At 42.7% G+C, this 263,908-nt stretch overlaps 2 protein-coding genes and 1 long non-coding RNA gene across 15 annotated transcripts; all 3 read right to left on the bottom strand.

The window, feature by feature from the left end:
• Window positions 1-18,340: 18,340 nt before the first annotated feature.
• On the bottom strand, window positions 18,341-130,861 carry DPY19L1 (dpy-19 like C-mannosyltransferase 1). Of its 6 annotated transcripts, XM_034761182.1 has the most exons (25): window positions 122,600-123,420; window positions 120,187-120,291; window positions 118,859-118,957; window positions 112,807-112,875; window positions 107,151-107,175; window positions 105,751-105,838; window positions 105,015-105,152; window positions 102,361-102,481; window positions 100,415-100,508; window positions 87,310-87,367; window positions 80,087-80,178; window positions 76,701-76,800; window positions 72,774-72,851; window positions 65,956-66,042; window positions 64,315-64,374; window positions 61,562-61,642; window positions 57,106-57,207; window positions 56,189-56,260; window positions 55,372-55,421; window positions 48,616-48,640; window positions 45,686-45,805; window positions 31,555-31,729; window positions 29,418-29,517; window positions 27,372-27,497; window positions 18,341-20,490 (listed from the first exon to the last, which is right to left on the bottom strand). In XM_034761182.1, exons 4-25 carry the CDS (start codon window positions 112,844-112,846, stop codon window positions 20,334-20,336), a joined length of 1,989 nt encoding a protein of 662 aa, XP_034617073.1. In that variant the 5' UTR covers window positions 112,847-112,875; window positions 118,859-118,957; window positions 120,187-120,291; window positions 122,600-123,420; the 3' UTR covers window positions 18,341-20,333. The 6 variants fall into 6 exon arrangements, with proteins under 6 accessions (XP_034617073.1, XP_034617074.1, XP_034617075.1 ...); XM_034761183.1 differs by lacking the exons at window positions 120,187-120,291; window positions 122,600-123,420 and adding an exon at window positions 130,343-130,861; XM_034761184.1 differs by lacking the exon at window positions 120,187-120,291.
• Window positions 130,862-154,348: 23,487 nt separating this feature from the next.
• Window positions 154,349-203,450, bottom strand: TBX20 (T-box transcription factor 20). Of its 7 annotated transcripts, none has more exons than XR_004644512.1 (9): window positions 202,890-203,450; window positions 199,186-199,420; window positions 196,309-196,473; window positions 189,383-189,491; window positions 182,315-182,473; window positions 177,826-177,902; window positions 165,137-165,249; window positions 159,664-160,281; window positions 154,349-155,948 (listed from the first exon to the last, which is right to left on the bottom strand). XR_004644512.1 is itself a non-coding variant. In XM_034761187.1 (9 exons), the coding sequence occupies exons 2-9, from the start codon at window positions 203,014-203,016 to the stop codon at window positions 159,941-159,943; spliced, it is 1,326 nt and encodes a 441-aa protein (XP_034617078.1). In that variant the 5' UTR covers window positions 203,017-203,032; window positions 203,237-203,450; the 3' UTR covers window positions 157,692-159,940. The 7 variants fall into 7 exon arrangements, 6 of the variants coding, with proteins under 6 accessions (XP_034617080.1, XP_034617081.1, XP_034617078.1 ...); XM_034761187.1 differs by lacking the exon at window positions 154,349-155,948 and having other exon boundaries at window positions 157,692-160,281; window positions 202,890-203,032; window positions 203,237-203,450; XM_034761189.1 differs by lacking the exon at window positions 159,664-160,281.
• A 52,113-nt stretch (window positions 203,451-255,563) lies between these two features.
• On the bottom strand, window positions 255,564-263,499 carry LOC117872567. Of its 2 annotated transcripts, none has more exons than XR_004644516.1 (4): window positions 262,530-263,499; window positions 260,413-260,577; window positions 256,170-256,261; window positions 255,564-255,706 (listed from the first exon to the last, which is right to left on the bottom strand). It is a non-coding gene; the product is annotated as an uncharacterized LOC117872567 (long non-coding RNA). The 2 variants fall into 2 exon arrangements; XR_004644515.1 differs by having other exon boundaries at window positions 255,564-255,709.
• Window positions 263,500-263,908: the final 409 nt, after the last annotated feature.

The raw sequence follows: 263,908 nt of genomic DNA on the forward strand, positions 1-263,908 counted from the left end.
CTCTCTGTATGTGTGTATATATATCTCCTCATTATATGTTCCATTCTATATGCATCCGAAGAAGTGGGCTGTAGTCCACGAAAGCTTATGCTCTAATAAATTTGTTAGTCTCTAAGGTGCCACAAGTACTCCTGTTCTTCTTTTTAGGGAGATGTGGTTACATTTATAGGGTTCATTCCAAGTTGGACAAACAACTTTGGGAAGGATCTGCTGCTAAGGCACATGGTAATTCTCTGCTCCTCTACTTCATCTAATTAATTCTGATGACAGCAGCAAAGGTTGGCCTGACGTGACAGTGCACCACACAGAAGGGAATATTTTGGAAGAGATCATCAACAAGGCAGAAAATAGCTGAAGGGTAACTGTCCTTTCATCCCACCTTTACACAAAGTGGTGTAAAGTCCTTCATGCCTACATCCTCCTCATCTTGCTCCTGACAGCAGTGACGGCTTCTGTAGCTCTGAATATTTCTAGCCTAACTACATAGTGGAGGATCTTTTCTCCTGAGATTTCCTTTCTGCTCTTGTGGACTCAAGAAATTTGCATGTCTCCCATACTCAGGAGGTTATCTGAAATGACCTACACTCTAAACCTTTTTGTTTTTCCATCACGTCTAACTTTTACACACACAAATTTTGAGAACATCAAAGCAAAAGCAGATCAGCGCTGAAGCTATCCATGGGCCTGTAAGGAACAGTCTCCTTTTTGTATTTCTTCAACATAAAGACCATCAGAGAGAGAGAGTCAGGAAGGGGAATGTGGACATGGGGGGGTTCTCAAACCTCATTGCACCACAATCTTAGGCTGACAACAAAAAAAATTACTACAGGACCTGGGGGGGGGACCAAAGCCTGAAGCCGCCTGAGCCCTGCCACCCTGGGTGGGGAAGGGCCAAAGCTCGAGCCTCACCACCCTGGGCTTCGGTTTTGGCCCTGGCCCCAGCAAGTCTAAGCCATCCCCAGCTACACCACTTTGGGGTCCCAACCCACAGTTTAAGAACTGCTGTGATAATGTGAAATGTAAGTAGGAGAGCATAGAGCAGAGAGTTTCCATCATAGTTATTTGTTTAGTGCAGCTGGAATTTAAAACCCTTTAGCCACCTGGACTGTGGTCGAGTTGTCTGGAATTCAAAGGCTTTGGGAGATGCAACCTGACAGTAATAAGATAATTAAGGAATTAGTGGAACACTGTGCCAGGTAATATATTGAACAACAAAGGTGGAATGGTCCCAAAACTATTTAGAAATAGAGGATGTCAGAACAAATGGCCATGAGATTATCATGTTTGCCCAGCAAGGACAACAGGATTTTGGGGATGTTATGAAAAATTTAAAAGCAGACTGGTTCAATATTGATGCAATGACTAAGCAAGCAAACAGTGCAGCTGTAAAACAAACAAAACTCTGCCCAGCCAGCAACAACTAACATAACTTACTTTAGTACCACCTCCCTCATACATTTCATCTTCTACTTCAACACAATGAGCCCACAAGGGAAGTTGACATAGTTTGTGATTTCTGCTAATACAAAGTTTGCCTAGGCATTACTAACCCCTCTGTCCAACTACCTGGAACAGCAACACAACAATCAAATTTGCTTCTGCACCGGTGGCTATTGCCCATCTGCTCTTATGTTAATCTCAAAATAATTGTGCCAGAGGGAGTTATGGATGATTGGCCAATGCCATAACGTCATTCCTGAGAGGTCTGCCTTTTAGAGCTGATCTGAAACCATGGCAACATCCTCAAACCCCATCAATCAAAATACCAGCACGTGAAGAGGAAGCTGGATGAGTATCCAGGGGAAAATGAATGTGCTGGTGTTGTGTCACAAATACCACCAACTCAGAGGCTGAAACAGATGGGCAGAACACAAAAGTACACTGAATGCTTGTTTCAGCTTTTTACCTTCTGATCTTTACTTAATACTCAAATCTAACCAAGCACTTTCTTTTTTTACTCCCATGTTTCTTTACCACCATCATCATCTCCAACTCTTCAGACATTTCTTGTAATCATGGTGGTAAAACCCTGATGTGAAGAGGACCAGTGGTAGGGGGTTGGTTTCTTCTTTTTACAGGGTTCTGAAACTCTTGGCCAAAAGTAAGCGTAGGTTTTTGAGTACCCAACTTGGAGACATCTTTAAAGAGGCCTGGTTTTCAAAACACTTTCGGCAATCTTTGGCATGCGGCCCGCCAGGGTGCTCACCCTGGTGGGCCTGGCCGGTTTGTTTACCTGCCGCGTCTGCAGGTTTGGCCGATTGTGGCTCCCACTGGTCGCGGTTCGCTGCTCCAGCCCAATGGGGGTGGCGGGAAGTGGCGGCCAGCTCATCCCTCGACCCACGCTGCTTTCTGCAGCCCCCATTGGCCTGGAGCGGCCATTGGCCAAACCTGCGGATGTGGCAGGTAAACAAACCAGTCCAGCCCGCCAGGGTGCTTACCCTGGTGGGCCACGTGCCCAAGGTTGCCGATCCCTGGTATAAGGTTTCAACACACTATTATCTGTACATTAGCAGACGCGTCAAAACACATTCCCTTCTGACTCTCTCTCAGAGAGGATTTCTCACTCTTTATAAAGTGACCCTAATATATAGTGTGTGCCAGCTGGACTCTACAGCACTTGAGAAGAATGGCAGCATCTGAGTCCTTTCAAACACATCATAACCCTGTCAGCAAACAAACAGTGTGGGGATCTCCACAGCTAGCAGCATTTCAGCCCTCGGGTTAATAGCTGACGGGTCCTTTCAGCTGCTGGTGAAACAGAAGTCTGTAGCCTGTATCCAAAGTGGTACAGGTTCTGGGATCAGCATATAAAATATCCACATGCTGGATCTCTATAAGGCTGTCACGCTATATGGCACCATCTTCTCCCCATAAACCCAACTAAGTCAGGCAAGAATTCACAAACCTTCAGTAACGGAGACAAAATTCCAGTTAGGGCAGTTATCTGACAATCAAATGTGAATTCCACAGGCTCTGTAACCTCCAGGGTAACAAATGCTCCCCCCAAGCTCTCCTTCTAGGTCCATCAAATACCCTGGTAGACCACACACTATCCTCATGGAGGGCTTACCTAGTAAATAATGCTAGAATAGCACTGCCCTGTATCCAAAGTGGTGCAGGGATTAGGACATCAGACACATCTCTTAGTCCTGCATTGATTAGCCACTAAGTCCAAGGGCTGACTTTAGCTCCTGTAATTTGTAACCTTTTGCCCCATGTGCTCTGATTGGTTCAGTTCTCAGAGGGTGACTAGTGCATGACCTGCCAAGTGGGTTGCCAGCAAAACTTACACAGCGGCAACAACAGCAACTGAGCATGTCTAGTAACTGTCACACCCTGTTCTGGATGTTTCTGGATTCTTCTAGCTGAGTTGCCAGTGCCCTGCCATGCTCTCTGCACACATGCAGAAACATGGAATATCCACTAAGATCCATGTCTCCTCCCCACTGCTTTTCTCCCTCTCCCCGAGAGAGGCAAAGTCAAGTCCTGAGTATAAAACATGTGGTTTTCACTACACCAGCGGTTCTCAAACTGTGGGTTGGGACCACAAAGTGGGTCACAACCCCATTTTAATGGGGTCGCCAGGGCTGGTGTTAGACTTGCTGGAGCCTGGGGCTAAAGCCAAAGTCCCAGGCTGGAAGCTGAAGCCAGAGGGATTCAGCCCTGGGCAGTGGGGCTCAGGCTTCTGCTTCAGCCCTCGGTGGTGGGGCTTAGATTACAGCCTCCCTGCCCAGGGCTGAAGCCCCCTCCGGGCAGTGGAGCTTGGGCTTCAGCCCCACTGCCTGGGATGGCGGGGCTCAGGCTTCAGTCCCCTTTCCCAGGGTCATGGAGTAATTTTTGTTGTTAGAAGGGGGTCGCGGTGCAATGAAGTTTGAGAAACCCTGCACTGCACTATATGATTTTTACTCACAGCTCTAGATTTAATCAGAATTCCCACTCTAGAATTAGAAAGCTGGTGACATTCCTGCTCTGACATCCATGCCAATCTAATGTGTAAGGCTTGGAATAATGCTTAGTCAAAACACATCTGATATTTATTATTTGTTCAATATCAGCAACATGATCAGCCCTGTACAGTACTCACAAAATAAAGACAGACCTTGCCCTACTGAGCCTATGGTCTAACACACAGAGAAGGCAAGAGCCACTGGTCTTAATCAGTATGCACATTCCTCTTCTAATCGTCAGATACCATGTATTTACGGCAGGCTACTATAATGGGTGTCTAATACAGACAATCTGAGGGGACTCAAGAAATGTGCAATATATGGCCACTTTACTGACCTGAAGTGATTCCTTTGAGCTTTATATCCAGATAAGCCTTATCTGATGGACTCAATCCTGTTTCCTTCACAAGAGCTTGCCACCCTTTCTGTAAGGTCTGGTCTACACTACAGGTCTATATAATATAACTCCGTTGTTCGGGGGTGTAAAAAATCCACATCCCTGAGCGACATAGATATACCAACCCTAACATCCCACCTCATCCCACCCCATGTCAGGGATACTGGAACAATTTGTACAATGGGGGTGCTGAGAGCCATTGAACCAAACTGTAAACCCTGCATATGATGGAAACCTCATCAAGTCAGGGGGTGCTGCAGCACACCTAGTTCCAGCACCTATGCCCCGGTGTAGACAGCGCTATGTTGGCAAGAGAACTTCTCCCATCGACATAGCTACCGCCTCTCGGGTAGGTGGATTAACTACGCCGATGGCAGAGCTCTTTCCCATCGGCATAGAGCATCTTCATTAAAGCACCACAACATTGAAGCTGCGCTGATGCAGCGTTTGAAGTGTGGACTTTCCCCAAGTCGCTAAGTCCTGATGCTGATGTGCACTTCAGTTCTCCCTTTCAAATAATTCCACTTAACAAGGTCTAGCATGGAGAAGGGGCCCAGTTTACCTAGAGGAGCAGCAAGTGTGACCAATCTGTGAAAGAATATCCAAGTATATGTATACTAGCTAGTGTGCACGGCTCCAACAGATGGCTCCTCAACCTAAACCAAGTGTATTAGCTGACTGTAGAAGAGACATGGCCAGGCTAGTGGAGAACAAGATCCTACACTACTTTTAAGTTTGCAATGATTGTTTTGCACATGCCTCTGCCTTCCACTGATTATGTGTCCAGTGCCAACCACCCCAAAATAAACTATGGAAATAAATCTTGTTCCAAATGTGGTCTGAGTTCATTGAGACCAAGTTTCATTTCAACAGTTCTAGTGGACCTCGGATTTGCAAATACTTATGCTTTACAATTTATTTCAATGGGGATTTTATTGCCTCACTGCTCTACAGTGTACCAGGTTAATCAGACACAACATACAATCACTGCTGTCCTGTGCATTTCACATTCCATTATGCATTCAGTGGCACATCGTGACACTGGGGGGGGGGGTCACCCAGACAAGTAAGGGGTTGTGTCCTCACCTGCCCTGTAACCCTGGGTGTTTCTGTGCTGAGCAGCTTTGGCTCAGAGCTTTGATACCAACAGCCATCTTACAGCACAATGACCTCACCTTGGCTCCCACCAGCCTGGTTTCTTTGCAGGGTGACACCAACAGCCACTCCAGTGTTGAGCCCACCCCAAACCGTCTCCTCTCTAGTGCTCAGCCCAATCCATTGTAGCACTCAGAAAACCTGATCAGGTTCGCTGCTCTTTTAAAGAGTCAGTGCATAGCACCGGCCTGTTAGTTTGGCTGAGGATTTTAGCCTTCAGTCTGAAACCCTGCACTGCGGTGGTTGTATACTAAAACAAGATTAAGTTCAATAACAAACAGAGATTTAAGTGATACCAGAGATGCAAGTGATACCAAGTAGAAGGAATTGGGATAGAAATGGTTACAAACGGATGGATCCCCGCTGACCTGGATTCTGGTAACAACACAACTGGACTAAAGCCTGGTTTCCCTCGGCTACTTCCTACATCCCTGTTTGTGGTGTACCTCTACTCCATGGGTGTCCTTCATCTACCCAGCGTATATGGCCAGCAGCAGTCCCAGGACCTCCTCAGCATCCTAGTCTGCTGGCAGCTCTAGTGAGTCCTCAGTGCTGCAGAGACTGTCTTCAGACTCCAGCAGCGGGGGAAGGCATCTTTCTCCTTCACTGGCTCCAGCCCAACTGAGCTGCAGGGCCCGCCTTGTATACTTCCTGTCCCATCCCTCTGTTTCCAGCGGGTGGGCAGGTCTGTCCCGGCACTGCCCAGCAGGGGGTGGGCGTCGGCTCCTCCCCGTCAGTCTCCAAAGGAGCCATCTTACACTCAGTAAGCCCTCTTGGAGGCTCAGTTTGCTGTTTCCACTAGGAAGTTGATGCCATGTTAATTTTTGCAGTCTCCTCTCCCCATCAGAATAGGTACCTGATTATCGCCCCCCCCCCCACTACCCCACTAGTTTGATAGTTTTATTTACCTTTTATGGAAATAGACTTCCATTGTCTCTTCTTGCTTAATTTACACTGGAGACACAGTCAAGTGGGCCCTAAGCCCTACCTGCCAAGAACATTTTAAGAACATAGTTCCAGCACCTATTTATAATTGCTCATATCACTTGTATATACACACACAATAATATCAGAGTCCAATGGGTTACCAGGTCACATTAGATACAGATTACAACAACAGTGAGTTGGGGTACATTGAGCTGGCCAGACCAGCTGAGATGATCTGCTAGATACCAGGGAGCCCCTTGTCCTGTGGCATTGGGGTGCTTTTAGGGTTACAAATAACCAAAGTTCCAAGGAACGCAGCAGCAGAAGACAGAGGCTCCACATTCAATGGTTTCTTCTGAATAATTCATGTCAAGCTATAATAGGGTAGCTGGCCTATTAAATGACACTGGGTTCAGCTCTCTTGTTCCAGTCCAGGTGTGCCTATGTTTGTTATAATGAAGAGGGTGAGTTATGAAGGAGAGTTCAGAAGCCTAAGAGCGGAGCTCAGAGTCCTAAGAGAGAGAGAGAGCTCAGAACTCAGAGTTTAGAGAGGGAGAGGATCGGGAATCCCGAGAATTAAGAGAGCTCAGAGGAAGAGCCGAGCTGGCCTGAGAGATTCAGGGAGGGGATGTGACACGGATTGGATCACAGAATCCCTCTTGGGAGCTGCCACTTCTGCCCCTGCCTTCCCTGCCAGCTCAGGACCCCAGCACCCTGTCTTGCTGAGCCAGAAACGTCCATCTGATTCAACACAGACCCAGGGTCTGAATTACTCATCCCAAAGCTGCAGACTTAGCTGAAAGCAGCTTACAGAAGGGTTCTTGTCTTTAACACTCAAATGCCCAACTCCCAGTGAGGTCTAAACCCAAATAAATCCATTTTACCCTGTATAAAGCTTACACAGGGTAAACTCATAAATTGTTCGCCCTCTATAACACTGATAGAGAGATATGCACAGCTGCCCCCCCCCAGGTATTAATACATACTCTGGGTTAATTATTAAGTAAAAAGTGATTTTATTAAATACAGAAAGTAGGATTTAAGTGGTTCCAAGTAGTGAAAGGCAGAACAAAGTGAATTACCAAGTAAAATAAAATAAAACATGCAAATCTAAACCTAATACAGTAATACAACTGAATACAGGTAAAATCTCACCCTTAGAGATGTTTCAATAAGTTTTTCTCAGAGTGGACACCTTCCTAGTCTGGGTACAATCCTTTCCCCTGGTACAGCTGTTGTTCCAGCTCAGGTGGTAGCTAGGGGATTCCTCATGGCTCCTCTTTGTTCCGTTCCACCCACTTATATCTTTTGCATAAGGCAGGAATCCTTTGTCCCTCTGGGTTCCCACCCCTCCTCACTGGAAAAGCACCAGGTTAAAGATGGATTCCATTCAGGTGACATGATCACATGTCACTGTAAGAGCCCAAGCCTTCATTCCTCCCAGCCTGACTTACAGGAAGGCTTGCCTGCAAACAGAGCCATCCATCGTCAATTGTCCTGGTTGATGGGAGCCATTAAGATTCCAAACCACCATTAATTGCCCACACTTTGCATAATTACAATAGATCCTCAGAGTTATATTTCATATTTCTAGTTTTAGATACAAGAGTGATGCATTTATAGAAATAGGATGAACACACTCAGTAGATTATAAGCTTTGTAATACCACCTTACCTTTTGCATGAAGCATATTCCAGTTACATTATATTCACTCATTAGCATATTTTTATAAAATCATATAGAGTGCAACGTCAATGGATGCACCCGTAGGAGGGAGTGGTGAGAGTTTCCTGACTGAGCAGTGGAGCCAGGTCAGGCTGGTGACAGCATGAAGGTAGTCGGGGGTCACCTACAAACTTTCCCAAGCCAGAGAGGGCTGATGTCTGAGAGCAGCAGAGGGCTCTCTACACCACAGAACCAAAGCTGGAGGGCCAGAAGGGCTGGGGAGTGATGAGCCCACTGATTTCTCCAGGCAAGAGTTGGACTCCTACCTGGGAATGAAACAGGGCAGAGAAAGACCCCAGCTAGAGGGGCATGGTGAGAGACGCCACAGCTGTACTTGGTGTTGGACTGTTGGGACAAATGTACTGTTTGGATTGTGGTGGTGTCTATAGTAGTGAGACTTTTGGTAATAAAGCAACCCCATGAAAATAGCTATTTATATACTCTGAAGGGTTTACTGAATATACTTGAGGATTCAAGAGGGAAATTGAGGCAAGGGACCACAAAGGGCATTTGGAAGGAGGCCACGTCTTTACACAAGCACAAACCTAATGGAGGAAACCGCCAATTCTCCACGTAAATCACCAAGCGCTTATTAATACAAACACACAGGGCTGTGTTTATGTGAATTCATCAATTAAGGGCTAGATTCTGACATCATTACTCAGACATCACATTCTTTGCTTCAGCCCTAAAGGAGAGAAAGAACATGCTAAATCCATTATCAAAGACACTTTTTTATATCATAATTTTATGCTTCTCTAGTGAAGGAGCCCCACTGATTTCAAGGCTTTTAGGGGTAGAAGAAGCTGAAGCAAAGAGAACAAGTCACTAGAGAAGCATAAAGATTAGGATATAAAAAAAGTGTCTTTGATAATGGATTTAGCATGTTCTTTCTCTCCTTTCAAATATATATTTGATCAATTTAAATTGACAGGACCTCAAAACAATCAGTGAAGAAAACGTCTTCCAAATAGTCATAGCAATACAATATGGTGCTTAGCCTTGCTTGAAGGAAGTGTAATCAAAATGCTGTTTGTGATGCTTGTGTCCTACTGAGAGCATTGTGTGTATGTAGCTAAAAGGCATGGAACAAGGGCACCCTCATGGTTAGTGCAATTAAGGTCTCTTGGGCAGGCAAGGCCATAGTAAAAGAAGGTGCATTCTTTGTACAGCGTTAGATTTTGTTGAAAAAATGCTGAAGCAGAAATGCTAAAGCTACAATTTGACCTGCCAAAAATATTATCTTGTGACTAGCTTGAAATACCTCAGGAATGTAAGAATTTTTCCAATTACTAAACTAAATATTTCCTCCATCCACAACCTGCATAACGCATTTCTAATTGAATGGGGATGAGAGTACGACGAGTGCCAGCAACAAACTAATTTATCAGGCTATTTAGGAATTACCTTATTCCTGGGTATTCTAAGTATCTCTGCTATCTGAAGGGAGGCTCATCAAAATCTTTCCAGAGAGAGTTTAACAGTAAAGGCCAAGATTTTCCAAACTGTATGCTAAAGCTAGCCTAAGGGCAAGATTTTCTAAAATGACTAATTATTTTAGGTGTCAATTTTTAGGTACTCAATCTGAGTCACTTTGGGTACTCACTACTTTCTGAAAATCAAAATCCTCAAAGTTTGCACTGAAAAATAACACCCAAAATCCACACTCTCAGTCTAACTGCATACATAGGCAGTAAGGGTGGGATACACAAGTGGGACTAATTTTTCGGCATCCTGCAACCTCTGGGAATTCACAGCCCTGAGTTAGGCACACAGGCTCCCTATACGATGCATGTGGAGTTAGGCCCATAAGAATGGGCTTTACAAAAGCCAGTATGCTGACTGAGAAGCCACCTAAGCTGGACAATAGGAAATGCCAGCAAGAAGTGTCCCCTAAGCTCCAGTCCCCAAAAGGAAGTTAGGTTAGAGGGAGGCATCTATCGCCACTCAGGATTCACAGCTGTCTCTGCCAATCTTACACACAGGACAATTCCTTCCTGACCCCAAATATGGCCATCAATTAGACACTGAGCATGTGGGCAAGACCCACCAGCCAGACACTCGTGAGAGAATTTTCTGTAGTAACTCAGAGCCTTTCCCATGTAGTGTCCCATCACCAGCCATTGGGATATTTGCTACTAGCAGTCACAAGTTGGCTACATGCCATTGCAGGCAGTCTCATCATGCCATCCCCTCCATAAACTTATCAAACTCAGTCTTGAGGCCAGTTCAATTTTTTACCTCCACTTGGAGGGCTATTACAGAACTTCACTCCTCTGATGCTTAGAAACTGCCATCTACTTTCAAGCCTAAACTTGTTGATGGCCAGTTTATATCCATTTGTTCATGTGTCCACATTGGCGCTTAACTTAAATAACTCCTCTCCCTCCCTGGTATTTATCCCTCTAATGTATTTATGGAGAGCAATCATATGTCCCCTCAGCCTTTGTTTGGATAGGCTAAACAAGCCAAGCTCTTTGAGTCTCCACTCATAAAGGTAGATTTTCCATTCCTCTGATCATCCTAGTAGCTCTTCTCTGCACCTGTTCCAGTTTGAATTCATCTTTCTTAAACGTGAGAGACCAGAATTGCACACAGCATCCCAGATGAGGTCTGAGGTTCCATCACCCTTCTCCAATGAGTATTTGTTTATACACCATGGAACAGCTTCAAACAGAAGTGATTGAGAAAGACCTAGCCCAGTGGTTAGGGAGCTCTCCTGGGAGAACAGAACCCCAACTTCAAATCCCTTCTCCACATCAGGCAGAATGGGGAATTAAACCTGGGTGTCCCATGTTTTGGGGAGCGCTCTAACCACTAGGATGAAAATGAACTACTACCACCTGTTTTGTTTTGAGTGCATCCATTGGTCTTGGCCCTGAAGATAAGGTAGGTGGGGGAACACCAGTTTGTGAATCCTGCTGAGGTTTGGGCATCAGTTAGGCACCACATTGCTGGGTGGTATCAGAACTCAAGCTGCTGTGTACATGCTCAGCTGGTGAAATACAGGGGCCTAGCAGACTTTTAATGGTGAAAACGTGTATGGTGACCAAAGCTAGATTTCCCCTTTTTATTTTAATTTTTTTTTCAATATTATCTCCCTTGTACCTCAATTGAGTACCTCAACCTACAAATTAGATTTAAAAGGACAAAATCTTGCTGCAATTATCTTGAAAAGTATCTTGCAGGAAAAGGTATTACTGAAACTTTAGACCAACAGTTCCATTGTTGCAGAAATGTATCCATTAATCTAACCACCTCTAGTCTCATAAACAGCAAAAGGAGAGGGAACTGCCAGACAATGGCTGGTCAGGGAGGTCAAGAAGCTCCAAAAGCGACAGCAGCAGCACTAGAGGGCTAATCCAAAGCTCATTAAAATCCACAGTAGCCTTTTTACAGACTTCAGTAGGCTTTGGTTAGGCTCTAGGAGCAGGTTTCTTCTGACTTCAACAGCTCGGAGGCAGGTTAGCCAGTCTCCACGCTTTAGCCACTCTCTCTTTTTAAATCATATATAAAATCAGCCACAATTTCTGCAGCATATATTTCTACTTGTTACTCAGCAGAGGAACTCTTGGCAGAGAGACCTATTTTAATAGAGCTGCTTAACTGCTAAATTGTGAACCCACTCAAGCAGCTGGTCTGTCTGTTTTGCACATTTCTTGAATCTTATCTATAATTAAAACACAAAGGTTTTGAAACAGATGCCAATTTGTTCAGAGGGAAGATGAAGTCTTTGAAAGTGGCAGATGTATTTTGAGAATTATTTTGATATAAAGGTTTTTTCTTTCAGAATTACTCAATATAATGTTCCATCTTTTTTTTTTCCAGGGAGAGAACAGAGCTGGATCAGCAAGAGTTTTTCAACTAGGAACAAAATTCAACTTTGATATTTTGGTATTAAAACATACAAAAAAACCCAATCTTACATGTAAGCCTTTCATTTTCAAGGAGCTGAGAAGTATACTTCTATTTGATCAAATACAGTGAGCATGTGTCCTATTAAACATAACACGCCAGGCTTTGAACAATATAACATAAATAGACTGTATATCAAACACAATAGCCATGATATAAATCAAAGTGTAGCTGAATCAACGTAGACTACGGGAAAAAATAACATGAAGAACAGATCAGACTGTTACAGGTGGTTTCAGAGTTGGCACAGATGTCCAAATCTCCTATAGACCTCAAGTGGGCAAAGGGGCAAGGAGGAATCTTTGAGGTTCAGGGGGCCAAGTTAGTGGTTTATTTCTGACAAATGGAAGTTTCCTGCTCTCTAGCATAAGAATCTGGAGGACTCTCCATAAGCAGAACCAGTTTTCTTCCTGTTGAGTTTACCAGGTAGGGTTACCATATGTCCACAATCAAAAAAGAGGATGGGGGGGGAAGAGCCCCGCCCTAGCCCCACCCCCATCCACTCCCTCCCACTTTCCACCCCAACTGCCCCCCTCAGAACTCCCAACCCCCGCTGCTTCTTGTTCCCTGACTGCCCCCTGCTGAGAACCCCCACCCTAACTGCCCCCCTAGGACCCTACCTGTCCCCTGACTGCCCCAAGCCTTATCCACTCACATGGTTGGCAGGGTTGTAGAAATTTTGGTGGTGCCCAGAACCCGACCCCACACCTGCCTAAGGCTCTGGGACGGTGGTTGGGTGGGGGTAGGAGGTCTGGGGTACAGGTCCTGGGCTGGGGATTAGGGTGCAGGCTCTGGGATAGAGTTTGGGTTCTGGGTGCAAGCTCCAGGCTGGGGCCGGGGGTGGGTGTGCAGGAGGGGGTGAGGGATGCAGGCTCTGGGATGGAGTTTGGGGGTGGAAGGCGGTGCAAAGGGAGGGGGTGCAGGCTTTGGGAGGGAGTTTGAGGGCAGGAGGGAGTGTGTGGGAAAGGGGAGGGGGTTTGGGAGGGAATTTGGGGATAGGAGGGGGTGCAAGGGTGAGGGCTGTAGGGCTGAGGATGAGGGGTTCATGATGCAGGAGGGGGCTCAGGGCTGGGGCAGAGGATTAGGGTGCAGGGGGATGAGGGCTGGGGCNCAGGAGGGGGCTCAGGGCTGGGGCAGAGGATTAGGGTGCAGGGGGATGAGGGCTCAGGGCTGGGGCAGAGGATTAGGGTGCTGGGGGATGAGGGCTGGGGATGAGGGGTTTGGGGCATTGGAGAGGCTTGGGGCTATGGTGGAAGGGCAGCCTGTCTTGACATCAGTGGTGGGGGGGCACTAGGACCCGGGGGCAGCAGACAGCAGTTGCTGCTGGCTCTGGCAGTACAAGCAGGCAAGGGAGAGGCAGGCGGGGGGAGGGACACGTGGAGGCCGGGGAGCCATCCAACCCTCCCCCTGCTCCCTGACTACCCCCTGGGACTCCCCTTACCATGCCCATGTCCACGTATAGGCAAAACACGCTGCAGGCAGCAGGGTGGGAGCAGGGGAGGACTCTGGCTGCTGGAGGCTAATGGGAGCAGCTCAATCAGGCCCAGCCACCCAATCAGCAGCCGCACTCTGCATGGAAGGGAGGGAAGGGGGAAAATCCCGGACCTTTTAACCTTGTTACCAATTCCTCACGGACGGCTATTTAGAGATGCAAAAGCCGGACATGTCCAGGGAAATATGGACGGATGGTAACCCTATTACCAGGGGGAGTAAGAGGAACCTGATCTAGCCTATGGAACTTTAGGAAGGGATAGAATTTAGGGCCTCCACAGCAGCATAGTCTAGTGGGTAGAGTTCTAGACTAGGAGTGGAAGGTTTGGATTCTATTTCTAGTATAGTAGAAAGAGAGCCTGAAAGATAAAGCCTGTATCAGAGGCCTGGTGTGAGGCCTAAGGCCTGAACTAAATTCGTAGTGAAGCTTTGCTGATATAAAGCAAAATGAGCAGAAGTCAGGCTTTGCCTGCTTGCAAGCTCTCAGAATCTTGCAAGAACAGGGCTAATATTGCAGAAACACATTTCTAAGAGGTGCTAAGCACATTCCAGAAGGGTGATACCAGAACACCTCAATACCAACACATTCCCTAAAGATAACAGGAACACATTGACGCATCCTAAAGATAACGTCAGAATGACACTGTGATGGAGAGAGATGTACCAGGTGATGCGTGGTAACTGGCTACGTCAGAGGGGCAGTATGCAACTTGTTTGCATTGATGTATGAAATGGAGTCTCAGAGGGAGTATCTTTGGTCAGCCTAGGGGGCAGAGGAGAGTCCCGCCACTGACAGAGCTGCATATATATCTATATATCTCTATCTATCTATATCTATCTATCTATCTATCTATCTATATATATATATATAGAGAGAGAGAGAGAGAGAGAGAGAGAGAGAGAGAGAGAGAGATGCTAGTGTAACTGCAGGCATTAATCTGGGAAGCTAGGGCCATGCTTCGTCAGCAATAAACAAGCTGGGTGCTTTCATACCTTAACCGATCTTATGGTTATTGTGAAGTTCGCTCGAAGTCTGCGGTGCCAGTTGTCTGCGCAGAGCTGGGACGACACACAAAGAGAACACACACACATGCAGCCGAACATCTAGCAACATGTGACCACACCAATGATTTGTGAGATAAAATGGGCAAGTCATTAAATCTCTTTGTCCTTCTGTCTCCCTCATCCTTAGTCTGTTTACACTGTAAACTCTTATGGGTAGGGATGGTCTCATGTATTTGTACACTCAGGTGGGCATCTAGGCACTACTATAATACAAATAAATGATACCCATTGGGTATTATTCAGAAGAGCAGCTCTGAGCTCAAAAGCTTGTCTTTTTCACCAACAGAAAGATATTACCTCACCCATGATGTCTCTCTAATATCCTGGGATCAACACAACTACAACACTTAATGCATTACAAAAGTGTCCGTTGTCCTTCATGCCTACATCGCATGATTTTGTGGAGACAAATGTTACTGCGTACTCAAACTTAAGTCAGTAAGATGCTAACATTTCCCATCACCATTGCCTACAGTCATAAAATGTTCTCTGATCACACTGCCCCATGAATGATATTTCATAGCACATAAAAGTGGTGTCCAAAGTACAGTCTATACCTCCTCTGTGATGTTTTAGGATACTGTAGAAAAGCTATTAAATAGCCATAATCGAGATGAAAAAGAACTTTTGGCTATTTAGCCTCATTCTCTGCAGTGCAACATTGTTCATTGCAATATAATTCCTAGTCCTTAGTTCAGTCTTGGTTTTAATGAAACGCAGAAGGACCCTCCCTCCACTATTTGGAAGATTATTCCACAGCTACTAGCTTTCATTGTCAGGGAGATTTTAAAGAAATGTAGCATAATTTTCCATGTCATTCTATCCCATTGCTCTGATTATCACCATAAAAGTAATGATCCTTCCTTGGTATTTACACTATTCAAATATTTCTATCTTTACACCTTCCTCTGCCTCTGCAATCTTATTAGTCATCTCTAAAGCCAACTCTACTTAGGCCTTTTAGTTTTTGCTTCTAAGTCAAGCTTTCCAGTCCCATAAGCATTTTTGTTGCTCTTCCCTGTACTACCTCTTGTGTGTTCATAAAGTATCAGAATTGAACACAGTACTCACCCAGCTAGTACTAGATTCTTTGCTTACACTAGACCTGCAAGGATCTTAGAGAGGAGCATGAGTGTCAACTCAGTTTTTAATTCCCCTTCCAGATAGATCCCTGAAGTGATTCTTGATTATCCTCAAATCCTCCACCCTTCATTATCAATAATACCTCATGCCACCACCCACAAAAATCTTATTTAAAAGCAAAACAAAAAAAAGAAAAACCCAAACAAAAAAAGAAATATTGTTGAAGGAGATGATCAGCCTCAAAGAAGACTACTATAATCTCCATTTGACTCTATGCCTATAATTCATAAAAAATGTAGATTAACACTGGTTAAAAACCTCATGAATTTTACACCCTGCTTACATATAATTGCCCTGGTTGTCATTTATACAGCATAATTCTTGTTTGGACTAAATCATTTTTGTTCAGTGATCACAAGAGCCAGGATTTGAAACCAGCTGGAAATTGACTTTAAAATAGAATGGAACTTCGAGCCTCTTTTCACTTTTCATGTCAAATGAGGGGGCCGGGGTTCGGGGGAGTAAACAGAATGAAATGGTTACAATTTTTTAAAATATTCTTCATTTTAATAAAAGTCAAACATAGTAGAGTCTGTAATACTATCTAGTCAGTCATCCTTGATTACTAGTGGCAAGTAATTGATTTCACTTGAACTGTATTTCAACCCACGAAAGGACTATTAAATAGACTAACCTCAAATTTGAAGCTTTAGAAGAAAAGTATTAAAAAGCCTTATGCAAAGTTTTCAGTTATTTTAATTTTGAGGGACAGGTTTATTGTTGTTGTTGTTGTTTAATTCAAAACATGTATAGGGCACAAACCTGAAAACTAGAAAGTGAAGCTGATCAATCTAATTTCACTGATCAAGCTGAGCGAATCACAAAAAAGAAGTAAAAATAAAAAACAAACCAGATTTTCCAGATATCATATGTAAATAATTAACACAAGGTGTAAGGCAGTAGAGAATCAGACTGGGTATCTTTACTTTTGTTTTGCACAGGGTGCTACACACATTGACTGAGGTATGATTATTAATGATTAAAATAATTAAATTAGTAATACTGTAATCAAACCGTTTGATTAAATGTTGCCATTTGAATGTATCTAAACACTTGTTTCAGATACCAGATTTCAGCTGACCAGCAGGCGGATTCTTATTTACACTGACGTTCCTTTGCACTATTATGGCAGTGTCCAGGGGCCTTAGAGTGGATTTAAATTATACCCAGTGTGAGGCTACTGGGCAGTACCAAACTGGTATAAGGGGCTTCAATAGAAATAAGAATCAGGTCCTAAGTTCCCTGTAAGCTGCTTGGCTGCCCAGCTGCCTATTAAGCCCCACGCCAGCCAAAGCACAGACCTGCCGTGGCAGGGCGAGGCACCTCTCCCAGCGCAGACTTGCCCTGGACTTGCCGCAGCAGGGGGAGAGGAGCCCCTCTCCCAGCCCAGCCCAGCCGCGCAGGAGCTGCCAGGGAGAGGAGCCCCTCCCTCGGCCCAGCCCAGTCCCACTGGAGCTGCCGTGGCCGGGGAGAGGCACCTCGGCCGCGGTCGTAAGCTGCTGTGGCAAGAGAGGGCTGGGGGGAGTCCTCGCTCCCCCCTGTAGCCCCGGGGCTGCCTGCTCCCCAAATCCCTCATCCCCAGGGCCCACCCCCCCCCAACCCTCTGCCCCAGCCCTGAGCCCCCTCCTGCCCCCCAAACCCCTTATCCCCACCCCAGAGTCTGCCCCCCAGCCAGAGTCATCATCCCCCCACACCGTAACCCTCTGCCCTCCAGCCCTGAGACCCCTTCCACACTCCAAACCCCTTGGCCCCACCTCCACCACATGAATTTTGTTATGTGCACCAATATGGAGGCCATGTGTCACATCATCTCCATATTGGTGCTCATAACAAAATTCATTCCGCACATGGACTTAAAAAATTAGAGGGAACACTGGTCAGGTCCAAAGATATTAATAGAATTCAACAACACAGGTCTGATCAACCCATGTTCTAACGTGGTTCCCCAAAATGCACATGTCCTCAGCTTATGGGATTCTTATCTCAACATCCTTTTTCTCTGTACCAATAGACTGACCTGATATTTTCCTATTATACTTTTTACACTAATATTCTGTTAGCATTAGATTAAAATATTTTTTTGGCTTTGAAACAGAAAATCCCTATGCCACTCAAGAAAGGTCAAGGGGACAAGATAGTGTAACCTTCAAGATGCATTACTCACTTTTAAAGAAAGATGTGCCTCAATCAGTCTCAAAATAATGCCTGGGGATATAGTCACTGACACTCTCTACAGCTTCCTCTTTGAAAACTAATTTTTACAATAATTTTTTTATTAAGAACAAATCTCAGTAAATTGACTAATTGAAACTTAAAATTTAGGAATGAATTTCCACTCGAATCAACATTTTGGGGTTAGGCTCATTATGTTTTGTACCTACATTACTAAGTGACATTTGTAAGGAAAGGAAAATGGAGGTTGGCAGAATTTTTTTAAAGCATTAGAAACTCCTGATCTGTTCCATATCATTTGGCAAAGACTTTTAATCTATGTAGCCGTCATACCTGTACCTGACACAATCATTATAATAAATGCTATACAATATGATGTTTATGGTGAATAAAAATACAAAGACACATTGCATGAATTTTTTTATTTAACTACATATAAGTACATGTGAACAATTGGCATAAACCCCATAAAAATACAGTACTTTTTTGTGTTGTAACACTATTTAGTCACAATGTTTATATAGAAAGATATCCTTTTTACTGCTTTCTTGAAACCCATCAACATATTTTAAAAAAATTCTCTTCTCCTAAGCCCTTTTTAGTGAACCAGTTTCCTTATAGAAACTTTACCAAAATGTATTTTTGTAAAAGTTAAAAAGTTAATATGTATTTTCAACCCTTTATCTGCATCCTCCCAATAAAGCAAATTTTAAAAAAAATCAAATATATAAAATACTGATCAGCTTTTATTCCACAGTTTTCACATATGTTCAACATTTTATTACTACTCTCACAGCTGTAAAAGAGGTTTATTTCTACAGCATCTATTACTGCTAGATGCAGTCAAGGCTGAATATCCAGTACAGCCACCTAGACCACTGTCATGTCATTAGGCTGCTGATTGAACAATTAACATTTATATAGTCTCAAAAGTTACAAATCTAGATTACTTGTGATGTTTTCAAGTGGCTGTAACATATAGAATTGATAACATCTTGTTTGTTAATAGCTTGTACGGTATCCTTGCTCTAGTACACTGGGAAATGAATTCCTCTGTGAAATTAAGTCCTGTACCATCCACAATGGCCACATTATGGTGATAGAAATAAGAAAAAACTTCAAAGCAGGAAGAATAATTGCACTCTACATGGTCAGACAATTCAAGGAGAGTATATTTAACATTTGGTTTAGTGATTAAATTTACACAAACTTTTGACTATAATCATAGTACAGTCAGGTTAATTTTGTTACAAGGTTTTTCTTCAGTATTATTTGGATACTTTTAAAAACTATTTTTAAAAACCAGGATTAGTTAAATAAAGCAAGATGTCCAATGTATAGTTAAATAAAGCAAGATGTCCAATGTACAACAGAATCTTTAAACGGGCTTTAATAGATAGGGAAAGAAAATGTGATATGAACTAGATGCATTTCCTACAGAATTAAGATGTAGCTCTAGCACTGTTAAGGCAGTGCAGAGTTTATTCTATTACCTTACTAAAGCTACACAAAGAGGATAAATGACAGATTTTGCCTGAATAAAATATTTTTTCCCTTCTTAAACTTCACATGTGCATGTCTGGTTGTTTTGAATGTACTAGAATGTTTTTAAAATCCTTGGGCAATCAGAGGCTAAGCTACCGCTCAGCTGCGAATATTCCTCTCATTGATTTAATTATTTTTTAAAATCAATATTGAAGTTAAGGTTCCAAGCACATGCAAAGTGCACATCATCTAAAATGTGCAGTTTCAAGATTGTTTAAAAACTATTTCCATTTAAAAAGACAAACTTAAAGGCCTGACATGTTTTTGAAGTGATCCAAAACTATCAGCAACCCTTCTTCAGTTTCTCTTAAAACCATTCTTCACACAGATATGGCTAAAGAAATTGTGTGACTTCTTTAGAAATGTGTGATCAGTATCACGTTATCCAAAGAGGAATATGGGGAGTGGTCATTATACTGTGATGGTGATTTAGAAGTCTGCTGCTAGATGCTACAGCACCATCCATTAGTTCCTAATTACTAGCACCAATGGTTTAAATAATCTTGCTTTGCTAAGGCAGACTGACAGCATTGTTTCACAATCGGATTGGTTTTGAGAACTGTTGTTACTTTCTACAGCCACTTAACTTTTGTTTGGATCAGTATTTATTAAAGAGTGTGCAAACATATAATCATTTGCATAGCAAACCTCAAGAGACTGACCCTGAAATAGAAATCCAAACTGTCAGGTTAAGGTACTTCTATAATCAGAATTCCTTTAAAATGACAAAAAATTAAAAATATACATTTCCTCATTTTAAGTTTAGTATAAAAGGTGTTTCTGATTTAGAATTTTTATATGGTTAGCAGTTAAAAAGTTGAAAAAGTTTGACAGTTCTTTGCACTGAAGTGTTATTCCCTTGTAACCTTCAAGACTCTGTAAATACTGTTCTGGAATACTGTGTTGAAATATGGCCTGGGATCCTTACTCATAAGGTTACATAAAGGAATTTTGCCAGCATTGGCAGGTTCTTCCACATCCCAAATTTCAGGCATACTGCAACCGGGCCTAGAAAATATTTGAATACGTAAACAAAAATAAAGAAGGACAGGTAAGGAAATGTAATCAAAGAAACATATGGCAAGTTTGTTTTATAAACTAAGGGTTAAAAATGACTGACCTACAAAGGGGAAAAAAGGGTTTCTGAACTCTTGCTTCTTTATGATGAATTATGGAAAGCACTTAGATTTTCTTTAAAGGTTTTTTTCACTTGTCTTTACATTGGAAATACAGGTCAGATTGGAGAATAAGTGAAAAAAAAATGGTTACCTACCTTTCATAACTGTTGTTCTTTGAGATATGTTGGTCATGTCCATTCGATTTTAGGTGTGTGCGCACCCACGTGCATGGTTGGTGATTTTTCCCTTAGCAGTATTCATAGGGTTGGCTGTGGCGCCCTCGAGTGCCATGCTCACATGTTGGTATATTAGGTGCCGCCGTCCCTATGTCCTCTCAGTTCCTTCTTGTCAGCAACTCCGACAGAGGGGGCGGGTAATGGAATGGACATGAGCAACGTATCTAGAAGAACAACAGTTACGAAAGGTAGGTAACCGTTTTTCTTCTTCGAGTGCTTGCTCATGTCGATTCCATTCAAGGTGACTCACAAGCAGTATCCCTGGAAGTGGGCTCTGAGTTCTTGGTCTTGCAGCTTGCAACACTGCTCTGCCAAAGCCAGCATCGTCTCAAGCTTGCTGGGTAAGTGCATAATGAGACGTGAACCTGTGGACAGATGACCAGGTAGCGGCCCTACAGATCTCTTGGATTGGCACCTGTGCCAGGAAGGCTGCTGATGTCACTTGCACTCTAGTCGAGTGTGCTGTCACGATTGCCGGTAGAGGCACTTTCGCTAGCTCATAGCAGTAGCGGATACAGGCCATGATCCAGAATGAAATCCTCTGAGCAGACACTGGACGACCTTTCATCCTGTCTGCCACCGCAATGAACTGTGTTGACTTGCGAAACGGCTTTGTCCTGTCGATGTAGAAGGCCAGTGCCCTCCTGACATCCAAGGTGTGCAACCTGCATTCCTCTTCCAATTTATAAGGCTTCAGGAAGAAGACAGGTATGTATATGTCCTGGCCGGTATGAATTTCGGAAACTACGTTGGGTAGGGATGCTGGGTGCAGCCGCAACTGGACCTTATCCTTGTAGAATACTGTTTAGGACACCTCTGAAGCGCCTTGATCTCAGACACCCTGCGGGCAGACGTTATCACAACCAGGAATGAAACCTTCCAGGAGAAAAGAGGAGAGAAGGAAGCCAGAGGCTCGAAGGGAGGCCCCATGAGCAGTGACAGCACAAGATTCAAGTCCCAAGGAGGGACAGGACCCCAGGCGTGAGGGTAGAGATGCTCCAGAGCTTTCAAAAACCGGGCGGTCGTGTTTTGAACGAAGACCGACCTGCCCTGAAGCAGAGGGTGGAAGGCCGAAATAGCGGCCAGGTGGACCCTGATTGATGACAGGGACAATCTTTGGAGCTTGAGGTGCGGAAGATAATCCAGCAAGGCTTGGAGACATCATTACGAGGCCCAGCACATGAACCTTTTCCACTTGGCCAGGTAAGTTGCTCTGGTGGAGGGTTTTTTGCTACACAACAAGATCCATTGAATCCAGGCCAAGCATTCCCGTTCTTCCACATTCAGCCATGCAGTAGCCATGCTGTCAAGTGCAACACCACCAGGTTTGGGTGCAGAAGACTGCCACGTGTCTGAGACAGCAGGTCCGGCCAGAGAAGTAGCTGCAGCAGGACAGCTACTGAAAGATCCAGCAGCATGCTCAACCAGTTATATCGAGGCCACTTGGGGGCTATCAGGATAACCTTTGCCCTGTCCTGTTTGATCTTCACAAGGACTCTATGGATCACCAGCACTGGTGGGAAGGCATACTCAGGGCCCCTGACCATGGGAGCAAAAAGGCATCTGACAGGGAGCCCCTACCCCAGATTGAACAGAACACGTGGCATTTCCTGTTCTGACAGGATGGGAACAAGTCCACCTGGGAAGTCCCCAGAAGATCATACTGACCTCCTCCAGCTGGAGAAACCACTCATGGCAATATGAGAAGGTCCTGCTGAGGTGATCTGCTAACACATTCCTGGTCCTGGGCAGATGCGTGTCTACCAAATGAATGGCATGTCGCACACAGAAGTTCCAAAGGTGGAGAGCTTCTTGGCAAAGGGCCAACGACATGGCTCCACCCTGCCTGTTGATGTAATACATCGCAGTAATATTGTTCAGCGGGACCTGCACCACCTTGCCTTCAGGTGGGGCAAGAATGCCTGACAGGCTAGGCAAACCGCTCTGAGCTTCCTGACTTGTTGAGGTGTCCGAGGTCCCATTTGCTTTCGGGATTAGGAAGTAGAGGGAGTAGAAACCTTTTCCTTTTATGTCCCAAGGGACCTCCTCCACCGCCCCCAGGTGCAGGAGGTTCTTGACCTCTTGAACGAGGAGTTGCTTGTGAGACGGGTCCCTGAAGAGGGACGGGGAATGGGTGGGGTGGGAGGGAAGGAGAGCCGAGAATTGCAGAGTGTAGCCCGGAGATACTATCCCTAGCACCTAGCGGTTCGAGGTGACCCATGACCAGGTCGAATGGTAGGGACGAAGACGATTGAGGAAAGAACGACGTGGATCCAGGGAGTTAACGGGGGTGTCACTCGAGAGTGCACCTTCAAAATGAGCACTTCTGGCCCCCAGGATGCTTTGCCGGGCTGGGTTGCTTGGGTGAGCAGGAGGAGGAAAGGCGGTGATGACTAAAGCTCATGTCTCTAACCCTTCTCCTTGCAGACCCCTGTTGAGGCTGCCAAGGCCTTGGCAGTGGTGGCGGCCGAAACTGCTTCTTCACCACTTGCAGCGTATGTGGACACAGCGAGCAAAGGGTGGCTCATGCAGCCTTGCATCAGTCTGCTCCGCAAAGAGACCATTCCCATCAAATGGGAGATCATGAATTGAGGCCTGCATTTCCTAGGATGGGCCAGCAGTCTGAAGCCAGGAGCTACGTCTCATGACCACCATAGATCCAAACACTCTAGCTGCTGAATTGGCCACATTCCACACCATTTGAAGGGAGCACCTCGCTGCTGCAGGACCCTCTTCTCCCAAGGTACCAAACTCCTGGGGCAGGGACTCCTTGAACTTATGGAGAGTCTCCCATAAGTTGAAGTTGTATCTGCTGAAAAGAGTCTGGTGGTTCACCACCCGGAACTGAAGGCTGGCCATTGAATAAATCTTCCTTCCAAAAAGCTCTAGCCTCTTGGACTCTCCATTTTTGGGGTCGAACTGGTGTACACATTTGCCCTTCTCATTGGCTACTGAGACGACCAGCAAGCCTGGAGGCAGGTGGGTATACAAGTACTCAAACTCCATGGCTGGCACGAAGTACTTTTTCTCAGCCCTCTTGGAGGTGGGAGGGATGGATGACAAGGTTTGCCAGAGGACCTTGGGTTTTTTTAAGACCCCATTGTGCACTGGTAGTGCAACAAGGGCAGGGCTAGATGCCGAGAGCATACTGAACAGGATGTCCGCCTGTTCAGTCATCTCCTCTACCTCCAGGCCCAAGATCTTGGGCCACCCGTTGAAGCAGGGCCTGGTGCTCTTTGAAGTTGTCCGGCAGGCTGGCACTCAAGACCCACCCCCTGCCACCTCATCCGGGAATGAGGATAATGACTGAACCATCGAGGGAGGCCCCAGGGCATCATACCCTGTGGGGGAAGAGGGTTTTGGGGTTGGCACTCACTCCTCTACCCCGACCTCTGAGTGCACTTTGTGCACCGAGCCTGGCGCTGCCAGCTGTTGCTCTGAGAAGGCAGCCAATGAATGATGCAAAGGGGGCATCAGCATCACAGGCATGCCCCATGCACTCCAGTAGGGCCACTGTGCTGGCCACTGGCTGTGTTGCCAAGATGGCATCACAGAGACTGATGTAGCTCAGGTGCCCAACCGCACCAGTGATGCCTCGGCGAGGGGCTGAATTCCCTCTCTGTGCTAGAGGACTCCCCTTCCGGTGATCATGGTGGGGTTGTCGATGCCTGCATCTGGTGGCTAACCGTTGCCACTGGAGACCAGCGTTTTGAATAGGAGGACCGGTAGTGAGAGGACTGGTACCGCAACAGAGACTGTTCCCAAGCTGTGGGGGATGGGGATCTATGCCGAGAAGATGACCAGCGGGAGGGTGACAGGCACCTCCCCCTAGGCTATCTGCGTTGAGAGGGCAAAGACCGCAATCGCGGTGCAAGTGATCTAGGGCAACTTGCGGAGGACCTGGGTTGTGAAGCCGGAGATCTGCGGCGCAGAGACTGAGAGGGTTGTCTTGGTTCTGGGGATTGGCGATGCTCACTTGCCCTCTGGAGGGGCTTGATGGCTGGCTTGACCTTGTAGGGAGCCTTTAGCGCTTCCTGAGATGCATGTGGCACCGGCGATGCTGGTAGAGGCCTCTGCGCTCTAGGCGCCTGGAGAGCCTTGGAAGGTGTCAGCCCTGCCATAAGCTTGCATCCCCAACCGCTCCCAGGAGTTGGTAGTGGATCTGTTGGGGGGCTAGGGGCCCCCATTGGGAAGGCACATCCATGTGGCTCTGGTGTGGGCGGGTGGCCCGAACTGGGTTCTTTGCCCGATACCCCAGGCCTTTCTTGCTCAGTGCTGCCGGGGAGCCGTCTTTCTTGGACTTCTTTTTGGGCACCAGTGCCGGAGAGCGGTGCCAGGGGTGCATTACGCACCAAGGCCGAAATGCTAGGGGTAGAGTCTGGCTGGGAAGGCTCAGAAGCCGGGTGGAGAGCAGCTTCCATAAGGAGGGCCCTCAAACGAATGTCACGCTCTTTCTGGGTCCTTGGTTGAAAGTTCTTACAGATGCAACACTTGTCTTTCACATGCAATTCTCCCAAGTACTTCAGGCAGCTGCTATGGGGGGTCACTAACAGGCATAAGCCTGTTGCAGTCAGAGCAGGGCGTAAAACCCGAACACCGGGGCATGCTCCACCTGGTGTGAAGTCCGTGTTGGGACTCTAACTTCTAACTACGCTACTTAACAACCACTTAAACACTAACAACTATAAACAAACTGTTTACAAGGCTCTAAGGTTTGAAGACAGCAGAAACGAAACAGATAGCTCTTGCTAGGCAAGGAAAAGGCACTTTGACTAACCACCACGAGCGGTAAGAAGAACTGAGAGGGCGTAGGGTTGGCGGTGCCTATTATACCGACATATGAGCGCGGCACTCAAGAGGGAGCCACAGACAACCCTACGGATACCGCTAAGGCAAATATCTCAGATGACCGCGTGCATACCTAGAATGGAATCGACATGAGCAAGCATTCGAAGAAGAAATTATATTACAAGATAAAAGAAAAAAGTATATAGTCAAAAAAGTCTTGTTTGGGTTTTGTAACATCTATTTTATTTCCAAAAAAAAATTTTCAGAAAAAATTCAACACCTTTGGACCTCATTATGTAGGACCAATGTGAATGAAATTGTTTTTTTAGTTATCCACTGTACCATTGTAACTTCTGTTCACCATTTCATTACACTTACCATTTTGCCTACATTGTAACTTTCATTACACTTGCCATTTTGCCTTCATTGTATCTTCTGTGCCATATTGTAATTCAAACCCCATTTTAAAACGCTTACTCCATTTTGTAAGGGCTTGCTGCAACCTTCATTTTTGCAAACCCTGCTGTAATTTTATTAGTCTAGTTAAAATGTGTGAATGAGGGATGTATGGGTGATAGAATCAACCTCCAGCACCAGCCCGTCCTGATGAGATAAAGTTCAAATACTAACGGCTGAAGAACTAGACAACAGCCCTCACTCAAGCAAGAAGCATCCACCTTAAAAAGAAACAACAGAAGGAAGATCAAAGCCAGGTCCCAGGCTGACAGTCACGCCTGCAATTGACGGGTGATCAAGTACCAAACCCAGAGGCGGCGTGACACAGCGAGACCTAGAGGCTTTGAATCCAAACTAAACTCCTATAAAAAAGGAAGGGTGAGATGAGAGACTTTGGGTAACGTTCTGCTATCAACATCAAGGAGCATCGGTGCGCGCCCGACAGAGACCCGGCTCCTCCTCGTGCTCAGCTTTCCTGGCCAGTTAGCTGTCACGAGCTACGATCCCAAGCTGCGAACTCAAACTACACTCAGGACTGGTAACTATCCAGCAGCTGCAGAACATTTTGGGGTGTGTGTGTGTGTGTGTGTGTGTAAGCATTGAGGTATTTGCTAATAGTTAAAGATTAATAATAAATGTGGCATCTTTGCCTTGACCCCTAAAACGATCCTGTATAAGTTTGTGGGACAGCAATTATACATACACATCTGCAACTGCCTTCACAGCATAGTGATCTGCTTGCTCTGCATTAACTTTAATTGTGTTCTACAATTATGTTTAAGGTTATAATCCTAACATGTTCACACACAAGCTTAACTTTACACATATGAATACAGTCAACAGAACTACTGTGTGTAGAGTTACTTGTGTATTTGAAGGATCTGGGACCAAATTTGTTTCTGGTACTTAATTATGGTTAAGGATAAATGTAAATTCAAACTGCATATCTAACACAAATTAGCTAATATCTAATGTTCATGTACCTGTGGGTGTTTGAACAACATACCCCGACGTAAAGAGGCTCAGTGACTGTGAAAGTTCTCAGAGTTGTAAAGTCTGTTTTTCTATTCACACATCTCAAATCTGTTTGTGTGGATAGAGAGTCTGGCTCTGTCTGTATTAATTCAATTCATACAGTTTAAGAACTTGTGCTAAATGTGAAATAAACCTGCAAGTTCTAATGACAGGGTTACCATAATTCTCCCATCAACCTCCACAATCCAAAGACAAGATCCAGTATATCCTCAGCTATACTTTGGACAGAATATTGATACTGAATACTAATACTCACTTAGTTCTTCTTATGCACCATGACTCTTCTAAGATGTAATAATTCACTCCTAGTCTTAACAATTCTCTTTTCACTTCTTTTGCTGGTTTTCGACTATACATGGAATACACTATTTTAGTTCTGGCCCTTTGAAAAGAAAAAATCCATAAAAGTTGTTAGCAAATAGGATGGGAGGGTGGGGAGAACCAAATTATTTAGGATGGATAAAATAGCCAGACTGAGATAGTAGAACGAGGGGGGTTGTATAAAAAAGGCAGACAGCTCTGTAAGAAAAGCATGTAATAAAATTATATTTATGTTAGAATACTTGGGTTTTACATTTTTTTTAAGTTATCTGCCCTCCTATTTTAGACAGGCACCAGGAAACACTGCAGCTTATTATTTCATACCGACTGTGCATCACTTGTGGGAGTGAAGCAACGACTTTCTACTGAATTGGCCGTTAGGACACATTTATATTGTAGATGATTCAGTTCCAGCCATTTTGTTGTAACTTCACTCAGATTCATTCCAGAGATTTTGACTGAAGTCGGTTAAGTTTCTTCTGGTTTAATGAGAAACAAGATGAATGTCCTGTGTGGACCCCTGTTTGCCCTCCCAGGAAAGTTAGCTTCCTTAGATTTGTAAAAAGGGACTTCGAGACAGAACTTGTTTCTTTCCATTTCCCACTAGACTGAACAGAACATGATTTTAGTTTAAAGACAAGAAAGGGTGAGCAGAACCACCAAAAAGGAAAGCCTGGCATTATGATCTACTGTCAATGCACTGGAGTAATGTAAATAATCATATAATAACCTTAACAGAATTCTATTTGTCCTGTAAAAGAGAAGGTTAGTGAAAGTCTGAAGACATGTAGTGAATCATTTAAAATATTCTCTACAAAATCCTGTCAGTCTAGTGCTCCTATGATTGTGGGATGGGGAAGTAAGGCAAATAGCTGTTTTGCAGACTTGTCCCAAAATATTAAGGCTCTGATACCAAGTACAGTTGAAGGGGATTGTCTGGAGACAGAGAGCAACATGATTGTAGTTGAGTCTTATATCTGAATGTAAACATGTGGCAATATCTGTGTGCTCCCCTTCCCCTACCCTCTTTCCACAAACTCAAGTTGCCAAAGACTATTGCAATGATACTCGTGGATAAGATGCAAGATGTTAAACTTTTTAAATAAATGAATTTCAGAAGCCAATTTACACAAAAAGTTCAGGTTCTGAAAATTGCAAGGAAAACAAATTAAGCCGTCAAATGCCATATGAAATGAACTGACAAAAAAAGTCTGTGCAAAATTTGAATTTCAATCAGTCTTAATAAAAGAAGTTCCTAACTTAATAATCAATATTTAAATAATATGTTTTAATATTTCAAGAAAACACAACCCTTGTTTACAGTAATATCTAAGTAATTATAGCTGCAGTCTTGAGAACTGGTCTGTTCACCGGGCCATGGGAAAACAGAACAACAAGAGGTAGATTTAGTAGGAGGATGTTGCTTCAGACTTCATAATTACACAATATTTTTGATTACTAAGGCTATATTTATACTTTAAATGCTACAATGGCACAAGTGCAGCTGCATTACTGTAGCACTTCAGTGGAGAGACTACCTATGTTGACGGGAAGGCTTCTCCCATTGGTGTAGGTAATCCACCTTCCCAACGGGCGGTAACTCAGTCAACGGAAGAATTCTTCTGTTGATCGAGAGCTGTCTACACCAGGGGCTAGGTTGGTTTAACTACACCACACAGTGGTGTGGATTTTTCATACCCCCTGAGCGACAAAGCTGTGTCGACCTAACTTTTTAGTGTAAACCAGCCTTAAGTCTGAACCATTACCGTGTCTCTACTATTTCTATCCCACAATGGCCTATTGTCCTTCAACTTGTTGATGACTATTTTAAAACAATGTTGATTAGTCAAATAAAAATATGACCTAGGACCTCATGGATTTAAAAAAAATTTTACTAGACAACATGACGATCATTACTAAGGTACATCAAAAGGCTAAAATAGTTAATGTTAGAGGAATAAAACTGAACTTCAAAATTTACCTCAGCCCTGCATCTTCATAATGGGGATGATTGACAATAGGTCGAAGGGCAGACAACTTGACACTTGCCATGGTAGGCATCGCTCCTGCAAAAACAGCATCTGAAATATATAATGAAAGATTTATTTAAAATAAAAAAGGGGAGAAGAGATTTTCAGTTTCAGATAGTAAAACCAGCATAGCTGTAGGACAATACAACAGAATAAATGTAAGGAAGGAGAGAATGTTGCACTTAAAAAAAAAAAAATCCTTAAATTTAATTGCTCTGAAAGCTTGGTTCAAATAGCCTGTGAAGAGATGCTCAAAAGACAAAGGCCAAGGATTTTCAAAACTAACCATTTATTTGGGATAAGTACCCTCTGGGGTGTGTGGGGGGGGGAGCGGGGAGAGGGTGAGGGGGGGAGAGAAGCATTTTCAAAAAAATATGTTCATCATATTTCAGGAGAAACTTTTGAGACAAATATTGAATTTTCTTCTTCTGAATAGAATTATACTAAGATTTTAGCCAAAATGTGATTGTCTTCAAGAAAAAAGGCATACAAGATGGTTACTAACTTGTACTGTAACTGTTGTTCTTTGAGATGTTGGTGTACTGGGTGCACGTCTGTACCAAGTCAGAGAACTTTGCCTAGAAGTACCCGTAGAGACGGCGTACTTACCTCCTTAGTCCCTCCCCAGGCTATTTAAGGGCAGTGCTGCCCCAACCTCCCTCTCAGTCCCTTCACACCAAACATCAAGAATTGAGACTTCTATGTAGAGGGGCCAGAGGGTGTGTCATAGAATACATGTCTGCACCCACATCTCAAAGAACAGTAACAGTATATGTAAATAACTGTCCTTTCTTCTTTGAGTGGGTGAAGACATGTATTTCACTTAGGTGACTGACGAGCAGTATCAGGACATGTGGCTCACAGTCTATTCTGAGAGCAACTGCAAGACTGCCTTCCCAAAATTTGCGTAATATCATGATGCTTTTTAAAGTTATGGATGGAAGACCAAATAGCAGCCCTGCAAATGCTATTAAAATATCACGGAGAAATGCAACTGTCACTTGGGACCTCGTTGAAGTAGTCATGGCCACATGAAACACTGTCTTTTGGCATAGAAAAGACAAAGAACAAGTTGCCTGGGGCTCAAATGGAAAACCCATGAGGGCAGCCAACATAGTGCTAAGGTCCCATTGACGAATCACTTCCTTTACCAATGGAAAGACACAAGTGACCTCTTTCATGAATCTGGCTACAATGGCATTTGAAAAAACGGATTTCCCTTGGACCAGAGAATGAAATGCTGAAATTGCTGCTAAGAGGACCTTCAACGAACTGATAGACAGGCCAAAGAACTGAAGGTATAATAGGAACTCCAAAACGTTCTGAAGACAGGCTTGCCTCAATTGAACTCCCTGGGGCCAAGAATTAAGTTGAAATACATTTCCACTTAGCCAAATATGTAAGTGGACTTTCTACTAGTAAAGGACTATCTACCACTAAGCTGAACCTGTTGAACAGCTGTGGAACAGTGCTCCTCCTGATCTAACCATGCGGCATCCATGTAGTGAGGTGCTAACTGATTGGAGCTGGATATCAACAATAAAATCCCAGAAAGACTGAGATAAAGAAGCTTGAAGTAAACTATCACACCGATTGCTCCAACTCTAGCCATGCATGGCGAGAAGGAACTGATGGGGGTCAGGGTGGCGCCGCCTTTAAATAGGCTGAGAAGGAACTAAGGAGCCAGAGGACACAAGTACAGCACCTACAGTTACCTTTAGGAAAAATTCTCTGGCTTTGGTGCACTGGGTACGCGCACACCTGAGTGGAATACATGTCTGCCACTTGCAGAATAGAGGATTCTCACTTAAACCTAAGTGAAATACAAGGAACGTATCCCAGCATTCCAAATATGTTAGTTTAAAAAGATGTGTTTAATTTAATGTGTGTCAAAAACCATATGTGTAATAGCACAATAGTATTTTGAAAAATGCAGTTAGCATTTTAATTGGCTTAATCTTGATTCAATTCCAGCATCTAATAAGGTTTAACTGCTCCTGATGGACTGTATTTTGACAGATTATTGCTAAAAATTGCTTCAGTTACAGCTCAAATAAGGACATCATCACACACAACTAAATAGTTTACCTTGTCTGGTACTGGATTTTATCCATTCTAAAAGTTCTTCCTGTGGCAAATTGCTAAATTCTCCCATGATGTTCCACTGTTTCTGAAGGTTTGCTGATCCCTCTATTGCCATTATTGCTAAAATAGCAAAGACCAATGTTTTGGGCTGAATTTTGCCAAAGAGCCATCCAAACAACTGAAATATAAAAGCCAGTTAATTCCCAGATACCTACAGTATTACACAATATTCATGGCTTATGATTTTAATTTCTCCAGTAGAAACCTGTCAGTCACACACATTACAATCAATCAAAAGTTGTTCTTTTAGGGCCCAGTCCTGCTTCTACTGACATCAATGGAAATTCTGCCATTAACTTCAGTGAGAGTAGGATTAAGACTTTAAATATTCACTTAAGTTGACTCCATTGTAGTAAGTTGCTCCTACTTTTCTTATACTATAAAATAAGACAATATGCATTAATGCAACCTTAAATTTGCAATGAAAAATAAAGTCAGGGAATGCAGCAGTTAAGATTCATTCAGCAATGTCAACTTCTAAATCTCACATATATAGTATTTTATACTCTTGTCAAATGGACAGTTCAGTATATTTCTGGTCATGTTAAATGTATTTCATAAAAAGATACAGGATAAGTCAACTTTTTTTAAGAACCTACAAGGAAATCAGAAAGGCAAAAGTTAACAGTAGAACTTTACTGTTGCATCACATCTACTCTTTCCCTCTCCTACACTGAAAGAGATAGGCTTTGTTTGAATAATAGTGCAAATGGTTTGAAGCAGACTTTGAAGTGTGCACATCAGTAAATTGAGTACTGTGGAGAGAAATTGTAATTTTGTTTTTACTGCTCTACTGTTTGGCTTGATCAAGGACAACCTATCCCAGCCACACTTGACCTAACCCGTCACGTACCCACAAAACATATCCCTTAACTTTTATTGGCAATTTGTGAATTAAAAAAGCAAGAGTTTACACTTTATGCTTATGACACCTGGTTACACACAGTTTAACTGCTTGGCACTAGCTAAATGCATTCCCGTTAATCAGAATTTATGTAACTACTGTACTATTAAAGCAGCAGGAATTACCAATCACTGTTAGGCTAAATTATTTAATTTCCAATTAAGACCTCCCAATAAGCCAGCAATATCAATTAAACATGTGCCATATGAGATAACAGTATTTTAATTTTTATTTAATAGTGTGCCTCTGGCAGCAGAGAGGGAACATGGCCAAAGCACCATCCTTCTGCAGGATACTACATACACTCCACTGTTTCTCCCAGAAAAGCCAGACACTAGTCTGGAGCATTCATTGTACACAGTGTACCTAGCCCCAGCGTGGTTGCAGCACAGGGGTAGGAGGGCCGTCAACGCTTCTTGTTTCTTCTCTCCTCCTGAGTGCTTCTCTACAAATCTGGGCATTAATCACACCACTAGTTTACATAACCCAAAGGGAGCAACCTGCAGTCTGATGAATGGATGTAGCATAAGGAGCTTGTTATATGGGCTTGGGATGATTGTTTTAATATTAAAAACTTTTATTTGGAAGGATGAAAAAAAACTTTATAACCACATTTAGATGGTCATAATTTATGTCACTTTCTGAGGGGCCCATGGTTACAACACAGAACAAAAGTAAGTAGCCCAATTTGTAGAAGCCAGAATACCACAAAACCATTTTATGGACATTTATAATCCTACTAGTCTCTAAAAATTAAAATGTCATTTTATATAAATATAATATAATGCTGACCCATTAATTTGACTGCTGATCTGTTTTAGCAGTTGGCAGCTTTTTGGCAGATATACTAACACCTACATGGCAATCTCAGTTTAAGTGAGAATGTGTTAGAACATTTAAACTCCTTAGTTAGTTTGCTGCTTTTCAGGTGAAGAAAAACCAGTCCCATAAAGGTTCTATAAAAACTTGATAAAATTAACAGTATTTTGTACATATGCCCAACACAAAGTGATTGAACATGCATAAAATGCAACAAAAGCATCTCCTTTTATATGAGGTTGTGACTAGATTAGAATGATTCTCATGTGGTACATGGTTCACAAATATGCTCTGCCAAATAAATCTTTAAATGTTTGCAAGGAACATTTTCTTAATTTTCAAGTCCGTCAGAATGTTTTCTGCTAATTTTTAAAGTTCCACTTAGGATGGAGTAATTCCTCCTAATTTAGAGAGCAAACACACAGAAACAACATCAGCTTTATCATCAATGTGTTCCGCCCCGCAAGATGCTGCACTGAGCAAACTGGGCTGTTTGATAATCAAGGGTATAATCATCCATGTGATGGCCTGAAAGAAAAACAACCAGCTGCAGAACTAATCCCATTCCACAGATGCCCAGTCTCAGGCTGTGTATAATCGGACAAAAAAAGGTGGTTTTACTGCAAGGAAAACTTGTGTGTGTTAGCTATCATGCTGTAAAACTCTTAGTGGCGACAAGGATTGTAGTTTTACCATGAGGCAACCTAGATGAGGCCAACCATGGATGGGGTTATAGTGCTGACCTCGTCTAGCTATTTCACAGCAAAAACAACAACTGCCTTGTTTCTGCTTAGGAGTTTACAGTAAGATAACTATCGTGCATTAGTTATCTCACTGTAAAAAACCCCCCACCTTTGAGGTTTTATCTTCACTGACAATCTCCCTCCTACTAGCTTATCTTGGGGACTAGATTAAATGGTCCAGATCCTTTGCTGTTCTGATTTATGTTCCTAAATCTTTGTAAGCTGTTTTCACCCTTACCACTTGCATAATTGCTTAATCCTGACATCCATCCCACAGATATCAAATCCTCCCAGAACCTTATTCTAGACAAGTCTGGACAATCACTTAGTCCTGACTTCCCTCTAATCCTAGTCAGCTCAAAAAGCAGTTATTCCTTCCGGTCCTTTTTATACGTATACAGCCTGATTCTTGAGTCTGTCTGAGCTATTCTTGGCTGAGAACCCAATGGGGCAGGCTGAACGCCACTTTTACACTTCCTTGGTCCTGGAGGTAGTGTGAGGTCTTCTCATCCCCTTTGTGTAAGCTAGGGCAACCTCATGTCTGCTCTCATCTATGCTGGATGCAAGAGCTCCTAGGGCCATTCCGGTCAGTGTAAGGCCGGTTAGCCATAATCTTTTCTGTCAACACCAGATTTAATGCCATCTGTGGAGTCCCCTACATGTATCAGATGTGCAACCAACCCCCTTTGTGCCACAGGAACAGCGCAAAGAAGCCAGGCCAGGAACAGAGAATCTGGCCCACATATTCCAGGTGCCACCCACCTTCAAATTAGGTAATGTTCTAAGGGTTAAATTATCAAAGATTTTTTCCTCCTCTTGATGCATGAGAAAAATGCTCTAGGAAGAAGCTAGACTCCATGTGTCAGACGTAAGTACTAAGCCCCAGTACCCTATCCTGAATGTGTAAATACAATGACTGGAATATGCAAGTACCTTGGACCTTTTAATTAATGAAAGGTTTTATACTTACTCTGCAACAGTTAAAATTTTATGCATACTAACTATAAAAATGGAAGGTTTGCCATAATGCTTTCCCCCCACATGTTGCAACACTGGTTTCAAATTAAATTGATGAGTGGATAAAATTTTGATTATTTCAACTGCTCACTTATCCAGAACATTAGAGAGAGTAGTATTTGGACCTCAAATTGATATGCAAATAGCTAAATTATTCAATTAGTCAATCTGAAAACAACCAGAGAAGCAATATATGCAATCTGATGGGGTAAGATCAGGATCATAGTTCTTATGCTCAAAACTGGATAATGCAATGAGCAATGTATAGTTAAAGCAAAAAACAATTACTCACCTTTGTAACTGCTGTTCTTCATCCATTCCAATTAGGTGCGTGCGTGTCGCATGCACGATCGTCGGAGAATTTTTACCCTAGCAACACCCGGTGGGTCGGCTGTGGAGCCCCCTGGAGTGGTGCCTTCATGGCGCTGGATATATACTCCAGCCGACCCAGTGCCCCCTCAGTTCCTTCTTGCCAGCTACTCCGACAGTGGGGAAGGAGGGCGGGTTTGGAATGGATATGAGCAACACATCTCGAAGAACCACAGTTACAAAGGCGAGTAACCGTTTTTCCTTCTTCGAGTGCTTGCTCATATCACTTCCAATTAGGTGACTCCCAAGACTTACCTAGGCGGTGGGGTCGGAGTGAAACATCGCTGAGTGCAGAACCGCTGAGCCAAATGCAGCATCATCTCTAGACTGCAGTACTAACGCGTAATGAGTGGCAAAGGTATGAATAGATAACCAAGCCGCCGCTCTACAGATCTCATGGATTGGAACCTGGGCCAAGAAAGCGGTTGAGGAAGCTTGAGCCTCCGTGGAGCGGGCGGTGAGGCATGGTGTTGCGACACCGGCCAAGTCGTAGCAAGCACGAATACAGGACGTGAGCCAAGAGAAGATACGTTGTGAGGAGACTGGTAAGCCTTTCATCCGGTCAGCCACTGCAATGAAGAGTTGAGTCGTCTTCCTAAACGGCTTCGTACGCTCGATATAGAATGCGAGGGCCCTGCGCACATCCAGAGATTGCATACATTGATTTTGCCATGTAGCGTGTGGCTTAGGGTGGAAGACCGGGAGGAAGATATCCTGGTTCACATGAAAAGCTGATACCACCTTGGGGAGAAAGGCAGGGTGGGGGCGAAGCTGCACCTTGTCTTTATGGAAGACTGTATATGGAGGTTCTGACATGAGGGCTCTGATTTCAGAAACATGCCTTGCTGAAGTGATGGCTACAAGGAAGGCTATCTTCCAAGATAGGTAAAGGAGTTAGCAGGTAGCCATTGGCTCCCCCGTGAGCCTGGAGATGACCAGGTTAAGGTCCCACGCTGGGACCGGTTGACGCAGTTGTGGATATAGGCAATCTAAGCCCTTTAGGAATCTGATGACCATCGGGTTAGAGAAGACCGAGGAAGCATGTTCTCCTGGATGGAACGCCGAGATAGCTGCCAGGTGCACCCTGTCAGATGATATCGCCAGGCCTTGCTGCTTTAGGGACAGGAGATAGTCCAGTATAAGTGGTATCGACGCCTGCAAGGGGGGCGTGGTGTGCTGCTCGCACCAACAGGAGAAGCGCTTCCATTTGGCTAAGTAGGTTGCCAGTGTGGATGGTTTCCTGCTGCCTAACAGAACCTGCTGCACGGATTGTGAGCAGAGTAACTCCGCCCGAGTTAACCATGCAGCATCCACGCTGTAAGGTGGAGCGATTGCAGGTCAGGGTGACAGTCATCCGTGGTCCTGGGAGATCAGGTCCAGCCACAGTGGGAGCGTGATCGGAGGCTCTACCGACAACTCCAGGAGTGTGGTGTACCAGTGCTGCCTTAGCCATGCTGGAGCGACCAAAATCATGCGTACCTTGTCCCTGCGCAGCTTGAGCAGGACCCTGTGGACCAGCAGGAATGGAGGGAAGGCGTAGAACAGCTGGTCTTTTCACAGCAGTAGGAAAGCATCTGACAGGGAGCCCTGAGAGTGCCCTTGGAGAGAACAGAACACTTGGCACTTCTGATTGATGCACGAGGCGAATTGGTCGATCTGGGGAAATCCCCACCTCCGGAAGATGGAGTGGATGGTATCTGGACGAATCAACCATTCGTGAGTTTGCAATGACCTGCTGAGATGGTCTGCCAGCGTGTTCTGAACTCCTGGGAGAAACGACGCCATCAGATGTATCGAGTGGGCTATGCAAAACTCCCACAGGCGAATGGCCTCCTGGGATGAGGGGGACGACCAGGCTCCCCCTTGCTTGTTGATGTAGAACATGGTCATGGTGTTGTCTGAGAGGACTGACACGCAACCGCCATGTAGGAGACCGCGAAACACCTGACACGCTAGGCATACTACCATCAATTCTCGTACATTGATGTGCAGAGTTATTTCAGATGTGGTCCAAAGGCCCTGCGTCTGGTGTTCCCCGATATGGGTGCCCCAGCCCAGAGATGATGCATCTGTGACAAGGTAGAAAGGAAGGTTGTGGGGCGTGAAATGGTACCCCTTCGCACACTGACTGTGTGACTCAACCACCAGCTGAAGGAGGACAAGACGGACTCCAGAACCGTGACCACCATGTCCAGGCTGTCCCGACCCAGACGATACATTGTTGATACCCAGGCCTGCAGCAGGCGGAGCCGAAGTCTGGCATGCCTGGTTACATAAGTGCACGATGCCATGTGCCCCAGAAAGCCGAGGCAAGTCCTTACCGTGGAAGTTGGGAAGCTTTGGCAAACATCATCTGCAGCCTCCATAGTCTGAAAACAAGTGTCCGGCAGGAGAGCGCGGGCGAGTCTGGAGTCTAAGACTGCCCCAATAAACTCTATTCTCTGGGTTGGTTCCAGAGTTGACTTCTCTCTGTTGAGTAAGATGCTCAGCTTGCAGAAGGTGTGCAGGATGAGTTGGACGTGGGATTGCACTTCTTCCCTGGTGTGGCCCCAAATGAGCCAGTCGTCGAGATACGGGAACACCTGTATCCGTTGTCAATGAAGGTAGGCTGCCACAACAGCCATACATTTGGTGAACACTCTCGGAGCCATGGACGGGAAGGACAGCAAATTGGTAACGTTTGTGGTTTACCACAAAGTGAAGGAAGCGCCTGTGTGGAGGCTAAATCGCTATGTGAAAATACGCGTCCTTCATGTCGAGGATGGCGTACCAGGATCCAGGGAAGGAATAATGGTCCCCAATGAGACCATGCGGAACTTCAACTTTACCAGGAATTAGTTGAGTCCACGCAGATCTAATATGGGTCGAAGCCCGTCCTCACGCGCAGCTTCAAAAATTTTGCCTGGGCCCTGACGATGGTTTAGGAGGGCCTTGGTTCTGACCAGGTTGGTGGCCGGTGGATCTCCTTCTACCACCTTGTCCACGTCTTCTGTAAAAGTCTTGCCTTGGATGAGGGGGAGGGTAGAACCTTTGAGGCTGTAGTCTAAAGAGCTTGCGCTGGGTAACTGGGACATGCATCCCCAGGGAGCGCACGATGGTTCTGGAGTCTTTTAGGCTCTGTAACCGAGAGTCCGTTTTGTCCGAGAACAGGCCCTGCCCATCAAATTGTAGATCCTGCAGGACCTGTTGCAGTTCTGATGGTAAGCCAGACTCCTGAAGCCAGGAGATGCGTCACATAGCTATGCCCGACGCCAGGGTCCTAGCAGCAGAGTCTGCTACGTCAAGAGAGGCTTGTAAGGAGGTCCTAGCCACCTTTTTGCCCTCTTCCACTAAAGCCCCAAACTCATCCCTGGACTCTCGTGGAATCAACTCCTTAAATTTGCCCATGGAGTTCCACGAGTTATAATCATAGCAGCTCAAGAGTGACTGTTGGTTTGCAGCTCTGAGCTGTAGGCCCCCCCGCTGAGTAAATTTTGCGTCCAAACAAATCGAAGCGCTTGGCGTCTTTAGATTTGGGCGCTGCGGCCTGTTGACCATGTTGTTCCCTTGCGTTCACTGAGGACACCACCAGTGAACACGCCTGAGGGTGAGTATACAGGTATTCACACTCCTTAGAAGGAACAAAGTATTTCCTCTCCACCCCTCTGGCAGTAGGTGGGATAGAGGCAAGGGTCTGCCATACTGTCTTGGCATTAGCCTGAATGGAGCGGATGATGGGCAACGCTACCCGGGATGGGGCGTCAGCTGAAAGGATGCTCACCACCGGGTCCTCCAACTCCACTATCTCCGCTGCTGGGGTAGATTGCTATATGAAAATATGTGTCCTTCATGTCGAGGGCGGCGTACCAGTCTCCAGGATCCAGGGAAGGGATGATGGTCCCCAAGGAGACCATGCGGAACTTCAACTTTACTATGAATTTGTTGAGTCCGCGTAAATCTAAAATGGGTCGCAAACCCCCTTTTGCTTTGGGGATCAGGAAGTAGCGGGAGTAAAAACCCCTGCCCTTAACTCTGGCGGAACCTCCTCTATGGCCCCCATAGAGAGGAGCCCAAAAACCTCCTGTGTAAGGAGATGCTCGTGAGAAGGGTCCCTGAAGAGGGATGGAGAAGGGAGGTGGGAGGGGGTGAACGAAGAAAACTGGAGAGCGTATCCCCGCTCCACTGTGCGAAGGACCCAACAGTCCGAGGTTATAAGGGACCAAGCACGGTGGAAACGGGAGAGGCGATCCCGAAAGAAAGGGAATGGATCCTGGGTAGTGGCTGGCACGCTGTCCTCGACCTCACCTTCAAAAATTTTGCCTAGACCCTGAAGGTGGTCTAGGAGGGCCTTGGTTCTGACCGGGTTGGGGGCCGGTCAACCTCCGTCTACCATCTCGCCCCCGCCTTCTGGGGAAGTCCTGTCTCAGACGAGGAGGAGGAAGGTAGAACCTTTGTGGCTGGGGTCTAAAGGGCCTGCGCTGGGGTCCTGGGACATGCATCCCCAGGGAGTGCATGATGGTTCTGGAGTCCTTGAGGCTCTGCAACCGAGAGTCCGTCTTGTCCGAGAACAACCCCTGGCCCTCGAACGGCAGATCTTGCAGGGTCTGCTGCAGTTCTGGTGGTAACCCCGATACCTGAAGCCAAGAGACACGTCTCAGGGCTATCCCCGATGCTAGTGTCCTGGCGGCAGAGTCCGCTATGTCCAGGGAGGCCTGCAAGGAGGTCTTAGCCACCTTTTTACCTTCCTCCACTAGGGCCCCCCAACTCCTCTCTCGAGTCCTGGGGGACCAACTCTTTAAATTTACCCATGGAAGTCCATGAGTTGTAATTGTACCAACTCAAGAGTGCCTGTTGGTTTGCGGCTCTGAGCTGCAGCCCCCCCCCCGCTGAATAAACCTTACGTCCAAACAAATCGAAGCGTTTGGCGTCCTTTGATTTGGGCGCTGCCGCCTGCGGACCATGACGCTCTCTTGCGTTCACTGAGGAGACTACTAGTGAACACAGCGGAGGGTCTGTATAGAGGTACTCATGGTCTTTAGAGGGGACAAAATACTTCCTCTCTACATCTCTGGCAGTGGGAGGGCTGGAGGCCAGGGTTTGCCATATGGCATTAGCGTTAGCCTGAATCGTATGAATAATGGGCATCGCCACCCGGGATGGGGCATCAGCTGAGAGGATGCTCACCACCGGGTCCTCCACCTCCACTATCTCCTCAGCCTGTAGGTCCATGTTCCGTGCCACCCGACATAACAAGTGTTGGTGGGCACAGAGGTCTATTGGAGATGGGCCTGAGGCTGTTGTACCTGCCACCGCCTCATCTGGGGAGGATGAGGACGCCACCTCAGGGGGTAAAGGATCCAGATGAGGGTCCAGCTCCAAGGGTCCCTGATGTGCAAGATCCCTGCACCGGGGTCTGGGGCCTGCGTGGGTGTCGGCACAGGAGCCTCCATGCCCCCTGGGGGAGGACGGGAGATGGTGGCCTCAGGTACCCTGGGCTCAGAGTGTGCCGAGCGAGAGGCCGCTGGTGGAGCCCCTTGAGCTTGGTGATATGCCCATGGGGTCCAGAAAGACCAATGTGCAGGGTCCTGCCTAGGGTCCTCTGCCCCCTCCTGCCAATGACCCAAATCGTCTGCAGCCTGACCCTGAGCAGGGTATGCTGATCGGGAAGCCCCTTCCGACGAGCGAGACGCCAATCTTGAGGGCCAGGGCGGTGCCGAGCGTGATTGCAGGGGCTCGTCCTGGTGCAGTGCCGAGTGGTGCCGGTCCACAGGTGAGCGGTCTCTGCGCGGTGCCGGTGAGCAGTACCGGGATCAAGAAAGGTGCCGATGGCCATGCCGATACCAAGATCCAGATCTGGATCACGAAGATGAAGACCGTCTGTAGACTCGGTGACGGGAGCGGCTTCGCGAATGGGAGCGGTGCTCATACCGGTGTCGGGAACTGCATCTGGACTCCGACCGGTACCGATGCTCAGGTCGGTGGCGAGAAGTAGATCGGTGCCGGGAGGAAGATCTGGGCCGCGAGTACGACCGGTGCCAAGATGAAGATCAGTTCCGGGACTGCGAGCAGCGTCGGGACCTCCTCTGAGACCGGGAGCGGTGCCACGAGTCCACCCTCGGAGATGGAGGGCGTATCAGGGCAGGCTTGCCCCTGGATTACACTGTGCAAAGGGTATGCGGTGCCACGGACTGAGATGTCACCGGCTCCATGAGGGCGATGAGGTCTTTCGCCGTTGCAAAAGTCTCCGGCATAGAAGGGAGACAGGGCTGAACCACAGGATGAGGCGGTGAGCCAGTCCGCACCGGACTCAACGGCCCTACCCCCGGTGCCGGAGTCAATGGTGTCGACGATGCCTGCACCCTCTGGCGCTCCGAAGCCGGACGTGGCTCTACCACCAGTGCGGGAGGAGCCGGTGCCTGTTGGACGGCAGCGTCCTGGGTCTTGCGGGGTCTTTTATGTCCCGGAGACAGGGAACGGCGCTGAAGGGCTTGTGGCGGACGCGGTGCCGAGGGAGGACGGTGCCGTGGGGCCTTATCCGCGTCTGCTTGCGGTGCAGTACCGGAGGGTGCCGCTGGGGCGCTGCGCACCGAGGCACTTTGTGCCGGAACTTGGCACACCGAAGAAAGATCTGGGCTAAGTGCCGCCTCCATAAGGAGCTGCTTAAGTCTAAAGTCCCGCTCCTTTTTGGTCCTGGGCCTGAAAGCCTTGTAGATCTTACACTTGTCCGTCTGGTGAGACTCCCCTAAACACTTCAGACAAGAGTCGTGAGGTCTCACGTTGGCATAGGCTTAGCACAGGTCGCGCACGGCTTATAGCCAGGAGCCTTGGGCATGAGCCTGGCTGTGCGCCGGGGGAAAAGGGGGGATAATAGCCCCCTTAACCCCCGCTAACTATTTATAACTACTCTACAGCTATTAACAACAAGCTACTAATCTAAAAGTATATACCAACAACTATCTACAAGAGTGAAAAGTAAAGCTAGGGAGAGTGGAGAACAGCTATGTCGCGCTCCACAGTTCCAACGACTGTCACGGGCGGTAAGAAGGAACTGAGGAGGCGCTGGGGTCGGCTGGGGTATATATCCAGCGCCATGAAGGTGCCACTCCAGGGGGCTCCACAGCCGACCCACTGGGTGTTGCTAGGGTAGAAAATTCTCCGACGATCGTGCACGCGGCGCGCGCACACCTAATTGGAATCGATATGAGCAAGCACTCGAAGAAGAACTGTTGTTCTTTGAGATGTGTGGCACATGCCCATTCCATTTCAGCTGTGTGCATGCCCAATGCACAGCTGTTGGGAGATTTTTCCCTCAGCGGTACCTGTTGGGATGGCGCACGTGCCCTCTGCTACTCGCATGCTGCTGCATGATGGTATAAAGCGTGGAACTGCTCCAATCTCTCCCCAAGTCCTTCTTGCCGGACAGACTCCGATACAGAAGGGCTGGTGGTGGAATGGACACATGCAACACATCTCGAAGAACAACAGTTAGGGAACAGGTTAGTAACTGTTTCTTCTTTGAGTGACTGCACATGTGCATTCCACTTCTGGTGACTCACAAGCAGTTCAATCTTTATTCAGGTAGACTTCGATCCCACCCTCAGATGGAATGACCACATGTTCAAACTTGGCATCATCTCTAGATGCTGAGACACTGCATTCTCCAAAGCAGTCATCTGCTCAGGCAGGACCATTGACTCTGGCACAGCCCTGTTGAGATTAGATGCCATCTTTCCGTGCCTCTTTCTCAGTACTGGGGAAGGAGTATGGACCCAAGAATTAGCAAAACCACAAGAAGCACTTCTGATGAATGCAGATGTGTTTGGTACCCACTATGAGTGATACAGCTCTGAGGATGAGTGTAGCAGAAACTTAAGCCTGGCCTCCATGTCCTTCTTGGCTCAAAATCCTTGCAAGGTAGGCACCAAAACATGGACCTGAGTCTCCCCAAGACACTTCAGGCAACTGAAGTGTGGGTCACTTACTGGAACTGGTTTCTTGCAGGAATGACAGGGCGTAAAACCCAGTGACTGAGTCATGCCCCGGCAGAGGTAGCAATACCCAGGAATGGGTACTTCTATAACTACCTAACACTATAGACTACTAAACCAAGGAAAAGACTTGTGATAGTAAGACCACACTCTCCAACAACCATCACGGATGGTAAGAAGGAACTGATGGGGTTGGGGATGGCTCCATCCTTTATACCATTGCACAGCAGCATGAAGGAACAGAAGTCACCTGTGCTGCCCCGATGGGCACTGCTGAGGGAAAAAAATCTCTGACAACAACTAGATATCTACAGATTGTGTGGGAACGCACACACCTGAAGTGGAATGGACATGTGCAATCACACAAAAAAGAAGACTATCATAATGCACGTGCACAATGGGGCTGAATTAAAATTATAAGCAACCTTAATACTGGCACTTCTTAATTGAGTGATTGACTTTGAAACCTGAATAACGTTCTTTTAACAGTTTTTTACTGTTTAATTGCCTATGTTTCCTAAAAAAACAAACTGAAAGAAATATTCCAAATGTGATACCATACTGACACCCACGTGGTTCATCAGCAGGGTTGGAACATGTAGATCCACTACACAGACTTCTGGCACTTAAGCTAAGAGAGAAACTGATAAAAATAGTTAGGTTGTTAATCACTACATTGACCAGCACTAGAGCAGGAGAAGACACACACTTTGCCAGTACGTTTCACATATATTTGCTTACAGCAGTGGAATGGTGAGATTCAGGAAACGTGGGTTCCATTCCAGGCTCTGGAAATGAGAGTGCTTTAATGGGCACAGACTCTTCTACCTGTTTCCCTCAAGCCTGATGCCTTCCCTGCCCTATCTGTTCCCACCTTTCCCTTTCCCACCTCACCTCCTTGCTCTAGTCCTATTCTCTTTGTCTATCCTAGTCCCTACCTTCACTACTCAGGGTTCACATCCAAGTCCCAGTTTCTTCACCCAGCAAATCCCAGTTCTCCCCTGCACCCCAACACTTTTTCAGATCCAGCTTCTCTGCCCATTACCATCCCCCTCCCCCACAGGTTTCGTTCCAGTCTCCTTGCCAGAACAGTCCCAGTCTCTCCCTTCCAACTCCCAATCACAGTTGCTCTTCCTCCACCACCCTTAGTTCCAAACTCCTATTCCTTTCCACCCCACAGTCCAAACTCCTATTCCTTTCCACCCCACAGTCTGGCTTTTGTCCCTTCCGCATTTGAATCAGACCAGCTTCCTTCTCCACACTGCCTGAGTGCCCACAGGGGGGTCATTGATAGGACAGGGGGCACAGACACTCCATTCTCAGTTCCAGTGCCCAGCCCAGAGCACTGGAAGCAGACATTACTGGGAAAATCTGGCTTTGACCCTGCTGCCATGCGCTGAAGTATATTCTGTCACTCTGTGGGGCTGGTGTATGTGCAGTCCTGTTACATACAGAAGCTGTGAGGAGCTGAGGCATGTTTAGTTGTTCTGTGGAAATGGCACATGTGCAGTCCAATCACACACAGGAGTTGTGAGGGAGGGAGCATGCACTCTGGTCAGCACAAGGAACTGAGAGAGGCTCAAGTATGCTCAGTGAAGATATTTAGCTCCAGTTCTAAAGACAATCTGTATTCTGGGTGTGAGGATCACCCTTCAAAAATGTAGAATATTTGTCTGAATAGCCAGTTCCAACAAATATTCCACATCTGAAGAAGTCTGGTCTGCTTTTCCATTATAGGTGATTTAAAACTAGAAAAATCTTATCTTCATTTTGCATCCCAGTTCAACTTCAAAGCAAGAATATGCTTTCAACATTCAAGCCTATCTAAAACTAAACTTCCACTGAGAATAGATATGTAGGCAATGAATCTAACAGGGAAAAAGGGAATGTGATTATACATCAACATTAATTTTTGATAAAATTAGAGTGATACAAAACCAGTAATAGCAATGAAATGTACAATTAAAAGCAAAATGTGCTGTCCTATAACTAAGCTCAGTACAAGGCACAATAAGACAAACTTATGCTTTACACTATTCCAAGTGTTTGTTTTAATTGTAATACTATAAATGGAATGCTGATTTTTTTAAATGAACTTGTGTTTTCCTTTTAACTAATAAATATTATAGTTAAAAGATTCAGCAGTTATGAACAATAATAGAGCAGTTTATATAATTTTGGATAAGAGTTCAGAGAACAATGTGTTACGGTAACATTAAGGGTTGAGAGAATTGCAGGGTTAAAGAACATCTTACCTGTTTTGAACAAACCAAGGAAGCCATAACGCATAAGTGAGGTGTCAGAAACAGTTTCAGTCTCATAATTAAAATACCAAGTACAGTATATGCCAATAGCTGCAATGCATGGTATACCAGCTGCCAAACAAAAAAACAACCACATACACAAAAGCATAAGCTAACATTTTGGATATTCAAAATACATTTTGAAAAATACAAAACTTATTTAAGAGAGTTTTTATGTATTGCAATGTAAAATAATCTTCCAAATTTAAGCAACGGCAATGGTTAAGTAGGTTTTTTTACTCATCCTCCCTGAGGATTGTGAGGGTTTATTTTGTTTTGTTTTTTGGGGTTTTTTTACGTATGCTTACATATCGATAGAGAAAGGAAGGAGGAAAATAGGGTGACCAGATAGCAAGTGTGAAAAATCAGGACAGGTGGTGGGGGGTAATAGGTGCCTATATAAGAAAAAGCCCCCAAAATTGTGACTGTCCCTATAAAATTGGGACATCTAGTCACCCCAGAGGAAAAGCAGCATAGAAGGGCTAGCTGGAGAGATGGCTGGATATACAGGAGGGCAAACTGCAAGGCAGGCAGGCAATGATAGATGTAATGTTCCCTGCATGGCCATCTCCTACCTCACAGGCAGGAAGAGGCTTAGTTATTTAACATACAGTAACTCCTCACTTAACGTTGCAGTTATGTTCCTGAAAAATGTGACTTTAAGCGAAACGATGTTAAGCGAATCCAATTTCCCCATAAGAATTAATGTAAATGGGGGGGTTAGGTTCCAGGGAAATTATATTACACACACACACACACACACACACACACAGTATAAGTTTTAAACAAACAATTTAATACTGTACACAGCGATGATGATTGTGAAGCTTGGTTGAGGCGGTGAAGTCAGAAGTTGGAATATTTTCCAGGGAATGCCTTACTGCTAAATGATGAACTAGCTTTTGGCTGAGCCCTCAAGGCTTAACCCATTGTTGTTCATGTAGCCTCACACTCTACAAGGCAGCAGAAATGGAGGGAGGGGAGACAGCATGACAGATAGAGACATACACCCTGTACGTGTACGTGTACGTGTACGTGTGAGAGAGAGAGAGAGAGAGAGAGAGAGAGAGAGGTGCATTGCCCCTTTAAGTACACTGACACCACTCTAAGTACACTGCCTTGTTAAGTAGATCAGCAAGTTGAGACAGCAGCTGCTCCCAGGAAGCTCCCTCCTCCTGAGCCCTGTCGTGTCATCCCCCCCCCCTACTTATGGAGATAGAGTAAGAGGGGTGCAGGAGCAGGGGGACACCCTAACATTAGCCCCCCGCTTTCTCCTGCACAGCAAGCAGGAGGCTCCCGGGAGCAGCTCCAAGGCAGAGGGCAGGAGCAGCACATGGCAGTGTGGGAGGGACAGCTGAACTGCAGGCAATTGATAGCCTGCTTGGCGGCTGCCGCACAGGGAACTTAGGGGAGGAGGGAGCTGATGGGGGGCTGCCGGTCCACCCTGGCTCCAAGTCCCCCCCGCCCCCAGCTAGCTGCAACGGGCTGCTCTTCCTGCAAGCAGTGGACAAACCAGGTGGCTGCCAAATGACATTATAAGGGAGCATTGCGCAACTTTAAACAAGCATGTTCTCTAACTGATCAGCAACGTAACAACAAAACAATGTTAACTGAGACGACTTTAAGTGGAGTTACTGTATCTAAAATACTTAGTGATCCAGAGATGAAAGGTGTGACAAATACAGTAGTCACCATTACTAAATTGTGCATCCAGTGACAAGCCCAGTTATTTGTAACATAGTGCTCTGATATTCTTAAAATCAAATATCAATAAGTTCAACTCAGAGTATCAGCGCCAGACTCTTAACTCTTGACACACACAACCTCAGACACACATTACCTGAGGAGAACTTGTGATAAAAATGCAACCACTCCAATCAATCTCTACCTATTTGAATCATTTTAATATTTTTGGATGAATTAAGATGTTTCTAAAGAGCAAAACAGCATAATGCCTCTAAATGAATCAGGAAAATGAATAATTGGGTGCCAAGCAGCTCATTAGGAAGCTTTCTTTTTTTTCTTCCTTTGTGCATGGAAGGAGATTCCTTCCTCCAAATTGGAAGCAATTGTCTAAGGGGTGTAGGCTTATTGGAAGCTATTTTCTATGTGCTAACCCCTAGATTCTAATTAGTTTTCTAACTGTAGTAAATATGGAAGGATTTTGTACTTCAGTCTAGGCTTCCGCAGTGCAAACTTAATTTCCTCAGTGAATGCTTAATTTCTAGTGATCTGACCCTTCATTTTACCCTTCAATTGGTCTTCAATTGGCCTCTTGGACTAACAAATTTGAATTTAGGGATTTGAATGCCAAGATGGGATATAAACGTGTCTACCTAAACTTTGATAGCTCCACCCATCATCAAGCAGATGTCGTATTAAGTGGGGCTGACTTTTTGAACTTAAAATGGAAAAAAAAAACCTCAAAGAAAAGCCATCATTCAAGAATAACAAAATCAACCAAATACTGAAAAACTAACAATTACTTATATTAATAAAATGTTAGGAGTAACTGACAAAGAGCAGAGAGTAAAGCAATAGGCTTAACTACCACACACAAATCCTACAAACAAACAAGACTACAGAGGTAGCCTTCAAACATGTCAAGAAAAAAAATGAAAATTGGAATCCAGGATATTCTATTTATATCATTAAAACAAAGCGTAAGGCTTTTCCCATTACAAATAGGAGGTCTTTTGTATGTGTTGTTTTAAAGAAGTTATTCTGGTGACACTAATCAAGAAGTAGGGAATTAGGCAAAAAAATTAAACTTTTGAGAACCAACATACAAACATAATTCTCATTTAAATTATATTAAAAATGTACTAGTACTTATTCAAATTAAGGAGTCACACATGATATCATAAAGATGGAAGTCTTACCTCACCATGGTTAAAATGATCCTCTCTGGATAAAAAAGAAAAACCACACAAATACATTATTTGTTTATAGCACAGAATCATTAATATGTCCTACAGAAGTGCACTAGTTTCATTTATGAAATGAGCTGATAAGTATATATCACTTATATAGCCCTTTTCAGCCACCGATTTCAAAGCTCTTTAAAAGTTGGATAAATATCTTTGTCCCATATTCATGTTTTGGCTTATCCCCAATGCTGAAAGTGCACTTTAATACTTTAATTACTTCTACAAACAATCTTTAGAGCAGATTAGCTATTTGGACACAGAGCTAGAAACTCCCTAACAAAAGATAAGTACACAGAATATGTCCTACTATGTATTGTTAAAACAAGTCAACCATTCATTTAGTTATGACATGTACGGTTTCTGGCTCCTTAGGAGGAAACCATGTAAACGAAACATTGTTTTTACAGCAACTTATAAAGCTTGTTGAGACCTTAAGAGAGATACTTCCAGAGAACCTTAACTTTGCTATTGAATTATTGTAAGTCTGTTTCCATAAACTGATGCACGTATGCCTAATGTTCTTGCAGGATACTTGTGAGAAAAAAAATCCTCAAGCTCTTGAGTTTCATATTTGTTAAAAATCTGATAAAGACCACATGAGCAAACAAAGAAGTCCCAGTAACGATCTATGGAAAAAAGAAGACAAAAACTCTCAGTGTAGCTGAATGTGTAGGACGAAGTGACAAAAATCTCCTTGCCTAATTCACCACTGTCATACGTTAGTATCAAATACTGGTTCCAAAATGGATTTAATGGAAAAGAGCAGATAGTTATATACATAGACTATTAATCTTGGTTCTGGATAAGAAGGCAATGATTCCTCTGGAGCGAAACACCAGGTACTCAGTACTTTAAGAAGCATTCCAAAGTGTTTCAGCAGCACAACAAATAATGAGGATTTGACTCTGTCCTCTCTCAACCCCATGTTAAATTTATTATCTATCCAGAGGAGAAAGTTAGAATGCAAACGCTGACAGAACAGAGGTACATATTTTGCAATCAGAAAAGGACTTTGTGTTAAGAAGCTCTTTAGCAGGGGAAGTTTGTAGTTTTCGTTCTCTGATCTGCAGATGCTGCTCATTCTTTATTCTGAGAACCAGATCACAGGAGAACCGTCCAACCCTAAATGAAGGCAGCTTAGGAAATAAAATGAACATTTTATAGGAGCACTTCCTACAGATTAAACCCAAATATCTTGGAGTTTCTAACTTGAACCTGACACCCCAGAAGGAAGGATGAAGATGATGTTTACATTCACTGTTTGCGGGAGAGAAAGGGAAGGGCAAAGGAGTAGAAATATTAGCCTAAGATTGTAAGCAAACAAACAGAAAGCATAGTAAGTTAACTTATCAATAAGCACAAATACAAATATTTTGTGAATGCTATATAGTGAAGGGAAAACCAGTTCAATTTAGTGAATAGCAGACAGCTCTCCAAAAACAGGTCAATACACTATTTTGGATGTAAAGTATCTGGCATATATCAATTAAAATGAAAAGAAAGAATCCTAACATTTGTTTTGTAGCAAAAATGAAGGCTATTTATTGGTAACCACAGTTCTTTGAGACGGCTGTGCATATTCACAGTTACTGGTATTACGCCACCTAGTGGTAAAACCTGCTCCAAGCAATGTCCCTTGGAGTGCTCTCTCAACTCCTCCTACAACACCTTCTGCTGAACCGCTCAGTGTTTCTGAACACATTCTAAAGGCAAGGCCATAAAATGGGGTGCTAAATCTAGCATCAGCCCTACAGGCCACATCTAGAGCATAATGCTTATTAAATGTGTACAGAACTCCAGGTTGCAGCCCTGCAAATTTCAACAACAGTAACTTGTTTAAAGCAAGCAAGAGAAGCTGCCACAGCTCTAATGGAATATGATTGTAAGTACAAGAATTTCTACTAGCATGTAACATTCAACAATACATTGTTTAATCCATCTACAAGTATTCTGGAAAGACACCATACAACCCATGTGATTCTTAGTGTAAGACATGAATAATCTCTTCTTGCATCAAAAGTATATAAAGGTGATTCACCCTCATTAGCATTTTGGAAAAAATACCAGCAAATTAACACCACTTTTGGAAAAATCCTAGGATTCAGGCCTAAGAATCACTTTATCTTTATGAAAAGATGTGAATGGTGGAATGTAAAAGATCAGCCATCAAGGTATTTAATTCACTCACCCTGCTGGCTGATGTTATGGCAATAATAAATGATGTCTTAAGAGATAAATGATATAACAAACACTCGGCTAAGGGTTCAAAACGTGACTTAATAAAGCCAAAACACAAACTGAGATCACAAGGAAGAAGAGTAGGGTCGGGCAAACTGGGCCCACGGGGTTCGGGTTTCCCCTCACTGGCTGCGGTGAGACTTCACTTGGCCGCAGCACAGACTCCTCCTCTCCGGCCCCTCCCCAGTGCTGGGCTGGCAGGCTTCTTCCCGATCCCACCCTCCTGGCTCCTCACCTCCGCCCACTCACTCAGCTGGCCATCTGAGGGCTCCACTTCCATCCCGCCCCCCACTCCCCAGGAGCCCGGAGTGGCGCAGACCATCACTGGTGGCGTGGCGGCCTGTCCGACCACCACCTGGAGAGGAGCAGAGACCCTCCGACCCTCCCTGCCTGTGCTGCTCGGTCTCTGGCTGGGGCAGAGCCCGGGGCCAGAAAAGAAACTTTCTCTCCATGTGACGTGACATGTGAGTGAGCAGGGGGATCCCGCGGGGCCAGGCAGGACGAGAAGGGGGAGCCGGGCAAGGCTGGGAACAGAGGGGGAGGGGATACCCGGAGAGGCTGGGAAGAAAGTGGGGGAGCAGAGAGGAGTTCAGGGGGTAGAGCCAGGCAGGGACTTCAGGGAGCGGGTGGGGGGGATGGGCCGGGGGGGGGGACCCGGGCGGGGGGGGGCCGGGTGGGGCCTTGAAGTCTGAATGGAGGGGGGGGGGGGAGGCGGATGAAGAGAGAGACAGGCGTGGAAGGGAAGGATGGAAACAGTGAGGTTTCCTTGCTTTATTCTCTTTGTGCTGTTACTTGTATGTGTTTAGGACTGATGAATTGGTTCTTTTTCTTATTAAACTGCATGTCCCAAGCACCTCTTTACTTTTCAGGATTAGAGAGACATGCTATTTTAGGGAGAATGAAAGGCCATTCGGGAGGTGATGGCCCAGAGCAGTGGCAGGCAAGGGCCTGGATGAGGGCTGGACTCAGCCATTGGTATCAGCTATTTCTTTTTTTGTCATTCAAATGGATTTTGGGTCATGGCTGACATCCCAGCCATCATGTAAAATGCTTCCCTGTGGCCTTTTGACATGCGCACAGAGGTATCTTCCTGCCAAGTCCCTATCCTAGGAGGGGAGAGAAAGGGAGGGGGAAGGCTGCAGGGTCATGTCCCACCTCCGTGCAGCCAGTGGCCCATGCTTGCCACTGCCATGCTGGAGCCTCCACATTTATTTACTGACACATACAATTTGCAGAATTTTAAAATATTGTGCACAGAATTTTTTATTTGTTGGTGCTGAATTCCCTTGGGAATATGGTGTGCTGGGTAGTTATGGTGGGGGGGCTGTGAGAGGGGCGATGAGCAGTGGGGTTGGGGGTCTGTGGGTCGGAGGGCACTGGGCATAGGGATCTGTGGTGGAGATCTCTGGGTGAGGGGCCACTGGGCATGGGTGTTAAGGGGATACTGGGAAGGGGGGGGCGGTGTGGCGGGGCATGCTGGCAGCGCAGGGCTAGGGGCACAGGCGGGAGGGAAGTGCTGGGGCTAGGGGTGAAGGCGGCACTGTGCAGAGCTTAGGGGCAAAGGGGGCACAATGCAGGAGTTAGTGGCAAAGGGGGCGCAGGATGGGGATGAAGGGGTTGATTGGGGAGCCCATGAACCATGCCCCCGGGGACCAGGGGTGCCAAAACACAAGTTCGCCCAGGGCGCCATTTTCCCTAAGACCGGCCCTGAGGGAATACACATTAGACAAGATCTACATAAATTTCTTAACTGTATTATACAGGAAAATAATCTACCATTAACTAAAAAATGGTAACCAGAGATAGCTGCCCAATGAACTTTCAAAGATAAGTTAGATAACCCTTCAAATTTTAAGTGCATTAAATATTATAAAATACAAGCTATAGAAGCTGAGACAGGAGAATCAGATTTTTCCCTCATCCAAGCCACAAACCTGGTCTATTTCAAATGGTAGCACCTTCTGGTACAGTTTTCTAGAGTTAAGAAATTTGACTACTCATGAGTAGACAGAGTCTAAGTCCAATTGTCCAAGCCATCAGATGAAGGGACTGTGGATCCAAATTGAGAATCTGAGACAGCAGATCTGGAGACAAAGGAAGACGTATGAAGGCCCCACCAGACAACTGAAGGAGATTAATAAACCACTGCTGATGCAGCCAAACTGGGGCAATGAGAATTATCTTTGCCCCATCTTAACATATCTTCCTCACTACCTTTTGGATCAAAGGAAAGGTGGAAAGCATAAAGAAAATTCCCCAGTGCAGAAGGAAGCATCTGATATGGATTCACTGTTCTTGCCTGCTCTGGGGCAGAAGAGGCAACACTTTCTGTTAAACCTAATTGCAAATGAGTCCACATCTGGGTGATCCCAACTGGAAAAAATGTCCTATGTCAACTGATCCTTCAGTGGCCTTCATGAATTTTAGAACTGTTTCTGCTGAGAATCTGCAATACATTGTTCTCTCCTGCCAAATGCAGAGCCACAGAATAAACGTTGTGAAGAATGCACCAGTTCCATAATTTGATTGTCTCTGCACAAATGAGAGCAGAATAAACACCCCCGTTTGCTGACATAATACATAGTTGCACAACCCTCCCATGTAAGTGAGGGAGGAATGATCTGAGGGACAGATTGATGTGTTTCAACTCCAACAATCTGTTTCAACTCCAAAACAAGGTGCAAGCTTGTCTTTTGAGAAATCCAATGACCCTAAATTGTAAGATGACTCAGATGCACTCACCAACCATTGTTTGACACATTCAAAATTACCTTCACCAGTAGACTAGATGCTCTACTGTATATACAAAAGCTTACAAATGGAGAAGCATTACATTAGGAATTCATTTATACATTTATATCGACCCACTATGCATAAATGTACAAACAATGGGCACACAATCTACTTCTACTGGTGCACAACCTTCAGCGTGAGACTGACCTGGTCAGCAAATTTCAACTGAAAACACAGAAAGTTATTATAATCACTTGTGAGATACTTTGACAATTAAGAATATGTAATGAGCATAGGGTGGTTACATTAAACTCCAAAATATGGCCCATTCTGGAAAACTGCCACATGACTACCCTCCATCACTATGGAGGACAATTGAAAAATTCCTATGGTGGCTCCCAGTAAGACCACGGAGCCCAGGACTGCCAGTCTCCCCAGCAACAGATTCAAACCTGGCCTTGCATCCATGACAGAATGCACTGGTGACAACAATGGACCCAGAGGGAGGCCAGAAACAAGTGGAGAGAAAGATCTTTGTGGAGACCCTGTAGAAGTCTGAGAAGGAAGAGCTATAAACGGTCAGGAGAAAGACTGACAATCTCTTCTGCTCTTCTCCTTTAGTCAAGTGAAGAAGATGCAAACCTCAGAACTGACAACGTCTGTCTGTTCTCAAGACCCTCTGGTTTTTCACTCAGATCTGAGGAAAAATCATAAGCTGTACATACACATCAGCTACCACCATCACAGTATTCTTTGGAACTGAAAATGGACCTGGAACTGGGACTACGGCCAGACCCAAAGACTTAAATGGGACCCATCTGACACAATCCTCAAATCCATCCTTTTGGTTCCTGAAACTGAGACCGGAACAGACGGATTTTGGAGCTACAGAGACTCGGTTGGAATCAGATGGATCTGATAATGAGGCACATGATCCGGCACGGCTAGCAGGGTCTGTCTTATCCATAGACCTCTTCCACTTTGGAACCAAGACAGCCAGAATGGATAGCATGATCCTTGATTCCGACACAGGCAGCTTTGAGGGCCTGACGGATGGAGCAGTGGGAACCAAAGCCAGACTTAACACTGGTTCTGACTTCCTGGAACCCTTCAACTGCTTTGATGGAAGTCACAGGAGACAAAACTGGCCTCTTGGACCCTGGATCCAACAAATGTCCAGATCCACCGGGCTTAGCCTCAAGGAGAAGCCTGGAATCTATTCTGCCTCTCCTGGCAAGCTCAGAGTGTAAAAATCTGGCAGATGCAACACCCAGAAGGAGAATGACTCTCTCCCAGGTACTTCAGGCACCTAACGTATGATGCTGGGAAAACAGCAGGGTATGAAACACACCGCTTCGTTCTCAGTTTTATCCTCTTCAGTTCCACCATAACCTGGAATTAAGATACTAACAAATTAACTACTTACCTATACAAATCACTAAACTAACAATAAACACTAATGGAGCGCCAGATCCCAAGGGACCGTAATGGTTCATTTCCATCCAGGCACATGGTTGGAAGGAACTGAAGTGGTAGTGAGTGCAGCGCATCCTTATATGGCCTTGCCCTCAGAACGTTCAGAGATGTGGGAGATGAGGTAGGAGGGACACTAACGGACACTACTGGGAGAAGGTTCTACCTTTAGGCACCACTAGGCAGCACAATACCTATAAGAGGGAATATGCAGAGCCACTCGAAGATCATCCTTAAGTTTAACATCTTAAAGGCAATACTTACCGTTCACAGAGGTCTTTCTGAGATAAAAACCACACAATATATTTAATTGCCTGTGAACAGAATGAAAGTTAACAAAATATTGACAAATTAGTATCTTCCTAAAGCATTTCTGAACATTTTAAAATTCTAAAATTAAATTAAGAGGGCTTGAGATGGTACGGTTAAAACATTAGTAAAGGTAGTTTTCATTCAATATGTTTTAGATACACATGCCAACAAATAATTCGTATTAGACAAGCAGCCTGCATCTAGCCTGTCTGTTCTTCAGTAGATTAAACTGCAATGTTTTACACATAATGCAATATACAATAATAAAAAACAATTAGTGATATAGTCTGTCAATCAGGTACAGAATAAGTGCAAAATAAAACTACAGTACATTTTTAATAAAATTTCATTTTTAAATTGTTTAGAATAAAAATATTCAAGTTGAACTGGACAATTAGGAATAACTCTGGCCCCACCCAACTATAAAGGTCCCACAAGCCCCAAAAATAAAAGGGGTACATAAGGGAGGGCAAATTAGTCCTAAATGTATATTAAATGTTTAAAACTAGCCACTAATTTTTAAATGGGTGTTTTTACAGGCATGATTTTTATAAGGCAAAACAGAAGTTTTGGCATTCACTTCAGGTGGTGCAGGATCGGATCAGTGGACCATATCATACAGAAGACAGTACAGCATTTCTTCCAAAAAAAATCTGGCTATCATTTCTACTCTAATTTACCTAGCTCTTTCTCATTTGAACGAGTTTACTGCCCTCCTCGGTACACCACCAAAGGAGGAAATAGTTAAGTCACTAAATGAATCACTTACCTTCATGATGATTATCCCAAAAACCACAAGAACAACCGGAAGTAGTAACGTCTTTGTGTATCTTATTGGAGTCTGAAATGCAAAGAAACTTTTATTTCCTTCAAATTTAATTTTAATTTACTACCATTCTCATTCTGAAAGCTACCATGCTTTATACCTGAAAAATTTTTCCTCTGGGTAGATTTCAATTTCAACATATAGCAGAAACAAGGTGAGCTGAAAGGAGATTCAAGACATCAAGCCCCATCCAGCTACCTAATTAGTACTCATAACACTGATGCAGCATTTATAAATTAGTCCCCCTATGTTTAAGTAAGGCTAAACATTAACATTACATACGTTCTTTCCAATTTCCACTTTACAATTGCCTTTAGCATCTTTTTGGAGGCTTCAATCTTATCTCCAGCTTATTTTCTTTAGTTATCAGTCATAAGGCTAGAACTAAATTGTGGATCATCTCAAACACTCACCAATTCATTTTTTAACAGTCATAATTTATGGCTGCGCCAAGACAAGTTTACTGGCCCTAAAAGCATTTTTACTCGTCCAGCCAAAGTGATTTTCTGCGCAGACAAACCACAAGACACTGGACCTCAAGACATGATCTCACCTACTTTTCGTCCCCTCAACATTTTTGTTACGTTTTGCTAATTATATAAAACAAGTAGTATCACAAAATTTAAAGAATCTGTCCTTATACAGTACTTACTCTCTCATCCAAATCTAAGAGCTCCTTCAAGTCTGAAATCATACACTTCCTATTTCTAACCTCACGAAAATCTAGCTCCACTTGAATGTGGAAACAAAAGTCTTACAATGACAGCAAACAGCTCTCAGATTTGTTGGTAGAAGCAATCACAGTTGAGGTAAAATATAAACAAGTTACCTCTTTTGTAAATCAATTTTTAATAAGTTACCTCTTTTTCCATGAAGTCAAACTCTGCAGCACAGGTGTACATTAACGTATCAAAATCCTTGTAGCCAATAAATTTTGATTTTAGCAGGTTACTTATATGTGCCTGGTAGGAAATATAAAGCAAAAAACATCAGTAAATAAGAAATTGATCTCATATGCTGTAACAAAGTTATTTTTTCATAAACAAACATTTTCCTATTTAGTTTAACAAAAACCCTTTAGTTATAGTACAAGTGTAAATGCACCAAGTAATTATTTTGACAGATTAAATGAGATTTTCAGGTACAAAATTGTTAGGTTTGCTCAAATACATACAGCAGAAGATTACAAGAAAAAAGTTGATTACCAAGTAACTGTGGTTCATCAAGAGCTTTGCATATTCATACTTAGGGGATATGTGCTTCCTATTTTCTCTCTCCATCTAGTACCCGTGAATTTTGGGAACATCCTGGAATACATAGCTAGCAAACAGGAGTGGCTAACAGGGGAGCTTTGCAAGGGAGTTCTCCAGGTGAAGGAGGAACAATTACATGATCCTTGGGGTAAGTTTGTTGTCTGTAGTGTGTGTGTTTGTGGTGTGCTTGCTGCTTGACTGAAATATACCACATGGTCTGTTTGTTTTTTGGGGGACCGTGTGACGAGCCTAGCGGCCTCCTAGGCCAGACTGAGAGCTTCTTAAAGAGGCTTTGATCCCTAAGCCCTTTAGCACCCATCAACCCTTAACCGGGGGGAGGGGCTACTCAGGAAGACCAGAGCTTTAAAAAGCCCGCTCCTAATCAACCAGAGGAGCTAGGGAACAGGAGCAGCTAACAGGGGAGTTTTGCGAGGGAGTTTAGAGAGGGAAGTATGTGTGTGTGTGAGGTGTGAGGGGGAGCTAAATACACAACATTCTTTAAACTTAAAAGCCAAAACCACCCCCTGATAAAAACAAAACATCAACTAAGGAACAAGTTGCAGGAGTAAAAAGAGAATGCAGGCAGAAGACCAGCAACAGAATGGGATCTATCCAGTTTATTGCACCCAATGCAGCATGTATGATTACCTGCCCTATGGGCAGGTGGCGTATGTGTGCATTCAGTGCAAGGAGCTCCTGGCCCTCGGAGACCTTGTATGGACTTTGGAGACCAGGGTGGCTGAACTAGAGGAGACAAGGGACTCCGAGATACATAGATGAGACTTTTTGGGACACCGTAGAATGGTCCCACCCCTGGTCTGACAGCCTCTGTGCTGTTGAAGAGAATGAAAGCCGCAGGGAACGAGAACATCCAATTAGAGCAGAGGGAAACGATCCCATAGTTGGGACCCTCCTTCCAGATGATGTTACGGTACCTTCTCGCACTGAGGATACCTCTCCGGGGGAGGAAACTCCAGTTACTAGGAAGAGACATGTAATAGTTATTGGGGATTCGATCATTAGAAACATAGTTAACTGGGTTTGCGATGACCGGGAGACCCGCATGGTGACTTGCCTGCCTGGTGCAAAGGTTGCAGATCTCTCGAGACATCTAGTAGACTTATGTGTAGTGCTGGGGAGGAGCTGGTGGTCGTGGTACATGTAGGTACCAATGACATAGGGAAGGATAGGAGAGAGGTCCTGGAGGCCAAATTTAGGCTACTAGGTAAGAGATTGAAGTCCAGGACCTCAATGGTAGCATTCTCTGAAATGCTTCCAGTTCCATGCACAGGGCCAGTTAGACAAGTAGAACTGCAGGGTCTCAATGCGTGGATGAGACGATGGTGTAGGGAGGAGGGGTTTTATTAGGAATTGGGGAAATTTTGGGGAAAGGGGGAGACTATACAGGAAGGATGGGCTCCACCTAAACCAAAATGGAACGAGATTGCTGGCACTTAAAATTAAAAAGGTCATAGAGCAGTTTTTAAAATAAGGGCTGGGGGAAAGCCAAAAGGTGCGGAGGAGCACGTGGCTCAGACAGAGACATCCCTTAGGGGAGGATCTATTAATGGAGATTCTCTATGTCCTAGTAAAGAGGACAGGATGGAAGATGATAAAATACGGGTAGGATCTGATGAGAAACAATCAAATGAAAAAGAGTCCCATTCGATTACATCATGTAATGGCAGACAGCTAAAAAGTGACAAGTTTTTAAAGTGCTTATATACAAATGCTATAAGTCTAAATAATAAGGTAGGTGAACTAGAGTTCCTCGTATTAAATATTGATATAATAGGCATCACAGAAACTTGGTGGAATGAGGAGAATAAATGAGACACAATAATACCAGGGTACAAAATATATCGGAAGGACAGAACAGGCCATGCTGGTGGGGGAGTGGCACTATATATGAAAGGAAGCGTAGAATCAAATGAAATAAAAATCTTAAATGAACCAAACTGAACCATAGAATCTCTATGGATAGTAATTCCATGCTCTAATAATAAGAATATAGCTGTAGGAATATATTACCGACCACCTGACCAGGAGGTTGATAGTGACTGCGGAATGCTCAGGAAGATTAGAGAGGCTATAAAAATAAAAAAACTCAATAATAATGGGGGATTTCAACTATCCCCATATTGACTGGGTACATGTCACCTCAGGACGGAATGCAGAAATAAAGCTTCTTGACACCTTAAATGACTGCTTCTTGGAGCAGCTAGTCCTAGAAACCACAAGAGGAGAGGCAATTCTTGATTTAGTCCTAAGTGCAGCACAGGATCTGGTCCAAGAGGTGAACATAGCTGGACCACTTGGTAATAGTGACCATAACGTAATTAAATTTAACATCCCTGTGGTGGGGAAAACACCACAGCAGCCCAACTCTGTAGCATTTAATTTCAGAAAGGGGGACTACATAAAAATGAGGAAACTAGCTCAACAGAAATTAAAAGGTGCAGTGCCAAAAGTGCAATCCCTGCAAGCAGCAAGGAAACTTTTTAAAAGACAACATAACAGAGACTCAACTTAAATGTATACGCCAAATTAAAGAATACAGTAAGGGAACAAAAAAAGTGCCTCCATGGCTAAACAATGAAGTAAAAGAAGCAATGAGACACAAAAAGGCGTCATTTAAAAAGTGGAAGTTAAATCCTAGTGAGGAAAAGAGAAAGGAGCATAAACTCTGGCAAATGAAGTGTAAAAATATAATTAGGAAGGCCAAAAAAGATTTTGAAGAACAGTCAGCCAAAGACTCAAAAAAGCAATAGCAAAAAAATTTTTTTGAGTACATCAGAATCAGGAAGCCTGCTAAACAACCAATGGGGACACTGAATGATCGAGATGCTAGAGGAGCACTCAAGGACAATAAGGCCATTGCAGAGAAACTAAATGAATTATTTGCATTGGTCTTCACGGCTGAGGATGTGAGGGAAATTCCCGAACATGAGCCATTCTTTTTAGGTGACAAATCTGAGGCACTGTCGCAGAATGAGGTGTCATTAGAAGAGGTTTTGGAACAAATTGATAAACTAAGCTAGTATTCACCCAAGAGTTCTGAAGGAACTCAAATGTGAAATTGCAGAACTACTAACTGTGGTTTGTAACCATCATTTAAATCAGCTTCTGTACCAAATGCCTGCAGAATAGCTATGGAAATCATAAAACCCTGGAGTGATAATTCCTCTCCCACTTCTGTGCAAGTAATCCTAGAAATCTCATGGCAATACAATACCAAATATATGATATAATAAAGGATAATAAAGCCAAAATAGAAATGTTAAGAAAATTTGTAAGGGCTTTGGGACACAATTATCTTCAAAAATAATGTTGAAGTTTTGGTTAAGATGTAGATAAATCTTACTATCTCCTCTCTTTGTATTGTTAATTTATTCTAGCTCTGGATGACATTTGCCAATTTGTTACTTGTTGGTTATTTTAATGTACTGTTTTATTACAGCATAGTTCGCTTTTCCTTCCTCAATGCTTCTGATCAAAATATGCCAAATAGGTAAAATGTAAATGCTTAGATTCCATTTTCATGTTAAACCTCTTAATGATAAAATAGGAGTGCAGAACAATGTAATCTAAATGTAGAATTTATAAATTCATTTTTTTCCATGATTTCCCATAAAGCATGAATAGGTCTTTTTAAAAGAAGTCACTATTTTTAAAAAAAAACTACGAAGACAGTTTTTACTAAGTTGTTTGCCATGTGTCAAAGTTTTACTTAGCAAATGCATAGTCCTACAACAATGGTGGTCAGTTAAGAGCTGAACAAAAGTTTCACTTTTCCATGCTAACTCAATTTCTTGGAACATTACATTGAATGCTGTTACTTTTTGGTGAGCCATTTATTGGCTTGGTTTAACGTTTAAGTCCATTTCATTTAGGAAGAAAGGAAAATGGAATAATAAATTAGCAATCATTTTAAATATTGTGCAGTTTAAATATTTTCTCAGAGAAGAAAAAAACATTTAAAGGATTAAATAAGATATGAAGCAACGTAACTGTCTAAAATAAAACCTTTAACAATGTTTAACATTATAAAAGCAGCACTTACATCATCAGCTACTCCAAATATTAGAGAAGTCAAATATTTTAAGGTGACTGTTCCAAATAACCAAGCAAATCCTTCAATGGCCTACAAAATAAAGGATACATTCAGACTAAAGGAGGAGAACAGAAGAAAAAAAGCATACTGGAGTTGTGCAGTTAGTGGAAAAAGTTCTCTTGTGTGTTAGGAAAGTGTCAAGAATAAAGCAACAGACAATCACAAGAAGTGTGATTTGTAACTCAAAGTACACTCCAATAATTAGAGAACACAGTAGTAATATTAAATCTTTTCCTTTTGAAACTGAAAGATCTAGTACTGCTTTATGCACATTGCTCCAAGCACTACAGTTAAGACTCCCTCTTCTCTCCCAGTGCATTGAAACAATATCACAGCAAGAGTGCAGTCAGCAGAAATGAGGTTTCCAGAATCTTATTTTTAGCTACTTTTTATAAAAACATTAACATAATGGTTAACAGTGTAAGTATTAAAAGAGAATGAATGATATACAAGCTAATGGAAAACAGCAGAATTGAGGCAGACTAGTTACAAGTTGAGGCATACATATTGTAATTTTAAAAATTGATACACATCCCATTTTGTTCATCTTTCCTGAAATAGTTGTTAATCTAATGTAGGTTAATCTAATTTTTTTAAATTATTTCTTGTTAACTACCTTTCTAGAGATAGTATTTCTTTTTTCAACCAAAAGGATGAAATACATTTGTGACACTGCATCCCATATTCTTCACAGAGATATTAGGATGATATGATTATGACAATCATAATGTATTTTATACAAGATAGGTCATGTGAGATATCATTGGAAAGGTTATTATTTACTGAATATGATTATCCTACTTATATGCAAGTATCATTTTTGTACCTGAAATTAGGAATATTGACTATATATCTGTGTTATAAGTGTGTTTACACCTAGGGAACGCCCACTAGGCAAAAGACACTCAGTCTAGATGGCTGGCTGGGAAGGGCCCATTCAGATTGATGGGCCATTAGAAAAAAAAAATAGGCCTTAGAAGAGGTTACTCTCCCATGGGAGGCCTTCCTGAGGATGCTGTAAACAGCCTCTGACTCATGGCTGCTATGACCCTACAGGGTCATGTGACCAAGTCACCTGGTACTGGACTCCAAGTTGGGAATACCAGTGTTTTTCCACTGACTGGCGTGGGAACAATGCTTGGAGACAATGGGTACCCACCATATGCAAAAGCTATTTAAAGCAGGGGGTGACATCGAGGTTCTTCACTAACTCCCCACCCAAAGATGACTCTTGGAAACACTGGAGGAACAAGGACTGAACTGGGGGAAAGTGCTGGACCCAGGCTGAAGGAATTTTTAACTTGTGAAAGTAACACGTGGGGTTTTTAAGCTGCAAGCAAGTGCAGCTGCCCCCTTAAAGGATCTCCGCAATCTGCTGGAAACATCATTTAGGATGAGAATTTGCTATTCATATCCAACCTCTTTAGTATATTAAGCTTAGATTGCGTTTTTGTTTATTTGCTAGGTAACCTGCTTTGATCTGTTCACTATTCCTTATAATCACTTAAAATCTATCTTTTGTAGTCAATAAATTTGTTTTTGATTTATCACAAACCAGTATGTGGGAGTCATAACTTGGGGCAAAAAGCTGTTGCATATTTCCTCTCCACACAGAGAGGGGGCGAATTTCATGAGCTTACGCTCTACAGATCTCTGTGCAGCGCAAGACGGTATAATTTGGGGTTTACATTCCAGAGGGGGATGGGCACTTGAGCAGCTGGGCAGTTCCTTAGCTGTATGCTCCCGATGCAGAGCTGATCACAGCCATCTGTATGTACTGCAGCTGGGTGTGTCCCTACCTGTGTGTGTGCTGAAGCCTGGGAGAGGGTTTGGCAGGCTGGTCACAGCTGTACAGTAAAGGGTGCCCAGATGGTGGGTCAGGGGGGTTCAATGGTACCCCAGTTCCAGGTGGCACCCTGGGGGAACCCATCACAACATTTATTGGCTGCAGTTATAAGAAATTAAACAGATTTGTTTAATTTTCACAAATTGGGACATTTTTCTAGCCTCAGAGTAACAGAAATTTACATCTGTTATTTTTTAATCTAACCAGCATACTTTAAAATTAGGATTAAGATATGCAAATGATCCCCATATCATGGTATCCCCTCAAGAATTTTACTGTGTTTATTTTGTTTTGCAACTCTGGTGGCAGCCAATATTTAATCATACTTTTCCACTGGTATTCTCTCCATGATGGTGAACTTGTACTATTATCATATTCTTTCAATCCTCAGGAGAAATTTGCTGTTTAGATCTGTTTCTCAAACTCAGTTCACTTTGTCAATATTGCCCTGAAGTTCTAAAGTAAGAGTGCATACAATTTGCTTTTTTAAATCAGATATTGGATTATTTTTCAATTTCCTTCCATAGTTCTGTCTTGGAGACAAATCTAGTTTAAGCGGTCCAATTCTTAGGATTTTGTTAATATTGTAACTAATTAGAAAATTCCTGTATTTTTAACTTCTATTAACTCTTATAGTGTGAAAGCTTTTAGTTCAATTTTGTCAAATTACTTATCGATTTTATTCCTTTTTGTGTCAGTTTTCCTTATGGGATATTAGTCAATTTTGAAATATTGATATTCAAAATATTACTTCAAACTATCAGTTCTCACATATTCACTGCATAAAAATACATGGATAATTTCCTGATTTGGCTGACCAATAAGTGGTAGTTCTTTTCTGATAATCAATCCTTACCCATAAACTGATTTCTCTTCTACTCATTTTCAGCAATTTTGGACTCCATTCAAGAATACCCTAAAATAATAATTAAAAATTAATGCACCCGTTTTATAATATTTCCAATCATATTCCAGTAACACAAAAAAACAAGGTATTTTTTTCTATACAGCTTGACATGTCACCACATGAACATCCTTAAAAAGTATAGTTCAAACCCATGTAACCTGTCAACCACATGACTGAATATCATAAGAACTGATACTCTATTATTGCAGTTTCCATACACTGAATTAGAACCACTCTTCTCTCTGCCAGGCGAGAATCTATTTTACATAGTTTCTGAAAAAACATCAAAGGCAATACAAGCACAGAAAGCTTGGCTATTTTCACCAGCAACAAGAAACTTCAAAGTGAGGAATAATTACTAATTACAGCATAAAAAATTTACACAAAGAATCCCCAAGGGAAGATGAGGTAGAATGACAGAAAAACATTACTAAACACAGAATCACTAAGTTTCCCTGCATTTTGTTACTAAGTTACAATTTGTTATTAAGTTCTAAATTTTCCTCTTGTATGCCCTCTTCATCTTATGATAGCAAGAACCCTTACTATCAGTGGATGTCAAAAGCAATAAAAATCAGAAATGGGGCATTAACTGAAGAGCTGTAAGAAGCCTACTCTACACCAGACTAATGGCTACATGACATTGAGACCTCATTACAAATGGTCAAACAAAGGTTTTTTTTGTAACTAGGGACATTTTAGCTTCTAGCTAACAAAGGAGCCAGGAGCATGGCTCAGCATCCCTATAGTATAGTTATGTTATTACTCAGAAAAGATCCAAGAGACAAAAAGTTAAAATTAAAAAAAAGACTGAGACATTGGGCTACCCTCCATGCTTCCAGGATGGAACATCAAGAGAGACCGAGGTGGAAATAGGCTCTCTTTAGTGTCCTTCTACTAGCCTTGATTGATAATTCTTTTGTCTTCTTCCTTCCTGGAGTAAGTACATGATTTGCTTAGGTAAGTTTTTTCTGTAAAAAACAGGGATGAGGAAGATATCGGATGACAAACCTTTAATGGTTTTAATAATGCTTGGAATGTGGTCCTGAGTGAGTGGACTTTCCAAGACTGTTTTCATATCGACTTATAATTTCTGATTATTGTTGCTTCTATTAGTGGTCATTCTGTTCTGTACTATTTGCAGTTTTGGAAAAAGTATCCGTTTTAAGATTTTTTTTAATACTGCTTAAGCTTCAAACAGAAACTTATCTAAGCCACAACTTTCATTTTAAAGTCCAATCAGTTAATCACATATCGCTTGTGTGTCAGATGTTCTACAAAATTTGCCAGCATATAAATAACTTTTAGTTCACTGTAAAACATGATTGTTTTAGCCTTAGACCTGAAAAAGTGTAAGTCCATGTTCAGTTTCTCTCATGTCAAAGCTTTGACATGTCAACATTTTATTGACTTTACTAACACTTCCCCATTCCCCAAACATCTCCAAGACTAACCTTATCAATCTCATGGAAGTATACTATTTTCTAACTATTCAGAAAAGTTACAATTCTCCATTTAATGTGCTAATCCATAGATTATAGTGCAGAAATACATTCCTAAGCATCTGAAATGAATTCTTCCAAAACTTACCCAGATAACTGCTAAAGAGGCAGCATAATATGAGGTCAATAACATTGAGTTGCCAAACATCAAAATGAAACACAGTGCAAGAGATGCCTGAAATAAGAAAATACAAAACATCTCCGAATATCTAACCATCAAGTAATTCTCTCAAATACAACATATAGTATAAATAAAATAATTGATAACTGACAGCAATACCATGGTTTTCTTTAAATATATAAATATCTACATACTATGCAGCAACTCTCTAAGCTAGAGACCCAGCTTACAGAATTGTATTGAGAAAGGTTAGTAATAAAGATTTAAAATGATGGCAATGTAGCAAATGTGAACTACTATGATGATGTAAGTAACAGACTAAAAGATTTAATAACAGAATATATTTCAACCCCTAATGATATTCTTTTTTCATTTTTTAAACACTATTCCTGATGTTTTATTCATTCTTTCAAGTTATTTTACTTGGTCACATATATGCTGATAGACTCTCAGAATCCTGTGGACAAATTTGTAAAGAAATTTTGAGGAGGAAAAAAAAGGGAGAGGTTACTCACTTTGTCCACAAAAAGAACAGGAGTACTTGTGGCACCTTAGTGACTAACAAATTTATTAGAGCATAAGCTTTCGTGGACTACAGCCCACTTCTTCGTTCTTTTTGAGGATACAGACTAACACGGCTGCTACTCTGAAACCTGTCACTTTGTCCAATAACTGGAGTTCTTTGTGATGCGTGTCCCTTTGGGTACTCCACTTCAGATGCACATGCACCCTGTACCTTCGATCACAGATTTTTGGTAGCAGTGCCTGTTTGGCCTGCACATACGCACTACACATGCTATGCCCTGAACAGAGGCTGTATAGGACCGTACGGGGAACCACCCTCAGTTCCTTCTCTACTGAAAAGTATCACAAAGGAAACTCCAAAGCAAAGGGGAAGGAGGGCAGGTAGTGGAGCACCCAAAGGGGGACACATCTTGAACTCCAGTTTCTGCACAAAGTGAGTAACCGCTCTTTCTTTGAGTAGTGTCCCTGTGGGTGCTCCACTTCAAGTGACTCCTTAGCTCAAGGAGACAGGAGGTTTAGAACAGAGTCCAGAGCTCAAGAGAGAACTGCATTGTCTACTGCAGCATCTGATCTAGCAGCATGAACCAAAGCATAATGGCTGGAAAAAGTATGCACTGAACTCCATGTTGCAGCTTTGCAGATCTCTCAGCAACTGGAACATTCTTGAGTAGACTGCAATCAAATAGAACATGCAATCACTTGCAGGGGAGTTTGAGCATCAGCCAAACCATTATATGCAATAATCCAAAGAGACTCTCTGGATGTGAGATAGTGTATTCCCTAGACCAGTGTTTCCCAAACTTGGGACGCCACAGGTCTGGCCGATTGTGGCTCCCACTGGCTGCGGTTCACTGCTCCAGGCCAATGGGAGCTGCTGGACGGGGCAGGTAAACAAACCGGCCCGACCCGCCAGGGTCTTTCCCTACACAAGCGGCGTTCCCAAGTTTGGGAAACACTGCCCTTGACCTATCCTCAATAGAAACAAAAAGTCATGGGGACTTCTTGAATGTTCTGGTTCTGTTCAAGTAAAAGGCCAGTACCCTCTCAACATCTAGCGTATGGAAGATAGCTTCCTGCGTAGAATAATGCAGTTTAGGAAAGAAAACTGCAAAGTGAACTGTGTGTTTAATATGAAACAGAAGAAACCTCGGGTAAAAATTTTGCAGGGAGTTGTAATTATACCTTCGCCTTGGAGAACATAGTCAATGGAGAACCTGGCATTAGAGCCCCAATCTCTCCAACCCTTCGTGCTGAAGCAAAGGTCACCAAAACGACTGTCTCCATGGACAAATGTAACAGAGCATGTAGCTAGTGGCTCAAAAGACTGTTTCATGAGATGGTTAAAAACAAGGTTGAAATCCCAAAGCAGAGTAGGATCACTAATCTGTGGAAAAAGGTTTGTAAGACTAAGAAACTCATTGTGGTCAGATGTGTGAAAATTGACAAACCGCCTAATGGTGAGTGGGAAGCTGTTATTAATTCTAAGTGAACCTTGATGGAATTCAGAGACCTGATGTTTTCAATTCCAATAGGTAATCCAAGATTATGAAAAGAGATGACTGGACAGATGAAAGATAACAGAGGTTACACTAAAGAGGACATCTTCTCCATTTCTGGAGGTAAGTGTGTCTTGTAGATTTCTCCCTGCTATTTAACAGCACATGTTGTACTCCCGATGAACAGGATGCCTCTAATCCTGAGAGCCACTGAGGAGCCATGCTTGGCGTTGCAGAATGTTCAGATTGGGATGAAGTGTTTGATCCACATCCTGAGACAGTCAAGAATTGATGGGGAGCTGCTACAGAGGGCAGAAGGTGAGTCTGAAGAGGTAAGGGAACAAAACTTGTCTTGGCCAAGTTGATATATTCAAAATGACCCTGGATTGGCTGTGCTTGATCTTGTTGAGAACCTTTAAAAGCAATGGAATTGGTGGAGACCCATAGAGAAAGACCCTTTGTCCATGTAATGAGAAAATCCTCAATCTCTAGGAGATGCCTGAGTCCTCCTCTAGAACAGAATTTTCTGCACTCCATATTGCCTGCAGTGGCAAAAGTTTCCAAAGCTAAGACTATTTTGTTGGAGACTTGAGAGTCCAATTCCCATTCTCAATTTAGGGGAAAATTCCTCACTGACAGGAATGGCTCCTCAAAAAGAGAGGCTCCTTTTAAAACGCATGTAGCCCATTATCCCGTATTCAAGAAAAAAATTTGGACTCCTCAGAACGAGAAAAAAAAATTTTTTTGGAGGGGAAAAAGAAAATAAGAACAGTTCCAATAACTATAAAGTACTAAACTACATACTATAATAACTCTAAATAGAAAACAGGCACACACTAAATTCCAATTCTGACCGAAGGCAGTTGAGAAGGAACCAAGCATGCTGGAACAATTTTTATAGTGGGGGTGCTGCTAATGGAATGTATTTGGTGTTTATTACTACTTCAAACAGGGGGTGTGGCAGCACCCCTAATTCCAGCACCACTAGAAGGAACGGAAGGCTGTTTGCCCACAAAGCCCTATACAGCTTGGGTACGGGCCAGGAGTATGTGTAGGGCGCATGAGCAGGCCAGATAGGCAACACTACCAAAAATCTCTGATCAAAGGCATAGGGTGAATGGGCATCTGAATTGAAGCACCCAGAGGGACACTCAAAGAACAACTTCATATTTCTGCCATACAGAAAGCTATAAATTTCAAATAAATAACACTATCAAAACTGGTAAACCAAAAATTTGATGCAAAAATTTTCTTTGGTCATAGGCATACTTAACCATATCAGAGTTTTCTCCACTTTTTTTTTAATACAGCTGTAGCTGCCAACTATGCTGTTCTGGCAAGAATTATTCTGGATTTTAGAAAAATTTATGGATTCACAGGCCCAGCCAATGTCTCAGAAGCTATAGCAGCTGATATTGAATAGGGGATGTGCTTCCAGAATCCATTAGAAGGACAGAATCCATGAGGAGACTGACTCTTTAAGAATCAGTTGAACCCACTGTGAGAGACCATAATCAGCAAGGGAAAAATCTGTAAGAATAAATTAAAATCCACTGGATGATGTAACAAAGTAAACCATTAAAGCCATAGAAGGGATAGGGGAGGCACTATAACACATTGGAATGGGGATAAGTGGAAGATGGCGATTGAGAATCAATTGCTGGGAAGAGAGAAAAGAATTCAAGATGAGGTATGTAAGAGAAGGACAGAAAGAACCAATGGGGGAAAGATAATCATAAGCCTATATTAAGTTGTTTCTTCTAGTAGGTGAACTATAGATCTTTGGATTCTCAATAATCTCTTCCTAACCAGAATATTGTTCAAGAATGCATAACAGGGCATTTCTTAAATCCTAATGACTGCACCGCACTTAAAGCAAATGTTGGCTGGGCTTGCCGAGGGAGGGCAGCTGTGCTTTATGGCTGGAGGGGAGGGAGAGTGAGGTTAGAGACTTCTGCAAAAGGTGAACAGTGATCAGTTTTGCAGCACTGACTCACCCCACCAGGAATGTGGGGTTGGAAGGTGCAAGCCCTGGCGTGGGAAGCCCCTTTTTTCCATGCAGCAGGCAAGACAGCACCCACCCTCCCTCCCCTAGTGCAGACAAATATCAGGTTGGGTTAGGACCTGCTGTGGGCATTGTGCTAGTCACTCCTTTTTAAGGAGGGCTGGGAAGGAATTTTTCCCGCACCACCAGATTAGCTTCAGTGGAGTGAGGTTTTTTTTGCCTTCCCCACAATTGGATGTCAGGGATGACCTTTTCTGGTAAGAAGAAGAGGTGATAGGGTATACGTTGCAACTTATTTTGTAAGTGTGGGGTGGATGTCCAGTGCAGATACTCCATAGGGAAGACATCCAGTGACCAGATAAATGGTCTGGTAAAGTACTCAGAAGGGAGGTGACGGGTAAAGGAACAGAACGGGGGAGGGTTGGGGACTCCTATGATTGGTACGGCAGGGAGCCAACCCCTCTTCCCCTGGTCTGATAGCCACCTTAACCCTCCTATGAGGGGGGTGCAAAGTAAGGTCTAAGCAATGTGTTGGCTGGAGGGACCTGGATGGAAAATGAAGGGGGGCTGGTGGATTTGAATAAATATGGATTTGCCTGCACTGTACACTTTATCTGCCTGGTAGTCCCAAACCGCTACATAATAAAATTGAGGCCTGATTAAAATCCATAACAAGTATCTCCTGTCCTTCTTTTGGTATACCCAGACAATGAAGTGTATTACAGCAATTAGACTCTTCAGGAAGAGCCTGAACACCATGGAAAAATCCAGAAAGTAATGTAGTAGCAATGTTTCTCAAAATACACAAATACAGAAACCTGTAAATGCATAACCAGTATCCATGGGCGCCTAGTTTGTATAATTTTTGGTGGTGCCCAGAACACGTCCAAGCAGAGCCGTCCTGTCCATAGGATGGACCAGGGCAACCGTCCGATACCCCACGCTTTGGGGGGCCCCGCGCTTCAAGGGGATGCAGGGTTCAGGGCGGCCTGGGAGGTTAGCGGGAGGCCTGGCAGTGAGTGACCTGGCATCTGGAGCAAATATAAGAACTAATAAATTAAACTTGCAGGTAATTTACTTATATGCTTTGGAACCACCAGGAAGTGGTCAGGAAAAAAAGCGAAGGACTATCACCTCCTACCTTCATGTTTCTCTCAAGCTAAAACATCCTGAAATTTTGCTCAGGACTAATTTAATCATAAAATATTTTCTCATTTCTTATTTTGAAGTATGTACCAGAACATTTTTGGGGCTGTCATATGGATACGTCATCTTCATGAGCAGGACTGGATTGACTCTCCTGTGAGCCTGAGGCTATTAAATTCTCTGGGGCCCCTGTATACAAGTCTTTTTCCTAATTTAAAACAAAATGATCACAATTATGGCATTGAGGGTATTAACGCTATACTAAACTTGCCTTTTAATTAGCAAAGCCATTCTATGGATACATGTCAGTCTTAAAACATGTACAATATAGTTAAGTTAATTCAAAATAGCCTACTTCTTATCTTAGAACAGCTGTTATATTAGTTTCTTTCTGGGAGGGATTTTGGGTGCAGAAGAGGGCTCCAGGCTGGGGCAGAGTTTTGGGGTGCAGGAGAGGATGAGGGGTGCGGGCTCTGGGAGGGAGTTTGGTGCAGGAGCGGATTCTGATCTGGGGCAGGGGGTTGGGGTTCAGGAGGGAGTGCGCGGTCTGGGAAGGAGTTGGGATGCAGGAGGGGGTGTGAGGTGCAGGCTCCGGCCGGGAGGCGCTTACCACAGGCTGCTCCAGGCCGGCAGCGCAGCAGGTCTCAGGCAGGCTGCCTGCCTGCCATACCCCATGCTGCTCCTGGAAGCGGACGGCTGCGGGCACGTCTCTGCATGCCCCTGGGGGCGACAGTGTGTCTCTGTGCGCTACACGCACCTGCAAGTGCCACCCCTGCCTATGGAAGCTACGGGGACAGTGCTGGGGGCAGGGGCAGCGCGCAGAGCCTCCTCCCCACCCCGCCAGGGCTGCAGAGACGTGCCAGCAGCTGGCTGCTTCCGGGAGCGGCGTGGGGCCAAGGCATGCAGGCAGCCTGTTTGAGCCCTGCTGCGTCACAGGACTTTTAGTGGCTCGGAGATCACGATCAACTGGCAGAGGCTCCAGGATCAGCCAGTCGATGGCAATCGGCGGGTTGGTGACCACTGAATTGTATATAATTATGGATTTATTTTTGCGGGGCCCCCTTAGTCAGAGGCGCTGGGCTGCAGTCCATGAAGCCCCACATTAGTCCGGCCCTGTTCATGAGCTGTTCCAATTAACAGCTTTGAACTGGCCATGATATTGTAGCAGAAGTGAACGTAGCTCTTTCATTAAAGGGAAAACAAGTCTGTGCACTGTTAATGATTTAGGATATTAAAATACTTGATTTACGTTTACATATTTGTCTAAATCATAAAAAGATTTATTTATTAGCAAGACATTTGGAAAATATCGACTTCTACGACAGATGAAAATGTTGGTCTACCAAGTTTGACAGTATTCTTTTAAAACTGGTACATTTTTCTTTTTTTCCCAATACACAATTAGTAAAGGCAGATAATAGTGTTCTATTTTAAAAAGTTATTTTTGTGCATCTCAAGATCTGTGTATGGACAGGGTTCTATTCCTTTTTTCCCTTCACTCTTAGTCTTACAGTAACTCTTTACACTCACTACGCAACTAATCAAAATATCTAAAACTAGCTTCTCTTCATTAGCTGGTTTGACTAGTTTATTTTTTTAAAAGGAAGTATTACCATATGTGCACAAAGTATCTTCTGTAACTTGAGAGAGTCAATGTAACCCACAACATACACAGCAAATAACGACGCTATCTGGAATTAAAAAGAGAAGATTAAACTAATTGAAAATGATACAGTCATACAGCATAACTACATTATTCAGCAATAACCCACAAGCATCTGTAGCTCCTTTTAATGGCTAAAGGCTTATAATTTTTGCAATGGCTTATTTTGAAAGAAGGTGGAGCTGTGTATAACACCCAAAGAATATAAAATAACATTTAAACATTTCAAGAATAAGATTTAAAATAAAAGAAGTTGCTTTACTCATGTTAATGACCCCCACTTGTATTAATAATTTGCTCTTAGATAGTACCTCCCATTTTCAGATAAAAGAGCATTCATTATTAGTCTAAAAATCAGGAAATATTATCTCCACTTTACTGATGAGGAAAATGAGGCATAGAAATTAAGTGACTGCCCAAGGTCATGCATGACGTTTATGGTGATGCTAGGAACCAAACAGCTCTCCAAAGTTCCAGTCCACTGTGTTAACCAGCAGAGCACCCCCTGTTGTCTCTGCCTTGATTTTCTGAAAAATGAGGGTCATTTTATCAAACATTTTTAAAATAAACATGTTTCTGTAGTTTACATTTTTGGTGGCCACCTGCAACTAATTTTCTTCTTGTGGTTAGGAGACCATCCACCCCTGCCCAGATTGTTTTGTTCAAAAGCAACACCTGCTACTTCAAAATACAGCAGCCCAAAGTAGATGGGAGAGAAGAGAAACTCCTGTATTACAGGCACCTTGGGTTGACAAGGAGAGGAAAGAGAGAAGGGCATCCTTGCACCTCAAAAATAAAAAAAATAAAAAAAAACGAGGACACAAATACTTGTGGGGGAGAGCCTCGGGAATAATTCTGCCAATTATTTCTCCACATTATCCTTTTATCCAGTTATTCATTGATTTCCTAGTTTTTAATTTAAGAGTCATGGGTGTTTTGCACACTAGCTCAGGATAGCAGATGCTTAGGAAGGTATGAGTGCTTTTTCTATTCCTCTCATTCTAACCCCAACTTCTTCAGGATGATATTTAATGCAGCAGCTTGTTTTCTGCAGACCCAAATAGGGAGCAAGACTTCTGCTTCCAAAAGGGACAATTACCTGAAGAGTCCAGAATGCATTAAAAGTCACACAGTTTAAAACAAAAAACCTGACATGGGCTAGTAATTAATTCACCATGTCCCATATTTATTGATTTATTTTTAAGAATGAGGTCAGTGATTGTAGCAACCCTTTGAATCAGGTAATCAGAGCACTTGCGCTTAGAAGCTACACATAAAGAGTAATTTTTCAGTGGGGAAGCTAGATATGATAACCAATGCTTTGTGTTGTGAAATCTAAGCCCTTACCTTTTCCTAATCTACCTTCTATTGACTGAAAAAATCCTAAAAGCCCTGATTACAGAACTTTTTTTAAAAACTGTGATAATTAGCACTTCTGGGCTTACATTTTTCTCTAATTGAAATGCATAAAGATGAGTATGTGCTGCCTAGAGATATATTTAACAGATTCTTTTAAACTACATTATATGTTCCTGGGGGAAGTCTGTGCCACTGCATATGCACAGAATTCATCCCCCCCAACAGATTTCTTTGCTTCCCCACAGAAAATGACAGAGAGGCAAAGGGAAGCCACAAGAACGGTCACATGCCAGCATGGTTTCCAGTGCCCAGAGCAGCTGGCAGAGAGGTAAATCTCCGAAGGGGTCAGGACACCCATGGGCATAGTTTGGGGGGCATAGTCCCCTCAGATGCAGGGCATGGGGGTATGCGGGGGAACATGCCACTGCCCCCACTCCCCATTTCTGTGAGCACAGAACTGCCCAGATGAAGGAGGTTTCCACTACGGCTAGCTGACTCTGCAGCTGGATGCCATCTCCTGAGTCGTAGTGCCGGTCGGGCTCCCCTTCTGCATGCTGGGAGCCATCTTGTTTTCTGTACAATGGTGAATGCCCACAGTGGGACAGGGCAAGAGGGGTGGGTTGGGGCAGGAGAAATGGGAGAAAGGGGGTGGAAATAGGCAGTGGGGAAGGAAGGAGGATGGAGGAGTGGTGGGAGAGGGATAGTGGGGAGAGGAAGGGGAAAGGGATAGGACATGGGGAGGGGAACAGGGGGAGCCCGTCATGCAGCATTCCCTCAGCAGCAGCACTGGAGCTCCCCCATTAAGCAGGCCCATCAAACCTCCATCCCATCAAGCCCCACCCCTCCTGCACCTGGACCACCCTAATGAGCCCCCCCACATCCGGACTCCCACCCCAATGAGCCCCACTCCCCCAGCACCCAGATCCCCTTGCTGAGCCCCCACACCTAAACCACCCCTGCCAAGCACAATCCCATCACACCCAGATGGCCTCTGCTGAGCCCCAACCACCTTCACCTGGATCCCCTGCAGAGTCCCACTGCCCCTGCACCCGAAACCCCCCAACAAGCTCCTGTGCATCCAGATGCCCCATTGAGCCACCCACACCCAGACTGCCCCACACAGAACTCTCTCACCCCACACTTGGGTCCCCCCACACTAAGCCCCGCCACACTTGTATCCTGGCGGGCTGAGCCAGCCTGCCCACCCCTGGAGTGCCGGGTGCAGAGGGGCAGGACCCTGGGGTGTTTCTGGGACAGTCCTGGCCCTTGTGCTGCGTCAAGGTCAGGTGCACCCTCACCACTGAGTCCCTGTCCTGTGGGGAGGAAGGGAGGGCTCCAGGGTGATCTCCCACTTCCATCCAGGCAGTGGCCTGTGCTCCCCACTGCCATGTTGGAGCCTCCACATTTATTTCTTGACAAATAAAATTTGCAGAGTTCTAAAATATATTGTGCACAGAATTTTTGGCATAAAATTCCCTCTGGAGTACTTAAATCAGATGAGCATTTTGCTGCTCTCAGACAGTAATTACTGTACCTGGTAGCAATAGGTACACCAAAAGTCAACACTATCCATGTAAAATTCATGCTGGAATATCATATGTTAAACATAAAAAAAAAATTCCAAGACATTTTAAAATAGTTCCCTATTTGTATTAATCACCTTAGTTTATTAACTTTTTTTTTTAATTTTAATAAGTTGATTGTACTCTATTTTTATTTTTACTTTTTTACCCTTCAAACAATTTGGGCAGTGAAACTAAACATGTTCATTTCACTTTCTGGTTCTAACAATGGAGGGTTTTTTCCTAGTACATGCATTTCTAGGACTAAAAGGCAAATTACGTAAATTTCCATGCCTACAAAATTTTTGTAACTGAAATATTTTATTAGTATCACAAAAATATTTGTTTTCATATATGGTTTTGCAAAACTACATTTGGACTATTTCTGGAGGCAGAGAAATCTGGGAAGGGCTCAAAACGGGCAGGACTAGTTCAAATAAGGACAAACATTCTGGTATACTTTCCATCACCTTGGAGAGAAAACCCCACAGTTAAGATTGTGGGACAAGAAGGGGACAATTTTGAAATAACTTTGGAGATGTTACGACAGCAGTGAATGTGATGGTGCAATATGAACCTGAGAGCAAGAGAAGTCTGGCTGCTGCATTCTGGGCTCTGTTTAGAAAACAGATATTCAGAATGAACATAAAACCAAATTTTGGTTACTGTGCTACAGAATGACAATGGTAGCTAAAACACATCAGAAGTCCTATGAATTCACTTGACTGTACAAAGCAGTCAATTTATCTAAATAAGATAAAGATTCTACCTGAATCTAAGTTTGGCAATGAACTACACACTTGTCTAAACATACTGTGTATAGTGTAATACTATAAAGCTTGAATTTATTATTCTGAAGCTACATATACACTATACTATCGTCCCATGTACAGGAACAGAGGTGTGTTTAATATATCCATGAATATTTTGGTGATATTCAATAAAAATTGTCTTACTTGTGTCAGAAGGACAAACTGAGCAAACTGCCAGGGAAGCATGAAAAAGACATTAGAAACACACAGTGCAATCAAGCTTCCTCTATTAATATTCGGAGTCCTTAGGAAAAAAGAAATAAAACAGATACCAGTAAGTCAAACTATAATAGGCCTTTGTATTTCATCCAAAAGAGCATCAGAGAATAGTATCAAAAAATTTAAAATTGCCTTGTAATTGGACTTGCAATATAAATTGACAACTGTGAACAAAACAGTTTAAGTAACTTTTGTATTAATTTCCATAAGAATATATAAGAATAATTAAAATAATTAATTCTGACCCTTGTTATTTCATAGCTCACCTTTTGAAATAAAAGTAGAAGTTGAAGTAAACAAAAAAGTGCTGAGTGGCCCCACTAAGCAAGCTATGATGAACATTCTCTCAAAAACTGTAACATTTAGTTTAGAATTCCTTTCAGGCTTTATGAAGTGTTCCAACTCTTCAGATTTCTCTAAAGATGCCCAGACTGCCTCATTCTCATTGATGACATGACAGCCAGAATGATGCATTACTCAAGTGACACAATATTTTGTGCAATATTTCTAGTACAGTATTATAAACACAGGGGATATATCAATGGTATTAGCTGACAAGAGTTCAGAATTTGACCTCACCATATATCATTATTTAATCTCCACTTGCCTACCTACCTATGGGGAATGAAAATATGGCAATTATTTGGGACTATATAGGGCTCTGTCCTCAAGGGTCACTGGCATCATAAAAAGGAATGTCTATGGGAAAAGGAGTAGAAACTTTCTTGCCAAAATGTAACAGTCTGGGAAAACTGAGGCAGCCACCTATGAGGTTCAAAGGCTTCTAAGGAAGGACAATCAGTTCCATAAATGAAGAAGAAAACTGCTTCCATGGGACATAATGCAAAAAGAGATGAAGGCCCAGCTCATTCAGACTAAACTGTTCCATCTGCTAGAAGACAGGAAATAAACTAGATAACTCCGCTGCAGCCAGACTTTACATTGGGGTCTAATGTCACAAAAAAATCTTTAATTTCGTCTATTAGGAGGATTATAGTTATAATCACTTGTGTAAATTGACCTACATGTCCTTCCTTGGAAGTTCTTGAGCCTCTTGGATGGTTTCCCGTTTTCCCAAACTGCTGCAAGTCAGCAGGAAAGTTTTCTACTCCTTCTCCAACAGACATGCCCCTTTGTGATGCCAATGACGCCTGAGTGCAGAGCCCTGTAGCCCAAGAATGGGTGCCATGCTTCCACTCCTCCACAAGACGACAATTGGGGATGAAATTATATATGAGGCTACGAGGCAGGTGAGGCAATAACTGTATCTAGTTGACACATTCTAATACTTTCACCTGAATTTGCACTGACTCATGGTGTCCTCTGACTCCATTTTTCAATTACCTCAGTGATCAAATAAATATTTCATATTTAAAAAGCATCGAAGTTTCAAAATGCTCCCATGGATTTCTGTCTGAGTCACAAGGACAACCAATTAAAGTTTCATGGAAGAGTCATCTTCTGGCCATCTTTCATCTGTTGTGGAGAACTGGAACCTTGCCAACCAGCTGGAAGGACGGTACTGTGATCTCACTTTATAAGGACAAGGGACTGAGCAGTGAATGTAAGAGCTACAGGCCGATCACCTTATTGTCCATGCCAGGGAAGGTGTTTGCAAATGTTCTGCTGGCACGTTTGGAGCCCCTGCTCAGTGCTGCCCCCAACAATCAGACTTTACGAGGAACAATTCCACATTAGATGCCACCAGCCTTCAGCTTGTTGTCAGAGATACACCATGCATTCAAAACCCCCTGCACGTAGCATATGTCGACCTTATGGACGCATTTGATTCAGTTGACCAAGTCGCACTATAGAAGGCCTTAAAGGGCGTAGGTGTCCCAACCCTCTGCTGGACTTCATTAGCAAGCTGCATAATGGAACCATTGCCCATGTACATCTGGAGAATCGGATGTCAGCACCTTTTAAATCAGTATCTGTTGTCATGGAGGGCTGTGTCTTGGCCCTGCACTCTTTTGTTGGGCAATGGATTTCATAATGAAGCCTCCTTTGGACTTCAGAATAAGCACATATCAGGAATAAAATCCCTTCCTCCATTATATTGAGGAGGCACTTCCTTTACGGCCCCTAACTGCACCAGAGTCTGCACTTCCTGAATTAGTATAACCTTGTGAGAGCTGTGTGAAAAGGGAAGGGGGCAGGAGGAATATACATGAATTGCAGGGTAAATCCCAGTTCCAGAATGCTTAGAGTATCTGATGTAATGTGGGTCCAGGCATTTAGGAAATGGGACAACCTATTGCCAAAGGGAGAGAAGATCTCTGGGGTGGTTTGCTGCCCTGGACCAAAGAATCAAAAAGACTGCTTGGAATTTTAAAGTTGTCTCAAGGACGCAGAAGTTGAAGGAGGTGGAGAAGGTGGTTTCTTCTTTTGATACCTAGGATGCCTTCTAGAGCTTTACAGATACCTCTGCTGGGCCTGAGGCCAAAACTGCTTCTTTATTATAGCAGGGAATATAAACATTCATTGATTTTAGGTTATCCTGGAATCTTTTGAGTGTTCAGAGCTTCCTCTGTTTTGCCCCAAAACAAATCTGAACCTTCAGAGGGTGTGGGAATTCAGCTGGTACACTCGATACCTGGTTCCATGAAACAAGCTGCATAGTGATGGCTGTTGCTGAGTCGGTTTCATCTAGAACAGCCTCTGGAGACGAGTGAGCAAACAACCCTCGCTTATAAAAACCTTAAGTTCCTTGTTCACTTTATCCAGTAACTTGTTCTGAAATTTAGGTCTCTAAAGCACAAAGGGGAAGTGTGAGGCATTCAGATGTGTTATGACTACTGATAATGGGCAGAGAAGGAGGGGCCGGGGCAGCTTTGCCCCCCCCCCTTATGCTCTTGGCAATTAGCAAAAGCATACGTAGGGCTCATGAGCCCTCCCCAAAGGGTATTGCTATGGGAAAACGTTAACCAACTCTGGTGCACTGGTGCCCACACATCTAGGATGGAATGACAAGGGCAAACACTCAAAGAATCATATATATGATTTCTGGTTTGTACAGTAAGGCTGTGTCTAAACTAGGAGTTTATTTCATTACCAGTGTTACTAACACCAATGTAGCTCCACTAGCCCAGTGTTAAAAATGTTGTGATAATGGGAGCCTAGCCTAAACCACTAGTATCACTATTACTACCAGTTGTGGAGACCCTTTGGTGTTAGCAATAATGGGTAATGTCTGAAGGGAAAAAAAACTAGTATGTACAAGACCACAGCCTCTAAATAAATGCACTGTCTCAGGGATTCTGTTTTTTAAACTCTTCACTCTTAATAACCACACATAAATTGGACGCTACCTGAGAATGTAGGTCAAAAGCAACATCTGAAGCACAAGGAATGGGTATGAGAAACTTTCACGAAGGGGTGGAGTCCACATCACACGCGTGCACTGAAAATAAGAACTGAATTAGTTCATAGTATGTTTTGCTACATTTTCATTCCCCTCCCCCCGCAAAGCAATGAATTTATGATTTAAAATTATCACCTACGGAAACTGAAATGGTACAAAAACAAACTAGATGAAGACTCAATCATAAGTCAACAAAATAGTGCGTCATAAGACAAGATACAAGAGATGGAAGGAAGGAGCATGCATGCTTGAGTGAAGATACAGTTTTGGGGCTTTAATAGTTGAGGGCGGGGAGGGTTTAACCACTACTACTGGCTCCTTCTCTTGATATGAGAGGACTACAGTGGGAACGATATCTTACTCTTGCAAAAACAGAAATCTGACAGCTTAGGAGCAGTTTTGTCCACCAAGAACAAAGATGCCAAAGTAGCACAGGTTCTCCTCACCTCCACTTATGGCCATATCTTGCAATCTCTTGTTTACAAAAACAGTCTTTGCTGAAATCAATTAATTATGGATGTGAATAAGGACTACTCAAACAGCAAGACTGTGACTGGCTAATATAGCTACACATAAAAGAGTGCAGGGAGCAGGGTGAGAGGCATAAGCCAACACACCTGTATCCCTACGTTAAGTCTCCCACACTGTAGCTCAGGCATGGAGAGAAGAAAGCAGAGACTGTGCACCCAACAGCTGTGTGGAATGTACAGAAACTTGGCTCTGCCCACCAACACACAAGCCAGTAACATTGAGCAGCTGAAACTAAGTGTACCTGTTACATAGTTGCTGTAAATTACTCCCCCCACTGCAGAGCAAGTGATTAGAAGGCAAACCAATTGTGATTGAACCACAATTTCTCCTCAGAATGCTTTTGGAGTAGCAAAACATGTAGCTGTGCCACCCACATGGGCTAGGTTGGGCCTTTAGGCTCAGCCCTACACAAGGATTTGCAGAAATCAGATCCTTGGTTTTCAAAAGTCAATTCCACCCGGGAGTTAACTAAAACTTTATATATTTGAATATTTCTTTGCAGCATTTTTCCATTTCAAATTAATGCAATTATACACAAGAGGCTTCATGTTACTTCAATTTTTGAAAGGTGTTCCTTCTTATACATTAAGAATTTAACTGTGTTAGAAAATTTTGTTTGAAAGAAACCTGCTGTAAGATGTACTACAAATTCAATACAGTATCTAAATATAAAACCTTTTAATAACATGAAATATACAAGCAAAGCTAGAAGAAAGCTGTTTGTTGGTAATTAAACCTATCAGGTACATATTTACCCATCCAACGTTTTTAAAAGTAATCTTGAACAGACAAAGTACATCTCTCCTTCATATACATTTACTGTGGCAATGGAAGGGAAATGTCTTTAGTGGACTTCTGCTAATACCGAGACGTTTACTGAGGAACTGCTGGTAGAATCAAAGGGTTTCTATGGACTTTTATTCTCACGTTGACTTACGTATCAGCAATATTCTCTCTCTACCCCCATCTATGTCTGTCTTGATCAATAACTGATTCGACTTCATAAGGTATGGTACCATTTAGCCTGCAGCAAGAGTATGTGTATCACAACCAACAGGGGTCTAAGTTCCCCCCTAAATTTGACGTTACTCTCCAATCATACTTAAGAGGCCAATTAGTGCTTTATGTACTGTGCTCCCACACAGCAGCAATTCCCAATATCAGAGAAAACAGTGAAACAGAGTACGAGCCCAAAGGCAGCTCAAACTTGGCAGAATGTGGAGGAACAAATTTAAGTTGTTAGATGTCCTCTACTAACACGCAAGACAGGAGGTCACAGAGTTCAAGGGACAGATGCTATACAAAGGAGGCAGGAGAGAGGTAGAGAATTTAAACAGAGAAAGTGCTTTAATCAAGGGAAGAGAACAAAAATTCAGATTTAAGGAATTAAAATGATTATGAAATATTAAAACATCAGCTGAAATATTAAAACATCAGCTGAAAAAAGGAAGCACACACAGATGGAGTGGTAGGAACAAGCTGTTGAAAACAGAGGCAAAACTCAAAAATAAAAACAGTTTATTGAAAAGAAGATATGAAGAAAAGAAAAACATTTTAAAGTGCAGTTCCACTCAGTATAGTGACTAAACACAACACTGTGCTGCTCCATGTTTGTCCTTAATTTCCAAATCAAGTGTGTTCAATTGACAGATTTTTTTTTCCCTCTCCTTTTTATTTATTTTAACTGTCAGCCATGCAAACAATTCCTGATCAGGGTCAGCCTGGATTCTTTCTTACTCTTGCATCACCGAAGTAATAAAAAGATCTTTAGAGCAAATTATTTCCCCAATTCATAACTGTTCATCCAAATTACCTTCAAATTAAACCCTCAGTAATATCTGTATAACCCCATTAGTCTTCAAATGATTTTTAACAGGTGTAATCAACTGGAACTTAGTAAACACTTCTTTTAAGAATTAGCAAGCAGGAAGTGAATCACGCTCACTCTCAGCTGTATTGACTCTACAGCACAAACATATAAACGCTTATTTTTTGGTGAAGTAAGTGGATATTATGTTAAAAGCACATATACTGTTAAGTGCTTTCATTTTTTAGTTATTTTTCAGAGTACAGCCACACTTAAAATGTACCTAACCTGCAAGATATAGAAAGAAAAAAGTAAAAAAGTAGTAAAAGCAAAAAGTGATACATAGGATGAGCAACCAAAAAAAGGGAGCATTTACCTTATTGCTATATTGACTTTACCATGAGTTGTGCCATTTTCCTATGCTTGAAATGTAATATCGCTGTAAGGTAAATGTTTCTTTTTCAAGATAGCCCAAAGCAGCACATTAATATTTTATTTTATGCCAAACAGTTATTTGATATAACACACAGACACCATACACACACACATATGTGACTCCTTTAGCATTTTGTTGAAGCTGTAACAGTGTTAATCTGTGGTCAAGGACAGTGGCATCCACAGCTGTAGGCATATTACACATGGTGCATGCCATTGGCAGGGAACCCAGGGCTCAGGCTGCTGGAAGGTGCAGCTGGGCAAAGTGCCAGCGGGGAGCCCTGGCACAGAAGCCAGGCCTACAGCAGCAGAAAGAAGGAGCAGTGTTGGCTGCCTCACTGCCCACTCGGATTTGGCCCTGCAGCCTGTCATGACAGGGAGGCGGACGATCGGACCAATACTGAGTGAGTGCCATTGCAACCTGGTGCATGGGGGTCGCAGTGCCACTGAGGTTTGGCCCGTGGCTTCTTTATCATGACAGGCGGACCTCAGGGCCAAAACTGAGTGGGCAGTGGAGCAATCAGCACTGCTTCTCCTCACCACAGTCATGGGGCTGGCTCCTGCATCATGGCTCCCCCTCCAGGGGCCTCCTTAGCTTTGCCCCACTTCCAGCGGCTGTGTCCCCTCTGCTCTGCCCGCAGGACTCACTAGCGACAGCCTCAAGACCTGCTAGTACAGGGAGATATGGGGAGTGCCCACATAGGGGAGCTGGCCAGGAGAAAGGTGGTGGGGAGGCCTGAATGAGGCAGCCACAAAGGGGTTTGGTTTTATGAACTAAGTGAAAAATTTCTGTGTGCACCTCTGAAGAAGGAACTAATTGGAAAAGTCAGAGGACAATGGTTAACTTCCATGGTGGGGTGCGGCACATTTATACCTGTCTGCTACCCTTAGGAATCAAATGTTTTTAGAACTTGAGAAGCTGTGCCTGTCCCACACAAGTGAGAATCCTGCACAAATGTTATCTTCAGAGAATAATTATTTTTGAACTTCCATTTGAAAGATATTGCATTAGCCATTTAGCATCTCGGGTTTTTAATTAATCTTAAAAACAAGACTGTTTCAATAACATCTGATATCCATTATCAAGTAGTTAAAGAAGCTCTAATGCAATTAAATGTAGTTGAACATATTCAAAGACCTTTACCAAGCTCAGATGAGTAAACTGGAAAGGCAAAACTAGTTTCAACTCAGGATGGAGCCATATGGCAACTAGATTTAATCTGAACAACAAGACACAAAGGTAAGCCAGGCAAAAAACAATTTCTAACCTTCCGTACCTGTTGTTCTTCAAGATGTGTTGCACATCTTGAAGTCATATCTGCCCAGCAGGCCTGCTGGTTTGCAATCCTAAACTGCAACCCCCCCTCCAGTAGAATAAACCTTTCTTACCGAATAAATCCAATTTCTTGGGGTCCTTTGCTATAGGTGTTGCACCTTGATGACCCTGCCTTTCTCTTCCAATGGCAGCAGATACCACCTGGGAGTTGGGTGCGGAGGGATAAGATGAGTGTACAAGAACTCATAGCTATGGGCAGGCACAAAGTATTTCCGCTCAGCTCTTTTTAATATGGGGGGAAGGGAAGCAGGAGTCTGCTACAGGGCTTTAACAGGGTCCATAATGGCCTCATTAAGGGGCAGGGCTACTTTTGATGGGCCTGCCACCACTAAAACGTCAACCAGACTATGGGAGGACTCCTTCACTACCTCTTGGTGAGCCCTATAGTCATCCTGGGGAGATGACATGCCCACTCCTGACACGGCCTCATCAGGGGAGGAGGAGGCCAGCACCAGCTGAGGACACTCTTCCTCCCTTTCCACATCAGAGGGTTCTGCAGAACCAGTTCCTGAAACCCAGCACTGGGTTCAGTACCCAAGTCTGGATTGGATGTTGCCCAATGGGGCGGTGGTGCTCTTCTTTTGGAGCAGCATCTTGAATAGGATCCCTTAATTGAGGGAAACCCCCACAGGTTCCAAAAGGTACTCAGTGCCAAATCTGACCAGCTCAGCTTGGAGGAAGGTCTCAACACCACCTCCATCAGTAAAAACTTCAGCCTGGCCTCCTGGTCCTTCTTTGTGCGAGACTTAAAGTCCCTGCAGATCTGGCAGCAGTCCCTGACGTGAGCCTCTCCCCAGCACTTCAGGCAACTAGCGTATGAGTCACTTGGAGATATAGCATTGTTGCAGGAGGCACAGGGCTTGAAGCCCAGTGACCAGATATGCCTCGGCACCAGGTAACGGACCAAACTCCGCTAACTAACTGACCCTGACACAAACTATACTAAATTGACTAAAAACTGACTATTTACAACTATATACAATTATAGGAAAAGGAAGACTCTGAGAAAGCTTGCTGAAGCAAGAATAATTCCAGCGACTGTCATGGGCAGTAAGAAGGATCTGAGGGGGCACAAGGTCGGCTGGGCGCTTTATACAAGCACTATGTGTGCACAGCACCAGACGACACTTGAGCTGCCCCAATGGGTACCACTGAGGGGAAAAAAATCTCTGGTGACTGTGCTCAGGGTGCGCAAACACCTACAGTGGAATGCACACGTACAATCACTCGACGAACACCACATGTTTCTAAGTAAAAAACCAGAAACATAGCCAAAGGGCACTTAAAATCATTTATTCTTTCAAAACACAAGAGAGATGACAATAGTGGTAGAAAAAAAAAACATCAGATATTTTGGATTAAACAAATCTTTTTCTAAAGGAATAAAGCTTTTTCCAAAAGCTTAGCATTATTTTTCTGCATATCATTTAGAAATGTAGACAGTTTCTAAATGATATGTTGCCTGACAGAGAATATAGTAGACTAATCATTAGTATACTGACAGAAAATACGTTCAGCTGTGGCTATCTGAACCCTGAATTATCTATTATGTATTCACTATGTACCCTTCCTGACTTTCAGATAACTAAAATGATATTGTATAAAGAAAACTTGCTCCATTTGTGCGTTTCTGAAGAAAAATATATTGTGTTTTGTAAAATTATGAGGGATTGTTAGAGGAGATATCTGGAAGGATACTGATGGGCAACAGTGGTGATTGTCAAACAAACTCTCATTGTGTCAGTGATAGTGTGATTTTTAGAGGTTTCTACATGCATCTCAAGATTGAAAAGGTGCAGTTTTTTTAAATAGGAGAAATAAATATTCTAGACATCAGAATGAACACATTTATTTATGAAATCTCTACTGACCAGAGGGTTCAAGCCACATTTCCAAGATGTTAAGGCACCTAAAGATGCAGGTTCTCAGTGAAACACCTATGCTGGTGAGGCACCTCACCTACTCACACGCTTTTGAAAATTCTACCGGGTGCCTACCTGCATCTTTAGGCACCTAAATACCTTTGAATATATGGTCTAAATGCCATATAGAATAATACAACCGTATGAATATACATCAAACAACTCTATGTTCGGCACAAGAAAGTTAATGCAACATTAGGGACACATTTTAATAGCACCAGTGATGGTATTCAAAGCTACAATTTTCGTTCTTACAGCAACAATAACTATGCAAACATAGTTTGAAATCCTGGCCCCTGAAAAGTCAATGGGAATTTTCCCACGGACTTCACTGGGGCTAGGGATTTCACACATAGTATTGACTTCTGAATTTACTTCTTGGGTGGAGATGGAAATCAGTTTTTAATTTCCTGATTTTTGTGCAATTAAAATCTCAATCTGACACATACATCAGGCTACGTTTCTCCACAACCCACTTCCAATACCATCTCCTTTATATTTAAGAGGGAGAAAAGGGAAGCCAGAAGAATATTATTCAAATAAAAACCACCGACTACACTTTTATGGAAAGCTCTCAAAATTATATTCAAATAAACTTGCTTGGATTATATTATTAGACAGTAAGAATGCTACTGATCTAAATTCAGCTTAAGGGCATTAGTAGAACAAACTAACCAAGAATGCTAAGCCAGCCTCAGAAAATATGAAATGACTAACTAGTATTCATGTTTCTAGGTTCCAACATTTCTTATATGTTCTACTTTCCCTCATTAAAAAAAAGGTTAGCTGAAAGAGAAATGACATCAGTGTACAATATTAGTTACTGAGATTGCTGTTTAGTTATGAAGGAGTTTAAAGTAGGGGATTTCTATTAAGAGTTTATCCACACATAGGTATATGGGAAATGAAAACTGAAATTTCAGTGGAAAAAAAAAGCTGTTTCTATAATGGCATCTTAAATGCCACAAAAAGTTTACATTCACAGGTACTTTCAAAATATTACATATTTTTCTTTTCAATGTTTTCTTACCTTTAAGCATAGGCTAAGATGTGAAGTACAAGCATTCTCTATTTTTAAGTAAAAATCACACACCTGATTTAGTCTAAAACAATCAAAAATTTCAGTCTAAAAGACCTACCTCCCCATGATTGAAAAAGTAGCACAATACCGTAACTAGACCTCCTAGACGGCTCCCACTGTGAAAAGAAAATGAAAAATGAGTGCAACAGAATTTCATAATGTTCAAGTAATATCTTCTGAAACCCAAATTCACAAGATTTGTCCACACCCCAGAATATCTAATCTTTCACTTTTAAACATAGTGACAGACTTTTAAAAAAAAAATATATATATATATTTTTTTTTTTTTGAGGGGAGGAGGTAGAAGAGAGAATTACAATGTAAACCAGTTAAGAGCCTAGATAGGCAACCAATATTAGTTTTGGAACAGTCCACCCTTGTATTGCGTCTCTTCCCTGCAGAACTCCTCTGAATTTTCCTTACCTTTAATACACATCCAGTGGAATAATCTGGTTACCTAGCTCTGCTGCAGGCTTTCCTCTTAGACCAACATTTTTAGAGGCAGCAACTAATTATCTGTTGGTCTTTAAGGTGCCACCGGACTCCTCGTTGTTTTTTTGCAACTAATTAGGTGTTCCTCATTTTCTGAGTGTCCAAAACTTGACATATCCAGAGCCTGATTTTCAGAATTGCTGAGCATTTGAAACTTCAGTTGATGTCAATAGGAGCTGCAGATTCTCAGCACCTCTGGGAAAAAAAAAAATAATCGGGTCCTAGGTGTCTCAGTTTGGGCATCCAAAAAATGGGCACTCAAAGTTGGTGGACACTTTTGCAAATTTTGGTGTGAATCTGTGCCTTGTGATGAACTGGGGCTCTCTCTGTACAACTTATGAATTCTGGTTGATATTGTGAAGTTCTATTACAAAAAACTGATGTATTATGAGTACCTATATGTATATAGATCTACCACTGCTGACAGGTCCTGTAGCAGGTACACACCAGACAGATACCATGAGGAATGCTTAGGACTCAATGACTGAAGCTGTGAGTCTGTCACAGAGGTCTCGTAAGTCATGGATTCTGTGACTGTCCTGGACCTCCGTGACTTCTGCAGTGGTGCCGGTGCCACTGACCAGCCACTGCTGGGGCAGTGTTGGGCCACCCCCCGCAGCACTCCCGGGCTCCTCCCAGCACCTATGGCGCCCACTCTCCAGAGCACCCAAGATTTAGTCACATATAGTACAAGTCATGGACAGGTCACAGGTCATGAATTTTTGTTTATTGCCCGTGACCTGTCCATGACTTTTGCTAAAAATACCCCTGACTAAATCTTAGCCTTATCAATGACCATAATCAGGTGCAAACACCTGGGACAATGGGTGAGCTGCACCCTTAGAAAAACCATGTTAGCTGACTCCTCAGAAGGGAGAGGGGAAGGGAGAAGCAGTGCAAACTTACCAGTAGAAGAACAGGCCAGCTGACCAGAAGGGGTTTAAACATACACACACACACAGGAACAAAGAGTGTGACAGGAAGAGGAAGCCTGGGGAATGAGGAAGGTTGCACAAGCCGGGTATACAAGAGGGAAAAATGCAGGCTGTTGCATATGGATAGTTTGAGGAGGGGGCTTCCTGAATGCCTGCTGTCTTCTGTACCCATATGGTTCCCCAAGGGCTCACAAAGGAAGGGTGAGCTAGTGAGGAATACTGTGGTTTCAGATGTTTGTTATTTTGTCTGATCTGTACTCTCTGGTGCTTTACATGATTAAGTAAAGAGCATAAATGTGTTAGACCCTATGCAATGTATGAGTGAGTGTTCAGTTTCACAACTGCTGCACGTTCCTGAGAGTTAAAACGTAACTAGAAGCTTCACATCTTTTGGGTAGAGTCCTTGGAGAAGGGTATGTTTAAGTAACTGGGTTATCTCAGGGGCCAGCATTCGTCCGGGGGCCTAGGGCAGATGAGCGGAGATCCATGCTTTCCATGAAAGCATAACAGACTGAGTCTATGCCCAGGAAATGTGCCAGAGGAGCCAAAGGAGGAAACAGGGCTGCACCCCACTGAAACCTTGTAAGAATCAAGAGTAGCAGAGGCTTGGATTTCACTCACAACAGCCCTAGTGAGTGGCATGAGGTGGCGCTTCCTAGGATATGACACTTCTCATTTTCCCATTTGCAAAGTGAGGGATATTTCCCTACTTCAGAGGTATTAAGATGATAAATTCATTAATGTTTGGGAGGCATTCAGGTGGCCATGCTAATGGGCACCACAGAAAAGTTCATGAAAAAAACAATGTCATATTCATCGCAGCATTTGGATGGCATGAAGTAAATGAGGCATGGGATCCACACATTGAATGTTGAGTATAAAGAGAAATCATTGCCAGCTGCCTCCTTTGCTGAGCACAGTACATCCTGTGTCTTGAATGAGATGTAATTAGATTGTCATAATGAATATACACAAGGGGCAGAATTAAGATTGCACTGACTACATGAAATCTGGTATTTTCTAACTTTTGAGTACTTGACTTCATGGCCTCCTCATCATTCTTTTACATTTTTTTTCCTAAATGGAGTATACTACAAACAGAGTTCCATGGGACTGGAGTAATGTGAAAACCATCAGCCTATAAGCTAAATTATATCTTTCCTCAGCAATGACAGACTGCATGAAAGTCTAACTGAAAACTTGTACCAAAGGCTCAGTCAGGCCATCGTGATCATCCAGTCTGACCTCCTTTGCAGGTCACAGAACCTCACCCACCCAACTCCTGTAATAGATCCCTAACCTCTGACTGAGGTACTGAAATCCTCAAATCATGATTTAAAGATTTCAAGTTACAGAGAATTCACCATTTACACTAGTTTAAACCTGCAAGTGACCTGTGCCCCATGCTGCAGAGGACAGCAAAAAAAAATCAGGGTCTCTGCCAATTTGACCCAGTGGAAAATTCCTTCCCAACCACAAATATGGCAATCAGTTAGACCCCCAAAGCATGTGGGCAAGACCTACCAGTCAGACACCTAGGAAAGAATTCTCTGTAATAATTCAGAGCCCTCCCCATTTACTGTCCCATCTCCAGTTGTTAGGGATTTTTGCTACTGGTAGTCGCAGATGGGCCACATGCCATTGTAGGCAGCCCCATCAGACCATGCCCTCAATAAACTTATCAATCTCAGTTTTGAAGCCAGTAAGGATTTTTGCCCCCACTGCTCCCCTTGGAGGACTGTTTCAGAACTTCACTCCTCTAATGGTTAGAAATCTTCACCTAATTTCGAGCCTAAACTTGCTGATAGCCAGTTTATATCCATTTGTTCTTGTGGCCACATGGGCACTTATGTTAATTAATTTCTCTCCCTCCCTGGTATTTATCCCTCTGATGTATTTAGAGAGAGCAATCATATCTCCCCTCAGCCTTCTTTTGTTTAGGCTAAACAAGCCAAGCTCTTTGAGTCTCCTCTCATAATGCAGGTTTTCCTTTCCTTGGATCATATCTGTTCCCTTCCCTGCACCTGTTTTAGTTTGAATTCATCTTTCTTAAACATGGGAGAGAACAATTTCACACAGTATTCCAGATGAGGTCTCACCAGTGCCTTATAAAATGGTACTAACATTTCTCTCTCTCTACTGGAAATACCTTGTCTGATGCATTCTAGGACGGCATTAGCCTTTTTCTCAGCCCCATCACATTGATGGTTCATAGTCATCCTGTGATCAATCAAAACACCCAGGTCTTTCTCCTCCTCTGTCACTTCCAACTGATACATCCCCAGCTTATAGCAAAAATTTTTTAGTTCCTAAGTTCATGACCTTATACTCTGTACTATTACATTTCATCCTATGTTTATTACTCCAGTTTACAAGGTCATCCAGATCTTCTTGTATGATATTCCAGTCCTCCTCTGTATTGGCAATACCTCCCAACTTTGTGTTATCCACAAATTTTATTAGCACACTCCTTCCTATTGTCAAAAATAAGGCCACATATTTAGCTTGATGCCTACCCACCAGTCATAGGTTCTGGAACACCTGCCAATTGAAATTATATTCAGAATTATTTCATAGATTTATTCACGGTTCAAAGCATTGCATTCCTTCTGAAAATTCAGACTGATAAACTGTGCAAAGTGGAAACAGTTTTCCTTTGAAGACAGATTTTAGAGTTCATAGAACATGATAAATGCTCACAGAAGATCTAAATGACTTCAAAGTTTCATTTGCAAACATGTATCCAAACAAAACACTAAAAGGTATTAAGGTCAGCACAAAGACAACAGTAGCGGTGCTGAATATCTATAAATCACATTGATACCTTCCACACTAATAGAAATTTGTGCTACAATTAATGATAGCATGTGTTTGTAAAGGCATCTGGATATATTTTGAGAAAGAATACTAGTCAAAAAATATCAAACAATTGACAGGTTAAGTCAGAAGCTAAAAAGCAAAGACTGCATCTGAAAAACCAAGATTTGCAGGATTTATGATTGAAAGCAGTGTCCAACTGAGTAGATAGAAGTGGTGTAGCTCCATTGACTTCAGCGATGTTATGCTGATTTATACCAGCTGAAGGATCTGGCCCCACTTTCCTAGCTAACTGGTTGAAAATGGTGAGTAATTTTCCATCCATAATAGAAACTGCTTTATTGAGAACCTGAATAACATGTTTACAATTTCTAAATTAGCAGAAATGGAAATTAGAATGTACACTTTACCAACACACTGAAAAAATACAAATTTATTTTGCAAACCTATTGTGGAAAAATTGTGTAATTCAGGAGATATTAATACTGATTTCTGGCTTTCCAAAGTTAACCAAACCATATGGTTTTCTGTGAAACAAGGTATACAAGCAGAAATGAAAAGAACATGTGTTGTCATTCATGATATAGAGCATGAGTAAAAGATTAAAACAATGGAAAAACTAGCAATAGCACTGAAGCAAAGAATAATCCTAGGATTTTGTAACTGAACCATGTGCATAGACATACACATTTTATAGCATAGCCAGTAGTGATGGGATGAAGCAATGGATGGTTCTGAGGAATGTTAACAGGAAAAAGGAACTTTGCAACACACCAACTGTCTGTTGCCAGTTCAAAGCCAGAGGCCATCCAAGACCTGTTTATTGGCCTCCAAAAAACTAATTTTGTAGTCACAACATATTCTGACAGAAATGTCATCACATTTTCAGAAAATAGCACAACAATAAATAAATAAATACACACATCCATAATACCAGTCTCAACTGAAAGGTCAAAGTTTGAATGGTCATGGAGACAGAATAACCCTCTCAATCACAAGGCAATCTGTCCCGATCAGAGTTGAAGCAAGCTGACAGGGCAGTTGGGGATCTTATACTGTTAATGCTTTAATTGTACGTCTTATATACAGGACTTCAGTTTTCAGGACCATTATTTCGGTACTTTTCATTAGTGCTAAATTCTCTCTCACCAGTTAAAGGAATAATGAAAGAACATTAAAGGAAACAAGACAAACAAGAGAAAGCAGTAGAATCTGGGGATACTTAAGTCACCATATTCCAATATGGTTTTAACAAATATAAATAGGAAAATTAAGTTTTCCACAACTCTATACTGGGAAGAGAAGTAACACCCTGTATATAATATTTTAACTACATACGGTTCGCTTCATGTATGTGTAAGTTTTCAGGGAATGTGATGGGGTGTCCACCCCACACTCACCCAGAAGGGGTTAATGGAGGCCAGATGGGCCAATTAACCTATTAGGCTGAAGGTTGAGAGGAAAGCCCTAAATAGGGGAAGCTCACCTGTGAGGGAACAGGCAGAGCTTTTATAAAACCAGGAAGCTGACAGCAGGAAGGAGGCAACAGGGAGGTAGTCTGCAATCACTCCCTGGGAGAAGGGAGGTGGGTTTGGGGACTAGAGAGACAAGTAGCCCATGGTTGTTCCCTGGGAGAAGGGTGTCGAGAAGCTAGCAAACCCAGAAGAGTGGGGAGAGCCAGGAGGTAAGGATGCAGCCCAAGGAGTAAACAGCATGGTTGGGGACTGAGCAGACCTTGGCTGTGTGTTGTAGGGACCCTCGGCTGAACCTGGTGCAGAGGGCAGGCCTGGGTTCCCTTACCCACTACTGGGGAAGTGACACTGGTGGGGCAGAGAACTGGAAGATTCCCTCGGTCATTGTGAGAGTGACAGAGACTATGAAGGACTATATCCCGGAAGGGGGACAAAAACACTGAGTGAGCTGGCAGGAGGGCCAAGTCATGAAGAGGATATCGTGGTTCCAGGAGCGAGAGAGGAGCTACAGACCAGAGAGAGCGAGAGATGGAGTGACAGCGTGAGACTGTTAGGAAGGGTCATCGACCTCATGAGCTAATTCACTGAGGGGCTAGGACAAGGCCATTCAATATTATTAGCAAGTGGAGCTTGTCACAGGGAAAGAGGGTTAATGAAATCATGACACTCTTCTCCAGTGGGCTCCTCTACATTAAAATACAAAAGAAACATTTATGAATACACATACAAAAGAATATTAAATCTCTGTCCATCTCTGTCTCTCACACACACGTCTCCTTCCTACCTCTTGGGAAGAAGGAGGATGCTGTCTATCTGTGATATAAGCCTCTGCCTAGTAAGTGTGACAAATGGGGGGCTGCTTCTGGGTGAGAGAATAAACTCAATTTTTGCCCTCCATATCAGAGATTCCCAGTTTATCCAAGGCACTGTCTTGCAACTCTACCCTTTCTTCCACAGCAGCCTGGCAGTTACAAGGGGCATGTCCACATCACTCGACATGACTTTTCCAATCCCCATTTTGCATCTTTTTAATCAAAGATGAGAAAGCACCTGCCTTTCCTCATTGTTCTGCCAAGGATAAGTAGCAGAGTGAAACTGACATGATTATCAATGCTAGTGCTTCACATAAGGTTTTGATTAGGTTTCACTTAGTAGAACTATGAGCAGTAGCAGAAGTATGGTGGCTGCAGATGCATGATAAAGTATATATTCAGTCAGTTAATATTTCCAAAGTTATATTTGCAACCAGAAGGCCTAGATATTATTTTTAGTGAAATCTTTACACAAGTCTGGGAAAGGGGTGGCAGTGATCTTCCTCTTCATTCAGAAAAGCCTTCTGTTAACCAGCAGTGAATAGGTGAGAAAATTTTTCAATCCCATCAACATTAGTCTGATATATCCTAACACCTGGGTGTACTTGCTGTTATAATGTGAAGTTTAAGTAAATAAAAACAAATCAATAAAATACAAAAAGACTACAACCAAAATATTAAAGGATGTCTGAAAATGTATTTTTCTTTTAAACTTGATAATGGAATGTCCAAACATAAAATGGCATTTGAGCTACTTAAATATGCTTTTTCAACAATATTTTTAACGTTCACCCTTCACTTTCTTCTCATGTGACATCTGCGTGTGCTCATCAGATTTTGTCATATCCACAACTGAATATTGCTAGAACATGCATACTACTGAAAAAAAAAAAAAAAAAACCCCCTTCCCCCCCCCCCCCCCGACCCCTTTCCTATGCTTAATATTCTATTCCTACAAGACAAACATTAGAAAAATTTAAGGGGAAGGTTACAAACTAAGGGGAATAAGTGTATGCAAGTTCAGCTTTTAAATATTTTGTCAAATATCTGATACCTTATCTTATATCTCATAAAACTGGGACAGAAAGTGCAATATTAGTTTTGTGTTTTAAGTTGAACTGATAATTACCAATTTGAAAGGGAAAGCAAAAAATGTGGAAGGCCACAGTTTTTCTGAGTACTTATCTAAAAGTAAGCCACCAGATAATTTTCAAACCGGAGATTAAAGGAACAATAATAAAAGAAATTAAACTTCTCTGTTTAACACAACCAACTACATTTCAATATTAGCATTTTTGTACCAATAATTTCTTATACCTAATCTAGGAGTCTGGTACCTAATTTTCACTCTTAAGGAAAAATAGCCAACATTATAATTAAGGTCTTGACAAATTTGTTTTTACATTTCTTGTACACAACGTACATTTGCAATTCTTAGATGTTGCATCTTGAAAACTTGAGGCTAAGATGGAAGTTACTTTTTGTGATTAACCATTTAGAAGGAGCCTATAACTGACTGAACTGATTTTTGTTGGCTCTAGTTTCATTTGTTCAACAGAAGAACTTAAGGGCCTGATACACTACTCCAGTTTTACATCAAAGTGACTCGATTGAAATAAAATCCAATGGTTTCAGTGGAGTAACAGCAGCACGTAATTGAAGTGAAACTGTACTCACAGTGCAACACCCAGTTCACTGATGCACCAAGAACAAGTATCTGCTATATCCCAGAGAAACTGCCAGTGTCCAACAGAACACTAATATTTCAAAGGAAAATTGCCAATGCAGAATAGTCAGAAAGGAAAGGAGTATTGTGTGTCCAAACACGAACAATGTTTCAACTAAGAGGGACACTTCCTTCTGGGTGTTGCAACGGACTCCTGATACCAATACTTTCAGTGTTACAAAGTTGAGCTGAAAAATAAAGAAATTTCTCACCCAGAATATCAAAAGTCATTGATCGCTGAATTTCCTCATAAATTGACTAATATGTGAGTGTATTATATTAATATGAACAGTGAGCTACAGTAGAGTGGTAAAACCTAGATCAAACTTTTTGGTGAAAGAAGCCCAGGCCTCCTTTATTGAGGTCAATGTGAGTTGTTGCCAGTACCTTCAACTAGACTATGAATGGTCCCCATACTTGTTGCTTTTATGTTATGATTTTGTTACTCTATACTCCCTCTATTATTTCTCCCAAAAAAAAAAAAAAAACAAAGTTGCTGCAAATAAACACCATACTAACATTTGATGACTTTGTTAGCGTGGTATTGTTTGACAAAAATCATCTTCACATTAAGCCACTAGAACAAACCTAAAGACCAAACAAATTTGTTTTAAAGTAGGCGAATGTTACACCAAAACTTTAGTACTAAATCTAGTCCTGAAACAGACTGACTAAAAAATAATCTGATGTGGACAAAAACAGTGTTAAGCAGCTAGATAGTACATTCTGTTTTTCTGGAAATAAGGAAGTACTACAGCAGTGCCCTCTTGTGTTGCTGTACAGTAATAAGATCTTCATTTTACTAGAAAATAGGGTTTACTGTTTTATAATTCAGAAATATAATTGTGTTGTGGGTCAAAAGAGCGATAGAAAGGTTTAGCTCTGGAGTAATTTTTTTTTAAACCAGTACTATTTACAATAGTTTTGGAGTTTTTAAGTTATAAGAGTACAAAACCTGCCCAAGAATAAATAGTAGTTATTTTGAAAGCATTTTGTCCTAAACAGCTCAAAAAATTGCTGATTTTAAAAATGAAATTTTGCAAGCTGCAAAATTAGTCTACAACATGGACTTATGTCTTGGGAAATTATTGTAAAAATGGTCAGGATATTAAACATTTAAAGTGTAAACTGTGTTCAAGAACTGTAAAAGTATTTTCCTTTGTGTTTTTAGTCTGCATACTTTCTGTCCAATTGTTAACTAGCTCTTAAGTTATGCAGTATACATTTTTAAAATACAAAAACTAATTATGCTGAACAAAGAATAAATCCTAGTTTTTTTTTTAAACTGCATTATTTTATTGCTTTTTATTGTAACAAAAATAAACTTCTGAAGAAGCGGTTAGGGGTTAAAAAAAAAAAAAATCAGAGAAATACTCAAAGATCCTGCAGCCACCAAAAACTGTAAGTCATGCAGAATCAATGAGTTCCGGGAACAACTCTGTGTGGAGGATTAAACAAATCAACAGGGTGCTGAAACAGTCACAAAAATAAATCTCCTACAGAACTACGCAATGCTGCATCTAAGATGTAACCTTTCCGTTATATTAATACTAAAAATGTCAAGATCAAAAACACATGATTAACAAAGAAACAAAGGTGCTGCCTTCAGGAACAAATTAAAAATAAGAACTATGGAAAGTAAAGATAAATATAGTTTAAGGAATATACTGAAGGTAAACAATCCATGATATAATACTACAGTGTAAGTACCAACTCTTAATTGCATTATGCATGCTGTAGCATTATATATGCCTAAAGGGAGCATTAGCTTACCACATGGGAAGCCAGTTTAGAATACTGAAGCACAGAATAGTATTGAACTGCCAGTAAGCATAACCTTTTCCGGAAAAAGTTACTACAGGGTTTGTTTGGGAAGAGGGTTGGGGATGTTACTTGGAGGAGGAGAAGGAAGGTTATACTTAAGACTTTGCTAACTTGGTGGTTTGATGATAACAATGCCATACTATTACGCACAAGTTGCAGAAGGGGGACAGCACACACATGCACATATAAAAGGATAGGAACTATACACACTGTAGATCTCATGATCAAATACTGGGCTAGTGTTGAAGGAGCAGAGGCACAAAATTTTTTTCTGACTTAAAAATAGGCCCTTCAGCTGGAAGCTGCATACTACAAGTTTCTGAAACCTAGAAATTTTAGGTTTTATTATTTAATGAATTAAGTCATATTTATGACTGTTCTGTACTGAAATAACGAAGACCTAATTAGGTAAGTTTCAGTTGGCCACTTGCTGGTTGCAATGAAGGGACTGTTATTTTGACTTCCTAGATACAATACGCTGAAGTACAGAGACATTTGATTAAAGAAAAATTATTTATAATTAATTATTCAAGGTAGTAGGAAGAACAAGAAAATAAGCTATAGTTTAGAGGTAGCGAAGGGAGTAGGGCAAACAGTGGTAGCTCCCTGAGGTACAACACAAGGCCTAAATTTTCTGTTCTTCACCACTTTGGCTAGAGGTGTAGAAGGACTGAAACGCCTACAAATTGCACAGGCACTAGAGTAGGTACTTTTCATTATCCAAAAGCAACTCTTCAGTCAGTTGAAAGAGCAGCAAAGATAGAGCCAAGATCTCACTGCTGGGGCAGCAGGAACAAAATCAACAGGTTCCTTCCAGGTTCTTCGTGTTCTGGGGGACCCTACAAACAGAATCATTTGCATCCTACAACCAGAAGGTTCCTGCGAACTATTACATTAAGAGAAGTTCGCATGGAGGAAAATTTATAAGCTTCTTCTGGTGGTTAAGTGAGCTTCTGCTCTCACTTCCTCTATCACTGATTAGCCAAAACTGCCAACCTGATTTTATGCAGTATAGTTGTAGCCATGCGCAGTCCCAAGATATTAGAGCGACAAGGTGGATGAAGTAATATCTTTTACTGAACCAACTTCTTTTGGTGAGCAAGACAAGCTTTCATGCCACACAGACCTGAAGAAGAGCTTTATGTGGCATGAAAGCTTGTCTCTCTCACCAACAGAAGTTGGTGTAATAAAGGACATTACCTCCCAACCTAATTCTAATCACTTCAAAATGGTCATGCTGCCCTTTGATTTTTTATGTCTCACTCAGATGTCTAAGCCCCCTCAATTTCCAAGTAGTCAATAAATATAGCCATACTAGATTACCAATTGGTTTTCTAGCCCATTGTCAGAGACAAGATACTGGATAACAACAAATGGTTCAAGGGAAAAAACAAGAAACCCCTAATGGACATTCATGGAATCATTTGCCATAGGGAAGTTTTTTTCATAATCCCTAGCAGCTACTGGTTGGTTTATGCCTTGAATAAGGAAATTAAACCTTCATTTCATCTTTACCTTTCATTTTTTGTATGTATGTGTAAATGTATATATGAGAGTATAAATGTTCTCATACTCAATAAAAATGTCTAATCCTACCAAGTTATTAGCTTCCATATCTTGTAGCAGTTAATTCAATTGGTTAGTTGATTAGGGAAAGGGGGAGGTTTTAAAAAATCCTTTCATCAGTTTTAAGTCTGTTGCTTTTTTATTTCATTGGATGATCTCCTATTCTTATATTATTGGAGAGGGAAAATAGGAGCACCCTATTTTCTCTCTGGCATTATTTTTACACTAATGATATACTACCGTCCTTTACAGAGGACAATGGAAAATCTGGAGGATCAGCTTTTTGAAGCTCAAAAGCAGCACTGGGCCCAATAAAAGATATTACCTACCCTATCTTGTGTCTCAATAGAAAACACTTCAGAAATCTAAACTTCTATACAACTTGAACTGCAGGTGGCTTGTATTTAAATTAAACTATTTAATTTCACTACTAAATCTCTAATTTGAGAATTTAAATCCAGCACAGTCCAACTCAGGAGACAAAATACTGAGAACTTCAAAGACAATAATGAGCTTTGAGTTACATTAAAATAAAATGTGGATTTCACTTTAAACTGCCTGCAGTATCCTCAACCTGTCAGGCCTCCCTTGTACATAAAGGTTATCTGTTGTCTCAGAACATGCTGCATTCATCCATTAGAATATCAAATATACACACACAAAAAATCAGATGAACCCTCTGTAGCACAGGAGATACAATATCACCCCTGAAATTTGAGTGCCCAGAGTGTAACAAGTCATTATCTCTATACCACCAGCCCATATTCAGAAGAGTACAGAAGCAGAAAAGCAAAGAGCAGAGAAGTATGGTATTTGTAAAGTAAGAGACCAATTCATCCATCGCCCACTCAGTTATTATTTGTTTTTGCACCAGTCTTACGAGAATAAAGGGAAGTACCGGTACATCATGTTCAATAGAAAAACAGAAGTATGACCGAGTCCATTTTGGTTCCTGAATTGCATACAGATACTGTAAATAAAAACAGAAATTCACAGCAAGAGGAAATGTATGCAACTCTTTGTAAGATTGCACCAACCGAGAAGGAAAGAAACCTCAGTCTTATGGTTTATAGATAAGAAGTTTAAAATCAAAGGAGCACAGTATAGCTGCAACCAAAGCACTATAAAACTCTGGGTTTGGTTAGAGGCATAACTGAACATCTACATTTAAAAAGAAAAATGTGTGACATTAATAACTGAGTTCATGATGTCAATGTTATTAAAAATTTATACTATCCTTCTTACTGATTTCCAAATACTACCTCCTTGATATTTTTATCTTCTCATATTTGCTTAGTTGTAATCCAAATTAAGGGATTAACTAGCTCTTCTACAAAAACAGTATATGTTTAATACTAACATGTAAATAATGCCCCAAAATAACTGCTTCACTGAATATCCCCCCAAAAAATTTTTTTTTACTTTAAAAAGTTATTAAAATGTTTACAAGCACTATAATTTTACTAAAAACCATAAACACTTGTTACCATTGAAATTACTTGCTGCTCAACTGTCTTACCTTAGGTATGTGCCATATATGAAGAACAATGACATCATTAGTCCATTTAAAAGAAAGATCACAGCAACATAAAAGGAAGCAGGGTCTCCCAATCCTAACAAACAGCAATTAACATACAGATATTGACAAAAATATATTAATAGGACAGATTTTAAATGTGTATCTATTCTAGCAACAAAAAGTCAGAATAACGTGTTATATAGCATGTTACCTTACTACATGTAAATAGAGAAAAATAATTTATTTTTTGATATCTCCAAGCTAACTGAGGGAGTAGGTAAGAGGACTGCACCACCAGAAAATGTGTGAATCAGATGCAGTTTCAAGGCATTCAAAAACAAAAACAAGAAGTCCCACAATAAAGTCAATTTAAAGAGCCATGTTCAATACATAAAGGCTGACAAGGAAAAGATGACACCCGAGTCTGCAGACATTATTCCCTACATGCTGTAAACCTAGGAGGGAATTTCTTCAAAACTGAGGATGAATTGGCTGGCATGTATGGAACCCCTGATAAGCATCAACATATTGCCTCTTAAAGACGTCAGGAGAATAATTCAAAATATCTTGCTTTTGATTAAGTTAGATAAAAAGTGAATTGTTCTGACTCTGAATGGAGTCATTATTTTTTGGGGTAGCTTAAGAATAATGAAGTATTAAAACAGTTACAGCAGAAGTGAATTAGGATTCTCTTAATAGAGGGCAGTTCATACATGCACAAACCCCACAATATACAGTTACAATTCAAACTAATCCATTAACTTTTTATTCCATTACCAGTAGTTTTAACCTTTACATTTATTTTAAAAACAAAGGATATACCTCTTAAGGTAAAATTGGATTTAAAGTCTGTTCCATAAAAGTTTTTAAAGATTTTTTTAATTAAATGTGAATCTTATTTATACAACTCAGTTAAATTATAGCATATTTCTAAATTTCAAGAGACAAAATGAAAAGGTTGTTTTACAAGACACCTTTTGTACGTAAGGTATTATAAAAAGCTTTATCACACATTATCAAGCACATTCCTCCACATATGAAATAGCAGTTGGTCATGCCTGAGCTCTGGGAACTAAAGATCAGATACAAGATCCTCACATCCGTTCCAGCCCATTTAAACTGGGTGAAAGATCCAGATTACCCCAGGAGAGGATTCCCCCAGTGCAATCACTACGGAAGACACTATGGAAGGCTGCCTTCTGAAACTCCCTCACAAGCTCTGGCGTATGGGACTTGTAAAGGGCAGGGCCGCAGCACTGCAGATATGTGAGTAGCACTGTCACCCAGATGGCAGCCCAGCAAGGCTGCCTAACTTATACAGCCCCGAGGGCTTGTCTAAATTATGCCAGTGGCCACTGTGGCCCTCAGAGCAACCCAGAATTGGAAGGGCTCAAAGATGGCTTAAAACCAATTTAGGCTTACCTCCACTAGAACAATTGCTTGAGTTTGTACACTTGATTTACTGCACTCAAGCTAGCCTAGCTCAAGTGAGACAGACCGAAATGCAAAACACTTCACTTACACAGTCTAATTTGGATAGCAGCTGAGGAATTACAATTCGAGCTGCTGCATGCCCAGTACATTACCAACTCCCGTGTCCCAGCTTCAACTCATCCTCCTCAACAGGCCCATTAGCTCAAGCTAGACATTTTTGCACATGGACGAGAGTTGTGTTAGAGGCAAAACTCAAGTTATAGCTCAAGCTAGTGCTGCAGTGAAGACAAGCCCCTAGTCCTCACCACTTGGGCTGCAAGTTCTGTGCTATACCTCTACGGGGCATAGCACAAAATCCCTTCTTTTCCATGTTTTTCATACACTATGTTGCAAAATTCACCAAAACACAGGCTTAACTAAATGAAAATGAGCCAGTGATGAACACACATTAACATTACTGTTTCCAAAATATATGCAAAAACCACAAGAATACACTAGGGAAAAAAACTTGCCTTCACAGCTTTCAACAGGACTAAGCCTTTCTCCTCTGTTTACAGTCCAGCATGTCTTGGTCTGAACACCAATAGAATCCATTACCCATGTGTATATGCGGTACCAGCTGGCTAGGACCACCTGTGTAGAAAATCGGATTTGAAGTTTCTAAGTAGGAACTTAGATTTAGAGATTATCTCAATACCTAAGGCAGCCTTTCAAACAGACAGGAACTAGAAAAGGCCATGAAAGTGTTTCCAAGGCTCTATATTTTTAATTTCTACAAAACTAAGCATTTTGGGGATGATTCACCTGGAATACCCAACATAGCTCTATTGCTCAGCATTAGTGTTAACATTATACCTGCTTAACATCAGAAGGCTATATACTCATCAACCTAAGGCAGTGGTTCTCAACTTTTCCAGACTACTGTACCCCTTTCAGGAGTCTGATTTGTCTTGCATACCCCCAAGTTTCACCTCAATTAAAAATACTTGCTTACAAAATCAGACATAAAAATACACAAGTGTCACAGCACACTATTGCTGAATAATTCTTTACTTTCTCATTTGTACCATAACACTATAAAAACCAATTGGAATATAAATACTGTACTTACATTTCAGTGCACAGTATGTAGAGCAGTATAAACAAGTCATTGTCTGTATGACATTTTAGTTTATACTGACTTCGCTGGTGCTTTCTATGTAGCCTGTACTAAACGTAGGCAAAAGATCTAGATGACTTGATGTACCCCCTGGAAGACCTTTGCATACCCCCAGGGGTACACATACCTCTGGTTGAGAACCACTGTATTCAGAACCATGTAGGAATTGATATATTTGAACATTTTATGGAAAGAACTCTATGGGCCAACTTTGCATAGCTGATGTGTCTCAGGTGGTCCCAAATTTTGCCCACAAAGTTGGGAAAACATGCATAGAACGAGCTGTCAAACAACAAAGTATCCAAATACCCTACTCACGCCCATCTAATATAAGATTGAATTCATCTGACCAGGACACCTTTAGATATCTGACACAGAGAGATGGTTAACATGAAACTGAGACATCTCTTTAGGGAAAATAATCACACAGACATTAAGAATTGCATAATGTTCTTTATGGATCACTAAGTCAGAAGGAGAACACAATAAGGCTACCTCTTGGCAGGGCCAGAATAATAGTAATAGTAATGGACAAATCCTGAGTTCCATATTCAGTTTTTACTCTCTTCTTATTCAGGCTAATTCCTATAGGGAGAATTGGAATTCATCTGATTAAGGAGCTCAGAATTTGCCATAATACCACACTTCCATAGTGCTGCCTTCCATTTGAAGATCTTAATGCATTTTACAACCAAGAATGAATTAAGCCTTAACACTCCTGAGAGATAGGAAATAGTATTATTCCCATTTTACAGATAGAAAATCTAAGGCAAGATAGAATGTCTGGCTGAACTGAGAATAGAACCTAGGCTATTCATCATTGAGAGCTGTGCTTTAATCACAAGTAACCATTAATCATCCAATTTCCATCACAAAAAACATCTAAACTGACTAGAGGAAAGGAAACACCCTTGGTGAGGTAAGTATCTTAGTTAGGCTCCTTTGAAAATTTTGTCTGACACACCCTGCTGTTGTTTCATCAATACAAGAAATTCTAAGTGACCTTTATCAGGAATAAACTCTTGAGTCCATTCAAGGGCTACACTAGTTTTAAATATTATACACAACTACTCACGTATCTGGTACTAAATACTAACAATATTCTTGTCAAAGGCTTCTTTAGATAACATAGCTAGTGATTAAGGCTATGTTTTAGTCACTGGTATTTTTAGTAAAAGTCACGGACAGGTCACGGGCAGTAAACAAAAATTCACGGCCCATGACCTGTCCATGACTTTTACTATATACCCCATACTAAAACTTGAGGGTGGTGGCACGTGGCCCGGGACCCCCGCTGGTACTGGGGCGGGCAGTGGTGCTCGGCCCGGGACCTCCACTGGTGCTGGGAGAGGGGGAGCTGGCAGGGTCTGCAAGCTCCCTACCTGGCTCCATGCTCTCCTCCCCCACCCCCAGAAGATCAGAATCTAATCTAATCTCCTGCATACCACCGGCCAAAAATCCTCACTCAGTGATCTCTGAATCAAGCCAGTAAAAAATTGTTATTTACTCTACAGTAACTGTAGTCCTTCGAAATATGTTGTTCACATGCACCAACAGTGCCTCCTAAACGGTTTCTTAAGAAACTGTTGGTGATGTGAAAGAAACAGGTTACCCTGAGGTTAAGCAGCATCACCAACCTGCCAGTCTTCAGTAGAGGGAAGAAAAACAAGAAAGCAAGGGAAGAATGAAAACAGATTGCAACTGAAGAGTGGAAAATTAAGGTGTGAAAAATGTCTACAGTTTGATTGACCAATACCTGCTTGAAATCAGTGAGGGGGCGCACACCAGTGTAAACCAAATCATAGAAACATATAATAGCTACCTAATTTAAACAAAGAATTTAAGTATTGTATGGTAACTTCTGTTACAATATAATTAAATGTTTATTTCTTTCTGCCCTATAGCAGTATCACCCTTTTCAGCACAATCTTTACTTTCTAAATAAAGCACTAGGACATTAACCAGAGTTTTCACAGAAACAAGTACTCCTTTCAAAATATGGCTCACCTCTGGATAAAGATTGAACCTTTTTAACGTATTAATCACCAGAGGATATTCAGTTAGTTTATCGTTCATAATCATCCACATTCCATTCCAAAATGATGGTGCTTCAATAATCGTCTTGAAATAGGAATAATAAAGGCCCTAAAAGGATGCATAATTTAGCAAAAATTAATCAGGTAGTACTATTTGTATTGTCCTATATAAGATTCCTTCTTTTAAGTGGATTCATTATTATAAGACTAAGATAAAGCTAGTTAGGACAACTACACAATTTTCCAAGCTTCTTTATTTTAATACCATTTTGAAACTCAGTTGTCCAAAACACTCAGAGAACTTCCATTTTGTCTCAAAAGAAACATGAAATAGAGAAAGGTAGTTAAAAATATCCCATGCAGTTAGGATATAGGTTTCATTAACAAAGCGATAGAGAAACTAGTATATAGGGGTAAATGTTCACTTTTTAACTGTGTACTTCATTAATTAATAAAGTTATATTAGGTCACAATATCATATGTTTAAAATAAAATATTTTTGAAACCTATTTGAAAGGGAACTCAATTTATATACAAATTGGTACCTCAAAATTAACATATAAATATATGTTACTTAGAAAAAATAACATACAAATGCTTTATTTCTGTGGAATTTTGGAAGTTATACAATCAATTATTGCAGACAAGCTTTCAAGACTATAGTATCACTTTTTATTTAAATTATTTAGAAGAAAAAAAGATCTAACCATTTCAGTGCGAAAAGCCATCTCTCTTTCCAGCGTCGAGAGGTGAGAAAAATGACGGTCATTTTCAAAAAGAGTTGTAATATGACACCTGCATGAACAAAACCTATTCAGTTTAAATTTTCAGGTTTTGAAACCAGTACTGATTTATACATACGGAAACTTTTAGTAAATATTTTCACATCAAAAAACCCAGCAGACCTAATGCAGCTACTGTAATTCAATCTGGTGTCATACTGATGATTACTTTCCACTCTCTCTCTCTTCACACTATCCATTTTAAGTGAGTTAACTAAAATAAAGAGAACATGAATCTACAAGTGTCTCTTGCAATACCATTAAAAAGGGATTTAAAAAAAAATCAAATACATATATAAATAATATTTTATAATAAATAAAGTGCAAGAGATACGGGGATCAAAAGCTAAGTGCTCTTAGAACTAACAAATCTGACTTCAGGGAAGGAAATTCTGATGTATGCCCACCAAATCAGTGAATGGTCTTTGGGGGGAGAGGAACACTTGCCAGAGGAAATATATATTTTGCCTCTGTAAGCATGTGGAGGAGGGTTGGCTCCTTCTCTGGAAGAGAGAGGAGGAGAAAGGAGCAGAACAGACATACAGCCAAGTGCCTCTATCCCTTTATTAGGAGGAGGGGGGTTGCACGAGAAACAGCACTAGATACTGTTAGTTTGGGGGGTTTCGTTATAGGTTTTGGTGGGTTGGGTTTTTTTGTGTTTTTTTGTGGTTTTTTTTGGGAGGAAGGAAATAGAAGGGCTAGGGGAGCAGAATGGCTGGAGTTGCTACAGTTTTTTTCCACAGACACGTAGAAAAGCAGTCACTGATCCTTTCACAGATATTGCACCTTTAAAAAGTGGGGAGTGGGACTGGAGCTGAGGTCTTAGGAAGAACGGTAGTAACTGGAAGGCCAAGAGCCTACTGTGCACACAAGAGAGCAAGCATAAGTAGAGAAGCCCTGAAAAGAGGCAAAATGGGATACAGAATTAGTGCATTTATTAATGGGCAGAATTAAATGGGGAACAGAAAGGATTTATTTGGGGGACCTCAGAACTGACTGGATGATAGGAAGGAGTGCCAGTGAAAATATGCATGGCTTCGAGGGTCACGGCCATATAGGCATTTTTCACCCAGACAGTAGATTTTGCCCTTGAGCAAAACATTTAGGGGAAAATCTTTCAAATCCAGAATCACAAAAACAGAACAATTCTATGTTAAAGACAACAACTTTCACTGAAAGGAAAGATATGAAGATAATGGATAAATTAGTAACCCAGGTAGCTTATCCATCCATCCATATATATGATACATCCCTTTTTTAAAAAAAAAACATAGTAATATTTCTAATTACTTATATCAACCTTAAGCCAATAAAAATAATCTTACCAGTGTAAAACTCCTGCAAAAGCAGCTGTTTAAATAAAAAAATTAAAATAAAAAAAAAAAGGAGGTGAGTGTCTTCATTATCAAACATTTAAACTTAAACAATGTTCTTTAAAATAATTACAGAACAGTTATTTGGGGCTTGCACACTGCAGACGGTGCTCAACTCAGCTTCTAGGAGAAGGAAAGAATAGGAGTAACCTGGGCTGCTTTTGAGATGAACTTTTTTGGCCAACACTTAAACATCTGGAATTAAATGGACAGTATTAATACATAATACTTCAATACATACTATGGATCATTCAAATGGACCAATTAGAATTCAAGCCATTTATTTCAAATGGCAAGAAAGAAAAATAATAAGCCGTTAAAAGCCAGATGTCACATCTAACTTTGCTGACACAGTACACTTTAATACACCTAAGGGCTTGTCTATACTTACGCGCTGGTTCAGCGGCAGGCAATCGAACTTCTGGGTTCGGTTTATCGCGTCTTGTCTGGACGTGATAAATCGAACCCAGAAGTGCTCCCCGTCGACTCCGGTAATCCTGCTCGGCGCGAGGAGTATGCGGAGTCAACGGGGGAGCCTGCCTGCCGTGTCTGGACTTCACATAGCTGAAGTTATTCACATAGCTGAAGTTGCGTACCTTAGTTCGAATTGGGGGGTTAGTGTAGACCAGGCCTAAGACAGCAATACTAGTCAGATTTTTAAAAAGTAATATATTCTACAGTTAGCATTTTGTATGTCACAAGATACCTTGCATTGAATAAAAACTAGAAGCAAAACAAAGTCTATATGACTAAAGGAAAAAACAAGCACAATGTCTATGTATTATGTTAAAGAAAAAAGTTACTTACAATTACTATGAAAATCTGTAATGTAAATGGCACAGAAAAACATTCCTTCCCCAGCAAACAAAATGCTGCTAAAAAAACATTTCTCTGACTATAATGTTACATACAGCTTTTAATAAAAACTTAGATGTTTGGTCATATAATTTACACTACACTTTAAATTTAGAAATATTTAAATTTAGAATATTTTTACAAATACTTCTGGGATAAAATTACATATAAGGGTAGTCTGGTAGTCCCTGTGTTATTTTTGAATTAAATTCAATTTTGCAGTTTCAGCTTGTCTCAGATTTTTGTACTGACAATGTTTACATGCATTCTAGTGGAAAACTCGAAGTTTTGATTGCAAGGGAAGCTATACATAAGGTGCGTCAGGAACGTAACAGCTAATATTTAAATCACCAACTGTATGTTTCAGAGTTAACTATGCTGAGAGGTATGGGTCAGTTCAAAACTCCACAAGCTACTACATCAGTCTGTTTGCAAACTCAGTAAGACAACACTGCATTACTGTATATTCAGTTAACCTTAAAATGTTTTCTCCTCAACCATGATCGCAAGAAAGCTTAGATTCTGAAACAAAATTATGACAATGAGTAGATTCCGTGACCCTGCAGGGGCGGGGACTAGAGTGACATCATGGCCGGCTTGCCTCTTGATTGGATCGGGGTCAGGCCATGTCTGGCGGCTCTTTCCACTGGCGCGGGGAGGCCGGCACTGGGAGGCTTAATAAGTCAGAGGCTGCCTCAAGCACCTCCGGAGTCAATGGGAAACACACTGAGACCTCGCTGAGGTCCGGGGATCTAGACCAGTCCGGACTCGACCGCACCCCGCCACCCCCGGGGCGGAAGTCAACAGGACCTTGGGAGGATGCGGTTGTGGCTCAGCTTGTCCTACTGCACTCGTGGACGCCGCCAGCCTTTTAAGGTCCTGGTGGGGTGATCTGCCCCTCACCGGCCTCTTCTTTTTTGCGGGCACCGGAGATGGTGATCTTTGCCACATGGAGGCCGGTTTTCTATGTCCCGATTCTCTCCAGTGCCGGGACTTAGAGGACTTAGACTGGGCCTCCTGTCTTGTTAGCAGTGCTGGAGCGCTGCACGCCAAGGATGAGGCACTGGGAGCCGGATCGGTAGGCTCGGGGTCCAAGTGTGGCCATCAGGAGCACTCTGAGTCTCTGCTCTCTGTCCTTAAGAGTCCTGGGACAGAATCCCCTGCAGATACTGCACCAGTCTCTTTGGTGGCTCTCCCCGAGGCACCTCAAGCAGGAGGAGTGAGGGTCACTCTTCGGCATAAACTTCCCGCAGTCCGTGCAGGGTTTAAACCCTGGGGACCCACGCATGCCCCAGCGGGGCGACGAGTACGTTGGGGGGAAGCCCCCCCAACAACTATTAACTATCTACAACTAACACTAACTCTAAACTAGGAGAGAGGAAACAACTATATACACTTAGAGGAGACACTGCTAGGCTTGCTGCAAGAGCGAGCAAAGTTCCAGATAGCTGTCACCGGCGGTAAGAAGGAACTGAGAGGGTGGAGGGTCAGCGGGCCCCTATATAGGGCGCCATGGAAGCACCACTCCAGGGGGCGCCAGGGCTGACCCTACGGACGCTGCTAAGGGAAAATCTTCCGGCTGGCGTGCACACACACCTGCTTGGAATGCACATGAACAATCACCTGAAGAAGAAATACTAGTTGTGGTAATGTAACCTAGCATTTAAATCTGCTTCTATACCAGATCAGTAGAGGATAGCTAATGTAACGCCAATTTATAAAAAAAGCTCTAGAGGCAATACCTGCCATTACAGGCCGGTAAGCCTAACTTCAGTACCGGGCAAACTATAGTAAAGAACAGAACTATCAGACACATAGATGAATGCTATTTGTTGGTGAACAGTCAACATGTTTTTTGTAAAGAGAAATCGTGCCCCACCAATCTTCTAGAATTATTTGAGTGGGTCAACAAGCATATGGACAAGGGTGATCCACTGGATACAGTGTGCGGGGATTTTCAGAAAGCCTTTGACAAGATCCTTCACCAAAGGCTCTGAAGCAAAGTAAGCTGTCAGGGGATAAGATGGATCAGTAACTGGTTAAAAGATACAGGAGTACTTGTGGCACCTTAGAGACTAACAAATTTATTAGAGCATAAGCTTTCGTGGACTACAGCCCACTTAAAAGATAGAAAACAAAGAGTAGGAATAAAATGGTCAGTTTTTGGAGTGGAGAGAGGTAAATAGTGGAGTCCCCCAGGGGTCTGTACTGGGACCAGTCCTATTCAACATATTCATAAATATGGGAAAGTGGGTAAACAGTGAGGTGGCAAAAATTTGCAGATAATACAAAAACTACTCAATATAGTTGAGTCCAAAACAGACTGTGAGGAGTTACAAAAGGATCACACAAAACTGAGTGACTGAGCAACAAAATGGCATATGAAATTCAATGTTGATAAAGGCAAAATAATGCACATTGGAAAACATAAAATGATGGGGTCTACTGAAAAGGGAAGCCATTCTTAAGTCACAACACATGGCACAGATCTGCCAGCAGAACAGAGGCTGAGATTTCTTCATACAATAGTCAAAATTTACTGGTAAATAACTTATACTTTCAAGAACTCAAGAAGGAATATAAATCAAATTATAATTTGTTATATTCTGACTTGAAACTTAATTATGGCAAAAGAATAACAGTTTACTATTTTTCAGGCTAACTATATAGATTTATTGAAAATTAAACTGGGTGAGGTTTTCCAAGAGTTCAGCTCCTAATGAAGCATCTAAATGAAATGACCAGATTTTCCAAAGAAAGAACAATTGAAGCTGCAGGATGCTGAGCACTTTTAGAAGTCCTGCAACTTCATTTAGCTGCCTAAATTGGAGCTGAGCTCTTGTGAAAAATCTCACTCTAGTAGTCGGTGCTCAGTACTTTTGAAAGTCTGGCCCTTTCAAGATTAAGATTACAAGATGAAACCAATAACAAAACTGTCAAATGTTTGTCAAATGTTCACATTTTTAATCAGATTTTGAAGTAGACCTCACATATCTACATTAGTATGGATTTATATTCTGTAGGAATAAATGGGCATGACATTTATACCTGGAGCATTCACTTGTTAACCCTGGTGTCACGGCCAAACTTCAGATCTGGAAATTATATTCTGCCTGCCTAAATCCCCTCTGAAATTTCAGCTGAACAAAGTAGTTGAATCCTGCCTGAAACTGGTTGTTTAGTGTTGCTGTGCCTTTTAAACAACAGTGATGTTTCAGTCTGAGAGGATGCTGCATGTCATTGATGAATGAAACAATTTATTGACAATTTACTTATCAATTACTTCGTAATAGGAAGAAATTTGCTATTTAAATGTTATTTCTCTAATACAATTTCTTCTAGAATCTAGCCAGGCTTAGGGCTTGTCTACACTACCCGCCAGATCAGCGGGCAGCGATCGATCCAGTGGGGGTCAATTTATCACATCTACTATAGATGCGATAAATCGACCACTGAGTGCTCTACCGTCGACTCCGGTACCCCACCAGAATGAGGAGTGCAAGCGGAGTTAACGGGAGAGCGTCAACTGTCGACTTACCACAGTGAGGACACCGCGGTAAGTAGATCTAAGTATGTCAACTTCAGCTACTTTATTCACGTAGCTGAAGTTGTGCATCTTTGATCGCCCCACGCGGTAGTGTAGAAAAGCCCTTAGGAGATATCAGTTAGATCAAATACCACTATCAGCAATATCACCCAAAATTTTACAATACATTAATCTTATTTTAACACCAAATAACTTCAAAGATATTTTACATAAATTTGATATGTTGATTTTATTTTACCTTTTTTTAACTTTAAGATCCAGCATTTTCATTTAACATGGCAAACAGATATTTTACAATAATTTCCAGTAGTGTGGCAATAAATTTAATTTTTGTCTCATGAGCATAATATATCAAGGAATCATCTTCCTCTCATCCTCAAAAATATAATAAATTTGATATTACATCCACATATAGTTAAGTGCTCTTAAGCAAATAATGACAACTAACAAAGTTACAGAGATTATGGTATTGAAGCAATAAAGGTCACAAGCTAGGGCATGTCTTGGAAAATAATGACTGACCAGAAGAAAGCTGATGACCCTAAACTTCCATCTTAGACCATTAATCACAGCCAGTTATTAATTTCTCCTGGGACAATGGTGTTACTACCATATAAATTTAAAAAATTGAAAAATATGGGGCTATTTCCCCCTCCTTTTCCAAATTTACATTCTGAACTCCTACACTAAGAGTAATAATTTTCATAAGTTGTTAGGGGAAGAGGATGTTTGTAATGTTAAGAATAAAAAGATTTAACTGAGTGAATAATTAGTTATTTATTACAAGTTCCAGATGCATTTCTAAGGAATTATGAAAAATCAGAAGTGTACACACACATGCACATGTTCACACATATATGCACACCTAATTAAAAAGTAACAAGTATCAGTCGAATACTAATACATTTGTTTTGAAATTTGCATTTTAGCTTGCATAAAGGATTTTATTTTTGGCTTAACTGTGCTCTCATTTAAGTCAACACTAACCATTATTGAAAAGCCCATCCTAGATATTTATTTGTGAGAGTGAGTGAGTGGTGCACGGGCACCAGAGACACATACACACAATGCAACAGGAATGATAACTATCATGCAAAGAAGCATCAGGATTTCCCCCCCCCCCCCATTACATTCCAGACAAACTCAGATATAGTACATTTTTATAAAGCAGTGAGACCTTAAGAATTGTTATGTTTGTCTGCTTACCTAGTATAAAAGTGAACCATATCTTGCTATCTGCTCTCATGATAAAGGCCCCTTTTTCTTCAATAAATACTGTAAAAAGAAAGTAACTGTCTTAGCAGTATTTAGATTTAAACTTCAAACAATTAAAAGCAATTTCATTTAAAGAGACTGTTCACAGGCTGCACCATTAATATTCTATAGCCACCTTGACTTGACTTCAAAACAGCTGAGATAAACTAGGCACAAAGTTTGTTTTAAACATATTTAAAAACAAAAATCAAGGTGACTACAATAAATATTTTATTTCTACAGAGTTCATGAGAAGTGTTTTTAAAGACATTTTGGACAAGAGAGAGAGTACTTAACAAAATAGATTTACATTTGAATTGTCCAACTTTGTAGCATGAAGTTTTGACTTTTTTTTCCTTTTGCACCAATCAATCACCCAATCCTTTTATCAAGGCACCTGTCAAGTGCCAGGTAGATTATCCCAATAGTAATGAAGCTAAATAAAATTAACATTGTTTTAAAGATGTAGTTTCTGATGCTGTATAAATGGTGTGTAATGTCCTGTATTGGTTTTATAAAAACCTTCAACATTATAAGGTTTTTTTCTCCTGCTTCCTGACTGCTACTTTCAGGGTCCTTTCTCCTTGAGCAATTGACTCTTACAGAGTTGGAACAGTGAAACTGACCCCACGCATCTGACCGCTGTCAACTCCAGTTAAATGGGGGGAGGAATAGAAAGAAACACCCCCCCCCCTACTTTTTCAATTAGAGAGTTACCCCGAAACACAATGTCCCGGCAAATTGGTTTCCAACCTGCCAGCGGCCTTCGGACAGCGGGGAGCGCTCCCCGAGCAGGGCATGGGGGTGTTAAAGCCTCTCCTGCCCCAGGGGCTGCGCTGCCTGCCAGGGAGGGGGCTGCGTGTGCCTGTGGCAGCATCGGCCCAGCAGCACCCAGCGTGCTGGGGACAGGAGCACGGAGACGTGGCTGGGAGAGGGGCCTCGGGGCTGATGCTCCCTGAGGGGAGCAAATCCGGTTAACCCCCCTTCCCAACGGGGGCACAAGATGGAAGCGGCTTTGTGCACAGCCCCCCGCGGTCCCGCTCACCTTGGAGCCCGTGTCTCCAGTCCCGGGGCGACCCCTCTTGGCCCAGGCCCAGCAATTCCCTCACCCTCTGGGCCAGGGGGGCGCTGGGTTTCTGGGGCTCGCTCTTGGCCCCTTTCCTCCCGGTTCCTCCCTTCCGCATGGCGCCGGCCCCGCAGGACAGCTGCCTGCCCGGCTGCTTTTGCTGCAGCCCGCGGCCGCTCCTGGGGCTCGCTCCGGGCTGGGGCGCCCCAGCGGCTTGGGGCGAGGGCGGCTGAGCGCCGAGGGGCTTGAGCGGCGACTCTTTGTGTCTGCCTCGGGTTTGCACGACCATCTCCGCATAGTCCCCGCTAGCGGGGGTGGGGGCGGAGCCGGGGAAGGGCGACGCCCCGGGGCGGTCACACTCCGCTCTGCCCCGCCGGATCTCAATGGGTGGTGCTGGTGCTGGCCCGGGCCGCGCCGCCTGCTCCGCCCCGCAGGCCACGTGGAGCAGGCGGGGCGCCGGAGCCGAGTCTCGCTCCCTCCCCGGCAACGGGCACCGGGCGTTCTGCTGGTAACTGTCACAGCAACGGCCGGACGCCGGGCCCGCGCGCCGCCCTCGAGACCAGCGGCTCTGCCCCGCCTTCCTCTCGCTCCACCCTCGCTGCTCTGACCCTGACAGCCGCCCTCCCCCAGTGCGGCTCTGCCTGCCCTCGCCCCTGCTGCTCCCCTGAGCCTCCGGCCTCCCCATGCTGCTGGGAAGCTTGTCCTGGTCCCCTGGCCGCCTTGCGCCTTGATCCCCTCCTCGGGGCTGCCCCTCTGGCGTCACCTCCCTGCCTGCCCCGCACCGCTTCCTGGCTCCCTCCTGCTTGGCTGATTTCGTTAAAACCTTTTCTTTAATTCAATAAAGTGCTCGAGCTGGAGCTGAACGGTCGGGCCTTTGGGTTGCTTTTAAATGTCAGCTGGGGCGGGGAGTCGCGCTTCGTTCCCTGGAGCTAAATTGTCAGTCGCTCCCCAGCCACAGGCGATGGCTCCCCTGGCCCTCCGCTGTGTGGCTGGCTGTGGTTTACGTGATCATTTGTTACAGCGATTGCAACAGCCTAGTTATGTCTGCCCACAGCTTTGAGAGCTTTGTGTGGTTTCTGAGGGCCAGAGGCTCAACTGGGGCAAATATGCAGTCAATAGAGGCTTCACCAGCTAAGGATTTGGACCAGGAGTTAAAGTCTCTGGCTTTCATGACAAAGGATGTGATGATTATTATTATTTTGCAAATGGGTTTCAGTGAATCATTTTAAGCTTCTCTCTCTTAAAAAAAAATCCCACTCATGCACACTGTCACATCTAGGGAATGCTTGATAGTGTGTACTGTGCTGTAGGACTGGGACACTTGTTGGGGTACCAGAAGACTGTATTAAAGAATTTCTGAGTTCTAGGCTTGTTTACTAAGCAGTCTGACTCCTTCATTTTATAGGGGATGGAGAGAATAGCATAATAGCAGCACACAGTATAACTGAGTGCCTGGAAACATGGATAATCCTACATATTCTCTGTCTGGTTGTTGTGTATGTGTACCTCTGGAACCTGAAATACTATTTCACAACTTTCTAAATCAGTCTTCTTAAGTAAATCACAACAGCTATCACTGCACCTCCTACACCAATAATTACAATTACTAAGAATTACAATTCCTCTTTCTCCAGAGGCGCAAATACAGCACTACTGTGACAGGAGACTGTATTGCAGCAGAACTCTTTCTCCATCCCAATTGTGCTTATTTGGCCAGGGGACTACTGAGGCCAAATAGTATCAGATCTGAAAGCAATGTTAAAATATATATTGTTTAATTTACATTTTTAGAATGATTAACTAGAACAAAGGGTAGGGCCTCCACCCACAAATACATATCCTTTTACTGTAGCTTCTCCTCCAGATTCCTTTCATTGTTTTTCTCTGACCCTTGATTATTGTCTGTCCTGTAACTTATGTCTACTCTAACCACTTACACTCCTTGGTCCTGTTCTGTACGTTATCTCTGTTCAGCCTGTCTTCTGGTCCCCTTTCTCACTCTGTACTATATCCTTCTGCTTCTCGGTTTTCTAGTCTTCTGAATTTTCTCTGCATTTGTCTTTCCTCTTGATTCTCTTCCTACATTGTTCTTGGGTTCCTGCACTTCTCTCCTTCCACATCAGCAGTTTTGCAACCTGTCCTAAAACTTACAAAACAGTTCCTATTTTCATGTGCTTCTCCTGTTTCTTGAGTATCTTTTAGGAATCTTAATGTTGGAATTCAGGGTTTCAACATCATATTGTACATCAATAAGTTCCATCAATGCATGATAATATCCGCAACATGAGTAAACAACTGCTTCTCAGACTCAGCTACCAAGGTAAAGGGTACGTTATAAAAGATACAATGATAATGTAAGATAAAAAACATATAAGACAACAAAAATAGTAAAAAGATTAAGATGAGAAGCTGGGTGAAGTGAGGCCTCGGGAAGTTATGTGGTTTACCCAAGGTCAAACAGGAAATCCATCACAGAACTAGAACTCCAGTTCTCCTGATTCCTAGTCCTGTGTTTCAATTTCAAAATCACACACTCCCTACATCCATACTTTGAACAGTTCTTTTCTAGAGTCCAAATGTATATCAGGAAAATATTTGGGAGTGAGAGGGTAGCATTGTTTTTTTAATAAGAAAAGGAACATGGGACCAGAGATTTCCGTGGCAATTGAAAAGACAGTGGGTCTGACTCAAAGAGAAAGAAAAGATGGAGTACTGGCAGGAACAGATTTAATAGTGGGCAAATGCCAACTGGGGTCTTCTCTGTGTTGGGCCCTTCTGGACCCCTCGCTCATCTGAACATCAAAGGGGTGCAGTAATTCACTCGGTTCTGCAACTCTTTGATCTAACCCATGCCTCTCCATGTCAGACTCTAGAGCTCCTGCCTAGCTCTGTGGTTTTTCTAGCTCTCTTGTCTGCTTCAGTCCCCCACTCCATGGGCTTCCAGCCTCAGTTCCACTATATTCCGTCCCTACCATCATTCCGTTCTCCCTTGCAACCTGTTTTCACACCCTCACCCCAATTCCAGCCATACACTATGTCAGACCCTACCATTGGAGACCGCCAGTTTACTTACCAGGTAGGAGTGCAGTTTTCTGCTGCAGCTCTTAGGGACACAGCATGAACTTTCCTGCCCAAAGGGAAGAGGCAGCAAAGGTGGATATATGCACATCCAATTCTGGCCTGCTCTAGGCCCACAATGTAACTTAATCAGCCCAGCCTAGGAGCAACAGTACTACCCTAGTGTTGTGGCCCCAACAAACCTTGGCAGGGCCCAGCACTGGAGCTTACGGGAAAGGCTGCTTAGAGCACAATGCAGCTTCCGTATGCAATGTCTGCCCTGGGGTAACTCTTGATTTGCTTGCTACAGGCCCTTTACAGCCCCTATGCACTACCACAGTAGCGTAAGGAGCCATAGTAGAGCCCAGAATAACACCCTGGCTCTTTATTCTTAAATTTGTGCCTAGATAGTGCTAAGGACTTGCATTTCTTGTGCCATAAGGGGTATCCGAAGAGGGAGTAAAAACCCATCCTTCTTGACAATTGCAGCAATCCTTGCGTCCTTTCTTCCCTATATCTGTGTCCACTTGCTGTTTGTTCTAGTAGTCTTAGCTCTGTGCACATGCATTTATCTGTCCAGTGATAAGTATTAATATAATTTATATGCCATGTAAAGCTTCCAACAGTGTGTATCATCAGAAATGGGGAACAGGAAATGGGAATCCAGGACTTTTAAATGCTCTCTCTTATTTGGAGCCTAAGATTTTAAATAAACTCTTCTCCAAATTCTACTTGTGGTTATCAAACACAAAAGATAGATTTCTCTGCCATTTGGTTGCAACTTATTAGATATGAAGCCTATACAAAAGAAAAATAATTAAACCATTTTATATGTTTGAAATAAAAACAAAGCTATTTATGAGACCAAACAGCTAAAAAGAATATTGCGAAATTCTAGTCTACTCTTCCTGTCATCTGATTTTTGTCATCCTGTTTTGCCTTAAACCCTAGCTATGTTTGCCTGTTGTCCAGATCACCTGGTCCTCATAAAAACCAGCAAGTAGCTCAGTTGAACTGTAGGGAGGAGCAGACTCCCGCGGGAGTTCCTAGGTCAGGTGATAGAGACCAGTTTATTAATGACTGACTAGGTCAAAGGGAAAAGGACATGTCTGATACATTGACATTGTGCTATTCTGAAGAATTAAAATTGAAGTCCTGGGAAAAAAAAGGGGGACTGGAATATTCTGGCTGGAGGGTGTTCTGGTGCGCAGTCAGCCTGCTGGCACACACTCAGTCTCACTATTCCATCGGTTTGTAATGGGAGCCAGATTTTTTTAAATAAAGTAGCAGCCATCTGTCGATAGATCTAATCACAATTATTATTTTAAAAGAGACAGGAGAGAGATGCAATCTACTGTATATTTGTGACAGCAGAGATCAGAACACTCTTACATATTCACCTGGGGTTCAATTCTCCCCCTCAGGATACAAATAACTCCCGTTTAAATCAATTGGAATTGTTCATATCCTGAAGGGAGTGAAATGGTCCAAGAGCAGCCCCCAGCCCAGGACCCCCCCCCCCCCCGGCTCCCCACCCAGGGCAGATGGAGGGTCTGCAGCTCCCCACAGCTGCCAGGGCAGCTCTTACCATGGCCCAGCTGCAGCTCTTTGGCCCCCAAGGCTCCATCCCCAGGCTGGAAGCCTGAGCCAGGTCAAGGTGCCTTTCTGGAAATTTTGCTTTAGTCATACAAGTTCTTGGGCTTAATACAGGAGTAACAGGGTGAAATTGTATTGCCTGTGATATACAGGAGCTCAGATTAGATGATCTGATGGTCCCTTCTGGCCTTACATTCTATGAATCTATGAGTGATAGGCTAAACCTACCCAAATATCTTGTAATATCCTTAATAATAATAACAAAGATGGCTGTACCCATTTTACCTGGCTTAGAAGTTGAGTGGTCCCTAGTTCTTCTGTGTGAGGATCCTCCACCCAGCTGTGCTCTTTCTGATCCAGACTTCCAACTTTTTGAAACCGGAACTGCAAGAACAATTCATCTGCGGGTTGCAGCTGATGTTTTTCTCAATTAATGAGTAAATAAAACAGGCTTAACCTTTAGCATGAAAATCTACTGAGTCAGAGATTTTCCATCTCTTGCATCTGAAGAAGTGAGGTTCTTACCCACAAAAGCTTATGCTCCCAATACTTCTGTTAGTCTTAAAGGTGCCACAGGACCCTCTGTTGCTTTTTACAGATTCAGACTAACATGGCTACCCCTCTGATACAAGAGATTTTCCAGTTATTATAGAATTTAGATCAAATTCTTCCCAGGTGCAACCACACTGATACCAATGGAGAGTTATACCAGGAATGAATTTAGTCCATTGTATTCAAGAAAAGAGTAACTAGGGAAAATACCACTTACTGTATTTCCCTGTATTAGGGAAAGTATCATCAGCATCTTTCCCTGGAGGGTAAATCCCCCTCTTGATTTACTACTGCAAGTGTAATTTGCACCCTAACCTGCAGTAGTAAATCAAGTCTAATGGATGAAAGCAGGAAATGAAACTGACTGAAATACTTGTCAATGAATTTTCTACATTTAAGCTCTTTGTATATTCAAATATTATTTAGTGTCAGATTTTCGGGGTTTGAATTGTGAGTGCATTAAGTATCCAAATTTGTAGAAATGTCATGCTCTACTAGCCTAAAGAAGAGATCTGTGTAGCTCTAAAGCTTGTCTCTTTCGCCAGCATAAGTTGGTCCAATAAAAGATATTAGCTCACCCACCTTGTCTTTCTAATGCTCAACTAACACCATTATAACCTGTTCTTAATAATAGTCAGCTTGCTAAAATTGTATTAACATTAAGCAGATATAACCAGCAGACTCAAGGCAATTGTATATAATGATCCACAATGGGGAATTGTGCAAGTTACAACTAGACTCTAGAGATCTGAGCAAGATTACATTTTAGTCATTCTTCTATACAGTCTACATTGAGCAGCACCTGTACTGTACCGCTACTGTACCTGATCCAATGCCCGCTGCATCTTATTGTCTTGAAATGGCTTACCATTCATTACATGTCTTTTCTGGGATTTCCAAGAAGTAATTTCGAATGGGACCTCTCTTTTATCCACAGCTGATTTTTTTAAAAAAAGTGATTCCAGCAAATACAAATGGTCCAAAAGGCTAATAAGAGCCACATGGTCCTTTTGCTAAGGTGATTTCAAAACCATTTTAACTATAAACATGGAACAACGTACCTAGAATAAGGGGAAACGCCCTTGTTCCTTCACTCACTTACATCAACACAAATCAGGAGGAACTCCATTTAATTCATCGAGTAGCTTCACTGAGCTTCATTGAAGCTCCGTGGTGTAAAAGATAAGAAGATAAAATTATTATTATTTATCTGATCTGTGGGGGTTACTGGCGACCCTAAAATTAAGATTGGGACTCGAATGTGCGAGGCACTGTACATCATAAGACATAGTCCATACCCTAAACGGCATACAATCTATAATAAACAAGAAACCAACAAAAAGATGCAGAGCAGGATACAACATGCAAGTAAAGTAGTCCAGATGTATCACAGTTCAGGGCAACTGCACCTGTGTTTCCCCTCGGTGGGCCAGCAAGGGCACCCCCTCTAAGCTTCCAACTCCTCAACTGTTACCTTTCTTGGCACTCACTCCCTTCTGGCCAGGATATTTCCAGTCTGCACAATTCCCTGACTTCATCGTGTCATTTCCAGCAGAGAGACAGGCTATGCAAGCACACTCGCTTGCTTTCTCTTCAGAAACTGATAACAGAGGGATTGTCAACAGTTATAAATACCACACAGTTCTTTCTATACAAGCCTATTTTATTAAGGTAAAAGCTCTCCAGAGACAACATATTAAAAACAACAAAAGACCTACATGCTAATAAGCCTACCAGAGATCACTCCAATCCTAACATGGGCTCTGGCTGGAACAGTCCTTCCAAACCCCTCTCAAGAGGGTTTTTTTTTGTGGTCACAAGTTCATCATAGCCACAGCTTAGAACAAGCACCCAGTCTTATCGGCCTCTGTAGGGCAAATCCTTCCAACCCTTATCTAAGGATTAGGGCCATCCGTGGACCAGAGGTCTTGTCCATTTGCTGGATCAGGAAGGTGGCCCTGAACCAGTTTAATACCATGCTATTTATCCAAATATCCTTTCTTTATCTATTGGTCCCTGGAGAATCCAGTTTGAACTAATATATGCACACCTCTCTGGGGGTGGGAAGTAACTTCAAAGCGTTGATACTGGAGGAATTACATAGCACCCCCCTCTTACTAGAGAAGGTACATACAACAACACATACACAATTACATTTTAATAAAATGGACCCCAAAGGTATTAAATATAATTCAATAAGGTTTAACTTAATTCAATAACGTTTATTCAGGATATTGTCAGGCCCTCACAGGGAGATGAATAGGCACCAGTACTGTCAGTTCCATTTGTTTGTGGGGGAACTGGGTGGCAGCTAAGACAATCAACAAATTAAGGACAGAGTAGGGGAAAACAATCCAAATCTGTGCAACTGTTATATATGTTTGTTATGTGTTCTTATTTTCCATGCTGTATATGCACTTTTAAAAAGTTGCACATTGTTCTTTCATTGCAGCACAATGTGATGCAGTTGCAAGAAAGGCTATCATCATTCTGGGGTATATCAAAGGGTGTCATATGTAAGAAGTAATTATTTCACTCTACTCAGCATTTGAGAGGCCTCAGATGGAATATTGTGTCCAGTTCTGGGCAACACACTTTAGCAAAGATGTGGACAAATTGGAGAAAGTCCAATGGAGAGCAACAAAAATTATTAAAAAATAAAAATCAAAAACCTGACCAATGAGGAAAGGTTAAAAAATCTGGACATTTTCAGTCTTCAGAAGAGAAGACTGAGGTGGGAGCTTATAACAGTCTTCAGCTGTTAAGGGGCTGTTATATAGAGAACCATGGTCTAATGTTCTTTATGTCCACTGAAGGTAGGACAAGAAGTAATCATCGTAATCTGCAGGGAGATTGAGGTTTGATATTAGGAAAAGCTTTCTAACTATAAGGATACTTAATTACTGAAATAGGTTAGTAAGGGAGACTGTGGCATTCCCATCACTGGAGGGTTTTAAGAATAAGTTAGACAAACACCTGTCAGGGATGGTCTGGGTATACTTGCTCCTGCCTCAGCATGGGGAGAAGGATTAGATGACCCCTCATTCTCCCTTCCAGCCCTATATTTCTATGATTCTATCATAATCTTGGCCTTCCAAGAACATTGATCTGGACATTGCAAAGTGCAGCTGCTTTTGCCTCAGTTACTATGACTACAGACAATACTTTTTCTACCTTCCATTCATTATTTGCAAATCAAACACACATTGAACTCTTGTTCTTGATGATTAATGTCAGCAGTTTCATCCATCATCACCCGAAATACCCCCCATCTTTTTTCACTAGTCTGGTAGTCTGTGTCTGAATTGTCGTGCTGATTATTTCATTATGGGTCCCATGACCTGAACAATTCAAACCCTTAGAGCCAGGTTGCAAAAATTATTATGCCCATATACTTAAAAAGTTATCTGAACACATTTCTATTTTCACTTTTGTCACTTTCATTATGGTGTCTAAATGGAACAATTAGCTTACATATTATCCTTATGAAGTCCAAATGTCTGCCAATATACTGCCTATTCAGCCTTTTCTCTTTTTCTCCCACCAATAAAGCAATTTCTTGAACCACCGGTAACCATACATCTATTGTTTTCTTTCAGCTGAGATAATCTGTGTCAATGCCTCAGCAGATGAGCTCTGAGGGATAGAACCTTTTGGCTGCTTTCTAGGCGTACTTTTGAAGTTAGAGTGCCCTTTTCTGATAAAGGCATCCTCTTTATTTCTGAGACAGTGTTATGCATCATCTTACAAGTAAAACAGAGTGCTGCAGCTTTTGAGACAATTAACTCAATAAAGAATAACAGGCAGGAGCATACAAAATATTCTGGGACAAAACATCCATATTTGTCTCAAGACACATTTATATGCAACTACATACCTGACTTGAAGAGCATTATCAATTTTTTACTGTCCAGAAAATGGGATGTTGGGGGAAGCTTATTTGCTACCTAGTAAGAATGCTTTGTCAGAATTGCAGCTACTTTAAATTAAACCAACAAAGGAAAATATTTAAGGAAAATACTCATCTGACTTCTTTGAGTATTTGTACGCACCTCACTCATAGCAATTACAACTGACTAAACTTCATAGTTCAAGTTCAATGGCAGGGAATTAACACTGTACAGTTTTTATAATGAAAATAGCTCAGACATTGTATAAAGCACTGCTGGGAATAGAAGTCAGATCTCAAATTTGTCAGACTTACATCGAATTTACTTAGGTGTTATCTACACTTAAAATGCTACAGCACTTCAGTGTAGACACTATCTATGCTGACAGAAGGGATTCTCCTGTCGGTGTAAGTAATCCATCCCCTGAGAGGGAATAGTTAGGCCTACAGAAGAATTCTTCTGTCAGCCTACCATTGTCTGCACAGGGACTTAAGTTGGCTTAACTACACTGCTCAGAGAATTTTAGAAGGAAAAAGCCCCCTTGTTGGACAGCCTCTTAGGGTACGTCTACACTACCCGCCAGATTGGAGGGTAGTGATCGATCTACTGGGGATCGATTTATCACATCTAGTCTAGTGTAGACATGATAAATCAAAGCCCGATCACTCTGCCGTCGACTCCTGTACTCCACCGCAGTGAGAGGCGGAAGCGGAGTTGACAGGGGAGTGTCGGTCGTCGACCCTGCATCGTGAGGATGGCCAGGTAAGTTGACCTAAGATACGTCGACTTCAGCTACGCTATTCTCATAGCTGAAGTTGCGTATCTTAGATGGTTTCCCCGCCCCCCCCCAGTGTAGACCAGGCCTTAGATGGTATGAAAGACGGTAATAACTCTCCTTTTGGGTAAAAGAGAAGTTAGCTGAGATGAGCTGAAGCTGTTGTTGCTGCTGCTGTTAAAGTCTGATCCCAAATCATTTCAGGTGGTGTTTGGGATTCAGTGGGAGCTGATAGGGGTGGTGAAGTCATCTGGGTCCCTCTTTCTAGCCTGGTCTGGTCAGGACAAATTTCTGGATTAAGAAGAAGAAGGTCTGGGATCCCAGGAAATGGTGGGGGTGGCAGCCCTGAGGGTGAAACTCGCTCTGGTAGTCTCCATGTGTTCTTCTGAATAAACCCTCCAAAGTCTCTTTCTGTAAGGACCCAAAAATGGGAGTGATGGTTTGAATAGCCCATTCCTTATCATTTTTTCCATCAATTAGGCCTCGTATTTGACACACCAATTTTAGTTCATTAATTTCTGGTTCCACATCTTCTGTTTTTATTAAGCATGATTTCAGCATAGTCCTTGAATTAGATCAATGTGTCTTTTTGTTTGGACTAATTTAGTTTCTTTGTCTGGTTTTCTTGCACCCATTTATTAGATTAATTATTGAAAACAACTTGACTCACTTTCCATCACTCTGGGAGAATGACTTTAATCAACTGGGGGGCTTAGGAAGGCTGATGCATCGGTACAAGGTCTAGCTGGCTGGACTGCATAGTCCCCCTGCCCAACAAAGGTGTCAGGCATGGGGCCTTCAGCTGGGAGTCAGCCTCAGACCTTTAGACCTAGGAACAATGATCAGTCACTACCTAGACCCAGGGGGTTTAGAAGCACATGAGCTGGCACCTGGTCACCAGCATCAAACACACTTTCCAGAGCCTATAACAATTATAGCAAGATATAGCTTTGTCTAACATAACTTCTTTCTCACACCAAGTCATTAGCATTCTCCAGCATGACTGGCTGTTTCAGCCAGGATCCAGCCATCACAAAATCAAAGAGCTGATTTCTTTGTTCCCTAAGAAGATGGAGCCCCAAAGTTCCTTATATGCCCAAAGTTTTTCTTTGACTTCAAAATCAGGAAGCTCTCCTGGGGACTCAGCTCAGTTCACTCTTCCCACCAGGGATCTGACTCCATGTTAATACTGCAGTCTCCTGGGATTTACATTGCAAATGATTGTCCTGCAGTCTTCCATGCAAATGATCATCCTGAAGTCTCCAATACAAATGGACAGCCTATTTTCTGTGTCTGGTCACACCTGGCTCGGTTTACACCTGAGTCAAAGAGGTCTTTGCCTTCCCCTTTGTCTGGAAAAAACTGTTTTGCCTTCTTTGCCTGTTTACAGTCTCCAAAACATAGTATTAGAGCATATCCCTAATTTCACATAGACCATCATTACATACATGTTGCAGTGATAGTGCTGACCAGAGTGTTATTAGTTTTCAAGTGATACATTATAAGACACCTTTTAAATAAATATTATGCCAGCAGTGTGTGTGAGGTGTATTGAGCTAGTAGAGCCAGCAGAGTTTTACTGTTACATACTGGGGACATCTTTGCCATCGGACATCGGTGCTCTGAGGGTGACAATATTGATGTCCCTCCAATGCTACCCATAGAGATCAGATATTGTCCTGAACAATTGGTGGTGTTAGCTGACACCCCCTGAGCAGGGCATATATACCAGCATCAACAAGCTGTGGGAAAGAGATCAGGACATTCACACCATCAGCACACTGCACTATCGTCAGTTTCAACAGTGAAGCTGATGGAAATCAAAGAGGCTACTGAAAAGGACATTCAACTACTGTACAGACAGTCATGAAAGCAATACTAGCAGGGTGACCAGAAAACAAAACCAAGTACCGGTAGGAGCAGAACCATTTTTTCAAATGAAAGATGAGCTGAGTGTGCAGGATAGAATCATATTTCGAGGACAGAAAGCTGTTGTCCCTGCCTCATTACAAAAGGATGCCATGCAAAAAATACTCACCTCATACCTGGGCATTGACAGCTGTTTTAGCCAGGATTGAGTGTGTGTTTACTGGCTGGGAATGAATACACGACGATATGTGATAACTGCCAGCAGAAAGAGACCCTGTACTACATGATCTGTCCATCCAATCTTGGGAAAAGGTGGGAGAGGATAGATTTACCGTCAAGAAAAAGCAGTACTTGATTACAGTCGACTAGTATTCCAATTTTTGGGAGGTTGATGTCCTACCTGATACAAGAAGCATGGCAGTGACGGGCAAACTGGAGGCCCATTTTGTTGTAGTCATGGTGGCCCCAGGATGTTAGAAAGACAATATATTTTATTGGACCAATTGCTGTTGGTGAAAGAGACAAACTTTCAAGCTACACAGAGCTCTTCTTCAGAGACCAGCCCTGGAGAACTCAGTGTAGCTCAAAAGCTTGTCTTTCACTAACAGAAGTTTGTCTAATAAAAGATATTACCTCACACATCTTTCAATAGCTTTTGTTTAATATTTTCTAAAATGTATAAGAATTATAAATATTTTACCACCAATAATGCATAAAGACCATCATAGCTTAGAGCATCTCACATTTCAGCCATCTGATGAACTAGTGCATGTGTGCTTTTGTTGTGTTGCCTTCCACTTTTGTGTCAGTGCTGAGTATTTTTGCTTTGCTATACTAAGGTATTCAAAAGCACACAGTTTAAGAAGCATAGAAGGCAAAATCCTCAACTAGTGTAAGCTGATGTGGAAGTACATTAGTTTACAGCAGCTCAGGATCCGGTACAGAATCTGCACAGGTAAATTTGGTGGGACTTGATGATTCACAGGACTGACAATTGGTTACAGAGTTGATCATTGGCTCAGACATGGCCTAGGTAGGTAACAATTAAAAGTAAACAGTAAACATTTGATGGCTGTTTGGTGCTGTTCAAAGTTGATTAGTTAGATAACATTTGTAAAGTGCTTTGAACATAAGTAGCACTATGCTAAATATTTATTACTGTTAGTAATAAACCGGTGAGCTCATTTCTTGATTCAGGTGCAGGAACACCTCTATTTGCACAGATTTTACCCACTCTCCCCCTTGAACAGTGTACAATAGAATTTAAAATAAAAATAGGAGTTGCACACCTAATCCACTATGAATAGAGCTCAAATAATGAATGCTCCACAGCCTCTGTAGGTCTGTCAGTAATCGTTACATGTGAAAATGGCATTATGCAACCAGCAGATGGCACTGGGAGTCTGTTAAATAAATAATCCTGAAGAAGAGCTCTAAGCTTCTCTCTCTCGACAACAGAAGTTGGTCCAATAAAAGATACTACTACCTCATCCAGCTTGTCTCTCTAATGTCCAGGGACTGACACAGCTACAACTACATTGCATAAACACAATATAGTAATTTTAAAAGATTTATTCATTTTTTTTCAGGGGGCATTTGTTAATTTGAAAACATTAGTACGCAGGGAGAAATACCATACCAAGATTTTATTTCCTACAGTTTCTTAGTTTTATAGTTACTAACAAGAACACTAAAGCAGTCATTTATTGTGACACACATTGCAAAAAACAAAACTGTTGCTCAGTACAATTTTTTATTATATTGTATATCACAATATTATAAAGAAACTGTTAATATACAGACCACAGGTAAAATTTTCAAACTTGGCTAAGTGATTTAGGAGCTTATATCCCATTTTCAAAAGTGACGTAGACACATAAGAGAAAAAATTATTTTGCTGATATAGCTTATTTTGTTCAGGAAACTGGTTTGAACTATATCAGCAAACCCTTTCTACTTCAGCATTGGCATCCCAAGCATTCAAAACTTATGAGTCAGGACCCCTCAAAAATCATGAGATTATCTTAAACACAAGATTTAAAAAATAATAATTTGGAGGTACTTTTATTTGCCTTCTCATTTCTGAATGTTTAGGGTGCATGTGGTCGACATTTTCCAGCATTTCTCTGCAACTATGAGGGCTAGAAATTTAGTATTTAATGAAAACTGAAAGTCTTGGTTCCAGCAGCTGCGGCTTTAAGAAAACATACCAAATATCACAAGACTTGTGAAAAAAATCACAAGAGTTGGAAACACTGGGTGCTTTTGAAAATGTTGCCTTAAATTCTGAAATGAAACATTTTGGTTTATAGATTAGATTTAGATGAGTGTAGCCATCTCAAATTCAGATTTAAAATGAGCTTCCTGTGTCACAACAGTTCAGCAGTATAGAGGATCACAGAGTCATGTGACCATGGGTCAAGCAAAGTAAATCAATCAGTTCATGTGCTCTTTGAATTGTTATTCTGGAAGCCCAGTAAGAAGAGCTGAAGCTACACTTACTTTTCATGAACAGGTTTCCTTGCTGCAGAAAGGACGCTGAGAGACCTTTTAAGCTATACTTTTGTCTTACATAAACAAAGAACAATTTCTTCATTGAGAATCAGGTTTCTGTCTTCTCTATCAAAGTGTCTTTATTCTTTAAGAATTATTTTCCCTAATTAAGTGCAGCATGGTATGTAAGATTTTTGCAAAACACTTAGAATCTCCCCACTACTTCCATATGCTCTTCTAAGCCCTGTGTTTTCAGTCATTTCACGTGAGAAATCTATTTACAAAAATATGCCATTAATTCAACATCAGTGACATTTAGAACAGAACAAAAGTGAAGTCATTATTTGTTTTAAACTTATTTATTTCATGTACTCCACTAGTGGATGTTTTGCAAGTGTCTGTTTCTTTTCTCTGCATATCTGCAACATCTTGTTGCACTTATTAATTCTTATGGTTTTCATTATTTAAACTAAGATGATATACAGTTCTCTACTTCCTTTTCTGGGGCTCTTTGTATTTCTGTCTGCGTGAATGATCTCTCCACTGGGTGCGTGCTCGTCTCGTGTTGTGAAATACGGATGTGATAGAAAGCCATTATTTTGGCTCCATTAATTATCTTTGTGTGTTTGAATCATTGATTTCGGCTGCAGTCCTGCAAATAACTCCATGCAGGCAGACCCCTGCATCTGTGCAGCATCCCAATGAAGTCAGTAGGAGTCCACCAGCACACTGTAACTTTCAGATCAGGTTCGTAAAGATTAGTTCTTCCTGCCTTTGAGTCTTGAGTCAGCTTAAGCATGAACCTAAGTACTTCGCTGAATCAGAGCCATGATAACTGGTGCAACTAAAATTTTGTTGCATGCCGTGGTTCTTCTCAAGTTACATTATTATAAAAGTCTTCTTGCTGGGCTACTGTTGTCTTCTTTAACCAGCTTACAATTTGTTTATAATCATGTGGCTTGTGTGATTTTTCTTCTTCCCACTGTTTTCTTATGACTCTGTTACGTAAATGTCTCCATTGCCTTCCAGTTTCCCTGCAGTACACATTTATGTGCTGTTGGCATGCAAAGCTAATCGTGTGGGAATGGCATGTTATTTGTTTAATTTAGTATCTATACTTACATTCACACTAAACACTGGCTCTGATGCTGTGTTTCTGATTTATTTCCATAGTAGTATGGTAAAAATCTGGATATTTCCTTTTTTCAGTTGGGGACTTTTGCCTATTTTTTCCATTTTGGTGAAAGTCTCCACCTCATGAGATTCACATTGGTGACTCATTTTTCCAGTGTAACTCAACTCATTTTTTCACGTCTTTCTCAACTCATTTTTTCACGTCTTCTTTTAAGAACAAGACTTCCCTATTTGTGAAATATTGCTTACCAAATTTGCTCTGAAGTTTAGATTTTAAAAAAGAACCAATATGATTGAAACTCTTCCCATATCTTCAGTGGGAGTTTTGTCTGAGAAAGGACTATGGCTCACATTAAGCACTGAGGCATGATTAAGTACCTCACTGACTCAGGACTTGAATATAGACTTCACAACTGATCTATTGCACTTAATTCCTTTTTAAAAAATGTTACTCTGTGTAGTTCTTAAAATATTTTTTCTATAGCTGTACTTTGGTGAGTCAGATGCAAATGGTGTCTTTAAAAAAACAACAACCTGAAAACCCACAGATGCCCTGGTACATGAAGGTGATTTTGGTGAGTATCTAGCAGACTCTAGAAACCTCAGCTAGAAATTATGAAATGGCCCAAAGAACCAAAGAATAATTAAAATAATCTTCAGTGTCTGGACTATATGCTGATTCTTTGCATTAAGGACAAAGCCTGCTCTTTCCACTGAAGGTACCCTCTTGCAGTAGCACTGGTATGGTTGCACTGTGCAAGGAGGCACAGTGCAAGGTGTGCACACTGCCTGCCAAAGGTGAAGCTCAGCTCTCCACAGGAGCTCTCCAAGTGCAATAGTAGGTCAATAGGCATAGCCCCTTGCCTACCCAGGCCCTCAAATAGCTGTTGAATGCCTGCACAGGAGCCTTTATGGAGCAGGGTTACATGACACAAAGGTGGTGTGCATCTCCTGCTTAAGCTAAAAAAATCTTGTACTAGTTTTGCTGCAGAAAGAAACATGAGGCGCTTCTTGTGAAGCACCGAAAATTTCATAAAATTTTGAAAAAAATCTCACCTATTCACATTTTCTTGTTGCTGGTTCATGTTAGTGGCACCTTCCATTGTAGAGGCTAGGTGTGGGTTTTCAAAGCATCCCTGGTCTGGAAGCCTCAACATTATCTCCTAACCATTCAGCCAGGATCTCCAATAGGAACTCTATATATGACATAGGAGAGAAAGGTAAGGAGGTAGGCTCCCAGGTGGGTATCCCTGTCATGATGTGCAGAACGTGAATAGGAGAGTGTTAATTGCCAGTTTACATAACCCAAGGACCAGAGATCACCCAAAGAAATTAATAGGCAGCAAGTTTAAAACAAAACAAAAATCTCTTCACACAATACAGAGTCAACCTGTGAAACGTGTTGCTAAGGGATGCTGTGAAGAGCAAAAGCATAACTGAGTTAAAAAAAAGCATTAGATAAGTTTATGGAGGATAGATTCATCAATGGCAACCAGCCAAGATGGTGAGACACGCAACCCCATGCTCTGGGTGTCCCTAAAACTCTGACTGCCAGAAGCCAAGACTGGACAACACGGGATGGATAACTCAATAATTGCCCTCTTCCGTGGGCAGCCGGTGAGGCTAACCCCCGGCCCCTCCCCTTCTGCCCCATTTCCCTCCCTCCCCCCTTCTACCTCCCCCTCCCCCTTAGGAGCCCCAAGCATCCCCACTGTGGCCCCCCCAGCCCCAGCACCAGACAGTCTGGGGTGGGGGGGCCAAGGCCCCAGCACTGATGCACCACAGTCTCAGCACCCACAGCCCCTGGGCGGCGCAGCCACAGCACTCCCAGCCTCAGTGCTGTGGGCAGCCGGGCAACACAGCCGCCGTGCCCCCAACCCCGGTGCTCAGGCGGCCTCCAGTCCCGGTGCTCAGCGGCCAGCCACAGAATGCCGGGCAGGCAGTGTGGCCCAGCACCAGCCACCCCAGCAGCCCTGAGTCCCTACAGGAGGCAAGCTGGCCTGGGGGCGGGGCCACAGTAGGCTGTTTGGGAAGGCACAGCCTCCCCTTGCCTATGATACCCACCGCCCATGCCCTCTTCAGTTCATTCCCTCTGAGGATATGGCATTGGCCACTGTCAGATGACAGGATACTGGGCTAGATGGACCATTGGTCTGATCCAGCATGGCCATTCCTATGTTCTAATGACTGAAAATGGGGAACAAAATGCTAGTTTAAAGAAATGATTACTGTGTGATTGCTGGACCTTTAACATAGCTGGATCTACACTGCATTAGACCCACTTTATAAATAAGACAGCACTACAATGATTAACTACACCTTAACATAACTACACCAATTTCCTGACATTGCTCTTATAACCAGAAACTACATAGCAATCCCTTGAAAAATATTATGGTTGAAATTTTCAAAGCTGCCCTAGAGGATTTAGATGCACAATTTCCATTGAAATAAGTGGAAGCTGTGCATCTAAATTCCCTAGATGGCTTTGAAAATGTCAGCCTATATATATGTTTGCAATGTTTGTCCCAGGATATCAGAGAGACAAGGTGGGTGAGGTACTATCTTTTTTTGGACCAACTTTTGTTGGTGAATAAGACAAGCTTTCGAGCTTACACAGAGCTGAAGAAGACCTGAAGAAGAGCTCTGTGCATAGGCGCCAGCTTCTTCTGGGCCTGGGGGGGTGCCCCGCTCTGCTCCAGGTCCCGCCTCCACCCTCCCTTTCCCCCAAGACCCTACCCCCATCCCACCTCTTCCCTCCCCTGCTCCGCCCCAGACCCTGCCCCCACTCACCCTTTCTCCCAAGTCCCCACCCCCTACTCCACCTCTTCCTGCCCCTGTCCCACCTCTTCCTGTCCAGTTCTGTCCCCTTCCCTGAGTGTGCCCCATCCCCGCTCCTCCCAGAGCTTCCTGCACACCGCAAAACAGCTGATTGCAGCAGGCAGTAGGCGCTGGGAGGGAGGAGAAGGAGTTGATCAGTGGGGATGCCAGTGGGTGAGAGGCAATGGTGGAGAAGTGGGGAGCTGGCTTCCAGTGAGTGCTAAGCACTCACTAATTTTTTTCTGTGGGTGCTCGAGCCCTGAAGCAGCCACGGAGTCGGCGCCTCTGGCTCTGTGTAAGCTTGTCTCTTTCACCAATAGGAGTCAGTCCAATAAAAGATATGACCGCACCCACCTATATATCTTTTAGCCTATATATCCGTTAGTCTTTTCCCTCAGAGGGCATCTGAGCTGGAAGACATTTTTCACTGACTGAAAACTCAAGTAGCTGTCTGTTCAGCAGTACTGGAAACCATGCCAAGATGTCTTGAGTGCTAGGCAAGATATATGGTACATACTAATTCATTTAAAGACAACTGAAAAATGATTAAAACCTTGTAAAGTAAATTATAGGGGCACAAATGAGGAGGGGGCTACAGATTATTAAAAGTAAAAACAGCTGCTCAAAACAGACATGGTAGGCCACATCTCCTGAGCTGCTCTGGGGAAGGTAGATAATCTGTCTACATAGGAGAGATCACGGATGATGTACATTAAAAGGAGGAAGACAAAGAGAAATGCTTCATATCAGCGATGCATGGGTCCCCTGAAACCCTTTAAAAGAAGGTCTTTGATGTGCAGAACTGGCCATAAGGACCAAAGACCAAGAGGAAGCCCAGGAGAAAGAGGGGATGCTCTCCACCTGGTAAAAGAGATATATTCTATTCAACATGGCTTTTGTTCACAGTGGAATGCACCAAATCCAAACTAGACATGTTCCAAATAGCCCTACACAGACCAACATCAAGAAAAGCATCTACATCAAAGTGGCACCTCTATCAGCCATTACAGAGGCAGCCCCCATCACCGTTTTTATAGCAGGGAATAGCATAGATTATATGGATTTAAACAACAGGTTGCTGTACCTTTGTTGCAAGATTGTAAGAGAAGACGGAACCGCCTGCACCAGGGGGCTGAAGTGGGCCTGGTGAATTACCCTCGGGTGTTTATTTTCAGTCAGTTGGATGTCACATTGGAAGACTGCCTCATAAGACAAAGCAACAACTGTTACCCTTACAGGGCCTTTATAGATTTGGTGCTCAATTACCCTACAACACCCTCACCACACAATTTTCCGGTGGCATGTTCTACAAAGACAAGAAGCAAAGGAGCTGGATGACGAGAATTAAGGGTTTGAGAGGAGGGCAAACCTAACAATCCAGAGTGGGATGATAGAGCTGTTGGGTCATCTACACAGAGACTTGTTTTTTCAAGAAAAACTTTTGTTGAATGGCGTGGATGTGAAAATTAAACTGACATGATGTTCAGATGCCTTCTGCTTAATGGGCGATGCAACTGAAGGCGCTAAACTGCAGATTATATCAGCGTCTCTTTTTCAGGGGAAGACTAATGCTATCTGCCTGTATTACAAACCTAACCCCGGTGAAGAAATCCATTATTATGATTTTACCAGCCTGTATCCTTTTGTAAACAAAGCCAGAGAATACTCTATTGGACACCTGAATATCATTCCTGGACAAATTTGGACTCCTCATAAATTATTTTGGAATTGCAAAAGTTAAAGTGTACCCACCATGAGGCCTCTTTTCCCCATTGTTATCTATCACAGTGGGTGGCAAACATATGTTCCCCACTATGCCAAACCTGTGCAGAATCTGAGAAGCAGGAGACATGCACTCATACTGATGAGAAGAGATCTATCCTGGGGACTTAGTGCACAGTGGAATTGAACGTGGCTGTAGCAAAAGGGCAATGGTGGTGAAATTCTATGAAATCTGCCATTTTGAAGAAAAATCTGAAACTTTTTTCCAAGTACATAAAATTACACCTCCATGAGAAACAAAAGGCTTCAGGGTATCCCAACTGATACATGGACGAAGAAAAACAAACTAAGAATGTTAATGATTTCTACCAGAAAGAAGGCATGTGTTTACACCAACATGAGATCACGTTGAACTCTGCAAAGCGCCAAATTGCTAAATTCCCTGTGGGGTAGCTCAGTGGTCTTACTTACTGCTAAAATTTGGCCAAAGAACAAACCTACTCAATACTAGCATCGGAGGACATATTTTCTAGACCTTTAATCATTTTGGTTGCTCTTTTCTGGACTTTCCTCAATTTGTCCACATCTTTCCTGAAATGTGGTACCCAGAACTGGACACAATATTCCAGGCCTAATCAGTTCAGGGTAGAGCAGCATTACTTCTTGTGTCTTGCCTACAACAGTCCTGCTAATGCAGCCAAGAATGTTTGCCTTTTATTTTTTTTGCGCAAGAGTGTTACACTATTTACCCATATTTAGCTTGTGATCAACTATGACCCACAGATCCTTTTCTGCACTACTCCTTCCTTGGCAATCATTTTCCATTTTGTATGTGTGCAACTGATTGTTCCTTCCTAAGTAGAGTACTTTGCATTTGTTCTTATTGAATTTCATCCTATTTACTTCAGACCATTTCTACAGTTTGTCCAGATCATTCTGAATTTTAATCCTATCCTCCAAAGCACTTGCAGCCGCTCCCAGCTTGGTATCATCCACAAATGTTATAAATCTACTCTCTATGCCATTATCTAAATAATTGATGAAGATATTGAACAGAACCGGACCCAGAAATGATCTCTGCGACACCCCATTCAACATGCCCTTCCAGCTTGTCTGTGAACCACTGATGATTACTCTCTGGGAATAGTTTTCCAACCAGTTATGCACTCACCTTATAGTAGCTCCATCTAGGTTGTATTTCCCTAGTTTGTTTATGAGAAGGTCATGCAAGACAGTATCAAAAGCCTTACTAAAATCAAGATAAACCACATCTACCTCTTCCCCCTAGCCACAAGCCTTGTTACCCCATCAAATAAAGCTATTAGGTTGATTTGACATGATTTGTTCTTGAGAAATCCATGCTGACTTGTTATTTATCAGCTTATCATCTCCTAGGTGTCTGCAAATTGATTGCTTAATTATTTGCTTCATTATCTTTCCAGGTACTGAAGTTAAACTGACTGGTCTGTAATTCCCCAGGTTGTCCTCATTCCCCTTTTTATAGATTGACACTATATTTGCCCTTTTCCAGTCCTCTGGAATCTCACTGTTTTCTAGGACTTTTCAAAGATAATCACTAATGGCTCAGATATCTCCATAGTCAGCTCCTTGAGTATTCAAGGATGTATTTCATCAGGCCCTGGGGACCTGAAAACATCTAACTCGACTAAGTAATTTTTAACTTGTACTTTCCCTATTTTAGCCTCTGCTCCTACCTCATTGTCACTGGCATTCGTTAAGTTAGATGTCCAATTGCTACTGAACTTTTTAGTGAAAACTGAAACAAAAAAGTAATTTGGCATTTCTGCCATTTCCACATTTCTATTAGAGCTCCCCCCCTCCCCCGCCAGAGTAACAGCCCTACCCTGTCTTTGATCTTCCTCTTGATTCTAATGTATTTGTAGAATGTTTTCTTGTTACCCTTTATGTCTCTAGCTAGTTTATCTCATTTTGTGCCTTGGCCTTTCTAATTTTGTTCCTACGTACTTGTATTATTTGTTTATATTCATCCTTTGTAATTTGACCTAATTTCCACTTTTTGTAGGTCTCTTTTTTGAGTTTCAGATATTGAAGATCTTCTGGTTAAGCCAGCATGATCTCTTGCAATACTTCCTAGCTTTCCTATGCAGTGGGATAGTTTGCTTTTGTGCCCTTAATAGTGTCTCTTTGAAAAACTGCCAACTCTCTTGAACTGTTTTCTCCTTAGACTTGCTTACCAAGGGATTTTAGCTACCATCTCCCTGAGTTGCTAAAGTCTGCCTTCTTGAAATCCATTCTCTTTATTGTGCTGTATTCCCTCCTACCATTCTTTAGAACATTCTTGAAAAAAAAAAAAATATAAACCCCTCTATCATGACACAGACTAGATGCTATATGTGAAAAGGGAGAGTGACTGGAACCCCGCCCCCCCCCTTTGTGGGATTATTTAGGGGACCTCACAAGCAAGATCCCACCAGATCAACACATTAGAGTTTGTATCAGCCAGTCTGAAAACATACGGGTACAAACTGTCAGGAGGAAAGGCCTGCATGAAAGTCAAAGGGATTACCCTGAACATAGCAAGCTGTGAAAAGATCAACTTTGACAGTTTGAAAGATCTAGTCCTGGACTATAATGTAGACCCGGCAAAGAATTAAAAAAAAAAGTTAGAGGTGCAGCAGCTCTCTATTGTAAGGAACAAAAATAAGTGACAAATAGAGACAAAGACCCTTAAGAAAACGCAGAAAGTAGTTTACAACAAGAGGGTCACCAGAGAAGGCTTTAAAATCCTACCCTCTGGCTTTTGAAAATGGATACGTGGTGGAAACACCCCTTTTTCAGTAATTCTTGCAGGGCCTAGAAAGTGCGGGAAAAGTTACTTTATAAAAAATGTGTTGGATAATGCTGAGTGAACGTTGCCTGTTATGCCTAAGAATAGTGTGTGGTGTTGCAGTTGCTGGCAACCTTTGTATAAAGAATTGCTTTGTAAATACCCCTTTATCAGTTTTGTGGACGGGTTGCCTGATGCTTTGTTTTCCTACCAATAAAGTAAATATGATTATTGTAGACGATTTGCCGAACTCTGCTTGTGAAAGTGATGAAGAGGAGAATCAAGTATGTGCATCACACGGGGCGGCACCAAGTGCGTGCCTGGGGCAGCAAGCTGCAGGGGACAGCCTGCCAGCCACCACGAGGGCGTCAGTCAGGCTGCCTTCAGTGGCATGCCTGCGGGAGGTCCATCGGTCTTCGGCAGCAATTCAGCAGCGGGTACGCCGAAGGCGCGGGACCGGCAGACCTCCCGCAGGCATGCCGCCGAAGGCTGCCTGACTGCCGTGCTTGGGGCGGCAAAATAAATAGAGCCGCTCCTGGCATCACAGGAACCTGAAAATTATGTATATAGTTCAGAAGTTATTTCGTCCGGGAAAAAAGTCATACAATTAACATAAACACAAAGTACCTGGTTCTGTTCACAAACCCCGGGGATAAATTACAAATCGCTACGCTTGCTCAGCAAATGTACCCAAGCAAGGCATAATTCTTCCTGGAAGCTTTTGAGGATGCTCCCAAAATATCTTATAGGTACATGGTAGTGGATTTATATGCTTTTACATCAGAGGCTTATAGATTAAGAACTGGTCTTTTTCCTACAAACTGGCCGGCAGTTCTTTTCAAAGTATAAACAACAGCTGAATATAAAAAGAGATGAATTATCAGCAGCTCCTTTTTAATATCCAGGTTTGCTGACCAAAAATATGTCTAGCTGTGTGAAAAGAAATCTGGTCCTTTTAAAATTACTTAGCAAATCACCCCCACAGCAAAGGAAGGCTATACTGTGTTCGGCCTCTAACGATTTAGTAGCAGCCATCTCAGAAATAGCACTCAATACCTTAAAAGGAAACATACTTTTGACACAGAATCAAGTGCGTGTGCTGAAAAATATGGAAATTTATAAGAACTCTGTGTAATAAAAGGGTCTCACATAAAAGAAAGAAGCATCTGATGAAGCAGTCTAGGGGGTTTATTGGGCCACTGTTAAGGTTTGCTATTCCTCTGATAATGGGGCTTTTAACTAATTAATAATGAGGCATGCATTAAAAATGTACCTGGCATCCAGCAGGTTGGAGCAGTTAAGGGCCCCCCCTCCAACAGAGGAAAACATCAGAATGACTGCAACTCAATGGACACTAATTTAGCTGAATATGAAGAGGCTAAACTTTACTCCGCTGTGTTTCAGAGATAACTACTGTATCTATAACTCATAATACAAAAAGAACAGGAGTACTTGTGGCACAAGTACTCCTGTTCTTTTTGCGGATACAGACTAACATGGCTGCTACTCTGAAACCTGTCATAATACAAAGGTGATACAAACACATGAATGAGATTATCATAGCTGGCAAATTATAACATTTTTGCAGATACCTTACAGGGCATATCTGGCATAACTCATTGCAGTTTTATAATATTGATATTCATAATATCCTCCAGTATCCCCCAGATTCCATACAGCGTCACAATCATTGCAATACAATTTTAAGATTTAGTGAAAAGATAAACCTTTGCTACACTGATGTAAGAAAAACACGCAGTGATAGCCACAGGCAACAGAACGGGGGTCTTGTAATTGTCTAGTGTGAAATGCGGTGTTGGTGGCATTTTTGTTTAAAAGTTTCATAATGCTTCTAGGAAAGAAAACGCTGTTTGCGGGGTGTCCATATGAGTCAAAAAACTCTCTGACGTTGCACTCCGCCTACTTGTGTTCACCCGGTTGGTTGTGTGGATACTTGTTGGCCACCAAACCGAGGGATCTCTGAGGCAGTCTGTTTCCTGGGAGCCAATCGCAAGGCAACATATCTAAGAAATTCTCTTTTGTGTAAGGGCCCACTGATAAGACATGCAATAGCCATGCAATGTTCATATTCACATGTGTGGAAACAGAATGTTTTTTCTCTGATTTATCTTTGATGTTGTCAAACCCCCCATACATAATCATATTGACAGTGAGTGCCAAAGCCTTCGCAAAACGTATTTCTGTTCTCAGGTTCCCAGTTGTAATCAGAGAACAGTGATCTATGCATTCCTGGTCAGGAGATAGGTCAAAGGCCAACAAGATGTAACCCTGTGCAAGTCCTCCCAGTTGATTAACAGAGAACAATCTTTCATGTGTTTACCAGCCATCTGTACCAGACTCAGGTACTCTTTCACGCAGTTCCTGGCCTCAAATTTTGGATGCAGAGGCTGAGCCGCCACTTCCAGCAGCTCCCATTTCCCTGCACAAGTGGCGGAACAAGTTTGGGAACCACTGTTCCAGCTGTTCAACTTACCAGGCCATGCCAATCATTTCACCAGTCGTCACTTTTTTCTCCTTTTTCCTTTCTAAGCTAGAACTTTTTCAATCCTGTAAATCCGGTCTTGCTTGGGGTTAACCTTCCGTAATTCTTCAGGGTAAAAAGATGCAGTAACTGTCTCACCCCTGTAATCTTTTAATTGGTATACTCTGGCCCTCGGTTAAGGTTTCATCTACTAGGAATATCTCATCTGTAAACATATGTACATAACCTTTTTCAAAAGCTCCTTTGATTTTACATAGTCTTGCATAGTCACCTTTTCGAAAAGGGGCAACAATTGTGTTTATTTTAAAACTCTCCATGAACCATTTTCCATACATTCAGAGAATCTGAGGGGTTAACATCAGCGGGGCTGGTACGTATAGTTCTGTGAAAACTCTGGTTGTACTTCAGGTAAGACGTCGATGTAGTGAAAGGTGTTGCGGGACGTAAAATATCTCCACATCCTAGATTTTAAAGTTCTGTTAAATTGCTCCACAACTCCTGCTTTAACTTCATTATTAGTAACAAAATGGTGACAGTATGCTGCCTTAACAATCTGCTTAAAGATTTGTTTAAAAATTATTTTCCCCCCCAATTGGTTTGTAATTTTTGAGGCACGTGACTTTCACTGAAAATAGCTTTAGGGGCATTGGATACTTCACCGCCTGTCTTGGTATTTTAGGCCTAAGCCCAGGCATATTTAGATAGAATGTCTATCGCTGTATAGATATACTTAAAACCACGGTCGTGCTTGGAGAACTGGTGCATATCTACCAAATCTGCCTACCATTCTGCAGTTGTATCTGAAACAACAGTCTTGTTTCTTTTAAAAAGTATTTGAACTGGTTTGTGTCAAGTGTAAGCATCCTGGTCGGAAAACTAAGCACTTGCCAGTCTTCTATTCAAAGTTTTACTATGCTTTTTGGCTTCTTAAAAAAGAGGGTTTGCGCCTCTGAAGCTCCCAACTTCCCAGGGGTATAATATATTTTCTTTAACAGAGCCATCTGTGTAGACAAGGCTGTAGTTGTAATGTCTTTTACTAACACAAGTATGGAGGGGCCATATTCACATTGACAAATTTAAACAACTTTTATTAATCACCTATTTAACACACCCTTTTACAGCTGTCTATGAAAAATGGATGCTGTGACCCGGGGTGCTGGACCAATTTGTATAGTGGGAGTGCTGAGAGTCATTGAACCAAATTGTAAACCCTGTATATGATGGAAACCACTTCTTGCCAGGGGGTGTGGCAGCTCCCCCAGCACACCTAGTTCCAGCACCTATGCTGTGACCCCTACCATTTGGTGGTCCCAGCTGATTCATTCTTCCAGTTTGTTCTTATCTGGAATTTTCCTCTTGAGATGTGTCTCAGGCATGAACAAAAACAGCTGATTCATGATAGATTTACCCCCCACCAGGCTTCCGCTGTGTAAGTTCTTAAAGGCCTCTAGAAAGGCATCATCGAGCTGTTGCGAGATTTACAGAAAAGAAACAGCTAATCATCTCAAAGCCAATTAATAGAGCTAAAAGAATCAGCATGGATACTTGTTTTTTTTTCATAGACTTAGACTTAAAGTCAGAAGGGACCATTATGGTCATCTAGTCAGACCTCCTGCACAACGCAGGCCCCAGAATCTCACCCACCCACTCCTGTAACAAACCCCTAACCTATGTCTGAGGCCTGGTCTACACTAGGAGGTTATGTCGAATTTAGCAGCGTTATTTCAAATTAACCCTGCACCCGTCCACACAACGAAGCTATTTAGTTCAACATAGAGGTCTCTTTAAATTGATTTCTGTACTCCTCCCCGACGAGGGGAGTAGCGCTAAATTCGACATGGCCATGTCGAATTAGGGTTAGTGTGGACGGAATCCGACGCTAATAGCTCCGGGAGCTATCCCACAGTGCACCACTCTGTTGCTGCTCTGGACAGCAGTACGAGCTCGGATGCTCTGACCAGCCACACAGGAAAAGCCCCAGGAAAATTTGAATTCCTTTTCCTGTCTGGCCAGTTTGAATCTCATTTCCTGTTTGGACATCGTGGCGAACTTAGCAGCACTGGCAACGATGCAGAGCTCTCCAGCAGAGGTGACCATGCAATCGCTGAATAGAAAGTGGGCCTCAGCATGGACTGATCGGGAAGTCTTGGATCTGATCGCTGTGTGGGGCGATGAGTCCATGCTTTCGGCGCTGCGATCGAAAAGACGGAATGCGAAGATCTACGAGAAGATCTCAAAAGCCATGACGGAGAGAGGATACAGCCGGGATGCAACGCAGTGCCGCGTGAAAATCAAAGAGCTGAGACAAGCGTACCAGAAGGCCAAAGAGTCAAACGGACGCTCCGGATCCCAGCCCCACACATGCCGTTTCTACGAGGCTCTGCATTCCATTCTAGGTGTGGCCGCCACCACTACCCCACCACTGTCCGTGTACTCTGATGATGGGGTATTGTCGACAGCCGCTTCCTCGGAGCTGTTCACGGACGGGGAAGATGAGGAAGGAGATGAGGAGGACGAGGCAGTCAACAGCGCTTTCAACGCTGATTTTCCCCAACAGCCAGGATCTCTTCATCACCCTCACGGAGATCCCCTACCAACCCTCCCAAGGCGGTAACCCGGACCGTGAATCAGGGAAAACATCAGTAGGTAAGTGTTTTAAACATTTATTTTGAATAGAATAGGCATGGTATGTTAGCAATGGGTTTTTAATGATTAGTTTGCCCTAGGCGCTTAACTTTTTAGTCCTTGCCAGTGCAGCTACTGGAAAAGTCTGTTAACATGTCTGGGGATAGAGTAGAAATCCTCCTGAGACATCTCCACGAAGCTCTCCTGGAGGTAGTGTGAAAGCCTTTGCATCAGGTTCCTGGGGAGAGCGGCCTTATTGCCTCCTCCATGGTAGGAAACCTTTCCGCACTAGGCTAGCAGCAGGTACTCCGGTATCATTGCCTGGCAAAGCATGGCAGCATACAGCCCTGGTGTTTGCTGGCATTCATGCAGCATGCGGTCTTTCTCTGCCTCCGTAATCCTCATCAGAGTGATATCACTTATCATGACCTGCTTTGAATTAGGGGAATTTTAGTATGGGGACTGATTGCCTGTTCCTTTAAATAACTGTAACCGGCAGTTTACAGCCACGCAATGGGGGCGGGGAGGCGAACCGTTCATGCTGAGCGGTTTGCCGGCAGCATGCAGGGATCTTTCCCGGGGACAGCCGTGATGGGGGTGGGACAGGGGTAGAGTTCATGCCGGCTGGATCACCGGCAGCAGGAACTGGCCAACGCTAGGAGCATTGCTTGGAACGTGAAAGAAGGGCACTGCTGTAAATTAAGCTTTAAGCAGCCAAAAGTCTACGGCTTACCATGGCTGGCTGTTAGCAGAATTCTGTTGTCCGGCCCCGCTTGTGTGATCTGTACAGCAAGACCCCAGGAACTCAAAGTGAAGACAGAAAATTCGACCTTGTACTGAGTGCACATGTGATAGGTACTGTGCATGGTCTTGTTCACAGAGAAAGACTATATTCATTGTTTGCAAAAATGTATCTTTTTGAGGAATTCACTCCCTTTTTCCCATCCCACAGCTGTGAGTGTCTCCCAAGCTACCCCGGCATCCCCCTCCCAGAGGCTGGCGCAGATCAGGCACCGAAAGAAAAGGACACAGGACGAGATGTTCTCAGAACTTACGGTCTGTTCCCGAGCCGAGGCGGCACAGCAGACCCAGTGGAGGGAGAACATGTCGCAATACCAGCGATCACACAGTGAACGGGAGAACAGGCGGTGGCAGGAAGACCAGCGGGCGATTCAAATGCTGCTTGGACTAATGAGGGAGCAAACGGACATGCTCCGGCGCCTTGTAGATGTTCTTCAGGACCGGAGGCAGGAGGACAAAGCCCCGCTGCATTCTATATCTAACCGCCCTCCCCTGCCACAAAGTCCCATCCCCCCCTCACCCAAAGTCCCAAGAAGGAGGGGCGGCAGGGGCCGTGAAAACAGGCACTCCCCCCCTGCAGACTGCTCAAATTGCAGAAGGCTCTCATTCCCAAAGATTTGATACGTCCTTTCCTTCCCTCCAAATGCACCTCACCCAAGCCCCCGTCCCAGTTTCATCCCCTAACTGTGTGGTTCTTAATAAAAAATACCTTTCTGTTAATTACTGTTTCCATCATGTTCTTTTAGAGGACAGTGTGTTTGAAGGGGGGGGCAGGGGGTTGGTAATTGGAGAGCACAGACACCTTTACCAGGGTACAGACACGGGGGCAGGTTCAGCAGAAGGTCACACACACATTGCAATCACTAGGCACACTGGTCAGTCTGGGAGGTGGTTTTCATGTTCTGTGGGGGGGGGCGGTTACAGATCTTATGCAGCGGTCCTTAGCCTGGATGACAGAGCCACGCAGCAGGGGATCTGTAACAGCCCTCCCCCACCACAAAGTCACATAGCCCCCACACAGAGTCCCGAAAAGGAGGTGTGGCAGGCTCCATTGAAACAACCAGTCCACCACTGCGAACCGCTCTAGGAGCAGTAGCCTGTCGTTCCTCAAGTTTAGAAGCGTCTTTTCCATCACTACACCCGCTCCCCACCACAGTCTGCATCCCAGTTTCAATCTTTTGCCGCGAAATCCTTAATAAAGAAAACGGTGTTAATGAACAAAGTTTCATTTATTTTATTTTTAAAGGTGTGTTGGAAGGGAGGAAGGGGGTTGGTAACTGGAGAGGACAGTCAACATTAACTGGGTAAAGAAACGGGGGCAGGTTCAGCTTCTGTTTAAAAAAACGTAATAGTCACAGGTTACCCTGCTCACTCTGGAACCTAGCTTTCAAAGCTTCCCGGATGCACAGCACGTCCGCTGGGCTCTTCTAATCGCCCGGGTGTCTGGTTGGGCATAATCAGCAGCCAGGTGATTTGCCTCAACCTCCCACCCCGCCATAAACGTCTCCCCCTTGCTCTCACAGAGATTATGGAGCACACAGCAAGCTGCAATAACAATGGGATATTGGTTTCGCTGAGATCAGAGCGAGTCAGTAAGCTTCTCCATCTCCCCTTCAGACGTCCAAAAGCACACTCCACCACCATTCTGCACTTGCTCAGCTGGTAGTTGAAGAGTTCTTTTTCCACTGTCCAGGGCGCCTGTATAGGGCTTCATGAGCCAGGGCATTAGTGGGTAGGCTGGGTCCCCGAGGATCACTATAGGCATCTCCACATCCCCAACAGCTATTTTGTGGTCCGGGAAGTAAATACCTTCCTGCAGCCGTCTAAACAGACCAGAATTCCTGAAAATGCGAGCGTCATGAACCTTGCCCAGCCATCTGACGTTGATGTTGGTAAAACGTCCCCTGTGGTCCACCAGTGCTTGCAGCACCATTGAAAAGTAGCCCTTTCGGTTAATGTACTGGCTGGCCTTGTGGTCCGGTCCCAGGATAGGGATGTGAGTTCCATCTATAGCCCCACCGCAGTTTGGGAATCCCATTGCAGCAAAGCCATCTATGATCACCTGCACGTTTCCCAGGGTCACTACCTTTGAGAGCAGTAGCTCAACGACTGCGTTGGCTACTTGCATTACAGCAATCCCCACGGTAGATTTGCCCACTCCAAAGTGATTTGCGACTGACGGTAGCTGTCTGGCGTTGCAAGCTTCCAGAGGGTTATGGCCACTCGCTTCTGGACAGTCAGGGCTGCTCGCATCCGGGTGTCCTTGTGCTTCAGGGCAGGGGACAGCAACTCACAAAGTTCCAGGCAAGGTCCCTTACACATCCGAAAGTTTCACAGCCACTGTGATTCATCCCAGACCTGCAGCACTATGAGGTCCCACCATTCCGTGCTTGTTTCCCGGGCCCAGAATCGCCGTTCCACAGCATCAACATGACCCATTGCCACCATGATGTCCACGGCGCGGGGTCCCGTGCTTTGTGAGAGGTCGGTGCCCCTCTCAGACTTAATGTCCTCACCGTGCTGCTGTAGCCTCCTCGCCCAATTTCTCAGCATCTGCCTCTGAAAGGTGGATGATAAGGCGCGAAGTGTTGACAACGGCCATAACTGCAGCGATGATCGCAGCGGGCTCCATGCTCGCAATGCTGTTGCGTCCGCGCTGTCAATCACCAGAAAAGTGCGCGAACTGATTGCCTGCTGGCGCTTTCACGGAGGGAGGGCGGGAGTGAGGGAGGGAGGGTTGAATGACGACAATTACCCAAAACCACCCTCGACACATTTTTTTGCCCCAGCAGGCATTGGGGGCTCTACCCAGACTTCCAATGGGCAGCAGGGACTGCAGGAACTGTGGGATAGCTACCCACAGTGCACCGCTTCCAATGTCGATACTTGCCCCATTAGTGTGGGCTCACAAAGTCGAATTACTGTTCTTAGTGTGGATACACATGTTCGACTTTGTAATATCGGTTCCACAAATTCGTTTTAAGTAAAATCGAACTCCTCTCGTAGTGTAGACATACCCATAGTTATGGAAGTCCTCAAATCATGGTTTAAAGACCTCAAGGTGCAGAGAATCCTCCAGCAAGTGACCCATGCCCTATGCTGCAGAGGAAGGCGAAAAACCTCCAGGGCCTCTGCCAATCTTCCCTGGAGGAAAATTCCTTCCTGACCCCAAATATGGCAATCAGTTAAACCCTGAGCATGTGGGCAAAACTCACCAGCCAGCACCCAGGAAAGAATTCTCTGTAGCAACTCAGATCCACCCCATCTAACATCCCATCGGGCCTAGTTATCTGCTAATAATCAAAGATCAATTAATTGCCAAAATTAGGCTATCCCATCATACCATCCCCCTCCATAAACGTATCAAGCTTAGTCTTGAAGCCAGATATGTCTTTTGCCCCCACTACTCCACTTGGAAGGCTGTTCCAGAACTTCACTCCTCTAATGGTTAGAAACCTTCGTCTAATTTCAAGTCTAAACTTCCTAGTGTCCAGTTTATATCCATTTGTTCTTGTGTCCACATTGGTACTAAGCTTAAATAATTCCTCTCCCTCCCTGATATTTATCCCTCTGATATATTTATAAAGAGCAATCATATCTCCCCTCAGCCTGCTTTTGGTTAGGCTGAACAAGCCAAGGTCTTTCAGTCTCCTTTCATAAGACAGGTTTTCCATTCCTTGGATCATCCTAGTAGCCCTTCTCTGTTTTCTTTCTTAACTAGAAGGAGGAGATTAACTAACAAATCCAGCACAGTCTCCATTCTACAAATGGATTTTCCAACATAAAGGAGTCTAGGGGCCTCAGATATTGCCAGAGTTGCATTGAAACAAGCTTCTCTATATCCTTCCTCTAGAAGCAATGTTAGAGACTAGGTAATAATATTACGAATGTCAAGAGATAGCTTAGCGAGCCAGTATCTAATAACTGCTTCATTGAGAGATGTTATCCGACTCTCCTGGAAAGCAGCACTCGCAAACTCCTCCATCCTGTTACAGACTCAGTGTACTCTCACTGCATTGACATAGACTAGCTTGCATATTATAGGCTACAGTTCCCCAAGGACCTCTAGAGCCTCTTTGAGCAACACTGACCATCACTTAATGATGGACTTCAGTAGGGGTAGACAGTAAAAGCCATTAATAAATTAATTTCTTATTTTTAGATAATAAACAATGACAACATTCTAATAAAATTATTGAACGAATACTGTAGAATCTAATATTTCAATACATATGTGATATGGTCTTTTATTGATATTTCAACATTCCATTTTTGTATTGCTCAACATACTTAACATATAGTATTAAAAAATGTTCACTGTATACACATTTGTTTAGAAACTCAGTATGCCACTACCCAGAGCATTTATCTCCTCCATAACTGTATGCTTCCAGTGGAATATTTACACGCTGACCTACGTACCCAATATAAATTAGAGTGATCCTATTCTCATTGTTTCTGACTCATCTCTGTTCAGAAGTATACCCACTCTCATTGAAGATGGTAGTTCAGGATCGATATTTTATTTAATTCTTGGCTTCTCTACTGAGACTGAAAACAAAGGTACCAACTGCAATAGTGTATTGTATGGACATGTGCTTACTAAGGACCTGATGCTACAAGATACTGAGCACTTAATTTTAAACAGATAAACAGCACCACTCACTTCAGTATGGCTACTCATGCTTAAAGTTGACCATATTTTTCATTGGCTCAGGGACAGAGTGCTTAGCAATGGCACTGACCCTGATTTAGCAAATCACTGAAGCACATGCTTAAGTCTATCTATATTCAGGAAAACCCTTAAGCACATGATTAAAGTTAAGAATGTGCTCACAGGCTTTACTGAAAGTGGGGCCTAAGAATTGGATGCCACTGAATATCTGATAGCTGTTAATTAGATGTTTTATTACTAAGGATACATGCAGGATTAAAAAAATGCAACAGATGTAAAAGATGCTGCATGCCATTACCAGCTCTCTAAGCCATCTTGTCTTCTGAAAAGCAACCAAAAGTGTATTTGAATTACTTCATGCAAATGGTGCAGTGGATTTCACGCTGTTCTTCTCATTTAAATTCATGGACAAAAACCTTTCTTAATGTAGAGTTCAGGTTGCCTGGTAGTGCCTCACATCCTTCCAGAATGCTGAGTTCGGCTACACTTAAGCCTCCGAAAACTAGAAATTGAAGAGTTTAGGTACACACCATCCTTCGCTGCAACCTTAACACTGCCCTCTTACATGATGCCCCATCATTCCAACATGACACATATCAGCACTCTGTCTTTACAGCTGCTCCAGAACACTTGGTGAACTGTACAACTAACCTTCTCTTTCGTAAGGCAAAACTGGTGTAAGTGAGGTGTAGCAAACAGCAGCTACCTACCTACACCTGGCCTACACTCAAACACTGACTCTACACAAACCACCCCAGACTTGCTAAATGTTACCTTCACCTTTGCCCTGAGGATTCCTACTGAGCCATTGTCTTCACTGATCCCTTACTAAGCCCTGGAGATTATTGCCATGTATGCCATGAGAGTCCTGACAATCCCCATGGTAAGAAGACCCCTGTGCACAGCTATGGTCAAAACCTATATAACTCAGTGCTAAAATGAATCAGACTGGATCCTTCATGGCACATGCGCATGCACACACCCCTCTTCCTATCACAGTAATAGTTCTGCCAGGCCTCTCCAACTAATCCTGCCCCCATTCAATACAGTTAAACCAAACAGAGAACGCAGCTGGAGTACACGCAGGTAAGTGCTGGGATTCAAATCTGTGGAGTACAACACAAACAATGGCATGTTCTCTTAGCTGCTGTTTGTGTACTTATGCCATCCCTCTTAGTGAACCATTCCCAGGACTATTGTCAGCTCCAAGGGGCAGAGGTAAGGTTGTGTTGTGGGGGTGTCCCTTAACTTTATATTTACATTTGTGTTTCTATAACTCTTCATTTCCTGGTTTTTAAGAGAGGAGTGTAGCTGAACTCAATGTTCTAGAAGGACATGAGGCATGATTTGGTAATCTGAACTCCAAGGATTTTTTGTCCATAAATATGGATTTATGAACAGTGATACATATTGGAACCTTGAGAAAAGAACTGTGCAATAATAAAGTAATTAGAGACCCTTCCTAAGGATCTGTGCTACTCGAGCCAAAGTTCTTCCCCTAAAAAAATTTAAAACCCCTTGCCTGCAGGTGGCGAGTACCATGCCTGGTAGTGACTCTGAGCTATTTGCTCATGGAAGGAATTGAATTCATAGACAATGAAGGGGGCTGTGATTCAGTGACTAAATCATGTTGCCCTTACCTACTCTATGACTGACATTAAATATGCTTCTACATGCTTTTCCCCATCCCAACCAACCATAATTGACTCTTTGGTGCATCAGTTTAGCTCATTTTTAATCTAACGCCTGGGGGAAAGACAACAGATGCAGAGGAGCACATGGTTCAAATGGAGATGCCCCTTAGGGATGAATTTATTTATTAAAGGGGAATGCTACACCCTAATAAAGAGGATAGGAAAAAAGTTGGTAAAATACAGGTACGAGCTAGTGAGAAACAGTTAAAACAGAGTCCTATTTAAATATAACCCATGAAGGCAAGCAGCTGAATATTGTCAAAATGTACAAGTAACAAGTGCTTATGTTACAAATGCCAAACGTTTCACTACGAAGATGGGCAAACTAGAGTGCCTGGCATTAAATGAGGATATTGGTATAATATGCATCATGGAAACTTGGTAGAATGAAGATAATCAATGGGGCATGGTAATACCAGGGGTTAAAACATAAGAATGACAACATATGTTGTGCTGGTGGAGAAGTGACATTATATGTTGAAGAAAGCACAGAGTCAAATATGATAAAAATCTTACATGAAACAAGCTACCGTTGAATCTTTATGAAATTCCATGCTTGAATAAACAGAGTATAGCAGTAGGAATATACTATCAACCTCCTGACCAGGATGGTGATGGGTCAGGGAGATTAGAGAGGCTACAAAAGCAGAAAGCACAATTATAATGGGTGATTTCAACTATCCTCATATTGACTGGGTAAATGTCACCTCAGGGTGTGATGAAGAGAGGAAATTTCTAGACACCATAAATGACTGCTTCTTGGAACACCTTGTCCTGGAACCCAAAAGAGGAAAGGCAATTCTTGATGTAGCTCTAAGTGGAGCACAGGATCTGGTCCAAGAGGTGAATGTAGCTGAACTGCTCAGTAATAGCGACCATAACGTCCTTGTAGAGGGGATAATGCCCAAACCCCACCATGGTAACATTTAACTTTAAAAAGGGGAACTACATGAGAATGAATTTGCTTGTTATGAGCATGGGGTCTATTTCAAAATACCATAATAAAGGCTCAGACTAAATGTATACCTCAAAGCAGAAGAGACAGTAAGAGGACCAAAAGAATGCCACCATGACTAAATAGTAGAGTAACAGAGAGCATTAGAAGCAAAAACAAAAAACAAAAAAAGTATGTTTTAAAATTTGGAAGTTAAATCCTAGTGAGGATAATAGAAAGGTGCACAAACTCAGGAAGGTTAAGTATAAAGCAGGCCAAGAAATAATTTTAGAAGCAACTTGCTAAAAAAACAAAACAAAAAAAACCTTACTGTTAGCGTTTGTAAGTATACCAGAAGCAGGAAACCTGCCAAACAGGAAACTGGGCCAATAGACAACCAAAGTGTTAAAGGAGCACTCAAGCCAGAGAAGGCCATTCCAAAGAAGCTAAATTAATTCTTTGCATTGGTCTTCAGGGCAGAAGATGTGGGGGAGAAACCCACATCAGAGCTATTCTTTTGGGTGACAAATCTGAAATACTGTCCCACACTGATGTGTCAGTAGAAGAGGTTTTAGAACAAAGTGAAAACTAAACAGTAATAAGTCACCAGGACCAGATGGTATTCATCCAAGCGTTCTGAAGGAACTTCAATATGAAATTGCAGAACTACTAACAGTAATATGTAACCTATTGCTGAAACAAGCCTCTGCACCAACCTGTAATGTTGATTTTCAACAACAGCTCCAGAGGCGATCCTGGCAATTACAGGCAAGTGAGCCTAACTTCAGCACTGGGAGCATTAGTTGAAACTATAGTAAAGAATAGAATTAACCGACACAGAGATGAACATGATTTGTTGCAGAAGAGTCAACACAGCTTTTGCCAAGGGAAGTCATGCCTCACCAATCTATTAGAAATCTTTGAGGAAGTGAACAAGCATGAGGATAAGGGTGATCCACTTGAGATAGTGTACTTGGATTTTCAGAAATCCTTTGACAAGATCCCTCAAAGGCTTTTAAATCATGGGATAAGAGGGAAGGTTCTTTTGTGGATTAGGAACGGGTTAAAAAATAGGAAACAAAGGGTAGGAAAAAGTGGTCTTTCACAGTGGAGAGTGGTAAACAGCAGGCTCCCCCCAATGATCTGTACTGGGACCTGTGCTGTTCAACATATTCATAAATGATCTGGATAAGAGGAGTGAACAGTGAAGTGGCAGAGTTTGCAGATATCTTCCTTTTTGTACAGCATCACAGTGAACTAGTTTCACTGATATGTCACTACTGTCACAAAATTGCAAAAAATCTTTTACAAAGTATGTCATGTCAGGTATCAATGGAAAAGTTAGACTGTTAAGTATCATCCTGTTTATATGCATGTACCATTTTTGTATCTCAAATTATGAATATTTGCTATGTATTTGTATCTAAAACATGTGTTGTGTTCCTCCGTCACACACACACACACACACACACACACACACACACAGATCTGCATCAACCCTAGCCAGCCTGCATGATGGCCCATTAAGGACAATCAAGTATTCTAGGGAGCATCCTGAAAACTCCTCAAGAAGCATGTACTCAATGAATGCCTCATGGCTCAACGAGACATGTGATAAGGAAATAGGATTTAAGACTCCATCTTTTACCAGTGACTTTCCATTCTCATGTGACCGTGGATCCCATATTGGCCAGTAACTTTCCATTGCACTTGGGCTGAGCTATAAATTGCAAGCTATGACATCACTGCTTTGTCTTCATTCCTGCTTTTTCATCTCTGGACTGTGATTTTCTAAGGAAGCTTTGAACAAAGGACTGAATGACCCCCAATCTGCTTGGGTGATTTATTACAAGCTAGGAAATTTAACATCACTGCTATTATCCTGCCTGCAAACTCTGAAATCAAGTGTAATGTATATGACTCAACCATTTAATAACTCTTCTTTTTATATTAATAAACCTTTTATTTTTAGTTACTAAAGGAATTGGCAACAGTGAGATATTTGGTAAGATCTAAAGTATACATATTGACCTGGGGGAGTGGTTGATCCTTTGGGATTAGAAGAACCTTATGTATGATTAATCTGGTTTTCAGTAACTTCTCATCATAAAGACCAGATGTCTGGGTGGTGATAGGGGATGGATTGCTTAAGGAGACTGTATTTTTAGCTTCTTTTTAATCAGTGTAGTGATACAGGAGCTCACTTTTGTTACTGGCTTGGTGAATTCACCAATTCTGGGGTATACCTAAACTGTTTTTTTTATCAGCTTGTCCTGAATTTGGCATTCTCAAGTGTGACCCACACCAGGAATGGTCTACAATAACTATCTTGAATGTTTTTGTACATCTAAAGCTGACTGCAGAGAGTTACAGGGGCATCTCACCAAACTGGGAGATTGGGCAACAAAATGGCAGATGAAAATCAACTTTGATAGTGCAAAGTGATGCATATTGGAAAAAATAATCCCACCTGCACATAATGATGGATTCTTAATTAGCTGTTACCACTCAAGAAAAATTTGAGTCACTGTGGATAGTTCTCTGAAAACTTCAGTTCAATGCATAGCAGCAGTTAAAAAGGCAAACAGAAGGTTAGGAATTATTAGGAAAAGGATAGAAAATATCATATTATAATATAAATCCAAGGTGTGGACACACCTTGAATACTGCATGCAGTTCTTGTTGCCCTATCTCAAAAAGGATAAAGTGGAACTAGAAAAGTTTTAGAGAACGGCATCAAAGATGATCAAGGATATGGAATAGCTTCCATATGAGGAGAGACTAAAAAGATTAGGATTGTTCCATTTAAAACAGATGACTAAGGGGGATATGAGAAAGGTCTATAAAATCATGAATGGTGTGGGGGAAAGTGTTATTTACCCTTTCCCACAATACAAAAACAAGGGGTCACCCAATTAAATTAGTAGGCAGCAGATTTAATACAAGAGGAAATATTTTTTCATACAACATGCAATTAAACTGTGGCACTCATTGCCATGTGATGTTATGATGGCCAAAAGAGCAACCGGGTTCAAAAATGAACTAGGTAAGTTCATAGCAGATAGGTCCAGCAATGGCTATTAGCAAAGATGGTCAGGGTTGAAACCCATTGTTTGGGGCAACCTTAAACCTCTGACTGCCAGATGGGGAAGACTGGAGTGGATCAGTAACTGCCCTGTTCTGTACACTCCTCCTGAAGCTCTGGTATTAGCCACTGTCAGACAGGATACTAGGCTAGATAGAGTACTGGTCTGACCCAACATGGCAGTTCTTTGCCAACCTGGAATAGTCAGCTTGATCCTCAATAACTTTTCCAGTGTTGCTTCCCCCAAGGGCCAGCGGGTGCTGTGCACTAGCTGAGAAATCCCAAGGGGCTGATATCAGTTTGGGGAGGATCAGAACCAGTGTCTGAGCCACAGGTGTGTGTACAAAGACATTAGAAGGATTAGAGGATTGTCACAAGGCTTTCAAAGGGGTTTTTAAGCTAGGGAACCCCTTGCTCAAACAATCCCAAATATCACCTAACCAGCCCTATCCTGGGCCCTTATGAGGCACAGCAATTTTTGAGACCGTCTAGGCAAGCAGGTGGATTTCAGACACTATAACGACTTTTCTATTAAACAGTAGTCAAGTCTCAACTACACTTAACTACAGCAGAGTTACCACTCTCCTATGACGACTGTGGCTTCAATATGAACTTAGGCTACCTTTCACACATCAGCAGTCATGCCTGAATTTTGCATGCCATCACAGAAGTGCATCAGGGATTAACTGGAGAACACCAGAAGGAGGAAGCTTTGTATAAATAAGGATTATATCAAAACACCCAATATTTTAATGAAAGAAAATGGATATCCACACATTTGCACTTATGTACAATTTTGTGATATATATATAATTTTAAGCTGTTTACAAATAACATTTAATGCTTCAAATATTACATAATGTTGATATTATATTTCTAGCAGAAATAAATATATTGCACTTAAAAAGAAACTTTTCATTAGATGTTGCTTCATAGTTTGTTATGTTCATAACTTTTTTCCATAAAAAGATTTCCCCTCCATCACCCCCTCCCCACCCCTCTCCCCAAACACACACTTTCATTACATGGTGAATGTGCTCACTCAAGGCATTATAAACAACAAATTAAACACAGCAAACAGCAGGACTGTGGTACATTCTGTTAAAGAGGCTACACATCCAGTTTTTACCTTCCCTGTTTTTAAAAAGAAATCTTTACCCATTTCTGAAGGTACAATAAGAAAATAAGAGACTATTTAAAATGTACCAGAGGTAAAATACAGCAAACTGTATTTCTTGTCCATATACTATGATAAGTTACTTCACAGAGTATTTATTTAGATCACTGCTCAATTTATTTCAAAAGGGAAAATAACGCAATAAAAACTTGTATGCAGTGTTGTTGTAGCCATGTCTCTAATATCCTGGGACTGACAAGGTGGGCGAGGTAATTTCTTTGACTGGACCAACTTCTGTTGGTGAGAGAGACAAGCTTTACACAGAGCTCTTCTTCAGGTCTGGGAAATATATTCAGAGTGTCACAGCTAAATACAAGGCAGAACAGGTTATTTAGCAAAAGTAGTTAATAGGCCACTTCACCTTGAATGGTCCCTTGAAATGTGTTAACTATTTATACTAAACCATCTGTTTCACCTTGTATTTAGCTGTGACACTCTGAATATGTTTCCCAGACTTGATGAAGAGCTCTGTGTAAGCTCGAAAGATTGTCTCTCTCATTTTATAGACCAGAAACCACATTCAGTGACAGTTTACCAGAGAGTCCAAAATGCCACCTGACTGCAGACAGGTAGCGAAACCACATTTTCTGCTGCAGAAAGGGACAGTAAGGAGTGGTAAGAATGAGGCCTCACCAAATGAGCATTCATTTCAATGAGTAAAAGTCACCCTGTGCAGAGAACCAACAGATGGCTCTTGCCACAGAGCCTCTTCAAATAATGAGGCATGTGGGGCTTAGGCCTGAATGCTGACTCTTTACACAGGGGTGAATTTCACTCAATTGGTATAAGCTTTCAGTTTAGGACACTTCCCAAAAGATTTTAAAAACATTTTTCATTAATACTTCTGATCTCCCACAATACACACAAAGATCTCGTGGGATCTAAACAAGTCATCAAATCACCTTTTTGTTTTTAAAAACAAGTTGGTTTTTAAAAGTCAAATATTTGCTGAATCTTGAGAGGATGTCCCCCCATGGTCCATTGCAGTACAGGAAAAGTTAGTGCCCAATGGCAAGGCTTTTAGAAGCACTTGGCACCTACCATTGCTCTCAAGGCCTTAAGGGGGCGGGGGGGGGGGTGTTTGCTAGGAAATTTTGTCAATTTTTCAGCACTGGTGCTGTTCTACTGGTGCCCCCAAAGATGTACAAGCTAGTGCAGACTATGCACAGGCCATGACGCCAGTGACAACCTGCAGTCTGTCTCCACTAGACCTTACCCATAGGTGGGACTGCACCTGAGCTGAAAAATGGCTACAACATTTCCCAGAGTAGAGAAGACTTAACGTTTTCCTTGGACCTAGCAAGGGCCCATTTTTATCTGAATGGAAAGAAATCGCTCCTTAGTTTTGGAATTTAACCCATTTCGTCTATAGTGCTTAAGTCAATTCATGTGTTCTGTATCTCACTACAATCAATGGCTCTGAATTTGTACCCAGGACTGTCCTGCAGAGTAGGCAGCAGACCAACTAGGGCACTTCTGAAAACTGAACAGCTAAATTTAAGATGTGTTTTATGTCTTACTTCTTTCAGTGTTCCAGAAATAAAAAGGAAATTGGATAAAGGCATCTAAGTCATTTGCCTTAGTCTGGGATTCCTTTGATTGATACAAGATGTGAATATTTCTGAGTAACAGAGTAATTAAAAAAAAAAACATCCAAATCTATTCATAACACGGAGCCAGGCAATAAAACAATGGACTGAAGATAATCTTACCATTCTGTTTGAAAAGCAAATCCAGGCATGTTCATCCAGCCCTCCTTAAAAGAGAAGATCACCCATTCTGCTTAGCCAAGAAAGCTCGGAAAAATGAGGTGTGTTCTATATCAGGCATAAAATGTGAAATACATAGAAATAGAACAGTTTAAATTATATTTGGCATTGCTAAGCCATCTACCAGTGGCAGACATTTTTCCTCAAAGTGCTATCATTGGGATATTGGCAATTCAGGAAGAGATTACTGGAAGAGATTACTGAGCCAGCATCAAAGTAGAACAGGGATTCTTTTTTTAAGCAATCATAAAAAAATTCAATGTTTAAACAGTTAAAATCTGGATTGCATTTCTAATTTTTTTTATCTACTTATTCAAATCAATGTAAAACAGTCTGAAAACTGGTTACTAGTCTCCTCTGACAAGTTCCTACACTGGCATTGTCACTAATGTCACTGTCCAGCTAGCGGGATGCCATTAGTGAGATTGGAAAAGCTTGGTGAAATCTTGTTCCCATTAAAGTCAGTTACAGCTTTGCTACCGACTTTAGTGGGGCAAGGATTTCACCCCCTAAGAACAGTCAGAATTTACACTCAGATGCTGCCTTCTGCTGGAAGGCAAGAAGGAGAGCAAATCACAATAATATAGGGCAGAAATTCCCCATACCTATGTCAATACTGGCATGGGTGCTCCCATTCAGTAACATTGCTCTCCTCTACCACCAACTGAAACCCTTCTACAAGATCCAGGAGACTGGAGACCCCTGGATTAATGCTGCTGGGAGCTCCATGGCCACACTGCATTTGAATCATGTGTTTTCTTTGCCTGCATTGATGGGGAATCCAATGGGTGCAGTGGTTTAAAAGGGATTATGTTGCTGTGGGGAGGAACTAGTCAGACAGCACAAAAGAGGGGTTGACTACTCAGAGACCCTAATGGCTTTGGAATCAGCCTCCAGTCACTGAGGTTCAAAAGCCTTATCCCCTTCCTGACTGATAGGATGGCAAACCACTCCCTGCCATGGGGAATAGTCCATGAGTTTTGGAGAGAACGTCCCACTCCCATGCATGTTCTCTACGTGAGGAGAGGGCTAGTGCCATATTTTTCCATAGACCTTTCACATTTTATTCCTAGTGAAGAAGCATTTGCCTTTCATTGGATATTTTAGCATTTGTCTGTTACTATACTTGTACCCTAGGAAGAAATAGAACTTTCTTTGAAACTTTTTCATACTCCATTAGCATCATAGCAGAAATTTCACATGGAGAATATTGGTGCTATTAGGACGGACTCATAAAAATGGCTAAAGAGGTCAAAGAATTTATTGCTTAGACTTCGCTTTATAGAGGAACAGCAGATCAACGTGAGAAGATTGGTCTCAAATTATAAAGGCTCCATCAGCCTACCTGTTTCAAATTTACTTCTTGAGTCAACTGAAACAGAGCCACTGTACTTGCTTGAGCATTTTCTGGTACGTGCACACACAAAAGAGTTTTAAAGTAACTGGGCTGAATTCTTCACACAGTAACACTGCATGCAACACCAGATAAGTTACTGAAGTTGCCACGGATCTATATGAGGTCACAATTTTCCTCAGATTTTGCCATTAGCTAGCATAGGATTAGCACCTAGTTAAAAAGGAATGACACATTTATGTTACGTAAGCCAAACAATTGAAAGGGGAGGGAAAACTGTCAATTGTCCCACCAAATCTGCACTGAAAATTTTTAAAATGTGGTATTATCTATATATTTGAGGAGTTAACTAACTTTTGCAGCATATGTATCTGTTCCACCAATATTCTATTCAAGTACATTTCGTGACACTCTGCACCCCATACTCACCACTGTCATATCAAAACAGGGCATGATTAGCCAAAAGTGGGTCTTCAGTACAAATAACTTGCAGCTAAGTCTGACAGCCGAGAGCAAACTCCAGTATGTAGGTACAGCTGGCCAAATTCAACATCTATTTACTGCCCATGCAAGCAGACCGAAGGCTTGGCCCAATATATTGATTTGTGACATTTCCCAGAGGGCCTCTGAGTCCAGAAATCATGAATGGATTATCATGTTCACCCATTCAAACAAAAAACAAACAAACAAACAAAAAAACACAAAACAAACTCATTTGCCTCAGATAATTTTACACCAGTCTTTGCAGCATTCCCTATGCAAAGTTGGGTGAAGGCAAAATAAAACTTCAATTACTGAGGTAATGGTACCTATTTGTTCAAGGGAAAAATTGGCAAGATTTTAAAGGCAACCAGCTGTTCTTGATTTATCAGTACAGGTCTCATCTGTCAGACAAATATCATCCTTTGTTTTACTCAGCTGCAATGGAACATAGCGTAAGAATTAGGCAAAGTGTGAGATGCTGTTACAGCATTTTGTGGCAGGACAGCAAGAGGCAAGTCAGTGGGCGACAGCCAAGAGACTGTCATGTGACATGCCTTTCCATTCACCCAGATGTATGGCATATAGCATAAAATGCTGCAATCTCTATTGCATATAGTGTTGTAACACACATTGGTCAGGTATAAAACAGAATAATGCGACGAAGATTGGCCTTCCACTCTAACCCTTACTTCTGATCAGCCCCTACAGCCCCTTGTAAGTTCTCCTTATAGAACTCGTGACTAGGGTGTAAGAACTGGGGTCAATAAGCATATGGTATTTCTTACCTATATACAGAAACTATACATTGGCTGAGCTGATTGGACCCTGCTCTTTCATCTGAATGTTGTTTATTCTTCACAGATGTTGAAATTCACCCTGTACAGAGAGCCAGCACAAGACATCAACACCTCTTAAGACTTCAGTGGTGCACAGGCCTCAAGTTGGATCTCTGCACAGAAGCAAATCTGACCCATTATTTTAATTACATTATTATATTACAGACAAAAAAATAACTAGAAAGTCTGGATTGCAGCCAGAATCAGACCTATTGTTTACACAACCATGTTTAATTAGAAACCTATTAAAAGATAGATATGAGTAAAATATTGTGGGCCAAATTACATGCTGATTTATACCCCCAGGCCATTCCACTGATCAAACTGTGACATATATAAACACAGAATTTGGCTCTGGTCTGCCTGGCAGGACAGCATAGCTGGCAATATTACTCATCACCATGAAAATCAGAGGAGAAGCTAGTAAATTCTTATGTGCTGGTCATGCACCAGGATCCACTGACATTTGCAAGTTGGATGGGCAGACCTTTATAGTAAAAGAATTTGGCTCTGTTTCTTTATCTCATACAAGTGCACATCTGGAGAGAGGGGTCCTTTAGTATCAGTGGCAGATAAATGATTCAGGGTGAAGATTTGAGATCTTTCATTTTCAGATTAAAAGTAACAGATCCTTCAGAATAAATTTTTCCTTCCATCACTCCTGACAGATGCTTAAATTGCGCCCTTCTGGGATATGTGAGGAGCTTATTTTTAGACAAAGTACAGAATATAACATTTTATATAGTTCTCAAACAGTCTTTTTTTCTGAACTGATAACTTCGTGAACTCAAAGAAAATAAAGAATTCAAGACTTGTTTTGTGATCATATTTTCTTGGTATTTCCCCTTTAGAACTAAGAAACGGTTCTTATTGAAGATAAGCCAGAAGGACAATCTTTCCCCCTCCTTTTCTCCCAGCAAACTAATGCTGAGATAGCCTAAACATGCTCAAAGCTATAGCAATAAATCTTCCCATATTGGCTCTCAGAAGGAAGGATGGAGTCAAGTAAGAGTATTGCCTCTTTCAGGATTCTTTTAGCATGTGGAAAAAACTATACACAATTAATTTGTACATTGCTGCGTAAACGCACCTTCTTACTCCGCTAGGCATAATGCACCTTCGGATCAACCTGCACTTGGCTAAAAGTCCTGTGAACTTTTGGCTGTAGCACACAGATCCTTTTGCAACTCCAAGCTTCATTCTCTTGCTGTGACCCCTTGATGGAGGAATCTGTATCCACAATGCATTATGTTAGCTGGTCTGTTATGAGTTCAGCTCTTTCTCCATAGGTCTTTTGGGAAGGTCCCCTGTATTTTCATACCAAATTTGCACATTTAAAAATCTTGATTTCCCTTGTCTTATGTCAGTCATACAAATGGTGTCATCACTGCAGAGGAATGACGCAGTCCTTGAATAGCTGCATAAGGCCCCTGCTGAAAGTAATGGTGGTATCTGGGCATGTGGAATGATGGGAATGTTGGGCCACTACCTTGCATTGAGCTGGCTATGGCAGAAGGTGTAAGAGGCATTCCCAGGCGGCTGTATGGAGGCAGAGATCCTTGGATTGGATGAGGGATGGGTGTAGCTATGGATGCAGTGCTGGTACCAAGGGCAGTCAAGGACTGTGGGTGCTGAAATCCAGGAAAACTGGTTGAAGAGGATACCCAGGAGCTGAGGGATAAGTTATCGGATGTTGTAAAAGCTGATCCTGAAAGAAAATAAAAGGCTGAAGCCTAAGGTAGCTAAAATAGCAAAAAGATATAAAAAGGAAAGGGAATCTTTCACAGCAAAGTTGATATGGAAGACATTCCACAGATTGACTGTGCACTTCATTACCAGGGGATGTTGTGAAGGCCAAAACTATAATTGGGCTAACAAAAGAATTAGATAAGTTCATGGAGGATAGCAGGAGTGCTGGAACAATTTTTATAGTGGGGGTGCTGAGAGCCATTGAACCAAACTGTAAAACCTGAATATGATGGAAACCACTTCAAGCCAGAGGGTGCGGTAGCACCCCCAGCATCTCTAGTTCCAGCATTTAAGGAGGATAGGTCCATCAATGGCTATAAGCCAAAATGGTCAGGGATGCAGCCCAATGCTCTGGGTGTCCCTCAGGCTCTGACTGCCAGATGTTAAGACTGGACAACAGAGGATGGATCACTTGATAATTGCCCTGTTCTGTTCATTCACTCTGAAGCACCTGGAATTGCCTGCTGTCCGAAGACAAGATATTAGACTGGAGGGACCACTGATCTGACTCAGTATGGCCATTCTTATGTTAAGAGGGGATGCCATTGGAAATTAAATACTCTAAAAGAATTCCCTAACTTTTTAGGTTATTATTCCAGGATTGCTCCCTTTCATATCTACACCTTAGATGAAGTTTCATTTTAAGAAACTGGTTGAAGTTGTTTGGAGAGCAAAATCAGCATTGCTCATTTATTTTACATAGCACCTCAAGGAATACACCACTTTAAAATAGAATTTTATTCTGCAGTTTGTCAGTCTGTAGATGGATATAAAAATGCCATCCACTGTTAATACTGGTGCCAAAAACTGAAACATCTGGCTAGCAGAGGTCTCATTTCAGTGCAGCACTGTATTAAGAAACATGCTCCTAACATTTTATATCAGCTGGTCACCAGGGCTGGTTAAAATTTTCCAAAATTTGAGTTTGATAAAAATTTCATCAAAAATTGATTTTAAAAAGGATTTTTCCCAGTGAAATTTTGTCAAAATTTGGGGGGCGGGGGGGGAGGTTGGGGTCAGGGAAGAAAATAAAACATTTGCAAAAAGATCCTATTTTTTTAATCGCTTTTCAGCAAGCTCTAGTGGTCAGATAGTAACCATAAGTGGTAGGATCGACAGACTTGCCTGGCTACTGAAATCTCTCAAAATATATTGGAATATTGGATGCAGTTCTATTAAACATGTGCTCTAAGGAAGAATTTTCTAACCTAATAAGGGTTTATTATTTGTTAACTTCCAAAAATTGCTGTTTTCTGAAACCTCACACCCTATAGCATTTCTTTGCTATTCCTCTCCTTTGAGGATTTCAGAATTAGAAAAAAGTAAGGCGGTTAAATTACATATGAAAAAACCATGTTTTAATTAGCCCACTTGACAGCAATCTTTTTGGCATGCCTGTGGATAATTTGCTTTGATAACTACACTAAGGCCATGTCTACACTACAGACACTATAGCAGCATAGCTACAAAGCCATAGATATGCCTCTATAACAATGTCATGTAGACGAGGACTACAACTATAGAAGAGGTTTTTCACTTTTGAAAGCCAATCACTCTCAAAGTCTGATGCAAACTGTGCACTCGGTCACGGTTATTCATACACATCTGATTAGGCAGCTCTAAAACCCAGAGAGATAATAATAATAATAAATAATATTTTTGTCATTTCTTTGTTCATGTCCTTTTTGTGTTTGCTTTTCTGTCTAAATCCTGTCCTTTTTAAATCAATGGTGAGACTCACATTGGCTTTAATGAGGCCAGAATTTCACCCTAACTCAGCATTCTGGGAAATAAGTTCACTGACAAAAATGTTTGGCAATGCACAATCTTAAGCCAATATTGCAGAATATTCATGGGGAAAGAATTTTAAGTTTGCAATAAGTGGCATTTGCTTCAGAAATCTGACTGGAAGAGATATGCTTAGCCAGTCATGAAAGAGAAATAATATGAAAACATATATATGACAAAGAAAAACAGTTTGAATGATATACTGGCTATTCAGAACAAACTGCTCACGAGCAACATGTAGGCAAACAATTTTTTGCAGAAGAATTTCAAACAACAAGTACATTTCGTGACACTCTGCACCCCATACTCACCACTGTCATATAATTATGATACGTTTTGTACAAAGTATGCCTTTTGAGGTATCATTCTAAAAGTCTTGTTCTGTTAAAGATTTAATACCCTGTTGGATGGTAAGTGCTATCATTGTATGTGGAGTTATGAAGTTTGGCTATGTATATGCTACAGAAACATGTTGTGAGGTTGAGAATGCCCACAAGCAGCCTTTCAGGTACAACAGTAAAAAGGCCAAACAATATTAATGGCTTATTGAGGAAATACACACAAACACAAGGTTTACCCCAGGAACTATGTACAACCGAAACCTCTCCGAGACAGCACTACACAATGGGAAGTTTGACCCAGGTAACAGTAAAAGAGCTTCCCAGCAAGTTGGAAGAAGATATAAGGGGGAGTGACATGACCTCACTCCACACATAAAAGAATACCTGGAAACACCTGAGGAAAAAAGACTGAATGGGGAGAAGTGCTGGTCCCAGGCTAAAGAGATTTCTAGCCTGTATGGAAACTTGGTGGACTGCTTGTATCATCAGTCAGGGTGAGATATTGCTAATTCAAATCCGATCTATCTAGTATATTAGGCTCAGTTTGTGTTTTTGTTTATTTGCTAGGTAATCTGCTTTGATCTGTTTACTATTACTTCTAATCACTTAATCTATCTTTCTGTAGTTAATATACTTGTTTTATGTTTTATCTTAACCAGTGAATTTTTGAGTGAAGTGTTTGGGAATCCTAGCTCTGTAAACAAAGGCTGTTGCATATCTTCCCCACATCGAGGAGGGGGAGCGAATTAATTAATGAACTTGCATCATACAGATCCCTGTGCAGTGCAAGATGGTATAATTCTGGGTTTATACTCCAGTAGGGATGCAAGGCTGGGGAGCTGGGAGCCTCCTGTTTGTCCATGAGTGGCTTAGGTAAAGCATTCAGGTAACTCAACTGGGTGTGGCGCCACTTGCTGTCATGTTGGGTGATAACAGGGCCTGGAGAGAGTGGCTGAGTCACCAGCAAAGCAGTGTGAGAGAGGCCAGCCCAGCTGAATTGTTAGGGGGCACAGCAGTTCCAACAGCTCCCAGACTGCACCCTGGGGGTCACAACCGCTCACACATTTGAAAAAATAAAATAAAATAAAATCAGTCTGATCACGGACAAATCCTCAAAAGCAGAAAAAAAGCAAAATTCACTGGATAAATTATTCATGATAAATGCTTCCCCTGCATAACTAGACAGGAAAAGCAGTCCAGTAAAAGTGAATTGCTCTAGAATGAAAGATATGTCAAATCCATAACAGAGGTGGACTTGAACCAAATTCCGAACCAAATCCGAACATCCCTGAACATGGGGGAAGTTTGGATCTAGACCCAAACTGCAAAGATAGCTTCTCTCTACAATAGACCAAAACAAAATCTTGTATAAACCCTGAATCTGAATATCTCTGAGTTGCGTGGAAGTTTGTATCCAAATCTGGATTAGTATCTGAATTTTACACTTGGCCCTATCTCTACTAGTAACCCTGAGCTGTGTCATGTATGAGTTTGTGTACACGTGCATATATGTGTATGTGCACACATAGGTACACATACAGTATATTTTTAACTGTAGAGGGTTATGTTTTGTGTACCAATATGTATACCTCCTATTTGTTAATAGCTTTAGTAACCAGACTTCATGTTACCACGAACTTGACATTTTGTGTTCTGGAAACAGTGACAGCTTCTCTGGGATTCTCAGAAACTATTGGCCTTTGTGATCACATTTTCAGATTTGATTATTGTATTATATGGGATATACCTATCTCATAGAACTGGAAGGGACCTTGAAAGGTCATTGAGTCCAGTCAGGTCCCCTGCCTTTGCAGCAGGACCAAGTACTGTCCCAGACAGATTTATTTTTGCCCCAGATCCCCAAATGGCCCCCTCAAGGATTGAACTCACAACCCTGGGTTTAGCAAGCCAATGCTCAAACCACTGAGCTATTCCTCCCCCAAGACTGCCTAAACAAAATGATCAAACCAATTTGGGGTGAGGAGAGGACCCCTGCAAACCATTGCCTGTTGCAAGAATTAAACCCAAAATAAACTTTAGGAGATCCTGAAATAGTTTGCAGATGAAGCAGGACATGAAGTCACCAGGCAGGGAATAACACATGAAGGACAGTAAGGGATACCCGTAGCACTACAGGTCTATTTTAACTAGCATAATGACTGCAGATGTAACTTGTCCAGCAAGCATCCATTTGGAAGGCAACTTGGGGTAGCAATTGGTTTTGCAATTGGTAAAACAAGCAAAACTAAGTCATTTGGGAGTGAAATGACAAGAAGGACTGGGGCTTTAGTCAGCCAGGTTATTACAAGTTCAAGCCTGCATGTTCCTTGGCACTGCTCAGGCAATGCAGCATAGACATATTCTGGCTGGAGATGGCCAGCAGAGGGTTGTTCTTGGGTAAAGGAACGTTCCCTGGCATCAAGCTGGTGAAAGCAGCATAGCTCTCTCCTGCACCAACCACCTCTTAACTCACCACCAGTGTACAAAGCATGCCAAAGATGGGCTGGGGGCTAAACTCCACTGGTGTAGGATCAGTTTGGGGCCTTATCTCAGTGGCATAAGTTAAAGCAACACTGCAGAGCTGGGCAGCACTGGTTGTGGCCCCCTTCTCTCCGGCACTGCGAAGAGTTGAGATGCAGTGGAGAATTTAGCCCTTAGTGTGTTCTCTTCAATGTATTTTCCTACCTCTGCTTTGTGTTGCCTGGCTCTCATCTCCCAGAACATCATCTTCTCCTCCATAGGTTCTGATGGGGGAACGTGCATAGGAATGCTTTTGAATAAGGCTCTCCACACTCTCTCTATAGAAGAAAGCAATATTGTACATCAGTAGCATCTTAAGCATTACCTCCTCTGTTTAGTGTATAAACCCCGTAACCCATTCTATGTTGTAACTAAGCCAGATGTGTCTGACGCGTATGGATGACATCAGTTCAGACACTATAGCTGAATGAATAATTAAATTAGGGGGGAAAATGATGAACAGATTGTCTGTGCTCATGAAGTGCACACCATCAGATCATATTTTTCTCAAAATCATTAAAACAAGATGTTTCATGCATTTCAGTTACTCTGTGGCTTGTGTTAAAAATCCCAAATGCAATCAATATTGTTTACTCATTGTTGGCCACATCTTACATTGTATTGTGTCTGGTCCTGGAATGAATGAGAGCAAATTTACCACCAAGTTTCTCGTGTATGTTTTCACAGTCAATATAAAACCAGCCTCAGCAAGTATTTGAAGATGCAAGCTTAAAATTCACATTCTGTGAACATTTGTGCTAGTAAAACTAGGTCTGGGTCAGAAGTGATGGTCACAATCCAATTCACAATGAACAAGTGTCCACTTCACAAATACTACCATCACAGCTGGCACTCCCCCATTCTTGCACAGATTATCATTAGCAAGATCAAGGCATAGGCATGGACACAGCTCACCCACAAGGACAGTCCTCATAGTCAGGGTGTAGGCATTTTACAATACAGTACGGGAAATCGGCTGTGCTCCTTCTCATGTGGTATATATTCTGTGGACTAGCAGAGGTCTGGTAGGCCTAGACCTCTCAGCCTGACACCTTGAACAAGCACTGAATTCATACAAATAGAAGAAAGTCATAGCTACATGATGAGTAAGCCAATTTATGGAGAGGACCAAATTAATCCCTGGTATATTTCCATTTAAATCAGTGACATTACACCAAGAATGAATCAAATACATTTCCAGTGTGACATTACATTCCTGTTCTCATCCAGGAAATCCAGTCTATAAAGGATTGGGGCCTATCTTACAGCACTTTCCTCCTACCAAACCAGGTTTTGCTCTTGCTGAGCCAGCTCACTCCCTGGGGTAATTCTGGCTGAGCTCTCTTACAGACTCCAGGCAAGCACTTTCCAGCTGAGGTAGATGTTTTTAGTTTAAGGCTTCTTACCAAAAACAAATCCAAACTTTACAGACTCCTCCCTCAAAGCCTGTGCAGGCCAAGTAGTCCCTTCCCCAATTCGGCCCCTCACACCAGCAATGCAAAATTTCCTGGCTCTTACCTCAGAAATAAAGGACTTCACACAATCTCCTTTCTGTCCATTTTGATTTCTGGGGCAATTCCTCTCTGCAATAGCTCCAGTAGTAGTTCATTGGGAGCACAGCCCCTGACTGCGCCCCCCCCCTTCAACTTTCTGATGGGTGTTGCAGTCTCCCCTCTCCATTTCCTGTTGCCCTCTTTTATACGGATCAACCATTAAGGTCCAGCTCTTTTCTCAGGTGCAGAGGGCAGGGCTAATTAGCTAGCCTGACCCCAGAGGCATGGTATCCCAGCCTCACAAAGGTAAGACATCTGTTTGGCGCAGGTTTCTTTCAGCCTTACCATTTGATAATTTTGCTACATGTATTTTATTATGGCAATTTAGCTGTTGCAAAAATTCCAAGGAAAAACATTTTCCAAATAGCACAATAAATCACCGTGCCACATGTTTTCCTTTCCTACAAAAAGGCTATTATAGTCATTTTGTCCTTGGTCTATCGCTGGTATCATTACTTATGCTAGTCCCCTGGAAAAAAATAAAAAGGGGATCTTATCTAAGTGATTTACTTGTGTCAGGATTGGAAGTGGACTGAAAGCAATGGCAGTTCCTACATAGAGGAGGATATAATTGAATTATTGCCTTTTAAGTGATTGAAAACAGTGGGCATATCAGGCCTATCTCCAAGAAGATTTTACAAAGAAAAAGACAGACGGCATTGTTTATGTTATGTATTTAATGCCTCTTAGTCTTTTCTTTTTCAAACAGACTGGGAAATGTTACTTACCAAGAAATAAATAAACAAACATGGAGAATAGGAGACCAGCATAGAATAATGAATTGGGATTGCCTTGGCAAAGTGGGGTAGATGCCAGGCGGTAAGCACTTTCACATTTGAAGGCCAGATATACAGCAACTAACCTTAAAAGCTCTGAAAAAAATAAATCACTTTCAGGTGATATGTCTGTATTGACTTTATTAGTAGTAAATGTCTGCTTGTAATGATATACTCTGATGTACGGTATGTAATAATGTTGTGAAACGACAGAAACAATGCAGGCTCCAGTTCTAGTTCAATGGGCCAAATTCATCTGTAACCTTATGAGGTTCAATGGGGGTACATTACAGATGAATTTGGCCCAATAAATTTACCTTTGAATTTCCCTATGGGAATTTAAAACTAAATCAAATACCCACAATTATTGCAGACTAAATTCTTTCCAGATGGGTCACTTTGCTAGACAGAGAACTGTATTATCTTATGTGGTTGTCTTTTTTCAAAGGGAAAAGAGGTCTGACTTTTAAGTGAACCCTGAATGTGAAAAGTCTGAAAGTGGGGCACAGTATGTTAGGATTTTTTTTTAATTATTATTACTATTATTTCGCAGATATTGTGCCACAAATCATCAGATTCATTGTGAAAAGAAAAGTATTTTAAAAACAGGAAAAAATTCAGAATGAGGAAACTGAGATTAGAAAAAACAGCTCATGACACAAAAGTGTTAGTTCTGAGCGACAACCTTGGGCCAGGTCTACACAAATTTTTTTGCCTGTACTGTAATGTCGCTTAGGGCTGTGATTTTTTTTTTTAAATGACTTTTTATACCAGCAAAAACCCTAATGTAGATACTGTTATACTAGCAAAAAAGTTCTTTTGCTGGTATTGTTTATTTCATTGGGGAAATGGAATGAGTTGTACGAACAAAAGAACTCTTTTGCTGGTGTAAGCTGCATCGGCTCTAGGACGATTTGGGTTAGAGTTTGAACGGCAAACCCTTTCTAGTGCAGACAAGGCCCTGTTCTCTGCAGCTGAGGTTTAACATTCAAAATTTTACATAAGCTAATCTAGTCTGACTGCATTGCTGGTTTATGGTTTCATTACAAAACAACTAATGATTTTTAATTTTAAAGGTCTAGATTTTGAGTCACACAACGTGTCTGTGTGGGGGAGTAAAAGAGTAAGCCCTCCAACCAAGAACCCCCTACACAGATTACCTGGAATTTTGGATTAGACAAAAGTGCACTATCTAGGATACCTATAGCATGACAATCTGTATATGGAGATTGGGGGTGGGGGAGAGAAATACTCAAAAAAACAACCACCCCAAACATAGAAATGAACTTAATGGGAACAATACTCATTTATTTAAAATGCATATAGTTTTATATTTATGTGTGCAAAAGGTTTAAGCAAATGAAAGGGATTAATAACTAGGATGATCATGTCACAACATTGCTCAAAAGATATATGCAGATAATTTTATAAATCACTGAAAGAGAAATCAATATTTGCCATATTGTGATTCTGTTCAATAAAAATACTTAATAAATGAAAACTGTAGACTGAAAATCAGATTGTTGGTGTTTTTAGATGCATTCCTTGAAAATGTTCAGAGTTGATCTATAATCAGGTGACCATCTTGTGAAAAATGAAGTAATTTCAGTTTAATCCAAGAAAAGCTTTTGGTCTTCAGTTTGCAGACAGTTATTGCCTAATGCTGAACTCAACTGATTTTTACTTTATGCAATTACTTAGATTTCTACAACGCCTTCTATTTACCAGTAAATTTAGGCAACTGAATATTGGGGGATTTAGAGCTGTAAGAGAAGTGGAGGTGAAGATGCTATCTTACTGCCAATTTTTTTTTGCATGCTCTCCCAACATTTTTTCACCCTTCAAGCTCCCCTTTTAAACTTAGTTCTATTGTAAATATGAATGAAGTACACACATTAGTACTATAAAATATTATGATCAAATTGTGCTAAGTATACAACCGTACAATAATAGTATGGAATGGGTTGGAGACTAGGAAGAGGTCATAGAAGATAGGAGCTGAAGCTGTCTGAACAGGGGAGTAACTGTGTAGCAGAAGGAAACTGATGGCAAGAAGGAAACTGAGTTGCTGCTGGCCAGCATGGAACAGGAGGACATGCTGATGACAGTTGTGGAGGAGGCAGGATGAACAGGATAAATGGTAATGTGAGAAGGAAATTACGAGGATCTCAAACAACTGTAGAGTGACAGAAGCACGTGGGGAGACAAGACTGGTCAATCAATCTTCATTTATATTGAATAAAGTCCCTCTCTTCTCCACGTCAGAAAGAAGCAGTAGTGGTTTTGAACCGTGAATCCAATAATGTGGACAGTTCGTAGCATTTCAATGTTGCATGGGTGACTGCAGCACCCATTGCATGCTGCATATCAAGGATAGTAACACTATGGCTCATGGAGAATATTTTTTCTCTCAGAGGATCATCAGAGCTTCCACACCTTGGTTGCAACATTAAGCCACCAATTCTTGTGTTGTATTAACCTGTGGGTTGGATGGCTCAGTCTTACCTCCTATGGTAACTCATTCCAAAGCTGAGGTCTCTTGACTGACAATGCTTTACCTCCAGTTTTCACAAGCACAATCTTAGGCATTGTTAGCGGCACTGTCCTGGAACAGCAGAGCTGTCTCACAGGACCATAAATTGACAGATAGTCTCTGATGTAGCTGGGACCTGATCCACTAGCAGATTCAGACCAAAGCCTTAAATTGCCACTGCCAGTGACCTGGGAGCCAGTAAAAAATATAAAGCACTCTTAAGTGTTCTTTGCAACTGAGGAGCGGGGCAATATCTTGCATAAGCTGGAACATCTGTTTCCTTCCATCATCAAACCCAAGTGAATTATAGAAATTCACTCTGGAGATGATAAAGGCAAGGATCACTATGGCCAGATCCTCAATCAAGATGAAAGGGGCTATGCTTCCTTGTAGGCAAAAGAAGGCATTCCTTTGATGACTTTTCATCAAATCTCTCATTTGCTATTTGTGGTGCTCTCACTACAGCTTACAGTATAGTGTGTTCTGATCACCTGGACTTTGATGCTGCAATGCATTATGCATGGGCACATCCCATTCCCATGGAGTCACCATCAAATCAATGGGGCCTATCTGTGCACAATACAGTATATGATCAGGACCATGGACATTAAGTCCACCCTATTCTTGCATATACTTGAAGTTGTGTCTTTTTCTGCAGTTGGTATCAGTGCTAGAGAGCGAGTGTACATGGGATGGGGACAAGATTTTTACCTTCTCCCTTTGGATGGAGCAGGCTTTAGACAACATTTTTTGTCTTAGCCCAAGGCAACAGACAAAGCTAATATATTACTGGACCACCCTGGCAGTGCTAGATGCAGGTTAAACACCCATCTTGGGGCTGGTCCACACTAACCCCCCAGTTCGAACTAAGATACGTAACTTCAGCTACGTGAATAACGTAGCTGAAGTCAAAGTACCTTAGTTAGAAATACAAGGTACTTACCGCGGGTCCACACACGGCAGGCAGGCTCCCCCGTTGACTGCGCGTACTCCTCTCGCAGAGCAGGAGTACTGGCGTCGACGGCGAGCACTTCCGGGATCGATTTATCGCGTCTAGACAAGATGCGATAAATCAATCCCAGAAGATTGATTGCTTACCTCTGAACCTGGAGGTAAGTATAGACGTACCCTTAGACACATACAAAAATCAGGGATTCCTACATACTGCTCATCCAGCCATTCCACTATGGGCCTGGTCCAATGTCTATCGAAGTCAAAGTGCAAAGAGAAATTCCACTATGTCACCACCTTTTGCTTCAGGTGGTGGCAGAGAAGAGCCCTCTGCCCCTATAGTTCCTTGAGGAGATGTTGTCAGTCAGGAATACCTAAAATAGCTATAGACATTATGAGACACGCTGACCAACCTGTCCATGTTTTCTCCATTTTACAGGCGCTCCCTCACTGTCAATCTGGGTGATAAGCAAAACAATAAAGATCCCATCCCAATCCACTCCCCATGCCCCACTGTCTTTTGATGCTTTCCTTTTTTAAGAAAATACAATGTACAATAGATTAATAGGAGGAAAATAATAAAGCTGACAACTGTGTTTTGCTTGGCCATTTGGTGCAACACAAAGAAAAATACCGAACAGGATACAGAGTGTATGAATTATCAGTTTACAGCTTGAATAACTTCTTTAGCTCTGGATTTCAAAGGTTTCCCTTTTTTGTAGCTGCCGGTTAGTACATTTGGAAGAGAGCCCAGATAACAGAAGACATCAGAAGTGAGGTGATGTGAAGACAGACAGAATAAATGAGCTCAGAAGGCAAAAAAAATAAACTTGCTGGAAGTCTCACTGTAGTAGAACTTTTTTTTTTTTTTAAAGGAAAAGATGACTAATTTGTCCAAGACTCAAGTGGTGAAAAGGAGCCCTTTAAAAAAAGAAGTGTGGGGGGGGGGCAGGAACAAGTACCCTTTTACTGAAGGGGGAACAGAGTGAAGTGAATAACAATTACCTATCTGAAACCTTGTTCAGGAATCGTCCAGCCATGATACTTACTGTATACACACAACACAGGACCAACAACATATATAGCACTTCAAACAAATTACGCTGATATCCTGATATTGCATGCTGGCTTTATGAACATAATCCAGCTCTTAGTTACACCCATGAAGCCAAATCCTCATCTGGTGTAAATTGACATAGTTCGGCAGAGCTAGGCCAGTCGACACCAGCTGAGGTTTTGGTCCATCAAATTAAACGGTGTTGAATGGGTTAAAGTGAAAATAGAATCTGGCCCCAGGTGTGCCAGGGAGCCAAAATTAGGCACTGAAAATCAAAACTAACATGCTAGGATGTTAGGTAAGAGGAAGGGGTCCTGCATTGGGTTGAAGAGCAAGAGAGGTCCCGACCCCAGTCAAGTTTACCACTGATATCACCTAACTAAGCACAAGGTTTGACTGCAATGTAGATGGGGCTATGCCCATATTTGAGTGTTCAAGCACATTTCACATTCGGTTTATGCCTTTATACAATATATTTCTGTATTTTAGGCATGAACCGCCTGATGTAGGAAAATGTTGACCCTGATTACCAAGAAACCCAATATGAAATTCTGAGTTGGGGCTTCCCCACACATCTACTTTCCTCTCTCTCTCACTCTCTCTCTCTCTCTCTCTCTGATGCTAAGTATTCTTTTGATGTTCAGGCCACACTTCTGCATTAAGAGTGTTTATTGGAGGTATGCAAGTGAGGACACCCCCTCAATTATCTTTAATACAGTCAACAGTCCATTCCTGAGCTTTCCTCACATGCACTAAAACAAAAAAATGTTCAGAATAAGAGTATGATCCATCGATCGCACTCTGAACATTAGTTTATGGTTCAGTGGTTCTGTTGACTCCCATACTTTAAACTGATTGAATTTCTTGCTGGCTGGTGTACATGATATTATTCCCAAGGCTAATTCTTCACCACAAGCCCAAAGGAAGCCTTCAGACACCTAGCAAAAAGTGAACCTACTGACCTTGCGATTTGACAGTTCTTATAGACTTTGGGCTCTTGTTCAGCAGAAGTATAAAGAGGTTCACTTCATACATGTTGCCAGTGATGTTTGCTTATTATTTATAGCCTCCTTAACAATAGTTATTTAAAAAAAAAAAAATCAGCATTCACCAGAGGTGAAAGTAAGCTGGTCCGGTCCGGCATACCAGTAAGAAAGCCAGTACACAGCCAACCGTACCAGGAGGGCCACTGATGGGGGGAGCAAAAGGGGCAGATGCCCTAGGGCCCGGCGATTTAAAAGGGCCTGGAGCTCCCAGCAGCAGCCAAAGCCCCTGGCCCTTTAAATCACCGCCAGAGCCCCAGGGCTCCCACACGCCGACGCCACTACCACTACTGCACCAGAGGCCAGAGCCCCGGGATCTTTAAATCACCGCCAGAGCCCCAGGGCTCCTGGCTGCCACTGCTACCCTGGGGCTCCAGTGGCGATTTAAAGGGCATGGGGCTCTGACAGTGATTTAAAGGGCCTGAGGCTCCCAGCCACTGCTACCGCTACCGCGCCAGCGGACAGAGCCCAGGGCCCTTTAAATTGCCTCCAGAGCCCCAGGCAGCACGAGCTAGGCCAGGGTTTCTCAACCAGGTCCGGCCGATCGTGGCTCCCACTGGCCGCGGATCGCTGCTCTGGGCTAATGGGAGCTGCTGGAAGTGGCGGCCAGTAAGTCCCTCGGCCCGCGCCGCTTCCAGCAGCTCCCATTGGCCCGGAGCAACAATCCACGGCCAGTGGGAGCAGCGATCGGCCGGACCTGCAGACGGGGCAGGTAAACAAACTGGCCCGGCCCCCCAGGGGCTTTCCCTACTCAAGCGGCGATCCCTGGTTGAGAAACTGTGAGCTAGGCAGTGCTGAAGGGCTGTCTGGGGGAGTCTGGTCCCAGCCCCACCTCTTCCCCCCGAGGTCCTGCCCCTTCTGGGCACCCAGAGCCTCCCCCCATACACCTTGCCCAGGACCCTTGCCACCCTGCGTACCGGTAAGTCCGTTAAGTTACTTTCACCCCTGGCATGCAGCAACAGTGACCACACCACAGTGTCTGATATATTATGTGTGACACCATAGTACGTCATATGCCACAGTGTGATAATTGTTGTTAAATTTAACTTTTTAAAGGCACCTGCTGTAGGAATCAACCTACAACAGAGCAAATGTATAGAAGACAAATAAATAAAAAAGGGCCAGTATCAGTGGGTGTGTCAGTGACTTTTCTAAGACACAGTGCCTCTGGATAAATTCTGCCCAGAGTAAGCATAGATAGATTACCACAAAAAGTAATTTGTAGAAAGAGAATAGAGTCTCTTTTTTCACTTCTAATGATTACAAAGGAATCTCACATCCTAATGTAAATTTGAAATATACCCCAGCCACCTAACATTTTTAATAGATAAAAGTTATGAATGGAAAGCTATCTGGAGAAGAAGACTATGCTCAGGTATTTGAATAGAAATGAGAGCAAGTATACTAACTCCAATAGTTAGAGGTGCCCAAAGTCTATTTCATTTTGCACACTCCATTGTCCTTATTTATATTGTTGTAACTTCAATATGTACAATGCAAACAGATTCAATCCTAAAGGCATTTTCAGTTTGGATTTCCTACATAGTGATCGTAAATCTGGAACAGGAAACTTCAAATCGTTAAAGTCACATATTTATAAAATCATATTCAATTAGGTTAGAAAAGTGCAATTTCTGTCATCATGTCATAAAAAGATGTGTTTTTCTCTCAGATCTACTATAAAGAAAAGCCCTCTATATTGTTACAGATAGGGGCTGTTTTCAATCAGTAACAAGGAGCAATCCAATTACAAGATGGTTTAGTGCAGTAACTGACTCCAGACTAATTTAATTTCTTTAGGTCTCTAAAGATCAATTGATCTGATTTGTTTCCCTCCCCACAGGCTGTTTAGGAAAAAGCAGACTTAAATACCTGGAAATGAAATCCAAAGCTTTGTCCACTTTCACACTACTTAGGTCATCCTGAAAACTTGCAACTGATGATGAATGAGTGCTCTCTTGGCCCTTACATCATGGGATGCTTCACAGATTGGAGATAATTAAGATCAAACTGTGCAACATTTCAAATTATTCATGCATGCACATCTGCTTTGGGAAGCCCATGCATTGAATAGAAAATCTACTTGCAACATCTAGTCAAATTTTCAACTAGAAAGAGATGTGTGAATGTGTATTTGCCTTGCATATTCTTCTCCAGGACATAGATATAGAATAACAATATTGTTTATTTCAAGTGGTGGTCGTGTTGAAGCTATTTATTATTATAGCCAGACAAAACTCAAATTGCATCATTCAATCTATTACCTAAAATATTGTAATGCATGACTTTTAATGGGTGTCAAATATGAAAAAATTTATACTGCCTTATTATCCATTGCATGAGATCACTAGATCTTATTTTTCCTATTTCTTTTTCTTTGTCTGTCTTATTTAGCTGTCACCTTAGGTCTGGGGTAGACAATAGGCAGGCCAAATCTGGACCGCCAGGCACTTTTGAACAGACCCCAAAATCTTTTTATTCACTTAGTATTTTTTTTATTATTTTCCCTGGAGTCTGGACATTGACTATACCTTGACCAAGAAAGTTGGAGCTTGACAAAAAATAGTCTACCCAGGCCTTGGGTGGTGCTATCATTGGCTATTATAAAAACATACTATACTATGATTGCAGATGTGCAGCTTATAGAAGTAACACTTATAGACATTACATTTCCTATTTTAACATGCTTGTGTATTTTAATGTCTATGAACAGAAAAAACCTTTTACAGTTCTGATCCATTAGAATAAGGATAGGGAATACATAAAAATCCTCAACCAGCCTCTTATCAACACTTTTGTGTGTCACACTTTTACTGCCTTGCTACTTGAAGTGTTGTGCAACAGTGTAATTTTTAAAATGCAGTAGGCCACTAATAAGAGGGAACCTTTCCTATTTAATTGAAAATAGATGTGAGCCAGCCATGGACTAAAGGAAAATCAAGAATCTGCTGTGGCTTCATGGTTTTCACATTCCATTTCTTGTATTCAAGGTATTACACTTGGATACCTTATCTTTGATGACAGCATTCATGCCTGACCAGGATAGGCTGTCTCAGGCTCTGTTCTCACACTTCTCAATAATCAAAATGGCACTGTGGATTATGCTTCACTTCTCTGACTTCATGCCATGTGTTGTTATTTTAGGATGTGTAAAAACTCCCTTCACCAGCAGTTTCATCTCTATAGTCCCAATCACTTTATATGCTTGGAGGTGCCTAAGCATTTTCTATTGGCAACCTATTCAGAATTACTCTCTCATGCTCTTGTTGGGTCCTTTTGTGTTCCCTATTTGAGATGATTGCATTTAGTGTTGGAAAGGGATCATGTGGTAGTCCTCTTCCTACTTTCACTTTTCAAACAAATCCGGTCACTGCAATTTGTTTACCCTAGTGTGCTGTTTTTATGACATGGTATGCTTTTTTAATTAGATGCACTTCAGTTTTTTCATTGCTCATTGAGACTTTCATTTGGGAAGCAGTTTTCACTAGCCCTGCAAATATTTCCTGTTATGCAAACACCATTTATCACAGTAACTGTTCTTTGCTTTAATTATCCATTATACCACCCGTAATTCAGCCTCTAATTCATCCGTCTAACTGTTTAAAGTCACATGACTTACGTTATATACCTATGTAATAAAACTAATAGTCAATGGTCTTGCCTGACAGCCAGTTTCTTACACAAAAAATGTGCCTTTCCCCAAGTAATATTCTTGTTGGGATCAAAGCACTCCTGACATTTTGTAATGATTTCATATAGCAGTTTGCAATCCCCTTCATGGTCACAGAGGGATGAACTATAGATCAATGTTTCTCCACCTTTTTGATACCAGGGACCAGCTTACTGCCTTCCTAAACTGTGTCAGGGAGATCTTAGGGACCGACGCCGGTCATTGAGAAACACTGCTGTAGATCATCAGTGCTTCTGGGACAGCCACACATAGGAGTGTAGACACTAGAGGATTTTATTCTCAGTCTTTTTCCAGTATCACTTGCTTCTAGGAAATTTTGAAAGTGCTGTAACCACTTCCTTCCATTCTCGGTAAGATCCTCTTCCAGACTGAAGGAGTCTGGTGGCTTAATTTGATCCATTTCTGACAAAATTTTAGTTTACATATGGCTCTATCTAACAAAGGCATGACCTAAAGGAGCACTGATAAGAAACTGATCTTTATTTCCTAGTCCTTCGCACCCAACATGGGTCTGGGTTAATGCCCTCGTCACATGACAGGGCTAAGTATCCACTGACTACAGAGGCAACTCATAGACACAAACGTCATAGCAGTCTCCAGACACATTCTCCCCCTGAATGAAGCTTGCAGTACAATCTCAATTAAACAGAAGTGGTATCTCTGCCATCAAAGGGAGGTGTTATGGATTTGTATTGACAACAGCACTTGCTGACTTCCGTATCTGGGACTTCTAAAACAGGCCACATGAAAGGTACACAAAGTGCTAGGAGCCAAAGGGGCAGAAATGTTAATGCAGTTTTAACAGTATATTTTGGGAAGCACTCATTTTCTTTTTCCTTATGGGGAACAATGGATAATACAAGGGCTTTTTTTTTTTTTAACAGTACCATAGATCACATTTCCCGGAGGCCCAGCTCATCACCTTCAATAGGACTGAATGGCATGATAAGAAGGACACTTTGCATTCTGCAGCTTAAGAAAAATGGAAGCCATAAAAGTGACCCCTTCAAGAAGCAGCATCAGAGAGAGGAATAGATCAGGCTCAACTGGAGCAGCTGTCAAGGCTCAAAACAGCTCTGTCTTCATAAGGTTTATAAGTATTTTTAAAGGAGGTGGAGGAGACTTACTATATGCAACAAGATAACGTTAAAATGCACAGCTTCTCAGGAGTTGAAAGGATGCTTTTTCCTACAAACTCTCTCTTCCCTTTATCTTATCTGCATGGAAAGTAAACAGAAAGTCCCCATTACCTCTCGATATCAGTGAGTCTGGAAGAGTCCCGAAATCCTTTAGCAAAAGGGTTGCTGTCAATTTTCAGCTTGGTTATCTGGAAACACAGAAAAGAGCAACACAACATGACTGTGACACGAAGGTATTGCAGTGTACAAAGTGTTAACCAATCCATCCTCGTGACCTCACAGCTATGTGTATCCACATTCCCATTTCTTTTATGACTACTCTCTGGGCTGGATCGAGCAAATATGGGGGCTTCTGTGAAGCCACTGAATTGGCACCACCAGCATCAAAGCTCAAGATTCAAAGTTTGATTCTCCTCTCATACCAAGATAAAAAAGGAGTCACTCCACTGAAGTCAATGGAATTACACTGGTGTAAAACTGACGGAAGTGAGAGGATAAATCAGGCTTCCTTCATCTGTCCCAAAGTCCTGTGTCATGATTGCTGACAAGGCAGGGCCAGGTCATGGGTCCAAAGGGTTGTGTGTGTTAATGGAGGGAGTTAGGGGAATAGTAGTTTTAAACAGGAGCAGGGGGAGCCTGTGACGTGTCCCATATGTGGCTATGGTAAAGAGGGAAATATTTTGATTCTAAAGCTATTGTCTCCAAAACAATCTCCATCAGAACAAAGCAGGTCATCCATGAGCAGTAAACACCATATTGGCATTGGAACCTACTTTGGTGGGGAGGGGCCCACAACCTTTTAAAGCATTGTCTCAAGCAGCCCCGACCATTTTGACTTTAATACAACTGGTCCAAGCCAACCCTAATAAACCATACACAGAGACACTGGCACTGTTTTGTACAGAGAAGGGGGAAAACATCACAGTTAAAATCAGATTTGGAAAGGTTGAGCTAAAAGAGTGACCCTACTAAAACAATTACTGTCTTAAGAGATCAGACGTCTTACAACCAAAAACTTTCTCCCCTTCTTCAAATTCAGCTACTGGCTTAAACAGTGACAGCCTCTCATTCTCAAAAGGAATGTGCAAGAAAGCTTCCTTTGAGAACCCCAACCTTCCTGGCTTAATCCTCAGAGCTGCTGAATGTCTTCCACACCTGTATATAGGATCGGACCCTGTATATATATATATAGAGAGAGAGAGAGAACATAAACACCCCTATGGGCCTTATAGGCATTATTAGAGAAGACAGAGAAACCAGAAAATGCAAAGAACAGAACATAATAGGCAGGGACTTTGTTCCAGAAGCAACTGTGGGGGAAAAAGGTAGAATTTGTGTTTGTTGCCATTTAATGTGATTAAAACTTGTCTAGGAACTCTTTAAATATGTATTGCTCTTATAGCAAAATGATGTTATGCAGGCAGATGCAGATGCCATTTTCTGCCAACAATGCTACATGAAAATCCATGTATATTTATATAGTCATGTAAAATATGGGTGTCAGAGTGTCATAAGGGGTAGGAACAGAATAAGAAGAGATGCTCTTTTGGCCAAGGTATCCCCAGCTCTTCAAGACTTTAAAGGAAAAACTGCAGTCAGCCTGAGAAACCAATAAAGTTGCTTTGGCTTACACCAGGGATGGATTTGCCTTCAAGTATAACTATTTGAGTTATACTGTCCAGTAAATTTTGTCCCCCGCTGTCGTACTGCCTGCCGAGTCATTGTAAAGAATTCTTTGTGTATCCATCTACCCAAAATTGGCATCAACGGTTTTAATTGGTTTTGTGATAAAACTGATCAAATCTGTATTTTTGCTTTCAATAGGCAGATTCAGTGCTTAAAATTTGGAAGGATGCAACAAAATTCAGATTTGCCAAATATGCTTTGCCCTGGTGGAATTAAAAGCTACTGGAAGTAAGGATTTGAAGCCTGATCCTGGGAAATGTTGAGCATCTCTCACAAAGCTGTGAGTGCCATCAGCTCGAGTTGAAGCCAATGAGAGTTCAGGGCGCACAGAATTTCCTATGTAAACAGAGATTAGCACCACTGAAGAATCAACACCAATTTCATCCTGGCCTCCATTGTAAAAGGCCTGTGGTATATTGGTCACCGCTTTGCTTATAAAAATGGGCCTTGAAAGTTCAGAAATTAAAACAAGCAATTCCAACTCCCTGAATGGTCACATGCTTTCACAGAGCAAGAATATTTTAGTGCTGGGTGACTCATCTGAAACCAGAGAAGATTACAGTCAAATCTGACTCTCCATTCTGAGAGACCGCTCTTCTGGGCAGGAAGTCAGAAGAGTGGGAGGGAAGGCTTATGAAAACTAGGGGAAGCAAAGGAGGACTGATTTTTTTTTTTCAGGTTGCCATCTACATTATACAAATTCAAGGTGTGGTCTAGTGGTCTGACTACAACAAGTCTGGGAACTAGGAACTACAAATATATAGGCAGCCTAGTCTAGTAGATAGTGCACCAGACTGCAGCCAGGAGACCTGGGGTGAAATCCTGGCTCCATTGATGGCAATGGCAAAACTCCCATTGACGTCAGTGTGGTCTGGATTTCACCTTCTGTCACTGACCTGCTGTGTGACCTTAAGCAAGTCACTTCACCTCTGTGCCGTTGTTTCCTCTCTTACTCCTTGTCTTGTCTATTTAGAGTTCAAGCTTTTGGGGGCAGGGACTGACTATGCGTGTTTATGAGGACAAAGAGTTACAACGTGTTAGTATGGGTTATTCAAGCACAATGGGGCCCCAATCTCAGTTGGGGCCATTAGGCATTCCCATAATGCAAATAAATGATAATAACTAGCGTTGATTAGGAATGTTCCGATTAAACTTTTTTTTTTCCCTTTGGAAAATGCTGATTTTTCAAAACCAAAACAGTGCATAGAAAAGGGTTGATCTCAACAAATCTCTCAAATCAAAACAGGTTTGCAATAAAGTTCAAATTTGTCAAAATTCCCCATTTTGACTTTTTGGAGGTTGTATTTTTTTTAAAGGTCAAAATCAAAACAAAATTTTTTAATTAACCCAAACCAGGCTCATGAAAAATTTTTAGATTTAGATTTTTTCATCCCGATTTGCGACAGGACCCTTCCCCAAACACTACTTCTGACACTGACACATGGTGTAGGTTTGGGCAAATCAAGTCAACCAGAGGAACATCTTCCTCAGGATCACGGTGGATTCTCCATCACTGACAATTTGTAAATCAAGATTGGATGTTTTTCTAAAAGATCTGCTCAAGGAAGTATATGGGGGAAGTTCTATGGCCTGTGTTCTACAGAAGGGCAGATTGATAATCACAGTGGTCCCTTCTGGCTTTGGAATCTATGAATCCAGGAATCTTGAGGAAAACCTACTTAAACCTATTTTTGTGGCAATCAAATTGTCATTTCTCTAGTACGAATGACTTGGTATGACATCCCCCGAGTGAAACTTGTCCTATCTACCCATTCCGCATGAGACTCACAACCATTTCTGGTCTCATATAAAAATAACATTTATCCTCAGAGACTGTCTCACAAACAATCAGAAGAACATCTGCTAGAAAGCATTTAAAAATGAAATTTGACCTACAATTCAACTCTGTAGTAGTGGTTTGACTGTTAAACAAATGTATGCCCTTTAAATCTTAAAATATGAGATAGTTTGTTGAAAGTGTAATGTATTTAGCTTTTATCTAATAACCTGCAGAAATGTAATCAACCCCCCCTAAAACAGCAAGGAAAGAAATGGCAGAAATGAAAAAATGTTCCATTTTCATTAGTCATAAATAGAATGACAGCATCAATCTCTAGGGGTTCCAGAGATGTTCCATTGAGAAATTTTGCAGTATTCATGGTATGTACTTAGGGAAGTTCTGTTTAGAAATGGCCATAATCTAAATGTCAATGATAAGCACCAATCCATTGTACAGAAGTAAATTCCAGTTTTCAATTGGATTTTTAAAATTTGGCTGATTTCTACAGAAAGTCAACTGAACGCCCTTTTCTAAACAAATTTCTTACTGGTGTATTATCAAGATTCTGCATGACTAATTTTCTTTTGCATTCAGTTATAAACCTGAGTTCATTGGATCATTGGAAGTTGGAACAGCCCCAAGGTGAACTGAAATGGTTCATTTGAAAAGTGCAAAAGAATAATGGGCCACAGCTTTATACCCATAGAAATAAAGATAACTAAAAGGTTTGTTTCTATAACCTTTACTCATGAATAATCCTTATTGTTCTATGAGTACCTGTTGTTCTATGAATCCATTGATGTTATTAGCAGTTTGTACAGTGGAGGTGCTGAGAGCCATTGAACCAAACTGTAAACCCTGGATATAATGGAAACCACTTCAAGCCAGGGGGTGCGGCAGCACCTCCCACACCCCGAGTTCCAGTACCTATGGTTATTAGAACTACACATGTATATACAGCTTACTCTTGAATGGAAAGCGAGCAGGATCAGGCCCAAAGAGAGGAAAAAAGTCCTTGAGAGCTCTCTTACATCAGAGAGTCGTCTATGCTAAATTAAAAGGAGGAATTTATTAGCACAGAGAACTTTAGACAAGTTAATGAGAGTTCTAAAAATGATCTAGCATCACACTCACCAACTGATTCTGGTAGGCAGTGACTGCTGTAAAAACTGTCTCTGGAAAGATAAACGTCCTGAACTCTTCAGATTTCAGGTTTAGCAAGGAGGCAGTGTGGTCTTTCTTCTTAATGATGTGCACCCTGGGCTGGTACTTGTGCATGGAGTTCAAAATGATCTGAAGCAAAGAGTTACAAAAGGTTGTCCCGAGTTTAAGATTAAGACAAATTGAACAGAACATGACTGTAAAAAGCCAGTGCACATTAAAGTTTCAGGGCTACACCATGGCAGCGGAAATGTAGATATGTAGGGGCTGATTGTCAGAGGTGCTGAGCACCCCCGCTTCTTTTGACTTCAGTGGGTGCTCACTTCTGATAACCAGGCCATTAGAGCGTAAATTTCAAAAAATGGCCTCCTTTTATGCGTGCGCAAAATTCCTGAGCACACTCTCTCCAAGAATTAACTCTCATTCATTCAGGAGCTAGGTTTGACACGTGCACATTCTATCACTTATGTGCAAGGGTGTTTGAAGTTATTAACTGCCTATGCAGTTTGAGTGCTTCAAAAGTGTGTGCACAGGAGTGGGCAACTGCAAAGTTGTGCGTACACAAAATGATGCCAGCCTGTGGCCCCTTTGGAAAAATAAATCAGGTCCTTATGGTGCAAACCTGGCTTTTAAAGCAGCTTATCCTATATACTCAAATCTGACTGCTAAACTAACAGAAATGAAAAAGCAGAGGAGAACCAGGAGTAATGCATCGAAAGCAATATTTGTTGCAAATTTTGCCATTTTTCTTCATTAATATTTGCTTGTGGGAAAAAAAGCCATTCTTGTCTAATCCTCCAACTAACTGACTTCAGTGCCCACTGTAACCATAGGAAAGACACCCATTCACTTCAGTTGGCATCGGACTAAGTTCTATTTGCCCAGCTCTAATCACAATACTAGAATATAAAAATTAAATGTAGAGTTAGATTTGCACCATTTTTTGTTTAAATAAAAATCACCGTTTTGAGACTAAACTGGCAGTGGGATTGGGTAGTTCCGTTTCACAGGGCTGCAAGGAGGTCACAGGATATTCTGTACATCATCTGGAGTAGCTAATTTACATTCAAAGACAAGTATTAAACTGAAAGTCAACAGGAGAAATGCAGTCTTTCTTGATAACTCAAGAAACAATGCAGGTTGCATATTGCATTACAGCTGTGCTCTTGCATCAGCTTTGTTACATTAGTAGATTCCTATTGTACCTTTTTCTTCTCCCATTGGGCCAAGTACTGCTCTGACTTGTACTCTGATTTCAGTGGGGTTGCACATGTACAATGGAGAGCAGAATTTAGTGCATTACAATCATCATGAGAATGAGACATCGTTTTAGTGCTCAGTGTAGTATGCAAACGTTTACCATTTCAGTATTCTTCCTGATTGGCTTGCACTCTATTTCTGCATTGATTTCAAGCTCCTTGCTCTCACCTTCAAGACACTGCACAATACATCACCACATCTACTTCTCTGCCCTTCTCCCACTTCCCTTTCCATCCCCTATGCTGCTCCAAAGTTTCTCACCTCACTGCTCTTTTGTCTTCTTTGTCCACTCCCAACTGCATGTCACTCTTAGCCCTCCAGTTAGTGCACTTCAGTGCCCCTCTCTCTTCTTGCATACAAAACTTTCATAATCAACCTGGTTCATGAAGTGTATCAGCCATAAAGAAACACTGTACTCTGCGCCCAGTTCAAAAGTGATATGAATGATAGTGTAAGTCAGTATTTCTCAAATGTATTTGATTGAACCCCCCCCCCCCTTCTTTGGGTCTGTAGTTATATATGCCCCCCCTCCCCACTGCCGTCACACAAGTGCATATACCTTAGGTGCACATGTATACTACTCTGTGTATGCCAGACAGAGACAAGTCAACGCATGTATGTACTAGTTGAACAGTGAATGTGGCAAGGCTTGTAGATATTAGATTTGGGTGAATACTGCAAATAAGTGTCCACTACTATTTATTCACAATTATAGGTTGAGATTTTCAAAATAGCTTCAGTGAGTTAGGCACCCATTGTCCACTGAAGAGTTAGTGTCTAACTCCCATAGGTTACTTTAATCATTACAGCTGGGATTTTCACTGTTAAGCCACGTTGACACCCTGTGTGTGCATTTTCTGTGAACACGCATGCAATCAAGTTTCTCTAGCACAAATGCCATGCAAGAGTTATACTCAGAGCTGTATATCAGGGAACAGAAACAATACCATGTGAAATATGTAACCAATCACAGTGAAGCATAAGTACCAAGCCATAAAGTACACAACATTTTACTAACTTTTTTAAATAACTTTGAGAAAAATTGTTCACTAATGTTCCAAAAATAGAAAGAAAGGCAAGAGAGTGTTCAACATATTATTTCTGTAAATTACTCACTTAGCTCTAAGACATAATCCAGAGACATACATACAAATGCAGTGTTTCACTGTGTGTTTCCTTGCAACAAACTTTATGTCATGCATGCAATGATAAGATTACTGCCCAGTGCATAGACTGAATATAAATAATGCCATCACTGTTGTGTTATGCATGTTAAGAATACAAGTCCAGAAGTCTCAGAATAAGAGAAGAAAAACAAATGCTAAGCTTAAAATAAAAAAAAGTCCATTTCTTCACTTCAGGTGGATTCTGTTTCAGAAAAAGAACCCTTCTAGAAATAGAACACCCCACCACTCTCCATCCTTTAATAACAAAAAGTGTCTTTCGGAGGATGGAGAGAACAAGTGACCATAACAAACGGGAGTTAGCGTAATTCCAACTTTTGTATCTAAAAACCTAAAATATTAAGGCATTTTAAGGCCATTAACACTCCCTCATGAGCCAACATGGCTTGTCAAATGCAATGAACATTTTAATAGGCCAAATAAGAGAACCAGTCAGAGAAAAGGAGCTTTTTAAATTCAAAGGTACCATTTCAGAAGGCCTAAAAATCAAACCTGCTCAACTCCAAAATATCATTGCCATAATTTAAAGAACCATCTGTTTCAATGGCTTCATAGAATGAATTTGTTTCATAGGTCTATACCAGGGATGGGCAAACTACGCCCGCGGGACCGTCCTGCCCGGCCCCCAAGCTCCTGCCCTGGGAGGCTCGCCCCCAGCCCTTCCCCTGCTGCCTCTCCTCCCCCACAGCCTCAGCTCGCTCCGCCACCAGCGCAATGCTCTGGGTGGTGGGGCTGTGAGCTCCTGGGGCAGCGCAGCTGCAGAGCCCGGCCTGACCTGGTCTCTGTGCTGCGCGGTGGTGGCAGTGGCAGCAGCATGGCCCGGCTCCAGCCAGGAGGCATGGCTGTAGCACCGCCAGCCACCGGTGCTCCAGGCAGCACGGTAAGGGGGCAGGGAGCAGGGGGGGGTTGGATAGAGGGCAGGGGAGTTCGGGGTGGTGGTCAGAGGGCAGGGAGGAAACAGGGGGTTGAATGGGGGCAGCGGTCCCGGGGGCAGTCAGGAAGGAGGGGGGGTTGGATGGGGCAGCAGGGGGCAGTCAGGGGACAGGGAGAAGGGGAGGTTGGGTGGGGCAGGGGTCCCGGAGGGGCCATCAGGAATGAGAGGAGGGGTTGGATGGGACGGCAGAGATTCGGGGGCAGTCAGCGGACAGGGAGCGGGGGGGGTGGATGGGGCAGGGGTCTGGGGGGGGGCAAGATAGGAGGTGGGGGCCAGGCCACGACCCCTTCCCCTGACCGGCCCTCCATACAATTTACGAAACCTGATGCAGCCCTGAGGCCAAAAAGTTTGCTGCCCGCCCCTGGTCTATACAGTATCTGGTGATGGTATTTACATATTGACAATTACTCTAATATGAAAGGACACAAAAATTAAATGGAGAGTGTTCTAAAATAAATACATAGACCAATATGTTCTTCCCACAACATTTGGAGCTGGTACTACAGTCCTTGTTTGGCATTGGATGTAAACAGGAGTACTGCATGCAACAGGGATGTATTGTCAGGTCCTTTGTCTTTGGTCAGATCTTCCTTTATGAGAATGCCATCATCTTATGGTATATTGGTGCCTAGCAGATTTAGGAACAGACTCTAGTGGCTCCCTGCACAGATGAGCAAGAAAAGAGGAAAGTTCTCTGCCTTGTTTCCCTGGTTACCCACCTGTGCAGGGGGTAGTCATGATCCCAGTGGTTGTATTCCTTGATGCAAGATTTGAGGGAGTCATAGTACTGGCCATGTTACTACACACTGCAAAAAGGGTATGCATGGGTGAGGGTGTGGACAGGACCATCCTGTTACATGCTCTAGTTAATCAAATGAAGGGGAGAGCACAGACTGTACCTCCAAAAAGGAGGCTGAGGTGCTGTCTCCAGCACCACCAGAGGCATTCTCATTGCCTCACTCTCGTCAGGTAGAGTGGCTGCAGCCACTTCCACTAAGGGTACATCTACACTACAGCGGGGAGTCGATTTAAGATACGCAAATTCAGCTACGTGAATAGCGTAGCTGAATTCGACGTATTGCAGCCGACTTACCCCGTTGTGAGGACGGCGGCAAAATCGACTTCTGCCGCTTTTTGTCGGCGGCGCTTACTACCACCTCCGCTGGTGGAGTTAGAGCGCCGATTCGGGGATCGATTGTCGCGTCCCGACGGGACACGATAAATCGATCCCCGAGAGGTCGATTTCTACCCGCCGATTCAGGCGGGTAGTATAGACCAGACCTTAGGCTGTGTCTGCACTACAGACCTTACAGCAGCACAGCTGTACTGCTGTAAAGTCTCCCGTGTAGCTGCTCTATGCCAATGGTAGAGAGCTCTCCTGGTGGCATAATTAAACCACCCTCAACAAGCAGCAGTAGTGAAACTTATGTCAGTCAGTTGTGTGGGGTTTTTCTCACACACCTGACCGATAAAAGTTATAACAACAAAAGTGCTAGTGGAGACAAAGCCAAATTGAGGGCACATCCACGCCCCTCCCAAACATGTTGCTGTTCCTTTGAAAGTCACAATCTGGCCCTTAATAATTTCACAAGGTGATGACATTAACAGCTCTCATAGCTATTCTATCGGACTATTTGCTACATTAGTGTGTACTCTTTGTGCAGGATTGTCTCCTTGTCTGGTATTCACAGAAGTGGGTTTCACTATAACGTGATCATTTGCAGCATTAGCTCAGGAAAGTGATTTTTTTTTTAAATGAACTGCCTTGCATTTACAAAAAATATATTTGTTACCCGCACGTAGATTGTCAGATATATATATGTCTTAGATCATTTAAGAAAATAAATGCCTCACTCTTATGGTGAATTCCACACAAGGGCATCCCTTTACCCTCCTGGAACCTCACTGATGTCAGCGCTCTATGCATGCACAACATTCAGCCACACAGATCTCATTGCAGGATCAAGACCTTAGGGCATTGAAGTCAATGGCAAAACAAAAACAAAAAATCAGCTTTGCTTCTAGAGATCTCTTATGGAACATGAGCAAAAAACAAAAACATGTTAGCCAGAAAAAGGGAGGGGGCGGTTTAAAGAAAAATATACCTACAGCTCTTTAGAAAAGAATTGTGTGTTGGCATCCATTCTTTTCTTTCTTTTTTTTTTTTTTTTTTTTTGCTTTCAGGAGGTATTGCCCATGAAAATGCTTTGGCTCAACCCTGCTGTCCTTAAAACTCTCATTCATATTGAAAATATTCCTACTGGACAATTCAGACAACGACCTGCTTTATCAAACACTCTACAAAAGCAGTAAATAACCCACTGTAGGAGGAGGGGGTCTCCAATGTCTGGTATCCCCATGCCTCAGTTTCCTTAGTCCGTATCTCACATGTCCCCTCCCTCCATGTTTTAATGTTCAAAACCAGCTCTCCCTTCCTGGGGTCTCACTTATTAACACTAATTTACATAGTCTAATTCTTGTACAGGAAACCCTCCCATCCTGAGCCTACTCTTCAGGCTTGGGTTCCCTCAGGACTTCTTCCCACCAAGTTAGACAACTCACAAGGTCTTAAGCTTTCCCATGAAAAGGCTCCCAAGTAGAGAGTCACTGCTGATCCTCCCCCAACCAGGTCAGGCTCCCAACCACCTGCTCTCAGCCGCATGCTTTCACTTTTCCAAGCCTCTTAACTTAGGAAGAAAACCTGGCATGGGTCAGAGTTGGGACTTAATCCCCTTAAAGTCCCAAATTCATCCTGTGACGCTCTGTGTTTAATTTATGTAAAGGTTGAGTGTTTCTATATCCAACACAATAGACTTTGGAGCAATTTTGTCTTTTTAATGTCACATCCTTTGTTTCAGTGTTGGATTAACCCTTCCTGGTGTGTCAGGACTACAGTACTGACACCAAGACCCATCCACTTTGGGTCAGCAAGTAAAAGACATGCCCCTGTTGAACCCCTCCCATGTAGATTGCTTAGGGCACTGACACCAAATTCAGCAGAGCGGGATTTGCAAGTATACATGACAAGGCACTGGGTAGTGTCTAAGAGATCAGAGCACTATCCAGTGGGCCAAGTCAAAGCAAAAGACAGATGGAAGCATATTAGGCAAAACCATGTGTGTCTCTTTTCTCTTCTCTTTGACACTGGACATTTGCCCCTCATTTAAGTCTGGATTCTGCCCCTTTGATAGCAGTGAAAGCGGGATCAGAACACTATGATGATCTGGGCATTACCCCATCCATCACGTTGATAAATTAATATACAAATGATAAATCATGGAAGCTAAGATAGTTCTTTTTTTACAAGCTGTCTATGGCCTTAGACTGCAATGGGTAATGCCACACATTTCCCACACAAGGTAAATGTGACACTGATGAAAGGTGTTGAATTCACAAGCCAGGGAGTCTGAAGTCATCTGATTATCTACAGAAGAGGGCAAACCAATGAGTACAAACTTTCCCACAAGCCTCTGCCATTGCACTGCCACTGACATGAAGGGACCACCTGTAAAGGTGGAAGGGTGGGTCAGTCTCAAAGCCCATTTGCACTTTTGCCATTGGGATCAGAGTGCCAAGAAGTGTGCCAATTAATGTCATACCATAACAGACTCATGGCTAATTTGTGTTGTCTTTTTACTCCTTACCACAGAGTAGGCTACTCACATGCCCATGTTGATCCAGTTCATTGTTCGTCAGTTTCACTTTTTCAAAGGACACCATCTGCTTTAATAATTGTTCCCCTGTAAATGGAGAATCAGGGTGCACATACAACCTAAACAAACAAACACAGAAGTCTTACAATCAGATTTGTGGAAATGGTACTGACTTTATAAACATGTATCCACACAAAATTAAAATAAGTCTTATGCCTTCACAATATCCAATGGCCTCACCAAGAGGTATTTTCTCAAATCTTAGGACCACACCGATCTACCAGTAAAGCAAGAGTTAGAGGATTCCCTTAAGCTGCATCCATGAAATACCATAACTACTAATGAAAAATTATAGAAGACATAACTGAGTTCTTCACCCACTGGAATATAATGAAGAATCCATCTTTTTTAAGACTATCATTTGCTAAGCATATTATTCTTTTAGAAGCATAACTAATTGTATCTAAGCAGTGGATAAAAATAATCTAAAATGGAGACATTATTTCACTGTTACGTCTTTTTTCCCAAATGAAAAATTGATCATGTCTTCCAGCAGCTGCACTAGTAAGCGCTTAAAATAACGATGACTCCAGCTCAAAGAAAAAGACATACTGCAATTACAGAACTAGTCAGGGAACCCAGATAAGTTGTATTTTTTCTTAGTATTAACATTAAGCTTGGTAATTATTTTCACCTGCACTGGATCACATTAGTTGTGATGACATTAATAAGAAGATAAAGGCTGCAGTCAGATACAGTGGTTTGACATGGAAAAAGAAATCATTGCCTCTATGTAGTTAACAAGCTGCTACTTGGGAAAGCTGGCAGGATGAAAGGAAGCACAGAGGATGTGTGAGAGGCTTATGTTGTGACCAGAACAATTACAAGTGCTGGGCTCTTTAAACGCAGCTAGCATATATAACTTGTATATAACTGAAAATGATTTAACGCTATTATTTGTTTGTGACTTTTAATTAAAGGAAGTTGTCCCAGATCCTCAGAAGGTGTTAATTGACATTGACTTAAATGGAATCACTCCAATTTACACCAGCTGAGGATCTGGCCCATTCTCTTCAGTTGACTTATTTGGCCCAATCTTGGAATGCTCCCATTACATCTGTGGGCCAGGTCTGAGACCCATGATAGAAATTACAGCTAATCTTTTTCAATGCACGATTGCTTCTCTAGATGCTTCTTTGCCCCAAAAAGAGTGCTGGCTGTACACCATTGAGTGGTAGGTTCCTGGTATCTGAAAGAGGTTGTGGGATGGCAAAAACTGTGCACCATACTCAGTGTTGTTGACTCTCATGGTTTTATTATGAGACTTGTGATAAATGGTGTTTATCTTAAAGCCCCAGCTCTTGGAGTCATGTTATGTCATGAGAATCTCAGCTTTCATTTTAAAAAGAGGTCTTTAGTCCTCATAGCTGTAGAGAAGAGATAAAAAATGTGAATCCTACTGGCTCAAAAGCCAGAAGGTAAATAAAAAAGAACCCAAAATGTATTGTTTTAATCTCATGATTTGTAAGCTGGTCTCGTGATTTTTGGGAGCCTGACTCATGATTCTGAATGGTTGGGTTTGGCAATACTGCACACTATTATCACAGAGAATCAGTCTTAACAAGATATGACTAACTAGGACCAAAGAGCCAAACTGTTTCAGACGTATGTTTGGAGAGTGAGTAGAAACCATTCTGTGTTTATCTGCTAGGCACAGTTACCTTAAACCAAATGCACGCAGTTAACTCTTGCCACAGCTATGGGGGCTATACATTGGTTGAATACTAACAGTCACCCTGATGGGAAAGTTACAGAGTGAAATCATTCCCCACATCCTACTCATGGTTGCTTGCACATATCAATGTGCACTGTTGGCCATGGGGATTTTTCTTCAGAGATTTTGCCTGTGGCACCATAGATCTCAGCCACTGTTTTGTATTTTAACTCACTGGTAATTTTCTCTTTACACATTTGCATGTGCCTTGCATTGTACAGAAATTTATGGCCCTACATGTTTGAATTGTACCGATCTATAGACTTCTCCCATAACCAGATCTGGTACACCAGACACAGGATGATTCAAAATTAGATATAGTGGCCTGCTGGTGCACAGAGAACTGATGATAACATGCATACACATGAACAAATAGATTAGAGAAATAAACACAGACATTCCATTGGAATACACAGTACTCCCACGGAAGTTAGTGAGCACTTTGTTATGAGAAGTTGTTCAGTTCCATTTACGAAGATTTTAGGAGCCACATTTTGATATAAATTTATGATTTATTGTAAGTTATTTTATATTGCCTGCAACAGTAGTCAAGGTTTAAGCTGACTACTTTAGGTTCCTTATAGTGTATTTAGCTTTCATTACATTTTCCTTTTGTTCAGTTTGTTAATATTGGGCCTAATCCTGGAAGCCCTCCAGGCATGTGACTTTTAACTGACTTAATTTGTACTTTGTACAGACAGAAAGTTGGCAGAATCGGGCTCAAATTGCTAGTTTGAAAATGTAATAAAAAAAGTTTCTTTGCTACTGTCTGCTACAAATGCATAAATATTACACATTCAATCCCCAGACCATTATGGGTTTGTTAGGATAGCCACGTCACCGAAGCAAAAACATTTCTCAATGCAAAAAAGGGAGAGGAAAGAGGGAGGGTACAGTGTAAAGGTACATGCAGGAATTTTTAGGACTGGTATTTCTTTCAAACGTTCTCTGTAGCTTGTAAAACAGAAAGGGGGGGAAAAAAATCTATCCCTGGAAGCACTTTAAAAGCTTTACAAGGATTTTCTGAAAAGTGTTTTTATTCAAGTCACATAACTTGATTTAAATGTTGACAGCAGGAAGAAAAGGATATAATTGTTATTTGTAGTGAAGATCCATGAAGGGATAATCTTCCCAGTGGCATCATATAGTATTTATTAATTTCAAGTACAGTTGTTGTTCTAGTGTTGAAAGTTATTTTTATAGTAAAATAAAGAAAAGCCTTAAGGCCCTAATCCTGAAGCAATTTAAACATGTGCATAACTGTACTCCCGTGAATAATCTCATTGACGTCACTGAGACTATTCATGTTGGTAGAGTTATGTGTGTATGTATATCTTTGAGGGATCAGCATCTTAATGCCATAGGTTCTGTCTGATCCTGCAAACACTTAAGCACATAGAGTAGCCCCAATTATATGTCTCATGTTACTAAAGTTAAAGCCCAGGTGTGTTTGCTGGCTTAGGATCTTAGAAATCATTTAGGTGAAAATATAACCACTGACTCCTGATATTGGGAGCAGAACTGAACTCCAATTTAAGTCAATAGGAATTTAACCTTTAATTTCAATTTGAGCAGGATCAGGCCCTAAAACTTTATTAGGTATAAATACAGTATTAAAATCTTGATTTTAAAAATAATTTTATATCATGTGCACCTGGCACAAAAATATAAAAAAGAAAGGGTCATTTGTTTACTTCTGTGGGCAGCAGCCGAGATTTATGACAAACCTACATAAGTTGTGGGAATTCCCACTACATATCTACAAAGTATTGTGTAAAGTTTGTATACAGTTATCTAGAAACCCCATAAAATCCCGCAAGACCCCATAGCATCTCAGAAAGTACCCGAGGGATTCAGCAGTTTTTAGCTCACAACACTGCAGGCAGATTATTCAGATTTAAGAGAGCAAAGAGAAGGCTGCAAGAAATCAAAAAAAGATATAGATGGGTAAACACCACTTTAAAAAACAACAAATTGTCAATTACTTACTTGCAGCAATAAATTTAAACAGACCTTATTTGATAAAATGTTAGCATTGACACTCCAAAACCAGCAACAGATCAGTGTAACACAAAAACACCAGAGCTTCCCAAATCATGCCATCCTTTACAGATATTATGTTCCTTCTCCCACAAGGAAAGATGACATTTTTCAATATGAAATAAAACTGTGAGTAAGCAGCAAATTATAATGTTAACAGAAGAGATAAAAACAATCTATAGCCATGGTTTATGATCAATATTGTTTTGGTTAAACATGGTGAAAATGAAGCAGGGACTGTCATTTACTATATGTTTGTACAGATCCTGTACCTGATTGGGACCTCTAAGTACTACCACAATACAAACTTTAAACAATATTAATAATAAAATCATAAAGGGCTTGACCAGGGTCCCATCAAAGTCAGTACAAGTTCAATGGGCGCGAGATTAGCCTCTTCATGTCCACATAATATATTAATCTGAATTTTTTTAATGAGATGATCTATATTACCTAGCTACAAAACCTATATATGGATTATTAGCATATCCAAAGAGATCCAAAATGCACTGGATGCTTTACAGACAAATAAGAAACTAAGAACCCCACCCTAAGGCCATTTGTGTACTTTCCTGAATTATTATTATTGATGTTATTTTGACAGTAAACTCTTTGGGGCAGGAACAATCTTTTTTGGTCTGTGTTTGTAGAGCACCTAGCAAAATTGGAGCCCTTACATGCTACCACACACAAATTAATTAATAAAGAAGAAAAAGAAAAAGTAGTAGTAAATTATTGTTTTCCCTGAAAGCAAACACAACTGCTAACTTGCTGAATCTGATGTCCCTTTGTTATCCGAGCGTAGACGTTTTTTCACTGATACAAAACCTGAACTACCTAACAGAGATCAGCAGTCTGTGAGATGTCATGCGTTCTGTAGGACTGCTTGCATTTGGCCCCATATTTGCACACAAGAAAATGCTTTCCTACTTAGGTATTTCTAATATGCCTGTCTTTATAGCATCCAAGGCTCTGGCTCTGCATTTAGAACTCTGCAGGTGGGCCCCAGTGCCCAGGCAGAGCCCCCTTGACTTCAAAGAGGTTCCTTGTGGACACAGGAGTCCGACCGCATGGTTCTCAGTGCAGGCTTGGGACTGTGACCCTAAGCACCCCTGTATTCAGACTCTACACATGGCTGCAATGATGTTTGTACAAAATATACCTTGTAAGGTATCATTTCAAAACTAATAACACACCGGTCATTAATATCATTGTAAAATTCATGTGTTAACCTTACATGTGAAGTTATGTATTCCCTCTGTATAATGTTACTAGAGAATGTTTAAGACAAAGATAATCTAGCCTAAGTAAAGGTGATAAACAGGTTTGTCCTAGAAGGAACATTGGTTTACCTCAATTTACATATTAACCATAAACAAAGCTATCAAGCTAAACCAGTGGAGTTGTCTTGAGCCTGAACTCAAGAGTCAGAGAACTGACATGACTCCTACCCCCCAGGCAGACACAGGAGACTGAATCCCCAAAGGCCTTCCTGACTTTGAGAACAAAGACAATTCTTTGGGAATGTAAGGGAAAGAGAGAGACTCCATCTTTATCTTTCACCTAAAAAGACAAGAGAAATCAGTACCTCATATTTCTGAGAAAGGACTGTCACTCTGTCAGGACAACCATGCAGGACAACAAATAATTGGTGAGAGAAACCATCTTAAACAAAGACTGTACCTTGCTACATTAAGTTTTAGACTCTTAGAAGCATTTTCACTTTTATTTGCTTGTACCATCTCTACCTTTATTTCTCTTACTTGAGATCACTTAACCTATGTCAAGTTGTTAATAAACTTGTTTTATTTTAATTGAAACTAACCAAGTATTGTGTTTGAAGTGAAGTAGTTGCTTAATCCAGTTAATGTGGCAAGCTGCTGGGTATTGACTCTTTAAGGGAGCAAACAAACCTTATTATGTCTCTGAGTGGTCCAGGAGAGGGCAGGGCATTTCAGGGCAGATGGTTTGGGGGAAATTTGGGACTGGGGATATGTTGGGATCACTTGGCTTAGAGGTAACCAAAACTGGTGGAGACCAGAGTGTGGCTGTGGTGTAACAAGCAGGCTGGTGGAGTCAGAGTTGTTGAACTAGGGCTTATCACACAGATACTCAGTGCATGCTTGTATGCTGGGGGCGAACATCCAGACAGGCAGTTACAGCAGCCGCTCATTTTAAGACACTCAGGGTTACAGGACAAGCAATATCACAACCTCTCACTGGCCTGAGTTGCAGCCCAAAACGCTCCAATTGAGAAAATCACCAAGGCATCTGCTTAAGTCTTATTTAAGTTGATGGGGCTTAAGTATGTCCTTAACTCCAACCCTATTCAGCACAGACTTAAGGACATGCTTAAATATTTTGATAAATTGAGACCTAAGTGTTGAAGCCTAGCTAGTTCTGTACCAAAGCTGTGGCAACCTGCCTGCATACGTGTTCCACAATGAGTTCATAACCATGTTGTATCACTTACTGTGAGGCAATTGTTTTAGAAGTGAATTGTCTGTTTTGTTCATTGTGGGAAAGGGGTTAACTTGTTTAACTTTATTTATTATTCCAAAGTTTCAGAAATCCTAAATTTCCTGAAAAAATGACCCGTGTGTGTTTGCCCGTTTATATTGGATACATGCACCCTAGGCGACATCAGAGATGAGTATAGTATAGTAGTAAACTCATTAATTAGAAAACATTGGTCAGTGATTAGAAAATAATCTGGCATGTCTACTTTAAGTGGTATCAAAGCTGTAATTTAATATTTCTACTGGCATTGAGCTGAAGGCACCTGGATTGCTTTAAAAAGGAGGCCCAAAGGAAAAAAGTCATAACAAGAGGAAAATAAATGTCTTTTTAAAAGTTTCCTTCTCTTTCGATGTCAGAACCATTTTCTGTAACTGATCCTCAGGCCAAATCCTGCTTGCCTTTGGAACCTCTAGCATAAGTCAAATATTTGGCTCATGTATGGATACAGGACCGGACAATGCACCACTGAAATTAATGGGAGTGTTGCCATCAGCTCCAGTGGGCACAGACTCAGACTCTTAGAGCACTGTTTGCAAACAGCTTTGAAAGATCATTCAAAGGTACTTTTTCAGCATTTTTTTTTTAAAGAGAAATGAACAAACCTTGCAGGAAGCGGAGGGTCAGCTTTTCCAGCTACCAACCAGGAAGATCTGTGGTAAGCGTATCTATATCTCTTATTGTCCACTGGGACTATATCCATTAGCACGATGTACCTGGCCTCAGGATCCACTCCCGAAAAGGAAACCCTAATAGTAGGAAACATTCTCCTGAAATAGAGGGAAATTAGAAAATAAAGGTGAAGAGGCAGCAGAAAAAAGGAGCTTTTGAAAAGTTGCTCCAAATTTAAAAAAATATATATATATATATATATATTCAAATCACCAGGAAGAAAAATTTCAAAATACATCTCTACTCCGATATAACACTGTCCTCGGGAGCCAAAAAAATCTTACCGTGTTATAGGTGAAACCGCGTTATATCGAACTTGCTTTGATCCGCTGGAGTGCGCAGCCCCACCTCCCCGGAGCGCTGCTTTACCACGTTATATCCAAATTCGTGTTATATCGGGTCACGTTATATCAGGGTAGAGGTGTATTTATATTTCAGTTTGACAGGCATTTAAATCATCTGTACCCCTATAAAATACACATAGAACTGATACCCTGAAATTAGAGTAATTTTTTGAAATAGGAGGAAATATAAATTAATTTGATATATATTTTCTGCCTGGGAGTTAAAGTATAATTATTCTAATTTCAGAGTATCATTCCTATAGACACAGTGATTTTTTTCATATATATATATATTGGAGCTGGGAAAATACTGCAAAAACTATTTTCATTAGTATTTCTGCAAACGTTGAACTTATTTTCTTTTACTCTGTTAATGTTACCAGAAGTATTCTAGCAAATGAGCTTTACTTACAAGAACTCTGGTGAAAAATTAATTTTAAGACTAAATGCTCCAATATTTACCAAAAATAGCATAGTAAATTGCTTAAGTAATAAAAACGCACACTTCAAATTGCAAATGTTACACCTGACGATGCAACACAAAACATGCATTGCCATTTGATACTTACAAAAATCATATAATCAGATAATTAAACCACTACCAAGTGACTTACGTAGCTACCAAACATAACACAAATTGTGAATTTTCAAAACTGTTTTTGACTGACCTAAAAACCAACCTATCTTATCTGGAGAAATTTATGAGCAACTTAAAATAAATCTGGGGGAGTTGCACATGATTTGTGAACCTAAAAAGGACACATTTGTCAAATGTATATTATGATTTATTTCTCCGGGACTCTCTCTGTGTGTGTACAAATATGCATCTACAAAATTATAACACTAAGTAACAATTTTTAAAAACTATATAACATCACAACACTACATTCGCAAAGATTACCTGTCTAATGTTGCTCTGGTTTACAACTAATTAAGGGCCCAATTCTGCTTTGACTGAAGTCTATGGCCATTATGGCTTATCTCTTGTTATTTCTGCATCTTTTGCACCAGATCCTGCCCAACTGTCAACAAAGGGCTTGAACTTACCCACTGAATCATTGGGAAGTCATGCAATTAATTTCAATGGGATCAGGATCAGCACGACCACAGAACAGACTCTATCATGTGCATAGTCTACAGGCACTTTCCCAAGCAGGGACATGTCCCCTAAATCAGTAGGGCTCCAAATCCAAAACCCACTGAAATCACTAGAAGCCTTTGATGGGGCTGGAGGGAGTTGCTTCTTAAACTATAAAGGAAAGGAGACAAAGCAAAGTGGAAAGCATCTTCCTTAAATCTGCAAACGGGACATTGGAAGCTCAGGCTTTTAAGGTCTCCACAATAATCCAAATGCATCTTAAATTTCTTCCTGCATTTACAATTAGCCTATTAAGATCTAATTCATTGTATCTCTCTCAGTGCTTTTGAGCCTGTCTATCTGGGCCAATGTTTGGGAGCAACCTCTGCTCAAAGGATCAGAACCAACAAGTGCTCAATGCTAATGGCTTGGGGAGCATGCCTCTCCAAAGTGAAAGGCGGGAATCTCCTGCACAAGAACTAAGGGGATCCGTGGGTGGGAGGAAACTGAATGATGCCCTTCCCAACAGCTAACCTGCTTCCCAAGAGCTCTGGGTAGGATACTTGCAGCACCCATTCTCCAGCACAAACTGGTGACACCAGCACCTAATGGGCTGTTGATCGGTCAGCGGATTGCACCAGGCGCTTTCCCCTCCAGGAAGCTCCATGGTGTCTGCGTGACAAAGAACCAGCTGGCCCTCTCTCTCTCTGTCTCTCTCGGAGTATGAGAGGGATAGTGTTGGCATAGAACCTGCAGGGGGCGCTAAGGGACTCTATAGTAAACCCAGGGCAAACAATTTTAACATAACTGGGATTCTAAAAAAATACTTGTTTCGTTTGGGAGTTCGGGGTCAAACTTGTCATTCTAAAAACAAATGTAAAATAGTATTTTAGACAATGTAGCGGGTTGGGAGGGGGAAATGCATGCAATAGTTTAGCACTGGGTGCAGACAGTGCAAATTGGGAGGATGACCCTGGATGTGAGCATTGCTCAGAGGCCCGGGGGAGCGACCCATCCCGCGGACTGGGGGCCTCTCCTCCCAGCTCAGACGCACACCTGGACAAGAATAAGCTTGTGCTTTGCAAACACACACACCCTCCCCCTTAACACCGGACGCTGCCTGGTAGCCCCAGCGAGTTCCAGGGCCCTTCAGCGCGTGCGGGCTGTTCCCATCCGCCTGGCCCGGGGAGCCCGGCCAACCTGCCGCTCACTGATGATCCAGCACCTTGCCGGGTGTAGGGCGAATCCCTCCCAGCCCTACAGCAGCTGGCCGCATAATTCCCTGGGGGTTTCCTTTACAAATCCCGTATAACAGACCGGCAGCACAGAAAACGGGGCGAGTAAACCAGCCCCCCCCACTCACCCCGCATGCTGTTCTCCAGCCTTACCTGCCAGACTTGGTGATGATCATCTCGGTGCCCAGCTCGTGGAACTTGTCCCACAGTTCTTTGGTCTCCAGGCTGCAGGAGATCTTGGCCATTTCCTCGCTGGGGATGATGGGGGTGGTGGGGATGAGGGGCTCGGTGCAGAGGGCGGAAGGGCTGGCGCTGAACTCCCCGTGGGGATCCAGGCTGGACAAGTCACTCAGGGGCTGTGCGCAGGAGGATTTTTCAACAAATTGTTCTGAGAGAGAGAGAGGATAACGAGGAGAAACGATCAGTGCTTTGAAATATAAGGCATTTAGGTTCTGAGCCGTGTAGACAAGGACTTCATCAGGAGCCAGTAATGCAATGGGCTCCTGTCTAAATCTAAACGACGGAATGGGGCCAGGTCTTTTCAAAGTCACTAAAGATTTTTGGGTGTGTAACTTGAGACGCCTTAAAATGGGCCTGATTCTCAGAGTCCCTCTTAACGGGACTGCTCTTCAGGTGTCACCCGGACACTGAATCCCTTAAACTAGCGGGGGGGGGGGGGAGGATCTTGGGCCCTGGGAATATTACCTACTGGAGACACTGAACATGAACTTGTTTCTGGTGTAGTGTATTTCCAATGGACGACACAAATGCAGCCCGTTCAGTATCATGGACATTCCCGCATCCCAAATGACAGAGTTCGCAAAAATAGGAAGCTGAGTAAGTCACAGCTCCCAAGAGAGGGAGAAATTTCTCCCTCAAACGGACAAAGGACCGGAGGAGAGAAACCCCGGCTTTCCCTACATCTGAATCTCAAGAATGTCGATCATTCATATGCAGTGAGCCCAGAACCTTCCCGAGCCCAGAAAGCATTTCCAGAACTGAGTGTTCACAGAAGAACATAAGAGCGGCCACACAGACTCAGACCAATGGTCCATTTAGCCCAGTATCCTGTCTTGGTGCCTGGTGCTTCCGAGGGAATCAGCAGAACCGGATTAAGTTAAAAGTTTTAAAAGAAAATAATCAACAGACGAAGCGACTTGACTGTATATTTGCACTGGCTTTCTACCCTCGTGTGACTAGAGATCTTTGCGCGGAGGGCACCTCAAACACACAGGAAAGCTGATTGTCCAATATCTCCTACTAATAGGGGATTTCAGTGGAAAGGTCACTTTGCCACTGACCACAAGATGACTAATTCTCATTAAAACAGGAGCATTCGGCTCCAGTTTTGATAAGGGCAGACTGCGCAAGTCAGTGTGATTGAATGCAGGAGGGTTTTCTAATTGTTCCCATTATCATAACCCTTAAAAAAGAAACTACTTGAGTGTGATGCGGGTAGAAAATGTTTTCTGGGCGGCGTGGATATAAATATAAAACAGAAGCCAACATAGTAAGAGGGGATTTTGAAGTCCTTACAGAGATTCATTCGTGTTCTTTCCCCCCTTCCCCTTTGTTATAATTACAGCTTTGCGAGTATCCTAACAAGGTTGAGCAAACACTTCGCCTTAAATAATTTAAACGACTGCGCTTACAGTAAAGAAAAGAGAAGAAAAATACAGCTAACACATTCTGAAACCAGTCAGTAAATTTGCCAGAATACATTATTATTAAACAAACGATGCACATGTGTTGTTTGGAAACAGGCGTCCTCAAAAGAGGTTTTAAAAATAATCTATATCTGGCGTTGGGACATTTTGCCCATCAGTAAATTATGGATAATGTTTTGTCTAGGATAAAGGTATGTACAAACAATTCAAACTATTATTTTCTTACTAAAAACGTACACGTTTTGTAAAGTACATTTAATAGTTTAACTTAATTGTCATCTGAAACGAAACCAATTCTAATAATAATAATCTCTTCCATGTTATGTTAGGACTTTAACGAACTTCACTGTTCTGGTTTCATTGTATATGATCTTGAATCAAAAATACAGCAATGTGCTTGTCATACAATTTGAATCTCAGACTCAAACGAACTTTACTTGAACAAATACGCCATTAAAATCACAAAGCAGCGATTTCTCCCCCAAATCCTCAAAATAAAAATATTGAATGAGGATATTTGGTGTACTAGGTGATTTTTTTAATCTTTTTTGGAACATGAATAGAAATCGAATATGACTTGAAGAAGTATTTCCAGTAGACATAGACAAAAGCAGTGAATAATCCAAGACGAAGTTAAATATGGGATTCTGTGTCAAGCACACATTTTATAACGTATCCGGCCTACATCACATCATAAACCAAAAATTAGAAAACAAAAAGAATACTTAAAACACACGAAAGGTTTGTAGATCAGCCAGCATACAATTTTATTAGATATAGCAGATATCAAGCGATCTGGCAATGCTGAATCCGTCCAATTTTTGGTTTAATACTATTCATGTAGACCCTACAATTCTGGAGAAAGTCTTTTTTTTGGGGGGGGGGGGAATTTTCCTGCGAGTTTCTGGGTATAGCCATAAAAAGTCTGGACGTTTAACTCGGTCGTCTTGAATCAGATTCACTAAAGGGTTTATATAATTTTAAGTGAACTCATTTACTGAAACTCACAATGACTTACTATTCAAAATGATTATGTACTAAAAATATATAATCTGATTTTTGTTTCTCACAAGGTGCATAGGCTAAGTAATCGAAGTATAACAAACAAAAACTTTCAGAACTGTGTACATAATTTTTATTATTATAGTGTAATATTTGTTTTCGGGTTTTGTTTATTGTACTTTTTAAAGTACAGGTAATTTACATAACAATTTAAAGTAATGTCTCTTGCATCATTCACGTGAGTGGAGAGAAACGTAACTGCCTTCTGCCTTATAGTCTGATGTTTTCTATAAATGGTAACGGTTGTTAAATAAACACTGTTACTAAAAGTGGAGGAATTTAGAAAATGGTTACTGGTTAATGTTCTAAACTACCTCGACTGAAAATGACGGCAGTAATAAAAAAAAGATGGCTTTGTGATAAGGTTTTAGCTTCTGTAAGGAAAATAAATATTAGAATTTAAAACAGAAGAAACAAACGTTATTCTTTGATTTGTGCAGCAGTCTAAAGAATTTCGCAATTAAACAGAAATATACATTTCTCTTACTGGTGCTAGTTATTTATTAAAATTACTTATGTTCTCACATTAAATGCAGTATGCAAATGAAAATATGAATGTGTATATCATGCAATCTAGCTTTATAATTTGCTAAAAATGGATCCCAGATGGGTTACCTTGCCCTTTTATGTACAAGCTTTGCAATTATTACTCCCTCCAAACCTCAGTTTTCAGCGATATCCATATTGGCTACATTGGGTTTTGGTGTTATTCTGAGAGAAAGCCTCACCTTAAAAAAGTAATCAATGCCACAAGGAACCAACTTAAAATACAGGAAAATGGACAGACAATATTGAAATGCGTTAGTATTTCTTTGACCAGACTAAAAAGAACACACAAGAAAAACCAGAACATGGACCAAACTCAGCCTGGATTCTTCACACATCTGCAGCGTACAATTTAAACAATTTCCTGTACTTTCTTTGCTCCGTATCTGTTTGCTTTGCGACACTGTATTCTGACTTTCAAAGAATTAAGTGACACGCAACGCCCCTCCCTCCCAATAGACATTTGACTTCATTCCCCTCTAGCTACCTGCTTCCTGCAATGGATCAGAGATCCATTTGGGCAGGAACGACACAGGATCCAGTCCTGCGGCTGAGAAAGGAACAGCCCAAGAAACAACTTACCCAGAGGTTTGATGGTGCTCTCTGCACTTTCCTTTTCTTTCGAGCTTCCACTTGACATGAGCGCAGCAATGGAGAACGCGTTGGCTCTAGAGGAGAGCTGAGGTTTGGGGGATGCTGTGTACTCCATGATCACAGAGTAAATCCTACAGAAACCAAGCAATAAGGTCCTAAATTGATCCCCAGCTTCCAGCCAAAAAAAAAAATCCTACAAAACTAAGCAGCGGAGCCAACCAAGAGAACGCAGGGCCAGCTACTCGGCCCGGGAATCAAACTTAGGAGAGTTTGGGGAACTGGGGGAGGCAAGGAGACACTGCGGGGGCCCAACACTTTGTGTGTATGGAGAATACCTAGGATTTCACAATGCCCGCGGGGTCGGATCTAAGGCCCCGGACAGGATTAGGTTAAACTGTCACCATCATCTCCCGGGCGCTGCGTTAGATGGCTCGCTGCGTGTGAGAGAAGCGAGTTGGCTCAGGCTGCGGCGGCTGCTCTCTGCGGGTGGGAGCCGGAGCCCGGAGTGGCTCAGAGGGCAGAAGGGTGGACACTGCGATCAGTCGCACACTTTCCTCCGCCTTAATTTGCTGGCTGCAGAGATCCTATCGGCTGCTGGCCAATCGGCTCCGGGCCACGTCAAGGGCTTTCTGATCCTCTTGATAGGACGTGGGAGGAGGGAGCCCTGAGCTCTTTAAACTCCCCTCCCTATGTCTCTAGCCAAGAGGAAAGGAAGGAGCGGAGCAGGAAGAGCCGATAGACTGCAGCGGGTCACACACGAGCTATTCAGAGCAATCGCTGCTTGGAAGGACTGTCTGTCAGAGAGGTTGGATGTTAGGGTACCGCTGCGCGTTCCAACCCAGCCTTTGCCCATGGGCAGACATGCATTTTCCACAACTGGGATGGTCGCTCACTAGTGTGTGAAAGACTGTATGTTACAGAAGCACGAATCTGCCCCTGCATATGTTGTAGTGGCCTTACTGGCCTAGTTTTACTTTCGCTACATTGCACTCTCCAGCCGAAAACGTAAGAGGCGTTCTTATACCCGGATGGGATTTATTAATTACTGGGGAAACAGATTCCAACCTGAAACTTGTCATGCCCAATTTCAATGCAATACACACTTTTCTGTACCAGATACAAATAGACAAGGAGCTTGGTTGTTTCAAAATGATAGATACAATACACAACCATTTCCAACAGCTGACAAATCCACCTACCTGAAAATTAATTCATTAATTTGGAGAGGATCTAATCCATACCATTTTTTTTCATTTTGGAAATAAAGGTGATAAAAATAAAGGTTGCTCTTCTAACTCAACATTTCCTTTTCATAATATTTTTATTTATAATATATTTTCCATATATTGTTGTGATACAAAGATTAAATATATGTTTTACATGGCAGATCATAAGAGAACAAAAATGAGTGCTAAGCTACTGCAAATACACTGTAGTGTGTGTGCACATATTTACCCTATTGAAAAGTTTCAAAAGAGCCTTTTTGATTTACTGTGCATGTATAATACTTTTAAACATTTCCTAAATACCATGAAAAATGGTTCCCTAGATATCTTGGTTTGTAATGGGTTTTAAATGGGTATTTAAAGACTGGAATAGTGGTTTCCATAAATACTACATGTTTCACAAATTGGTACATTCTTTTGCTTTATTTTTTCCTAAAAACTGGAAGTCCTTGTAAGAAATTAAATTCTCTAAGCATTGATCAGATAATGTTATATGTATTAAATACATTTACAAAAGCAGAGAAAATCAGTGTTACGCCTAACACCCATTCTGAGCTCTGTGGTGTCTTTTCTCCAGCTAAGGATTGAATGAGTGACAATCTTTACAATGGATTTCCTGAACTGACACCACCCTTTAGCTCTTTGATTTTATATCTATAGCTATATGAAAACACACATGGCTTGAGTTTGATATGCCAGTTAGATATGTATTTCATGAGTGGTGCAGCTGCGAGTTATCACCCATAAACCCTCGTGTACGTTGCATTATATAGAATATGTTCTTATTTCTTTATTCTTTTTATTACCCACGCCCCAATAAACCCCAGTGAACAGAATATTTGTGGGAGTAAAGCGAGCAGGATGTTGGTCCACTCTCATTTTAACTGCATGGAGTAGCTGCTTTGTCATTTTGTCCTCTTTGTTGATTGTTTATATGTACGGATGGGATTGGTTAGTTCAGTTTAGACGTGCTATTGGTCCCGATCTTTCTACACTAGTCCCAAAATATTATTTGATTGGAGGATATCAGAATCAGGTGTACTCACTTCCAGGAGCCCCAATGAGCAGGGACCATAGTCCCAGCCTGCTGTATTTCTGACTCAGACAAACTCCTATTGAAGTCATCGCCCCAGTGAGAATGGCAGAATCATGCCTACATTCATTTCAACTAACCTGGGTTAATTAACTCCACTAAAACAAGTTGATGTTCATCAGGTGAAGCAAGCAGAGAACATCTGCTGGGTTTTATTAACGTCTTGATGACCTAATCACAGACTTTTGTAGGAGACATTGTTTAAATATAGGTAACTAAAGCTGTTAACAATTAGTCTTTTAACTATGATCTAACCCCATATGTATCCGTACACTAAGAAACACAGAGAGTTATAGCTAAATGGGTAAATGTAGCTAGTTTCTATAAAAAGTGAACAGAATCACAGGGGCTATGCAATAGTGTAATTAGAGAGATGTTGCTGGTGGGATTATCCATTAATATTTCTTGGGTCCCACCACAATTATGCACCATCTGGTCACTGTTGAAACAATCGTAGTATCATTTACAATGCGATAAAACGATCAAAAACGAGTGCCTTGTTGCTTTGCAATGAGCGAGAGCTATTCTTGTCATCATTTATTTCTTCCTGTCATCATTTCAGTTACATGCACCTAAAACAATCGTCTAAGATTAAATGCCCTTTTAATTAATTAATTTGAATAGGCCCCTCCTAAAGTTTAGTAATCTTTACTGTGGATTTTAGTGTGGTTAATCAACAATTTGGGACCCAGTCTTGTCCAATGGGAGTTTAGCCTGAGCCAGGCGTGTAGGATCCGTCCATTAATTAGTATTTTTCTTTCAGTAGGTACAAAATGAGCTAAACAAATCTTACAGCATAAATTGTATAAAACTCCTGTCCGACCTCCCTGCTTTGCAACTCTTTGGTTTTCCTTTAGCATATCCCTCTTTGCTACATTTTGGCATTACATGTCTTCCTTCGGTGACAGAAGGAAAGCAATAAATGTGTGTTTAAATGCCTCTTACCTTTACTAGACCACACTGTAACTAAAGTATTAAAGGGGGACGAGCCTTTTCCCACTGAAATCAGTGCCTGAACTCACCCTGACTTCAATGGAAACAGAACCTGGCCTTTGTTGAGCAGCGAAGACATTTTCAGGGTGGACCACTACATGAGTTGCAGTGCTTGTAAAATTTCGCATATAAACATATATCTTCTGACATTTAAAATCTGGCCTATTTAAAAGACACAGGCGGATAAAGACAACCTGAACAATAATTAGCTTCACACCCTAAATGTCTTGCTCTTTGTTTTTTGTTTTTTTTATTTCTGAACAGAAACCACTGGTAGAAGTAACGTCGAAGCGCTTTTAAAAATCAACATGTTTCCATCAACTAGCATGCAGCCAGCAGGTTGGTAACGTACCTGCCCAGGTAGCCTGAAATTCACTCGGGCTGTGGTGGGGTGACAGGCCGGCCTCACTCAGCATGGGGTTGCTGGATTCGCTCCGAATCCAGCCAGTCTCGGGAACTGGGAGGAAGTGGTCGGACTTTGGGGTGGGGTCAGATACTCCCTGCGTTGGACAGGACTTGGTGGCTATTACAGTTTGTAATGGGTGTTCGTTCGGGGTATCCAGGCAGTCCAGGACATATACCCTTAATCTGAGTAGCACTCTTGCACTAGATTTTGGGGACGTTCATTGCAGGCGGCTCGGATGGGTGGACTGGGACGACTGACAGCGGGTATTATTTTGGTCAGTGTGTCCTTTCGAAGAATAAGGATCGTGCGGCGGCTTTCCCTCAGTCCACTTAAACAGCTGATTTCAACGCACGCTGCTGCATCTCTCAAACCTTGCCTCGCTTTCTACTTTAATTGTCAATTGTTAAAGTTTTGCTTCCATTTAGTGCTACTCGGGTAAAACAGGGGTTCCCAACATGAAACTCTATAGAGGTGGGAATTTTTACTTCAGCCCTCTTCCTTACGGGGGAAAAAACCAATCAGGAATTACTGGGACTGTTGTGAGCTCTCTCTAGACTGGGGGAGGCTGGCGGGGTTGTTCTGTATGCGCCCTCTGATTTGAATGGAGACAGAGCGTTCGGATTACTGGCGGATACAACCTAGCAGCACATTTTCGGAGGTGACGAAGAGATGTTAATTACATTTCCCTTCTTCAACAGCGCTAGGTGTTAGCTTCTAAGCTTTAAAAAGAAAAGTGACTTTATTCCACCAGGCACGTAGCTCGTGTGCCTGTTCGTGCCTGTGTTTCAAAGCAGGCTAGAGTGGCCCGCTCACACCATAAATTGTTGTACAGATATTTTGGAGGTTATTGAAACTATGGGCAAGCCACCAACCAGCCTTGTAAAGAGCTGGACATAAAAACGGGACCCAACATTTAAATCAGGCTGGAAATGAAGCAGGGGAAAGCCAAGGGCCCAGTTAAAGAAAGAGCTGCACACATGCGAGATAAACCGACGCTTGTTTGCTCTATTAAATCAGCTGCGCTTTCGTTATATCCCACCAGAATCTTTATTTTTCTTAGTTTTTCAGCTCGCTTCGCCTCCGATAAGGAAATGAGTCTTGTCTAGACACCTCAAGCATTCCTCCCCCCCCCTCAACCCCCCAGTCTTGTGCCTTGTGTAATTAATGAGTTTCGGCTTGAGCGGCCAATTTCTCACTTTGACTTCCTTCGGCGAGCTCCCAGACAAAGGCAGGGTCCAGGAGACACACGAATTCGGGGAACCCGACTGCCAAGGGGGACAGCAATTTAAGGAAGAGAGCGGAGTTGAATTTGATCAGGCTTCGGTCCCTTCTCAGCTGAGCCTTCAGCAGAACTCACAGGGTGGGCCCGCTGTCCGTCTGAGCTGGCGGGGTAAACTCTACCGTGTACTCTAAGGGCTGAAGAAAGGCGTTTAAACTGTTGCCCTATCCTTGCTCGAGCCGATTGTTTATCTCCTATCCCTTGGGGGAATTCATCTCTCAAAGCCAACCCTGATTTCCTAGAACATCGGTCTCCCCCGAAAGGAAGAGCCAGAGCCAGCAAACTACCGCCAGGCCAATTCCTGCAGTCCTCACTCGGGCACAAGGCCCACTGAAGCCAGTGCCGGGCTTTTGCCCGAGTAAGGACTCCAGGACTTGACCCGGCCGTAGTATTCATACATTATAGGTTTGTACCCCCGGAGTGGAATTTGCAAGGAAGTTTATCCGTGACCTCAGTGCGTGCGCTTCATTGAATTGCTAGTGTGAACCAGAGCGGCTCTGCCACCGCTTTGGTGGAAGCTTCTCCCAGGGTGGATCATGAGAAGAAAGAATCCCCCTCCTCCTCCCTCAAGCCATCACTACAGAGCTGGTCACTTTGCAGACGGACACCTCGTTGGAAACCCTGGGCACTTCATTGCTCCTTCGTGCTTTCTCTGCTATTTCTTATATAAAATACCACCCACCCGCCGCCAATCTGGGACTTCTCTCTAATGGACACGTTAGAACCGTGCTGGCCGAGCGCAGGGGCTTGTCCTTTTATTACCCCGTTTAATCAAATCCTTCATCTGCTGCCCTGCGCCCGGCACACAGAATGTGCATTTCCCAGCAATCTGCGGAGGGGTGACGGGGAGGGATTGGGAGTGGAAAGTTCCCCCAGCCCCGATCACAATTTGCCTCCCGAAGCTTTCCTGGCTATCCAAGCACATGCAGGCGTTTGTTACTAACGATAGTTTTAGGACTGACATTTTAGTCAGATCGGTGCACAGTGCCGCTGTCCCGGCGCTTTCTCTGACTTTACAATATAGCTTCATTTCTCCTCTGCAGTTACAAGACCAAGGTGTCTTTTGCGATTCCAAAAGCGAAGTGGCAATATGGTGCATACTCCATGTACCTGTTCGCTTAGCCTGCATTAATTCAGGGACCAGTTTTCCCTGTGCGATTTAAAATCAGAAGCCTTTGCTCCCAATGGTAAATTCTCTCATCAGGGAAAACTGTGGGTGAAACCCTGGTCTCATTGCTGTTAGTGGCAAAACTCCCATTGACTTCAATGAAGCCAGGATTCCACCCTCTGACTTTGAATAATTTATATACTTACTTTATTTAGTTTATCGCAATAATTTTCTACACTAGTTATAATCCCAGTGGGGAAAATGTTAATGATCTCCTAACCTGCGAATGTTAGAACATTTAAATGGGCTCTGCAGTACGATAAAATCTAGGAAGAAAACTGGAATCCTACAATACAACAAGAATGTTTATTAAAAGGGTTAGTTTTGCTTTTCTTAGATTTAGGGCCCGATCCTACAAACGCTGATGTGAGTAGTGCTTACCACTAGTCTTCTGGGTTTGCAGGATCGGACCCTTAGTAGATGACTTCTCAGCTGCACGTTAGCGACACTTGCCATTTAAGCAATTGTTTTATTACTTTAAACTATAAGACAGAGTCAAAATATTTTTTCTTCTTACTTTTAAAAGTAATGCTGCCAATCACAGTTCATTGTCAGTCACACGGAGCCAAATCTGTCCTTACTCGGGCAATGAGTTTCAGAAGGAGTTTCCAACACGACGTACATCGAAACAAGTAACATCTGTTATTTCCCTTGAAATCATACAGTTGTGCTAACATGATATTCTCCCTCAACCTACCCCCGAGATAATTTGGGATTTGCGTCTGATTCCATCCCCGCGCCCCCGCCCTGCTTTGCTTGTGTTTTCTAGTCGCCTTTAAGCGATTAGCATGTGCCTACAGACAGAATAATCACCCATTATTGTGATACACTATAGCCTGCCTGCCAAAACTACTGCTGCAAAATTCGTGTGCCATTGACTTGTGAATGTCTGTTAAACTTTCTGATCATAATCGCATGTCCCAAAATCTTCCCAGGAGCTGGAATTACACTTTTCCGGTTTTCAGATCCAGTCTATATTATCAGCTGCAAGGTATCCAGTGCCTGCTGCTTGTTTGTGAGGTGTTTATATGCGGAGAGGGGAGACAAGCATATTTGTCAAGATCAAAATAATGTATCCTTTAATGGGTTATAACCGAAACCTTGCTTTTGATGTGTACTGACACGGACACAATAGAGCACGTTCATGTCTTCTACATGCATTGCCACTTTAGAATAAAAATGTCACCAGAAAACATCATAAATCGCTACAACTCTATTCTTCTGCATCTGGAGTAATCTAATCTCGACAGCTAGCTCTCGATTCAAGCCTCATCTTTTTTCCCTCGATGTACATAATTCGATATACAGCTCTGTCTTCCGGATTTATTATCCCACTAGATTGTTTGGTTTCGAAACAAAACCAGGCTGAAATCTATTTCTGAAATTGATACAGCATTTCCAGTCCACCGATCACACATCGGTCTGCGCAAGCTCGTCAAAAACCCAGCTAACCTATATCCAATTTCACAACAAAAACACCTCAATGTCACCTACACCGAGAAGGTGGCTTATTGGAGCAAAATGCTAGGCGTTTTAAACCCATTAGGTATCTCCCAGATGCAAATCCAATGGTGGAAAGAGAAAGGCTCTATTAAGACCCGAGGGTTGACAATTAGATTATAGTCCAATTGCCAGTGGATAATGTGCTAAAAGCTTTCCCACTTAGTGTAACTCCTTACTGAAAATTATTCACACTTTGCAGGCTACTGCACTTCTACACAGGAGACGTCTTTGTCTATAGAGACAGTGGACAGTCAACCATCATAGTGTCTCTCTCTCTCTCTCTCTCTCACACACACACACACACAATTCATTAAACACATATGCAAAAAGCAATAAAGCGAATGTATATATGGTGGATGTATGTCTATAATCATATATGTATATATACATACGCTGTGCATGTACTTATAATTATTTGTATCTGTACACATACACATATATAAATATGTATATGCTCATGTGTGCTCAAACACGTATACACATGGAGATAGAATGGGTGATGTACGGTTTAATGCTCCTTCTTGTGTAGCTCCATTGTTTGTACATTTTATATAAAGTTTACATCTAACATTGAAGTGATGACATTTTTATAAAGCTATTTAAATACAATCCAGCTTTTGCCACTATTAAATCGGCTCTGTTTTGAAACAGTCACTGCAGATGATCCAATATATATCAAAGCCGTGTACTCGGATTTCTCTGTTTCACTATAGAATTAAACGTTCTAAGATTTCGAGTGAAAGTTTAATGTAAATATTAGGATTTTTGTTTTGGTTTAAGAGTAATTATTTGAAAGGCTGCGAGGGACCTATAAAATATGATCTTGCTAAGTACAGACTATAGGTACAGTTTTTTACCTAGAGGAAGTTGTTTTCCCTTTCAATAAAGACAGATTTTTAATCAGTTGAAATGGTTTTTTGAAAGCATTGTGTCAGCTCTGCAAAATGTAAACGACGATCGCCAGTAATACGTGTTTTATATAACGCAATGAATGAATACACACTATACAACCAAAATAGCATTAGGATTACAATGTTGCTGTCTGTAAGGGCTGTGTTAGAGAGCACTAGCAATAAAGAAAAATCCAAGATTTAATTACAGACACTAACAATTAAAACTTTTGGAGTTAAAAAACCCAATTCAAATAATAACTGATCATACCGCAATATACCTTTTTACATCTTAGTTAAAATGTAGTCACATCCACCCCGTTAGTACTTATTTCAACTAGAGTACGGTATTGCTGACTGATAAGAGAAATTCATTAACATAATTTAAACTTCAAATTTGAGTTTTGCTAACTTGGTTTGGTAGGAACCACATGTTCAAAAATGGCATCTGAAATTCATCGTGAAATGTCCCATAAACTACAGAATGTTCCTAATTAAGTAATAAAGCATTTTTCATAAGATTAATGAATTTGTCAGGAACAAATGCGAGACCTTGAATAGAGTACATTTTACTCTAGAGTACTTCAAGCGGAGATTCCCCTGAACAAGGACTGTAGGATAAGGAGCCTAAAAATAGTGTGAGCTTCAAAGGAATATGACCATGAATTAATATTATTAGTAACTGCTTGAAGTATAGAGAGTTTTAAGACTTTTTTTATAATACACATTTAAATCAAAATCTCTTTCTTCATTTTAGATACTTTGGACTTAGTAATATTGTATGATTGATAATCATGTTTTTAAGTTAGTTAAACAACTGTGAGACTTGTGTATCTTGTGTCCATTTTGTGGTAAGACTAGGTTTGACAGGTGTTTAATAATCTGTCTGTTCATCTACCAATTTAGGATACCCCCCATCAGTCAACTCGCTCATAATGAAAGGCAGGTTACGTGCCACGTTTTAAAATCCCCACCAGCAACTTACCTTTCGGTCAAAAAGTCACAGCACATAAACCGTTGGTTTCATGTGTGCTACAAAGTATTGGGAAAGAAAGTGTGTCTGTGGTGTGTCCATTAGACTCGTAGGAAAAATGCATTACCAAAATGCACTAAGCTCATTTTTATTATATAACGTAACTTTCCTCTGCCTAACTCTTTATATATTGAGGATACAGCAGAAAGAAAGCGACAAGCGAAGAAACAAAGCCATAAACATCACCACCCAAACTGGTTTTGACATGGGCTGTAGTTTGAATTCCCTGCTCTCCTTGTAATTTACAAAACCCATGAAACCCCGGACTCATTAACCAGGGTCTACGAGCACGTAAGCAGAGCTGGGTAAGATTTCAAGAGGGTAGAGGATGCTAATACAAGGCCCCGTACCGCAGGGGTTTCTCCCCTCCTCCCCCCTTCACTCCAGCAACATTCCCATTGACTTCCCGGGGAGTTTTGTCAGGTTGAGGGCCGGCGGATCGGGATGGGATGTCACCATGAGGTAGCCCCCGTTGGAGGATCCTAATTCCCCTGGCTACAACTGGCGTGCTGCCGGGGGTGGCGGGGTGGGAGGAGCGCCGCCTCGGCCCCTGCATTTCTGACAGGCAAACCCGACCCCGGATTAGCAAATCCGTGCCAGGACCAGCCGGCCCCTCCCCAGCCGCTCGCTTCGCCTTCGGCCCAGGGATGTGCCATGGACCAGCCTTGGCTTCCCGCTCTGCAACCAAGCCGCTGCGGCGACCACCCGGCTTGCGCTGGGGAAGACGCTGCAGCCGCTAATGCTCCCAGCCCCGCCGCCTTTGATGTGCCCAGAGGCGGGTCCCCGGCCGCCCTTGCAGCAGGAAAGCGGCAGCAGGCATCTCCCCCCCGTTAGCCGAGCTCGCGGACGGAGGGAGAACCCAGCCGCAGGCCGCCAACCAGCGGGGGAGCCACAGCTCGCCTCCTGCTGCCCGAGCAGGTTAGAAGCGCTGCGGAGGTGTCCTCCTGTCCCCTGCCTACTGGTAGGACAACCCCGCACTGATCGCAGGGGCAATGAGCCAGGGCGCCGGGAGCTGTTTCAATGGCACATGGGCCTCTCCCACGAGCGAGGCATCCAGGGGGCGCTGGAGATCAAGACTGGGCTGTTCCTAACACTGTGAGGCAACGAGAGCCTAGGCCAGTGTTTCTCGAAGTGGGGGTCCCAACCCAAAAGGGGGACACAAGACTATTATAGGGGGTCTCCAGAGCCCAGCTACCAGCAGCAGCAAAGAAATAAGTAATAAATTTGTTAGTCTCTAAGGTGCCACAAGTACTCCTGTTCTTCTTTTTAAAGAAATAAGGGTGGCGCGGTGTGTGTGGGGGGGTGTTGTCACTTTTTTGGGGGGGATGAGGGGTCGCCACAGCCTGAAATATTTTAAAAGGGGGTCCCAGCAAAAAAAGTTTGAGAACCCCTGGCCTAGGCCAAGGGATGCCTCTTGTGGATCAAAGGCCTGACCCCTTGGAGTCATTAAAGATCCCCTGGCATGTTTTGTAATTGGTGGCATGTTAGTTAGGGGCCTGGTCAAATTCCCAGTTAGGTAACCCCTAGAATTGGTTGAAAATTGTGCAACAAAGAAAAACGGGGAGAATAAATAAAAGCTGTATTTTTCACTAATATTTTGTCAAGTAATCCCGCTTTGGAAAACTGAACCAGTTCTATCCACATTTTACATTTGACACCCCCGCACACCTTCAGTTGGGTAGAGGGCTGGTTGGCAGACAAATGGTTCCTGGAGCCCTTCCTCCTGGGGTGCAGAACAAAAACATTTAAAGGACTGTTCAGGAAGGGGCTAGCATTTGGGTGGAATAGGTAGGTCTGGATGTTATTTCCCTTTCCAAGTTCCTTACACAAATAGCGGGATACAGTATTCTTCACTCCGTGTCCCAAACTCTTGAATACTGTTAAACAGCTAGAGGTGGTTACATTTCAGTGATGGGTAAAGTGATCCCTATGTAATCTTTATATATCAGTTTACAAGACACATTGGGATCCTCCTGGATGAAAAATGGTATACAATCATATACTACTGTGTTGGTGAGAGAATAATTAAACTTCAAATGTGTATGTACCCAGCTAGAAACAGATCTCAGTATTGTCACATCTGTTTTATATCTTTAGATTTATAAAAATATAGACAAAATAATTAAAACCAAAGGGCCTAACTGTAAAGCTTTGTCCCTTTCTTAAGATACTTTCCTCTACCAAATCTCATTCATTTGAGAAAAGGGTATGTATTTATGTTTGGATAAATTTTAAAGTACCTGTCTCCAGTGCAGAAGCTGCTTGCTGGAGTATTTCAATGAGCCTTAAAAATCTCATCTCATTTATGAGTTTTGGAGGGCTCAGTCTGTCATGTCTGGGCAGGCATATGTGTGTGCCTCTTCTCACCATGTTTTTCAGGATTGGGCTCCCAATTGTTTTTTAACACAATAAGTCAGAAAAGCAGATCCTTTTTGCAGGGTTATGTTTTTTCCTTCTCCGATCAGATGCCTGGGCATTTCTGGGAGTTTGTTTATGCAGCTGCCAGATGAGCTGCCCCTGGGACTATCGGGTGGACTATCTGCTACTGGGTCATGTGGTTGCACAGTAGGGCTGGTTAGAAAATGTGTAAACAATTTTGGAATAAGCAACAGAGGGTCCTGTGGCACCTTTGAGACTAACAGAAGTACTGGGAGCATAAGCTTTCGTGGGTAAGAACCTCACTTCATTTTGGAATGATTTTCATATATTTTTTTATTAGAAATGTTTGATTTTTTTGTGTGGATTTGTTTTAGTTGCATTTTCCCCTCAAGGTTTCTTGAAATTCACTTATTTATTTTTTATCGTTTTCCATTTTCGAAGTACAGTTTTGTTAGTTTGGTCACACGGTGGGATTTAAAAAAAATATTTCAAAATTTAAAAAATGATGTTTGTAATTCTTTCTATAAAAATAAGTGACAAACCACAAATTGAGACATTTTTCAAAGCTATGTTTAGAAAACCTTTTTTAAAAAATCAAGTGGTATTTTTGATGAAAAAGTTGTTCTTAAAGTTTCAGCCAGCACACTTGTGTAGGGTCTAAGCTTGTGCCCATTGAAGTCTATGTCAGAGGTCTTCCTGTTGACTTTAATGAGCCTTGGAGCAGACCCAATAGAAGTTTGTGCTGACCCTGCAAAAAAGATACAACGAGGACTGATAGGGTATTAGAAATAGGATGATGCTGGCAGGTTGGTGTCCGTCCCCAATGATTCAATCATCAGCCTTTTTAAAACAAGGGCCCGCAACTGCCAGAAAGCTAATAAAATAATCCATGGACAGGCATTAAGACAGATGTTCAAAAGGGGCCTCTAATTTTGGGTGTCCAACTTAAGATACCTCTGATTTTCAGTGGTGATGGAATGTTGGGTGCTCAGCACTTCTGAAAATCTGTCCCCAAATGTCTCAAACTGAACACCTAAAATTAGAGATCCCTTGGAAGTTCCAAGGTTCCTTGGCCCGTGTTTCCCTCCCCATGAGTACGATGCAGCAGGACAAGTCCCAAAGACAGTGCAGTTTATTTTGCTTTGAAGGCAGCTGTAGAAAGTATTACATAAAACAACCAGCCAGTTTCGAAGAGCTTCAATGGCATCTAATCTTTTAATTTTTCCTAAGGGATTGAGAGAAAAGGTATTCCCCTGCTCTGTTTTCACACCTCTCTCCCTCACTCTCCCCTGCCTTCTACAATCTCTCCTGGTAGAGGAAAGGGACAATGATAGATCTCCAGGATGAACATATATTAATTAAAAACCATGGAACCATTATATGAACTCAGAATGAAGGAGGTACTGGCCTAGAGACAATAGAGTGAAAAAAAGCATTATGATTCACAACTTTCCCTGATCATACAGAACACTTTGTAATTAAGTATGTTATATGGTCTAGGAAAGCCACTGCTGCTGCTTCTGCCACCAAGAAACTACTCCAGCAGCCTTCCACTGTCTGAAGCGTTACAGTGATGAGCACAATACAGAGATGAGTTGGAGGACCAATTGGACATGGCATGGGGGAGTCCCACACATCCCCAGCTTGTTCCCTCAGCACGGGCACTCAATAAGCAGCATTCTCACACCAGGGTACAATGAGAGGAATCAGCTTTTGCTTATTTTAACAGGATGAGGAAAAGGGTTGGCGATTACTGCCATGAAGAGGATTTTCCCCCATATATGGCATTAAGGCTTAAGATTTTGAAAGTATTCAGATTTAGGTCTATAGGAACACGTTTCAATACCAGTAATACAATGGACTGTTGACTTATCTGGCAAATTTCTAAGCACTTAAGGAGGAAACAAGGCTTATTTTAAATAGCTTGCTCATAAATAACATTTGGGATAAGGCAGATTGGCACTGAAACAGAACTTCATTCTGAGTTCATTTTCATTTCAGTGGTGTGAAGACAACCGTACATGCTATGTACTTCCTGTTCATGCTCATTTCCAAAGGAACAAAACATATAATAAAAAGTCAGTTCTGATATTTATACATTGGGCAATGAAGACAATTAAATAGATGATGTACCTGTAAAGCTCAACCATTCCAAGGGCAAAAATATTTGCTCTTCAGAAAAAGAAGTATTTTTATGAGCCACAGAGATTAGTCCTTAGTAGAAGGGAGGAGTTGGAAGTACCCAGAGAGGGAATGAACTCCAGTGACAGAAAAATCACCCCAACTCTTCCATTTTGGGGCAGAATTTTTAAAGCAGCAGTTCCCAGGAGTCTCCCACCTAATGGAAAGCAACTGTTCCATTTCATGAAACCTTTCGAGGTTTTGAAATATGTTTTTGTTCTGATGTGGAGCCAAAATGACTTTTTGAAAGATTTTGCAAAATGGGGAGTGGAGGTCTTAGCTGGGAAAAACCAAAACCAAAAACCCAAATCCTGTTCTTAACTCGGGTTAAATCATAATGAAAACAAGGCAACTAGGGCAGCATGTCAGGTTACCAGCTCAGGTTCAACCCCAGGCTCCAACTCAAGTTGCTAACTTGTTACCTTGCTGTCAGCTACAAGCATGCAGAGGATTTTTTTTTTTTTTTTTGCTCTGAAGACATACCCAAAGACTCTATAGCCTGTTGGTTAGGGCACTGCCCTAGTATGTGCCCAAATCAGGGCCTTCAAACTGGATCTTCTGCTTCCTAAGCTAGCACCCAAACCACTAGGCTACAGTCTACCTCTTAGTCTAGCTCAGGAACGCTTCCCGAGGAAATTGTTGCTGGGACGGCTATATTTCGGCAAAACTTTTGGGTTAGACTAGAAACAGTTTTGTCAAAAGTATTTCGACCAGCTGTATTCTTACTCTTAAGCAGCACCCCAGTATGTAACTGCCTTCAGGTGTTGCCCACCCCCCCGACAGAAGCAGTTTCTTCAGGGTGGACAGTTCTCACAATTTTATCATGAGTGTCATGCTATTTGAGGTTTTTCTTAAGCCCCCAGCTGTTGGAATCATACTAGCTAATCTCAGCTTTTATTAAAACCAAAAACAACCCCCCACCCAAGCCCCCAACCTTTCTAGCCCTCATAGTTGCAGGAAAAAAGCTTGAAAAGTGTGACAACCCCTGTCCACCCAGAGGCTCCAACACCAGGAAGCAAAGAAAAAGAACTTTAAATTTTTTATATTTAAAATCTGATGATTTTTAAGCCAAACTCATGATTTTGGGGGCATGGCTCATGATTCTTAAACACTTGGGATTGACAATACTGTGTTTCACAAAAGACAACAGATCTCTGCAGAGACTCCTGGGGCCAGATCCAGATTGCTGCTCTCTCCTTTTGCTCTGCTGCAGTAGCACAGAGTGGCTAGCACATTTTTTAAAACAGCCAGCTGCGGAATCCTGCTGGGCAAGACAAACTCCAGGTGACAAATTCATGCGCCCGGTCTGTGCTACTGCCCTCTCCCCATCAGAGTGACAGGACAGCCATGAGTGTGCTCTGACAACCCTCGCGCAAACTAGATGGCAATTCCTTCAGGGCAGGTATTGGCTCTTTTCTGTTTGTACAGCGCCCAACACAATGGCACCCCATCATAACATAAACATTTACTCCTAATAGCAAAAACTTCCCTAACTTATTCCAGCAACTGACTTGGCTGAAATCAATGAGAGATTCAACTGTGTTGAAATAATAGGAGTCTTATTTAAAAATCCATGATACAGCATGGCCCTTTATTACACATGGCCAAATCCTGATCTTCTGACTTTCAGTGGGACTCCTTTTGTGACTACAGACAGCAAATTTTTGCTCCACATCTTTTATTTTTAAAGCCAACTGATGTATATCTGGGATATTTTTCTAATACTGAAGCTTTTTATAGACTATAATTAATACCAGGGGTCGGCAACGTTTGGCATGCGGCTCGCCAAGGTAAGCACCCTGGTGGGCCGAGCCAGTTCATTTACCTGCTGACGCGGCAGGTTCGGCCGATCGCGGCCCCCATTGACCGCGGTTCGCCGTCTCGGGCCAATGGGGGCGGCGGGAAGCGGTGCGGGCAAGGGATGTGCTGGCCAAGGCTTCCCGCCGCCCCCGTTGGCCCGGGACAGCGAACCGCGGCCAGTGGGGGCTGCGATCGGCTGAACCTGCCGCGTCAGCAGGTAAATAAACTGGCCTGGCCCACCAGGGGGCTTACCCTGGCGAGCCGCGTGCCAAACGTTGCCGACCCCTGATTAATACTATGGGGCTGGTGCTTTCCAAAATAACCCTTTACCCTAAAATATTGTGGGTGGGCATAAATAGTCCTATGGGAAGTGACATTAGCCTGTATATTTCACCAAATACTAAATGTTCCCCATGATTAACACTACTAACTTAAAAGGGCCCAGAGTAAATGAGAATTGAAAATGAAAATCCGTTTAGCCCTACTAGAATAAATTATGTGGATTTACTAAGTACGTAGTAAAAGTGAGGCTGGCACTTAAAAAGAAAGATAATAGTTTTAAGCCGCCTTTAAGATGGGGAGGCCTGGACCCAATTAGAGAGCATTTTACAGCAGCTATTTTATAGCAAAAACAGAAATACACGGTTATTTTTGACCACAGAAACAGGCATATTTGACACTTTCCCCAATAATGGAAAGAAAATTGAGAACGAAAGCTAAACATTGAAGACAAAGGGATTGTAAGAAAGCCAGTAGGATTTGATGCTAAATCTCAGCAATAGGACTGCATGTTAGCAGGGCAAAGTAGTTTCAGTAAAATGGAAAATTATAACTTTAATGACAGAATTGTCATTCCTTCTGAAGGAACCCCACTTTTGCTTTGAGTCAGCAGGGTGTAGTGAATAGAACACTAGACCGGGACTCAGGAAAGCTGAATTCTATTCCTGCCTCTGGGTGACCTTGGGCGAATCATTTCACCTTCCAGTGCCTCAGATTTCCTGTCTGTAAAATGGGGCTAATGATATTGACCTCCTTTGTAAAGCACTTTGAAATCTATTGATGATAAGAGCTAGGCATTAATTATTATGATGACTTGCAAAAGCGGAAGTTTAGAAAATATACCAAGCTGTAGACTTTGCCTGATTTGTGGTAAACAAAACAGCCACACTTCTATTTTTAAATCTGGTGTTGCCGCTCATTAAGGGCTGAAGAGTCCAACTCAGTCATTTATGCCTAATTTAAAAGATTAATCCTATTTTTAAATATGTCTAATCAAACCTCCCCTCCCCCCCCTCCGGGCTTTTCTTAAACTCTGTTTGTAAAGTGGCCTGAGCCCTTTACTCTCAGTTGTTTCTAAGGCCTTGTCTACACTACGAGAGTAGTTCGATTTTACTTAAATCGAATATTTGGAATCGATATTGCAAAGTCGAACGTGTGTGTCCACACTAAGGACAGTAATTCGACTTTGTGAGTCCACACTAACGGGGAAAGCGTCGACATTGGAAGCGGTGCACTGAGGGCAGCTATCCCACAGTTCCCGGAGTCCCCGCCGCCCATTGGAATTCTGGGTGGAGCCGCAAATGCCTTCTGGGTAAAAAAAAAAGGGGCCAGGGTGCTTTTGGGTAACTGTCGTCATCCGTCCATCACTCCCGCCCTCCCTCCCTCCCTGAAAGCGCCGGCGGGAAATCATTTCGCGCACTTTTCCAGTCATTGACAGCGCGGACGCCACAGCACTGTGAGCATGGAGCCCGCTGCAACCATCGCTGCAGTTGTGGCCGCTCTCAACGCCTCGCAGCTTATCATACAGGTTGCCCTGAGGCAGATGCAGAAAAGTCAGGCGAGGAGGCTACGTCAACGCGGTGATGGCCTGAAGTCTGAGAGTAGCACAGACCTCTCAGAAAGCAGGGGACCCCAGCGCCGAGGACATCACGGTGGCAATGGGTCATGTTGATGCTGTGAAACGGCGATTCTGGGCACGGGAAACAAGCACTGAGTGGTGGGACCGCATAGTGCTGCAGGTCTGGGATGAATCACAGTGGCTGCGAAACTTCCGCATGCGGAAGGGAACTTTCCTTGAACTTTGTGAGTTGCTGTCCCCTGCCCTGAAGCGCAATGACACCCGGATGCGAGCAGCCCTGACTGTCCAGAAGCGAGTGGCCATAGCCCTCTGGAAGCTTGCAACGCCTGACAGCTACCGGTCAGTCGCGAGCCAGTTTGGGGTGGGCAAATCTACCGTGGGGGTTGTTGTGATGCAAGTAGCCAAGGCAATCGTTGATGTACTGCTGCCAAAGGTAGTGACCCTGGGAAACTTGGAGGCGATCATAGATGGCTTCGCAGCGATGGGATTCCCAAACTGCGGTGGGGCCATAGATGGAACTCACATCCCTATCCTGGCACCGGACCACCAGGCCAGCCAGTACATTAACAGAAAGGGCTACTTTTCCATGGTGCTGCAAGCACTGGTGGACCACAGGGGACGTTTTACCAACATCAATGTCGGATGGCCGGGCAAGGTTCATGACGCTCGTGTTTTCAGGAACTCTGGTCTGTTTAGACGGCTGCAGCAAGGTATTTACTTCCCGGACCACAAAATAACTGTTGGGGATGTGGAGATGCCTATAGTGATCCTCGGGGACCCAGCCTACCCGCTAATGCCCTGGCTCATGAAGCCCTATACAGGTGCCCTGGACACTGAAAAAGAACTCTTCAACTACCGGCTGAGCAAGTGCAGAATGGTGGTGGAGTGTGCTTTTGGACGTCTCAAGGGGAGATGGAGAAGCTTGCTGACTCGCTGTGATCTCAGCGAAACCAATATCCCCATTGTTATAGCAGCTTGCTGTGTGCTCCACAATCTCTGTGAGAGCAAGGGGGAGACCTTTATGGCGGGGTGGGAGGTTGAGGAAATTAGCCTGGCTGCTGATTACTCACAGCCAGACAGCCGGGCGATTAGAAGAGACCAGCGGGAAGCGCTGTGCATCCGGGAGGCTTTGAAAGCAAAGTTCCTGAGTGAGCAGGGTAACCTGTGACTTTCTAATTTTGTGTACAGAGAAGCCTTCACCCCACTTCCAACACACGTTTCAAAATAAAAATAGTTCTACTTTGTTAAAGCACACCGTTTTCTTTAATACTGTTTTCGCGGGAATTTTTTAAAACTGGGACGCAGACTGTGGTGCGGAGCGGGTGTAGTGTAGTCGCGCGAATGCAGCTTCTAAACTCAAGGACTGACAGGCTCCGCTGCGGTGGGATGGTTCTTTCAACGGAGCCTGTCACCCCTCCTGATACGGACTGTGTGTATGGGGGGTCTATGTGAGTTTGTGGCAGGGGGGGGACGGTTACAGATCCCCTGCTGTGTGGCTCTGTGATCCTGCCTAAGGACCGCCGCTTAAGATCTCTAACTGCCCTCCCCTGACACAAAGTCACAGAGCAACCCACCCCCCACCACATAACATGAAAAGGACCTCCCAGACTAACCAGGGTAAGTAGTCACTGCATCACTGCACTATGTATGTGCCCTGCTGCTGTGCCTGCCCCCGACTATGTACCCTGCCAAAGGTGACTGTCCTGTCCAATTACCAACCCCCTTTCCCCCCCCCCTCCAAAAGAACATGATGGAAACAGTAGTTAACAGAAACATATTTTTTATTATCAACTACACATGGGACTGGGAAGTGAAACTTGGACGGGGGCTTGTGTCAGGCGGGAAGGAAAGAACTTGTCAAACTTTGGGGAATGAGAGCCTTCTGCTGCTCGAGCTCTCTGCAGGGGTGGAGTGAGAGTTAGCAGGGACTCTGCCGCCTCTCCTTCTGTGCACTTTGGGTGAAGGGAGTATGGGACTTGGTGGCGGGGGAGGGCGGTTAGAGATGGACTGCAGCGGGGCTCTGTCCTCCTGCCTCCGTTCCTGCAGAACATCCACAAGGCGCCGGAGCGTGTCCGTTTGCTCCCTCAGTAGTCCAAGCAGGGTTTGAGTCGCCTGCTGGTCTTCCTGACGCCACCTCTCCTCCCGATCCATGTTGGCTTGGTGCATTTGGGACAAGTTCTCCCGCCACTGGGTCTGCTGTGCTGCCTGGGCTCGGGAGCAGGCTATAAGCTCTGAGAACATGTCCTCCCGTGTCCTCTTCTTCTTATGCCTAATCCTCCCTAGCCTCTGGGAGTGTGATGACAGGCTAGGTTGTGAGACAGTCGCAGATGGGGCTGTGGGAATGGGAAAAAGGGAGTGAATTCCTCAGAAAGATAAATGTAGTTGTGAACAAAGAACATAGTCTTTCTCTGTGAACAGGACCATGCACAGCACCTATCACATGCGCACTCAGCACAAGGTCGAATTCTCGGCCTTCGCATTCAGTGTCTGGGGTTTTGCAGAGCACTTTTGAGAACCCTGTCAGGACAACGGAATTGCTCTTGCACGCAGACATGGTAAGCCGTAGATTCGTGGCAGCTTAAAACTTTAATATTAGCAATGGCCTCATTTCACATTGAAATCAATGTCGGTCCCTGCTGCCAGCAATCCGGCAAGCAGGAAGTCTGCTCCTGTCCCACACCCTCGCAGCTGTCCCCGGGAACGATCCCTTTCGGCTGACCCTCTCCCGCCTCCACCGCGTGGCTGCAAACCAGCGGTTACAGTTCTGTAAAGGAACGGTAAAGCAGTCCCAACACTAACATTCCCCTACCTCATTCAAAGCAGGTCATCATGAGCGACATCACCCTCATGAGGATCTCTGAGAGCGACAGACAGAGAATGCTCCGGGAAAGCCTTCAAAGACCAGGGCCGTATGCCGCCATGCTGTGCCAAGCAATGATTCCGGAGTACTTGCTAGTCTCGTGGCGCGGCAACGTGTCCTACTACGGAGGACCCAATAAGGCCGCTCTCCCCAAGAACCTAATGCAGCGGATTTCAAATTACCTGCAGGAGAGCTTCCTTGAGATGTCCCAGGAGGATTTCTGCTCCATCCCCGGACATATAGACCGCATCTTACTGTAGCTGCAGTAGCAGGGACTAAACAGTAGAGCGGCTTGGGCAGGACAATCATGCAAAACCGGACATTGCTAGATTTTTTTCAAATAGTTGCACTGCCCATGACTGAACCGTTAAGTTAATCAAACTAATCATGAGAAACCCATTTTTTAAATTGTTAATAATCATGTTCTGTTACAAATAAATGTTTAGATTTTTACAACACTTACTGGATGATCCTTCACCAGATTCTGTGTCCGGGGTAACGGCTGGGGAGGGTTGGTAGGGGATCTCTGTAAGGGTGATGAAGAGATCCTGGCTGTCGGGGAAATCAGCGTTGTGAGCACTGTCGACTGCCTCGTCCTCCTCATCTCCTTCCTCATCTTCCCCGTCCGGTAACATGTGCGAGGATCCGGCCGTGGACACTATCCCATCCTCAGAGTCCACAGTCAGTGGTGGGGTAGTGGTGGCGGCCGCACCGAGGATGGAATGCAGTGCCTCGTAGAAACGGGATGTCTGGGGATGGGATCCGGAGCGTCCGTTTGCCTCTTTGGTCTTCTGGTAGCCTTGCCTCAGCTCCTTGATTTTCACGCGGCACTGCGTTACATCCCGGCTGTATCCTCTCTCTGCCATGTCTTTAGAGATCTTCTCATAGATCTTTGCATTCCGTCTTTTGGATCGCAGCTCGGAAAGCACGGACTCATCGCCCCACACAGCGATGAGATCCAAGACTTCCCGATCAGTCCATGCTGGGGCCCTCTTTCTATTCTGAGATTGCACTGCCATCAGTGCTGGAGAGCTCTGCATCGTTGCCAGTGCTGCTGAGCTCGCCACGATGTCCAGACAGGAAATGAGATTCAAACTGGCCAGACAGGAAAAGGAATTCAAATTCAAATTTTCCCGGGGCTTTTCCTGTGTGGCAGTTCAGAACATCCGAGCTCTTACTGCTGTCCAGAGCGTCAACAGAGTGGTGCACTGTGGGATAGCTCCTGGAGCTATTAGCGTCGATTTCCATCCACACCTAGCCTAATTCGACATGGCCATGTCGAATTTAGCGCTACTCCCCTCGTCGGGGAGGAGTACAGAAGTCGAATTAAAGAGACCTCTATGTCGAACTAAATACCTTCGCGGTGTGGACGGGTGCAGGGTTAATTCGATGTAACGGCGCTAACTTCGACATAAACGCCTAGTGTAGACCAGGCCTAAGGAGTGAGAGGTAAGGCTGTGTGTACATCAGAGAATAATACCCATCGTAGTTCCAACAATAATCAAGGCCATCTGAAATCTGTCACTTATTATTTGCTAACTGCATGGCATCCTTTTCTTCAATTTGTCAATGTAGATTATGCCCACAAATAACTATTCCCAGTAGTATAATATGGCTCACTACTTAGCATCTGTCAAACAACTTGCCATCAGCTTTCTACAATTGATGTTTTCAGTAGATTTCTGCTAAAGATTGAAAAAGTTTTTCTGACCTCTTCACTATAGAGGATTCAAAGACCATCTGAGGCAGCAGTCCAGTACGGCAGTATGCCATAAGAGAATGAGAATTAACTGAGCAACAATTGAATTTGGAAATGGATTTAGAATAGCCACTGATTGCTGCAGGAGAGAGAGTATTTCTTTAGTGCCGCTGCCATTAACTTAGGTCACATAGATTAAACTTTAGGGACTTATTCCTCTCTAATATCTGACCCAAACACTGGAGGATTGAAGGGATGCAGACTGCTAAAGTCAAAACAGCGAGACCAACAGTATTGGTTCTTGCTTTTACTGATCTTCCTCACTAACAACATGAGCAGACAGTATCAAATGTGTCACAGAATGGCCCCTTTACTACTAGGCTGAGACCCAGATTAGTTTACTGGTTCTTGCTCTGTTGGCCAGCAGGAGCAGGTCCGCTATGAGAGTGGCATGCTCAGTGCTGGAGAGGATGGGATCATGGGAGTGGTCTATGCATTACTCAGCAGCATGCCTCCTTCTAATTGAGGGCTTGATTCTGTTCCCACTGAAGATAATGGCCTAACTACTATTTGATTTAATAGTCCAGGATGAAGCCCTAAAGAAGTGGCTATAAAAGGCTATGCTCAGAGGCCTGTTCACTCCTCATGAAGAAAGCTGTGGGCAGGGATGCAGAATCTCAAGGATGGATAGGCCAAATCTGAGTTTAAAAGAGGGTCCACTAGAATTCCTTAAAGATGTGAAGTAAACCCTGTACCCAAGGGGTTGTATGTCTGTGCAGTGGACGTGTCAGTGCAAATTCCTGCAGCTTGTCCTAATTGGGCATACCTTTTTGTTGATTGTAGTATGTGTTCTTAATATTAGGTTGTGCAGTCACTAGAGGCTGGTGGACCAGGCACAGTGGCTTAAGGAAGGGGCTAGACGCTGGATTAGTGCGTGAGATGAACAAGCTTGTGGCTATATATGAAGCATAAATAAAATGTAGCAGAGCAGCAGGGGCAGAAGGGGAGGATTGATCATTTCAAGAAGCATGTTTTTAAACTGAGACCTTTTTCTTTTAGTCAAGTACTTTTGGTCTCACATGAGGGTTGCCGCAGCAGCACAGCCACTTCCAGGCCTGCAGCCCTCAACATCTGTAACTCACTTTGCATTGCTAACTAAAAGCTGATGTCTGCTTTTTAAAAACACCCGTGTCTCCCAAACCACATGAGCGTTTAGATACAGCTGGATCGTGGTCCCTTTCAAGCACAGATCCAGAGCAGTTGTGGAGACGGTGGCACTCACACAGCTCTCATTTTGCAACATTTTCCCTGTTGTGGGGCCAACTGAATTGATGATTCTGTTAGAGGTTTTCTAATGAAGCTTACATTTTTAATGGATAATTTAACTGCTCAACTGAGCTCTCCAATCAGGGCCAGCTCTGGCTTTTTGGCCACCCCAAGCAAAACAAAACAAACAAACAAACAAAAAAAAGTGCAGGTGCTGAGGGACTGGCTGGTGTGGGGGAGAGGGAGAGAAGGGGACAGCCAGGGCTATAGCAGGGGCGCTGCCATGCGGCCTCTCCCGCTGCGCCGCCTCCTGCCGCAAGGGCTCCACTCCGGTCGGCGGGGAGGGAAGGAAGAGGACTGCCCTGCAGGGCACTCTTGTTCTCCGCCCTACAGGGCAGCCGGAGAGGAATAAAAAAAAAAAAAAAGCGTCTGTGCTGCCCTAGGATTGGGCAGAATGCCGCCTCGAACAATCTGCCGCCCCAAGTTTGCTCAGCTGGTGCCGGGAGCCGGCCCTGCCTCCAATGGAACGTTGCGTGGACAGGTAGGATCCAGCACCAAAGAAACTGTCACTTTTAATAAGTGACTCAATATTTTTCTGAATTACCTTCCAATTGTCATAAAAGAATATCTCTTCTAAAAATTAAAGATAGAGCTGGGAGAATTACATGCAACCAGCCATCTACTCAATTCAATTTTTTCTGCTTGCAAGCTAGCCACAAGACATTCATGATTTCCCCAAATTTGTTCTTTATCTGCTAATTTAATGAATGACGTGGCTGAACAAATAACATTATTGGTATTATCCCTATATTGGGTGTTTGATTATTAGTTATTCTGTCTTTTTAGTTTCTTATAATATGACTCTGACTGTCATATCAGAGAGTATGTTTGTTAATGTTTAGGAGGTTATGTAAGCCATATATTATTGTGTCTGTTCCTTGTAAAGAGGAGGCATGCCCGATCAAACCACTAATGATCTGGGGGTGGAGGGAAGGGAGGAAGAGAGAGATTATGACACTAGAGAAACTTTAGGACATTTAAAAGCTTTTCCTGTCCCTTTTTGTACAAAAGAAAAGACATCATAGTGGGCTCTGCATATGGACCCCAGATTTAAAAATAGCTGTGTTCTCTTCTCACTGAAGATGAGAGAAAGGCAGAAGCCAGACTTATTGGCTGGTTAGCAGACTTTACATTCACTTCTCTGCCACACTGATACCAAATAACTGTGCATACATACACACATGTGGTCCTGTTTGAAAGGTTGTGGCCAATCCCTCAACTGGCCTATTTAATTGTCTGAGAGCCAGGGACTGGAGGAAGAGTGAAAGGATTGGCACATTGAATGTAGGATGATAGGACAATTAACACAGCACAATTTAATTTATTTCCCTAGGGCATCACTTGAATTTACCAGTATCCCCCTTTTTGAAACAGCCTATCACCAATGTCATAGTCACATAATCATGGCCAGTGAGAGCTAGGAGAGGCAGGACAGATCTCAGGAACAATCTCTGTGTTTGGGAACCAAACTCACTTTAGGGGTTTAGGAAACAATCATCATAAGTCTTCCCTATGCGGTGCTTGCTTAGCAATGTGCCATTCCTATGTGTAACTGCCATTGCTGGTTGGCACGCACACATATGCATACAGTCTACTCAGAGCACTTGTGGAGGGAGGGAGTGGTGTGCCAAAAACCACCCCCCAAAAAACCAAACTCACCAGAGAATACAGGGGCGGTCCAGCAATGGATACCACCAGCATGGCAATATCACAACCACCAAGCGCCTCTGCTAGTGCTTTACATTATGTGTAGCAAAACCACAGCAGTCTATCTTTGTAAAAACTGACTGGAAAAATCAGGAAGTCAGGGGCTGTGGGAGGGATATGAATAAAGGGGTTGGGTTACAGGTTCTTGTCCATCCACAGCACCTGCAGTTAGCAGGGGCATTCACTGTTGAAGAGGAAGATCCCTCTGTCGATGACTCCTCGTGGCAGGCTTCTCCCAAGTGAGAAAGTCACCGATGAGGATGTTGATAACTGGCACTGTGCTAGGCTGGTTGAGTCCTGAGGGCCAGGATAAAGATGAGGGTTTCTCTATGGAGCACCTGAAAGCCGGTGAAGAAGCTGTCTGTAATAGGATGCTGACATGTTACTTTCCCATTGTCTCAAAATTAATCAGATCTACGCTTCATGAGAGAAAGAAGAGGCCCATAGTACTTGTGGGATAAGATCACAGGAAGCAGCAGAGGTAATGGAGCTGCCCAGGGTATAGTCTGTCATACTTCACATAGTCAGCCAACTTCACCAACAGCTGAAGAAAAAACTGGACACTGAAATTGTACGTGTGGGAATATTTTTCCCTTGACAGCAGTGATGAAATCCATGCAACTTGTCTAATATGTCAGCAGATGGGTAGCAACAGACTTGACCCTGACTGTGTGGGTACCACATCTATGCAAAAGCACAGTGATAGGGAGGTACGTAACGAGAACCAGGTTGAGCGGCAGCATGGCTGAGACAGAGAAGAGCTTTCCTCGTGATCACTGTGGTGTGTCAAGAAAGCCTTATGCGAGTCAGAGTAAAAGCAACATCACAAGTGTGACCAAAGTATTCCATAGGAGATCTAGTGTAAAACAACCCAACAGATCCTGGACAAGAGTTTTAAGGGCTAAAAAATATGCTTGTATATAGGCTGAAGCCTTATTACTGAATATTGCCTATGCAAAACATGCCAATGATTAACTTACTGTTACTTCCAGGGGGCGGGTCAGGGATTTTGGGAACCAATGGCTGATGCTGCTCTTTATCTCCCCCAAAAAAGGCATAGTTAGAGATCTGCACATTGCTAATATAGCGAGCAGAGAGTGAGAGGGAAGGTACAGCTGATCTTGAACAAATGGCCCATTGATCGAACAACTGATTACAAGGTTGTGTCAGCTGTAGCAAGAGCACCAAGATCAAACTACCACGGCATCACTGTATGCATGTGCAGATTAGAGAAGCAACACACTGCCACTGATATATTTGATAAACTGCACGTTGTGATAGAAGAACGGCCCACTCCCTTCCTTCTTTCCCAGCCCAGGATTGTGGTCCCAGACAGTGGGTGAGATGTGAAGAAGGCAGTGCATGATGGCTGTTTCCCACAAGGCTCACTTTGTGCAATGCCTGATCCTAACAGAAAGAGAATGCGACAGCAAGTGCTGTCTGCACTTACTGGGGACCGACGCTGCTGTGATCAATTTAGCAGCAGGGGGTCGATTTAGTGGGCCAAGTGAAGACCCGCTAAATTGACGGCAGAGCGCTCTCCGGTCGACTCTGGTACTCCACCGGAATGAGAGGGGTAAGGTACGTTGACAGCAGAGCGTCTCCTGTCGACATAGTGCAGTGTAGACACTGGAGTAAGTCGACCTCAGCTACGTTGACTCCAGCTACGTTATTCACATAACTGGAAGAGAGTAATTTAGGAATAGAGTAACTTAGGTCAACTTACCACGGTAGTGTAGACAAGGCCTAAGATCTGTAGCCACATCATCCAGTGTTGCACAGGGCATTGTGTTTCCAGAGCTTCAGTTAAAGCCCGAGTTACCACATAAAGCAAGACGTGATGCTGTGGCACTCCACAAGTAGAACAGGCTTTATGTGCAGGAGGCACTATTTAATGTTTCAACCTACATTCCTTCAGACAGGCGCAGGAAGGCAGCAGCCTGCACTATGCACTGCCAGACTGGCCCCTAATAAAACCTCTGGGCAACAAATACTCTCAGGTCTTTGGATGATGCCATGAGTTTTTTTTCAGTGGGGATGAGACTTGCTTGTATTAGCCAGGTCACGCCATTGAATTATCTGTTGGAATAAAATGCAAGCTGTATAGTTGAGCAATACAGCAGGTGACCCACAACTGCAACAGTGACAGGAAAAATGCTGCACCTGTGGGAGAGGTTAGCTGCTACCTCAGAGAAATATGAGACAAGAATATGCCATTGTGACTACAGATATGAACCCCAGGCTTTAAAGCACTGTGGGTTTCTTGGGCCTACATGCAGAGTAAGAGCTCTGATCCAGCAGAAGAAATGCTGACATCTATGCCAAGGTTGTACAGCGCATGGGGGTGAAGGGCTACACCAGGGACACACAGCAGTGCCATGTGAAAATAAAGGAGTTTCGGCAAGCATACCAGAAGACAAGGGAGGCGAACAGTCATTCTGGTTCTGCCCCACAGACATGCTGCTTTTATGAGGAGCTGCATGCGATTCTCAGCAGTGACCGCACCGCTATTCCAAAACGCTCTGTGGATACCTCCCAGGAGCCCCAGGTGACCTTGAGCAACAATGAGGAGGACATTGTTGACGAGGAAGAGGAGGAGAATGTGAGGCAGGCAAGCGGAGGATCCATTCTTCCCGACAGCCAAGAACTGTTTTTAACCCAGGAGCCCATCCCTTCACAGAACCAGTTGGCGGTGGAGCATAATGCCAGGGAAGGCACCCCTGGTGAGTACACATCTCCAATCAAACTGTAGGGGTTACATGCTATTACTTTTTATGTTTAATCTGAACAAAAAAGTAGGTGTAGTGGCTATGCAGAGAGTGCTCTCTGAAAAAGATTGTTTATGTGCACAGCAATGGCCTGGGAATTCTCCATGGAGATCTCTAGGAAGTTTTCCTGGAGGTACTCTGCAATCCTTTGCAGAAGGTTTCTAGGAAGGGCTGCCTTATTTCATCCACCACAGTAGGACACTTTCCTGCGCCACTCCAGTATTAACTCTGCTGGCATCATTACAGCACACAGCATTGCAGCATAAGGACCAGATCTGTACCCAGATCCTTGCAGCATCTGTTTCCTTGCTGCCTCTGCTGTCCTCAGAAAAGTGATATTGCATAGGGTCACCTAGGGGAAACAGGGGAAGTTTCAATGCTAGCCCTTAAACCGCAAACAATTCAACAAGTAATCCGCCCCCCGTTTGGTGAAATCTGGGTCACACAACCACACTTTCCCAAACGTTCCGTGGTTGTGGTTGGAAGGGATCACCGTGTATTGCAAGCAGCATTGAAAAAAAGGGGGGCCGTGGCAGCTTCCTGTTTGTCTCCCTTCCCCCCATCCCAGTGCCACTTTTGTAAAAAACAAACTATTTGGGGGGCTTTACATTGGTGCCTGTCCTCAAGCACTATCCAGGTTGCTGGGGAAAAGGAGGCTTTTCTCAAGTTCCAATCTGTGATCCCAAGAATGTCTTCACAAAAACAGCAACACAAGACCTCTCACCCATGCCTCATGGCCTTAATCACCAGGCTGGAGCAGCAAACTGACTCTTGCAATAGCCAGTGGTTGTGGCTTGCAGTGAAGTGCATTGAGGGATTCTTTTTTTAATAAAAAAACAAAATTTAACCTTGCACCAGAAACAATGTATGCACTGTCAATGCTACCCTTGTGCTTTGCATTCCTTGCAGCTGAAACCTTGACCATCGGCACATCCTCCACACCGGGACGGATTAGGTGGTGGAAAAAGAAGACTCGGGAGGACATTTTCAGTGAGTTAATGCACGCCTCCAAGAGTGACAAGACGAAGCTCAGAGCATGGAGGATCACACTGTCCGAGAACCTGGAGATGGACAGGAGAGTGCAGGGAACAAGAGCATGCCATGCAGGAAGAGATGCTGTGGATTATGAAGGAGCAATCAGACATGTTGAGGCGTCTGGTTGAGGTTCAAGAAAGGCAACTGGATGCTAGAGTCCCTCTGCAACCTATGCTGAACCTGCTGCCATCATCGCCCAGTTCTACATCCTCCTCCTCCAAACATCCTGGGGGCAGGGAGGGGGGAGGAGTTCGGTATCCCTCGCAATCAACATCAGGTGAGGGTATAAAGACCAGAAGGCACCCATTCCCACACCTTTGATTGTTATTGCAGTGCATCTGTAAGCAAGCTTTCCTTGTTTCTCCCTACACAGTGTTATCAGTCCTTTTGCCCCAGGTAATCTTACTTGTCTTTGCTGTCTTTGCTGTCTCTGTGTGTTTGTGTGCACAATAAAACTTACCAGATTGAGGAGAAAAGGTTCTTCATTCATTCACCCTCCCACCCCAGCGGAAACTTTTCTCCCTTTGTTTCACAGATATTGTAGAGCAGTTAGCAATAATAATGAGGATATTGCTTTCACTGAGGTCTAACCTAGTAAGCAGACAATGCCAGTGACATTTTAAATGTCCAAAGGCACATTCCACCCCATTCTGCACTTGCTCAGCCTATGGTTGAACCGTTCCTTACTGCTGTCCAGGCTGCCGGTGTACAGCTTCATGAGCCATGGGAGCAAAGGGTAGGCTGGGTCTCCTAGGATCACACTTGGCATTTCAATATCACCAATGGTTATTTTGCAGTCTGGAAAGAAAGTCCCTGCTTGCAGCTTTCTGAACAGATCTGTGTACCTAAAGATGCACGCATCATGCACCTTTCCCGACCATCCCGGTTGATGTCAGTGAAATGGCCCCTGTGATCCCCCAGCGTTTGCAACACCGTTGAGAAGTACCCCATTCAGCTTATGTACTCTTTGGCAAGGTGGTCTGGTGACAAGATAGGGATATGCGTTCCATCTATTGCCCCACCGCAGTTAGGGAACCCCATCGCAGCAAATCCATCCACTATGTCCTGCATGTTGCCCAGAGTCACTACCCTTCTTAGCAGAAGTCTGTTAATGGCCATGAAAACTTGGATCACAACAGATCCCACAGTAGATATGCCCTCTCCAAATTGATGCCCCACTGAGCAGTAGCAGTCTTGCGTTGCAAGCTTCCACAGGGCTATCGCCACTCGCTTCTCCACTGTCAGAGCAGCTCTCATTTTAGTATTGCTGCATTTCAGGGCTAGGGAAAGCTCCTCACACATTTCCTGGAAAGTGGCCTGACATATTTGAAAGTTCTGCAGCCACTGCTCGTCATCCCATAGCTGCATAACGATGTGGTCCCACCAGTCAGTGCTTGTTTCCCGGGCCCAGAAACGGCGCTCAACCATGTCAAGGTGATGCGTGACTGTCACCAGGAACTGCAAATTGGTCCGCTCTATGTCTTCCAGCAGGGCTGCTTGCATGGCATCACATTGTTCCACACAGTGGCTCCTGTATCAGCTGTGTAAATACTGCAGGATAAGGAGTGAGGTGTTTGTAATGCTCACAACAACAGTGTACAGCTGAGCGGGGTCCATACTTATCGTGCTATGGCATCTGCGACGGTAACCCAGGCTTACAAAAAAAGGCATGAAAAAGGCTTGTTTTGTTTGTCATTGATTTCAGGGAGGGAGGGTGGGAAGGAGTGGGTAAGTGCATCATGGGAGGCTAATGCCATGTTCCCATAATCACCCGCACCAGTGTTAGTGCCATAAGCCATTGCAAGCCCATCCCAAAATTCCACGTGGATAGCTACCCACAGTGCAGTGCTCCGTGTGTTGATGCAAGCCCCGCTAGTAAGGATGCACTCCACTGACCCAATAAGCGTAGTGTGGACACACAAGATCGACTTGCTTAAATGGGAAACTCAATGTCAACTTACATAAAGTTGACTTAACTTTGTAGTAGGGTTGTCGATTAATCGCAGTTACTTCATGTGATTAACAAAAAATTTAATCGTGATTAAAAAATTAATCGTAAGTAATTGCAGTTTTATCACACTATTAAACAATTGAATACCAATTGACCTCCCCTGAGCACCCCGCATTCCCACTCCTCCCTCCCAGCCACGTGAAGCTGCCCGAGCGCTACCGGCTTCACGGTTTGCCGGGCAGCCCCCAGATCTCCAGATGCTGCGCCCCCGGCCGGGCGCTTCCCCAGTGCAGCCGGAGCCCAGGAGGGGAAGCGCCCGGCTGGGGGCGCAGCGTCTGGAGATCTGGGGGCTGCCCGGCAAACCGTGAAGCTGCTGGGGCAGCTCGGCTCTTCAGCTACGCAGAGCTGAGGTGTCTGGGGGGAGCAGCAGCAACCACCGCTGCGGGGGAGTCTGCCTGCAGCTCACAGCCTGCCGGAGCCAGGTAAGCAGGGGACTGGGGGAGGAAGGGGAGTATTTTCCTGGACATGTTTGGCTTTTTGGTAATTCCCCCTGGACGGGGATTTGAGTACCAAAAAGCCGGACATGTCTGGGAAAAACCGGACATATGGTAACCCTATCCAGTACAACTCCTAATGTGGATACAGTTATATCCGTGTAAAGGTGCCTTATACTGGAATAGCTGATTCCCTTACAGAAATAAGTTGTATCAGTAGAGAAGGTGCCTTATTATTACCAATATAACTGCATACATACAAGTGTGTGTGAGGGGTCTCTCTAACTATATCAGCATGGTTAAAGTGGCAGATCATGTTTTGGACAAGCCCTTATTGCAGGATTGGGGCCCTAGATTGCAAGATTGGGTCAGCGACTGGGTCTTACTCTGCATTTGCACAGTACCTAACACAATGGGGCCCCAATCTTGGCTGGGGTTGCTAGGCACTACTGTGATGCCAAGTTAACAAATAAATAATAAATAAAAATAGTAAAATAGTAATGATATTAGGGAAGCTTTCACTGCTACGTCCCTTGTTTTCCGTATTGTAGGGATAAATATGAGGCTTTGGTCTTAAAGGCTGCCAATACAACATTAAAGAAAGAAAAGCAGAAAGAGGGTAGAAATATGCCGCCACTGAAACAACACAGTTCTCTGGGATTAGAAGGATCTCATCCGGCTTTCATCTCACATTTTTCCATTGTGCTCATTTTTCCATCAAAATAAGAAAAGTTATTAAAACGAGAAGATTAGCGCTAAGAACAGTGCCAATTTTTAATTTGTTTGGAGAAGAAGGAAATGCCCTGCAACTCAGTTGCAAAACAAGTGTCTGGAAATTATCTTGCAAACAAACATGTTTGCACAGAATTACGTGTTGCAGCAATAGATGCTGTTGTTTAATCAAGCTATTCAAATGGGGCTACCTGTTCTCAACCTAATTTCAGTATTATGTTAGAGAGAGAAGTCTTTTTGTACAAGATCTGACAGGCATGTGTTCTTGAGGAAGTGGAGGGGAAGCCCTCAGTTCATATGACTAATTAGACAGACTTCATGCTGGGTTGCTCTTTTTTGATGCTGATCCCTGTACTAATTGTCAGTTTATTCCTCAGGAAAGCAAGGTTGAGTTCAAATGCTGCAGTGCCTTGTTCCCTATTAGCTTTCCTGACCTTATACTGATGTGAATTGACAAGGAACAGACCAAGAGGGAGAGGTTCATTCCACTTAGAGTGCACATTTTAGAGTTTATTCATAGAAAAACAGGAACACAATTAACACACTTTCATAGGCTGCAGTTATCACTTAGATAAAGTAGCCAATTGTATCCCTGCAGCAACTGGATGAGGAATTCTAGGAGAAGGAGGTTTGTGTCTCAGTGGGCGTCCACGTAGATGTATTTATGTAATGAACTTTGACACTGGCAGTAGTTTAGACATTGCAATTCTTTTTTAGAATAGTGTCAATTTTTATTTTCTTAACTGGATTTCCATGAATGCTTTTTTTTTTTTTTTAAACAATAGAGGAAAAACCAGAATACAACACACACAGAAGTTAGTTGCTGGGTTATTTTTCTTCTCCATTAAATTTGCAGGCAATCTAGGACCAGATTCCATAAACTCCAACTGAACTTCCAAACTAGACCCCTCAAACCTTTACCCTCCGCCCGCCAACCAATTTTATAGGACTTTTTTGGCTTTCCACAGGCTTTCATGGTGTGCGAGTTGGATTGAGTGTAATCAAATCAGACATATAGGGCTCAATCTTACACAATACTGAGCACTCTGGCCTCAGCTCAGCAAAACACCTTAAGTGACTTCAATGGGACTACTCAGATGCTTAACGTTAAGCACATGCCTAGGTACGTTGCTAGATAAGGACCAGAGTGGACAGCTCTTTCAGTGGGTTAAGGACCTTTCTATGGGCTCAATCCCGAATTACCTGTTTCTTATTTGATTCACTTTAAAAAAGCATAAATGAGGCACCAAACCTAATGTAAACAATCACTTCTTCCTTGCCTAAATGCCTTAAACCTAAATTATAATTAAGGCACTATGCTGTCAAAATATTTCCAGGAGACTGTGCCCTTTTTTGCTTCTTTATGATGAAAATCCAAGGTCTACATTAATTCCTTCCCTGTTTTTATCTCAAGGGGAAAAATGAAATCTTGCCTTTCCTGTTTTGATGGGAGACTCTCTGACGATCGTAAAGAACATTTTGAGCTTTCCCAGTTTCTAACTGAAAAAGTAGGCATATTGATACTTTAACAAACGGACCTTCTGTCCCACTGTTTATAGTGCATTTTAGTTAAATAGGTGTTAAAGAACAGAAGAGTATTTTGGACAGAGTGAATAAAAATCATTTACCCTCAACTGGATTTCACTTGCTCAAGATGTGTTAATCCTACTAGCTTTCCAGTTGCCCATTGCACCATCCAGGTAAAACAGGATAAACAAGACCTGAATTTATTATCTTAAAAAACAAGCAGACAAACCTCAAACAAGTGGACATCAAGATTTGCATAGTTCCAGTGCTTAATTTGTGCCAGGGCTTGCCAGAGCTGAGCCCTGGCACCTCTAGGCTTGGCAGTTCATAGCCCTGGCACCTCTGGGCTTATTGCGTCAATTGTGAAAGTAAAAAAATTGCTTGAACCTTGGCACCTCTTTCATTACAAATTAAGCACTGCATAGTTCTCTATAAGTTGTTCTACAGGGGAAAAGCCCCTATTTTAAATAGGTCCATCAAGCCTCAGTTTGATTCCACTGCATGGTAAATTATGTGGAATATTTTAATTTCTGGATATGGCAGAATTAGTACATCCATCTGCGTTACTGCATGGAAAAATGCATGAGAGGAGGAGGAAGATGTAAACAAAAAACTCAGCCTCAGAATAAAGTTGATCATGCTGCAACTGACAAGAGTAAGGCTAAGAATTGAATGAAGAAGGAGACTCAGTAGGATGTCCATACGTCCCGTTTTGGCCAGGACAGTCCCTTTTTTAAGCCCTGTCCCGGCTGTCCTGACTTTTTTTCCCAAAAGGAGGCATTTGTCCTGTTTGCTCTTGCTGACTTGATCTGTTGGCAAGAGCAAACAGGACAATGCCCATTTTTGTCAAAAAAGTGGGGTGCAGTGTGGAGGGAGCAAGCGGAGATGCCAGGGGGGAGAATGGGCTGCAGAAAGCAGCGTTCCAGCATGCAGGGCCCCCGCAGGGTTCCAGCGACCTTGCAACAGCCTCTTGCACGGTGGGGAAGGCGGCAGGGTTCCAACAACTGGCAACAGCACTGGGGGTGCCCACTTGGGTAAGTGGCTGGGGGTGTCCCATTTTCTCTTTGGGCACTCCCTGCAGGTCAGCGTTGAAGCAGGGGACAGCGTGGGGTTGCTGCTCCTTTGTGCTGCATTTACTTGTTTGATAAAAGAGGACCTCAAGCCTTGGAAAATTTAGCACGGGGAGGCAGTACTCTCCACAGCATCATCCCCTTGTAGAGCCTAGAGCTTTCCATGCAGAAATCCTGTAGGAGGCGGTGGGGGTGCAGTGCTCACCCTAAAGGGGCCTTGCTCTGTAGAAAGGAGATCCTTGTGTAGATGAGTTTCTCTTCTCTGGATCTCCATGCAAGGTTGCAGAGGAGAAGTGTCCTGAATCATAGGGCTACCAAACCCTCTTGGAGGGGATGATCCAACAAGGTGAACCTTGCTATGTTTTCTTCCTCTCTGACCAACTGGCATGGTTTTTTTCCAACGGAAAGAGCCAGTCTGACCACGTATTTTTACCCTTTCTCAATACACATTTGCCAAAATGCACCAATCTAAAGGGGGTGGATTCCATCTTCATTAGCCTTATCATACATTTTTGTGACTAGCTCAGATTTTGAGTAAAAATCTTTGGAACATGCAGCAAATTTGCTTTCAGCCCAGAGGTTCGGTCCTTTGCTCATGATTTCTGACCCCCTGTTTGGAAATGAATAACTTTCCTGAGGAGGGCAGTCACACTGACCTCCGCCAAACCTTTTTAAAAAATGAAAACCAAGTGCAAAAAGAAATCTGTCAACTAGCTAAAAAGTCTATTGCCAAAAGCCAAAAACAAAAATTCAGAGATTCATTTTAATCAGAAATTGCCAGCAGATGTGTTTCCTGTGGCCACCACAGTGAGGGAGAGGAAAAGTTAGTGGGACTACTCGGAATTGCACAGAGTTTGCAGAATAAGGTGCTTATTCAGTGGCTCAGTGGACAGGGATCCATAAGGAGACTTGGGTTCTATTCCTGGCTTTGCAACTGTCCTGCCCTGTGATGCTGGGTAAGTCATTTCACCTCTTTGAGCCTCCACTTCCTCCCCCACCCTTTATTTTACTTGTCTCTTCAAACAGTAAGGTCTTCAAGACAGTGGCTCTTACTATATGTTTGTACAATGTCTAGCACAGGGGTGGGAAAACTACATCCCGCAAGCCAGATTCGGCCCACGAGCCATTTTAAGCCAGCCCACAAGCTCCCACTCGGAGCAGGGTCTGGGGCTTGCCCTGCTCCAGCCGGATTGCCGGGGCCGCACCACATGGCTCCTGGAAGGTACGGCATGGCCCCAGTCCGAGAGTTGGGGGCCGGAGAAGGGACATGCCACTGTTTCCGGGAGCCGCTTGAGGTAAGTGCCACTCGGCACCTGGACCACTGAGCCTCTCCCCATGCCCCAACCCCGTGCCCCAGCCCTGATCCCCTTCCCACTCTCCAAACCCCTCACGGAGCACCCTCCTGCACTCCAAACCTCTCATCCCCGCCCCACCCCTGAGCCCACACCCCTAGCCAGAACCTGCACCCCTTTCTGCACCCTGCCCCAGCTCTGATCCCCGTCCTGCCCTCCAAACCCCTTAGTCCCAGCCCAGTGCACCATCCTACACCTCAAACTCCTCATCCCCAGCCTCACCCCAGAGCCCTCACCCCCTCCCACACCCTAGCCCCAATTTTGTGAGGATTCATGGCCCACCATACAATTTCTATTCCCCGATGAGGCCCTCGGGCCAAAAAGTTTGCTCACCCCTGGTCTAGCACAATGAGGCCCTGATCTCACTTGGGGCGTCATTCTCCTTAATACAAAATAACTACCACAAGGAAGAAGTCAACATTTACCCATAGTGACCACAGTGTGTCAGTTGAGTTAGATTATGGAAAGAGCTGTGGTATCACAGGTACCACTCTGTGGTTTCTTATTTATAAGATTTTCTAGTGTGGTGCTCATCTCTGTATCATCTGAGTACACCACATACATTACAGAACATATCCTACCCTGAGAAGTAGGGTAAATGTTGCCTTTCTGATGTCAATCACTGCACTGTAAGTACTTTCAGTTATCTTACACAATGTGTATGATACAGTTTTCAAGTTTCTCATTCAAACAGCCCAGGGTTAGCATTCTCCTGTTTTGAATACAGTCATCCCATCCCAGGAACTTTTCAGATGAGCAAAGGGCCGTGAACTTCATAATTAGGATGGAGAAACCAGAAAAAGGAGAGATACTTAGGCTCAACAAACAAGATACACTAAGAGTCCATTCCAGCTCAAGGAATATCCGAGGGAAGATGGGACACAAGAGGTGAGTAAAGTTTTAAAAGCTTCCCAAATTCTGTTCTCGCCCACGTTAAAGCAAGCCCAGATTGCCCTGCTTCTAGCCCCCTCTAAGCTACTTCATTAGCACAGAATATGTAGATTATAGTGTACTTTATCAATAGCCCCTTCTGTTCCTTCTTTCCCTGGCTTGAGACTACCACTCATGCTCCATATTCCAGAGGCCGGCATCAGTCTTGTACCCACTCTATACTGGGCTGGGTAACCCCTTGTAACAAGGTGGAGCGGAGTCATTTTTGCCTCCCTTGCAGCCTGTTTATGCTGTCAAGCTCCATAAAGGAGCCACAGAACAGGGCAGAATCTGACACCATGCTTTCAGTAGAACTAGTTGAAATTTTTTGTTCCAAAAATTTTATTTTATATAAAAATAGCTTTTTTGTCAAAACAGAAATTTCCACAGGAAGCATCCGCTTGATGAAATTTTTATCAAGCCCTAAAAATGGAGGGGGTTGTGATTTTTTAGCAAAACTATCCCAAAAGTCAGTTTTCAGTTGTAATTTTTCAGTTGCCAAAAAACAAAAAAAAATTCTGATTTTTAATATAAATCCAAAAGCTTTTGAATAAATTCTTATATGAAAATGGACATTTTCCTTTTCGTTGACATTTTTTCACAGGAACAACCCTCCTCCCCAAACATTTGCCAATATAAAATAAATCTAGAGGGGGACGCAATGACTGTGCCAAAGAGCTTGCAATCCTAATAGATTGCTTCTGTCTTCTTTTTATATATTATTTTTATTATCATAGCATCTAGGAGCCCTGGACATGGACTAAGACCCCGCTGTATTAGGCGTTGTACAAATACAGAACAAAAAGAAAGTCTGCATACAGACAGACCAATGGATTGTACAAGGAAACAATGACAGTATTGGTCAGCATGATCGGCAGTAGTATTGGCACAGCTCAGTATAAGGCCTGGTCTACACTTAAAAGTTAGGTTGACATAGCTATGGTGCTTTGCGGTGTAAAAAATTCACACCCCTGAGCACCACAGCTATGGTAATCTAAACTGCTGGTGTAGACACAGAATACTTCTGCCAACCTAGCTAGCTTCACTCAGGGAGATTGAGTTACTATGGCAATGGACAACCCTCTTCCATTGCTCTAGTGTGTGTCTACACTACGGGGTTATGGCGGCATAGCTGTGGCACCGTACCTATGCTGCTGCAGCCACTGTGGCATACACAAGTCCTAACTGTTGTCAAGTTGTTTTTGCAGGCAACACAGTAGCGGAGAGTTTTTATGAGGGATTTGAAGGAGGATAAGCTTTGTGGATGTTTACAGGGAGCTCCTCCCAAGCATGAGGGGCAGCCTGGGAGACAGCATGAAGGCGGTTCTTTGACAAGTTAACAAGTGAGGGATATAGGCTGGCATGATTGGCCAATTGGACGCAGGAGTACATTTTGACACTGAATGAGAGATGAAAGATAGGTTGGGGGTAGGCCAGGAAGAGCCTGTCCAGGGGGTTTTCAGTCTAAATAGATTGCTCTCTCCTTCTATTTCCTGCAAAACAGAAAATGGAGCATGTGGTGTATGGAGAGAGCTTTCAGGGCCAGGATGGAAACACACTGCATGACTGACTCTAAGTTAAAACTGTCTGATGTATTGTCAGTCTAGAATTTACTTCACACTCATGCTTGGAGTAATTGCCCTTACACAGTTATTCCTGATGGAGGCGGAAATCAGGACATACTGGTACTGTACATACAGATATAATATCTCTTAGATTAGGGAAGGGACATGCAGTTTCAGGGCTCTCATAAAAATCTATGAGACAGTCCCCCTTCCATTCCACCCATGACTAGTTGGAGCAGGCTGCCAAGCTTCTAACTGCAAAGAACAACACAAGCATAAATAGACACTACCCCCTTTCTCCCCGGCACCTTTTATGCATGAGATTGGCATGGAAGTAGAGAACAGCCTTGTTGTCACCGATCCCGAAAGCAGGGGGTGCTATTTTAGCACAGTAGTAACTGAAGAGCCTAGTTGTCACTGATCCTGACAGCCTTTAATTTAAATCATGGGTTTTCCATTTTTAATATGGTCTGAACCATATGTCAATAGGGCTTTGGTTTCACAGACACCTGCCCTCCCATTCACAGTGGCACAAATTACCTTTCCTCCCATTTGTGATCACATATCCCTCTGGGATGGAAAATGTGTACTGGGAAACTGGTTAAAAAATGAGTATGCAGTAATGGAAAGGCATAAAATGTCATGCCCGACATATCAACTCCCTGGCACCACATAGCCCTTCAGACCAGAACACCAGCCTACCCTATCTAGCCATCACATCCCTTACCCACCTCCCTCACCAAATGCCAACGAATAAACAGGAGACTTGCAGTATGCCAGAAGGCAGGATCCTATTCAAGATAAGGACATGATCTAAAACGTATTAAGTCAATGGAAAGACTCCCATTGACTTCAGTGAGTTTGGGATCAAGACCTACATGCCACTCTAACTCCCTCAAATGCTGTCTTTAATAAAAGGTTTTGTTGGTTCCCTGGGGCATGATGTCCTATATATCTGTTAAAGAACTTGATTTACAACATGTTCCCATATATCCTTATCTGTATTTCTGACCTTGCTCACATATCATACCATTTAATATATAGTTACAAAATAGGACTAAACTATTTTATAGACATGTAGGAAAAGGCATGTAAGCAGCAGAGCTCAGTGTAATCAATGTAATTAAACAACTAAATGAAGATAGATGAAAGTTGGATATTTTATTCCCCGTCTTTCACACATGAAAATACAAAATGTGAGGAAAGCATTGCAGGAGAATATTTCAGAGGAACTGCTTAGTTCATGTTGTTGGGGCATCATTAGAATGCACATTCATCAAAGGTTTTGCCAAGATCATTACACAAGGAATGTGTTCTGGCATTATCCATGTGCGACCCAGGTCATGTGGAATACAAAAGAACAGCATGAAGTCCTTGCTGTGATAAAAGGTCATTCTCCAACGTCTACTGAAGCAAGTCCCATGAAAATAGTGATCTTGATATTGCAGAGAACATCAATCCAGTGCTTGGTTTGCCGACATAGTAGTAACCATACTACAGTAATTAACTTAACCATACCAGTAGAAGTGAGCACCTGGGTGGTAGAATCTCCAACCTGAAGTTCTCTCCTTCAACCTCATTGTTCAGAGATAAAATGGCAGGTTCAATAAATGGGCTATAGGGTCACCTAAACACAAAGACGCTATTTCTTTCCTTGCATAAAATGCTGTACTTAGACTAAACATTAGATGATATTTCACATTTTGTGCAAAGCCTCAACTGTGCAAGGGAAATGGGTGCTTATTAACTGCTTTTGCCGGAGACAGACAGACAGACACCCACACCCCTTTTCCTATTTGGAATTAGTTTCTACCATTTTCCCTTGTTCACTATAATTAGACTCGGTTGGGCCAGATTTTTCAGCAGTGCTCAGCATTCAATAGCTCCCATTAAGAACAGCTGAGGGGACTGAACATTTCTAAAATCGTGGTCCCTTGCGTACAGATACAGATCATCACTGCAGGGGGAAAGAAGACTAGAAACTCTCTTAGGGTTGGTTCAACAGACAGCAGAGGAGATACTTGAGAATTCTGGTCAAAGGTTATAGTGATGGAAAATAAGCAAACAATTCTGTCCTTGGTATTCCTTGCATGGATGTAACAGAGGAGAATTTGGCTCTGTATTTTCCAAAAGAAAAGAAAAGAAAAGAAGATTGTGTAGTCCCAAATATACTTGTGACATTTCTAGAAACCCTATAAAGTTTGGCCAAAGATTTCAGATATTCAGACTTTGTAACATAAATTTGTATCAGATTACAACATGTTTTACCATACCAGCAGCATATATTGTCCAACAGGCCAAATTCAGAATTCTGACATGTGTATAATTTTAAATTGTTCTAATTTCGTTTTGGATTCCTTAGTAGATCTTGCTGTGTATTTGAACATTGATTTAAATACATACTTTGAGAGTCACATTCCCATTTCTTTGAAATACTGTATTGCACAAGTGGGATAAAACAGTTCAAATAACATTGTATTACAATTTTGAGGTAAGATGAGACTAGGATATAAATTTTAATAGGAGGTGGTTCTTGTGTTCTAAGCAAAAAAGAAAGCAGATAACTAGAAATTCTATGAATTTTGGGCTGTCAATTGATTCTCAAGTTTACACCCTTGCATTTCTGTGGTTTTGCTCTATGGGTTTGTATTTGGGCTTCAGGAGTGGGCTTTTAATGGACCCATTGCAGCTGTGATAATGTGTGGTCCTAATTCCACACATAAAATTATAATAACTTTAGTGAACAAAAAACATGGAGCTAGTTACAAAAAATTGGAAGAGGGGAGAAAAGAATCATGAAAACCTTTGTGAAATTTAATTTTTTCCAAAATTACCCTTTTAAACTAATTTGTTGCCAGCTCTAGCATCCTGTAACAAATAAAAGCTGAAATTAGCATAATACAGCTGTCAAAACAATAAATATGCCTGTTTGGGCCTTGCAGTGAAAATGAGCATGTGAGTGAGGGTGGGGGAGAGCAAATGACGAAGGGAGGGGGATGGAGTGAGCAGAGGTGGGGCCTCGGGAAGGGGCGGGGCAGTGGGTGGGACAATGGTGTTCGGTTTTCTGGAATTAGAAAATTGGCAACCCTAAATCCATCTCCTGTGAAGGACAATGGTAGTTTAAAGAAGAACAGGAGTACTTGTGGCACCTTAGAGACTAACAAATTTATTAGAGCATAAGCTTTCGTGGACTACAGCCCACTTCTTCGGATGCATATATCATATATTATATGCATATACATATATTATATATATAATGGTAGTTTAGTCATCCATTTCATTGGGAACAGAATCCCGCCTCATAATATGGTAACGTAGACTCCTAGAGCAAATGACAAGTCCTTCCTGCAGCCACTGCCACCCTTGCCTCAAACACAACACAGTCTTTTTCTTTATGAATGCGAAACTATAGTTATATATTTTTTGAATTTAAAAAAAACCATAGTTTAAAAGCAACAAATAAAAGTACCCAATACCACTAACAAAATGGGTCAAAAACAAGATTGTATGGTGGAGCCAAATATAAATCAGTAGTCATATAATATAGTCAAGGTGCAGAAATCTGGCTTGCAACTTTGAGCATACGTAAACATGTAAGGCTCAGCTTTCAAACATATGTACCTGAGATGTATACGCGGAGCAAATTATTTTCTTCAATAAGGTATAAATTACTTCTGTAGAAGTGTAAAACAACATTTAAGCTTAGGAGAATCAGGAAAGCCTTTATGTCCCCTATCTATTTACATATACAATTTTTCACTTCATTGCCCCTTCCTGCTTGCTTAAAAGTTATCCTATAAAACTGAAGTCCATAATATTAGAGTGCATACTGCCTGAATTACATTAATAACTGAACTATTTGAGTAAATATAGGCCAAAAAAGGGATAAACTGATTTTTAAAAATATAGTTTTTTTTAAAAAAATGCAACCCTATAATGCATCAACTCAGCTGTGTTCTCTTGACTTTTATATTTGTCACCCTCTCTTTTAATACTTATGCAAGAAATGTTTTTGTTGTAGTGTCAACAATTCTGTTTAACGTTTACATCCAAAGTTAGTTTTAGTCTCATTGTAGCTACTAAATGCAGTATTTTTAAATGGATTCCACAGCTGTGTGATAGTATCCAGAGGTCAAAGAAAAATATATTTGCACAGAAAAGAATGAAGAAGATAGTCAGATTTGAATAGTATGCCAATCTATCTAGAAAACAAAAATAACTCATAACAGCAATTAAGATGGCATTTGTACGATTTTATAAAATTAAGTCCTAACATGGAAGTCCAGAAAATCAGTTATTCTTCTGGCTAATGGAGCTCCTAAACTTCAATACTACCTAGATATTGACAAAAAGTTAACAACCAAGCAGAAAACATAGCAAAGAGATTTTAGAAATGTTATCCAAATTCAGCCTTATGTAATTTTTTCGCCAAGCGTTGCTAGAAGCAATAAGGTTTGGGTTCAATAGCTAGAAGTCCCTTTTAAAACTAACTCACACCCCCAGTTTGAGCCCCCACCCAGTTTCTGGGATCAGACCTTCCCCAGATGCCCTTAATAAGCAATATTTCCTCTCTTGCAAGCACTGAGGCTGTGTGTGAAACAAGAAAAAAATTATTGGGGGGGGGGGGGAATATAGCATCAACTTGGGAAAACACCGCAACAAAAACTTTAAATGAATGATAAGTAAAACAGTAACTTTGGCTGTAGATTGTTGAGTCTCTTCTCTCCTCCCCTCCCCCATGTGAATGTCTAATAGGTTAATGTCTCTTTAACATATCACTTCCCCCATCTCCATTTGCTAAAGCCCCTCATGCTTTGGTATCAGCCAGTAGTATAGTCCCAGAATCCTGAGGTGCTTTTGGGCAGGCCTGTCTGCAATCTCTTAGGAAGTGCTACTTGGTCTTGTCTTGAGACTCACCACCTAATCCAGCTATAGTGATTTCAGCTTTACTTAGTGGCTCAGTCGGTTCTGTCACTCTACTGTTTCCTGCATCCTGTCCTATTGAAGAGTTGTTCCAACAATACCGGGTTCTCAGAAGAGATAAACCAGTAGCATATAGAACTCCTGAGCAAACTCCTATCATTAGGGATGCATTTCTTTGCACAGATTAACCTGGCCTTTCTCACTTTTTTAATTCACTGTCACTTCCCAACCAGTTCTGAGTTTGGGTAGAGTTGTGGTGGCTCTCAAAAAGTGTCCCTGGAAGAATTCTGGGTAGAGAGTTTATGCAAAGGACTCTCTCTGTAGCTATACTTCCCCCTGTTCACCGTGGAAGAGATGTGGAAGAGAGCTCCTCCCCTTCTGGAGCTTTTGTCCATTTGGAGTTCTGGGTAAATAGCTGGTGTAGATGGCTGTTTTTCCATCTGTTCACCAACAGATGGGAGCAGAGAGCTCCTTAACCTCTAAAGTTTCAGGCCACAGGGTTTATATTTGCTAAGATTAGAAGATATTTTGTAATCATCAAACGCAAAGAGGTTACATAACCCAACATGCTACATGACACCTTCTTAGCAACCAGGTTAGCACCGGTGGGTTCCACTTAATCAAGTTACATCTTTTAAAATTACAGAATTGGTTGGAAAAGGTAATTTGTCTCCCCCCACCCTAAATTTTCAATCAAAATATTTGGTTTTTCATTGAAAAACTAAACCACTGATTTATTTATTTTTTCTCCTGAAGTGAAATATTGTTTTTGTTTGGAAATGAGTTCTTTATATAGCTCAAAAAAAATTCCAATTTTGAAAAAAATGAAAGTTTTCACCAAAAAATCCTTTCCTTTGAAAAACCATTTTTGTAAATAAACTTTTGATGAAATATGTTAACAGCTGTAGATTTAACATTATGTGGCAGATTGCACAGCTAAACAACATGCCAGGATTGGGGGTGATATAAAGCTGTCCTGATCGTGGGTTAGCTCTGGCAGGCATTTTACCCTCTGAAATGCCCTGGAAGACCATGGGAATATGTTTACTGCACATCACCCTAGGTAGGGTCAGCATTAGACTCCCATCTGCCATAGCCTCACCTCCTGTCCATCTCCCTTGGGGTGGATAGCTTCTGTGGAATGGAGAAGGAATTTTAGTACCGATCAAAATCATGGCCTTAATTAACAGACAGTATCCCCTTAACGTTATATTTTATGTTGTGCAAACTCCTTTATTCTTTCAGGGCTGAATCTAAGGCCCATTGAAATCAGAGTCTCCCAGGTGACTTCAGTGGGCTTTGGATCAGGCCATTGTTCACAATTCCCTCCTCCCAATTTTATTTGATTTTTTTAAAAGACAGATGCTTGGGCCATATCTGTTAAAATCTATATTCTGCTAATGGAGCTCAGGTTTCTGCAAAAGGAAGTGTTACCAAGTTCCCCTAATGCCCATTGCTTGGTGACTCTAGAAGAGAGACTTTCTGCAGGGGAGAGATAAGAATCATCTTTTAAAATAAGCCACTTTTATATAAAATTAAATAATTCACAGTGTCAACTGAGGATACTATTGGCCTGTTGTTCAAAAAAAGCTTGCTTTACATCTCATTTCTAAAGGTTTGGAGCCCGATTCTCCCCTCAGTCTGGTGAGAATCAGGGGGAACTCCAGTGAAGTCAGTGGAGTTACACTTGAGTAAACTAGGGTGTGAGAGGAGAATCATGCCCTGAGTTTCTATATAATTTATGTTTTAATCACTTCCAGATTAAATGGCACACTCGATATACATTGGTAAAACCTCTTGATCATAGTCCTCAGCTGGTTGTGTAAAGCATGGAGTCATTCATGCAATGTTATACCTTAGCTTGAAAAAAGAACATCAGGAAATGGGTTATGAGAAATGATTGCTGCTGGTTAAACATCATCCCACTGATGCTCATGTGCTAAATGCGACATTACACACACGCCATGCAATATTCTGGACTACAGAGAGGCGGGGCATTTAGAGAATGATGCTGTGTCCCTGGGTAACATTATGGACAAGCACACCTGGGCTATTCTTTGGTTAAAGTCACTCACAGATTAGTAGAGGAAAAGAAAACAGTAGATCCATCCGCCTATCACAAATAATGTGATAAATTTAGCCTCTTTGTGTAATGTCAGCAATTTGCAATTTCCTCCAGCATATTTGTTATTCCAAAGTATTTGACAGACTTCTCCCCGCCCCCCCAAGATTTTATCTCTATGAGCTGATCACAAACAGTTCTCGGAGAATAAATGATACTCAATATTTGAGCTGTATTGGTTAGTTTGGTCAGGTAAGCCACGTGGCATTGTTTCTGTTTCCTGATTGGATGAGCCTGCAGGCTGTTCTGGCACAAATGCTCATGCAATGTGCAGGTAAAATTTGGTTTCTACAAATACGTATGTGAATTATTTTGATTTCCTATGAAGATATGGATCAGTAAAATCTGATCACTTGAGTGTTCACAGAAAGCAAACACAGAAGGGAGTTTAACATGACAGAAGAGAATTTATTCAGAAACTTCACAGGAATGTTTATAGGCTTTCTTGCACTCTCTCACCATGTGCTAGAAACAGCAAAGCTACATGTCTGAGATACTAAATGCAACTTTTCTGAGCTGCTGTATTGGAGACTGCACAAGTATCCCGAATGTAGTGACCCCCTCTTATTTTGAATAAGCTATTTGTATCAGTTTGAACCTGTTCGTGATATGCATCCTTGTGGTCCACATAAGTGTTTGCATTCCACTTGACAGAACATAAATGTTAACATATATCCTCCAGATATTACTTAAGGAAAATTCCCACTGAAATCAAATCATTGGGCTTTTTGTCTCAATAACCATCAAAAGTTGGTTATTTTACCTCATAGTTCTTCCTTAGGCACCTTCTATTATGTCATTCAGAATTTTGGTTCTCTGTATTAATTAAAAAAAGATGACTTTCTATATCTGATAATCCCACAATATCCACCTAAAAGCATTGAAAATGATCCAGATGTAGAGTGGGGAGTTTAGAGAGATAGACAGACAAATGATTTGGTTCTTGAAGTTTTGATCACATTAAACAGAGGAGCAAACTAACCAGGGAAAAGCTAAGTGAAGAAGGTACTGGAAGAGGAAGTGAAAAAATGTGAATGATCTCACTCCATTATTTTCAGTGGGGTCAAACCCATTTTGGGCCCTGATACTGTAGGGAACGGCAGAGCGGTATTTTATTTTCACACACTGTTCACATGTGGAATAAAAGGCAAAATGAGTTCTGTGGAGGATGAATACTCTGAGGAACGTTTGGGTCTCCAACTCAGCCTCTGCTTTTATCCCCTGCTGCAATCCTTTCATTTCAGAAAGCTCCTCATGAATAAATATGACCTCTGATAAGAGCACAAACTGTTAACAGGGGGCACTAGGCATGTTTCCTTATTGCAGCCACAGACAGAACTTGAGTAAAGCTAATGATCAGCACATTACACTTCATTAACAGCTACCATCTTCACCTGCTTTTAGTTTTTCCATTTGGTCTTCCGCAATCCCAGGCTTTTATCGCCAGGCCAGCTTGATAAAAGTCCTGCTCAGCTGTGTCACACTGCAAAAAGGATCGTACGCTCAGGAACCTTCTCACCATTTCTAAAGAGTCCAATTTTTGTCTCACTTGTACTGAAGGATACTTGCCTCTGGGGGTGTTTCAACTCCACTTGAGTGCTGCAGTTTTACATTAATACATTTATTCCAATGAAAATGTTAATAAATATTTAATAGGTACTGTCAAGCAACGCATTTAATCTTTTTTTCCCTCAGGGTTAGGGTTAGATGAAGCACTGTCAGAAGACAGACATCATTTACAAACAAAATGATGAAGTTGTTCGTATCGATCACCACCATGTTGGAACAGGAATACCTGTGACTTATTTATAAGATTAGGACGGTCTTTCTGTGTTTGGGACCTAAGACAATAAATTCTGTCAGCCCTGCAAATACTTACACACATGAGCAACTTTGCAAATGTGAGTTGTCCCACTGAACTAACTGGGACTACTCACATGAGTAAAGACACGTACTCACCAGGGGTTTGCAGGATCAAAGACTTAGAGGTTCGTTTTATAGCATCATAAATAAGACATGGAAAGTCCAGAAAAAGTACCAGTCAATCTCTAGCATTTATCCTTGTGTAGTATAAAGCGTTTCTGAACATTAGTGATGGGTGAACCTCTAGAAGGTCTGGAGATCCAAGCTTAGATAAACAACAAGAATCCAGAAGTTTATTCAAGATTGAGCTGTATTATACGAAACTCTTGAATCTGCAAAACTGTGGTGGAAAACGAAATAGCCCCTTTTCCAACAAAAAAAGTCTTTGTAATGAACAATGCTTGTTTTAGAAGTCACAACCATTTTTGTGACAAGGAAGAAAAGTATTTAAAAATTCAAGATGATTTTGTAGAATATTTCTGTCATTTTCAGAACTGCTACAAAATTGTGGTGAATTTTTACTTTTTTGCATTTTGTCTAGATCATTTGCAACTGGTCAAATCAGCTATGTGATGTTGTTTCTAGTTTCCTGATTGGCCAAGCCTGCACCAGGTAGTCAGGCTGGTTAGCAGAAGCCACTTTCACGCAAATAAATAAATGTTTGCCTGTTGTGTCTCAGAGACTTTGTTTTATTTTGTTTTTTAACAAACCTCAAAATCTAGCAGTGGTAGCAGCAACAGGGATGCACTGTTTTCCACTGCAGGATGAGGGGAGGAAGTCCACTAACTAATCCTTTCTTTCTGAAAACATCCAGGATTTTAGAAAGCTGTGGCTCTGCCTGGTGCCCCTCCCCACCAAGCAGGGCCGGCTCCAGGCACCAGCTTCTCAAGCAGGTGCTTGGGGCAGCCACTCCGGAGAGGGGCGGCACATCCAGGTATTTGGCGGCAATTCGGCTGACGGTCCCTCACGCCGCCTGGGAGTGAAAGACCTCCCGCTGAATTGCCGCTGCAGATCGCGATCGCAGCTTTCCCCCCCCCCCCGTTTTGGCTGCTTGGGGCGGCCAAAACCCTGGAGCCGGCCCTGCCACCAAGGATGCTGAAGATGGCAACAGGCCCACAATCCTTTCCAGGTAGCATCAATGGGTGGATCAGGGCAAGGGGCAGATGCCAGTGGAGCTAATAGACAGACTGAAGAGTTTATACATAGATGTGACTGAAAAAAGGTAGCATTGTCATCTTGTTTTACAGTTGGGAAACTGAAGCACAGAGAGATTAATGACTTGCCCAAGGTGGCAGCACCCAAAATTGAACTCTGATCATCTATATCTCAGCCAGTGCCTTAACCATAAGACCATCCTTCCTTTGTCTTTTATGTAGTCCATCTGTTTGTTACCGACTTTTTTTCCATTAGCTGCTAGCCCCCCATCATCCTCTTTGCTCCTGATTCCCCTCTCCTTCAAGGGTTGTCTTTCCATTCCAAAGCCCCCTAGGCTTTCCTATTACCACCTGACCTCACTGCTTGCATACTCAACCATACAAATGCCAACACGCAACCATACTATTTCCAAAATGCTTCTGACAGTAACAAATGCCATTTGATTGCTACTTGTGCCCTCCCCTTTTCTCCTCATATGCTGTCATTCAGCTCATCTTATAAAAGCAACAGGTTGACTGATAGCATAAGGTCTGAGTCTATGCTATGAAAGTCACTAATCAATTCAAATCTCTTCATCCTAACTGGACTTAGCAGAACGGCTTTTAAAATCATTTTTGAATTGAACTCCAAAACATTTAGTTCCTCTCAAAGTTTAGAATCTACCAACCATTTCCAAGTGGTTTCTAGCGGTTAGGCAGTTTGTTCTCCCCGCCCCCGCATTGGGCATGGCTATTGCTACACTCTAGAAGTGTGCAGCATACAGCTGAGTGGGAACAACAACAATAAAATCTTGGAATTTTTCACGGAGCAGCTGCCCAGCTGACAGGTCAACCTCAGAGCCAGAGACCCTGGGAGTCCTGCCTCCATTGCAGTCCCCCAGATGGTCCTGCAGAGATGCTGGTCTGGTGAGCTGGTAGGAAACTGACCTGGTTTCCATCTGAACTTTGTTTAAATAGACAGAAAAATGTTCCCATGGAAATTTTTCAACCAACTAGCTCTAGTGCAGAACCCAGCAGTTTCAGTTTGCCAGGTTCATATGAATATTTGTTTGGATTCATGTGGGTTGGAACCTTTGGAAGCTGAAGCTTCTGAGCTCTGCACAACTCCTGTCCTAACCCAAAAGTAAGTCCCACAGATGGGATAGAAAGAACATTACAGAAAATCCAGAAGCCACTTAGACATTCTGCTAACGTTACTAGTGCAAGCAAGAGCAGTAATGGCATTTCATATTGTCTAAGTCTTTAAATATTAGCATATAAAAAAAGATGTGTTTTGTACACAAATGTCATGCAGATGTTTCATTAAAGGTGCTTCATTATTTGTTACAGTGTCTTGGTTTTCAAACACCTAGGAAGCAATTTCTGCCTCCTTAGCAATTCTTTAAACTGTAACTGTTAAAAGGGGGTGGGGGGAAAGTGCCAAAATCGCTACTTTCCTAGGGACAGTGGCTACAGGGCAAGACTGCCCTGAAATTAGCAGATAACAGCAGACCTTAGCTGAGGCTTTTATCGGCTGTTTGTGCTCACCGAGGCCAGATGATTTTCAAGGAGCTGCTTAGAGATTTAAAGCGCTGATGTGACAGGAACCCTTTGATTCTAATGTTCCTGCCTTCGTCTTGTAGCCAGTGTTTATGTAAACTTGAGAAAAACTGCCACTACTGTTCATCTCCCTCATTTTTCAGCCTTAATGGTAATTACATTCCACGCATGACAGGAGATTTAGCATTGCACTCAAGACTGGGGTTGTAATACTATCTTTGACATGCCATTGCTATGCATTAGGTCACAGTTTCACAGAGCTTACCCGGAGCAGAGATGGAAGTAGAACTATGTCAAAAGTTTGGGGTGGTGGGTGTTTTAAAATATCTTCTGAACTACTTAGAGTTTTAAAGTAAATCACTTTAGGCTGAAATTTTCAAAGCGGCCTAAGGGAGTTAGGCACCCAAATCCCATTGAATTTCAATGTGAGCTGGGGACCTAATTTCCTTTGGCTCCTTTGAAATTCTAGTCTTAAAATTTTTTGTTTTAAGTATTGAGCCATTTTCCCCCCAAGGACCGACTCAGAAAGCAATACAAACTATGGTGTATGTGTGTATATACAGACAAAGCATAGAGATATACCCCATCTACTTCCCTCCCTTGTTTCTAAGCCCCCACCTCCATGTTCACTTCTGCATAGAGGCCTCTGCTCTTTGGCTCAAAGTTCTGTATCTATGCTTGTGATCTCAGGGCCTCTTTTGGCCATCTCTCGATCTGCAAGGACTTCCTTTTTAGTGGCCAAACTCCTACTCTTGACTGCCAGAGTATCATCAGCTTCTTCCTCCTCTGCTCTCAGATTCATTTCTCTCTCAGCTGCCACACTCTTAACTTTTTCTGCTCCACATCCCCTTTTCTCCTGCTCCAGTCCTCTCTGCTAAACACCCTCTTTTCCTTCCACTTCTCTCTGTAATACAGGCCTTGCTGTTCCCCCACCCCAAACTCTAACTTCATCTCCTGTCTACTACAGTGTGAAAAAGATGGTTTGTTATCTTAATGCCATACCTGCTTGTAGGATAATTAACCTTTGTTCCAGTCTTTGTACCATTTGGTGCCCCCGCTACAATCTGATGGTCTCAATGCAGAGTGGGGGAAGATAAGTGAATTGTCACTAACTTATTCATACCTTCTAACACAAAGTTGTCTGAACAGAAACTTGAATGATCAGCTTGGAGGTCACAACTTTAGAGGCTGCTTGTGAAAATGGGGCAATCTATATTTTCCCTCCCCCAAAGAAATACCTTACTCCTCTTTTCTCTAAAAACAGCCATACATCACAACATGCTCAAAAACATAATCCCTGTCGCCCAGCAGTCCTGGGCAAGCCTATGACAGACCAGTGTGAGTACAATGAAGGGAAGACATTTTGGTATGAAAACAAACTTCATTCTCAAGCTTCCAAGTATTGCAACACATACAAATGGGACTTCTCTCAGGCACAGTCTAAAGTAAATGTACCATATGGACTTACTTCAGCCAAGTCCCCACATAAAAGGGTCTCTGCTCCAGGCAGCAGTTCTTCCCCAGCAGTTTTGTCTGAGCCTTGGCTTCAGGAGCTTTGCAAATCCTTTTCCCTCCTGGACAAGCAGAGGAGAAATTCTGCTTCTATCATGAGTGTCAAACAGCTCCCTCTTCTCTATTCCTAAAACTTAATAGGCCCATTCTGGAGGACTCTCCCTCCCTGATTAGCAGCTCTGCCAGTTTCTATGGGGTGGGGAAAGTCCTCTGCAAGTTTTTAACCCTTTCCTTGCCATCTGGGTCTGAAGAAAGGACAACCCCATCACAGGGGCACCTTGGTTAGCAGTTTCAGCATAGGGGCCTGGAACCAAACCAACACAGAGAAGGAACTAATCTATAGAGATGGTACTTCCAGATCTGAATTGAGTGCATTGATGGGGAGTTATAGGGAAGCCTGAACTGCTGCTGCCCATGTTCTTCCTCCTGGGAGAAGTAGAAGACTTCTGGCTGTCTGGCTCTGAAGCCAGCACCTTTCACAAGCGTTGAATTCAAACAACGGTTTAAAACACATCAATTAAAAACATTTTTTTTTAAATTTGGCTGAATGGTGTCTTTGTTTTTGCTCATCTCATGCTCCATCCAGAGAAAAGCCTATAACATGCCAAAAGCCACATCCGGTTTGTTTCAAACACAAATTCCTTGGGGGTGGAGGGGTGGGGGGAAGGAGTGCATCTGTACTTTTAATCTTGACTACCCGGAGATGAAATGACTGAGTGGTCTCTGAGTTTTAATGGAAATGTATTGTACACAAATCACATTAGTTTTCATTTTTAAAATTACAGATTAGATTTTAAAATTCCATGCTGCTTCCAAATTCATTTCTAACCGCCTTTGCAGAGTTCTAGCTTTTGGCCCTTGCAGAACCTACTTTAAAAAAAAAAAGGGAAAAAGAAAAAAGCATCGATTGATTCCTGTAATGGAAATGGAATCCCTGCTTGTCCTTATTACCATGAGCATTACTACCCTTGTCATCACTACCATCATTATGCCATGAAGCTTTATTCTCAACGCAGCAGAGGTGGAGGTGGAGCAGCAGAAGTGGCCCACGTACACCCTCTGTCTCTATGCTCATAGCATTCTGTGCAGAGCTTCACAGTCATCTGTCAGTGGTTTTCTTAAGTGGCACTTATCTTTTCTGCCTAATGAGTTACAGTGTTATTGTTTGTATCACAGTAGTGCCTACAGGTCCCAGCCAAAGATCAGAACCCATTGCATTAAAAGGCTGCACAGACACATAGTGAGAGAGTGTCCCTGTCTCGACATGCTTCCAATTTAAATAAAACAGAGAAAGGGTGGGAGGGGAAAACAGAGATGGGAACTGGCTCACCTCAGGTTACTGGAGGGCTTATCCTGCACCTCCTCTCAGGTGTGGAGTCCCATTGGTTTCAGTGGAGCTCCACATGGGATAAGGTCCCTAGTCTTTGATAACATAAACAGTAATTAGTTCACAAAGCAGAGCACACAAGGCATTTGTCAACCAACAGCCAGGTAAGCAATGTTCTATTTATAGTGCCCGAGATCAGATTCTGGAAATACGTTTTCTTGGAAGTGGCACATATATGAATACATTTCATGTAGTTATACAGAGCCATATCGGGCTGCTGTTTACGCCATTGGAAATCTGGATCAAATCCAGCAAAGTTAATGGAAAGGCTCTGGATTGACATCAGGACATGGCCCAAAACAAATGACACCTATAATAAGAAATGACATATTACTGACTAACTCTCTCACAGCGTTGGCTTATAGGACAACAAATAAGCAAATATCTAAGGGCTTGTCTACACGGGGAATTTTACCAGTATAATTATACTGGTATAATGATACCACTATAGCTGTACTGATAAAACTCTCCATGGCTGGGTCTACACTGCCTGAATCGGCGGGTAGAAATCGACCTCTCGGGGATTGATTTATTGCGTCTTGTCGGGACGCGACAATCGATCCCCGAATCAACGCTCTTACTCCACCAGCGGAGGTGGGAGTAAGCACCGTCGACGGGAAGCTGCGGAGGTCGATTTTGCCGCCGTCCCTACAGTGGGGTAAGTCGGCTGCGAAACGTCGAACTCAGCTACGCTATTCGCGTAGCTGAATTTGCGTGTCTTAAATCAACCCCCACCCCGTAGTGTAGATGTAGCCCATGCAGATACACTTATTCTGGAATAAGAGTGCCTTTTTCTGGTTTAGCTTTTGCCCCTTTGAAAGTGATGTAAGCTAAACCAGAAAAAGGCACTCTATATACCCCAATGGGGAGTTATACCAGTGTAACTATAGCAGTATGATTCCGGAAGTGGATTTCCCCATCTAGACAAACCCTAATAGTGTCAACATTTCTCCAGAGTTCCTGTCCTGACATTCTGCACAGCAGGATAACAGCTATAGTGGGAGTGAGCTTCCTTAACAGTGAATTATACCTCAGTAAGAGTCAGGTGTGCTACAGAACAAGTGCTTTTTCCACTCTAAGCAGTGTTCCCCTGCACTAGCAGGATGGCTCAGAGGCCCAAAGCCCTTTAGGGACTCATTCAAACTGTATCTGTCTAGGGACTTATCTGGCTCCTATTAGCACAGTAAATGAGCACTTCACAATCTTCAATGTATTTATTCCCAGCACTCCACTGAAATACTACTGTCTGAATTTTACAGAACTAAGGGAATGCCTACACCACAATAAAACACCCACAGCTGGCCTGTGTCAGCTGACTCGCACTTGGGCTGTGGGACTATAAAATTGCAGTCTAGCTGTTTGGGCTCAGGCTGGTGCCCGGCTCTGGGACACCTTCCTCCATACAAGCACATTCATAGAAGTACTATTCTCCCACTTCCATTGGGCCATACAAATTCATAACATAGGAGCACAAAATATCCCTGACTTCTGTTGCCCAGGTGCATCCAGCTCCAGCTGTGGGAGAGGCACTTCCTGGCTGAGTGCACTGGTTCAGCAGCCCTCGCTGTCATAGTTCCATTCATGGGGAAATGGCTTAACTTTGGCTCCACAAAGATCGTGAAGAGCACAGCAGGCCACAGTAATGCTCAGAGCACTGACGATGCTGGAATCCAAACAGGCCTGTAGACTTTCAATCTGGTAATTAAACCTTCTTTTACCAAGGCCCCTGATATCAGGGTACAGTTTCAAAGCTCAGGCAAAAGGGGGCACTCAGTGTCCCCCAAAATAATGGTGGGGACAGTAACTCTGTTTAGGACACTGTCATTTGGTTGGAATAGTGTCCCAGCCTGTCCATAAATGTAGACTCCTGATCAGCAAAAAACCCTGCCATCATGAATTTTTCCAATGCAGCCCGCATTGACATTCATAAATCGGCCTCTGTGGTCCATGAGGGCCTGCATGACAATGGAGTAATACCCACTACGGTGTATGTACTCATGTGCTCCTTGAGGAGAGCAAACTATGGCAACATGAGCCCCATCAATGGCCCAGCACAGTATGGAAACCCATACTAGAGGATCACAAGGGTCCCTTCCGACCTTGAAATCTATTAATTTCCTTTCTCCTTCTGTTCCTCAGCAACCCTTTCATCTACCATCATGCTTGGTCACTCCTTGCCACCTTCACAAACCAATATGTGATATAATGTATATATAAGCTTTCATATATAAACACAAAATTAGTCAAAAATTAAATTCACTCAAAGTAATCAAAGCTTTATTGTTTCACTTTTCTATTTCAATTCTGCAAATGAGGCAAATGGGTATTAATTTCATGTCACTGGTGAAGTCTTGTAGCTGTTTGAATAGATAACTGATATATGCGGCATGGCCCAACTCTGCACCCATTGAAGTTAATTGCAAAGCTTCCACTGATTTCAATAGTACAGGATTAATCACTATGCTTGGAGGAATGTCAGTTAAACTAGCCCATTTAAGCACAAGGCATTTTGCAAGCTATAATTACAGCATTTAATAATTTGGTCAATATAGGAGCCTACCAGTTTCTGTTCTTTAAGTGGAAAAAAACATGCCCTATGGCCTTACCAGTTTTGTAAAGTAGTCGGGTGATACGCCACATCTCCAATATCACCTTTCCCCCCCCCTTCTATCTTAGAATTAAATGAAATATTTCTTTCAGGACTATTAGAAATTCCAGCCAACAATCTTTTACCAGACTCACTATTATTCAATATTGTAGTGACAAATCAAACTGATTCCAATTTTACTGCCTTTTTAAAAATGAAACTACAATATCCCAAAATTGGATACAGATAGAAATGTCATGTTTGAACAATAAGAGAATAATAGTAGTAATATACTACCAGCCACCTGCCCAGGATGGTGATGGTGATTGTGAAATGTTCAAGGAGATTAGGGAGGATACAAAAAACAGAAAACCTAATAATAATGGGGGATTTCAACTATCCCCATATTGACTGGGTACATGTCACCTCAGGACAGTATGCAGAGATGAAATTTCTAGACACCATTAATGACTGCTTCTTGGAGCAGCTTGTCCTGGAACCCACAAGGCGAGAGGCAATTCCTGATTTAGTACTAAGTGAAGCACAGGATCTAATCTAAGAGGTGAAAATAGCTGACCCACTCAGTAACAGCCATTTTAATGTAATTAAGTTTATCATCTTTGTAGAGGAGAAAATACCAAAGAAACCCACTACAGTAGCATTTTACTTCAAAAAGAGAAACTACACAAAAACGGGGAAGCTAGTTAAACAGAAATTAAAAGAAACAGTCACAAGAGTGAAATGCCTGCAAACTGCATGAAAACTTTTTAAAAACACCTAAAGAGAGGCTCAACCTAAAGGTATACCCCAAATCAAAAAACACACACAAACAGTAAGATGACCAAAAATGCCACCATGGCTAAAACAACAGAGTAAAAAGACAAAAAGGCATAATTTAAAAATTGGAAGTCAAATCCTATGGAGGAAAATAGAAAGAAGCATAAAGTCTGTCAAGTTAAGTGTAAAAGTATAATTAGGCAGACCAAAAAAGAATTTGAAGACAAAAAAACTAATAGCAAAAATTTTTTTTAAAAAATTTAAGTACATCAGAATCAGGAAGCCTGTCAAACAATCAGTGGAACCAGTAAATGACCAAGGTGCCAAAGGAGCACTCAAGGAAGACAAGTGAAGCTAAACAAATTCTTTGCATTAGTCTTCTCTGAAGAGGATGTGAGGGAGATCCCCTGAGCCATTCTTTTTGGGTGACAAACTGTCCCAGACTGAGGTGTCAATACAGGAGGTTTTGGAACAAACTGATAAATTAAACAGTAATAAGAAGTCGCCAGGACCAGATGGTATTCACCTAAGAGTTCTGAAAGAACTCAAATATGAAATTGCAGAGCTACTAACTGTGGTATGTAACCTATCGCTTAAAGCAGCCTCTGTACTAGATGACTGCAGGATAGTTAATGTAATGTCAATTTTTATAAAAGGCTCCAGAGGCAATCCTGGCAATTACAGGCCAGTAAGTCTAAATTCAGTACCTGACAAATAGGATGAAATTATAGTACAGAACAGAATTATCAGACACATAGATGAACCCTATATGCATGGGTGCTTTCGTAAACATGGCTTTCGTAAAGGGAAATCATGACTCACCAATCTATTAGAATTCTTTAAGGGTGTCAACAAACGTGTTGCAAGGGTGGTCCAGCTGATATAGTGTAATTGGACTTTCAGAAAGCCTTTGACAAGGACCCACAACAAGTAAGCAAAGTAGGTAGTCATGGGATAAGAGGGAAGGTCCTCCCATGGATCAGTAATCTGTTAAAAGATAGGAAACAAAGGGTAAGAATTAACAGTCAGTTTTCACAATGGAGAGAGGTAAAAAACAGGGTAATCCCCAAATAATCTGTACTGGAACCAGTGCTGTTCAACATATTCATAAATCATCTGGAAAAGGAGGTGAACAGTGAGGTGGCAAAATTTGCAGATGATGCAAAATTACTCAAGATTGTAGTCAGCTTTGGTCTTAACTAAGAGTTACAAAGGGATCTCCCTGAACTGGGTGATGAAATGGCAGATGAAATTCAGTGTTGATAAATGCAAACTAATGTACACTGGAAATCATAATCCCAACTACACATACAAAATGATGGAGTCCTAATTAGCTGTCACCACTCAAGAAAGATATCTTGGAGATATCATGGATATGTCTCTGAAAACATCTGCTTGATGTGCAGTGGCAGTCAAAAAAGCTAACTAAGTTAGGAACCAATAGGAAAGGGATAGATGATAAGACAGAAAATATCATAATGTCACTTTGTAAATCCATGGTACACCCACACCTTGAATACTGCATGAAGTTCTGGTCGCCCTGTCTCAGTAAAGATATATTAGAAATGGAAAAGGTACAGAGATGGGCTACAAAAATGAGTAAGGGTATGGAATGGCTTTCATATGAGGAGAGATTAAAAAGACTGGGATTGTTCAGCATAAAAAAGGAGATGATTAAGGGGCAATAGGATAGAAGTCTATACAATCCTGAGTGGTGTTGAGAAAGTGAATAAAAAAGCGTTATTTACCTGCTTCACGTAACACAAAAACCAGGGGACATGCAATTAAGTTGTTAGGCAGAAGGTTTAAAACAAACATAAGGAAGTACTTCTTTACACAAAAGTCACAGTTAACCTGTGGAACTCATACCCAGGAGATGTTGTGAAGGTCAAACGTATAACTGAGTTATATCTGAGTTAAAAAAGGAATTAGATAAGTTCATGTAGGATAGGTCCATCAATGGCTATTAGTCACGCTGGTCAGGGATGCAACCCCATGCTCTGGGTGTCCTTAAACCTCTGATTGTCAGATGCTGGATCATTGGATAAATTGCCCTGTTCTGTTCATTCCCTCTGAAACATCTGGCACTGTCCATCATCAGAAGACTAGATGGACCTTTGGTCTGATGCAGTAGGGCCATTCTTATGTGAAATCCATGCAAAATCAAGTGATCCCTTTGGAGGTTGGGAAGCAAAACCACCAGGCTACACCAGGGGTTCTTGTACTATTTCATGATACCATGGCCTGTACTTCCCGCTGCATGGTTTCAAGGAGCTGCTCAGGTATATGATAAGTGGCATGGTATGGCTTTACCTCTGGGCTGGTTTGGATCTGACATTCCATAAGATGTGTTCACCCTGGCTGGGTGGAGAACATAGTATCGTAGTGGGTCAACACATTCCTGGCTTGCCAGCATAAGCGAGGAGTAAGACTTTCTGCTACTAGCATGTCTTCAGTGCCTGCTGGCTCTTGTATCTGAGGGCCCAGTCTCCAGGGAGATCCCTGGGATCTATGAACAAGCTTTTTTGAGCTAACCAGAGTTTTAACATATTTACATGGAAATACTTGTGTTTCTTCTTTTTGTCTGGACAGTGACTTTCAGAATCATCCTTTCCAGCTCACCAGATAACTCCCAAAAGGCAAGGTTACACCAAACCTGAAGTGTTCTGGCCTGGTTCACTATATTCAAATACACCTAGGCCAAGGGGTAGGAATGAGCATCCCCATGGAAACACATTATGTGCACTGGGTCATCCCCTCAGGGGGTCTGGGAGCACCCAGAGTCTATTAGTTGCATCACTGTTCAGCCTCCAAATGCTACTGAACCTACTAATTCCCAGCAACAGCTTTTGTCTGTTCTGCCAGAGAGACCCCACCATTCTACAAAGGCACACACCATGCAGTCACACTATACGAGGGGACACAAGCGGCTGACATACCCTGGCTTCCCACATCAGAAACAATGATTGGCCTATCAGGGGAGGCTCCCAAGTCACCTGCTCGGTCTGCTCCAGCATGGGACTCTGCATTTCCCCTGTGATGGGTTTTGATGTGGTGTTGCCTGGTGCCTTCTGGGTTCCACTGGGAGGGTCCCCCTCATTTCAGTGCTTTTCTCGGAGCCTGCTAGCCCTTTTCCGGTACCTCCAGTTGACTCCTCAGGAGGTTTGGGCTGAGTTTCACAAGACCTGGGCTGTTCAGCCTGTCCAGTCAGCCTGTCAGCGTGCTGGGGTTCTGTTGGAGTGCCCCGGTTTGAATGGTGGTTGACAAAATATCTAGATACTGTTCAAGTACCACCAACTACAGAGTCTCATCCAGCGTCAGTGGATGGCCCAGTCCTTTAGTCACTGAGCCACAACCTGGGATCATGTCCCAGTGGGAAGGACTCTGTCTGGAATTGGTGCCATCTCAGGTGATACCTCTAGTCGGTCGAGGAGGGCTGTTTTTACAGCATCATAGTCCTTTGCAGTTTCATCTTCTAAGGCCTGCTAGGCCAACTGTCCTTCTCCTGTCAAAAAGGGGACCAGCTATGCAGCCCAGGTGGTCTTCTCCCATTGAGTGGTAGGGCCTACCCATTCAAATGTAGCAAGATACACCTTAGGGTCATCAGTGGATCCCAATTTGGAAAGGGCAATAGCTGGTGCTCATGAAGTCACTTCAGAGTGGGAGTGGCCGGTGATCCACTCTAGCATCGCCTCCTGAAACTGCTGCTGCCACCATTGTTGCTGTTTCTGCAGCAGCAATAGCTCAAGGGGCACAGCTTGCTGCCGCTGGGTAGCTTGCCAAACTTCTTGCTTCCCTTCCAGGAAAATCTGTTGGGCCTCTCCTGAGTTAGTAGTCAGATGATCTCCTCCATGGATCCCTGTAACAGTGCGGGACTCACCCCTGCGGCGCCTCCTGCTGGTTACTTCTGGGAATCAGCTTCCGGAGCGCCCTCTTCAGGCCCAGGGCCGGCTCTAGGATTTTTGCCGCCCAAAGCAAAAACAATTTTGGCCGCCCCCCCGGTTCTTTAATTACCCCACCCCCGATCCCGCCTCAACTCCGCCCCTTCCCCAAATCCCCAGCCCTGCCTCCTCCCCCCAGGCTCTCAAGCCTAGGAGGGAGGGAGGGAGGGGGAGAAGCGGCGCCCGCGCCGCGGCCACTCGGAGTCTCCCCCTCCATCCCTCCCTCCCTCCCAGGCTCTCAAACCTGGGAGGGGGGAGACTCCGAGTGGCCGCGGCGCAGGCGCCACTTCTCCCCCTCCCTCCCTCCCTCCTAGGCTTGAGAGCCTGGGGGGAGGAGGCAGGGCTGGGGATTTGGGGAAGGGGCGGAGTTGAGGCGG

Source organism: Trachemys scripta, chromosome 2 (assembly GCF_013100865.1).
Source record: "Trachemys scripta elegans isolate TJP31775 chromosome 2, CAS_Tse_1.0, whole genome shotgun sequence".
NCBI lineage: Eukaryota > Metazoa > Chordata > Testudines > Emydidae > Trachemys > Trachemys scripta.

What these genes read in the sequence shown, in the direction of transcription:
- DPY19L1 (XM_034761179.1), bottom strand. Translation starts at nt 114,209, where the DNA reads ATGGTCGTGCAAACCCGAGGCAGACACAAAGAGTCGCCGCTCAAGCCC. An exon ending in AGATACTTTGTGCACATATG is followed by an intron (nt 66,043 to 72,773) that starts GTAATACTTCCT and finishes TTCTTATTTCAG; the next exon opens with GCATCTCTTGCACTGTGTTT. An exon ending in AAAATCCAGTACCAGACAAG is followed by an intron (nt 29,518 to 31,554) that starts GTAAACTATTTA and finishes TATATATTTCAG; the next exon opens with ATGCTGTTTTTGCAGGAGCG.
- TBX20 (XM_034761187.1), bottom strand. Translation starts at nt 203,016, where the DNA reads ATGGAGTACACAGCATCCCCCAAACCTCAGCTCTCCTCTAGAGCCAAC. An exon ending in GACCCTCCGCTTCCTGCAAG is followed by an intron (nt 189,492 to 196,308) that starts GTTTGTTCATTT and finishes TTGTTTGTTTAG; the next exon opens with GTTGTATGTGCACCCTGATT. An exon ending in AGACTCACTGATATCGAGAG is followed by an intron (nt 165,250 to 177,825) that starts GTAATGGGGACT and finishes TTTCTTCTATAG; the next exon opens with AGAGAGTGTGGAGAGCCTTA.